Genomic DNA, 287,384 nt, shown 5'->3' with positions numbered 1-287,384 from the left:
GACTGAGCCAGCCAGGGGCCCCTATTTTTTAATTTTTGATGGAATAAAATGTTTTTAGCTTATGTTTTTATTTCTAATGTATTTTTATTTTTAATTGAAATATAGTTGATATACAATGTTATATCAGTTTCAGGTGCACAACATATTGATTCAACAATTCTATACATTATCACCACGATAAGCATAGTCACCATCTGTCACTGAACAATGTTATCGTATTGTTGACTGTATTCCCTATGCTGTACTTTTCATCCCCATGACTTAACATATTTTACCACTGGAGTTCGTACGTCTTCATCCCCTTCTATTTCCCCCATTCTCCCACCGCCTCCCCTCTGGCAACAACCAGTTCTTTGTATTTATGAGTCTGTTCTCTTTCTTGTTTGTTTTTTAGATTCCACAGATGAGTGAAATCATATGGTTTGTGTCTTTTCTCTGCCTAACTTCCTTCACTTAGCATAATAGCCTTTAGTTCCATCGATATTATAGTGAATGGCGAGATTTCATTCTTTTTTATGGCTGAGAAGTATTCCATTGTATATACACCACTTCTTTATCCATTCATCAGTCAGTGGACACTTAGGCTGCTTCCACTTATTGGTTACTGTAAACACTGCTGCGGTAAACAGAAGGGTGCATATATCTTCTTGAGTTAGTGTTTTAATTCTTTAGTTTTTTCATCATAGTTAAGCAAAGGACTACCAAGAGGCACCCACACAGACCACCTGGGTTCCACATATTCTTCCTCATTGTGTAATTAATGCAGGAGATGCCCTACCTTCTCCACTGCCAAGACAGTGACTCCTCCTTTTGCCTGCTTGTTCCTAGATGCAAGGACCCCAAGGTTTCCAGACCACCATAGTTTGCAATCCAGGGGAACAGTTGGCATGTTCCCTGGTGAGGGTCCTTTTGGGGGACTAGGACTTCTAACCCTGCAGTCTGAACTTGGGAAGATAGGAAGCACAGAGTGCCACAGTGGAAAGCGATGGTAAGTGGGGCCACTCCTGTTTCCACCCCTTGATTTCAACTCATGTATCCTTCCTCTTGGGGATACAGTGGCATATAAAGGTCTGAACGGCACCCTGTCTTTGCAGAATATTAACTCCCAACTTGGCACCACAGCTGTGCCTTTGGCTGGCTGTCCCGATGCTCTCTCAGGCAGTGGATCTCATGGTCACTGCACTTCTGCTGCCTGAAGTGCCCTCCTGCACTTCCTGTGCTGTAAAGTGAGTCCTATTTGATATGAGGCCATATGGGGTCCTGTGCCAGTGGAACAAACACTCCTTAAGCCCTTGCTGGTTGATATTTGTGGGCAAGAAGCCCAAGCATACATAGAATATGAATCTATTCCTGTGAAAAAGAACTGCTGCCCCTTACAGAATGGAAGTTCCAATAGAGTGAAGTTGGTTGATTGACCTTTTCAAGGTCAGGAGACATAATGGAAGCTCAGCATTGGTCTCTTCTGCTGGCAGGTTAGACATTCAGTGGCAGCTGGTGGCTCAGCCGTGATCAGAGAACTCACACTGCTGGGCCCACGGATAGCCTCTGCTCTAGCACCTTGGCCACTTTGTCCTTGTGCCCAGTGGCAACTGCTGTCCAATGTAGCTGGCCGGTCATTCTGTCCACTTGGCTGTTTAATACTTCTTTCATGGATGCTCTCTAGACTTCAACATTTTACACAAAGACCACCCACTTGGTGCCTATTCCAATAAATCTATCCTCATGCATGTATCACAGAGCTCCTTATCCCAGGTTTGAATTTTGTTCCAGGCCCTAAGCCAGCCACCTACCTAGGTCATCCAACACTGTCCGTGGTTCACTTGTCACATTAAAAAAAAAGTGAATGCCTTTGCCCTTTGGGAGGATATGCCCTTACCACTGTCTTACAAGCCCCCCCCCCGCCCCGCCCTGGAGTGAGGCTGCAGTGTAGCTGCTGTCCATGTGCAGTTTGAACTCACATACCAAGCCAACCCATTTAGTTAGTTAGTTTATTTAGAGAGAGAGTGGGTGGGGGAGGGGCAGAGAGAATCCCAAGCAGGCTCTGCATTGCCAGCACAGGGCCCAACATGGGGCTCGAACTCACAAACTATGAGATCGTGACCTGAGCTGAAATCAAGAGTTGGCCGCTTAACTGACTAAGCCACCCAGGCATCCCCCAAGCCCACTCATTTATGAACCAAGCTCAAGATTTTTCCTTGTCAATTGGTCATCAAGGCCCCCTGTATGGTCACAGATGTGGAATGGTGGAGTGGCTCTAGCACAACAGCAGGGGGTGCTGTACGGGTCTGGGCTACCTATTCGGCACTCACCTGTGACTTCTACATTCTCATGTTCAGTCTTGAATGCACTGCTTCCATTTTATGATGGATTGTGCTGGGCCCAGCTGACTTTATGACCTGGTAAGTTTGATAGCACCCATGTCATAATGCGCAATTTGGGCTGCATGGTGATCTGGTGTCCTAAGGTCAGGTGTTACATCCCTATCAGAACACAGTAGCAAAACAAGGCATTTTTTTCCCCAAAAAGACATATACATTCTCTGCTCCAAGTGGTATGTCAGAACCTCAGGGTCCTGAATCGAGAATCTCCTACTGGGGCATGTTAGAAACTCCACATTGCATTGTTCCTTCACCGCCAATAACCACCAATACCACCTGCTAGAACATATGACTCAGGCAGCATAGCTACTTGCATCACAGCCTTGACCTATTATGGCCTCCGTTAATTACCTGCACCCCGTATGGGCCACTCTAACAGGAGGGCCATGATGAGGATCCAAGTTTCTAGATATCAAAGTTCTGGGCTTTTCTTAAAACTGACAGTTTTCCAAATCACCCAGTATTTGATCAGAGCTGTATTCCTATGGGTGGAGTATGCTGCTTCCAGACTCTGAAGAGGTCCGACAGTGTCTTGCTTTCCAATGGTTGAAGGTGCAAGATGCAATAATTGTCTTTTACTTTTGGAAGGGATGCCCTGGGCCACTGCTGACCACTGGATCCCTGAAAATAATATTGATGTAGCAGGTCCCTGAATCTTCATAGGGTTTATTATTTCCTCTCTGGAGTATCTGTATCTTACCAAGGTCTCCAGAATCTTCTCCACTCCTTGCTCATCTGGCCGATCAACATGATGTTATTGATGTAATGGGACAATGTAATCATCTCCAGGATGTCTAAGTGGTCCTGATCTCTGGACTATGATAGAAGGCATGAGTTAACATCGCAAACAGGCAAAACTGTATATTTGTTCCACACGTTCCACAGTCTGGGGGCCAACATCAGTTGTCAGACATTTGAGTAAATGAGTAATTGAGAGAGATGATTCTTGTTGTTCTAAGCCACTAAGTGTGTAGTAATTTGTCATGCAGCACTAGGTACACCATCATGCCAGCAGCCATCCCTTCAGCAAGTTTACAGCCGGTTGTCGTGCAGGTGCTAAATCCCCTATCTTAGAAGATTGCTGAAAAGTCAGTAAACTCTTCTACCCAGTTTTACGTTGCAGCTCCCTTTTGATTTCTGCAAGGGTCATGCTGATGAATTCAACCGCTCATCAAGCACACATAATGTGGCCCCCAACAAATGTTCCCAGGCCCTGGCAGTTCACGTTGGCTTGGCTGGGTCTTACAGCTTGTTATGGGTTGAATTGTATCCCCACCTCCTCCCTGAAAACCGGTTGAAGTACTGACCCCCAGCACCTGTGAATGTGGCCTTATTTGGAAGTGGGGTCTCCGCAGATGATCAAGTTAAGATGAATTCATTCAGGGTGGGCTCTAATTCAGTTTGACTGGTGTCCCTATAGGCAAGGGGGAATTTGGACACATAAACAGACACACACGTAGGGGGAAAGCTATGAACGTGAAGGCGGAGATTGGCATGATGCACCTACAAGCCAAGGAACACCAAACATAGCCAGAAAGCCCTCAGAAGCTTGGAAGGAGGAATGACAGCTTCTCACAGCTCACAGCTCTCAGAAGGAACCAACCATGCTGTCATCTTTTTTTTTTAAGTTTATTTTTTTTTAGTAATCTCTAACCCCAATGTGGGGCTTGAACTCATGACCCCCTAGGACAAGAGTCACATGCTTTTCTGCCTGAGCCAGCCAGGTGCCCCCCTGCTGTCATCTTGTTCTGCCTTCTGGCCTCCAGAATTGTAAGACAGTCCATTCCTGGCAAGCCATCCTGTTTGTGTGTCTTTGTTACTGCAGCCCTAGCAAACTGCACCGTTCTTTTGAGGGGGAGGGAAATAGAATTCCCTTTCCATCTCGTGTTTCCAGCTAATATGCCAAAAGATAACCATAATTATATGCCTAGTGTCCAGTAGGTGAGGGGAAGGAATGTTAGGTTAACAGGGAAAGGTAAGCCATGTGGGCAGGCTCCAAAGGTTCAAGGTAGTCTGGGGAGTGAAAACCTTTGAGGGTATCTACCCAGATATCAAATACCTCCAACCCCAGCTTTTCCCAACCAAGTCCCCAAATTCAGCATAACATAACTGCCTTGGCTGGGTGTTTACCATCTTTGAGGTATTAATTCTTTGGCCTGGTCTGTATCTTTTTTTTTTTTTTTCAACGTTTGTTTATTTTTGAGAAAGAGCAAGTGGGGGAAGGGCAGAGAGACGGAGAGAATCCCAAGCAGGCTCTGCGTTGTCAGAGCAGAGCCCTACATGGGGCTCGGACTCATGAACCAAACCGTGAGATCATAACCTGAGCCAAAATCAAGAGTCAGACGCTTAACCAACTGAGCCCCCCAGGTGCCCCGGACCCGGTCTCTATCATCTCAGTGTAGGAGATGGTTTCTTTATAGGCGACCAAAGAGACTCCATGGCTTTCGGCGGTCTGTTGTTTTTCTTAAGAGCATCTATAAGGAGAGGCCGTCCGGTTCCATTGTCCTTCCTTATAGCGACTATAATGTGAAAGGCTTAATACGTCACCCACTTAGTGCTCCATTTTCACTGGTTCACACTCTCACTTCAAAGCTGGTGAAACATCAACGATCACCCCACAGGGGCTGTGAGTGCTCCACCCACCGCAAGGGGTGAGTGATGCCACCCATCTCCTCATGTGCTACTCCTCGTACCAACTGTTGCAGGACGGCTTCTCCACAAGCGGATGCTAGATGGAGTTTGGGTGCAAGATATTTATCTGGTCTCAACACCTGTGAGAGGAAGGGGAGGAAGGAGGGCTGGGCAGAGGGAGCAGAAGTGTCCGAAGGCCAGTCTGGTGTGTTCTGGAACTGAACTGGTACTGCTCACAGAGGTGTCCTGTGTTGGGCCCAGGTGGCCAGATCTTTATAGTCTTGCTTCACTCATTCAGTCCCCAGATGTGGACGGCTCCAGGAAGGATATGACCTTAGGCAAGGTGGAGCCCCATAGCCTGCATTCACATCCACTACAGTCCACCCTTGCGCAGTGCAGATTCACTTCCCTGTATGTATTGGGGGAACAGCTCCTTCAGGACTCCTGTGCGTCTCTCAGTTCAGCTCCAGCGAGCCCCCAGGTTCCTAATGTTTTGTTGTTCCCCTGTACCTGTCCTCCCACTTCCTACGGTCACTTCACGGTCTGAAATGGCTGCTGGAGCTCATTCCTGGTCAATAATATACCTTCTACAGCTGTTTTGAAAAGTAAATGAGGGGCGCCTGGGTGGCGCAGTCGGTTAAGCGTCCGACTTCAGCCAGGTCACGATCTCGCGGTCCGTGAGTTCGAGCCCCGCGTCAGGCTCTGGGCTGATGGCTCTGAGCCTGGAGCCGGTTTCCGATTCTGTGTCTCCCTCTCTCTCTGCCCCTCCCCCGTTCATGCTCTGTCTCTCTCTGTCCCAAAAATAAATAAAAAACGTTGAAAAAAAAAAAAAAAAAAGAAAAGTAAATGAGTTAATACATACAAAGCCCTGGGGGAAATGTCTGGCTCACAAGGGGGCCCATGTAAATATCTGCTACTCTGAGAGCAGGAACGCAAAGCCAGGGCATTCAAAGTGTGCAGAGGCTGTCCCAGCAAGGCTACTGGGAATCGGTGAAAAGCTCCAACAGTGAAGCTGAAGGGACCGCTTACAGGGCCTGCAGGGTCACACAAACTGACTGGCTGCTCTCATCCCAGTGGGCAGTGCCTGGGCAGCCGCCTGGGCCCAGACCCCCAAACTCGGAGGAGAGTCCCTGCCTGAGGTCTGAGACTCCAGCCCAGGAAGGAAGCCACCGCGGAATCCAGCAGGTGCTAGACGGACTCAGGCAGCGACCTGAGCCCAGGTGACAATCTTGTCTGCCGACCTCTTCCAATGAGACCCCGCAGTGCCCTCGCTGCATCCTCGGGGCCAATGGGGGCGAGTCTTCGGTGTTGCTGGGCGGGCCGGGGACGCCAAACCGGACCGCGACCTGCCGCGCAAGCGCACTCTCCCTCCCGCCCTTCTCGCCGCGCACGCGCACTCCATGTAGGGCTTGCCAGGAGGCCGGGAGCGCGCGGGGTGGCCGTGGATCCCGTGCTCGCGCCCGCGCCCGTGCTCGCGCCCGCGCCGGTGCGCAGCCGCTCGGGCCGCGCCCCTGCCCCGCCGCCTCAGCTCCCCGCCGGGCCGATGCGGGACGCGGGGCTGAGGGGAGCGAGGTAGGCTTCGCCTGCGCCGCCACCACCCGGCCCTGGCCCGGCCGGGAACGCGGCCCCAGCCCCCCCCACCCCGGGCGCGATCCGGCCTGGTCATCCGCGGGGCGCGGCCAAGCGGGCCATGGCTGACCGCGGGTGTGCGCTGGAGGCGGTGCCGCTGCCCGCCGAGGTGCGGGAGAGCCTGGCGGAGCTGGAGCTGGAGCTGTCGGAAGGTGAGCGGCCCTGCCCCCGGCCCTCACCCGGGACCCCCGACACTGGCCCGGATCCCTCCTTACCCTCACCCCTGACCCCGGGACCTCTGCCCTGCCCTCACCTCGGACCCCGAGACCCCTAACCCCGGACCCTCCGCCCTTCCCTCACCTCGCACCCCGGGACCCCAGACTCCAGCCCGGATCCCGCCCGGCCCTCACTCCGGACCCCGAGGCCCCCGCCCTGCCCTCACCTCAGACCCCGGGACCCCAGTCCCCAGCCCGGATCCCGTCCTGCCCTCACCCCGAGCCCTGAGACCCCTGCCCTTCCCTCACCTCGGACCCCGACACCCCCGCCCTGCCCTCACCTCGGACCCCGGGACCCCAGCCCCCAGCCCGGATCCCGTCCGGCCCTCACCTCGGACCCCGGGACCCTGGCCAGCATCCCGCCCTGCCCTCACGCCCCCACCCCCCTGCCCCGGGACCCCTTCCCAGCCCGGACTCCGGCACCCCGCCCTGCCTTCACCCTGGGACCCCAGACCCCGGCCCGATTCCCTCCCGGCTGTCACCCGGGACCCCGAGACCCCCGCCCTGCCCTCACCTCGGATCCCGGGACCCCAGACTCCAGCCCGGATTCCGCGAGCCCTCACCACGGACCCCGGGAGCCCCTCCCTGCCCTCACCCCAGGACCCCAAGACCCCGACCTAGATCCTGCCTGGCCCTCATCTCGGATCCTGGGGTCCCCTCCCAGCCCTCATCCGGAGATCGAATCCCCCCTTCCTCTGCCCCCAGCCTTTGGGTTTCCGGCGGGTCGCTGTGCCCTGCTGTTTGCGTGGTTTGGCCTAAAGCACGTGAGTCTCGACGGGAATGACCGTTTTTTGTTTTTTGTTTTTTTTTGTCTGTCCAAGCAGTAGGCGGTGTGTGTCCGAGGTTTAGGCTGCAGGTCTGAGCTTCCTGAGGGTGGCTGTACCCGGGCAGCTGCTGCTGGCGTGGAGTGTGGACCCGTGAGCCCAACTCCAGCCTTGTGTGTCAGTTTCCTCCGCGGTAGAGCGGGCTTAGAACAGCGCCTGACTCTCCGGATTGTTCCGGCTAAAATAACATATGCCAAGTTGCCCCATTTTCGGAATTTTTAAAAATTGAAAAAAAAAAAAGTTCAATAAATGTTTGTTAAAAATAGACTGGAGTGATTCCCCCTCAGAGGTGGGTGGCTTTCCCCGTCTAGACGTTACCTCGTGCCCAAGACTTGTGTCCTGATGTTCTGTTTGGATTCATCGCGGGAAGAGCAAGTTTTTGCCCAGTATCAGGGCAGCCTTGCAGCCTTTGAAGAAAAGCATCTATATAACTGTTTTCAAAACTTAAATGCATTTTCGGTTTTTACAAGTCATTTTTTCCGTAGTCCAGTTATTCTTACTTTAAGTTTCAGGTTGATATGTTTGGCTCAGGTTGGGGTAGGGAAGTTTTGAAACAACCATCTAATAAATAAGTATGAACTTGCTTGGACTAACTCATTTAATCCCCACTGACCTCAGAGTGGTAGGTGGTTATCTTTCTTTTACAGATAATATGGCATCTACCTGCAACTGTTGTGAATTCGACGTTGAAATTTTTTAAGGCTCTATGATATGTGACACTTTTTTTTTTTTTTTTTTTTTACTGGAAGTGCAATAAGAAGTGGGTGGATTTGAGGGTGCTTTGTGATTAGATGCTCTTGAGAAGTCTGAAAAGCTTGAATCAGGAATGGTTCTGACAGGAAGTACTGTCCTGAATTTGTTACAGCTCTTCATCAGGGGAAAATCGTGTAGATGCAGTTTAGGCTTTACATATTTCAGATGTTTTTGCAGATCACTCCTAGTTTCTACTCCAGTGGATTTGTCATTCCCTCAATTCTTGTTTTGTGGTTGTGTGTTTGAGTGCTTTCTAGGGAGTTGACAGACGAGATTGGATCCTCAAGAATTTGGTAATTTGTATGATAGTGCAAGTACTTCAATGAAAAAGTGCCTTTTGTCTGTTGAATGTGTTTCTGCTGTCGTCATTTCAGACCTGTGTGGATGATGGATAGATAAGTAAGGGTATAATATTATATGTAAGTGGAGAGGAACCTGGAAACATAGCTGAAGCTGAGGAAGGTGGGGAACAGAGCGTTCAAAAGAAAGAATGGAGTGAAGCAGCAGCCGGGGAGGCGGGAGCCCTGGCTTGTGTCCCAGCTTCTAGACTGGCTTGACACCTTTCTTTTGGCCCAAATAGGTCAGTGATTATTCGGGCACAGTCATGCTTGGCCCTGCTCCCGGGGTGTTTCCATACCTTTGATGCTGGCTTTTTCAGTTTGTGTTGTGATTGTTGTTGACACAGGGCCTCCCTGTTGGACTTGGAGATGCTTTGTGATAGGGACTGCATCTTAGGCAGACTTTTGGCGTCTTCACACGGTGGCTGGCATCTGGTAAGTGTCCGTGAACCTCCATCGAATAATAACAGCCATGAACTTGGGTTTGGTCAGCTGTAGAAGGGGTGAACACCAGCCTTACTGACATCCTATAGTTCTTGTAAAGTTCCATACAGCATACACGAACATGCTTTGACACTGGGAAGGTGTTTTATTTATATAATTACAGGAAGGTAATATTAATGAAATACAGTCCTAAAGCAGCCCAAGTTAGTTTCATTGTTGTCACTGTTAACTTTTGATCAAGTAGAAGGAGGACGCGGACCTCTCTTTGTCCTGTACCTCCCTGCCCCCCATTGTGTGGGGGGATAAACTTCTCATTCACAAGAAAGTAATGTCAAAATAGGATGACTTCACAGTGCGCACATTTGTCTGAATGAGAACTTGCTTAAACCTAGACTTGACACTGTGCTAGGCAGGTCAGGGGACAGAGGAGCTTCACGGACAAAGGGCTGCCTCTGTGGAGACAGGTGGTGCTAGATACCTGGATGATCTGGAAAATCCTGCACAACTTCTCCTTGGCCTGTACACCCGTGACTGGTTGAAAGTATGCCCCTGCCTTTATTCATAACTCATGTGGCCTTGTTCTCCAGCATCTTCATTGGATTCTGGTCATTGGCCATTGTAGTTGGGATTGGCTGTTAGGGAAGGTTCTGGTCTTAGAACGCACTGATTTTTTTTCCCCATAGGGCAGATTTGTGACTTTCCGTTATGGATTCCCAAGAGGGAAATAAGGCACAACTGTGGTCTTGCTCCCTAACTTTCCTGGCTGTTGCACCCGTGTTATGCTTTCCTTAAAATTAAGATGTGGGTGAAAGGTGGAGCTCCACAGAACCCCACCCGCTCTTCTTAGACGCCCTACCCTGCCCCCACCCCTGCCACAAACACATAGAATTCACACTTGTGGCTCCTCAAAGCATATGAAAATGTCCATGGATGAAAATGAGGTTATTAAAAGTGTGACTTTAAAAGAGAGTTAATTCCCAAACACTTGTGCTTTACCTATTATAGTGTCAGATTGCCTCCTGTATACCTCCCAACTGATTTGGTACCACCTAGTGTCTTGGGGCTATTGCTGCCCAGCTGCTCTCAACACATGGATGGTGGTGTGAAATTTGTGCTTTGTTTTAGTGGCCTGCGGTGGCTTAGAATGGAAGTTCCTACATAATGACTACATTTGCTCCACTCCCGTTTCTTTATTCTGGTTAACGGGTCTATTTCAAAGCTTTAACTCTAGTCTGGTTCTTGTTTTATTGCATTCTGTCAATGCAGGGGCCGCAGCCTGGATGCAGGCAAGTGAAAAAGGGGGAAGCTCTGTGTGTGCAGAGGAAGGGACTTCTTCACAAAGCTGTTTTCCTCTTTAAATGTCTTTAATGTCTATACTTTGTGACATAATTCTTCATTTTCAAATGGTAGCCTGACCTTGCCTTTATGTCAGTAAACATGCGTTGTGCTTTGTAAATATTTTGTGGTGTATTAAAGTTCTCATGTCCAAATTCTTTTCACCCATCAAAGCCCAACCCAAATGCCTTCTTATTTGGAGCCTTTCTTGATCATCTCTCATGTGGCTACTTTCTTGCAACTCTCATCGCACTTGCTCCCACTTTTGGAATTCTTGCCACTTTTTGTTTTTTGTATTTGTTATTTGTACATTCAGTGATTGTTGAGTGCCTGCTGGACACTAGCTAATGTTTCAGCTGTCAGAGGTCAGGGTTAGCTCTGTTTCTTCATGGATCAGCTTTGCACACGGTTATATTAAAAAGTCGTGCAGATACAGGTGGCAGAGAAGTGAAGCGGTTCCAAGGAAATGTAGGATAGAGTGAGTGAATGAGTGTGTGTGTGTGTGTGTGTGTGTGTGTGCACGCGTGCACATGCGCATGCAACCCCCCCTCCACACCTCTCTAGCAGTGTTCTCTGCTATCCATTTCCTAGGTTTCCTTTCAGAAGTAATCTGCTGGTGCTTCCTAAACAGTGGTTCACTGACCTCTGGGGGTCTCTGAGGCCCTTTCTGAGGGCCTGTGAGGGAAGACTTTTCATAATAACTTGTCATAATAACACGAAGATGTCATGGCTGTTTTCTCTGTGTTTGTATTGATAGACAAGCGATGCTGGTACCTTAGCACCAATTGAGGCCAGGGCCCCCAATCATACTGACATCGTTGCTTTCTTCACCATCTCCCCAGTTTGACTTAAACATAGCCTTCCTTTTACTGATGAAGCAATAAAAATTAATTTTCTTAAATCTCAACCCTTGAATACTTGTCTTTTTAAGAGTCTGTGTGAGGAAATGAGAGGTGCCACACAGAGAGGTACAGGGCCTGTTTTGAGGAATAGCGGTTGTGTATTTTGAGTTACAAAATGAGCTAATGACTTGTCGCAGAATGCTATTTTTGCTTCAAAAAGTGGGTTGTAGATAAACTGTAGTTATTGAGACTTGGATAGTTGATGGACATTTTCTAGAACGTAAATGAAAGAGAACAGCTGTCAGAATTTGTGGTCAATGGTACTATTTGTGCTTTTGAACAAAAATTTAAATTTTATAAAACTTATCTGTACCATGAGCATGACAACTTCCTATTACATTAAATACTTTTTGATGAGATCAGTGGCAGTATTAGTGTATTTGATATTATAATGAAATGTGTCAACATTAGGAAGGTCTACATAATTCTGTGAACCAGTATTTTCTTTTTTCAATGTTTATTTATTTTTGAGAGAGCGCAAGCGGGGTAGGGGTAGAGAGAGGGGGATAAAGGATCCAAAGCAGGCTCTGTGCTGACAGGCTGATGGCAACAAGCCCGATGCGGGGCTTGGATTCATGAACCGTGAGATCATGACCTGCACCAAAGTCGCTCAACTGACTGAGCCACCCAGGAGCCCTGTGAACCAGTGTATTCTAAATATCAAGGTATCATGTTACAAATTTGTGCATGGGTAAAAGATACAACCATTGGGTTGTAATGTAACAGTAGGAAAAGTTCTGAAAAGTTCATTGATACGGTTTTAGACTCAACATTGCAACTATTCAGTGGGAAGCTACCTACCACTTGCCTGGTTTTGGTGGTGTGGTATCATAGAAGAATGTCCACAATGATCTCAAAAGGCTACTGAAACACCTTTCCCTTTTCCAACATATATGTGTGTGTGAGGCGGGATCTGACTTCAAACGAAGCCACATGTTACAATAAGATTGAATGTTGATTCTGATAAGAGAATCTATCCAACTGTTTTCTATAAAGCCAGGTACTAAAGGGGTTTGTAAAAGTAAAACAATACCTGTACTCACTGAATGTTTTTGGCTTTGGAAATCTACTACTTTTTATTAAAAATATGTTTATGTTAGGGGCGCCTGGGTGGCTCAGTCGGTTGGGTGTCCGACTTCGGCTCAGGTCACGATCTCGCACTCCGTGGGTTCGAGCCCCGCGTTGGGCTCTGTGCTGACAGCTCAGAGCCTGGAGCCTGTTTCAGATTCAGTGTCTCCCTCTCTCTCTGACCCTCCCCCGTTCATGCTTTGTCTCTCCCTGTCTCAAAAATAAATAAACGTTAAAAAAAAAATTAAAAAAAATATGTTTATGTTAACATAGCTTATTATAAAAAATTTCAGTGAATTAAATATTTTAACATTTTTACCATTTTAATTTCTAATATGGTAAACGTTGATCAGTGTAACACATACAAACAAAAACTCTCCGGAGTCCTCAGTAATTTTTAAGAGCGTGAAGGGGTCCTGAGCCTAAAACCTTTGAGCAGTGCCAGTCCATGCAACTCTAACAGAGTTTTTAAGGAAATACTAGATGCCATTATCTTTTTCTTTATACTTTTTGTAACATATTTTTTAGCTCTTTCCTGGTGTAAGAAGGATTTCTGGTTGTATATGTAAAGTCAGTCAGATCTTTCAATTCATAAAGCATGTTTGAAAATCTCTAAAAATAATACTTAAAAATTTTTTACTGTAAAAATGATAGCTTGTATGATTCAGGAATATTTCCTTTAGAATTTTTTTCTATTTGTAGTGAATCATTCTAGCACAGTTGTCTGTTTACAATTTTTTTTTCTTGGGGCGCCTGGGTGGCTCAGTCGGTTGGGTGTCCGACTTCGGCTCAGGTCATGGTCTTATTTATGGCTTGTGGGTTCGAGCCCCATGTCAGGCTCTGTGCTGATAGCTTAGAGCCTGGAGCCTGCTTTGGATTGTGTGTCTCCCTCTCTCTCTGCCCCTTCCCTGCTTGCACTCTGTCCTTCTGTCTCTCTGTCTCTCTCAAAAATAAATAAACATTAAAAATATATATACATGTATAAATTTTCTTCTTAGAGAATTTTGATTTATAAATTTTTAAAAGAATATCAATACTATGATTTCAGTTTAAAAAAAATTTTTTTTTTTTAACATTTATTCATCTTTGAGAGACAGAGACAGAGTGTGAGTGGGGGAGGGGCAGAGAGCGAGGGAGACGCAGAATCTGAAGCAGGCTCTGGGCTCTGAGCTGTCAGCACAGAGCCCAATGCGGGACTCAATCACTGACTGTGAGATCATGACCTGAGGCCGAAGTTGGACGCTTAACCGACTGAGCCACCCAGGCGCCCCTGATTTCAGTTTTAATATCCTAAAACTTTGCACATTTCATTGCCAACTATTCTGTACTGTTGAATTCCTGCCTTTGTTTTAGGACTTAAATTTAAACTTCACTTTCTCTTTGAAGTTCTGCCTTCCTCTAAGAAACACCACCCACCCTTCTCCAGTTAGGTGCCTACTCTTCTGTGTCCCCGTAGCACTCATTGTGTCCCTGTCGTAGGATTTATCACACTGTTGTATTTGTTTGCTTGTTTTTCTTTGCTACGTCATAGGGAACACTTCAAGAGGAGGTTTTGGTCTGATCATCTTTATGTCCTCAGTACCTAGCATATTTTAGGCGTTTTAACGAATGATTATTTAATTAATAAAAGGGCAAAAACTACACATGGTATTTTTTTTCAGTTTTATTTAATTTTTTATTTTAATTTTTTATTTTAAGTAGGCTCCATACCCAATGTAGAGCTAGAACTCAAGACCCTGAGATCAAGAGTTGCATGCTCCACTGATGAAGCCAATCAGGCACCCCATTTTCAGTTTTGTTTTGTTTCATAGTTTTGTTTTTGTTTTTTTTTTTTTTGGAGAGAGGGCACACACGTGTCAGTGGGGGAGGCGCAGAGGGGGAGAGAGAGAGAGAGAGAGAGAGAGAGAGAGAGAGAGAGAGAGAGAGAGAGAGAATCTTAAGCAGGCTCCACACCCAGCATGGAGCCCAATGGGGACTCAGTTTTATGGCTGTGAGGTCATGACCTGAACCAAAACCAAGAGTCAGATGCTCAACTGACTGTGCCACCCAGGCACCATCCTATTTTTTATTTTATTTTATTTTATTTTATTTTATTTTATTTTATTTTAACGTTTATTTTTAAGAGAGAGAGAGACAGCGTGAGATGGGGAGGGACAGAGAGAGAGGGAGACATAGAATCTGAAGCAGGCTCTAGGCTGTGAGCTGTCAGCACAGAGCCTGATGCGGGGCTCGAGCTCAGGGACCTCGAGATCATGACCTGAGCTGAGGTTGATGCTTAACTAACTGAGCCACCCAGTCACCCCCTCCTATTTTCAATTTGAAATCAAGAATCATCTGTGGTTGACTGAATACTTAGCTTTTTGTCAATAGTTTTTCAAATTCAGTGAAGCCATCCATCAGCAGGACAGACCTGTGTCTCAGGGAGCCATCGAACCAGAATTTGGTCTTTGTTGCCTAAACTACCAGGAAGAAACTACCAGTGGAGTCCCTGCTGATGTGAGGCTCAAGTCTCCAGTGTGATCTAGTAGGTTGTTCTGAGCCCCACAGTGGCTGTATCCACCTCTGGCCTCACCTCTGGGTTGTGGGTCCACACCAGCTTCACGCTGAGCCCCACTTCCATTGCGGGAATACAAAAGCAGACCCCTTCCTGGAAGCCTGAGGCTTCTGCTGGGGACTTTGGCTCCAGGATTCCACACTGGCCTGAAACTTGCTTAGAGCTGTGTGGAGTCTAAGACTTTTTCCACCCACTCTGCCTTCCTTTCCTCCCCCCTCTGCAAGGGATCACCTGCGTCTTGTCAGACAACTTTCTGGCCTCCTCCGGCTCCCTCCTTCACCTGCACTTCCCATGTAAATCGCTTGCATGTCTCTTGCATGTCTATCCTGTCTTAGCATCTGCTTCTCAGAGGCCCTAAACTGCCATCGGGGCTCTCTGGTCTAGACCCAGGTTGAAAGGCTGATTTATCATCTGCTGGTGTTGGTTTTCGTGTCTATCTCCCTTATCAATGGTCTGCACTCCGAGACTGTACCTGTCACATAGTTGTTGGTCAGTGTGTATTGAATTGAATTGTTCACTCTTCTCAGGACCCTCTTGCCTGTGGCTGATTCTGGTTTAGTGGTCCTTCACGATACTTCATGAGAGCTGGGGCCGAACCTGCCTTGTTGTCCTCTGTGTCCCTGGCACCAGAGCCGCTGCCATGTCATCCACGTCCACTGACCTACATAAATCCAGGCTCTGCTGTAAAGAAAGCCAACAACTGGGACTTGGGGATGTGGTTTTAGACCAGTGGTCAGAAAACACCTCTGGGCAGGTGCCTCCACGTGACTGGGGAGGGAGCATCCCAACCAGTTGGGCGATGAGAAGGTGGGCGGCTTGAAGGAGATAGGCCTGAAAGGCGGCCTGAGCCTAAGCCCCCTGAGCCTAGGCCGAGCCTGGGGATCTACTGGTTTCTACTTTAAGTGCGATGAGTGGCCCCTGGAGCTTCTGCTGCTTTGACGGTTTATGTCCTTGAAGACTCCCCAGCTGTGGTGTCAGGAATGGACCGCAGGGAGGCAAGAGTGAGCTGGGTTCAGGTCACTTAGGAGGCAGGCGCTGCTGCGTGAGAAATGGCAGCCGTCGTGGGGCGAGAAGCCACTGGGCCCGAAGGAGAAATGGAAGGAATTGGCTGATGGGTGCCGGTGGGGAAGGCGGCAAGGAGTCAAGACGTGAGTACTGGGCTTCGGTTTGAGGTGCTGCCCGCACTCACGGTGGCGAGATGGGGAAGAGAGAGAAGGGTGACTGGATTTGAGGGAAAACGCACTTGTTCATTGATTCAAGGAAGAACTGGTCAGAATGCGCTCACCATGACAACAGTGACGCCAGCTGGTTGCCTTGTTTCGCTGTTTCAAGATGAATGCATTCACTACTGCGGACAGGACACGTTCATTAAATGCTTCATTCATGTGACAGGTACTGAGAGGACCACAAATTTGGTATGCTGATGCTAGAGCCCCTTCCCTGTTAGTTCTATGGGGGTTTGTGCCTGACCTATTCCTGACTACTAATTAAGAGCTGGTTCTATTGAAGATTGACCAGTGGTACTGAAAACCCACCTCCCTCGGGTGACTCTAGCATTGGAGCACTTACTGTAAGGAGGTTCTTCCAGAGAATGTTGTCCCAAGTGTCTGCCCCGCTCAGTCGTCACAAGGACCTTGAAGAGAATGGCATTGCCATCCTGCTCAGTGCTGGCTGGGTCTGGAGTGGGACCCTTTCTTGGGTCCTTTCTTGGGACCCGGCTGCCTGTGCCTTTCTCACACGAGGTACTTGTTGGCAGCCTCGAGGACAGCCTTCTTGGGGAGGGCCACCTGGCCTTGCTCCCCAGGGCAGGCCTTCTGCTGAGGTATGGGGCATGTGGGGTCTGGGTCGTGCTCTGTGAGGAGCTGCTATTGGTCATTTAGCTCCTTCTCTCTTTAGACCTTTAGTCTCACAAAGTGGGGTAAATATGCCTCCAGGACTTAGAAGTTTGAAAAGAGACTGGAGTGGGGGCCCTGGTCTGTGCGAATGAAGAGTCTCTGCCTGGTGAAATGTCCCCATGGAAATATGAGCCTTGGGGAGCAGTGTCACACCGTGCCTCATAGTTGGCACCCACATTTCATGTGGTGTGTCCCCAGTGAATGTTAGCCAGCATGTTGCTGCCGTGCCCATCTCATCATCAGGGTCTAGGTTGAGCGGTCCATTGTTTTAGTTAAAAAGTAAGAAAACAGTTGTAATTTTTGAAAATACATTTTTATTTCATCTTTTAATGTGTTGTTTTGCCTGATGTGATATGCAACATTTATTTAAAATAAAAACAGGGACGCCTGGGTGGCTTAGTCGGTTGAGCATCCAACTTCGGCTCAGGTCATGAGCTCACGGTGCATGGATTTGCACCCTGCGTTGGGCTCTGTGCTGACGGCTCAGAGTCTGGAGCCTGCTTCAGATTCTGTGTCTCCTTCTCTCTCTGCCCCTCCCCCACTTGCACTCTGTCTCTTTCTGTCTCTCAAAAATGAATGTTAAAAAAATAATAATAAAGTAAGAACGAATTCATACCAAGTATTTGGTTACTGTACCATGACCTACCTGGAGAAAGGGTAGGAACAAAGTAAGATTAAGTTACTTTATTCTGCTCTGCTAGTAAATCTTTTTTTTTCAGTTTATTTATTATGAGAGAGGGAGGGAGAGAGGGCGCACATGTGAGTGGGGAAGGGGCAGAGAGAAAGAGAGAGAGAGAGAGAGAGAGAGAGCGCGCAGGAGCAGGGGAGGGGCAGAGAGAGGAGAGGGAGAATCCCAAGCAGGCTCCACACTGTCAGCTGAAAGCCTAATGTGGGGCTCAGTCTCACAAACCATGAGATCGTGACCTAAACCTAGATCAAGAGTTGGGCGCTCAATCGACCGAGCCACCCTGGCATCCCTGCTAGTAAACCCTTTAAAAGTAATTCTCACCGGGACGCCTGGCCGGTTCAGTTAGTCGAGCATGCTACTCTTAATCTTAATGAGTTTGAGCCCCATGTTGGGTGTACAGATTACTAAAAAAAAAAAATAATAGGGGCATCTGAGTGACTCACTTAGTTGAGCTTTAGACTCTTAATTTTGGCTCAGGTCACGATCCTAGGGTCTTAGTATCAAGCCCCGCATTGGGCTCTGTCTGAGCATAGGGCCTGCTGGGGATTCTTTCTCTCACTGCCCCTCTCCCCTGCTCACACTCTCTCTCTCTTTCTCAAGTAATAATAATAATAATAATAATAATAATAAAAACTAATTCTTGCTATAGCATTTTGTTTGCAATGAAGTTGCTTCTGAGTAAGAATAACATAATCTTTGTGGGTCAGTCTTTGTAGAAAAGATTATGTAACATTTCTGATATTGCCCTTGTATATTAAAAAGACTAGGAAATTATATGCTACACAGCAAAGAAAAACCTGTGTAATCAGTAAAAGACACAACACCTAAAAATAGTTGCCTCTGTCATTTATTGATAATCATTTTGAGTGATGTACCCAAATTCCCTCTTCCTTTTTCACACAGGAGATGAATGGCTTCTGTTTTTAAGACTTCCTGGATTTTTGAGGCAGTACCTCAGATAATCACTGGGGGACAATAATCACGTAGGGGTTTCCTTTCAGACTTTGGCTTTGTGTTATTCAGCTTTAAGGAAAGAATAGAATCCTGTTCCTTCAGTTTATACTGACTGTGACTTGAGATTACCATTTTGGAAATAGCGGAGAAAGATCTTTTATTTCTTTTCAGATTTCAGAACTTTTTCTCCAGGATCTGTGATAAAAGACCTTTAAATTGAGTATCTGAAATGTGAAAGGACACACTCATGTTTGTTGAAGCAGGTAAGTAACTCCAAAAAGCCTATCGTGGAAAGTTCCTATGTAACTCCTGGGCTTTGTTTCTTCCTTTGGTTATCTCTGAGGATGGAGGCTAAGGATTAGCCCTTTTCAGGGAACACGAAAATTAGGATATTTTAGAGATAAAGGTTTTAGAAATGAGATTTTCTAGCCTTATTAGTAAGTAATCTTGGTTTTATGGGCTGAATTGTGTCTGCCCAAATTCCTTTGTTGAAGCCCAACACCCCCTCGTGACAGTATCTGGAGACAGGGTCTCTAAGGAGGTGATTAAGGTTAAATGAGGTCATAGGGTGGGCCTGGTCCAGCAGGACCTACTACTAGAGGTCCTACTAGAGGAGGGGATACCAGGAGCACTTGCACACAGAGAAAAAGCCACATGAGGACAGGTGAGAAGGTGGCTGTCTGCAAGCTATGGAGACAGGCCTCAGGAAGAACCAAACCTGCTGGTTCCCTGAGCTCAGACTTCTAGCCTTAAGAGCGATGCTAAAATAACTTCTTGTTGATTAAGCCACCTGGCTGTGCTGTTTCGTTCTGGCCACCAAGCTGACTCTGTGTGTCATCGTGTCATTCAACAGTATTCAACAGACTGAGTGCCAAGATGCTCATGACCTAGTGAGGGTGGAAAGACACATAAACAGTGGCAGTATTGTAAAATGGCTATGGGACTCATTTGGGGGTAGCTGTCCATACTGGGCGACGCTGGGATCATGACCTGAGCCGAAGCCAACAGTTGGATGCTCAACCTACTGAGCCACCCAGGTGCCCCTGCAGTTTTTTATTTTGAAAGCATGTGTGCAGAGGGTGTAGTAGGAGGACAGGGAAGAACATGCTAGACAAAGGAAGATGAGCCAAAGCTGAGGTGGGCTGGAGTATTTCCAGACTATGCTCCCCAGGCAGATGGGTAGAGAGAGCAGGTTGGGAAAGGCAGGGGTTTGGCTTATAGGAGGATTTATGCATCCTGGTAAGGAACCTGGACTGGGCCGTCTGGAGTCTTGACCAGTGGTGAAAGAAACTCAAATGCTTCCTGAAGCCGGGTGGGTGTTGTGGATGTGTGAGGTGAGTAGGACTGAGACAGGTACCTGTCAGCTCTAGAATTTTCTGTGGTGTTGGAAAGGTTTAGTGCTGCAGCCACTGTAGCCATTACCACTGTGGTAGCCACTAGTCATACGTGGCTATTAAACACTTGAAAAGTGGCTAGTGGGACTGGGAAACTGAAAAGTCAATTTAATATACTTTTAATTCATTTAAACTTAAATTAAAATTTTTTTTAATGTTTATTTATTTTTGAGAGAGAGAGAGAGAGAGAGCGCAAGTGGGGGAAGGGCCGAGAGAGAGGGAGACATAGAATCCAGAGCAGACTCCAGGCTCTGAGCTGTCAGCACAGAGCCCGATGTGGGGCTCAAACCCCCAGACCTTGTGATTATTGGCTCAGATCATGATGTCAAGGTCTGTGGGTTTGAGCCCCGCACCGGGCTGTCTGCTGTCAGCATACAGCCTGCTTTGGATCCTCTGTCTCCCTAGCTCTTGTCCCCTCCCCACCCTCGTGTGCACTCTCTCTCCCTCAAAGAAAAGTTTTAAACTTAAATTTTTAAAATACTCCCATAAAATTAGGAAGACAATAAAGATCTAGTTATCTAACATCTATTAATATTACAATTGGTAAGGAGGAGACAAAACTATTTGTAAACTGTAAGTTTACTTACACAAAACAGTCCCAGAGAATTGGTGAAGCGTCAGAATTAACAAGGCTGCCAAAGTGCTGGGTGCAGTTCCACCCCAGGGAATCAGTAACGTGTTTTCACACCACAAGTAACTGGTTTGAAGGAATCAGCTGAAAAAAACCCACCCTTTCACAATAGCCACAAAATAATCTGGTGCCCAGGAATGTCCAACAAGAGATGTGTCAGCTGTCATTTGGAAATTCACAGCATATTACTGAGGACCTTTAGCAGACCAGAAGTAGGAGAGTGGAAAGTATCATACCGTGTTTTGGGGTAGGGAAGGACCCTCAGTAGTGTAGGTATGCCTATCGCCCCTGAATTTGTCTATATATTGTCTGACCCTAGAGTTTATAAAAGAGTAAACTTCCCAGAAGAGTTGAGGCATTTTTCAAATGGGAAGAAGAGAGCAAAGGTCAGGCTCATTCCCTACGAGAAAACCAAGAGTAATTTTAAAACTGTGACAATAGAGGCTCCTGGGTGGCTCAGTCGGTTGAGCAGTTGAATGACCAACTGTAGATTTCAGCTCACATCATGATCTCATGGCCTGTGAGTTCAAGCTTGGGATTCTCTCTCTCCTTCTCTCTCTGTTCCTCTCCTGTTCTCTCTCTCTCTCAATAAATTAAACAGACAAACAAACAAACAAACAAACTAAACTTAAACACTGTGGCAATGAATAAATAAACATGGAGTATTGAGTTATGTGGGGATAGACAAACCGACCGCTGGGATAGATTAGAATCCTCGGGTACAGAGAAGTACTGTCTGAACGTGGTGGCAGCGCACTTCAGTGTGGACAGAGGTTTTAGTAAGTAGCGCTGCAACAGCAGCAGCTTTCACAGCCCCAGTGCCTGCTGGCTGCTGTATCTGACAGCACGGCAAAGCGTATGCTCTGCGAAGACATTCTGTTAAAGAGAAGTAAACAGCTTTCTACCCCTGTACTTGACCATGGGGAGAAGATGGGAAATATTGAAATATGATACATGTGTGCTTTCAGGAACCCGTGAAATCTTAAAATCAGATGGCCAATTTTTCGTTTTTATAAAAGGGCTAAGGGGATGGCTATTCTTAAGTGCTTTATTTTAAGTGGGTCTTCCTTAACAAATGATAGAGTCGGTAGTTCTTTTTTTTTTTTTTTTTTTTTTTTGTAAGGCATTAAGCAGCAATTGGAATATTCCTGTGTGACCTTTCTCTGTCTCTGTCTTTCTGTCTCTCCTCCTTTTCTCACTTGGTGATTGAGAATGTTTTCTGGCGGCATGGAGAGAGTGGGTTGGTGGAGCACAAAATTGGGAGCAGAACACTTAAAGAGCACGTTGTAGTGATCTGGGGCAAGAGATGATGGGCTGTGGAATGGAGACGATGGTCTGAAGTAGAATCCACAGGTTTCGGTGTAAAGAAGTGGACGTCAGAGGGGAGTCTAGGGAGACTCCTGAGTTTCCCAAATGGGTGACTGAGAAATGATGGAACTGTTCACAAAGAACAGAACTCGGAGAGAACATGTCCATTTCATACCTGTGGAGTGTGGGGTGACCAGGGGGCATTTGGATGTGCGGGACTGGTACTTTCTAGAAAGGCTTGTCCAAAAGTAGAAATTTGGAAGTCAGTGGCAGTAAATCATGATTGAAGTGAATACGATGACCCCGTAGGGAGAACTGAGTCATGCAGAGAGGCCCTAGGACAAAACCCTGGGGAACCCAAACCCGTAAAGGAAAGGCAGAGACAGGAGGCCACAGGGGAGACTGAAGAAGGTGCCACAGCAGGAGCAGGAGGGACGAGAGTATGGGCAGAGGCAGGAGAGGGTTTCCACATGGGAAGCATTTGTGGGAATGGAGTTGTGCCGGGTTGATGCTCGTGAACATGATGAGGTAATGATAACTCTCCTCTCCCAAATCTCATTGAAATGGCAGAAATTTTAAAAACTAAAAAGAAGTGGACAGCAGTCTAGATTCTGGAAAGTCAGAAAGGTAGATCAGAACGGCGAGCACCATCTAGGTAGGGAAGATAGGAATGAGGCAGAGTAGTAACAGATGGACAGTGTGTCCTTTGAACTGAGCCGGGGAGGGACAGTCATGGGAGGTGGTGGTATAGAGAGGATGGTGTAGAGAGTTTTTGGAGTGTTCCCGAATCTGCCATCCCCTTAGGAGGGCGGCCGGCTATATGGGGGTAGAGGGGGTGCGCCTGGAAGGCAGGCACCACCCCCCACCCCAAACCCAGCCTCGGCCAGAGCAGACTCTCCACTTAGACTCCTCGGGAGAGCTCACCTGAGGAGAAGGCGTGCAGCTGAAAAGTTAGGAAATGCCAGAGTGGACGATGTGTAACTTCCCCTTCCAGCTGCAGGAGCAGCATTCCAAGTTCTGATCGTGAGTGTCCAACACGTATCACATCATAGTGTGACTTTATCTCACCTAGTGATGTTTAGAAGCATTCTTGCATTAAATGTCTGCTATGTTTATTTTTTTATTTTTAATTTTTTTAAAACAGCAGTCCGAGCAAATCTTTTAGTATGTCATTAAAAAAAAAATTTTTTTAACGCTTATTCATTTTTGAGAGACAGAGACAGAGCATGAGCAGGGAAGGGGCAGAGAGAGGAAGACAGAGAATCCAAAGCAGGCTCCAGGCTCTGAGCTGTCAGCACAGAGCCCGACGTGGGGCTCAAACTCACGAACCGCAAGATCACGACCTGAGCTGAAGTCAGATGCTCAACCGACTGAGCCACCCAGGCACCCCTATTATGTCATTTTTTTAAAAAGTAATTTCTACACTCAATGTGGGGCTTGAACTCACAACTCTGAGGTCAAGAGTCAGGTGTTACACCGGGCAAGCTGGGTGAGCCAGCCTTGCTGTTTTTAAAAGGTTTATTATCTATTTACACATTTATGTAATACAGACTTGTTAGGCAAGAGCCATATTTTTATGGAAGAATCTTATCCTTCTCTGTGATGTTGCTGTCTGTTTACTTGATTGTCTTAGATGCATGTTCAGCTAAATGAGATTATTTATTTATTTATTAAAAAATTTTTTTTAATGTTTATTTTTGAGAGAGAGACAGAGACAGAGAGAGAGAGAAGAGAGAGAGGCAGGGGGTGCAGAGAGAGAGGGAGATACAGAATCCAAAGCAGGCTCCAGGCTCTGAGCTGTCAGCACAAGAGCCTGATATGGGGCTCAAACTCAAGGTGAGACCATGACCTGGGCCCAAGTTGGACATTTAACCGACTGAGCCACCCAGGCACCCGTAAATGAGATAAGCTATTGAGGACTGGAGAGAGTATATGGCACACACTTTCATGGAGCGACGACTCTGACCTTGGGGAAGAGCAACGTGGCCAGCTGCAAAATCCAGTCTGAAGGTCTTTGAAGAGTCAGAGACTGTTGAGTGTGGATGACCACTTCTTGTTTAATTTTCTTTCTAATTTTGAATATTTCAAACATACAGAAAAGTTGACAGAATCGTGATATGCACACCCATGTACCTGCTGCTTGATTTTTCAAAAAATGAAGATTTTTGTCATATTAGCTTCAGATTTTTTACAAAGAGCCATTAAGAGGGTGTGGAAACCACACTCATGCTGATTCTATTCCCCTTCTGCTAGCTTCTCTCCTGCACTTGGTGTTTTATTTTACCGCATTTCCATATATCCTTGAGCAATCTATGGTGCTGTTTTGCATGTTTTAAATGATCTATATGAGTCCTTCTGAAACTTGCTTTTAATCTCAACACTATGTTTTTAGAATTAGGGCAATGATTATGTTAATACAGGTAACTGACTCATTCTAACTGCTTTCTGGCGTTGTTTTTGTTTTATATGATTATACCATGGTATATCAATTTTTTCCCTGAGTATATATTTTTTAAATTAGTAAACTATTTTTAGAGCAGTTCACAGCAAAACTGAGTGGCAAGTGCAGAGTACCCATACGCTGCTTGTCCTCCACACAGTGCACAGCCTCCCCCATTATGACCACCCCACAGAGTGTACAATTGTTCTGTCATTGAATGTACACCGACACGTCATCACCCAGGCTCCCTGAGTTTCCTTCTGGTGTTGTAGACCCTGTAGGTTGTGACATATGTTTAGTGACATATATCCACCACTTATCATGCAGTCCTGAGTGTATTTTTTGAAAGAAATGGAGGATGAACTGTCTGCACATTGGCACTGGCATTGCCCCATAGTCCACGTGGAGAAGGGTCCCCGGGGGAGGCCTCAAGGCCTCGGTCTAGGAGCTCAGATGCAAGCCAGCATGGGGGAGAGCTCAGGAAAAGAGGGCAATGGAGAGTGCCTTCAGACCTGGCCAGGCCCGAAGGGTGGCGGTTGGCAGACAGTATAGGAGTCGAAGTGGACTCAGTATTGGAGTAAGTGGATCCAGGGTGGATCAAGGCAGGCTTGCTCTGCATCTGACCATCAGCCTGTTCTGGCCACAGCTTCTGTCTTATTCTGTGGGTCGATGTGCTCCTGCTAGACCACAGTCGTACAGTTTATCTGTGTGGCCACTTTGTTAGGGTAAATCTGGCATTGTCGACCTGGAGATGTTTGCTCTTCCCAGAGTGACTCAAGGAGTACATGTGTTCCTCTTCCAAAGGGCATAGCAGTTTTAAAGATTTGTGTATATTTTTTATTGGTCACACATTGTAATGCATTTATTGGTGGTACCCCCCCCCATCATGTCCTAATAGTTGGAACCTGTGAACATTACTATATTTGGAAAAAGAGTCTTTGCAGATATGACTAACTTGATCTTGAGATGAGTTACCTGGATTTTTTTGGATGGAATTGACATACCATCAAAAGTGTCTTTAAAAATTTTTTTTTTATGTTTTTATTTTTGAGACAGAGAGAGAGAGAGAGAGAGAGACAGTGAGAGTTGGGGAGGGGCAGAGAGAGACGGGAGACAGAATCCGAAGCAGGCTCCAGGCTCTGAGCTGTCAGCGCAGAGCCCGACGTGGGGCTCAAACTCACAAACCGCAAGATCATGACCTGGGCCGAAGTCAGATGCTCAACTGACTGAGCCACCCAGGCGCCCCTCAAAAGTGTCTTTAGAAGAGAGAGGCAGAGGGGGATTGGATGCACACAGAGGAGGAGAGGCGGATGGGCTTCAAGGCAGAGATTGGAGTGATGTGGCCCCAACTCAAAGCATGCTGGCGTTCAAGCTGGAAGAGTCTTAAGCTGGGAGACTTCTCTCCCAGAATCTTAAGAGGTAGTGTGGCTCTTTTGTCACCTTCATTTGGGCTCAGTGAAACTGATTTTGGACTTCTGACCTCCATAACTGTGAGTGAATGAATTTTTCTTATTTTAAGCCACCATCAAGTTTGTGGTAATTTGTTATAGCGGCTTCAGTAATGAATCCACTCACCTCAAGGTCTGCAGTGTACTTAGGGGAGAGAATATTTTCTTTTACTATTTGTTCCTTATTACCTCTTTGTGAATTGTATTGCAGGTCATTTTTGTTTTTTCCTTTATGGTTAGTAATCTTTGTGTCATATTTAAGAGTTCTTTCCCTACCTCATGGTCATGAAGATATTTTTTTATATTAAGAGCTTTATTGATCTTTCACATTTAGGTGCATAATCTACCTGGAGTTGAGTTTTGTGAGAAAAGAGTCATTTCATTTGTTTCGTGTGGATATTCAGTTGACCCAGCACATTTATGGAAAAGGCCATCTTTTCCCCACTGCTTTCCACTGATTGCTGCTCCGTTGCTCTCCTTGTTCATTTTAGCCTTCCTGCCTCTGTACTGTAGCGTAACGGTGAGGCTCCGTGTCTGGGAAAGTCTGACCCTTTTAGTTTTCAAGTTTGATTTGCTGATCTTGGCCCTTTGCATTTTCCATGTACGTTTTAGCATCAGCCTGTCTATTTCTGTACACACACACACACACACCCTGCAAGAGTTTTAATTATAATTACTCAGACTCTAAGGATCTATTTGGACAGAAATGACATCTTTACAGTATTGAGTACTCAGATTCACAGATGTGCTATGTCCCTTCATTTCTTTAGGTCTTTTAAACTTTACCTCAACTAAAACAGTGCTTTTAGTTTCTGTTTAGTAGTCTTATGTATCTTTTGTGAAATTTATTCCTGGATTTGGGATACAGTATTTTTCAGGCATAGAATTAACTTAAAAAAATTTTTTTTAAATGTTTATTTATTTTTGAGAGAGAGAGAGAAACAGAGTGAGCGGGGAAAGGACAGAGAGAGAGGGAGACACAGAATCGGAAGCAGGCTCCAGGCTCTGAGCTGTCAGCACAGAGCCCAACGCGGGGCTCGAACTCACAAGCCGTGAGATCATGACCTGAGCCAAAGTCGGATGCTTAACCAACTAAGCCACCCAGGCGCACCGCCCCCCCCACCTTTTTTTTTTTTTTTAAACACAATCTTGCTTTTTAATTCCTTGAACATGTTGATTATGGTTGTTTTAAAACTCCATTATGTGGCTTTCTTATCTGTATCTTCCTATTATCTATTGGTTTTCATGGCTTGTAGTCACAGCTTCCTGTTGTCTATAGGCCAGAGACACTGTAGGTGTAGCAATGATTTGTGACTCTAGATGTTTCTGTGTTTCTGCATAAAGGGTTTACTTTTGCTTCTTGCACGTGAATGGGATGGGGTGCATACAGTCCAAGATCACGTTAATCCAGACATGGAGAGAGTGATTTGAAACTAGCTCTTGACCCTGTGAAGGCTACTCTTATTTCCAGTTCATACCCAAGAGTGTGGTCTCTCCAAATCTCAAATGACCGAGAGTGTTTGTGGGCCTCCTCCTCCTTGGCGAGTGCTCAGTTCCGTGAGTCTGTCAAAGCTCTGCTTAGCTCAGCCACTTGGTTGCTACTTTTTAAATTGTCAGACCCCTCCGGGGGAAAAGTTGGCCTCCAGTTCTTCACTTCTTTGTTAGTGCTCTGGTATCTTCCAACAGTTTTTAAAAACATTTTTTAATTCAGTCTTTCTTGTTGTTTTCATTGGGAAAGTTGGTTTGAGCCCCCGTCTGCCACTGCCATTAAATAGAATTCGTGTGTGTCTGTGTGTGTATAAATGTAATTATACATACAAATACATATATATATATATTTTGAGTTTAATCAACTTATTTTCTGTAGTTTATTAAAAACTTCACAGAGAGAAAAGAAAATAATATTTATTAAACAACACCTGGAAAGCTTGTTTTTAATCACATACGAGAGAATAGACACTCCATCCCTACTATGGAAGCATATTTAATGAATGCTCTTCAACGTTGACCATAAATAATTTAAACTCTGCAGTCAGGTTCTGCTGTTGTGCACTAGATCTGTGTATTTAAGACTATTGTTTAGGAAACTTTAAAGACTTGCAGAGTGAAATTCCCACCTGCTTATATTGAGTTCAGGAACCACTATTAACCAACACATGGTACCAACAAACAAAATATTAATCTTTAGGTTTTCTAACAGATTTTCTCTACCTCTTTTCCTGGGTCACAGGCTCTGGCCTGCCTGGTTTTCCCTGTAGACGTCTGTCTGGAAGTTCTGCAGTGATCAGGTGTGGAGCCCTATGTGCCTGCCATCCCTCTTTTTGTTGCTTCTTTGCCTTCCTCCCTTTGGTCACTTCCAGCAGGTCGTGTCCAGTCCAGCAGCAGTTGTGAACATGCACAGCTGTGATAACACAGATATCCCTGCCTTGGGAGCTTGAGTAGGCATGTATGGCCTGGACTGGGCCGCAGTAGACTCTTGGACCCCTTCTTTGGGGACACAGTAGGGGCCAATACCCTTTCTAAAGGAATGAACACTGTCTAGCTCACTTGGGTCCAAGGTCTCTGGTAAGCATCTGATCTCTGGTTGGCACTGAACTTGAAGTGGTCAAGGCAGCCTACTGAAGGGCCGTTTGGGCCAGATTGGATTCTGCCTGGGCGCTGAGGCTCCTGTCTATTGTGCCCTGCCCTGTACGGCTGCTCCTTCCTCGGTCACACTTGGTCTGTATCGATTACCCAGCTGCTGCCTGCCTGAAGCACTTTTTTATGTCAGATGTTCCTCTCAGGCTTTGGGGCTCTGATTTGTAACTGGTGACTTCTCTTTTGCCTACCTCACAGGTAGATACCTGAGGAAGGTTCTAGTGGGGGCACCCCTTGCCTGTCTCGCCATCCCTTCCATGCCTGTAGCCCCTCCTATGGTACACCTGTATTTGTTTGTTTTTTTATTTTTAATTAGCATACAGTCGAGTAGATTTTTTTCTTTTCGTGTACAGCTCTGTGAATCTTCACACCCTACAGATTCATGTCAACCACCATGATAATCAGGATACAGAACAGCTCCATCACCCCCAGGTACGCCTCATGTTATCCCTATTCAGTCACCCCTTCCCACCCTTAATGCCTAGTAACCACTAATCTGCTCTTCATCCCTGTGGGTTTTGTCTGTTGAAGAATGTCATACAGTGTGTAACCTTTTGAGACTGGCTTATTTCACTTAGCATAATATTTTTGAGATTCATCTACATTTTTGTATATGTCAACAGTCTGTTCCTTTTTATTACAGAGTAATATTACTTGCTATGGTTATACCATGGTCTTTTTATCCGTTCATTTGACAGTTGGGCTGTTTCCAGTTTGGGGTGATTATGAATAAAGTTGCTGTAAACGTGTATACAGGTTTTTGCATGAACATAAGTGTTTTTATTTCTCGAGGGTAGATAGCTAAGAGTAGAATTGCTGGGTCCTATGTTGAGTATGTTTAACTTTATAAAAAACTTCCAAACTGTTCTCCAGAGTGGCTGTACCATTTACATACCTACCAGCCATATATAATAGTTCTATTGTTCCACATCCTTTTCAGCACTTGATTCCATTAGTATTTTTTATTTTAGCCATTCTAATAGGTGTAGCGTGGTATCTCATCATGGTTTTAGTTTGAATTTCCCTAATAGAAGGAAAACGATAAGAGCAGAAATCAATGAAATTGAAAACAGAAAAACAATAGAGAAAAATCAATGAAACCAAAAAACCAGTTCTTTAAAAAGATGATAAAATTGGGGCGCCTGGGTGGCTCAGTCGGTTAAGCGTCCGACTTCAGCTCAGGTCACGATCTCGCGGTCCGCGAGTTCGAGCCCCGCGTTGGGCTCTGGGCTGATGGCTCAGAGCCTGGAGCCTGCTTCCGATTCTGTGTCTCCCTCTCTCTCTGCCCCTCCCCCGTTCATGCTGTGTCTCTCTCTGTCTCAAAAATAAATAAATGTTAAAAAAAAAAATTTAAAAAAAAAGATGATAAAATTGATAAACCTCCAAGAATAGACAAGACGCAAATTACCTGTATCAAGAATGAAAGGGGAGGATATTACCATAGATCCCACAGACATTAAAAGGATAATAAAGGAATCCTATTAACAGCCCTACACACATTCAACAACTTAGATGAAGTGTACAATTTCCTGAAAATCACAGACTACTGACCAAAACTTATCCAAAAGGAGACAAATAACCTGACTAGTCCTATAACAAATTGAATTCATAAGTTAAAAACCCTCTGGTTTCTTCATATGTAAGAAGCCTGAAAGTTGCCATTCAATCTTGACAAGTAAAAAGCTGAACAGATTGAAAAATCTGCAGCTTTTCTTGGATCTGTAAGAAAGGGGAAGATACAGGCGAACCACAGCTTCCAAGATTGGAGAGACAGGTGAATACAGGTCGCCAGCTCCCCAGAGCAGAGCCTTAGTGATCAGAAGCCATCATGGGAACCAGTGCTGGAAGCCTGGTGTGGACAACTCTGAGAGTTAAAATCTCCAGGGAGACTCATTCATAAGGGAGTCCACACAACATTGCAAAATTTACCTCCAGGAGCTTGACCAGTTTCCCACAGTAAATACGGGAGAAAAATCCCTTCAGGCTTTTGGCAGGGGAAGGGAGTGGGGAGCGTTGGGGAGCCGGGGGTGGGGGTGGGGAAGGGTCGGTTTGAAATACTCTTAAGCACTTTGTTCACAACAAAGTCTGCCTTCAGGGGGAAACCAGTTAACCAAAGCCTAACCTGCTGAGGTATTATCAGAACCTTTAAAGCAAGGAAAGTTATTAGGGAAAGTGGGATTACATAATGATAAAGGGGTCATTAATGGTTTTCTCCATTAAAAACATGACAGTTTTTCATGTGTATATACCTCACAATGGACATCGAACTCTGTGAGGCAAAAAATGAATAGAATTGCAAAGAAAAATAGATGACTCCACTATCATAGCTGGAGACTTCAACACCCCTCTGTCAGAAAAGGACAGATCCAGCAAACAAAATCAGTAAAGACACACTTGAATTCAAACAATATCATCTATCTGCTGGATAACGGATATCTGTAGACTGTTTCATCCAACAACAGCAGAATACAGTTTCTTTTCAAGCCCACATGAAGCATTCACCAAGGTAGACCACATTCTGGGCCATAAAACACATCTTCACAGATTTAAAAGAATAGAAATCATAGTGTTGCTCTCAAACCACAACAGAATTAAATTAGAAATCAATAACAAAGAGAACTCAAATTATGTGCACCTGGGTGACTCAGTCGGTTAAGCGTCTGACTCTTGGTTTCAGCTCAGTTCATGATCTCACGGTTTTGTGAGTTCAAGCCCCACCTTGGGCTCTGTGCTGGCAGCGCAGAGCCTGCTTGGGATTCTTTCTCTCCCTCTCTCTCTGCCCCTTCCCTCACACTGTCTCTGTCTCTCTCAAAATAAATAAATACACTTTTTTAAAAAAGTGTAGAGATTAAACAACATACTTCTAAATAGCACAGGTCAAAAGAGAAATTCAAGAGAAATTCTAAAATATTTTGAACTAAATGAAAATAAAAATACAACTTATCAAAATTTGTGGGATGCAGCAAAAGCAGTGTTTAAAGGGAAACATATACATTGAACACACACACACACACACACAAATATATTATTTTTTAAAGTTTATTTCTTTGGTGGGGGGGAAGGAGCAGAGAGACAGAGAGAATCCCAAACAGGCTCTATACTGTCAGCACAGAGCCCAACATGGTGGGGGCGGGCTCCAATCCATGAACTGTGAGATCATGACCTGAGCCTAGATCAAGAGTCAGATGCTTAACTGACTGAGCCACCCAGGGGTCCCTATATATATCATTTATATGTGGAATCTAACAAAACAAAACAAACCAGAGCTCATAGATAACAGAGAACAGACTGGTGGTATTTGGACGCTGCTAAGAAAACAGATCTTAAAAGTTTTCCTCACAAGAAAAAAATGATAAATCTGTCGTGATGACTGACTAGAGTTGTGTTCATTTCACAATATATACAAATATCAAATCATGTTGTACACCTGAAGCTTTAATATGATGTTATGTGTCAATTATATCTCAGTTTAAAAAATCAATAACCCAAGTTTCCTTCTTAGGAAACTATAAAAGGAAGAGCAAATTAAAGCAAAACTAAATAGAATGAAAGAGATAATTAGAGCAGAAATAAATGAACCAAACCCCAGAAGTCAATGGAAAAGCTGGTTCTTTGTAAATCAGTGAAATTAATAGGTCTTTAGCTAGACTAATTACAAAAGAGAGGACACATGGGGTGCTTCGGTGGCTCAGTTGGTTAAGCATCCAACTGTTGGTTTCAGCTCAGGTCATGATCTCATGGTTTTGTGGGTTTGAGTCCTGCATTGAGCTCTGTGCTGGTGGTGTGGAGCCTGCTTGGGATTCTCTGTCTCCATCTCTCTCTACCCCTCCCCTGCTCGTACTGTCTCTGTCTCTCAAAATAAATAAACTTCAAAAAAATTTTTAAAAAGGACACAAATTACTAATGTCAGAAATGAAAGGAAAATCATACTGATCCTTTGAATATTAAAAGGATAATAAAGTGAGGCACCTCGGTGGCTCAGTTGGTTGAGCGTCCAACTTCGGCTCGGGTCATGATCTCACAGTTCCTGAGTTCTAGCCCTACATCGGGCTCTGTGCTGACAGCTTGGAGCCTGGAGCCTGCTTTGGACTCTGTGTCTCCCTCTCTCTCTGCCCCTCCCCTTCTCATGCTCTGTCTCTCTCACCCCCTCTTAAAAATAAATAAGCATTAAAAACATTTAAAAAAAAAAAAGGATAATAAAGGAATACTATGAACAACTCTGTTCCCCTGAATTTGATAACCTAGATGAGAAGGACCAACTCCTTGAAAGATACAGTTTGCCAAACTCACACAAGAAGAAATAGACGGTCTGAATAGGCCTATATCTAATAAAGAAATTGAATCAGGGTTGCCTGAGTGGCTCAGTTGGTTAAGTGTCCAACCTCGGCTCAGGTCACGATCTTGGGTTTGAGCCCCGTGTCAGGCTCTGTGCTGACAGCTCAGAGCCTGGAGCCTTCACATTGCATGCCTCCCTCTCTCTCTCTCTCTGCCTCTCCCCTGCTCGTGCTCTCTCTCTCTCTCTCTCTCTCAAAAATAAACATTAAAGAAAACTATTTAAAAAATAAATTGAATCAGTAATTAATCACCTTTCTGGATTCTACTCCTGAAATAATTATTGCACTATATGCTAACTAACTTGGATGTAAATTAAAAAATAATAATAAAAAAAAATTATCGCCTTTCAAGATAGAAAGCACTGGGCCCAGATGGGTTCATTGGGGAATTCTACCAAACACTTAAGGAAGAGATAAGAGCCATTCTTTGAAGTCTGTTTCATAGAATGGAAGCAGAGGGAATACTTAATTCTATGAGGCCTACATTACCCTAATACCAAAACCAGACAAAGACATTACAAGATAAAACTACAGACCAATATCTTTCATGAACATAGATGCAAAAGTCCTCAAAATATTAGCAAATTGAATCCAACAATGTATAAAAAGAATTATATACTATGACCAAGCAGGATTTATACCAAGTCTGCAAGGCTGGTTCAACATTTGAAAATCAATTAATGGAGTTCATCACAGCAACAGGCTAAAGAAAGAAAATCACATGGTGATATTTGGAAGTTTCTAAGAGAGAAGATCTTAAAAGTTCTCCTCACAAGAAAAAAATCGTAACTCGGTGGTGATGGCTGACTAGAGTTTATTGTGTTCATTTCACAATATGTACAAAGATGCAGCAAAAGCAATTGGCAAAACCCAGCACTTACTCAAGATAAAAACTGAGTAAACTGGGGATAGAGGGGGACTTCCTCAACTTGATAAAGCACAATATCTATAAAAAAAAACAACAAAACACAGCTGGGTGCCTGGGTGGCTCAGTCGCTTAAGTGTCCAACTCTTGATTTCGGTTCAAGTCATGATCTCATGGTTCATGGTGAATTGGAGCCCTGTGTCAGGCTCTGCACTGACAGTACAGAGCCTGCTTGGGATTCTCTCTTTCCTTCTCTCTACCCTTCCCCTGCTCATGTTCTCTCTCTCTCTCTCTCTCTCTCTCTCTCTCTCTCTCTCTCAAATAAACTTTAAAAACTTAAAACACACACACACACACACACAGCTAACATCATACTTAATGGGGAGGAGCTCGAAGCTTTCCCTGTAAGAACAGACCTAAGGCAAGGATGACTTCCCTCACCATTCCCTTTTTGACATTGTAGTGTAAGTTCTAGCTAATGCGATGAGAAAAGGAAATAAAAGGTATACAGTTTGGGAAGGAAAAAATAAAATGGTCTTTGTTCATAGATAACATGGTTGTCTATGTATAACATGGAGGGGTTCCTGGTTGGCTCAGTCAGTGGAGCATGCAACTCCTGACTTCAGGGCTGTGAGTTCCAGCCCCACCTTCTGGGTGTAGAGATTATTTAATATCTTAAAAAAAATTTTTAAGGGGGAAATTAAAAAAAAAAATCCAAAAGGATTAACAAGCCTCCCACCCCCCACCCCCCACCAAAAAAAACCCTGGAACTAATAGACAGTTGTAGCCAGGTTCATGATACAAGGTCAGTATGTGGAAAGTCCATGACTTTCCTATATACCATCACGGAACAAGTGGAATTTAAAAATAAGGGGTGTCTGGGTGACTCATTCAGTTGGTTAAGCATCGATCTTCAGCTCAGGTCATGATCTGAGGGTTTGTGGGTTTGAGCCCTGTGTTGGGCTCTGTGCTGACAGCTCGGATGGAGCCTGGAGCCTGCTTCAGATTCTATGTCTCCCTCTCTCTCTGCCCTTCCCCACCCTCTCAAAAATAAATAAACATGAAAAAAACAAGGCAAACCCCCCCCAATACTATTTACATGAGCACCCCCCAAATCAAATACTTAAGTATAAAACAAAATATGTATAAAATCTATGTGAAGAAAACTACAAAACACTGATAAAGAAGAACTAAATAAGTGGAGAGATATTCTGTGTTCACGGACAGGAAGACAATATTGTTAAGATGTCAGTTCTTCCCAAGTTGATCAATAGATTGAATGTAATCTCCAAATATCAGTTTATGGGGCATCTGGTTGGCTCAGTCCGTTTAGCATCTGACTTCAACTCAGGTCATGATCTCACAGTTCATGAGTTCAAGCCCCACGTCAAGATCTCTGCTGTCAACACAGAACCCACTTCAGATCCTCTCCCTTTCTCTTTGCCCTTCCCCTGCGTGCTCTCTCTCTCTCTCTCTCTCTCTCTGTCTCAAAAAAAAAAAAAATTAAAAAGAATACCAGCAAGTTTGTCTCTTCTTACAAACTTTAGAACCAGTTTGTCAATCGCCACAAAAGACCCAGAATAGCCAACACATGGAGGAGATGAACAAAGTTGGAAGACTGACACTATCTGACTTCGGGACTCACTGTAAAGCTATAGTGATCAAGACAGTGTGGTGTTGACAACAGATTAGACAAATTCTGTTCTCAATGGAGAACAGAGAAGCCAGAAATAGGCCCATATAAATATAGGCAATTAATCTTTGACAGAAGAGCAAAGTCCGTACAGTGGAGCAAAGATGGTCTTTCCAACAAATGGTGCTAGAACAACTGGACATCCATAAGCAAAGAAAATGAACCTTGCACCCCTCACAAAAGTTAACTGAAAATGGATTTCATGCCTAAATGTAAAAATGCAGAACTGTAAAACTAGTTGATAGAAGATAGGAGAAACACTAGGTGAACTTGGGTATGGTGATGACTTTTTGGATATGACACCAAAGGCACAATCCATGAAATAAATAATTGAAAAGATACACTCTGTTAAAATTAAAAACTGCTCTGCAAAAGCCGGGGTTAAGAAGGGAAGACAGGCCATTGTTTACAAAAAACACATCTGATAAAGGACTGTTACCCAAAATATACAAAGAATTCTTCAAACTCAACAGTAAGGAAACAAACAATCTGATTGAAAAATGGTCCAAAGACCTTAACAGACCCCTCACCAGAGACGACATAGAGATGGGAAATAAGCATATGAAAAGATGCTCCACATTCATATGTCATCTGGGAAGTGCCAATTCAAACAATAATGAGATACCACTACCTACCTATGAGAATGGCCACAATTTAGAATACTGACAACACTAATCGCAAGGATGTGGAGCAACACAACACAGGCTCTGTGGAGCAACAGGAACGCTCATTCACTGCTGGTGGGAAAACAGAGCGATGCAACCACCTTGGAAGACAGTTTGGTGGTTTCTTACAAGACTAAACATGCTCTTACCATACGACCCAGTAATCGCATTCTTTTATATTTACCCAAAGGAAATGAAAACATGTCCATACAAAAACCTGCACACAGTTGTTTGCAGAAGGTTTATTCATAATTTCCAAAATTTGGAAGCAACCAGGATGCCCTTCAGTAGGTAAACAGGTAAATAAACTGTTCATCCACCCAATGGAATATTATTCAACAAAAGAAATGAGCTGTCAAGCCAAGAAAAGACATGGAAGAAACTTAAATGCATATTACTAAATGAAGTCAATATGTAAGGTTACTGTATGATTAAAACTATATGACATTCCAGAAAACTGTGGAGACAGTAGAAGGATCAGTGGTTGCCTGGGGCTGAGGGGTGGGGGAAGGGATGAATAGCAGAACACAGAGGATTTTTAGAGCAGTGAAAATACTCTAGGACATCATAATGATGGATATATATTATTATACATTTGTCCAAACCCACAGAACGTACACCAAGAGTGAACCATAACTAAACTGTGGACTTTGGGTGATTATTACGTATCCATATAGTTCATCAGTTGAAACCATGTACTACCCGGATGGAAGATGTTCAGAATGTGGGGAGGGGTGCTGTGCATGTGTCAGGGCAGGGGGTCTAGGATAGGATACTCTAAATAGGAACTCTGTCTTGCCCCCAATTTTGCTGTGAACTTGAAACTGCTTTAAGAAATATATAAAGCTTTAATTAAGCAAAATAAAAGAAGGGGCGGGGGGGGAAACAACCTTCTGGAAAGTAAATCTGCATGCCCAGATGGTTTCACTGAGAAATTTTGTCACTTGAAAAAGAAATAAGACCAATTTTATATAGTCTCTCCCATGTATTTTTAACTTTTTATTTTGAGATAATTTTAGTCTCACAAGTTATGGAAATAGTACATAGAATTCATTCAGTTTCCTGCAATAACATCTTATATAACCATAGTACATTATCAAACTATTTTCCATATATTCTTAATTATAACTATTGTGCTAAAAAATGTAAAGAGTTCAAAAGTATATGAAGTAAAAAACAAAATATTCCTCACACCCACCCCAAGCTAAATAAATGAATCACTATTAATAATTGGGCATCCCTCCAGATATTTCCTGGAGGAAAATGTACACACCTGGACACATGCATAGTTTTAATTATGCATAGTTTTAATTCCCAGAATTAGATCATTCTTTATGTATATAGTTTTTCAACTTGCTGCTTTTACTTAATAGGATATCATGAATCTATGTTAAGTGATACCCATCCCTTACCTTCCAAATACCAAGGCATTTTTTTAGGACCAACAGTATTCTGCAGTGATGATTTATGGCAGTATATTTAATTCTTTCTTCTCTTTTCTTTCTCTTTCTTTCTTTCTTTCTTTCTTTCTTTCTTTCTTTCTTTCTTTCTTTCTTTCTTTCTTTCTTTCTTTCCTTTTGATGAAAGATTAATTTGTCTCCCATTATTTGCTGTTATATGTAATGTGCATTGCCTATCCTTGTTGCTGTGACCTTAAGGAATTGTTGAATGATTTTGAGAATAGGCTTTTAGAGAGTGTGGTTGGAGAAGTGTCTGGGTGGCTCAGTCGGTTAAGCATCCAACTCTTGATTTCGGCTCGGGTCCTGATCTCACAGTTTGTGGGTTCAAGCCCCACATCGGGCTCTGTGCTGACAGTGTGGAGCCTACTTGGGATTCTCTGTCTCCCTCTCTCCCTGCTCGGTCTCTCTCTCTCTCTCTCTCTCTTTCTCTCAAAATAAATAAATAAACATTAAAAAAAAAACAAAACTGTGGTTGGGACTTGAAGGTATCATTTGAGATTTTGCATTTGTAATCTTAAGTGACTTTGGTTTGCAGCAATGGAGGTCAACCTGAGCTCTGGCTCAGTATCATACCCCTTCCTGGAGGGCTGGTAAGAACAGCTACCAGCCCACAGACCACAAGAGAAGAATGGGTCCTGGCATTTTCCCCAAGTCCCCCAGGTGCTGGGGTGCTCACCCAGGGGCGAGCATTAGTCTGACTGAGATTGCCTTCAGCTGTCGGATCAGTGTTACCCCAGTTTCGTGCAGCTAGGTGGGGGGTTTGGCTCTGCTGTTTGTCTCTTTAGTGTTTACTGAACTTGGGTTCCGAAAACTTCTATTTGAGTCTCTTTTTTATTAGCTTATTAGTTTTGTATCTGCATTCTGTTTTGGAATTCTACCTTGCTCTTTGTGTGGGTAGAAGTGTTGCATTCAGTGGCGTGTTGGGTTAGTGTCTAAGTTGGATGGGTGAAGTATGGTAACTGGTTACACATGAAAATATGTAGCTGGTTGTGTTCAACTGGTTCACTAAAAAACACGAGACTGCTTTTGTAATATCACAGGCATGAAGCAGGGAGTTAACGTTTAATTTCTGAATGCTCTTTGACACCTTTACCGTGTAAATGTTCCTTTGAAATGGGGACCTAAGAAGGAGCCCTTTCTAGGAAATGAATACTTAATTTTTAAATATCCTGGAAAATCAAATGCTCTGCTTTTAAATAGGGATTTATCAGTTTTAGTTTAGTGTAACAATATTTAGTTTTCATTTAAGTTTGTCTTAATTACATATTTTCATATATTTCAGAGGAAACATTTTTTAGTAGATACTTCTATAAAAAATACATGCACTTTAAAGTTGTTCATAAATTAAAAATTAATAAGCTGAATTGTACAATCATATCCTGGCCCACATTGGGGTCTGTGAGTGTCCAGTGAGTGGGTAGGACAAGGACAATGCACCCCCATGGGCCATGGCAATTTGCAGGGGATTAGGCATGCTCACTGCATCGTGGATTGACTCATGTTAAAAATGGAGTGCTTAGCAGGGGAAAAAATAGGCAGAGTGAGATTTGCAATATAATGCCATTTAGGTAAAGTAAAAATACAAGGACACAAACTAGTATACATTCTGCAGAACAAATTCAAATTAAGGCTAGTTTTCTGTAGGGGGCGGGGGGAATAAGGTGGGGACAGAGGGATAAATAAAGCGCAGAAGAGATAAACAAGACGGGCTTGCCAGGAGGACTGGACTGAATGAGCTGTGGTTAAAGCAGTGCCCGACCTGCTGGGAACTTGAGGTAACCTGGCCTGGTGCTTCCGTGACCCCAGAATCGTCTTCTGTAGGATGGTGTATTAATGCCGAGACTCTCAGTGAGTCTTAACTTAGATGTGACACATTCAGTGTTGTTGGGTGTTTTGACACAACAAATTCTGCGGTCAAGAGTTCATATAGCCTGGTGGCTCAGTCGGTCAAGCGTCCGGGCTCTCTGCTGTCAATGCAGAGCCTGCTTCGGATCCTTTCTCCTTCTCTCTGCCCCTCCCTGACTCTCTCTCTGAAGAGTTCATATACAGAAAATACTTGGTAAAGCATCCCTCAGTGATAGCCGCTCATGTCTCCTGATTTCCACAGCCTGCCCCCATGCTTGTCTGATCGGGACAGGGGCTGGGAGAGTGAGGAGCGGTTACAAAACATTAAAACTTTCCATTGAAGAAAGTCTGTCCAAACAAGCTACCAGTGGAAATTGTAATGTACGTTTCTGGTCTAAATAAAATCTCTAAAGCGTGACACATTCACTTTGGGCATGCCAAGTTCTCTCTAGGAAACCGAACGTGCACATAGATCGAGAAGGGTTTCCATGAAGACACACTTCCTGTCTTGTTCCTGGTGGTTTAATTCATTTTTAGGTTGTTCTTCTTTTGGTGATTTGTCAGAACAGCCACGCCTGTGCCTGAGTCGTTGCTCAGAGGTGTGCTTTGGCCTGAGACCAGCTCTTCCACAGCACGAACCTGCACAGGAGCCGCTTCGGGATCTTGGTAAAATGCGGGCTCATGTTCGATAGTGTGGCCCAGGAGGCTACTTTTCTTTCTTTCTTTCTTTCTTTCTTTTAAACTGTAAAAATTTTTATTTTTAAATTTTTTATTAAATTTTTTTAAAGTCTGCATTTCTGACAGGCTCCTAGGGAATACCAAATGCAGTTTTTAAACATTAAAGTATTATTGACCTACAATAAAAGTCTCTCTTCCGGTGTGCAGTTCTAGCAGGTTTTGACCAGCATGTGCTGTCATGGGCCGCCATCACCATCGCAACAGAGCAGTGTCATGAACCCCCAGATTCCCTCGTTCCCCATTGTACTCAGCCGTTTTCTCATGCCCATGTCCTGGCAGCCACTGTCTTCTCTGTCCCTATAGTTTTATCTTTTCCAGACTGTCATACAAATGGAATAATTCAGCATATAGCCCTTTGAGCCTGGCTTCTTTCCAATGTTCATGTGAACTCTATCGAGATTGTTGTATATGTCAATGGTTTGTTCCTTTTTACTGCTAGTATTCCATTGTATGGACGCATCATACAATGCATTAGTGTTTCAAGGTTCTCCATTATGAATTAATTTTTAATCCAAAAATTTTGGAACTCTGGAGGAGATGTAATTGTCTTTTTCCACTGTCGTTTTAGGTGACATCACTCAAAAAGGGTATGAAAAGAAACGGGCAAAACTGCTTGCACGCTATATCCCGCTTATTCAAGGTAAAGTCAACACACTCAACTGTTTTCTAACCGTCATTTTTCTCACCAAACTTGACTTAAAAATTGATTTTAGAGTTTAACATTGGTATATTTCCTATTTATTAACTTTTTGTGATAATGGCAATGTTCTGTAACCATTAGCCATATATGGCTGTTGAGCACTTGAAATATGGCTAGTGTAACCGAGAGACTGAATTTTTAATTTAATTGTAATTAATTAAGCTTAAATAGCAAGAAAGACCCCCAACATGATTTAAAAAAAAAAGCCCACTAGAAAAATGGGGCTGAAGACTTGAATCACTATGTTGTAAGCAGAAACCCTACTAGCCAACAAGCAGACAAAAAAATGTTTAACCTCAGCAGTAATCAGAGAAATGTGGATTAGAGCCATAACCTACCTTGGGTTGTTGGAGGGGATTTAAGCAGTGGGGTGTGGACAGCTGGTATAGCTGACGAGGGGCAGAGGTGACCAGCAGCTGTCCTTTGGGTGCACACGTGCTTTGGACAGACATTTGCACCTTGTCCTCTCTCTGTGCACAAGAATGTTTCTTACATCCCTGAAGTGCCAAGAACTCACATGTCCGTTGGCAGAGTCCACCCAGTGGAAAGCTTGAAGACTGACACGCGGCAGCAAGGATGAATCTCATAAACACGATGGGGAGTGAAGGAAACAATCACGAAGGGATACAGGCAGTATAACTTGAAAAAACACGCCAGACCGCGCTGTTGAGGAACTCTTGTGTAGTTGGTAAAGACAAGGGAGTGGTTTGCACTGAAGTCAGCCCCCCATGTCATCGTGGTGTGAGGTGGTTGTGCAGGGGCTCCGAAGGCGCTCGAGTGTTTATTTCCTTCCCAGGGCAGTTTTCACGTCGGTTTTCTCCTGTGTGATAATTTGTAAACTGAACACATCCTTTATACTGTCTATGTCAGCATGATATATTTTAAAATAAATCAACAATAAAAAGAGGACGAGGAGGCTCATTATGTACTGACTTGCATTAATCCAAAACAAAAGAAAAGCAAACTCTGAGTAAAACTGGAATTGAAGGGAACCGTTAAAAGTGTCTTTAAGCCCATGTGACAAACGTCACCAGCAACTGTCAGACTAGGTGACACAACTGTAGCATCCCCAGCCCAAGCAGGGTGAGAAAGCATTACTCACCATGCCCGTTCTGATGCCACTCTGCTCTGGTGGCCACTGCCACCGCAGTGTGACAGGAGAACAGGCAGGATGAATATTGGAGACAGTCATCTGCACTTAGAGGTGGTATTATTTTGTTCCTTGGAAACACAGGTGACTGCTTACTTGCCCGTTAGAGTTAGTAAGAGTTTTTGGTCTGATAGAAGACAGATGTGCAAGAATCAATAGCTTTTATCTGGCAATATTTTAATGAAAAAATTTACATTTGTAATGGCAATAAACTGTCAAATGCTTATTAATACATTTAGCAAGAAAGCCACAGAACCTATATTAGGATCGTAAAATCCATTTGAAAGAAATAGCCAAGACCCTAAAATATGAAGAAAGATACTAATTTCCTAAATAGAAAAAGTTAGTATCCTAAAATGTCAGTTTGCAAATTAATCTGTGAACGTTATGTAGTCCAGTCTGAATACCGCTGGCTGATTGTTAACATTTCCAAACCTGGGATTGGAAATAATAACCCATTTGAAGGAGAAAAGTTCTGAGAGTAGGTACTACATCGTTGAAAAAGAACCCTAGTGAGAAAGGACCGGCCTTCAGGGTGGTAAACGGACTGTGTGCACATACAGTCACTGCAAGAGGGTGTTGGGTGTTTGGGGCAGAAGAGCCAGTGAGCGGAAGGGTGGGCGGTCTGGAAGTGCTGCAGGGAGCGCGGGGAGGAGGCTGCACCTTACGGTGGGGACCGGCCCTGTACGGGGCTGGGTTCTTCCTCTCCACCATCAGCCAACAGGAACTTGAGAAGGATAAAATCTCTAAGTATGTTTGTGATTATAAAATACTATAACATTCAGGAGAATATTTGAGTGACTTCTGAATGGTGTTTATAAGATAGGAGACCTGGAAGTTAGAAAGGAAAAGAAAGTGGGTATGTTTGGTTCCCTAGAAATGAAAATATTTCAGAATGGCTGAGCTGCCACCAGCTGCTCTCAGGGCCCCTGCTCTCAGGTGTGTGCACAGGCCAGGGTCGTGTCCCCAGCAGAGCAGGGCCTCCTGCAGGTTTTCTTCGAGAACTTGTTAGCTGGATGAAATGAATAGAAATTCAAGGAAGAGGAATTGTGGATGGGCAGTAAACATTAAATTATGTTCACCCCACTAACAGGTGTGGAAGTGCAAATTAAAGCAAACCATTTTCCTCCTATGAGATTGGCAAAATTCTAAAAACATTTTTAGCACCCAGGGCTGAAAAGGATGTGAGGAAATAGCACTTTCGTGCATTGCTTATGGGCATGTATATTGCTGTAACTTTTTTAGAAAATTATTTCTTGGTACCTGTAAAAATTAAAAATGTACTGCTTTTTCGTGTGATCATTTCACATTGGGCTTGTATCTTTGTGGAATAAATGAATCTATCTCAAAGAATAAAACACCCATATTTTGGAATGCAAGCATAAGGATGTCCATATGCATGTATATGACTTTGCGACATGCCTGTTTGTAATCCATAATGCACAAGGCTCTGTGTATTCTCCATTACGAACTTGAGAGTAATTTTATCGTCACAAGAACAAAATGCCAGTCACAGTGCTGACCAGTATTATCCTACGTGTGTATGTGTTTGTATATGCTCAGATTTTGAAGAGCTTAAACACTGACTTCCAGAAGGAGTCGTCCCATCGTCTAGCTCTGTGTAACTAGCCACTCCAAAATGTAGCACCTGAGCAGCAGTGGTGACGTCTATTCTGCCCACACATCTACAGTTTGGCCTGGTGGTGGTGCTGAGTCCCAAGCCACCATGTTCCCTGCTGTCCTTGCACGTGTCCTCGTGGTGTGTTGTCTCAGCAAATCTCCAGGTCATGCAGAGTTGCTCTGCCACACTGTGTCCAGCCGTGGGTTGGAGGCAGGGACAAATGGCTTCTTTTCAGGAGGTGATAAGGGTTGGAGGAGTCCACAGGGCTGGAATGCCTGCTGGCTATTTTTATGAGACGTCTTGAGCTAGAGAATAAATCTAAACTTACTACTTTGATGAAGCATGACAGAAGGCTTTGCTTTGTGCTGTTCTCAAATATCAGCCAATTAGAGCTCAAACAACACCATGGATTCTGTTTCATGACCTTGTGTACTTGGGCCCCGTCCCTTTACTCCCCATACTGTGTCCTCAGGACCTGTGTGGTCAGGGGCTGTGGACCTGGCAGCAGTGTAGCACGTCGTCCAGGTGTTGGGTTTGGAGACAGCGAGCAGGCGTCACAGGCTGAGGTCGTCAGTGCCTGAGGTTTCTGTACCTCGTGCTCCCTGACACTCACTATTACGTGCACCCCTCACTTCTCCACTGTCCCACGTTTCTGCCTGTGTCCAAGGGTGACTGGTTATGCCCCAGTGACTGCTTAGTGGGATGTCTTACTGAGTTGGTTGACATCATGGATAGTGCCAGGAAAAGTGACACACAGGCCTTTGCAGATTCAGGAAATGTTTATGATGCAGAAACATTCTTTTAAAGGACCTTCCCAAGAGAATCTGCCCTAAGTGGCTGCGTGTGTTATGCTGATGGTCTCGGGGATGATGTGTGATGGTCACCCTTTTTGGGGATGGTGGACAGTGAGGCAGGGAAGGCTGGGCACTTTTGGGAGAGAGAGCCAGAAGTGGACATTCATGGTTCTGTCCCTGACCTCCAGATACAGGGCTTCTGGACTTCAGGGGCCACCACAGGGTGCATGTGCTCAGATTGTTGTTTTTGGTAAGGTGCATGCTATGTAGTAACATAGGAGATATATGTGCTGTTTTAAATGGATTTTTCCATCACCAGAGAAGCAAATTGTTTACACAAGATATTCCTACAAAATTGTGTTGCAGGAGTAGATCCATCCCTACAAGCCGAGAATAGGATCCCAGGTCCCTCACAAACCACAGCTGCAGCGCCCAAACAGCAGAAGCCACGGCCTACCAACTCACGGGACGAGCGCTTCCGGTCAGGTAGGGACCAGAGGGGGCAGGCGTCAACGAGTGGACCGGCTTTCAGTCCTTTGTTCTTTGCTGTAAATGTTCTTTGCTCTGCTGAAGAAATTATTTTCACTTGAATGATGATTCACCACATCATGATATTTTTCAAGAGAAAAATTAACCTTCACACAACCACAGTATCTCTTTAAATTTTTTTTTAATGTTTATTTTTGACAGAGAGAGAGAGAGAGAGAGAGAGAGAGAGAGAGAGAGAATGAGGGGGAGGGGCAGAGAGAGAGGGAGACACAGATCCCAAGCAGGATCTCACAGACCACGAGATCACGACCTGAGCCGAAGTCTGACGCCCAACAGACTGAGCCACCCAGGCGCCCCCAGCCGCAGTATCTCTTAATGTAACCTGCAAGATAGGTGCTCTAAAATCTCTGGAGAAATGTCCTCCCCGCTCCCCCCTGCCCCGATTAGTATAATTTCTTTAAACGTTTTGGTCCATTTTTCTACCTCGAGCTTGGGGCTGGTCGGTATTAGTAATTTTTGTACATTAGGGAGCGGCTTTTACTGTAGGTGTTTTTAATTTTTTTTTTCTTTTTCTAATTTTGGAGATTTTCTTCTAACTAGATTTCTGCCACTCTGTCAGTATTTTTATGAATATTTAAATTTGTCTATGATATTTTATTTGAATTATCAGATCACTCATTGAAAAAATTAATGTTTTCAGTTGTAGGTTACATGTCGGTAAGTTTTGGGCACTTTGCTTCACCTGTTTACACCCATTGTGTGATTGTATATTTCCTTTCCATTTAAGCTCTTTTGGTAAGCCTTTTTATTTTTTTATTTTTTAATAAAACTTTCAACAGAGATAAAGAAATCGCCCCCGTTTTAAGAATATCTAAGAAAAATATTAAGATTTTAAATATTATGTTGGGGCACCTGGGTGGCTCAGTCAGTTAAGCGTCTGACTTCAGCTCAGGTCGTGATCTCACGGTTTGTGAGTTCGAGCCCCATGTCGGGCTCTGTGCTGACAGCTCAGAGCCTGGAGCTTGCTTCGGGTTCTGGATCTCCCTCTCTCTCTGCCCCTCCCCTGTTCATGCTCTGTCTCTCTCTGTCTCAAAAATAAATAAACATTAAAAAAAATTATAAAAAAATATTATGTTAACATGGGAGTGTGATGAAGTGACTTGAGAAATTTTTGATAAATTTCTTACTAATTTAATGTACATTTAAAAAACTTTGTCACACTGTTAATATTTTCTGATAATATAAACAATACATGTGATATGCAATATAATAATCAGGTTTAAGGAAAAAGTAAAATCACTTGGACTCTGAATCCTGAGACAACCAGTCAGCATCTCACTGAGCACCATTGCCTTCAGCCCTGAGTGCACACACTTGCACACACATGCACTCACAAATACACACACACAGATACTCACGCACACACAGGCACCTGTATGCAGATACTTGCACACACATGCAGATACACGCACACAGATCGTCACATGTGCATGCAGGTGCCTGCACACAGATACTTGCATGCGCATGTAGATACACATATGTACATACAGATACTTGCGCACGCATGCAGATACATGCACATACATGCGGATACTCACAGATGTTTGCACACACACACAGATACCTGCTTGTGCAGATACTCACGCACAGATACTTGTACACACATGCAGATACCCACATGTGCACACAGATACTTGCACGTGCACTCACATACCAGCATGAAGATACTTGCAGGTGCACACAGATAAGTGTATGCAGATACTCGCACATGCATGCAGATAGTCACACGCACATGCAGATACTTGCACGTGCATGTGGATAGTGACATGCACATGCAGGCACCTGCACGCAGATATCTGCACATGCACACAGATATTCACATGCAGATACTTGCACACATACTTGCATATGCACACAGATACTTGCACATGCGTGCAGATACTTGCACATGCACACAGATACCTGCATGTACACCCTACAGATACTCACACGCAAATAGATACCCACACATGCATGCAGATACTCGCACACAGATACCTGCATGTGTATACAGATACTTGCACAGGCATGCATGCGCTCCGTGAATCGGGTTGCAGTAAAGGCCCCCTTCCTTTCCCTGTCTTCCTTATTTCCCTGCTCCCCCATCCTCTGCTCCCTGTCTGTTTCCATGTGACTGATGTTAATAAACTGTATATTCTAGTTCTAATTCCAGTTCTAATTCTTTATTTTCTGAATATAAGACCTTTATCATTGCTAATATTTTATCCAAGGCTTTGTCTTGCCTTTGCATTCTCTTCAAGTGGCTTTTGAAGAACAGAAGTTTTTAATCTTTAAAAAATTTCCCATTTTCTTTTTTTTCTGAGTTTTATTTATTTATTTAATTTATTTATTGTTTAATTTACAACCAAATTAGTGAGCATATAGTGCATCAAAGATTTCAGGAGTAGATTCCTTAGTGCCCCTTACCCATTTAGCCCATCCTCCCTCCCACAAGCCCTCCAGCAACCCTCAGTTTGTTCTCCATATTTATGAGTCTCTTCTGTTTTCTCCCCCTCCCTGTTTTTATACTATTTTTGCTTCCCTTCCCTTACATTCATCTGTTTAGTATCTTAAATGCCTCATATGAGTGAAGTCATATGATATTTGTCTTTCTCTGACTGACTCATTTCACTTAGCATAGTACCCTCCAGTTCCATCCACATAGTTGCAAATGGTCCCCCTCCCTGTTTTTCTATTATTTTTCTCTTCCCTTATGTTCATCTGTTTTGTCTCTTAAAGACCTCATATGAGTGAAGTCGTATGATTTTTGTCTTTCTCTGACTGACTCATTTCACTTAGCATAGTACCCTCCGGTTCCACCCACATAGTTGCAAATGGCAAGATTTTATTTTGACTGCCGAGTAATACTCCATTGTGTGTGTGTGTGTGTGTGTGTGTGTGTGTGTGTGTGTGTGTGTGTGTATTCTTTATCCATTCATCCATCGATGGACATCTGGGCTCTTTCCATTCTTTGGCTATTGTTGATAGTGCTGCTATAAACATTGGGGTGCATGTGTCTCTTCAAAACAGCATACCTGTATCCCTTGTATAAATACCCAGTAGTGCAATTGCTGGGTCGTAGGGTAGTTGTATTTTTAATTTTTTGAGGAACCTCCATACTGTTTTCCAGAGTGGCTGCACCAGTTTACATTCCCACCAGCAGTGCAAACATCCTCGCCAACATCTCTTGTTGCTAGAGTTAATGGTAGCCATTCTGACAGGTGTGATGTGGTATCTCATTGTGGTTTTGATTTGTATTTCTCTGATGATGAGTGATGTGGAGCATTTTTTCATGTGTCTGTTAGCCCTCTGGATGTCTTCTTCGGAAAAGTGTCTATTCATGTCTTTTGCCCATTTCTTCACTGGATTATTCATTTCCTGGGTGTTGAGTTTGATAAGTTCTTAACAGATTTTCGAAACTAAACTTTTAACTGATATGTCATTTGCAAATATCTTCTCCCATTCTTTCGGTTGCCTTTTAGTTTTGGTGATTGTTTCCTTTGCTGTGCAGAAGCCTTTTATTTTGATGAGGTCCCAGTAGTTCATTTTAGGTTTTAATTTTTTTTTTTTTTTTAAGATTTTAAGTAATCTCTGTGCCCAACATAGGGCTTGAACCCACAACCCTGAGATCCAGTGTCGCACACTACACTGCCTGAGCTAGCCGGATGTTTCCAGAAGTTTTTAATTTTAATGAAATACAACTTATCAGCTTTTTTTTTTAATGGATAGGGCTTTTGTTTTTGTATCTAAGAAATCTTTGCCTCACCCAAGGTCACAAAGATTGTCACCTCTGTTTTCTTCTAGAAGTTTTCTACTTTTATGTTTTAATATTTTAGTTAATTTTAGTATTAGTTCAAGGTATGGATCACAGCTCATTTTTTCTGCATATGCACATCTGGTTGCTCCCACCATTTGTCAAGAAGACACTGCCTTTGTTCCCCTGTCGAGAAGCAGCTGCACGTTCATGTGTGATCCTGTTTCTGGACTCTCTTCTGTTCTGTTGATGTAGTCGTCTACTTTTATGGCAAAACCCTGCTCTCGATGATTATAGCTTAATAGTAATTGTTGAAATCAATAGTGTTCTTCCTCCAAGTTTTGTTCCTTATTGTTGTTCCTTTGTCTGTACTGTGACTTCTTTTCCTCTGGCCCTTTTAAGATTTTTCTGTTGCTGGTTTTGAGTGATTTGATTACGCGGTGGCTCGGCTTATGTAGTTTTATGTTTCTTGGGGTTTGTTGAGCTTCTTAGATTATTAGGCTTAGACCCCTGTTGTGCCGATATTGTGTAGATTTTTAGTTCTGTGTTGTTTAATCTGTGCTTGTGATTGTGTTTGCTTCTAAGACTACAATAGAGTTTAAAGTGCGTGCTCATAGTCACTGCCATATCTGTTGCAGGGACTCCTGGATTTGTCTCTCTCAAGCACCTTTTTATGTCTGGGAATATTTTTATTAGACTTATGTTTAAATGATAGCCTGGGCGTCTCAGTTGGTTGAGTGTCTGACTTCGGCTCAGGTCATGATCTCACGGTCTGTGAGTTCGGGCCCCGCGTCGGGCTCTATGCTCACAGCTCAGAGCCTGGAGCCTGCTTCTAATTCTGTGTCTCCCTCTCTCTCTCTGCTCCTCCCCTGCTCGCACTTTGTCTCTCTCTCTCTCTCTTTCTCATAAATAAGTAAACATTAACAAAATTAAAAAAAAATAAATGATAATTTGGCTAAGTATAAAATTCTAGGCTCAACACATTTTTCTTCAATACCATGTTGCCTTCTTGTACCCAGTGGTCACTGTTGAGTAATATGAGTCTATCTCTTGATCCTTCTAAGATGATTTACTCTTTTTCCCCGCAAACTTACAGAATTGTCTTGTCTTTGATGTTTGTAAATTTTTTTTAATTTTTAATTTTTGTTTAGAGAGAGTGCAAGTGAGTGAGCGAGGTAGGGGCAGAGAGAGAGACACGGGGGTGAGAATTTCAAGCAGGCTCCACACCCCATGCAGAGCTTGACATGGGGCTTGATCCCACAACCCTGGGATCATGATCTGGGCCGAAATCAAGAGTTAGATACTTAGCCAACTGAGCCACCGAGGCACCTCTGATGTTTAAATTTTATTTTAATACATGTAGGTGCAAATTTTTTATCTTTCCTGATTAGCACCCTATGGGCCATTTCACTGTAAGATTTTTAAACATTTTAAAAATATTTTTTTGGAGAAAAATACAAACATGTACAAAAGTGTACTTTCTAGTGTAATAGCCCCCTGGACTCATTGTCAGAGGCACAGCCCCAGCCATGTTCAGTCTTGATTCATTTATCCACACCTCATCCACTTCCTCCCTTCCCGCATGATTTTGAAGCAAATCTCAGAGATTACGTTTATTTCTTTTAGATGTCATTATATTCTTGGTCTGTCTCTGGAAAGGATCATGTCCTTGTGTCTCTTAAGATAAAAACCATTGTCACAAAATAACAATAATTCCTTAATACCAAATATCCAAATGTTCATATGGCTTTTTTAAATTTTTTATTTTTATATAAAAAATTTTTAAGTAAGCTCTATGCCCAACGTGGGGCCTGAACTCAACCCCAACATCAAGAGTCACACACTCCACCAACTGAGCCAGCCAGATGCCCATGGTTTTTTAGAAACTGTTTGAACCCAGGATCTGAATAAGATGTACATTTCACAAATGGTGGATAGTGTTTTCAGTCTTCCTTAACTTGTGTTTCCCCTCCCTCCAGTCTGTGGAAAAACTGCTGTGTGTCTGGCAGCTCCTATGTGGTGGAGTCCTCACCTCCGAGGCTCCCTGAGGGTCGGGTTAGATTTTCAGTTGTCCCTAAGACTTCAGAGATGGTGCTGTGTTCTCCCACCAGGAGGACAGCATGCCTGATTCTCTTCCCTGGGATGCTGGTGGCCATTGATACCCAGTTCCCAGATCCATGCAGTCATGAGGTCACAGCATGGGGAAACTGGTTCTGTCATCCTCCACCCAGAGGTTGGAGTACTTCCATAAAGAGAAACTCCACCTTGCTTGCTACATGGTACAGGAGAGCCAGGATAAATACCCAATTCTTTCCATTTATTTACTCCTCAGAATAATGAGTTGGGTCGCTGGCATCCTCCAGTGGCAGGTGATTAATTTTGCTTCCTCTTGAGGGGCACCTGGGTGGCTCAGTCGGTTGAGTGTCCAACTTCGGCTCGGGTCATGATCTCACGGTGTGTGAATTCAAGCGTCGCTTTGGGCTATGTGCTGACAGCTCAGAGCCTGGAGCCTGCTTCAGATTCTGTATCTCCCTTCCTCTCTCTCTGCTTCTCCCCTGCTTGCACTCTGTCTGCCTCTCTCTCTCTGTCTCTCTCTCTCAAAAATAAACATTTAAAAATTTAAAAAAATTTTTTTGGCTTCCTTTCTGGGTTTTTTGTTTTTGTTTTTTTAGTGTTGTATTTGGTATTGTGTATTCTAGCATTTATCCTTGTTGATGTTCAAAATGTTCCATCCTTAGCCATTGGGAACATCTTTAGATTGGCTCCATGGCCACCTGAGCTATTTGACCAAGTCCCCACCGGCTGTTGCAACAAGATGCTTCAGGCTCATCTGTGCATTTCCTGCCCCTGCCCTACACTCTGCCGTGTCTCAGCGTCCTTGAGGGAACATGGTATTTGAAGGCCACGTTCTGGGGGCAAGGGTTACTCATTGCTAATGGGCTGGCACTGTTTCTAGACATTTTTATTAGACACTCTGCAGCATTATCGTTAAAGACAAAATGCCACATTTCCATTCAGATTCACGACTGCAGAACTACCTCACTGCTTCTCTGTGTTTGGATCTTCTTCCTCATGAGTGTCTTGGTTCCCAGGGCCAATAGCCTCACAGTGTGATTGCAGAAGGAGTTGATATTTCTCATGTGTTGCTGCTTAGTAGCTAGCTCTAGAGGAACAGGCTAAACAGTCTAACTGCTTTGAAGTCCCTTGTAATAGTTGAGGCCAACAACTGGAGACGCGTTTAGGTTTGTTTCATTGTGTTTTTAATTAGGGCATTTCTTTTTTTATATAGTTTTGATTTATAACTACAAAAATATTTATGTGGGTCCAAATCTACAAATAAAGGAACATTTAAAGGAATCTAGGACTGATGTCATAGGCCAGGCTTATGTGTCTCTTTCACACTCAGTGGAAACAAATAAGAATATGAAGCTTAATTTTGTCACTTCATAAGCAATCTTGTAGAAAGTGTCTTTACTGCTCTTGTTTTACACAGATGTTCACACTGAAGCAGTGCAAGCAGCTTTGGCCAAATACAAGGAGAGGAAGATGCCTATGCCTTCAAAAAGACGTTCGGTTCTTGTCCACTCGTCGGTGGAGACATACACACCTCCAGGTATTGATAGACCGTGTTGGGAATGGCTTCTGTAGCTGTGACACAGCCCTGGTGTCATCACCTTCCTTTCCCCTTGAGTTGGAGTATCCTCCTGACCTGTATGCAGTAAAGATTTGGAAAAACTGGAGATTAAAAACGTTTGCATATGTGCAACATTCCTTACTGAAAATCTGTGGTCTACACAGTATGGCTTGTACCCAAATCGGTACTTGTTTTCTATAGGACTTTTGGGTGTATTTTAATTCTTTTACTAAGATGCTATTTGTGCCTTTAAGTAAAGAGGGGAACCTAAAATAAACACTTACTAGAATACTAAAGTTCCCTGATTTAAGAATTGTAAAATTATTTTCATCTTATTAATGATTATTTACTATATCATTACCAGGCCTTAAATGGGAGAGTATAGGACAATTCGGAGGATTTAAAACATTTCTTCTATTATTGTTTTGTTGTCATTACCATTAGAAATGAAAACTTTCACCTGGAGTTTCTCTTCAGCAGCAGTGGCGCTAAACTGCACCAGGTGTGGGCAGTTGTGTGGCGCCTTCTGCCACCTCTGTTGTTATTTAAGTCGTGAAACTGGCAACATGAGTTTTTGGTTTGATGACATGGTGAAAACCAAACACACCAGAGATATAGGATAATTTAGTGGTTTTGGTAACACTTCCTTTCTACAGAAAAGAAAAAGTTCATATTGTTGAAAAAGAATTCTAGAAATAGCTGTCACATGTTCCTACCAAATATAATTATAGATAATAGCCAATTTTTAAAAACTTTTTAATAGTTGTGTAACCATAATAAAATGCACAGCTGAGGTGACTTGATAGAACCTTTATGAGCAGTTAGTTTTATTGAGTGAAGCAGGTGTGTTGGGGAAGGAATTCTTTCCAGAGCTCATTGTCGCTGCCCCTAAGAGGGTGCAGATGGACGGAGTGAGGCCCCATCACCACTGCACTGACCTGGGCCATGTGTGAAGGTTGTGTGGGGTGTTCACTCAGATGGGCACTCGACACTTGGGGTCTTCTTTGATATTTGGGACCCCCACCAAGGAATGAGCTGAAGCCACTCCCAGCGTGCGGTGCCCCCGGACAGTCCTCTGGGGGAAGCTGGGGTCGAGAAACCAGTTTCCCAGGTAGGGCTCCTTGGATCTTACAGTCGGGCAAACGAGGGCTGAGATGACCCCTTGGCCAGGCAGGGCATAGCGGTGCAGGTGCAGGGCATAGCGGAGCTTGCCACGTGCTGGCCTGGGAGACTCAGGTGCCAGTGTGGGGACTCCACCCCCCTCCCCGACTCATCCCTACATTATGCCTGTCGTCATTATTTTAACCACAGACACGTCGTCTGCCTCAGAAGATGAGGGCTCTTTACGGCGACCCGGGCGACTTACCTCCACTCCGCTCCAGAGCCATTCCAACGTCGAGCCCTGGCTCGACCGGGTCATTCAGGGCTCGTCCACCTCATCCTCTGCATCCTCCACCTCATCTCACCCGGGAGGGAGACCCGCCGCTGCTCCCGGTGCCTCCGCCGCCACGCTCACAGGCCCCGTGGCCCACGCCCACATAGGTCAGTAACGAGCTGCCGCGGCCCCTCCAGGACAGGGGTGCCCCTGCGCCCATCAAGACCCACCTTCTCTTTTTCATCTGGAAATGTCTTTTTGGTAACAAAAGTAGCTCTTGATGCTTCTGTGGTTTGGTGATCCCAGACCCTGTGGTGCGTTGGCTTCCCCACAGGTCCCAGAGGTGGCGGTGTTTCTTGACGTCGTGTCTCCACCTTTTGGCAGGTGTAGGGTGGATGGTCCTTATACTTGTTCCTGATGCCACCCTTAGCCCGCTGCCACTACATTGTCTCTGCCTTTGCGCTTTGCCTTGTGTGCACAGCTGTGGAGCCGTCAGTTGCCTCTGGGGCAGGGGCCTGGGGCTGCAATCATGGTCTGGCCTTTCTTCCTCCACATACCAAGTTAGCCCCTCAACCTGAAAAGGGAGGTCAGGCAAAGCTAAATCATACAGATGTGTAGATCTTTTCTAAGTCATCCAAGTCTTTCAATTACATAAATCTTAGAAAGGAACAATTGCAGACCTTTCCTCATTTGAAACCCTGTTTTCTAGACAACAACATTAGCATGGTTGGTTGGATGTGAGCTGGCATGCGCAGCTCATACCTTAACAACAGTATATTCCTCACGTGGTGCCGTCAGTATTGTCGCAGTTAACTTCTCAACCCTTCTCAGCCCCCCTCTTTTCTAGATATGGAAGGAAGACAGAAAGGTTGTAACTTGCCTGGGCTCACACAGCTGGCCTAGCGGTGAAGCCAGGGCTGATAAAGTTTTCTTGATTCCTATTCATTTTCTTTGCTGTTAGCTGTTCTGCTAAAACTGGAATGGTGCAGCAGCCATGCACCCATGATAGGCTGCTGTTTTCGGTGGGGTCCTGTAGGCTGAACAACCACCCCCTCCCCTTCCAGCAGGTGTGGGCTCAGAGCCTGAGCTGCCTTGGTGTGAAGTCTTGGTCATTGGGCTGGGCTGGGAGTAAATTGGATGGCATCTCAGCATCATCTGTGGACACATCACCGACGCTCTTCACTTTTTATTTGTTGCATCAGTGCAGGAAACCTGCACATTTCTGTTGAGCTTGTGTCTTATAACCGTGACGTAGCCTTCCATGAGAACCCACGACACCTCATCTTGCTTCCGGCACACAGGGAGGCGGCTGCTGAGGTCACTGGGTGGCAGCAGCTGGGGCTCCAGAAAAGGCCCCTTTGGGAAACAGCCGGCCCCGGCTGTTCCTGCAGTTCTCCTAGACGCCCTGTGGACGCCTAATGCTCACTGCTCACCCTTCCTCAGGCAGGTTTTCAGGGGATAGCTTATAAAACAGCTTTCGCACGGATACGTTTTTTTCTCTGTCACAGTGCTTTGACTTATTGGAAATACACAGATATCTCCAATGTGAGGAAAACAGTAGTTTTTGAATGTTCTTTCATCTTATTCCTGCTACCTGATCTCTGTTCTCCGTGAGATGGTGTAGGAAGGTAAAACTGTATTAGCCATTGCCGAGCTGTTGGAAACCCTGCTTCCTGGTGGGTTGGAGATAAAAGCATATCTAGCGTGAGAAACTGGCCACAGTTCACAGTGTGTAACTAGGCAGCCCTTGACTTCCCCGCGGTCGTGTGGGGTCTTTTAACAAAGCACTTAGCTGTAAGGAGTGTGCATTCTGTGAAAGGCCCAGGTGTGAAGGTTTCTGCGGAGATGTGTTACGGCTGTGGATGGAGGACCCCTGACTTCGGCAGGTGTGGCTGCGACCCTCTTTTCTCCCATCCCATTCACATGGCCTCTCATGTACATTATGTGATCAATTCTTGTAAATTTTAAAAATCTTAACTGCGGATTATAGCCTTCGTATGCTAAATGTTCACTGGATATAGTTGACTTGAGTTCCTAAATCTGAAAATACTTACCTTCCCTCTCCTTATTATAAAAATCATCCTTTTAGTTTTTAGCACTGGAGAATTCTTCAGTTGGGCTAAGGAAAGTGATACAAAAAGAAGAAGAATGTATTAGGTAAAAAAATTTTGAGGGACAATATATTAGGTTAAGGTAATTTGTAAAAATATATCACCTTCAATTTTAGAGTAAGGAAATCAAATCCATAAAACATTGGGGCACAGCTATAAATACCTATATTTAGAAGTAGTATTTCCAGTTGTAGTAGTTCATTTAAAAAAAATTTGTTAATGTTTATTTTTGAGAGAGAGAGAGAGAGAGAGAGAGAGAGAGAGACAGAGCATGAGCAGGGGAGGGGCAGAGAGAGAGGGAGACACAGAATCTGAAGCAGGCTCCAGGCTCTGAGCTGTCCGCACAGAGCCTGATGCGGGGCTCGAACTCACAGGCCGTGAGATCGTGACCTGAGCCGAAGTCCGACGCTCAGCCGACTGAGTCACCCAGGCGCCACTATAGTAGTTGATTTTTATTTTGAATGTTTGTTTATTTTTATGTAGCGATTTTACAACTGCTTTGTAGTTGAGATTACCATTAATGCCTTTCTTCATGAATATTGTTAGAATCATTTATTCTTTTTGCTAGACATGGAAGGGTAGGGAAATTTCTTTCTACATGGAGAGAACTTTGTGTTAGGCAAACTTTAAAATGCTAATTTCATCAACATCATGCTTTTTCAAGGGTTGTGACAGCTCTGTCATTAAATTAGATTTTTCCAAATGGTGTTTTCTGCTGTGTAAATAGTGAGTTTGGGTTTTGTTTCCATATAATTTCATCTTTCTATATATTTAAAAAAAGATTTTAGTTTGCATTCTGCCTGGGAAATGAAGTGATAGGTAAGCGGTAGGAATTGAGACGTCAGAAGCACCAGAGTGGGGCCTGCGGTCGCAGGAGCACGCGTTACAAGCCCAAATGGACCACGTGTCTGTCCCGATGGCCCTAGTGCAGGTGCCACACTCACGCTCACGCCTCAGCAGCCCGTAATCAACCAGTGTTCCGACAGATACACGTGCCATATGATAAAGATTTAACCCCAAAATGTGCGTTCAGACAATAGAAGGAGTGATTTTAAACATTTCTGCAGTTTAATGTCATTTGTCTTTAACCATGATGTTAACACCTTCTGCTCTGAGAACTTGACTGAAGTCTCCTAATAGTGAGATGTGTTGACCTGGCAGGGGATAATTTTTATCTTTGTAGGCTTATTCTTTGGAGCCTGTAAAGGTCTTGTGTCTTTGTGCCATCCAACATACTTTTTGGGGGAGCTGGGGATAGTTTTTGGAACCTGGCTATTTTTTTCATAATACAACAAAAATGATCCAATGACAATTGATTTGAAATGTGTTTCTGCTTCATTGAAATTTCTAACTAACTCAGTCCTGTGAAAGGCAGTCTCACCTGCCCTGTCAGAGCACTGTCGTCGGGGGTTCTGGCCGAGATCCCTTTGAGAACCCAGCAGCCCACGTGACACAGCCTTCCATGGCCCACGTCTGGGAGCTCAGAGTTCACAGGGTCCCGTTTTGTCTTAGTCAACCAGAGAAAAACAAAATTAATCAGAATACCACATTCCTTGCTTTGAGCTCAGCTAGTGAAGCTTTAGTTGACTGCGGTTTAAAGAGCAACTCAATACACTTTCGAATCGATAGCCACTCTTATTTGGGGTTTGTTTTTCCAAAGCAGATCTGCACTCTGCCCCTCCTGATGTCACCACGGGTCTTGTGGAGCTTCCGCACTGTGAGCGTCCGCAGCTGGCTTCTGTGAGAGGCGTCCCTCGGGGCTACAGCGGCAGCGTCCTGGAAACTGCGGGTGGTGAGCACGCCTCTCTTTCTCCTGTGGACAGCAGAGCACAGTCTTTCTCTTCAGGGACTGAGCCTCGCTTTAGTGAATTTGCTTTAGCAAGCTTGAGCCAGCCACTAGTTACCGTCCTTCAGCGCGTGTGAACTGAGGCCAGCGTGTGTGGTGCCTGTGATTACAGGGAGCCTCATGGGGAGAAATGGTTGTGAGTCCCTGGAATTGGGCAGAGAGGGAAGAAGAGTAGGGAGGAGAAAACCTCCACATTTAAACTGGATCCACAAGGAGTTTGGGTCTATAAAACAGGAGGAAAACGAGAGACCGTGGGCAGCCTCTTTGTTGGACTCCGTGTGGCCTTAGTGTGAGAGCACCCTGCCCCTGACACACCGGTGCCTGTGCCCCCTGTGTGCACAGTCTGAGAAACGGGCACAGCAGCAGTCAGGGCTTCAGACGTGCAGGCCCGAAAGGCCTTGATCTTCACAGCGTCCTCATTTATACCATTTCCTTTTGAAATAGTTTCCAGTGTCTTTTATCCAAATCATGTGAAGTTTTTTTTTTTCCCCAATGTATCAGATTTGAATTGCAGGAAACTTCAGACGATCTTAGATCTAAGGCTTTAATGTGTGTTTGGATACTCCTAAGTGGCAGATCAAATTTTGTCAAGGTCTTTTACCTCCTTATCCAGATGCAACAGGTAAATACTGACTCAACATGAAGCCGGCTATTGGTTAGGTAGATTTTTTTTATTTGATTATATTTTTTAAAAGTTCAAGAGCTTAGTTGAGTTATAACTGACATGCGATCAATTGCACATATTTGAAGCGTGCAATTTTATAAGTTTTACTATTAAAAAATTTTTTTTAAGTTTATTTATTTCGAGTGGGGGGAGAGAGAGATGGAGAGAGACAGAGGGAGAGAGAAAACGAGGTGGGGAAGGGGCAGAGAGAGAGGGAGAGAGAGAATCCCAAGTAGACTCCATGCTGTCAGTGCAGAGCTCAACATGGGGCTCAGACTCACAAATCATGATCATGACCTGTACTGGGATCAAGAGTTGGACGCTTAATTGACTGAGCCACCCAGGCATCCCTAATTTTGTGTTTTAAGATGTATGTATACCTGTGAAACCATTCTTGTGATCAAGATAGTGAACACATACACCCAGCATTCCTAAAAGTTTCCTTGTGTCCCTTTGTAATACCTCCCTTCTACCCATTTTGGCTTCCCCCATGCTTTAGGCAACACTGATTTATTTTCTGACACTATAAATTAATTTTCATTTTCTGGAATTTTATAGAAATAGAATCACGCAGTTTTTACTCTTTGTTATGTGGCTTCTGCTACTCTACATAAGTATTTTGAGATTCATACATGTTCTTGGATGTTTCAGTAGTTCGTTCCTTTTACTGATAAGTAGTGTTTCATTTCACGGATGTACCACACTTTATCTGTCCACCTATTGATGGATATTTGGGTTGCCTCCAGTTTCTGGCTATTACAAATAAAGCTGCTATGAATATTCTTATACAAGTTTTTGTGTAGAAGTATGCTTTCATTTGTTTTGGGTCAATACTTAGGAATAGAATGACTGGATCATATGCTTAACTTTCTAAGAAATTGCCAAACGGATTTCCAAAGTGGTTGTACCATTTCACATTCCCATCACGGGTGATGAGACTTCTGGCTCCGCTACATCTTTGCCTGCAGCTGGGATTCTTGGCTTGTTAATCTTAACCACCCTTCCAGGTGTGTGGAGGTGTCTGCTTGTAGTGTTAATTAGCATCTCCCTAAACACTGAGGCAGTGGGGCGTCTCTTCATGTGTCTGCCATCTGTGTGTCTTTTTAGAAGCGTCTGTTCAGATCTTTTGCTTATTTTTTTTAATGTGATGTTTTCTTAGTAAGTTTCGAGAATTCTTTATATGTTCTGGATTCAAGTTCTTTATCAGGTATATACTTTGGATTTTCTCGCAGCCTATGGCTTTTTTTTTTTTTTTTTCATTCTCTTAACAGTGACTCTCAAGGAGTAGAAGTTACTAATTTTTATGAAGTCCAGTTTACCTGTGTTTTCTTTTATAGATCCTACTTTTATGTCATATCTAAGATATATTTTCCTAACCCAAAGTCATAAAGGTTTTCTATGTTTTCTCCTAGAATTTTATAGCTTTAGGTTTTACATGTAGATCTATGATCCATTTTGAGTTAATTTTAGTCTAAGTACAAGGTATGAGTCAGAGTTCCCGTGTTTGCATGTGGGTGTCCAGTGTTCTGGCCTTGTTTGTTCTAAAGCCCAGTCTTTCCCCACTGAGCTCCTTTGCATCTTTAATGAGAATCGGTGGACCATATCTGAGAGAGATCTGTTCCTGGCTCTCTTTCCTGCCCTATGGCTGTGTTTGTCCATCCTTATGCCAGTACCACACCATCATGGTTACTGTGCTTTTATAACAAAGGTTGATATCATGCAGTTTGTCTTCAAACTCTGCTTTTCATTTTAAAATTTGCTTTGGCTATTTCAGCTCCTTTGCATTTGAATATATATTTCTAAATCTGTTTGTTTTTTTCTACCAAAATTCCTGAAGGATTTTGACTGATATTTTACTGACTGTAGATCAGTTCAGAGAGAATTGGAATCTTAATAGTATATATTTCAGTCGATAAACACAGTATATCTTTCCATTTATTTGGCTTTTAAAAACTTTTCCAGCATTGTTTTGTAGCCTTCGTTATACAGGTGTTGTACCTATTTTGTTAAGATTATTCCCAAATAGTATTTTGGACACTATTATAAATAGTATTTTAAATTTTTTTCAGTTGTTTATTACTAGTCTATAGAAATGCATTTGGTTTTTGTATGTTGTCCTTTTATTAGTTCCAGTAATTTTTTTGGTAGATTCCTTAAGATTCTATATGTTTGACCATTTTGTCTATGAATAGATTTTTACTTTTCTTTGCAAAGTTTTTGTCTTTAGGAGCATTTATTTTTCTGGCTATATTGCCATGTGTGTAAGATTTCCAGTTGTGTCAATAAGAGATATTGAAAGTGGATGTGACTTGCCTTGTTTCCAACTGTGGGGGGAAGGCATCCACTTTTTCATGTTTGAATGATGATGTTAGCTGTGGGTGCTCTTCGTTAGGAAGCTCCCTTTTTTTCCTGATTTCCTGAAAATTTTTATCATGGCTTTAGTTAAATGATTTTATTTTCATCTATTAAACTCGTGTGGTTTTTCTTTTGTAGTTTGTAGTAAATTTCATTAATGTAGTAAATTTCATTGATTTTTGAATGTTAAACCAAAGTTATATTCTCAGGATAAACCCTACTTGGTTATCATGCATATTTTTTCTATATTCAGGATTTGATTTGCTAACATTTTTTAATTTTTTTTTTTTTTTTGAGTGAAAGAGCATGTGTGTGAGTGGGGGAGGGACAGAGAAAGAGAGAGAATCCAAGCAGGCTCCATGCTGTCAGCGCAGAGCCCAATGCGAGGTTCAGTCTCATAAACTGTGAGATCATGACCTGAGCCAAAATCAAGAGTCATACGTTTAACCGACCAAGCCACCCAGACACCCTGATTTGCTAATATTTGTTTTTAAGGATTTTGTGTCTGTGTTCAAGATACATAGTAGCCTGTAGTTTTGGTTTTATTTTTTCTTGTAATATCTTTGTCTGCTCTTGGTATCAGGATAATGCTCATCTCAAAATGGATTGAGAAATGTTCCTTCCTCTTCTACTTTCTAATCAGAGAACGTGAATTTTTCTATTCTTGAGTCAGTTTTGTGTCTTTGAAAGAATTTGATCATTTCATCTGTACTTTCTAATTTAGGCATAATTAGTTCATGATATTCCTTTATTATCCTCTGATGTACATGAATTGGTGGTGCTATCCCCTCTTTTATTTCTGGTAGTAGTAATTAGTGTCTTTTCTCTCTCTCTTTTTTAAGTAGGTCCCATGCCCATTGTAGACTTTGAACTGATGACCTTGAGATTGAAAGTAGCATGCTCTACCAACTGAGCCAGACAGACGCCCTAGTGTTTTCTGTCTTTTTATCTTGATCATTGTAGCTAAAAAGTTCATTGAATTTTATTTATCTTTCAAAGAACTGGTTTGGGTTTAATTATTTTTTTCTATTGTGTTTATTTCTAATCTTGTATTTTTTTTCCTTCCTTTTTTCTACTTATTTTCAGTTTACTTTGCTTTCCCTTTTTTCATTCCTTGAGGTAGAAACTTAGATCATTGAATTAGACCTTTCTTGTTTCCTAATGAAAGTATTTAAAACTTTAAATATCCTTCTAAGAGCTGTTTTAGTATCCCACATATTTTGATATGTTCTTTTCCTTTTAAAAATTCAATTCTAGATATTTTTTATTTTCTCTCATGCTTTCCATTTTGGCCCATGATTTATTTAGAAGTATGTTGTTTAATTTCAACAGATTTGCAAATATTGCAGGTATATTTCTCTTAAATATACTATATAATTCAACTCCTTCTAAATATATTGAAAATTTTAAAAACTTTTTTAATGTTTTATTTATTTTTGAGAGAGAGAGAGAATGAGCAGGGGAGGGGCAGAGAGAGAAGGAGACAAAATCTGAAACAGGCTCCAGGCTCTGAGCTGTCAGAGCCTGACGCGGGACTCGAACTCATGAACCACAAGATCGTGACCTGAGCTGAAGTCCGATGCTTAACTGACTGAGCTACTCAGGCGCCCCTTGAAACTTTTTAATGGCCTAGCACATGGTCTGTTTCTGTGAGTGTTCTACTTGAAAATAATGTTGTTGGGTAGCTTTTCTGTGAATGAATATTACATCCAGTTGGTTGATACTTTAGTTTGAGTCTTCTCTAGCCTTACTGATTTTCTGCATGCTTTTTCTATATTTTGCTGAGGGGGGTATTGAATTTCCAACTATAATTGTGGATTTGTCTGTTCTTTTAGATCTGTCACTTTGTGTTTTGTGTATTTTGAAGTTCTGTTATTATGTGCATACGTATTTAAAATTGCTATGTCTTGATGGATTGGCTGCTTTATCATTACAAAATGATCCTTAGTGATATTTCTTATTCTGACATTTTCTTTGTTATTATTATGGTTGCCTTCAGCTATTTTATTAGTATTAGTTACACGACAAATCTTTTTATCTTTTTACCCTACCTAGGTCTTTTAAATTAAAGTGTATTTCTTATAATTAGTATTTTATTCATTCTTATACTTTCTTTTAGCAGGTAGCCATTTACTTCATTGGAGTCTTTGGACCATTTATAGTCAGTTTTAATGAGCTATTTGGTTGGGTTTAAATCTATGATCCTGCTCTATTTTCTGTTTCACACATCTGTTAATTTCACTCCCTTACCTGATTTCTTTTGGTTTATATTCTATTTTATATTCTATTTTCTCTCTCTCTCCCTCTCTTTCTTTCTCTCTCTCTCTCTCTCTCTCTCTCTGTCTCTCCTTTTTTTTCCCCCAGTGGTTACTCTGTGACTTACAATATACATCTTTACCTCATCACTGTATGCCTTCACATAATATTATACCGCCTCAATGTGGCAAAGATTGTATTTTTAGTAAATGTTATTGGGGCCATTGGAAAGCTAGTTGGGAAAAGTTAAACTTAGATTCTTTCCCCACACCGCTGAGAAAGGCAAAACTCAAAAAGAATCAGATATCTAAACATAAGAAATGAAGAATAAAAGGAAAAAAATTGATGAATTTTCTTTAACCTGGTTATAAGTAAAGGCTTTCTAAATTTAATTTTATTTTTGAATGTTAAACCAAAGTTATAGTCTCAGGATAAACCCTACTTGGTTATCATGCATAATTTTTTCTGTATTACGGATTTGATTTGCTTTTTTTTTTCTTTTCTTTTTTTTTTTTTTTTTTTTTTGAGTGAGAGAGCACATGTATGAGCAGGCGAGGGACAGAGAGGGAGAATCCCAAGCAGGCTTCAGGTTCTGAGCTGTCAGCACAGAGCCCGACACAAGGCTCAAACCCACAAACCACGAGATTATGACCTGAGCCAAAATCAAGAGTTGGGCACAACCAACTGAGCCACCCAGACGGCCTGAAACTAAAAAAATTCTTAACAAAAATATCCCCATAAAGAGAAAAAAAGAAAAAAAAAAATATCCCCATAGAGAGTCACAAGAAGAATTGACAAACTAGGAGTAACTATTTACAGTGTGTGTGATAGGTAAAGGTCTGATGTTTCTAATATCAAACAGACTCTTAAAAATAGGAGGAAAAGACCCCAAATTCTATGAATTGCCAGTCTGCAAACTATGGCATATACTGGCATTCTGCTTTTGCAAATAAAGCTTTATTGGGACATGGCCATGCCCACCCATTCCCATGTCATCTGTGCTGCTTTTGCCCCAGAATTGCAGAGTAGGGTGATTGCAACCAAGACTGTGCCCACTGCCCAGAGTGCTTCCTATCTAGCTCTTTAAGAAAAGTTTGCCAACTCCTAGTATAGGAAAATGGGCAAAAAATATGCACAGCCAATTCATAAGATCTAAAAATAGCTCTTGAACATCATGTTCAGCCTTTTTTATAATTACAGAAATACACTGTTGGTGGGAATGCAAAATAGTTAAACCTCTTTGGAATAGAAATTGGTAAAATATATATATTTGGATCCAGCAAGGCCAATGTAGGAATTTACTCTGAACACACATTTCCAAAACTAAGGAAATACATGTGCACAAAATAATTCTTTGTAGCACCACTTATAATTGCACAATATTGGAAACTATGTAGCTCTCCAAGCCTCACAAATTGGTTGAATAAACCTAGGATGTTCACATTGCGGGGTACTATGCAGCTGTCAGAAATAATGAGAAAGCTTTTTATGACTTGGAATGAGGTGTTTTTCCAGGAGATGTTAAGTGGAAAAGCCAAAAGTAAAAGAGTGGTTCTAGTATGCCACCTTTTGTGTGAGCAACAAGGGAACACAGCAAAGCCTGTATGTGTGTAGAAGGGGCGCAGGAAGGACAGACCAGAAAGCAATGAAGCTGGTCGCCCCCAGAGGTGGGATGGGTGGGTGAGTGAAAGTTCAGTGACATTGTTTTGAGTTTGTCTTAATATGGTTTTGACTTTTAGAAGTTTGTTAGTGTAATAAAAAATTCAAACCATAGACTTGAAGTATAGGAAGAGGGGGAAACCCCTTAAACTGAAAGCAAGTAGAAATAAACCCAGTCATATTCCTGTGAAGTATCATAGCCACATTTAAGGGGGTGACAGAGAGAGAGGCAGAATAGGTAAGCTGTGACACAGTACTGGACCATACGCCCACAGTCTTGGACAAAGTTAGGTGTGAACAGCAAAGAAATCTTGTTTTTTGTTTTAATTTTTAAAGTTTATTTATTTAGTTTTGAGACAGAGGTGGGGGCGGGGGGGAGAGAGAGAGACAGGAGGGCAGAGAAAGAAAGGGAAAGAGAGAATCCCAAGCAGGCTCCATATTGTCAGCACAGAGCCTGATGTGGGGCTCAAACCCACGAACCGTGAGATCACAACCTGAGCCAAAATCAAGAGTCGGACACAACAGACTGAGCCCCCAGGTGCCTCGAAATCTTGAACTCTTGCTTGTTTGTTTTTGTAGCAGTATAGGTTATGCGACTTAGAAATTATTTTATATACATGATAATATTGAGCAAAAGTGTTGATATTATTGGGAGCCAGGATTCCTACTGTGGAAGAAAGAAAGTCCAAATATGAGTGGGAAAGGCAAGAAGAACCTGTGGGGTGGATTGGGATTGGAAGTATTGGTGTGGATTCATTGTTCCTGAGATTTAAATATGTGTCTATTTATGCTTTCTGTGTGCACATGCACATTGCCATCGAGTGTCCATGAATACATGCGTGTGTCCATGAATACACACTATGAATGCATAGTGTACTTTTTTAGCTCTGTATTCCAAAAGTGGCACAGACGCTGTGGTGGTAATGAGCACACCTAGCAGCCAGATCTTGATCTTCAACATCTTTCCCACACAGGAGAATGAGGGCTTCTGCGAGAAAGAGCTAATTCAGGGCTGGAGCATGGTAGCATAAGATGACTCTGAGGCATCTTATGACAGGGTGTAAGGCAGTGCTTTAAAAAATGATGGGGGCAGGGGTGGCTCGGTCGGTTGGGCGTCCGGCTTCGGCTCAGGTCATGTTCTCACGGTTCATGGTTAGAGCCCCACGTCAGGCTGTGTGCTGACAGCTCAGAGCCTGGAGCTTACTTCCAATTCTGTGTCTCCCTCTCTCTGGCCTTCCCCCGCTCACACTCTGTCTGTCTCTCTCTCAAAAATAAATGAACATTTAAAAAAACTAAAAAATGATGGGGGCATGTCACAGGTCAACTCACATAGGATCCCACTGGCCAAGTCTGGGACAATTTGTACATCAAAATAGTTAAGAACCATATGCTTTAGAGCAGTTGAGCAGTGCATGAGTCACTCCTGATGATAGATAGATAGATAGATAGATAGATAGATAGATAGATAGATAGATAACAGACAGAATGTTGATGGGTAAAGTTAAATGAGGTGCTAAAGTTGGAAAATAATTTTGCAACCATTGCAGTAAAAACTTGCTTCTGGCAAGAATGATCCAATGTCTGTTAAATGCAGGGAGAAAATTCTATGAGGATTAGGATATTTGTATGGTCTTCAAGTGCCTTCTCACACATTGCATATTAGTTGCAGAAGAAAAAATAGTGACAATCAGTGTAGAACCCAGACAGCGTTTTGGGTGATGAAAATCTGTCCCTGTGAGGATAATCTGGACATGATATTTGGGTAGTATTTCAGCCAGGAATGCAGCACCTGGATTGAATCATGAGAAAACCTCAAGCAAACTCAAAATGAGGAATGTTCTACTCAATAAAACAAAAGAACTGGATTCTTTCAAAATGTGAATGTCTTAAAGGACTAAGAAATGTTCCAGATCAAAGGAGAGTAGACAGGCAATGACTAAGTTCTTGGTTCTAGAACTTGGCTGGCTTCAGGTTGGAGGACGGGGATACTGTGGAAGGATGTTAGGGCATCAGCTGCTGTGCTTGCCCTTGGACAGCGGGGTGTGTCTGAGGCTTGGGGCCCTGCTTACCTGTCCTCCCAGGCAGTGCTGTTGACCGGTGCCCTTGGCCATCACCTGCTGTGTTAACCTTAGAGCACTTATCAACCTTCCCACTGTTCTTGTTCACTTACATGTGTATATATTTCTGCTTGTTTTCACCCAGCAGGTGGTGAGCTGAGGACAGACTCTTATCTGTCATTTTGCTGCTTTACATCTCCCAGAACAACATTTCTTAATAATTACTAAGGAACACCAAAGAACTTTTAGTTTGGGTGGCTTAAATCTCCTGATATTTATCATATTAGAAGTTAAAACTAAAGATTTAAAAAATATTTATGAATCCATTCAAAAATAGCATTAGGAAACTCATCACATCTTCATATAAATACCACATATTTATGGAAGAATTTCTAAAATGGAGATTTGGTGAGAAGAATGGGCCTGTTCTCCAGTGCAGCCAGTCTCCCTTGCAGCCAGCATGATGGAGGCACCTGGGCCCTGCGCCTTGTCCCCATTCAGTCGGCTGTGGCTCACATGATGTGGGGCTTCTGGAAGACTTGCTGTGTGCTGTGAGGAGGGAGGGAAGGACAGTAGCCTCATGAACCCCTGAAAGGGTCCCTGGACCACTTTGAAAATCACTAGCTTAAAAAAAGTTCTAGCTCCCAGAAGGCCTTCAGTAAATATTTGTTGAATGAATTAATGAATTGCAAAGTGGCTGCGTGGTGGGGCCAGTGCTTGGTTGGATTTATGAATTCCAATGTGTTCGTGCAGTTGGTCACTAGGCCCCGTCTCCACATCCTATCTCTGGAGGGATGGCGACCTCTGGCCTCATTGCTCCTCTTCCCCTGGCAGGTGTCCCTGTGAACAGCAGAGTGTCCTCCAAAATCCAGCAGCTTCTCAATACCCTGAAGAGGCCAAAGCGCCCTCCGCTGAAGGAGTTCTTTGTGGATGATTTTGAGGAGCTGTTGGAAGGTGAGAGATCTCGGACTGGCTCTCGTGTCTGAACGGGGTGGCTGTCACGTCCAGGGTTGTGGGCAAATGTGCATCATGCAAGGTCACACTGTGACATTACAACACACCGAAATGACCCTCCCTCTGTTTCCAGCCCCTATGGTCAGCGTGTGTCATGGTGAATTCAGCAGCACATGTGACTGCTGGCTTTATTTGAACAGGGAAAAAAACACATTGCTCATAGTTAAGGGACTTAAGATTTTTCTATGCCTCTGATCCAGTGCTTAGTACTTGGTTACAAGAATACTCCTAAGGTTTCATTTTATTTACGTTATTTCAATTTTTTTTTTTTAAGTAGACTCCATGCCCAACATGGGGCTTGAACTCAACCCTGAGATTGAGAGTTTCACGCTCTACTGACTGACCCAGCTGGGTGCCCCCATTATTTCATTTTTTGTTTAAACTTTAATTCTGAAATACTTGTCTTCCCATGATTTAAAAGTGTATTTTTGGCATAGTTTTGGCCCTTTTTCAGAAATTTAGTCTCTCATTTATGAATGAGATATACATTTAGGAAAAAAGAATATAGATTTATTTGTAAAAGAAAATGACCAAGAAATAGGAAGGAGTATAAACCTATAGAAAAGGGACAGAAATAAAGCCTAGTATAAGGTGCAAGTGTGCTCATGTGTCAAGAGCCATGGGGCGCACGGCCAGCTCGCCCCTCTGCCCCTCGCCTCTGCTGTGCAGTGTTTGCCCTGCCAGCCCCCACCAGGTGTCTCCTCACTGAGGGTCAGACACAACTTTTAGGGCATCGCTTTCCCCTTTGTCATCAGATAACACAGATGCAGAGCGCAGTGGTATAAATGCTGTTCCGAGCAGTCTTTCTTACATGTGGACAAATGTTGGCTACACGGCCACTGGAAACATAAGAGATTTTACTTTGTTTTCTCTTTCAACCTGGTGATGGGTGGTTTGCATGCGCAGACTGAAACGCGACTCTGCTCACTTTTGTCCTTTATAAGTGGGACCCGCGCCTGGTTCTCAGATGTCGTCAGGGTTGGCCACAACCCCGTGAAAGCCTCAACGTCACTGCTGCCATTCTGGGATTGTCCTGGGGGTTTACAGTCACCAGTGGCCATCATTGTCCAGGACGAATCTCCATCTGTCCTTTGGTCGGTTGGCCTGTGACTATTATAATGATAAGGAAATCTGGACAAATTCTTGAAATCTTGTTACAACTGGTGGTTTTTTTTTTTTTTTTTTTTTTTTTGAGAGAATGCTTAAAAACAGAATGTGTGGATGGTTCTATGAAGTGCTAATTATTAAATTTCGATTTTGCTTATAGTGCAGCAACCAGATCCAAATCAGCCAAAGCCTGAGGGAAGCCAGACGGCAGTGCTGAAAGGGGAGCCCCTGGCCGTGGGGACCGCCTGGCCACCGTCCCTGCTGGCTGCCTTGCAGCGCTGGGGCACGACACAGCCCAAAGCCCCCTGTCTGACTGCCTTGGACACAGCCGGGAAGGCCATCTACACCCTTACCTATGGCAAGTGTCAACAGAAAGCAGTTGGGCTCTGGCTTAGCTGTAAAAATGTTACATGTGTCATGTCATACAGCACAGACATACAGCTTCATGAACACGATAGAGCAATTCCTGAGAAACCAACACCACTGTCAAAACTGTCACTCCAGGTGCCCCTCCTGGACCACTGCCCCTTCCTCCCAGCAGAGGGGACTACTCACTGACCGATGGTGACCAGCCACTGCTCTGGTGTTGAGGTTCACATCTATATATGCATCTCTGAACAATGGAATTTAGTTTTGTCTAATTTTGAACTTTGTGTAAATGGAATCATACAGTATGTATTTTTGTGTTTGGCATCTTTTGGTTCTGTATTATGTTTTTATGTAACACAGATCATAAGCATCTGGCTTGATGCATTCTCACGGAGTGATATGCTCCTGTAACCAGCACTCAGCTCCTGAGCATTTCCAGGTCCCCAGCCCCTGTTTCCCTTCCAGCACATGCATCCTCACACTGGCGGGGAACTGTCACATGCCTGTGACCGTTGCCTCGCTTGTGTCTCAGTTTTATGTCAGTGGAATTATGCGAGACTCAGCCCTGATGTGGTGTGAAGCTGTAGCTCTTCTCATTGATGGATGTTATTTTAGCGTATGAATATGCCACCACTATGCCCGTACTCCACGGTTGAGGGACACCCGCACTGTTTCCACTGGGGCTATTGTGTATAGTGCTGTTATGAACATTCTTAGGTGCATCTGGTTGGTGAAACATGTGCAGGCATTTGTGCTGGGAATGTGTACACGTACGAGGAGACTTGTGCAGCTTTAGGACACACGGTCACCTGGTTTCCAACGCGGCCGCAGTGACCTTCACTCCAGCCGGCAGTTTGTGCGGACTTTCAGTTGCTCCCCATCCTTGTCAACTTGATATTGTCTATGTATTTCATTTTAGCCTTGCCTGGAGGTGTGTTGTCCTGTCAAGTTGTATTGCTAACTTATTTGCATTTCTCTGATGGCTAATGATGCTTTTTGTATGTTTACTGGCTATGTGAATATTCTCTTTTATGTACTATCCAAATCTTTGGCTCATTTTTCTATTTGGTTGCTAACGTTTTCTTCTTTGTATGTTTCAAATACATGTCTTTTGTCAGATTTGTTTTGCAGGTGTCTTCTTCCACTCTTTGGACTGTCTTCTAACACTTTTATTGGTGGCTTTAGATAAATGAGAAGTCCTAATGTAATTAATCTAACTTATCTATTTTTTTCCCCTTGTCCTGTTTGCCACACCTAAGGTCACAAAGATATTCTCCTACCTTTTCTTCTAAAAACTTGTTTTACTCTTCGTATTTAGGTGTCATGATTCACGTACAATTTAGTTGGTGTGTGGTGTGACATTGGAGTCGTTTTCTTCCCCGATGAAGGTCTGGTTGACCTATTGCCATTCACTGAAGAGGCAGTGCTTCGCCCGGGGCCCCGCAGGGCTGCCTTGTCGTGTATCGGGTGGAAACACACGTGTGGGCGTGCTGCTGCTCTCCATGCCGTTTGCACAGGCTGTTTTCTGTTCCTGCTCCCTGAACAGCTGTAGCTGTGTGAGTCCTGGTGTCTGGTATCGACGTCCTTTGGCTCTGTGATTGTTTCTTAAGGTTTTCCTGACTCTTCTTGGCCTGTTGTATTTCTAAGCCATCTTTAGAATCAGTTTGTCAATTTCCAGAAAAGTTCCTGCTGGGATATTGATTGGCACTGCATCGATTCTGTAGTTCAAGTTGAAGAGAACCGATGTTATTACAATTGCGGAACCTTCCAGTTCATGACTGTGGAGTATCTCCCCTATTTCAAAGCCTTCTTTAATTTCTCTCAGTAAAGTTTTATACTTTCGAGTCCAGCGCTCTTGAGCATCTTTCATTAGATTTATTCCTGGTGGAATGGAATGGAATGGTTAGAAACTGTTGCTTGTATATAGAAGTGCAATGGATTTCCTCAGGTGGTGATTTTGTATCTAGTGATCTTGTAAATTAACATTCTTTTTTGTTTGTTAGTAATTTGTCCATATATCTTTTGGATATCCTGTGTTCAAAATCATGTCATCTATGGCCAAAGACAGTGTTATTTGGACCTTTCCAGTACTTACACCTTTTATCTCTTTCTCTCCTCACTGCACAAGCCAGAACTGCCAGTACGATGTTGGATAGTGGGCATTCTTGCCTCCTTCTCCATCTTCGGTGGAAAGCTTTGGGTCATGAAGTATGATGTTTGCTGTAGTTTTTTTTACTTGTTTTGTGGTCGAAATTCTTTGTCAGATTAAGTAAGTTCCCTTCAATTCCTAGTTTAGTAAAAGGTTTTTTTTTTTCTTATAATGGATGGCATTGAACTTTATCAAACACTTTTTCTGCTCTGTCAAGATGATCATATGGTTTCTCTCTCCTCTCCACTTAATTTGATGAGTTACATTAGTTACATTAATTTTCAAATGTTAAGCAGCCCTTACATTCCTAGAATAAATTCCACTTGGCTGTGATATCTTCTTAACAAATGTCTGGATTTGATTTAACCAATATGTTGTTTAGGATCTTTGCATCTGTGTTCATTAGAGATTGGTCTATAATTCTTTAAGGAAGTTGCTCATTGCCTGCTGTGAGGGGTGTGGCTGTTGACCACCTCCTCCTGTTGAATTCATTTTTCGGGTCTCTCTCTCCTCTCCTTCTCAGACTTTGATTACACTTATACCTTTTTTGAATCCTGTGTAGCTTTCATGTTCTTTTTTTATATTTTGTATTCTTTTCTATATATTTAGTTGACTCTTGAACAATGCAGGGGTTAAGGGCACTGAGCTCCTGCACAATTGACAACCCAAATATAAGTTTTGACTCTCTGAAAACTTAACTACTTAACTGTTAGTCTACTGTTGACCAGAAGGTTTACCGATAACATTGGTAGTCGATTAACACATATTTTTTATATGTTTCATGTACTGTATTCTTACAATAAAGTAAGGTAGAGAAAAGAAAATGTTATTAAGAAAATCATAAGGAACATGGGGCACCTGGGTGGCTCAGTTGGTTAAGTATCCGACTCTTGATTTTGGCTCAGGTCATGATCTCATAGTTTGTGAGTTTGAGCCCCACATCAGGCTCTACGCTGGCAGTGTGGAGGCTGCTTGGGATTCTTTCTCTCTTTCCTTCTCTCTCTGCCTCTCCCCTGATAGCACTGTCTCTGTCTCTGTCTCCCTCTCAACATAAATAGACATTTAAAAAAATTAAAAAAAAAAAAAAAAGGAAAATCATAAGGGAAAAAAATACATTCACAGTATTATACTCTATCAAAAAAACCCACGTGTAAGTTGACCTGTGTTGTTCAAGGGTCATCTGTACTTCAGTTTGGAGATTTATTTTCCTTAATTCAAAATCTCTAATTCTGGTTTCTGAAATTTCTATTGTATCGTGAAATTCCTGATGAGTTCTTAATTTAGATATTGTCTTTTTGGTTTGGTCTTTTTGGAACAATTCTGTGTTCTGATTCCTATTATAATTTTCTAGGAAAATTCTTTATCATTCCATGCATTGTCTTTATCTTTTCCTTTATTTCCTTACCATGACTCTGTCGGCAAGCTCCAGGGTCCTGTCACCTCCAGGCCTGCTGCTCTTGTCTGTACTTTCTCTTGGTTTTAGTCTGGGGAACTTGTCTTTTGGGATGCATAGTACCTTTTTGATTGAATGATAGACACTGTGTGTAAAAAATTGTTGAGGCTCCAGGCGATGTGGCCTTCCTTGAGAGAAGTTCCTTCCTCTCTACTCTTGGCAGGTACCGTGGTGGCTGGTCACTGCGGTCAAGTCTGAGCACCTGTGTGCTTTTCCTCTGGGGTCCCCCAACCCTGGCTTCTATCTCGTGTACTACTAAGAATCCCACATTGCTTCTCAGAGGTTTTCAGCATGGATTTTCAGCCTCCTGTCGTTCACAGTCCTAGGACTCAGTAGGTCTTCTAGGGGGAGGCCGGCTGTGCTCTCACGGCCCCCAGCCTCTGCCAGCAGCTCTGCTGTTTTCTTCGTGCCTCAGAGGCAGTGATCCACAGGCATGAGGCATGAGATACTCCATCTCCTGTGGGTGCCAGAACCCTAAACACCCAGCTTTTATAAGAAACAGCTGTGCACAGTCAGCTCACCTCCCCAAGGGTTTTCTCTCTGGAGTCTTAACTCCTTTAGTTGACTTTGCTGCCTCCAACAGATGGTTTCTGCATTTTATCCAGTTTTTAAATTCTTTCAGGTGGGAGCCCTGGTCTGCCACCAGTACTCTCTCCTACTTGGAAGCAGAATCTTTTTCCATTATGCTTTTAAGATTCGTCCATATTATTGTGTATAGTTGCAGCACATTGATCTCTGTCAAGGAATGAATATATATCAGAATCTGCATATCGGTCGGTTATAATGTTGCTAGACATTTGGGTGATATCCAGATTTGGCTCTCACAAACTGTGCTGCTAGGAACATTCTGGGGTGTGCCACCTGGTACATAAGCATGCATTTTTGTAGGGTATGTACTTCAGAGTGGAAGTGTTGGGTCTGAGATTATACGTATCTTTACATTTATCAGATAATGCCAGTCTTTCCCAGTTTATGTTTACCTGATCAGTGTATTCGCCCCACCTGTTCCCCATCATTGTCAGCCAGGCTTATTATAGCTAATCTGATGAGAATATGGTAGTAATATTTCATTTTGGTGTTAATTTGGATTTTCCTGAAGACTGAGTAGGTTGAGATCTTTTCCTGGATTTTTTTTTTTTGAATCATTTGGATTTTCTCTTTTGTTAAGTACTATTGAATCTTTTACACATTAAAAAAAAATGTTGTCTTTATTTATCTTGAGAAAGAGAGCATGAGCAGGACAGGGGCAAGCAGAGAGGGAGAGAGAGCACTGTCAGCACAAAGCTGTATGTGGGGCTCGTGCTCACAAACCATGAGGTCATGACCTGACCATGACCTGAGCCAAAATCAAGAGTCGGATGGTTCACCGAATGAGCCACACAGGTGCCCCTACACATTTTTAAATATAGGGTTATTTGTGGGAATTTTGTATGTGCTCTGGATACCAGTCCTTGTCAGTGACGTGTGCTACAAGTGTCTCCCACTTTGTCCTTTGGCTGTTACTCCCGAATGGGAGGTTAGTGAGCAGAAAGCCCTTCCATTCCTGCCTAGTGCTTTGTGTTCTCAAGGACTCTCGCTCCGCCAGGATCATAAAGCTATTCTAGTATCTTGTGAGAGCTCTGCTGTTTTGTGTGTGGTGTGGGGCTGGGTCTCGGGTCAGATTTTCAGGACGGATAGCCAGCCGTCTGTGCTCGTCCCCACAGGCTGCCACTCTTCTCTAGCGCACCTGTGTCCTAGGTGGACCGGTCCACATGCGGTGGGTCAGTTGGGGTTCTTTGTTTCAGCCCACTGGGTTATATATAGCCTTAGGCCAGGACCACACTTCCTTAATTACTGTGGCTCTGTAGTAAGTCTTGACATCCGTGGAGGAATCTCGCTTCCTTCTGCAGGAGTGTGTCAGCTGTTCTCATCCGTGTGTCAGTGCCAGCTTTGGGATCGGTTTGTCAGGTGCCACAGGCACACCTGTTGAGATTTTGGTTGTAATTGCTTTGAACAGTTTGTAAATTGACACCTTCGCATTATTGAGTCTTCTAGCGCACGGACATAACATATCCTTCCATTCATTCAGATCTTCACTTTATCTCAGTAATGTTTTATAATTTCTTGTGGTGAGACTGCATATCTTTTTTAACACATATTCTTAGATATGTGGCATGTTTGTTTTAATCGTATTGTAAATACAATCATTAAAAATTTTTACTTAACATTTATTGCCAGTATACAGAAATGAGATAGTCTTTCTACACTGTTGTGGTGTCTGGCAGCCTTGCTTAACTTCAGTTATAAAAGATTCATAATGTGCTCAGTCACATCATCTGCAAATAATGAGTTTTGTTTCCAACCGCTTACCTTCTCTCCACCCCTCCACCTTGTTGCATTGGCTAAGACTTTCAGTAAAAAGGCCTTTGTCCTTGACTTATTTCTACTTCTTCAGGGAAAGCTTTCAATACCTGACCATCGATTATGATATTTCCTATAGGATTTTATCACTTTAGGGAAATTTCCTTCCATTTTGAATTTAAGAAGGATTTTAAAAATCATTTAAAATCCTGAGTGATTGTTAAATTGTTTTACTTTTTTTCACCTTTGTTAACGTGACAAATTATGTTGATTTTCTGTTGAAACTTTTTGCATTCTTGAGATAAACTGACCTGGTCATGATGCATTATTCTTTTTCTATATAGCTGGATTGGAAATCTGTATGTATTACAGTTATCAACATCTTGAATTGACCTTTCTATATAGACAAAGGCAACAGTGCTTTGAATTGAGTATTTTTTTTCTCATTTGTTTCTTGGGTCCCACGGTTTGCTCACTTCACAATGTTGAGCCTAGGTTTAGTATTATTTGCAATGAAATTTTACCACTTATTCAGAGGGCGTGGCTGCTCCACAGGAATTTGAGGGAGGTAAATTGTGACTCTTGTGTTACCTCTTTGGTACATTATCGCATGGGGTAAATGTCAAGGCTGCTGTGGGTGTGGGGATGGACTCGGGTTTTTTTGTCTTCCTACCCCATGTCACCCCGGCCTTGGTCTACCTCCCCAGAGACCTTGACTCTTTGTTTCATCTCCCATCTTCCTCGGGGAAGCTGTCCTCTGCTGAGCATCCACTAGGGCTCTGTACTGAGACTGTGTGCCAGCGGGGAGGGGTCCTGGGTCTAGGGGCTGGGTCCTGGAGGGCCAGACACACCACTCCAGCAGCCAGTGGCTCTGAGCAGGTTACTGACACCTCCCAGACTGTCTTCTCTTGAGTGGAACCTAGAGATGGAGGTAGGACCCACCTCATGAATCATAAAGGTTAAAAGAACTATATGCCACTCTGATAAGGGATGTGGTTGAGAGACATTTAATGACATGAAAATGCACTCACAGTGCAATGTTGATTGAGAAAAGCAGAATGAAGTATTGTCCCATTTCTTGAAAATTGCACATGTGTATATGTGTGTGTGTGTGTACATGTAACCGAAATAACGCTGACTTTTTTCTGCTAGCTTTTCTGTGTTCTAAATTTTCTATAATAAAATCCTGTTCTATTTTTGTATTAAGAAAAATAAATCTATAAGTTGTGTTTAAGATAAAACTACGATGTTCATTACAGCATTGTGCAAAATAGTTATCAGTTGGAAACTACCTGAATTTCCAACAATAGAATGATGGTACATTATGGGGTATTGTGATTGCTACATTAAAATGTTAATAATTAGTTTCTTAAATTTTACATTGCTTAGTATTTTTATTTTATTTTAGGCAAACTTTGGAGTCGGAGTTTAAAACTAGCTTATACTCTACTTAATAAACTGACTAGTAAGAATGAACCACTACTTAAACCTGGAGACAGAGTAAGTAACTAGAATATAACTTATTGGAGTGAGCAAAAACAGAAACTCTAAAAATATGTCTCATTGAAATCAGTATTCCATCAGTTGGCTAGACTTCTAGCATTAACGCAAGGGATTTAAAGTCAACAAAGAAAAAATATTAAATATGGAAAAAGTTTATGATGATGTACATAAGATGATGGTTCTTTTTATTCTTCCTCATTGCCCAACCACTGACTCTTCAAGTTCTTTCCTCTTTGACTTCATATATATTGATTTTAATAAAAATATTAATGTTAATAAATATTAGGTCCCCAAAGCTTAGGTTTTATGAGAGAACATTGATGTAACTTTGAAATTCTGTGTGTTTCCTATTTACCTCTTCCTCTCTTCCATATGACCAGGCAGCCCCCTCTTGCCTCACTGCAAAGGTGGTTACGAAGGAGGCTAGAGACGTGGTGTTCCTTGTACTTACTGCACTGCCCAACATTTTTGGCAGTAGATACATGGGGCTACTTAAAATGACCAGAAGTAAATAAAATAAAAAATTTAGTTCCTCAGTCACACAAGCCACGTTTCGAGGGCTCATACATAAGCCACATGTGGCTAATAGCTACCACATTTGATAGCTTGAAGATAGAACATTTGCATTATCATAGAAAGTTCTGTTGGCCAGCACTGCCCCAGGCAAACTGAACCAGATGTGAGAAGTGCAGGTAGACCAGAACATCCAGGATGGAGGACAGGACACCCAGTAGTAAGAAAATCTAGTGAGAGAGGCTGCCTGTGGTCAGATCACCCAGTAGTGAAACTGTAAGTTTCATGCAACTCTGAGTGCCCACTCTTTAAATAGAAACCAGTCGCCAAGGACATTTGAAGAAGGAAACCTGAATGAAAGAGAACAACCAAAGGGCAAAGAAGAGAAAAACAAGAGGAGGGGATGGTGGCCAGGCAGGGGAGGAAGAGAGAGGAAGAGGAAAGAAACTTGGCAGAAAGCCAGAAACAGAAAAGGAATTTTTAAAAAATTAGTATTACTATCCCTAGAGAACTAAGATGAACATATTGCTCCATAAATCAAGAAAAAGATGCTAGTAGGGAAGACTAAGAGATGGAAAGTGGGAAGGACAAATAGTGCAAACGTGAGACTTGGTCAAGGAGGTCCAGCATCTGGCCAGTAGGAGTTCCAGACAGGAAGGAGGACAGAGAGTAGAGAGTTGTAAATGGTTGTAGTAACGCCAGTCAACATCCTGGAGCTGGAGGGTGTTAGCTTCAAAGTGAAGGGCCTGCAGCAAAGCTCAGCAACACTCCTTACTGCTTCCGCAGCAGGACCAGGTACAGAAAGGAGCCTCTGAGCTTCCAAGGGGAACAGGAGTGAGCCGCAGAGCAGGGCAGCCCAGGAGGACGGAGGTCCCAGGATTGGGGCTTGCTCCTGAGCATCTGGTAAGACTTAGGAGCTCACCCGACTGCTTGGCTACTTGGAAAATACTTTCGATAGGTATTTAACACACGTGGTGGAGCATTTTAGAACAAATTGGCCAGTGGAAACTGGAAAGCAAAGCAACTAAAGGTGGTGGTAGCTGTCACCATCAGCAGATGTGGACGAGGCTGTAAACATGTGAATAGTATGAGAACAATGCTTGTGCTTTAGAACAAGCGTGTAAGAATTCCTGATTTTATGGTGTGCTTTAAAATGAATCCAGAATCACTAATTTATTTTTCTTGAAAAAGATTCCTGCAGGGACAGAGACTTCCAGATATTCTTCTTGACTTGTGAGAGAGTCCACGTAGTTAGGTTAATTATGAGAGATTGACAGGATCACAGTGAATGAACTCATTATGAGATGTGGGTGGCAAATTTCTCTTCCCTTGAGGAATAGAGTTTGTAAACGTGAACAAACACGACTCTTTATAACAAATTCTCTAAAAATGTTTTTATACCAAACATTTAGTCTCAAAGCTACAGGTCATAGTTCTGGTGCAACCACTGTTACATCAACTTTTGAAGGAGAGCTTTGCCCTTTTCAACAGATTAACTTGCTAGAAACTCGATTTCCAGACCTCAAGCAGAGACTATAGGTGTAGCTTGAGTTTTGTCTTAATGAAGTGGAGAGTTATTAGCAGCCATTGTTTTGTGTCCAAGGGCCCACATCAGCAGTCTGTCCACTCTTCTGACTTACCATTTATGGTTTCAAGCAAACTCACTACAAGATTTGGAGCTTATAAAAATCTTGTTCCATAAATAGCTTTTAAGTTTATCAGATGTTCTAAGAAATGGAAGCTGGAGGATGGAGGAAGAGAAAGAGGCAGGAACACAGAGGGCTGAGTGTTCATCTACAGTGATAGGAAAAAGAATCGATACTGAGACATGTTCAAAAAATAGAATATAGTAGTATAAGCATCATAATATTTAAAAATATGAATAAATAGCAAGAGGAAGATGTAAGATGTTTAAAAAATGTTTGTTTGTTTTGAGAGAGAGCGAGTGTGCATGCTGGTGCGCCAGCTGGGGAGGGGCAGAGAGAGCATCGCAAGCAGTCTCCATGCTGTCAACGCAGAGCCCAACCTCACGACCGTGAGATCGTGACCTGAGCCGAAATCAGAGTCAGATGAAATCAGAGCTGATGCTTCACCGACTTAGCCACTGAGGCACCCCTAGGATATTTTTTAAGTGGTTGCCTTGGGGAGTGAGGAAGGGCGGAGCATATGGGTATTACTTTTCATTAGTACTTTTTGTCATCTTAAATTGTGTGTTTTTAAAATGTTTTTGATAAAAATAAAAATGTAAGATAAATAGAAGATACGGCTTAGACAGTGGCAGCATGGTGATCAGGTGGGCCCCCCAGGGAGTCCGCAGGAGGCAGCAGCTGTAGGGGTCTTAGCTGAGGTGTTCGGTGCTCTCCCCCCTCCCCTGTCAGTACACTGAAGCCTTGAGTGAAGATCTGTTCAGCTAAAACTTTGGTGTTGGACCTTACCTTCTGGAAGATACTTTAGGTGTCATTTGATTCCGAGTCTACTCTTCCTGTTGGTTCCGGCACTTCTCACCTGGACTGGCGGATGTGGGGGCGGGGGGCGGTACCTCACCAGGGGTCCTCAGCTGCTGCCCAGATAGAGTGCACAGAGCCGGGTCCCCATCCCACAGCCAGACTGGGGCTGGACTGCCTCTAGACACAAACATTTTAAATTATTTTGTTGCATGTGGAATAAAGATCCCAGCCTAAAAACTATGAAAAGTTACATGGTTGAGGGAGTTTAAGGACCAGGAATTAACCTCCAAATCACATTTTCTGAACCCAATTTGAAAAGCTGTAAGATCATCTAAACTGCCCCAGATTCCATCTAGTCAGCAGAGATCCTGAGTGTTGAGAATGATCGCATGCTTCGTGAGTGGGTTTCATGGTTTTCCTTCACGCTGTTGTAGGTGGCCCTGGTGTTTCCGAACAGTGACCCTGTGATGTTCATGGTGGGGTTTTATGGCTGTCTCCTGGCAGAGCTGGTTCCCGTCCCCATAGAAGTGCCGCTAACAAGAAAGGTAGTTCACTCTGTCTGGGCCGCGGGGTTTTCTTCCAAAGCTGACACATAGACGCGACACGTCCTATCTTGCCCTCCCGGGAAAGGACGTGTTCTGGCAGACAGGTGCTGCTTTGACCCAAGGGAGGGTCCTGCACAGCAGGACTTCGGGAGACATTAGATGCGGTTTCACCGACAGTTACTCATTTTTACGTATCTTGCTGGTGAAAGGGACTTTTAGAAGCTGTAGATGGAGCTAATATATCATCTCTGTGAACTTTCCAGTACAGACAGTGAGCATTTTTTCTCTGATGAATAGAATTTATGATTTGATAAGATTTTGTTAAACTTTCTCCCAAAACCATATGCTTATTGATAATAATTTTCATTTCTTGGGAATAAATAAATCACACAGTAATTAATGTATTGTAGCTCACTTCTCAGTGATAATATTGAATATGCAAGATGGAAATTTTCTTGCATTTCTGTCCACTTACATAACGGCATGCGTTTTTTGTTACCAACAAATGATTAATGTGGGGAGCTTGCTGATGTTCTGGGTAGCCAGTCCATCTTAAGTGTAAATGTCAGTAGTCTGGTTATGGAAAACGAATAGCATTTTAGGAGTAGACAAAGCATGTATTTTAGAAGATTAAAGCTCTCTACCATTTCAGAGTTCAGGTACTTAAAGTGAGCATTGTCAGCAACAAATACTCAAGAATCCCAAAAGTAAAGTTTTAAATAAAACCAGTATATCTCAAAGGATAATATATGATGAACAGATATTTGACTACAGAGACTCTTCGGAAGAAGCAAGAGGTTTGTCAAGAAGAAAATGACAAACCTTTACTGAGGGACACATATAGAAGAAGCGTTGACAGGGAATGTGCATTTCTGTGGGGAATAAGTAAAAGTGTCAAAGGTCGGGACTCCCCAGGTTAATATGTAAATTTTAAACACAATTCAAGTGGAAATTTCCATGCTGTTATTTTTGGAGTTTATTAAAATGCTCCAAAATGTCGTTTGTTTGCAGGAAAACACTTTGAGAAATTAGCCCATTATCTAGAACTTTGTATTTCATTGCAAAAATATGTCTTTTAAATTTAAAAATGCTTATATTTTACTTTCATGAAAATATAGTCTCTACTACATAGGATTGGGTCGTAGGACTTTGCAAGGGCAAGGTGAAGCACTCTGCTTTCTGTGTGTGGGTCTGAGCGGGCAGGGCCCTTGGTGGCGGCCCCATGAGCGCCTCGCCGTGTTTTGTGCAGGACGCCGGCAGCCAGCAGGTTGGGTTTCTGCTGGGAAGCTGTGGCGTTGCCCTGGCCCTGACCACGGATGCTTGTCAGAAAGGCCTGCCCAAGGCACAGACCGGAGAGGTGGCAGCTTTCAAAGGTAGGCGGGGGAGTCCACCTGCGGTGCGCGGGTATCCTTTCGTGGCAGCCGAACCTTATGTGGGCTGAGGGGTCTTCAGGAGTTAGGTCCTGGTCACAAGCCTGTGTATCTCGCCACCCACCCCTTGCCCCAGTTCAGAGTCTAGGCCTGCACCGTTTGGTGTGGTGGTCACAGGTCAGAGGCACCCACTGACTTAAATGTGAATTAATGTAGAGTAAACGGGACCAAGACTTCTCCTCCCTGGGTGCTCAGTGGCTAGTTGCCAGTGGCGGGCGGCTCAGCCCTGAGACCCACTCACCACTTGCCTGGGCCGGTGCCTTGTCCGTGCCTTCACAGGTTGGCCCCCTCTCGCCTGGTTGGTGATCGATGGGAAGCATCTGACCAAGCCCCCGAAAGACTGGCATCCACCGGCCCGGGATGCAGGGGCCGGGACTGCCTACATCGAGGTAATGACCTCGTCCCGCTCGGAGCCTGCGGGCCCCACGAGCCCAGCTCGTTTCCCGTGACCGTGTGCGTGGTCACAGGCTTACACTTACCCTCTGTCTTACCATCACCTCAGAGGCAGAAAGGGTAGGACGGGAGCTCAGTCGGGTCTGGTTTCACTCCTGCTTGATCATCCCTCCCCAGCTCCCTCGGGATGTCAGCAGTTAGGGGGAGCCTGTGTGTACCAGTGCGCTGGGACACTTGCCCCATGGTGTATCCTAGTTTCCTCTGTGGGTGTCACCCTGAGAGTCATGGCATAAAGTGTGCTCTGTTGTGACAGGATGGTTAGTGAGGGACAGACGACTGACCACTTCTCCTTTTTAAGTTCTGCCAGCCTCCCATTCTGTCTGCTGTGGCCTCCAGAAGCGTCGCATAATGGATTTTTTTTCTTGAAATCTTTCAGTATAAAACAAGCAAAGAAGGCAGCACAGTGGGGGTCACGGTGTCCCACGCATCCCTGCTGGCACAATGCCGGGCTCTGACCCAGGCTTGCGGCTACTCGGAAGGTAAGGGCATGCGGGCAGCTCTTCCAGCCAGGGTGCTCGGTGCTCTCTCTGCTCATGCTGGAGGCGTGGGTGTTAGGTCACCCCGGCAGCCCCACTCAGGGGCCTTTCCAAAAAATATATGTGTGTGTTGATTTTACGGAGCATGAAATTCACACACTACCACTTGCTTATGCCTGGTGGGCTGGTTCAATCTGTGATGTAGCTGAGAGGCAGTGTATCTTGCATTAAAAAAAAAATGGAAAACCATCTTATTGGACCCACGTTTGTATTACTATATTCTATGAGTATGGTTTTGGCTTAAGCTGTCATGCATGCAAATACAGAAATGGAATCTTTATGGTTGTAGATTTTCTGTTGGTAACATATAGGTAGCTCCCCCCCCCCAATTTAACTTAGAGAACTGTTATTTTAAAAACTATAACAATGGATACATGGTAGTTTCCTTACCATAGCAATACTGGAATTGAATAAAACTAGAAAGTAAATTGAATGGTATGTTTAAATAACTAAAATATGGGTGTTTAAAAGTAAGGGGTAAAAAAATAATGAAATTAAAAGGGGTAGCTGAAGACTTCAGTTAAGATTTGGAAAATGATTTTAGATATATTCAAGGGCCTGAATAATTTTTTAAAAATTGGATTCGTTAAATCAAGTCACATGGTTTTCTTTTTGTCAAGATCTATGTATCACTTCTCATGTGGGCTCTTTAGCTAACAAAGGGAGCGTGTGCATAGAACCTATTCAGAAAGCACTCATGTTTCCTGGCACAGCAGACCTGTGTTCACCTTTGGTGTCCATCCTGTGGGGATGCACCTGGGCGTTGCTGTGGTTTTGATGGGGGCCACATTTGCTCACAGCCCCTGTGTGGGGCCTGGAGCCAGGTCCTGCCGAGCACAAGGCTGTGTGCGGCCTGGGTCGCCACCCGCTCATGCGTCCGCCACCTCCGCTGGGGGAGAGCAGAGAGAAGGGGCAGCTTTCTGAGGGGGGTACAACACGAGCAGCCCGTGACATTGCCCGAAGATGTAGGGTAGTGGCCTCGGTGCGAGAAATGGGGGAGTCTGGGTGTAAAGTGAGAAGTAAGTGTGTCCATGGTGAGTCCTCACCCCACATCTCACTGCAGAGTGAGGGGCTTGAGCAGCCGCCTTGGGCATGCCGTTGCTTGTGTTTTCGGACCAGGGATCAGCACAGCTCTCTGTTTGAATCCAAAGTCATATTGACCTACTTTTGAGTTTTTCTGGTAATATGAATAGATAACCAAGATAATTGATGAATTAGTGCATGATGTTTGGAAATGTGTATGTTTCCTAAAACCCTTCATGTCAATGATGTATTCATCTCAGTTTCTTTAAAAATGCACATGACTTGTGAAGAGGGTCACTCAGTGGTTTAACCATCTTTGTCCACTTTCAGCTGAAACATTAACAAATGTGCTGGATTTCAAAAGGGATGCTGGTCTGTGGCATGGAGTGTTAACAGTGAGTGTTGTATGCTAAATGATCTAATTGTTGCAATGAGGGATTCTAGTGCTTCATATCAATAGATGACACCAATGCCTATTTTTAGGTGATGTAATTAACCCTTATCTGAAATGAAGTGTCATCATGAGAAGGCCATTGACGTTATCTTTGCCTTCTCTGGCGTGATGTGGCCCTCTGCTGTCTGCCCCTGGACGAGGCCTGCCCCTGAGCACCTCTGTTTTTTTCACAGAGTGTTATGAATAGGATGCACGTGGTCAGCATCCCGTACGCACTGATGAAAGTGAACCCACTGTCCTGGATTCAGAAAGTGTGTTCGTATAAAGGTAACGGGAAACAGCACCGTCGTTGGATTCACCCTTCATTAAAGAGGTCACTTAGATTAAGAAGACAATAAAGCTGACACGCAGAACTGCAGATGCAGGCTGAGGAGCCCCCACAGCCCGCGTGTGCCGTGACCACGTCTCAGACGTTGCCTGACCTGCGTGCACGGCCTGGATGACCCTTGTGGAGGACAGCGCCATGACAGCTCTCTCCTGCAAGGACCATAGGCTTCTGATTTTATTCTCTTGAAACTTCCTTTACAGTCACATCACTACTCCCAATTCTTAGTAGTAGATAGAGAGGGTTTTAATCTGAAGCCGGGCTTTTCAAGCCACCACTAGCAGAGCTGCTGATTCCAAGGAAGCAGTGTAGACAGAGTGCCATGGGGCTGCCCATGGGCCCTGCCGTGCCCTGCCCTGCCCCCTGCCTTGGTTAGCTGCAGTGCTCCCTGAGCACCTGCACAACCCTCGGCCCTGCCTCTACTCCAGCAGGGCTGGGGGGCACCTTCAGAAAGCCCAGAGGCTGGGCCTCAGGTCTCTTTTCTCCCACTAACTTGTCCCCGGTGACTGCCCATGCTGATCGCAGCGCTGGCGGCCACATGCGGACGTTGGGCGTGTGCTCTGCTGTGCATCTTTGCAGCAGCCTTGGGTGGTAGCTGTCTCTGTTTCTCCTGTTTTATGGAGGACAGCTCAAGTTGTGGTGGATTTGGCAGGTGTGGCCCACTAGTCTGTGCGCAGCCAGGACTGAGGGCCGAGTCTGTCTCTTCACATCCTGGTGTCTTCCCAGCACGCGCCAGGCCTGGCCACATGACCGTGTGAGTCAGCAGCTCAGGTAGGGACCACAGAAGACAGAAGAGCAGACATGGGAAGAGCAAGATAGAGCTTCCAAGAGAAAATTAAAGTTGGGAGACAGATCTGAGATCTCTGTGTCTGAATCAGACCTCAGAGCTGGTTTTTAAACACAGCAGGTCAGGACAGTTGCACTGCCTATGGGACATGGCTGCAGGGAGCCTGTGGCCAGAAACACAAGTCTGTGTTGTCTGTCCTCTCGTGCACCTGCATGTGTGTCTGTGAGGTGCCAGGGCACCACTTTCCCATGACACAGGGCATGTCTGTGCTCCTCCTCTGCAGCCCGGGCCGCGCTGGTGAAATCCCGAGACATGCACTGGTCTCTCCTAGCTCAGCGAGGACAGAGGGACGTCAGCCTCAGCTCGCTGCGCATGCTGATCGTGGCCGATGGCGCAAACCCCTGTGAGTAAGCCCAGCTGATGGAGGACGTGGCCTCTCCTCCCGCAGGCCTGACTCTGGGGGGAAGAGGCTTTAGTAGAATATGGAAGAAACAGCATGGCGACATTCCGTGTGCATGAAATAAATGAATGTCCTGTAACCTGCTGTGACATACAACCCCTGGTGGCGGGGAGCGAGGAGGGGTGGGGGTACTCACTGGTATCTCCCATGCATGTTTATGAAGGCTCTGAGTTTAAAAGCAGTTTTAACACCATTGACAGAAGATACATTAAGAAATGACCAGAATGTAGATGCTAATTGGGAGCCTGTCCCAGCCTCCGTCCTTGGTCCCTGTGGCCCCACTGATCTGGCTCCACCTCCTTGTGGGATTTCCCCTGGCGGCTGATGTGCGCCCTGGGCTCTGCACAGGGTCTGAGCGTGGCTGCCCATTGGGGGCTGTCCGAGGCCTGCCGCAGGGGAGGCTCCGTTGACCTTTGGTGGGTTTTCTATGCAGCACAAAGCCCTTGACCAGGTAGGTGGGTTTTCTTGTGGGTTTAACAGCTGTGTGCTGCTGTTTTTGCATTGAAACCACCCTGGACCAGAGGCTGGCCTTTCATCTAGTCCCCTAGTGAGAAGGGCCCTGAGAGCCCTGCACCCCTGGGTCCCCCACCGCTCAGGAGGGCACACCGCCTTCTAGCTCCTCCACCCAAACGTGGGCGCAGCAGGGCCCCCTCCATCCTGCCTCCAAGATACCGAGAGCTGCTCGCTGCTCTGTGTCCCCGAGCCACCTGAACAGCCCACTGCCAACAGCTTCTCACCTGGCACTGCCTCCACCCTCCCAGTCACTAGGCTTCCGCGAGGAAGCCCTTCGCCAGACCTGATCCTCCACAAACCTCAGATCCTGCCGCTCCGCATGCCCCCTGAATGAGCTGGGTTGTCTTGTGTGTCCTCTGCTGTCTACCAGTGCCCAGCACGAGTGGGACGCGGGCCCCTCCCCTTCCTGGGCCTCTCTGTGGCAGAGAGCTTGAGGTTTGTGGTACAGCCCTGGGGTCCTGATGATTGCGGCCCCAAGCAGGCAGCACCCACCTGCCGGGGAGCTGAGTTTCCACATCTGTGACGCCCCGGACTGGCCAGGGAGAGCAGGGAAGAAGCAGGGGGGCAGACTGGGGGTGGTGCATGGGCCGCTCATGGCAGGGACCCCGTGGCCCCAAGGCGCTTTCCGCAGCAGGCACTTACATGCACCTGGGCCTTGTGAGGAGGAAGAGTTGCCTGTAAACACTCCTCTGTCACTTCCCACTCGGCAGACCTGGGAGGAGGGGTGAGGGCAAGGCTGGCTGTGAGTTAGAACTCAGAAACACGGCAGGGGTTAGACACAGGCTTTCTGGGACGAATTTCCAACTCTTCTCTGCTAGTGATTTCAAAATGCACCGTGTTTTTCATGGAAACAGCCCACCCCTCCGCTTGTCTCCCTCTGTCTCACGCAGGGTCCATATCCTCCTGTGATGCGTTCCTCAATGTCTTCCAGTCTAGAGGGCTGAGGCCAGAGGTCATCTGTCCTTGCGCCAGTTCTCCTGAGGCGCTGACGGTCGCCATCCGCAGGTAATGTGGTTGCTTGCTCAGTCTTGTAAACACGGAGTTCTCACTCCTACAGCTGAATTACCTGTGGCACCAAATACAGCCCGTCTGTCTCTGAGCAGTAGGAGCAATCAACGCTCTGGAGCAATTAACACGCCATCCTGTGCCAGGTTCCCAGGCGTGTGTGCAGAGTGATGGCGCGGTCCCCCGGGCACATGCCCCTCGCCCTGTTGGTGGTGGGACCTGTGTAGCTGCTCCCAGGACTGTAATCATGGGCTTGTCTTCCCTGAGCGCCTCTCCTCCTCCTTGGCCTCGGTAAACATAGCAGCCCAGGGCTCTTCCCTGCCCTGGGGAGGGCCCTGCATCTGCAGTGCTGGCAGCAGTGCACGGGGGTCTGTGCTTGTGGGGCCCTCACCCTTCCTGGAGAAGCACCGTGACCCATGCTTAGCACCGCCCACTCACGGGGAAGCCCCCAGGGCCGTCTGTGCTCCTCCATCACAGCCCAGAGGGCAGGGTCTCGTCCTTCCTGTGCTCCTCCCACACCCATGGCGCTCCCCAGGCCACTTTTTCCTTCCCAGGTCACCTCTCGCCTGCCCCAGGGCTCTTGTCCCCAGGAGCTCCGAGTGCCATCCTGGGGTGGGGGGCGGTATGGTTAGTTGAGACTGTTAGATTAGTATATTCATAGTCTGTGCTTTCATATGTGCAAGTCTTCAATAATCCTAGAATTTTAACAACTCAGCAAGAAAAATAACATCTTTATCCTTCACACGCCGTAAGGTGTTCTTCATTCCTTTGTTCTGTGGTGACTTCTCTTGCCCAACAGTGTGCTTTTTCTCACTGGAGAAAACACTGACCTTTGTTACTTGGGTCCCAGCTGCAGCTGCGCACCCCACCCCCACACCTGCTGGCAACAGCCATTGTATTTCCCTTGCTTTCTGTGTCCAGAGTTTGGACTGGCAGACGTGGCTTCCAGCACAGTCTCTGGTCTCTGGAGCGGGCTGCCCTGGGCCTGTGCAGGCACGTCATTCTGCTCACCTGGCTGTCCAGGGCTTCCAGCAAAGGTCTCAGCACAGCCAGGTAGAAGCTGAATCACCGTTAGGACCCCTCCTGGGAAGTCACAAAGTGTCACTTACACGGTTGTCACAGGCCCACCAGATGAAGGAAGGGACGCAGACCCTGCCTCTGGGTGGGAGGTGTGTGCAGGTCCCCACGTGGGGAATAGCACGTGGGGTGGAAACGCTGCAGCGCCTTCAGGAAGACTGTCTGCTGTGGCCAGTCGTGTGGCCTGTTGTCCTCACAGGGTGTGGTGCCGAGAGGGGCTTTGGTGCAGCATCGTCCTGCAGGCTAGGTGGGCCGTGGGTCCCTTCCCCCATGGGCTCTGTCCCCTTGTCAGCTGGTCTGGTTTCATTTTCTAGGCCACCAGACCTGGGAGGACCTCCTCCACGAAAAGCTGTCCTGTCGATGAGCGGTCTCAGTTTTGGCGTGATCAGAGTTGATACTGAAGAGAAGTTGTCAGTTCTTACTGTTCAGGACGTGGGTCAGGTGCTGCCTGGAGGTGAGGGATGCAGCCGGAGTGTGTCTTGTCCTGCGAGCGGTTGACAGAAGGAGAGTCCAAAGTGCTCCAGGCTTTGAAGGAGTGCTCTGCAAGCACACAAGTAAAAGGCTTATTAACAATGTTTTTCTGTATAAATTGGTGTTTTAATTTGTAATACATCTTTTCAGTTTTTGCCTGCCCTTGTGATAAATTTAAGGTTGAGCGAAAATATGAGGGTGTGCTTGTGGCCTCTGAACCTGACTTGTGCTTGTCCGGTGTCTGGGAAACGGAGCAGTCCCTGCAGGCCAGGTACAGGCTTCGTGTGTCACACACGTTGAGGCACTTAACCTCACTGCACGTCTGTAAACAGGCTGATAATTGGGTTATACCAGCAAGGAGTATGTGTTACATTAGGAGCATGACCCTGAAGCTTCCAGGAAATTCCTGTGGCTTCTAGAAAGGCCTACGTGAGCCCTCCTGCCCATTAGGCCCCGTGCGCCTGAATGCTGGCCCCACGGCAATGCCACAGGAGAGGGTGATAGAGCGACCTAAGTGTCGCAGAGGGAAACTGAGCACTGAGCCTGGCCCAGGAGTCCCCAGTGACAGTTGTGAATAGGGGATGCTCTGTTCATGCTGCTCTGAGGTTACCCCTCACTGCGATGACCTCACAGCTGCTCTGCTGTCTCCTCACCATGCAGGCCTTTCTGAGATTCATGGGTAACTATCTTGACCACCCTCCTTAGGCATGTGTGCACACAGTGCTCCCCTAGGAGTGTGTGTGTGTGTGTGTGTGTGTGTGCACGCACAGTGCTCCCTGAGGAGTGTGCATGTGTGTGCACAGGGTTCCCCTAGGAGTGTGTGTGCATAGTGCTCTTCTCGGTGCATGTGTGTATGCAGTGGTCCCCCGGGTGTGTGCATGTGTGTGCGCATGCAGTGCTCCCCTAGGTGTGTGGTGTGTGTGTATAGTGCTCCCCTATATGTGTGTGTGTGTGTGTGTGTGTGTGTGTGTGTGTGTGTGTGTGTGTATAGTGCTCCTCTGGGTGTGTGTGTGCAGTGCTCCCCAGGTCAGCATGTGTTCACTGGGAGAGTTGCGGAGCCGGTTGGCCTGGTGAGGGCTGATGGCACCTTGCTAAGCAGATACTTAACCTTGCACTGTGTTAGCCCCGCATGAAGTGGATTTGCGGCCTTTCGTGCCTTATTGTGAGAGTATCTGGCTGTGAGCTGCGGTCTCACAGTGACCTGCACAGGAGCACCAGCCTCCACTTTATTTGTGAATAAACAAAAGTCGCTGAATGAGTGCCCCTTCTTTGTCTTCCTGATCGCCTGAGTCTTTGGACAGGAGCATGTATTAGAGTCCAAGGGAGGGCAGTGCGCAGGCCCCCACAGGCTGCTTAATTCATCACTGAGTGACCGAGTTTGTTTTAACAGACACCTGTGTGTTCTGGCACGCACGTCACTCTTCTGTTGGAAGCTGTTTGTGGGCCTGCTCTTGCACGGCTGGCCGGCCTGGGGCTGCAGTGACCTGACAGGCAAGGTCCCCAATGCTCAGAGCCAGCAGCAGGCAGGATTGTCTGCTGGGGAACTGCTTAGTGACAAGGGAACTACGGGGTCAGCTGGCCTGTCCCGTGGGTTCAGGAGGGCCACATGAGGGGGCGTGGAATCCTGTCAGCCTGGGCTTATACGTGCAGGATGCATTGTGTTGTGGTTACACACTACGTATAAAATGTAGATTTGCGCCTGCATAGAGCGTGGATTCTACATGTCCTAGAACTCATCCTAAGAACACACTGCGTATATAATGTTTTGTTTCCATAACTGCAAACGTAGCAGCAAGTAGATCTCTGTGAATGACCCATTTAAGTGTATTTCCATGCTTATGATTTTGAGGGCTTTTTCTCTTTTTAGCTGATGTGTGTGTTGTGAAGGTAGAAGGTACCCCTTATCTCTGTAAAACTGATGAGGTTGGAGAAATATGTGTCAATTCCAGCGCAACTGGCACAGCGTACTATGGACTACTTGGAATCACAAAGAGCGTCTTTGAGGTTTGTACCTTTTTGTGACCTTTATGTTGGAGTTAAGTTCCATAAGCACTGATGCAGCACACTGGGCAAGATCAGCTCCCGGAAGCCAGCACTTTGCATGTTGGAAGTGTTGACTTGTTGGGATGAGTCCAATGAGTGCCCACTCCTCTGGGCCAGGCACTGGACACGTGGAAATAAGGGGGTAGCAGGAGGGACACAGGCCATGCTGGGTGTGGGAGCCCCAGGAGGGTCTCATCTGCTGGCAGGGACTCCTTCCCCCGCCCAGGGAACCTTGGGCGACAGCCTCATCTGCCAGCAGGCAGAGTGTGTGCTGAGCTCTCCTCCTTGCCTGCTGGGTCTTACTGGCCAGCTGGTTGATTATCCATGGACCACAGCCTGACTGTCCCCTCTCTGCTCTATGCAGACTGTCCCGGTCACAGCAGGAGGAGCCCCCGTGTCTGACAGGCCTTTCACCAGGACAGGGCTGCTGGGCTTCATCGGGCCTGTGAGTATGTTCTGCTGCCAGGACCTGGGCCTCCACACCTCAGTGGAAGGGACGCTGCCCGCATCTATTGGGTATCCAGGGGCCATGACTACTCTCCACATCCCATAGTGCACAGGACAGCAAACACGACAGGACTGTCAGCTCAGGATGTTCCTAATGCCCGTAGGCCCAGTAGCAGTAGGAGTCCTGTACAGCTTCACCTTTCCACCGCCGACTCCCCTCCAGATGTCCCCTGGCCCCCAGCCCAGCCCACCAGGCTGCATGACCCTTCCACCCCATAGCCACCCCTGGGCCATGTGGACCCGTCTGTTCCTTGGTTTCCATGTGCTTTTGGCTGCTTGGAGCAGCCATCAGCTGCCTGGCCCCCCAGGGCTTGCCTGCGTATCCTGAGTCCTGACCAGCGTCCTTGCTTCCAGGATAACCTGGTTTTTGTCGTGGGCAAGCTGGATGGGCTAATGGTGGTTGGAGTTCGTAGACACAACGCGGATGACATCGTGGCCACTGCGCTGGCTGTGGAGCCCATGAAGTTTGTCTACAGAGGCAGGTGATGCGCTGCGGGTCCCTGTGCTGTGGCTCTGGATCCCTTCTCTACTTACAGTTTGAGTTGAGAAGTCTGTCTTCAGTAGAAGGAAAGCCCAGTGATTTGAATACACAAAACCTAAAACTTCCGGCCCATCAGGAAAACTTCACGGAAAGAGGATGATCTTTGCAGCCAGGAGCCTGTTCTGTCCTCACCTCTCACAGTGCTCACGCAGCTCTTTCAGAGGATGAGGCCCATGGAGCACTTGGGTCAGCATCCTAGAACCTAGACGTGCAAACCGAAACAACCAAGTACCAGGTGCTCTGAAATCACCGATGGCCGAGTGTCTCTTCTGCTAAGGTTCAGCGAGACACACAGAGGCCCTACCTTGCTCCTGGGATAAGAATCAATTCAGCTTTTCTAGTGTGTTAGGCAAGCCCTTTAAAGATTCTCATTTCTGTTGAGCCAATAAATGGACCTCTGGCCTAGACCCAGGGCAGCTGGGGTGAGGAGAGGAAAACCCTGTCTGACTCTGTTCACTTCCTGAGCTCTTTGCCCTGGAGGAGCAGCCTGGTCTCCTAGTTGGCCCATTCAACTGACGGAGCTTTTTCAATTTTCTTCTCAAGGGGGGGCTCTTGTTACTCACACTAAGGTACCCCTGAGCCTGGCTAGACCCTGCCTTTGAATATCCCTTAAAGAAATCCTTAAGGAATTCTGCCAAATGGTGGGCACTGCTGGCCCTTCTCTTAGGTCAGGACTACAGGGGTGGGGGATGACCACCCTGGAGAAACTGGCAGGGCAAGCCTGTATGGGTGCCTAGAGCATGGGACGCCAGGACATCGTGACCTGCCCTCACAGCAAAAATGGGACACTGTTGGTGTGGGTATCCATAGGCATAAGGTCAGGGTGGCCCACACCTGTTTCTGGACTAGATTAGGGAGGCCACCGGAACCTGGTGGTACCTGGAGGCGAAGGCCAATCCTGAGAAAGCCATGCCATCTCAAGTGATTAATGGAGGTCTGGGTGATTGCATCTGCCATTGGACAGGGTACCTTCCTGTCCCCACCACCGTAACCACCTCAGAATGAGCCACAGCCGATAGAGTGTGCCCTATAGGAACAATGTCCCAAGAATGCTAGCGCGTGAAAGGAGTTCTTTGTTCTTAAACACAAACATGATAAATGGAATAAACAGTAGGATAGATAACAGCTAGAGAAGGAAGTGATAAGTTGGAAAGTCAGATTAAGGAACTTCTCCGGAAGTAAGGAAAAAGAAAGTTGAAAAGAAAAATTAAGAGAGATGGAGTGAGAGAAGGGCTGGCGTCCAGAAAGCAGACCCCAGGGGAGGGGGCACATGCATGGAGGGAGGGCAGCGTCTGAGAAGCAGGCTTTTAAGTTATTATTTATCTTTAAAGATGTTTAAGTTATTAAAAGAAATTTTTAGAATTTATTTATTTATTTTGAGAGAGAGAAAGGGGGAGGGGCAGAAAGAGAGAATCCCAAGCAGGCTCCACGCTGTCAGTACAGAGCCCGATGCGGGGCTTGAACCCATTACCGTGAGATCATGACCCCAGCTGAGACCAAGAGTTGGACACTTAACCGACTGAGCCACTCAGGCACCCCATAGAACTCATAATACTTGTGGACAAAGATTTCTGCACACGGAAATGTACCACATGTATTATAATTAAGGAAAATTGTCTTTTAAGATATGTGCCTGGTTGTTTTGCTTTCCCCCGAAGTCCTTTTTGTTTTAGTGAATTGGAACTTATTTCAGCCACACTGTAGGAGATTAGGGACTGGTTGCTCTTTAGATTCGCAGCAAGCGGCCGGTTGCTAGATTGGCTTGTGAACGCTAGCACTTTCACATCGTCCAAGTGAGAGCGAGTGTCTGTGTCCTGCTCAGTGCCCTTTGCTGGGTGGTCATTTTTGTCCTCGTCTTCCCCCAGGATTGCCGTGTTCTCCGTGACGGTGCTGCACGATGACCGGATCGTGCTTGTGGCTGAGCAGCGGCCTGATGCCTCCGAGGAGGACAGCTTCCAGTGGATGAGTCGCGTGCTGCAGGTGGGCCCAGGCGGCTCGCTGCTTTTCTGGCCTGTTTTTCGGAGTGCGATGAGTCCAAGTGTACAGCTGTTCCCTTCGGCGCCCTGCCTGCCTGCCTGCCCTGGTCTCTACCTCAGTGTTTGGAGCACCTTTTGTAGCCGTGCTGAGCAGGCCGATGTGTGGTTGCCCCCCACCTGGTCACAGGGTTGACCCAGTGAGAGTCGTGGCTTCCAGGACCCTCCACCCCGCACTGCCTGCATACAGTGGGCACTAAATAAACATGGGCTTTGTGAGGATGAGAGAACAGCATTTTGAAACCGTAATGCTATTCAAGGGTTAGTATGTCCCAAAACAGCAGTCCCATAAATCTGTCAGGATGATTTAAAGAGAGACTCTTACTTGGATTCACAGCAGGCCATCGCCCCGGGGGCTGGTGAGAAATGAGAGCTTGTGCTCGTCCACACCAGTGCTCTCCCCAACATTTTATGAAAATGCCAAACATACAGCGAAGTTGAAAGAATTGTACAGAAAATTCCTAATATGCAGTCTTTAGGTTCTGCAGTGATTGACATGTTGTTACACTTGCTTGTCCCAGTCTGTCCCTCTGCCCACTCACTGGCACCATCTTTCCCTGCACGGCACTCATTTCTCACATACTGAACTGGGGTTCGACATATTCTCTTTGGGGGTAAGGGCGTAAAATTTACGTCCGGTAAAGCACACCAGCTTTAAAGGTACCATTCATTGAGAGGTTTTCAGTCGACTTGATTGGATGGAACTTACAGGTATAATGAGCCCATTTTTAAGTGGGCAGGTTGATGAGTTTTGGCCAAAGTATGCACCCAAGTAACACTACACGACGATATCTAAGATGCAGAGTATTTGCATCACTCCAGTGTCCCTCGCCCCCATGCTGCTGGCCGGCCCAGAGAACAGGCTTTGTGTCAGTACAGGGGAGCAGCATAGGGCGTCTTCCTTCCTGTACAGACGTTCTGTGTTAGGGAATCACACAGTGTTTGCTCTTCTATCTGGCTTCTTTGCCTCAGCATGTTTTTGAGACTCCTTGTGTTGTGTGGATCAGTGGTTAATTCCTTTTGATTGCTGAGTTGTGTTTCTTTGCTTACCTATTTCCGTCTTGATGTACGTTTGGGTTGCTAATTTTTTACTGTTAAGAATAAAAACTGCTATGGGTAACAGTGTACATGCTTAACCAACAGAGCCACCCAGGTGCCCCTATTATGGAATATTTTTAGTACAACAAACAAAAAGAAGAATGTAATAATCCCCATGTTCCTATCACTCTGTTCAACAGTTACCAGTCCAGGCCCCACCAGGCCTCTTCCTCTTCTCCCTCAGGAGTGGGGTTTTTTTGTTGTTGTTCTTTTTTGTTATTGTTGTTTTTTAATGTTTATCCACTTTTGAAAGAGAGAGAGAGTGCGAGAGGAGGCGGGGCAGAGAAAGAGGGAGACACAGAATTCAAAGCAGGCTTCAGGTTCTGAGCTATCAGCACAGAGCCCAACGCAGGGCTCGAACTCACAAACTAGGAGACCATGACTTGAGCCGAAGTCAGACGTTTAACCAACTGAGCCACCCAGGCACCCCCAGGAGTGGTTTTTTTTTTCTATTATTTATTAAAAAAAATTTTTTTAAATATTTATTTATTTTTGAGAGAGAGGGAGACAGAGAATCTGAAGCAAGCTCCAGGTTCCAAGCTGTCAGCACAGAGCCCGACACAGGGCTTGAACTCACAAACCATGAGATCATGACCTGAGCTGAAGTCGGATGCTTAACGGCCTGAGCCACCCAGGAGCCCCTCTCTTGGGAGTGTTTTGAAGCAAATGCCAGACATCACATTTTATCTGTAAAGATTTCATTGTTTCTTGGGGCGCCTGGGTGGCTCAGTCGGTTAAGCGGCCAACTTCGGCTCAGGTCATGATCTCCCGGTCCGTGAGTTTGAGCCCCGCGTCGGGCTCTGTGCTGACAGCTCAGAGCCTGGAGCCTGTTTCAGATTCTGTGTCTCCCTCTCTCTGACCCTCCCCCGTTCATGCTCTGTCTCTCTATCTGTCTCAAAAATAAACGTTTAAAAAAAATTAATAAAAAAAAAGATTTTGTTATTTCTTTAAACAAGAAATATCACTATCACATCTCTAAAAATTAATAATTGTATTTATTTGTTTATTTATGTTTGAGAGAGAAAGACAGCATGATCAGGGGAGAGGAAGAGAGAGAGGGAAACAGAATCTGAAGCAGGTTCCAGGCTCTGAGCTGTCAGCACAGAGCCTGGTGCGGGGCTTGAACTTATGGACTGTGAGATCATGACCTGAGCCCAAGTCAGATGCTTAACTGACTGAGCCACCCAGATGCCATATCTTTTATTTATTTTTAAATTGAGATATAATTGACATAATATTAATTCCAGGTATACAACATAATATCATATTTATATATATTGTGATCACCACAGTAAGTCTAGTTGACATTTATCACCATACATAATTACAAACTTTTTTCTTGTGATGAGAACTTTTTTTAAATGATTTTTTCATTTCTGAGAGAGAGAGAGAGAGAGAGTCAGAGCATGAGAGGGGGAGGGGCAAAGAGCGAGGGAGACTGAATCTGAAGCAGGCTCCAGGCTCTGAGCTGTCAGCACAGAGCCCGATTTGGACCTGAGCCCAAGTCGGATGCTCAACTGACTGAGCCACCCAGGTGCGCCTCTTGTGATGAGAACTTTTAAGATCTGCTCTCTTAGCAGCTTTCAAATGTGCAATACCACGTCTTTAACTGTAGTCACTATGCTGTGCGTGACCTCCCCAGGACTTGTTCATTTTATAACTGGAAGTTTGTACCTTCTGACCCTTCACCCATTTCCTCCAGCCGCCACCCCAGCCCTGGCTACCACCAGTCAGTTCTCTGTATCTGTGAGCTCTAAGATTTCACATGTAAGTGAGGTCATGTGGTATTTGTCTTTCTCTGACTTAATTTGCTTAGTGTTATACCCTCGGGGTCCGTCCATGTTGTCACAAATGGCAAGATCTCCTTTTTTTGTGGCTGAGTAGTATTCCGGTGTGTGTGTGTGTGTACACGCACACACCACAGCTTCTTTATCCATTCATCAGTCCATGGACACTTGGGTTGCTCCCATATCTTAGCTTTTGTAAATTCTGCTGCAGTAAACATAGGAGTGCATTTATCTTTTTGAATTAGAGTTTTTGTTTTCTTTGGGTAAATACCCAGTAGTGCACTTGCTGGATCATATGCTAGATCTACTTTTAATTTTTTGAAGAATTTCCATACTGTTTTCCATAGTGGCTGAACTAATTTACATTTCCACTGAACAGTGCATGAAGGTTCCCTTTTCTGCACATCCTCACCAACACTTGTTATTTCTTGTCTTTTTGATGGTAGCCATTCTAACAGGAATGAGGTGATATCTCATTTTTTTAAATCTGCATTTTCCTGATGACTAATGATGCTGAGCACCTTTTCATGTACCTGTTGAGCATATGTATGTCTTCTTTGGAAAAATGCCTATTTAGATCCTTTGCCAATTTTTTAACTGGATTGTTTGTTTGTGCTATTGAGTTGTAGGAATCTTTGATACATTTTGGAACTTAACCTCTTATCAGATATATGGTTTGCAAATATTTTCTCTGATTCAGTAGGTTGTCTTTTCACTCTGTTGATGGTTTCCTTCGCTGAGCAGAAGCTTTTTCCTTTGAAACGATCCCACTTACTTATGTTGCTCTTGCTTCTGGCATCATATCCATAAAATCATCGCCAAGACTGATGTCAAGGAGCTCATCACCTGTGTTTTTTTCTCGGGGTTTCATGGTTTCAGGTCTTACGTTCAACTCTTTAACCAGTTTTGATTTTATTTTTGTGGGTGGTGTGAGAAAAGGGTCCAGTTTCATTATTTCTCATGTGACTGCCCGGTTTCCCCAGAACCGTTTATTGAAGACCATCCCTTCCCCATTGTATATTTTTGCCTCCTGTGTCGTAAATTAATTGTGTATGCATGGGTTTATTTCTGGGTTCTCTATTCTAATTCCATCAATCTGTATGTCTTTTGTTTTTAAGTTTACTTATTTTGAGAGAGAGAGAGTGCACGTACACAGCAGGGGAGGGGTAGAGAGGAGGTAGAGAGGGTAGACAGAATCCCAAGTAGGCTCCACGCCATCAGTCCAGAGCTCAGTGCCAGGCTCAGACTCATGAACCATGAGATCACGACCTGAGCTAAATCAAGAGTCAGACACTTAAACGACTGAGCCACCCAGGTGCCCTGTATGTCTGTTTTGATGCTAGTTCCATACTATTTTGGCTACTGTAGCTTGGTAATATAGTTCAGAATCACAAAGGGTGATGTTTCCAGCTTTGTTCTTCCTCAGGATTGCTTTGGGTATTTGGGGTCTTTTTTGGTTCCATACAGATTTTAGGCTTTCTTCTAGTTCTGTGAAAAATGCTGTTGGAATCTTCATAGGGATTGCACTGAATCTGTGGATTGCTTTGGGTAAGAGTGGACATTTTAACGATACTGATTCCTCTGATCCATGAGCATGGAGTATCTATTTTTTATGTCTTCAGTTTCTTTAATCTGTGTCAGTTTTTCAGTGTATAGGTTTTTCACCTCCTCATTTAAATTTATTCTTAGGTATTTTATTATTTTTGGTGCAATTGTAAATGGAATTGGTTTCTTAATTTCTCCTTCTGATAGTTCATTGGTGTATAGAGACACAACAGATGTTCCCTGCGACTTTACTGAATGTGTTTATCAGTTCTGATAGTTTTTGGTGGAGTCTTAAGGGTTTTCTATATATAAGACCATGCCATCTGTAAATAGTTACAGTTTTACTATTTGGATGTCTTTTATTTCTTTTTCTTTCCTGATCGCTGTAGCTAAGACTTCCCATACATGTTGAATAGAAGTGGTGAGAGTGGGCATCCCTGTCTTGTTCCTGACCGTAAAGGGAAACCTTCCAGCTTTTCCCCATTGAAATGAGGTTGGCTGTGGGCTTGTCAAATATGGCCTTTCTTAGGGAGGTACGTTCCCTCTATACCTGCTGTGTTTTATCATAACAGTAATCTCTTGTTGTCATTAAATATCTAGTCACGATTCAGACTTCCCTGATTATTTAATGTTTTAACTTGTTTGTTAGACTCAGGATCAAAATGAGGTGAAAAGTTATACTTGGTGGGGACAGGTCTTTAAGTCTTTTTTAATCTATGGATTCTTTCTCTATCATATTTTTCTTGTGATTAGTTTATGGACAAAACCAAGTTCTTTGTCCAGTATGTTTGTTTAGCCTGAATTCTGGCAATTGTCCCTCTGTGGTGTTATTTAATACAGTCATCTGTCCCCTGTAGTCCTGCACATTGTGGTTAGATCCAGAGGATTGATCAGACTCAGGTTCAGTTTTCTGGCAAAAATTCTTCATAGAAGGTGGCATGTGATGTTTAGCGCTCCTGTAGTCACTGATCTGCTAGGACTTCACAGTGGTGCTACTTTCTCATCATTACCCAAGCAGCCTTAGAAGTTTCTTCTTTGGAGAGTGCATGTCCTCCTCGGTCACCTGGGGGCCTGGTGGTGGGCTGTATAGGAAAACAAGATCAAGGAGTGATTTCAGAGTAGTGAGATGCTTTCTTAGAATCCTCTAAAAGTGACCACTGAGTTTTGTTTACCTTTCGTTAAGAACTAGTGGATTTAAACATACTGTATGCGTTTCAATCCATTATAGTTTTTTTTATTTTTCAGTGGCCAGTGGGAGCCCCTCAGGTTGGCTCTTGAATCCTTCTGACATTCCCCTGGGATTCTCTGAGGCCAGAGCAGAGACGAGGAAGCTCAGAGGCTGGGGGAAGGCAGTGTGTTTTGTGTCCTCGACGTGTCACGGTGGGGACTCTAGGGACCCTGCTACTTCCTAGGGCAAATGGAATTGGGTACCACCATCGGGGCACTTGACGTTGCTGCTCAGTCACTGTTTTGGGGCTTTTTTCAGTGGACAGAGTGGGAAATGATGCCTCCATCATGAATTCATGCTGCAAGTTCCAAGCCAGATTCCGTACCACAAGGTTTTTACATAAGCCATGGATCTCCTCTCTGCCACACTGAAAGACTGCAGACATCCACAGCTCCCAGCAGTCACTCACGTGCCTCAGGCCACACTATGCACTGCAGTCTCAAAATCCTAGTCTCCACACTACCTCTAAAACGTGAGATCTCCAAGAGCAGCTTACCATTTGCAATTCTTTTTGCCCACAGGACGTATCTCACAGGCCGGGGGGGGGTACTAATCAAATTACCATGTTTAAATAAATACACTCTCTCTGTGGGCCTTTGCCACCAATCTGATTCCAGTGCGGCTAAGTTCATTTGTTTTATCTTACTTTCAGTCACTGGGGAATGCTTTTTAAAATTTCAAGGTTTTTGTAAGTAAAATATATACATGGCTCCGAAGTCAGATCTGAATGCCAGGGATATTCAGAGAAGTCTGCTTCTGCCCCCCCACAGCTTCTCTAACTTTCCTTTCTTTAACATAAGCAGTTCCATATTTATGTATATGTGTATGTATATGTGTGTTACACTGTAGGAAATGTACACACGTCTTTCCGTCTTTCCGTGTCTTCTCGTTGAACAGAATGTCTCAGAGGTCACTGCCTCTTTGACCTTTGGATTTGCATGTTCTCACCCATCTCACAAGCCTTCCGGCTTCTCGCCAGTGTTGAGTGGGTCAGCGTGTCAGTGTGTGTGCCAGGTCTCAAACACAGCGTCTCCTAACTCGTGTTACTATCGCCTTCCAGGCCATCGACAGCATCCACCAGGTGGGCGTGTACTGTCTGGCCCTGGTTCCTGCCAACACCTTGCCCAAGGCTCCCCTTGGAGGGATTCATATTTCTGAAACCAAGCAGCGGTTTCTGGAGGGGATGCTGCACCCGTGTAATGTACTAATGTGCCCTCACACCTGTGTCACCAACCTCCCCAAACCTCGCCAGAAACAACCAGGTTAGTTGTGCATGACAATACTTGTCTGATCAGTCTTAATGTTGGTGGCTGCCATACCTGTGGTTAAATGGTACAGCCCTCTTGGGCCCTACGTCTCTGGGGCTGGGGTTAAGAGCCATAGTGAATGGCACATCAGGTCAGTCTCCACCTCCTGCCTCCCTGGACCCAAGGCACAGATGAGCAAACGTCATCACGTCACCTGTGTGGTGTGGTGGTTTTCACGTGTCTCTTGGAACCCGTCGGAGTGACTACATTCAGGCATGGCGTCTTAGGCTTGGAAGGTGAGGCTGTGACTCTTCCGGAGTAGAAATGACGCCCAAGAGCAGTCTTGGAGCTCAGGAATCTAAGGACCCTCTGCAGTGCTGGGGGGGCGGCCAGCTGTGCCAAGGCTGCGGGTGCCAGGGGACAGGTGCTGTGTCCCGTGGCTGGTGAGACCCAAATGGCCACTGTCTACTCCCTGATTTCACACATGTAAAAACTAATTTTAAAGCCTGCTTTGACTGTTATTTTTGTTCCATTGGTTATGTAAAGTTTTAGTAAATGCTAATAATAACTTTTATTGATTATTGAACCAATAAAATATCATTAAATAAATACACTTACTAAGAAAGATTTAATGTCCTGTTTTATATGTAAAATGCAGTAAAACAATGAAGTCTATTAAAATGTTCTGTTATGGCTGAGGTCAAATCTTCTACCCCCAGGTATATGCCGTTTGGTAAATTTCTCAGTCTGGTGTTGCTTGTATTTGAGAGATTCTCTTCGTCACTTACCATAAGCCTTGTGGCTGGTTTCCTGAGCGTCTGTATCTTAGTGAAGAGTGAAATGTACAGTCACATGGCAGTTCTGTACCCAGAGCCATGCCTTCTCATTCAGGGTCTCCGCCCCTGTTTCCTAGAGGTTGGACCAGCCTCCATGATCGTGGGGAACCTGGTTGCTGGGAAGAGAATCGCCCAGGCCTCAGGGAGGGAGCTGGCTCACCTGGAGGACAGTGACCAGGCGAGAAAGGTAACAGCAAGTGGCCAGTGCCTGGGAAAGCGAGGCAGGCGCCTCCCCGGCAAGGCCGTGGACTGATGGGCCTCTCTACACAGTTCCTGTTCCTGCCGGATGTGCTGCAGTGGCGGGCGCACACCACCCCCGACCACCCGCTGTTCCTGCTGCTCAATGCCAAGGTAGGCCACCTGTGCCCATCCCTCCCCAGCTCCCGGTGCTCTGTCCCCAGAGTCCCTGCCCGGAGAACAGGGTGTTGTTGCCAGGCCATCCTCTCTGCCTACCGCGTTCTTTGTGGAGCACTCAGCTGTCACATAATTCACGCAGTAACGTTTCCGTCCATCTTATATTTAACAGGAAAATTCTCATTAGCTCCTTTCCCAATTAAGAACAGTATGCTTATAAAAAAAAACAAACAGTATGCTTGTAAATGAGTTAAAAGGAAATGTTTATTTTGTAAAAATTAGGAATTTAGACTTTTGTTTATAGATTTGACATGGCAAATGCTGCTTACTGCCCTGATCCTGGTATAGATTCAGAAATTCACTGTCAGGATTTTGGGCACCTTCTGATGTGATTACACTGTACCTGGAGTTCTTAGGATAGAAAGGAGGGGCTGTAACTCTCACATCCAATGGGTGGGCCAGTAGGCAAAATAGAGAAACATGACAAGTTAAATAACGGTAAAAATCCTGTCTCAGATGCATCACCCAAGATGTAAGAACAACATGTGCACTTTGACATAGTAAAGGGAAGGTCACTGTGCTCTTAGAAAAATGCTGGTCCAGCTTTTGTTTCTGCTTGTTGCTGCCCACTGTCCCTTCATTCAAAACATATTTATTGATACCTGCCGAGTTATCGTGTTAAGAGGTGTTAAGTGTTAAGTGTTAGTGTTAAGTGTTAAGTGAAAGTGTTAAGAGGAAAAGGGCACCTGCTCTCGGGACGCTTGAAGTGAGTCTTCCCTGCTGGAAAACCGGTCCGTAAGAAAGACTTTATATTCCTCGTCCTGTGTAACTGCGGATCTAGAAGAGTGTTAACATTTATTTTGTGACTGATTGAATTCTAAAGCATGGAGACAGCCAATAATTAACAGTTATTGGCGGGGGCCGGGCCCAGACATGAGGTGGCAGCTCAGAGGAGGAGGAGAGACGTGCCCTCACGCGGTGTGTGGTCTGAGCACCTGAGCGCAGGGGGTGCTTCTCAAGGGAGGAGGGCCCCAGGGTGGGGGCCCCACAGAGGAGCTTGCCAGGCATCTGTGTGGAGGGGTTGGCCATCTTTAAAGCCAAGGGAGAGCTCAGGAGGAGCCAGCAGAAGACTAGCCCTGGCCTTCTCCAAATCCATTCTAGACTTTTCTCAAGGTCACTAGTAAAACTGCATTTCTTTTGGTTTGTCAGCCTTCTTCGGGTTTGAATTGTCCTTAGGTCCCTGAGGACGTGCTGGCTTTTGACCCAGCAGCAGGCCTGTGGCTGTACAGGTGGTCGTCCGAGGGGACTGGCGGGCTCTGGACATCTGGGCTCCCTGTATCTGCCTGGCGCTGACATCCTGCACCTTGGCTGGGATGGGAGAAACAAGCCTAGCTCCCCTTCGGGAAGCCTCAAGGGCCTGCGTGCCTGGCTCCGCGTACACGCACACTGGCCTGTGCAGTGGAAGCACCAGTCGAGGAGAAGCGAGGGGTTCCCACTCCCAGGGGCCGGTCTGTTCTGGGGCATTATGTTTAGACCAAGCTGCCCTGTTACTTTTCTTAAGAAGGACTACACAAGCTGTGAGGCCGGCCCGACTCTGGTCGGCCGAGCGAAGGAAACATTTGCTGGGAGCTGGTCTGCAGCCCAGCTGTCCTCAGCAGAGACGTGAAGTGAACGAGGAGCCCGTGCGGCCGGGGCAGCTGTGCATCCGGCCAGGCACCCACCGCGGCGCAGGCCCGCTGACCTGGGGGACGGGAGCTTTGACATGCACAACCGTGCAGCTTATGGATGTCTGTTCATTTAATGTGATTACTGTGTGCATATGTATCCAGGGTGATGGTTGTTTCTGGGCAGGGAGAGGATGAATTGAGGGTGGCATGCAGAGTGGTGATGGCTTATTTTAAAAAAGAGAAATTTAAACAATGAGGCAGAATATTATTAGGCATTGAGAACTTAGACATTTATGGCTTTATCTTTATAATGTTGTTATATTTAAGATATTTTATCAAAAAAGCCAAAAGAGTTTTCTTTAATGGCCGTGTCTCTGTCCTGGACAAGAAGCAGCCCCCACTGCTCCAGGCTCTCCTGAGATGTTCGTGGCCCGTCCCTTCACTGATGGCCAAAGAGCCACCTTTGGCAGTTCTGCAGGAACTCCACAGATGACGGGGAGAGACAATGGATGTGTCTGTAGGACTGGCAGTGGTCCCGGCCCCTAACCACAGGGTTCTGGGGACAGGGTGTGTGCAGTGTGAGCACACGCCCTGCCCCACCAGCTCCGCTCAGCCAGGGACTGCGTTCCTAGGGCACCGTCACCAGCACTGCAACCTGTGTCCAGCTGCACAAAAGGGCTGAAAGGGTTGCCGCCGCCCTGATGGAGAAGGCACGACTGAGCGTCGGGGACCATGTGGCTTTAGTCTACCCCCCAGGTAAGCACACCCTGAATGCCCTGTGCACACGCCACCTCCCTCGGCTCTGCGTTCCCTGGGACACTTTGTTATTATGGAGCAGACACCCTCATAACCTCCAGCAGGTTGGCCAGGTGCCCGGTCCCTAGCATTCCCTGTCCTGAGCACGACCTCCTCCACTCTCCCGGGAGCAGCCTGTGCCCCTGACCTCTGCAGTCACCGCTTCCGGCTCCCTAGGGTGTGAGCACACAGACGAGAGCACCCTACATGTCAGCTTGGTCTCCCAGTTTCCTTTGATAAAGTCTCTTTTAATCCACAGGCTCTCCATTTCCCTCTCTTTACAATTTATCTACCGAAGACCTGGTCTGACCCTACCTACAGAGGCCCCACGGCCCAGATGCTACAGAGCAGTGTGTTCTTGGCCCCGTGTTTCCTGCAGGCTGGCAGCTAGATCCCAGCCCTGGGTCAGACTCTGGTCCAGTGTCTCTGCCAAGACCAAGTGCTCCTGCATGATCTCACCAGAAGCCCATGCTGGCTTGTGTCTCTGCTGGTGGCATTAGCAGCCACTGACTGATGCTTCGGTGTTTAACATTCATTAATCCTTTAGGGGTCACAAAACAGTGATACTCTAATTCTTTCATTTCTTTTCCATTTATTGGCCATAGAACTAATACACAGAAACCTCCCCCTTCATCTGGTATTTGGCTACCCCGTGGTAGAATTCATATGTGTTGGTTCTTTATGAAATGAATTTTGTTTCCTGTCACACTCCAAAGGTGACCCAGCAATGAATTTAAAAATATATACATATCAATATGAACGCACAGACTTAAACTTATTTGTTGGGTTTTATCCTTTGTAGTTACTTTCCTTATCAAGTTCAGGTTCTGCCATGTTTGGCCAATAGGAGCCTGTTCTGGCTGGCTTAGCACTTGGCCACTAGTCCCTTACTGCTTCCTCAGCTTTATTGTGACAAGGTGCTCCAAGTCCCCCTAGTGCCCATCCTACCCCAGACCTAAGATCAGCCATTTCTCCACGGAGCCCCCCTGTCCCCCCCCCCCCCCTAGTTCCCAGAACAAAATCTGGGCATGAGGGACACTGGTTTCTCCTGGATTGGCTGCTGTTTGTTGGCTCTTTCAGTGAGCAGAACTGGGAGTTATAAATAAATGTATCTTTTTTTATTAAAAAAAAATTTTTTTTATGTTTATTATTTTTGAGAGAGAGAGAGAGAGCAAGCAGGGAAGGGGCAGAGAGAGAGGGAGACACAGAATCGGAAGCAGGCTCTGTTATGCCCAGAATTCGTGATCCCCAAAGACCACCAGGGAGCCGAGTCTGATGTAAAAGCAAAAGAGCCTTTATTCGAGCTAGCTCGAGCTCAATCCCCTACCTGCACCGACGCAGCGGTGAGATACCGGAGAGAGAGCGAGTTTCAAAACGACAAAGGTTTTATTGGGGCCTAGGGGCAGTTGGTGAGGTAATGGCTGTGGCCTCAGCCGATTGGCTGGGGAAGGGTCCGAGTCCTGTTAGGCAGGTGAGCGGGAGGTTACTCAAGGGGAGGAGGCGTGGTCAAGGTGAAGGACACAGAACTAGATGGAGTTGGCCGGCGTAGGCCCGCCCTTTCAGCTCCAGGTTCTGAGCTGTCAGCACAGAGCACAGGGCTCGAACTCAACAGACCGCGAGATCATGACCTGAGCTGTAGTTTGCCACCCTACCGACTGAGCCACCCAGGCGCCCCTAAATAAGTGTATCTTTAGAGAGGCGCTGCCTTCTGAGTTCATAGTGTTACATCCCATTCAAATCCAGGATCATAGGACTTTACCAAACCTCACCTGCCGTGTATCTCCTTTTTTCCATACCAAGACTCCTGCTTCTTCAGAACAGGGAGATGATAGAGTTCAGATATCCCATAATTACTAAGCTATGTAGCCCTGCATCACATGCAGTGCTCCCAGAATAACTGTACAAATACTGTAACCATCAAAATGAATTCTGAAAACAGTTGACAAGGTTTGCACCTGCTTTTCTGCTTTCCCCTGCCCCTTGTTGCTGCTTTGTGTCCGTGCTGTCAGGAGTGGCCGTTACAAATGCAGCCTCTCTTTTCTTACCCTCATTTTGATGAGGTTTTGGAGTGATGGTGAGGGGTGGGATCTGGAGCCAAAGGCCAAGAAAAAATTCTTGAGAAGTCTTTGGTGCAAAAAGGTGATTTTATTAAAGCACGTGGACAGGACCCGGGGGCAGGAAGAGCGCACCGGGCTTGTGAGGAGTGACTGATTACATACTGTGGAGTTGGTCAAGTCGAAAGGGAGCCCTCCAGAGGGACTTTGATGTGCTAATGAGGACTCCTAAGATACCTGAGGCCTCCCTGTTGTCAAGCTAAGGAGGTTTTCCTCTAGTAAGACATTAACATTAGGACAGCAAGGGGTTCCTGGAGAAACTATACTCTGTATTTGCCACAAGTGTTTGTCAATGGGCTGCAGGTTATGTGGAAATTTAATGTTACCTGCCATTTCCTTCTTGCCTTTGTTCCCCACATCACTGTGGAGGGGTGATGCTGGGGCTCCAGGAAACTGAGTCTACAGGTTTCTGGAGATTAGGCTGTTGATAAGATTGCCTTTTTCTTGTAATTTACAAAGATATTTGTAAACTGTTGGAGACTCCTGTCCTGCATGACTGTGATCTCTATCAGCTAACCATTGTTTTTCCCCTTTCCTTTGCCCTTGGGCAGCCAGGAGAGCTGAGGAATGTCATACCTATCTTAGCTGGGGGTGGTCTGGGGGGTCCGCCTGCCTTATGCTCCCTCATCCCTGGAATGGGGTTGGGTGGCAGCCTGGTCTCTCCTGGCACAGGGATGTGCTAACTTGAATGCTTCTAAACCCACGGGCCTCAAAGTCTGTCTCTGCTTTTCATTCTCTGGAGTGTAGGGTGCTTTTCCCCAGGGCGACTGCAGTCCCCACTCTTGAACTACCCCGGCTTCCAGGTCTATGCCAGACATCGTACAGCATGTCAGTGTAAGGCAAGCTGGTGCTCTCCCCTGCCCGAGCTGTCTACACCACACCCTCTACTGTGGTACGGCCACGCCCCCGGGGTCAGGTGGGAGCTGCAAAGCTTGAGGAGTGCTCACACAGGAAAGTCTGGGGCTAAAGTAACTGCAGAACACCTTAAAACTTTCTTTTTTTTTTTTTTCTTTAGTTTATTTATTTTACAGAGGGAGAGAGAATCCCAAGCAGGCTCTGCTGTATCAGCACAGCTTGAACTCACAAACTGTGAGATCATGACCTGAGCCTAAATCAAGAGTCAGTCATTTAACCAACCGAGCCACCCAGGCTTCCCCATAAGCTGTTTTTAACAACAAAAAAGAAAATGCATGCTGAAGGTCTAAATTTACATTTTATTTTTTTGATTAAAAAATTTTTTTTTAATGTTTATTTATCTTTGAGAGACAGAGCGAGAGAGACAGATCACAAGTGGGGGAGCAGGGGCAGGGGTGGAGGCAGAGAGAGGGAGACAGAGAATCCAAAGCAGGCTCCCCAGCTCTGAGCTGTCAACACAGAGCCCTATGCAGGGCTCGAACCCATGAGCTGTGAGATCCATGACCTGAGCTGATGGTTAAGACTGAGGCACCCAGGCACCCCTAAATTTACATTTTATGAATTTAACCGGGCAGGTGGAGAGTTTAATAGCTGGAGGGCTAAGCTGTGGTCCCTGCTGGAAGGCCCAGAACCTCCCTTGGGCACAGATATCTTGCAAATGCCACAAGCGCGTGTGTTGCGTATTTCTTGGGAATGAAGGGGGAGTCCAAGACTTTCTTCGAATTTTCAAAAGGATGTGAGAGCCAAGGGATTAAGAACCCATGCTCTCTGGACACTGCAGAAGAGTGGGGTGCTGCTGGGACTGGATTCTCCCCACCCTGTTCACCTGGTGATTCCAGGGATGGGAGGAAATATGAGCATAATGGGAACAGCATGAATTTTGTGAGCTCAAGGAAATGAGCTCCTGGTGATGTCTCTCTTGCGTGCTGGGTTTGAGGCTATGCTTGTTCCGTGTGGGGCAGGGACCGTGCATGCAGGTGCCCTGGCCTGCTGTGTGCCAGCACCTGCTCTCCCTTCACTCAGTCCTCCTGGCTGCCCCACAGGCACAGAGCAGATGCATGGTCCTGTGGCAGCGGTACTGGGGGGCCAGCTGGACCTGGCTGGTGTGCTGAGCTGCCCTGGCCGCAGTGTCACGTTATTGGTACTGACGGAGCACTGGGGACTTGTAATCCAGTGAAACCCACCAGCTGGGTGAAAGGTGGCATATTTATTTTGACTCTGGAATTGAAATAGCCTGAGGCTGACCAGTGGGGTCTGGTGTGCTCTGAGGGGTAGCATCTAGAGGGGCCTCCACGGTGGGGGGCGCGGGAAACGCATGTCAAGTTGGGCTGAGTTCAGGACGGAAATACAGGTTTTAAGCATGGTATAATTCCCCCTAAATTTTAAATATGAGGAATTTTAAACATTTAGAAATTTGAAGGAACATTTTGGTGGTCGCATGTTGTGATGTACAGTTGAGAGCAGGATGGGGTGCCCTGGCCCGGGACACATGTACAGTGAGGAGGTGCAGCGTTGGTGTCCCCAGTTCTCCAGAGACCCCTGCCTGCATTCCCCACCTTCTCCTCCTGGAGGGGGTGGACCCCCTGCCTCATCCTCCTCATCACCTTCTGCTGGCAGAGGTGGACCCCTCCCCCTCCCATGCCCCCTCCTTTTCCAAGCTAGGCAGCCCCTCAGAAAGGTTCCTTACTGCTCTTGCACACCTCCCTTGTGCTTGGCCCCTGCACACAGGAATGGCAGGCATGGTGCTGCTCTCCGGGCCTAGGCCTCCTGCCCTCAGTGACCTTCTCTGTGCCATGCACACCCCCATCCGCTCCCCAGCCTTTCAGGATAGTTCTCTGTACATCCCTAACAGCACTGAGTTCAAGAAATACTGATAGCTGGCAGGCTGGGTCTGGGGACCCCAGGGGGTCATGCAGGACCAGCCAAGAGGTTCCCTGGCTGTGCACAGGATAGAAATCAAATGCAGAAAGGCAGGAGGTGAAAGGAGAATTTATTGAGGATGTAGAGAGAATGCAGGTACATACAGTGTCTGGGAAACTCAGAAAGGAAAGGAGAGTCCCATCTTTTTCGAGATCTGGGGATCTTACTGAGGATGGTGGTCCAGTGCATGAGTCCTCTCAGGCACCCAGGAGCTGATTAGAACAAAGACGAGAGCCCGGGTGTTACCCCTTGGAGCCAGGGGGCCTAGGTGTCCACTTGTCTTGTGCCCTGGTCTGGAATATGCATATGATGGCTTCCTCTGGGCATCCTCACCTGGTCCTTCCTTGGGTGTGATCTGTTCTGGAGAAATACACCAACTCCTTGTCCGCACAAGGAAGACACACACTGTTTGCATTCTGAGGCATGTGTAAAGGGATGCAGATCCTAGCAAGAATAGAATCAGGAAAAGGAGCAAAAAGATTTTTATGGAGTCCTTTATTGAGACAGTTTCCCTGTCTCAATATCGTGTTAGTTTGGAGAAGTTGTGTTTGATCCACGTAGCACGTGACAGGAACCCTGCTTTATCATTCCGTGGTACTAGGCGCTGTGAGCCACACTCCGCCCTGCACTGACCCCCTCTCACCATGTGTCTTCCCAGGGGTGGACCTCATTGCCGCCTTCTATGGCTGCCTGTACTGCGGCTGTGTGCCTGTCACCGTGCGGCCTCCGCACCCCCAGAACCTGGCCACCACGCTTCCCACCGTCAAGATGATCGTAGAGGTACCTGTGCGCTGTGGACGGCCAGGCAGGCCCGATGGGAGGGCCCTTGTTCCGGTAGACCAGAGGTCTCATGTGTCATCTCTCCCAGGCCCTGCGTCTCACTCACGCCTTCAACCCCTGTGCCCTGCAGGTCAGCAAGTCTGCTTGCGTCCTCACTACACAGGCCATCATGCGGCTGCTCAAGTCCAAAGACGCAGCGGCTGCCGTGGACGTCAGGACCTGGCCGACCATTCTAGATACAGGTACCTGTCCTCAGCACCGTTGGTTGTGTGCTGGCCCTGCCAGGACACACCACCTTTCCTTTCTTTGTTGTAGGAGTTGCATCATTGCCACCAAAAAGTAAGAGTTAGGTAAGGGCAGCTGAAGTCGGTGGTGAGGAGGCTGCTAAAAGGGCCCTTGCCACTGGGTTGCTGGCAGCCTGCATCCTGGTTTCACTCATGGTGGGGCCTCTGAACCAGAGCAGAGATCCTTGCATGAAGCCTGTGTGCCTGTGGACCACCCCTCCTCTCACTGCCTCTCATGCCTGTACAGCAGTCGGTGGTTGTGGGGACACATGTCCCATAGCACACATACATCTATCCTTTGTCCCCATCATTGGGGAGTGCTGCTGTGCCCCATGAATTGCTTGTGGGCTGACCAGGAAGGCTGTAAACCCCTGGACCACTGTGCCTTGGACCCTGAGGTCACCCTCCCCATGGAGACACCCCAAGCTAGTAGCACCCACAAGCTTTGTTAGTGACTTGAGGTGCTGGCCGTGGAGTACGCAGGAGTCCCTCCTTCTCCATCGCACCTGGCAGGCATCTGTCTGTCTGTGCTCTCCAGGGGAAGAGGTCAGGGACCATGTTGTCTGTGGCAACCTGCCCAGTACCTGTCTATAGGCACAGGGAGCTGGCTGGTCCAGGGGCCCCCGGGCGGGCTTAGGAGCAGACTGGCTCCAGAGAGTCACATTGCTTCACCAGCTTGCTACGACGTGGGTGGGCCCCAGCCCTTGCCTCACTTGTGTCTGCCTCACGGTCTCATAGGAACCATGAAGCGCGGCAGCCCTGAGGGCCTGTCCCTAGTGCTGTTTCTGCGGTCAGAGTTCTTGTTAACACTGGCTCTGCCACAGGCTCTGTGACCTCCAGTAGGTCCCTGCACCTCTGAACTCTCCCGCTGCTAAATGAAGCGGCTTCCTGTTCGGCTCTCATGACTTGTCTTCCCTCTGTGTCCACTTCACCCACTGTCACCACACATTCAAAGCCATCATGGTGGGTCTGCTCCACATGACATTTCCTTGAAGGTTAAAATGAACTTCCGGGGCACCTGAGTGGCTCAGTCATGTGGGCGACCGACTTCAGCTCAGGTCATGATCTCACGGTCTGTGGGTCAGAGCCCTGCGTTGGGCTCTGTGCTGACAGCTCAGAGCCTGGAGCCTGCTTCGGACTCTGTGTCTCCCTCTCTCTCTGGCCCTCCCCTGCTTCCTCTCTCTCTCTCTCTCTCTCTCTCTCAAATAATAAACATTAAAAAAAATTTTTTTTACATGCACTTCCCCATGTACCCATGTGGCCTGCTGCCTTGAGGCCTCCCTCTGTTCTGCACTCACTCTCCCCCAGACTCCCCAGGTATGAATCCTGTTTCCTTCCTCCCTATGAGAGCCTGAAGTAGCATTAACATTACTGGTGTCTCTGGTTCAACAGATGACATACCAAAAAAGAAGGTGGCTAGCATTTTCAGGCCACCGTCCCCAGACCTGCTCGCATACTTGGATTTCAGCGTGTCGACTACAGGGATCTTAGCAGGTGTGAAGGTGAGCCATGTGATCATAGCTCTTACTTGCTTCAGCCTTTGATGGGGTGGGCGGAGAGGATGGTGGGTGTGGGTTTATGCAGGCCCTCACTCTTATCCACAGCTTGAAGCAACAATACTGTTCCTTGAAGTCTGTGCTAACTACCAGTAAACCCCCCAAATTAGGTGAGCCTGAGAATAGTGCATATTTTGATGTTCTGTGATAACATCTAAACTCAGATTTACGACTATCTTTGGGAGCAGGTGGCTTTGATGAGTCTGTCTCCTTACCAGGAGCCAAGAGCTCCATTCAATTTTTTTATTATTCTGAAATCTCATTTAGAAGATTTTTAGTGTACATTTTCCTGTGTATTATTTGGTTTGTATGCAGATTTGAGCAGCCACCCTTTAAGGAAATAAACGTGCCTGGCGGCTGTGGTTGGCGGCCACTGTTCTCTCTCCCCTCACATCACTGACCAGATCTTTCATTGTACTTCAGATGTCGCACGCAGCCACAAGTGCCTTGTGCCGCTCCATAAAGCTACAGTGTGAGCTGTACCCCTCGAGGCAGATCGCCATCTGTCTTGACCCCTACTGCGGCCTTGGCTTCGCCCTGTGGTGTCTGTGCAGGTGAGTGTGCAGATGAGTGTGCGGGTGATGTTGCAGGTAGTGTCTCTGCAGGTGGTGTGCAGCAGGTGAGTGTGCGGGTGCCATGCCCACCTGCAGGGCTGGAATTGCTGCTGTAAGTCTTTGGAGCTTTGGTGCTCATTTTTGATACTCACGAGCCTAAGATACACATATGAGTGGGTTTGTTTGGGGGTGAAAAGGATTGGAGGCTGGGTCTGAAATTGAGTAAAAGAGTAAAAGTATATTTTTCATTAAATGTAAACAGTACTCATTACTAGTAATAGGGAAGAGACTACTTAATTTCATCAGATACTAGGAAGTAGTGACAAATCTTTGGAAGAAGAAAGCCAGGGACTCCAGCCGGCAGACCCTGACCCAAACTGTGATCCTGGATCCTTCTGAGGTGCTTGGAGGGAGACTAAACCCCTGTATATCACCCCTGCTCCTGCCCCCACCGCCCCAGTACTTTCTATCGAAACTCCCACTTGACGTTAGGGCACAATTGCGTCCTGTTCTGGCTAGAAAAGAAGTGCCCTCAGAGAAGGAGGAGAGAGGTGGGCACCCCAGGCCCTTCTGGCGCAGGTGGACAGGGCATCCCTGAGGCTCATGGGCCGAGGACTGACACAGAGCCGAGGCCGCAGCTGTCCTGCTGTCCTGACCCTCCCTGTGCTCTCTCTCACAGCGTCTATTCCGGACACCAGTCAGTCCTGGTGCCCCCGCTGGAGCTGGAGAGCAACGTGTCCCTGTGGCTGTCAGCCGTCAGCCAGTACAAGGCCCGCGTCACCTTCTGCTCCTACTCCGTGATGGAAATGTGCACCAAGGGCCTGGGCGCGCAGACCGGTGTCCTCAGGGTGAGCGCAACCCCCTGTCTGCCACTGAGGCCTGCCCTGCACCCTGCTTTCCTTCATCTCAAAGTGCCCAAACCAGGGGCTCCTGCGTTGGTTCTAAACTGGGCCCCTGGGAACGTTTAAAAAAAAAAAAAACCTCCCAAGATCTGTTCAAGCCGTTTATGGAAACAGAGAAAACCCTTTCCAGGAGTTGAGCCGCACTGGCTTCATGGGCCCTCTTCCCTGCACCTCTAGAGGTCACTCCCTTTATCGGCACAGCCCACACAGCAAAGGAGAGTGTGAGACCCAGGCAGGGGTGCAGGGGCCAGAGTGCAGGGGTACCGGGGAAGGGGGGGCGGGTCCTATACTAGCTCTGAGCAGTGCACCTCAGGGTCCCCTGAGGCCTGGGGTGGAGCCAGAGCTGTGTGCAGGGGCGGGAGCCACCTGGATGCCAGGAGTGGGGGGCGGGGCACCCTCCAGTGCATCCAAACTTAGGACCCTGAGGAACCAGGACCAGCTGGGGAGGTGGGATCTGCATCTCCACTGGGACTAGCCTCCCTGCCCTGCTCGCCCTGCCTGCAGACGAAGGGGGTGAACCTGTCCTGCGTGCGCACCTGCATGGTGGTAGCTGAGGAGCGGCCCAGGATCGCGCTCACACAGTCCTTCTCCAAGCTGTTCAAGGACCTGGGGCTGCCAGCGCGCGCTGTGAGCACCACGTTCGGGTGTAGGGTCAACGTGGCCATCTGCCTCCAGGTAAGGCCTGCACCGGTCTCCTGCAGTCCTCGTCCTCCCTGCGTGCGCTGTCCTCCCTGCTTGCCCTCTGAGCCCTTGGTGTTTTCACTTACACAGAACCGGTCAGCTTTGTGAGCCAGGAGGTTGTTATTTAAAAGATGTTCTAGTCTTGTTGATGAACAAAGGCTTACTTGGAAACAACACAAGTTGTTCTTGAACAGTGACTATTAACTTACCGGGAAAAATCTCAAAGGATACAATATGTAGCTAATTTTTTAAAGCAAGATAAACTTGTAAAGACAGTTAGCAATTTTAAATTGAAACATTAATTAATGTGGTGATTTGTATTGCCCTAAATTAGTTTTTGAAACATTAAGGTATTTTACTTATTAAAAGGAAACACGAAGTTTCAGAAATTGAATAGCTCACTTGTAGTGCTGTTTACTGCTTCTTCAGATGACTGGCTGTTTTCCAGATTTGGTGCTAGTATCTCCATTTCACTTCTTTCTAAAAACATACTGAATGCCTTACTCCACGAAGTGGTTCCGGAACTACAGGGCAGAAGAGGCACCACTGGAGCCAGAGCGGGCCCAGATCCCGGGCTGTTGCCAGGCTTCCGGGGCCTTTGCTCAGCCCTGGTCCTCGGCCCGGGGCGCACCTGCCGGGCACAGGGCAGGTCTTACATGCAGAGACTGTCCTCCTGTTCTCCTGGCATTGCTGCTGATGTCCTCTCAACCTTGAAGACTGCTATCCTCTCCAAGCCACAGACCCTTGCTATGTGGCAGGAGGAGGTGGGCTAGGGTCCCCTCCTAATATCCCTCTCTAGTGTAGAAAGTATGACTGAGCATCGGTCAGGCTGTTGATGCACAGTTAGCGGCTCTAAGTGAAGACCTTACTCTCTGCTCAGCATTTACTCGATATTTGAAGGTATCTATTCTATTGTCGGCGCGTGGGATGCCACGTATGATTGCGAAAATCTTAATGGATTGTTCATGTTTGCGCTTTGAGATGCAGTGACGTATTTTGCTTTCTCTTACTGTGTGTTTCTCACGTGGCCTGTTGCTTTCTGTTTGTGTTTCCTGTGGCTGTCTCCTCCCTGTCTCGCTCTGCTGGCCTTCTTTGCCTCTGTCAGCCCAACAGGCTGGGAAAGCTGGCTGAGCAGGTACGACCTTGACCTCAACCTCAAGGCACCTCTGTGCTTCCCCCATGAGTTCATGTGACCTTCTTGTGAATTCCAGACAAATACATGTTTCTTTTGCTGTCTGACTTTGCTCACAGTGGATGTTATTGGCATGTTATATAAAAGCTCCCTTGAAACCAAATATAAGAGCAAAGCTATTTTCAAAAGAATTTAACAGTCCTAGCGTTACCTCTGGAGGAAGAGCAGTGTTTGGTCTCAAACAATCATTGTTGTTTTAATTCCAGGGCAGACATAGGCTACACTGTCTGGCATCTTTAGACAGTGATGTTGACCAGAGTGTCCATTTAATTCGATGTTTCTTATCGATTAAATGGAACATATAACATCCTCGGCAGGACCAGTGCCCAAGTGTCTGATGAGAGGAGAGCAGGGAGACGTCCTTCGGGCCGATCCCTGGGAGAGCCTCTGCCATGCTCAGCCCTCAGGAGAAGCCGGTCGGCTGGTGAGAGGCCAGGCCCAATCTGACGGCTGGTGAAAATGCCTTCCAAAACCTACGGTGGTGTTTTCACCAAGCACAGAGTATAGGGACCAGCAGGAACAGACAAGTGTTAGAGCAGACACGTAAAACTGCAGGATTTGAGATTTCCAGTCAGTGTTATTGGACAAGTCTCTGAATGTTGTCAAGCCACATAGATGTTTGGACAGAAGCCATCCATGCCCCTGGGCATGCTCAGTGCCCTGAGCAGAGCAGCTGCCTTCCTGGGCGTCCCCTGAGGACCCAGGAAGAGCTGTCACACGGCTTGTGCCCGTGTAGATGGGGACACACTCCTGAAAATGAGATGAAGGTCCTCTGCTGCTCTCCTTTCCAGGGCACGGCCGGCCCAGACCCCACCACCGTCTACGTGGACATGAGGGCGCTGCGCCATGACAGGTAAGGGTCCTCCACGCCCACAGGTGAAGTTCTGCAGGCTGGGTCTGCCCTGCCTGGACCTCCCAGCACCCCGGCGTTGGCAGCTGGCTGGCTGAGTCCCCTGGGGGAGCCTGGGCTTCCTTCTTGTTCCCTTGTGTCAGCACAGCTCAGGCAGCATCCCGGTATCTGTTGTTCCCATGACCAGGAGGGATGATGTCAGGTACGAACACTTGGCATGTGTCTTCTCGTGGGATAGAAAACAGGCAAACCAGCCAAGGCAAGGATGTTTTCCACATGATACCATTTTAAGACAGGACTTAGTTTTTACATCAGTAGATGTGTGCTGGGGGCCACGGTATGTACCTGTGAGTCTGGGTCCCTCCCAGCTCTGAAGCTTGATCCTGGCTCTGGATCCTCAAACGTGGCCATGCTGCAGCTTGAGGTAAACAGTGGTGAAGCCTCCTGGAGTGGGGCCATCTGGTCCAGGGAGGGCCCCAAGAACCCTAGAGCAAGCCCCTACCCTGAGCGGTGGCATGTAAGCCAGGCAGCTGGGGCTGGTGCATGTGGAGCTGGTAGTCGCTGCTTCAAGGTCACAGCAAGGTCGTGAGCAAAACCCTGGAGGTGTGGTGTTGTCCACTGACTGACTGTTACAGTGATAATCAGTTTCTGATTACCTTTTCCCTTGTTAATTTTTAGGGTACGTTTGGTAGAACGGGGTTCTCCGCACAGTCTGCCATTGACGGAGTCTGGAAAGGTAGTGGAAGCTGGGACTTACACCCAGGTCCTTTCTTATGTTAGCCCCTGGTGGGTGCTGAGGGCTAAAAATGTCCTAATGGGGGCACCTGGGTGGCTCAGTCGGTTGAGCGTCCGACTTCAGCTCAGGTCATGATCTCACGGCCTGTGAGTTCAAGCCCCACGTCGGGCTCTGTGCTGACAGCTCAGAGTCTGGAGCCTGCTTTGGATTCTGTGTCTCCCTCTCTCTCTCTGACCCTACCCTGTTCATGCTCTGTCTCTCTCTGTCTCAAAAATAAACATTAAAAAATAATAATAAAAAATAAAAATAAAAATGTCCTAATGGACACAGGTCGACTGTGGTTGGGACTGGGCTGATGCAGAGGGCTCCTCTCCTCCCCACTAGCACACACAAGGACACCTCTGAGCTAACGCCTAGAACGGGAGGGCTTCAGGTACAGAAGCCCAGAAGGATCTCCCACTGTGGGGCTTGAGGCCATGGGCCTCTTGGTTCGGGGCCCGATGCCTTCACGGGTATCTGGAGAGCAGGCGTCCTCAGAACCAGGGAATGTTTGAGGAAAGAAGAGTACCCACACGGCCCTACCAGGCAGTGATGAAGATGGGGATATGGCCTGGGTGCTGTGACTAAGCTGCTGGGCACCAGGAGACAGCAGGTTCGAGGGCGGGGCTGTGTCCCCAGTGTGACCAGGAACAGACAGCCCCCAATCATAGGGCTTCCCACGGCTCTCGCCGCACATCGTGGTAGGGTCGAGAGCACAGGTAGCGACCTGTCCCAGACCTACACAGTCCCAGAGGCGAGACGTGGAGGCTGGCATAGCTCACGCAGCCTGGAAGGGCTGCCCCAGCTCTGCTCACACACCCTGGTGGTCACAGCTGCCTCTAGGGAGGCAGGGAAGTGCCCAGAGAGGGACAGGGCAGTGGGGCAGCAACAGGACCAGCCCATGGGTCTATGGAGGGGTGGGTGTGGAGGGTGAAAGGTCAGGCTCCTGAGGAGGGACAGCCGCGGTGACGTGGGGCAGAAGTCTCAGCTGTTGCAAAGGTCCTGGAGTGGGAGTGGGAGCTGCAGAGGAGCCAGTGTGGCTGAAGCTGCGGGGGGAGGTGGGAGGGTGACCATGGGCAACAGCGCCTGCATCCACACCTTCCCATGACCCTTTGACCCTTCCCACCTGCCTGGAGGTCCCCACTGACCTCTGTTTCATATGGGGAAGCCACCTGAGACAGAACAGGTGTCTGGGTGGCCTGACAGGGGCCCAGGCTTGGGGTCCCCTGAGCTGAGGCACCTCCCCTGGAGTGTTCTCCAAGGCTCCTGGGGAAGAGCCGGTGCCCCCGTGTGCCTGAGCCAGCCGTGCCCTGTTGGCTAGCTTCCCGGTGCAGGACTGGGGCTCATGGGGCCGACAGAGCCCCTTGCAGGCAGGCGTGATGTGTGGACGGCACCCCACATTCGTGTGCCCTACAAGGGGCAGGTCGTCGTCTTGTGTCCTTAATGAAAGACCTCAGGTACGGCAGATGCTTACGGAAACAAACCCTCCTCACCCCTCTTGAAATCCAAAATACGGTCGGTTCTTAGGAACTGGGATAATTTTGCTAAGATTCACTATTTATTTTACCTATTAAAGGGTCTCTTATGGGGGTGGCTGTGTGGCTCAGTCCATTATGTATCCAAGTCTTGATCTCAGCTCAGGTCTCGATCTCAGGGTCATGAGTTCAAGCCTGCTGTGCACTGGGGCATGTAGCCTACTTTAAAAAAAAAAAAAAGTCTCTTATTTCGATTAAAATTCAAAGTCAAGTTTAGGTTGGTTTCTAACCATCCCCATCATTAACATGTGCACGTCACTCTCCTTCCAGATCCTCCCTGGGGTAAAGGTCATTATCGCGCACACGGAGACCAAAGGGCCCCTTGGAGACTCACACCTGGGAGAGGTAAGGCAGGGGACCCGGAGCCCCCATGGCCTCAGCAGCTGTCCCTTCCCTTCTCCCCTATCCGTCCCAGAGTCGGGAATTCTCAGCAGAGGATTTTGGGTCCTGCAGGATGAAGCCCACCCCAGGGTTGCCCTCCAGCAAAGGGAAACCTCAAGTTCTGTAGGAACTGGGGGGCCTGAGGAGCTGCACAGAAACTGCACCTCCCCTAGAAAAGCAGTCCCTGAGGGAGGGTCCTTGACACCCAGAGGGTGCAGGCTTTGCACGAATGCGTGGGAGTGGGTCTAGAGTAACGCGGGGCAGGGGGGACTGTCCCCCAGGAGCCTAGTAGAGGCCCGAGTTGGTCTGTTACGATGGGTTCCAGGCCTGCGGGCATGCCAGGAGGGTACAAGGACCCTTGTGGTCCCGGTGGATGGGGGCTCGGGGGTATTTACACAGGGCCTCCCAGAGGTCGCTTGGTGTCCCGATTGGAAGGTGTGCCTGTGCCAGGGCTGGGTGTGGTCAGCATGGGGCCTCCCTCAGCCGTCCCTCTTGCTGGCCAGCTGGACCCTGGCCTGTTAGGGTAACAGTTTGCCCCCGAGATAGTCACAAAGGGTCTGTGCCAGGTTGGGAAACCCACCTCTTGGCAGAAGGCCTGTTGGCTGCCTGCGTCTAGAGCCAGGCGCTCAGTCTGGGGAGGAGACTGTGGGTCCTGGATGGGCCCAGTGTGTAGAAGGACTCCCTAGGGGACCCCACAACACTCTGGGTACTGCTAGCACGGGTGCGGCAGACAAGGGTGCGTGGATGCATGTGAAATTAGCATGTCTGCAGGGCGAGTGTAGTGGCCGTGCCCGCTCCGTCCTGTGAGCCCTCAGCCCCTTCACCGGTCCCTCTGTGGATGTGGGACGAGCTCCCGACTCCTTCTCACTGTCAACAGTAGTTCAACGTGAGCAGCAGGGAGGCGCCTCTGTGAGCTCATCCGTGCCACAGAGTCCCACCGGTGGCTCCTAGGGCGAAGGAGGGGTCGCTTCGCTCCAAGGAGAGAAAAGCTGCTTGTCTGCTTTCTCTGTGCCTGCAGTTTTGCTCGAGCCACAAGACGAGAGACACTGAAACAACTCCCCCTCCCCCTGCCTTTGTTCACTCGGCCAGTGGCTGTCTCACGGCAGAACCTGTGCCCAGCGTTTGTGACGTGCCAACATTCTTGTCCCCTGGGCCCCACCAGATCTGGGTGAGCAGCCCCCACAACGCCACCGGCTACTACACGGTCTATGGGGAGGAGGCGCTCCACGCTGACCACTTCAGTGCCCGGCTGAGTTTTGGAGACACACAGACCATTTGGGCAAGGACTGGCTACCTGGGTTTCCTTCGAAGAACAGAGCTCACTGACGCCAGTGGAGGTGAGGGTTACCTTTCACCCCCTGCACACGGGCCGCATGTGTGGTGGGGTCCGTCCACACCGCACGGGAGGCCTGCCGCTGTGGCCCGAGAGTCTGACGTTCATGCCTCAACAGCTCAGGGACTCCTGCTGACCCCTCACCCTGTGCTGTGAGCGTGTATCTTCAGGTGCGGGGGTGAAGGACTTGGGGGTGCTCTGATAGCAGTTTTCTCTGAATATTACTGTTTTGCCACTGTGGGGGTCCCTCACTGGCCTTGGACCCTCGGCCTCTGCTGAGGATGTGGGGGTGTTAGTGATCAGGCCACCAGGCCCTCCCCTTGCGTGACCCTGAAAGTTGCAGGGTCCCCGAGGCCACAGCAGGTTTACCAGATCGAGTCAGAACTTGTGGTGTCCCTACAGATGCTGTTTTGTTTCCAGACATGGTACAGATTATTTCTAAATATGTGTTCACGCGTTGGCCTGACTTTCCTGAGGTGTTCCTGGCTGCAGAGGCGCCCTCGCGTGGGACCGAGGGGACGGCACCACCCCCAAGGAGGCCCAGTTGTCACCTGCTGTGTGGACAGCGGGGCCCCGTCCCACAGAGCGCGGCTCGGGGCTGCTGTGGATACGTGGAAGGTGCCGCCGTTCCCCGGGTGCCCTTCTGAGGTCTTTGCACCGTGTTCACAGAGCGGCACGACGCGCTGTACGTGGTCGGATCTCTGGACGAGACGCTGGAGCTGAGAGGCATGCGCTACCACCCCATAGACATCGAGACGTCCGTGGTTCGAGCCCACAGGAGCATCGCCGAGTGGTGAGAGCCACGTCCCGCCCTGCCCGGTAGCCCCTGTCCCTGCAGCCTCTGTCCCTGCAGACGCTCTCCACGGGGGGGGGGTGCTGGCGGACACCTGCCTCTCCAGCAGCAGACCCCAAGCCCCTCGCAGCCTCTCTTTCTCGTTTCCCGACCACCTGTAAAGCAAGAGTCTGGCCCCCAAAACATGAGGTGTCTACAGTTATCCTGAAGTGTTTCTGTTTTTAATGTGAATTTTTACATTTAAGTGGTCATGACTCACCATGACTTCACTTTGAAGGGAGCTTGAATTGGGACACATACAGCTTTCAACATCAAATAATACTATTGGTTCTTATGAAGGACTTCAATTAGAATACAGATTCCCATAAAACACATTTAGCCCAACTTCAAATTATGTTGGGCAGTAGTGCAGGCCAACTACCCTGTACTTGCACCATTTCCCACTTGTCCATTTGCTCCCAGAAGCCTGTGCCCGTCCCATGCATGATGCCATCTACCCCTCCCTGTCCCTGCAGTGCTGTGTTCACCTGGACCAACCTGCTGGTGGTGGTGGTGGAGCTGGATGGGCTGGAGCAGGATGCGCTGGACCTGGTGGCCCTGGTGACAAACGTCGTGCTGGAGGAGCATCACCTGGTCGTGGGTGTGGTGGTCATTGTGGACCCAGGTGTGATCCCCATCAACTCTCGGGGCGAGAAGCAGCGCATGCACCTGCGTGATGGCTTCCTGGCTGACCAGCTGGACCCCATCTATGTCGCCTACAACATGTGAGTGCCGCCTGTCGACCCCACGTTCCTGAGACAGGTGTGGTCCCCGGCCTCCTGGTGCGGGAGCCGGTCAGAGGTGTTGGGGCTTGTGAAGACACCACACTGTCTGCAGCCACCAGAAAAGACTCCAGTCTTCATGGAATGCTGTGCCCTCTGCTTTTACGGACCCGTCCCAAGGATCCCCAAATCTCATTTTAGGAGCCACTTCCTGACTATTTGAAGAAATGTTTTCATCTTCGAGGACCTTTGTCAGTCGGTATTTGAACAGGTGGGCGCCCGCGAGGGGGCCTGGAGTGGCTGCGGCAAGGGATCACGAGCGCTCTGCTGTGCTGCGAGTTTGCACTTGTTTTAGGCTAAAAATACCATTCTTGATTTTAAAAATTCAATTATTTATTCTCACTTCAAATGACAACTTCATGTATAGAATTCCTGCCAGAAAGAACTTGAGGCCCCTGGGGAGGAGCAGAGTGATGGAGGGAGGCAGTCCTGGCCTGCCCTCCCCACTCTCAGACCCGAGGCCCCGCTGTGGCCACACGGCACTGCCTCTGCTGGTTTCATTATTGAAACAGGTGTGCCCAGTTGTCTGCATTTGTTGTCACGAATACTCAGTAAGTGCCATTTTGGGCTGTCAGCTTAGACGCGTTGTTTGGGGAAGATTAACCAGCATTTAGTCTGAGACGACTGTCCCAGCTTTGTGACTCCATGCTGTGCCGTTACAGTACCTGTTGTGGTAACTCCACAATATGAATTCTTCTCGGTACATGGAATTGTGTTGAATTGTTACTTTTATTACAGTTCGACAGACTTGGAAGCATTGGCGGCAGCGTCTGAGGCTTTCAGGTCGTTCGTGCTATTTGCTGAGCGCCCTGCATGCAGTCTGGGGGCTGCGGAGAGACCCCTGCCCGCCTGGCGTTCGCAGTTTCAATTGTGTGCCTATAAAACTTGGCCAAACCATATTCAGTTATTTTATTCAAACTTGATGAAACTGATGTAATATAGTAAACCTAAATCAAAGAAGAGAATGTAAAATCCTTTAGATACTTTTAAGAATTTGAAGCGAAGCTCAAACCTTAAGACAGATTATTTTTATATAGCTATTAAAGAGTGTTATGAAGTTGTGGGGTTTGGGGGGGATTGAGGGTGGGAAAGTTTATGAATTATGCATGCTTCCTAGGAACAACCAGGCTTTTCAGGAATTAGCCTGGAACAGTGCCTAACAAAGCTATTATTAATTCTCTACCATTTTAAATTCACCACCAAATGGGTCTGGCTAAGTGGGCGGACTCTCACATCCTACTCATATTTGGCTACAAATAGCACGTGCATAGTAGTTCTGTTGCCTGTGGTGTTGAGCTGCGGCTAGTATGTCACAGCATACTGGAATTCTAATAACTCTATTGTAATTATGTACAGAATCTGTGTAACTTATTGTCTGACATACAGAGGTTCTAGCGGCGGACTCATGGACATTCCTTAGAACGGGATGGCCAACGGGGAAAAACTACCTAACCCTAATCTTAATGTTGTAGTTTTATAGCAAACAAATACTGTAAAATTTTTGTATTGAAAGGTCAGTGGCAGTAAGACAAGGTGTCTTGTAAATTCAGATTTTAAGAAGCGCATTAAAATGTTTTAAAAGTACTCTCTGGGAATTCTGTATATCACACTAAAATTTTTTTATATCATTATGTTAATAAAAGGTATTGACTATTTGTAATTCTGCACTTTGAAATGTGTGAAAATGTTTTTTAAATTACCCCATATAGGATGTATTTTATCATGCGTTTTTTTTTTTCTGAATATAAAAGCATTTATGCCGATAGCATAAAATCTACAAAGCACATTCACGTGTAAAGAAGAAAATTAAGATCTCCTATCATCCTACCTCTGATTAATCGCAGCATTAGGGTTTAACAAAAATCCTTTCAGGGCTTAATTTTTTCTTTTTAAGGATTTTTACAAAATTAGGATCATATGGTTTTATATTAGTTTTTGTACTTAATAAATTACAGACTTTTTAATCTATGATATATATCTTCTACATGTTTTAACAACCGTGTCTTACGGGTGTGCTGTGACTGAAGGTCGTTTTCCTCTCGCTGTCCACACCAGCACTGAACACTACACCTCAGCAGTGCCGAGTCCTCACGTCCGCGGCGACAGGTGCTGCCTCGGGCGCAGGTCCTTCAGGCAGAGTGGACAGGTCAGAGGTCATGCCCTGTGTGAAGCGTTGGGTGCCTTCTGCCCTCCAGAAGGGTAGAAGGGCCTCTTCCAGCAGCCTGACAGATTAAAATAAGTCCTTGCCAAATTACAGTCAAGTAACTGTCACGTCTAGTCACGTTAAAGATGTTTTCATGTGTCGTTTTTGTTTCTCATTTGTATTCGGATCCAGCAATTCTTACTGCACTCAAAGGTTTTTTGGTTGATTTGTAGGAACCATTTTACATTAAGAATTATCACATCTCAGGGCGCTTGGGAGGCTGTCAGTTAAGCAGCCAACTTTGGCTCAGGTCATGATCTCGCGGTTTGTGAGTTCGAGCCCCGCGTCGGGCTCTGCGCTGACAGCTCAGAGCCTGGAGCCTGCTTCCAATTCTGTGTCTCCCTCTCTCTCTCTGCCCCTCCCTTGCTTACCATCTCTCTCTCTCTCTCTCTCTCTCTCTCTCTCTCTCTCTCTCAAAAGTAAATAAACATTAAAAAAAATTTTAAGAATTATCACGTCTAGGGGTGCCTGGGTGGCTCAGTCAGTTAAGCGTCCAACTTCAGCTCAGGTCATGACCTCACGGTTTGTAAATTCGAGCCCCACGTTGGGCTCTGTGCTGACAATGGGGAGCATGCTTGGGATTCTCTCTCTGCCCCTCCCTGACTCGCGCTTTCTCTCTCTCTCAAAATAAATAAACTTAAAAAAAAATTATGTGAGCAGGTGAGGGGCGGGGGGGGGGGGGCGGGACGGTGGAGAGAGAGAATCCTAAGCAGGCTCCACAAGTCGGTGCAGAGCTTGAACCCACGAACCATGAGATCATGACCTGAGCTGAAATCGAGAGTCAGACACCCAGCCAACAAAGCCACCCAGGCACCTCTTAATTTAGGTTGTTTTTTAAAATGTTCTAATTATTTTATGCAAACTATGGTTACTGGTGCTTAGTTTCAGATTATGAATAGAGCTGATTTGTTTCAGAGGACGGTCAGCACAGCCATAACCTCGTCTTCCACCCAGCCACCTTGTGGATGGAGCCTCTCCTTTGGGTGAGATGCCACTGAGGATACTGGGGCCCGATCCCCCTCGCCCAGCTTGTAAGCTGATGGTTCCAAGCTAGGAGAGGCAAGCTGAGAAGGCAAGTTCAGGTGCGATCCTGCCTCCACTGATTGCTGAGCTCCGAAGGCAGGCGTGTCACTCAGCAGTGTGCCATTGTTCCTGATGAGGGAGCTGGGGCAAGCTGAGGGGGAAGTACAAGCAAGCACCCCTGCCCCCGGGGTGGGATCTGTAGGATATCCCTCAGACACTCCTGGCCACCCAGAACAAAGGAAAGGGGTTTTAGTGCTTGCCATGGTGATGTGGGAAACTAAGGCAAGTGAAAACTTAAATTCCCTTACTGCCTACAGCCCATTAACAAGTCCTTGAGACCGGCAGAGTGACCTTCCTCTAGGAGTTGAGCTGCCTGGATGATGACACTTGGCTGGGGGCAAAAGGGAATCTTGCCTTAGCTTTATCCCGACCCCCCAGGATCCTGTAAGTCTACTTCCTTTATCTCAACTGCCCCAAGATATATGCTGGCAATCATACTCCAGGCTTGTGGCCCCCTGGTCTACATCAGAAGGGTCTCATAACTGAGATTTTACTAAACAGTAATAAATGACATTTCCCCTAACTTCTAGCCCCTTGAGGTCCTGGAAACCTTGTTTCCAAAATCCGTTAGACTTACGCTGTCCCTGACCCCCTCCCAACCTGAAGGTATATAATAAATCACTCCTCACAACCCCAGTGCAGCTCTTTCTGCCCACGGGTCCTGTCCCCATGCTTTAATAAAATCACCTTTTTGCACCAAAGATGTCTTCCAAGAATTCTTTCTTGGCTGTCAGCTCCGAACCCCACCATGGCCCCACAACCCCATCATTTGGCACCCAACGTGTGGCTTCGCGTCTTTTTATCTGGACTCTGAGCCGGTGCAAACTTGGTAAGTACTCTTTCCTTCCTTTACTCTCATTTCAGAGGCTTTTCAAGGAGTAAAGCCTTATTGCTCAGGCCACAATCCTCGAGCCGTGGCTACTCTATGGGGAGGAGAAAGCCTGCCTCTTGGCTGGAAGTTAGTCCCCCCACTGGAATGGTAGTAAGATCCAGAAACTCGATGCCCTCTCTTTATTCCTGTCCTTATACAAAGTTGTCTGTCTTGGGCACAGGACAGCCACCTAAGTCACCAGGACAGCTGCCCCATGTGAGGTTTCCTCTTCATTGGTCAAATGTGATCTCCTCCACATAGCTGGTCTAGCTGCTTCCGGCCGTGGGACCTCCACTGGGAGCCCATCGAAACCAGTACTGGATTGAATCAAAACCCAACCAGGGAGGGTCGCCTGGGTGGCTCAGTTGGTTAAGTGTCTGACTTCATTCAGCTCAGGTCATGATCTCACAGTTCGTAGGTTCGAGCCCCGCATCAGGCTCTGTGCTGACAGCTCGGTGCCTGGAGCCTGCTTCAGATTCGGTGTCTCCCTCTCTCTCTGCCCCTCCCCACTCGCACTCTGTCTCTCAAAAATAAACAAACATAAAAATAAAAAAATGAACGATGCAGCGTTCCCATCCTTGAGGTCCTCAGTGACTGACTGAGTGGCATTTGCTCCTGGCTTCAGCCAGGAGCTGATCTTCCCTGGTGATGCCTGAGACAGGTCGTTGCCCCAACTGGACACCTCGCCCCTGCCCACTGCCCACCTGGAAATGCCTGCGGCAGCTTCTGGATAGTCAGACCAGCAGTGCCGGCCAGGAGCCTTGTGGGGACGTTAACCACCCGTTCCCAGACCTAGCCTGGAGGTGAGGGCGGGTCACCCCCAGCCGAGGTCAGAGGAGGAGGATGGGCATTTTACAACCTGGAATGAGGGGTCTTTGTGCTAGGAAGCCCCCAGGAGCCCTGGAGGTGGCTGTGCAGACATGCTGAGAAGCAGCCTCCCTCCTCAGGGTGAAGGAGCACCCCTTGGATGGGGGAACCACCAGGGACACTCAGCAGCGGCTATGGCAGGCTTGCTGGGGGCCAGTACACTCCAGTTTGTTCCTGTCTGGTCTGCAAGCCGGGTGGACATCTGGGAACTGAGTCACCTTGAGATTCTTGGATCCAAGTGGGCAGGGGAGGTACCAGCAGGGACTCACCCAACTTCTGGCTAACGCAGCAGGCGGTCCTCTGGTGATGAACACACACCGTGTGAGCTGTAGCCCAGAGCCCGCTTGCCAGCCTCCTCCCTCTGGCACCTTGACCCCTTTGCGCAAGGCATATGCCAGCCGCGGCCGAGCCGGACAGCTGTGCTGGACCCCCCTGGTCCTCCCAGACCTGCTCCTCGTCCTGTGTTCCCGCCCCAGCTGTCCCAGCACTGACCCTGGTCCCGGACCGGCTGTCCTCACTGGCCTGCAGTGCACCTTCCTTTCAGAGCAGCCGCTCCTACCTTCCTCTTCTCTGTGAAGCAACTTTCCTGTGTTCTCTGGACCCGCCTGTGCTTTGTCACACCTTGCACGTTGTGAATTTCAATTTCTCTGCCATGTTCTTTTTTTTTCCTTTCTTTTCTTTTTTTTTTTTTTTTTTTTTTTTTTTTTGTGAGAGCGTGTGGGAGACGGGTGGAGGGAGAGAGAGAGAGACAGAATCTCAAGCAGGATCTGAGCCCAGCCCATGACCCTGGGATCACGACCTGAGCTGAAATCAAGGTGGCTCAACTGACTGAGCCCCCCAAGTGCTCCATTCTCTGCCATTCTTAAATAAACCCATTTTGCTGGTGATTTTACTGGCTGTCTTATTTCCAAGGTCAACAACTGCAAGGCTCTAGGGGGCCAGGATGGTGGGACAAGCAGGTGCCAGTGACCCTGTGGGGAGCAAACCGGCCAGAGCACAAAGGAGCGTCCCAGACGCCTGTCCTGACACGGTGCTCCCCCTCACGGGAGGGGGGGGGGGAAGGGTTGGGGGAGGGCTGGGAGGGCAAGCCATCGGCGGGGAGAGGGGAGGGGACCCTGGAGACGGTCCCTACGTGCTGGCTTCAGTCCCCAGCCCCAAATGCCTGGACGGCCACTTTGGTCTCCGCTTCTTCCCAGCCCGTGCAGGCACCACCCCCCATCCCCCTGGGCACGTGACCGGCCAGACCAATCACAGCTCGGCTTCCGAGGACTAGCCCATTAGTAGATTAGTCCGGGGGAGGCCACCCCGACGCCAACCAGGCTGGAAGTTCCTGGCAGGAGCCCGTGGCCGGGGGTTGTCCCACCTGGTGCTGCCCTACCCCTCAGCCGCCCTCCTCACCCCCACCTCAGCCCTCACCCTCACCCCTACCTCATCACACCCCTCCTCACCACTCCTGCTTCCCCTCTCCCTCGCCCCGGCCCCAGCCCTAACCCTAACCCCCACCTCACCAGGTACCTCCTCACCCCTCTCTTCACACCCCTCTTCACCACGCCTGCCTCCCCTCTCCTCACCCCTCCTCCTCACCCCCACCTCACCGCACACCACCCCTCTCTTGGTGTCTCCTCCTCAACCGTCTTACCACCCCCCTCCACCCAGACCCCCCCGCCCCCCTCACCCTGCATCACCCCTCCTCCTCACCCTGCCTCACCTCCATCTCACCACTCCTTTCCACCCCCTTCCTTCCTCATCACACTGCTCCAGGCACCTTCTCACCCCTCTGCACCCTGCCCCATCTATGCCGCTTCCCTTCACACCACACCCCTACCCACCTCACGCCCATCCAGTGTCCCTGGCCCTGTGCACCTGCCCTGACTTTGGGGAGTGCAGCGTCTGCGGTGACGATGATGCCAGGCCATTGACTTCACTCCTCTTTCCAGGTTTGCAGGTATTTCACTTGGTTTCGTGTTTAAGGGCTACGGAGGATTGTTACAGGACTCTTTTTATTTAATGCAAATACAAGCAATCAATTGGTTTATGAATTTCCAAGTCTGTGCACTTAAAAAAAAGCAGCAGAATAAGGGGTGGATGAGGTTAATTTGAATTTTCCTGGAAGTGATTGTTAATATTTAGAACACATTTGCATTCGTGGATACCCAAGCATAAAGTTCAGCTTTGCACACGCACTGACTCTCCCAACAGCCGTGGGCAGACCCCGGCCGGGCACAGACAAGCGGGGAATGACCCCAACAGACCGGACACGTCCCTTTAGGAAGCCACCGCCTTAGGGACAGGAGAGGAGGCCAAGCAAAGAGAGTTACTTGCACAACGCCTGTCTCCCGAGACGGGAGCGGAACCCCGCTCGGGCGGGCGGTGCTCCCCCTGCCGCTCACGCGTCCCCCCACAGACCCAGCGAGCTGTGAGCCTCTCAGGGGAGTTGCGCTGAGTGTGGAACTGTGACCCGCAGTTGCGGTCACAATTAAAATGCCAGTACTTGGTGGCTTGGGAGACATGTTCCTCCTTTAGGACCGTTAGTATTGAGTATTTCCCCGGGGTCACAGCTCACCACAGCTCATCGCTGTCACCGCGCCGCCACGATGTGCCCCGCGCACATTCCTGTGCGCCGATGAGAACAGATTTAAGGGAGGGCAGCCTTTTCAAAGGATGGTGGGCAAAACTTTGTGTGTTTGGCAATGGTGGAGACTTAAGGAAGCCACCAGCGTCCAGAGTCGTTTTTGGTTCCGGTTTGATCTTTCTGGGTTAGGGTTCTCCGCAGCCGTGACGGCGGGCGGAGCACACGCTCCGTGACCGAGAACCCACTCTCCTAAGCGGTCGTGACCGAGTCCCTGGGGCCAGTCAGCTAACACGTGTGCCTAACGGGGCAGGGATAGTGACGGGGGCCATTGGAAGACGGCCCTTGGAAAGAGGTTTTCAATTTGTCATTGACAAAGCGAATCAAGCTTCCTAGTTAGCTACAACACGGCTGGAAAGCTCAGCTCCTACTAGCCTGCAAGCCCTTGCCCTCTGCGTCCTTGTGTGACCTTCGTCTCTGCCACAGGAACAGCTCTCTCCGCTTCACTCGTGTTCGAAGAACTCGTGGCAGGCAGTGGTAACCATGGCGACGAAGGCCATAAATTCCTGGAAATCACATTCGCCGTCTCCATCATTGTCCAGAGTTTCCATGACTTTGTCCACCACCTCCTGCTCCTTGATTTCCTAGGAGATAGAAGAGACATTGCCCATCTTGTTTTTAAATGAAGTTTAGAGCCATCAAAACATGATTAATCGTTGGCTCACCTTAATAATTTGTATCAGAAGCAACTTAAGATGTAAAATGCAAAATACCAGAAAGCTTTTTCCTGTGACCAGGGGGCTCTTGGCTGGGCAGAAGTCTCTGGGGGTCCGGGCCTTCTCTTCCACCTTACTTTGAGTCTGCTGGGCCCCAGGCTACTTGAAAAGACTAAATGGAACAACCAGGTTCGAAAAACTGCAGCTTGTGCTCCACTATACTTAAAACACACGTTCTAAATAATCCCGAGCGTGTTGTAAGCAAACATCTTGGAAGAAAAAATGAACTTTTGGTTCCGCCCGAGGTTTTCACTGTTTCTGCGTGTGGAAGTCCTTATTTGTTAACTCCTTGTGTTCTTTTTGCCATTTGAGTTGCTTTCTGGCATCATGGGACTTTTCCGATGACTCTGCTGCCCAACCCTGAAACCCAGTAAGTGGTGTGAGAGGAGCCAACGCTGTGCAGGGCTACACACGTGGTGGGAACGGCGGGGCACGAAGAGCAGAGAGCATAAGTGCGCTGGTTCGGAATGGCCGGGCCCCGGAGCAAGACAGCCTGCCCGGCAGCAGTCGCGTGTAGCTGGCTGGATATAAAAACGTGAAGGACTGGTTCCAGTGGGGTTGGATGGGACCTGGAAACATCTGCCTCAGACAGAGGGGAGCAGTACACTCTCTCAATCCCATTATAGATTTGCCTCCAGCCTGGAATTACCCTGACAAAACTAGGCCAACAGATGTTCATGACATCTTGATGGGCTTGCCATGAACTATTTATCTTTTATAAATTGTGGTTCCCACATGCTAAGTTTTTCCTGTTATAAAATTAATAATTATTGGTAAGTACTTTCACTGTATGTTTGGTACTTGACCAACACTATCTCATTTCATCCTTAGAACAATCCTTGTTACAGAAGAAACTGGGACTTTTGATTGTTAGAAGGTGGAACTGGTGGGAGAACTGAACGTGCAGGTGGCCAGCTGCCACTTGAACTTGCATGCCTGAGAAAACGAGTCTTGAAATCGGCCCCAGAAGATGCCCCCTACCCCTAAGCGCACAGGCGCCTCCTCTGACCTGGCGGTGCCATTCACAGCGATGGAGAGTTGGGTCGGGGCGTGGACAGGAGAACCCGCCAGCCTTGCTGCTGGACCCTGGGGCTCATCATGCACTGAGAGGCTCAGCTGGCTCCGGAGGGGGGCTCTTTGTCACCGTGCAGCTGGGCCGTGTCCTGGTGCTCTGGCATCTTCCCCGGAATTAGCTCTTGGTCAGACCTTAGTGCCCTGGTTCATTGTTTGGCCATTTCCTGTGTGTGTGATTGGTCACTTCGGTGAACTTGGTTCTGGACACTAAAGGAAGGTCAGGTGCCAGGTGGATTGCAGTTCAGTGCCTCGAGGGTATGAGACTGGTATGCAGTGGAGACAATGGGTGACTGACCCTCAGGCAGTGGAGATTGTGGGCAGGGAAGTGAGTCCAGGATAGGTATCTGGACCTACTTCCACCACCGGTTTATCGGGACCACTCACGAAGCTTCCTAAATTAGGGTCTTTTACTCCATGGATCCCCCTGAAAAGCCCTATAGCCTCCAGAGGGCACAGGGCCCTTCTCATGCCGTCAGTCAAGTAGGCTGTGGCCATTCATTGACGTGCCAGGTTGGGTGCCCCAGACGCGGAGGCCGTGTCCTCGGGCTTGTGTCTCTCCCAGTGGCAAACATAGTGCTTGCTCAGTCATGTTTGCTGAGTGAATGGCATCCGCTGACAGATGCTAAACCTGTAGCTAAAGCAAAAACAGTCCTTTCCTCAAATCAAGAGCCTATCTTTAACATCTTTCTTGTATGTTAATTGTGGCCCATGATAAGTCATGAGTATATTTTTCATCCCATTCTGTCATTATTGCTGTAAATCCTTAGATTTTTCATAGAAGAGTCAGCATTATTTGGAACCTGTGCTTTTGCCTTTGAAATAGCAGTTTTTCCTTGCTGTTCCTACTATACACAAAACAGATGAAAATGAAAACAGCGGGGTCATCTAAGCTAGCCTCTCTAGTGAGGGTTCAGTTGCACAAACAAGTTTTCAGAAGCATCCTAGGAGTCCTGAAATGTAACTGGAATCACTTTCAGGGAAGCTCAAAAGAGGAAGTGTCCAGGTGGTTTTCTAAGTGGAGAAAAAAATGGCAAACTGTCGTTTTTAAAAAGCAAGACTCACCTCTAAAAAATGGGAAAGCTCATTGTTGATGAGCTCCTTGAGTTCAGATTTCTTCAGCTTGTGCTTGTCGCCCTCCCTTCCGGAATATTGATGGAAAACATCAATGAGGGCCACCATGGCCTTCTCCAGCTCAGACATCCTAGGGGTCCACAAAGGAAAGATTCCTTCTCATGCTTTTTGCCTTGTTTGCACACAGAACAGTTAATGCGTTCGCTCTACGGACCTCAACCCAGAGGAGGGGCTGGACTGGCCTTGGCTCATCTCCCCTGCACCAGAGGAGGGGCTGGACTGGCCTTGGCTCATCTCCCCTGCAGGCTGAGAGCAGTTGTCCCGTCTGCCTCTCAGAGCCACTCCTGCCCTCCCTTCCCCTCACTGTCCCCGTGGCCTCTGGCTTCTGGTTGGGTTTGGCCAATGGGAAACTTCAGCAAAAAGACTGTAGTGCAGGAGTGAGGGAGCCTGGGGGTCGATTCCTGCTTCCTTCCCAGTAGGCCACCCTCTGCCCTTGCAGGGCTCCAAGATGAAGTGACACAGTACAGGGGAGCAGAGCACTGACTGCAAGCTGTTAGAATTATCTAGAAGGAAGTAAGGTGGCCAGGGGCAAAATGAAGCTACAAAAATCAGTAGTATTCCTGTATTCTACCAATAAACAATTAGAAAACATGGTAGAAAAATCCTATTCATAAACTCATAAAGCAACACACACATATTACTTGAGAATAAGTTGAGCAAGAAAAATGCAGTTTCTTGCAAATGATTCTAAAGATCATAAAAATGCAGGAACTTTCCTTTCTAATAATATATAAATTTAACTCACTTTAAATAAAAATCTTTAAGAGATTTATTTATTTTTTTTTTGATGGGTGAGGAACATGACCAAAAAGCTGCAAAACTGAACTGGAAAAACGAACATGGCAGAATTGCCACAAACATTTTTGAAAAAGATCAATGAAAGATCCGCAAAGACCAACCAGAAACAAAAATATATTATAAAGCCATAGAGAGTGAGGCTGGCTCTGAGGCAGGGATGCACAAATGGGGCAGGAGGCTGAGCCACAGCCGGGCACTAGCATTCCCCGCCCCCGCAGTGCCGGGAGCTGCTGTTTCTCTGCAGGTATCAGAGTATGAAACTTCCTACTTCATTCACCACATGTACCTCAGACCGTGGCCTGCAAGCAGGATATATCTGTTTAATCCTGGGAATTAGGTACATTTTACAGAGGACAATTTGTCGATTGTTTCAAAAACTGAGACACTCAGCCAGAGAAATTTACCAACCTATGGCCTTGAGTTCCGACCAGGACAAAATCTTTGCTCTATGACAGTTCAAAATAGATCTGAGACTCGGGCCTACAGCTCTGGGGGTACTTAGGGGGGCGGGGGGCAGGTCTGATGAGTAACCCCTCCCCCCAGGTCCCAGAGGGAGAAGCCTCCACATCTGTCTGCCGGGTAGATTATATTCAATTTCTAGATCATTATTTGAAATTATCTGTGACTTTTAAATTCAGATTTCTGTTGATTAAAATGTCCCCCATCAAAAAACAAACAAACAAAATAGATCTGAGAACTACATCTAATTGTGGAAAAATCATTCCCGTGTTGGACATGTCACTTATATCTAGAAAATAAACTGGAAGAAATTTTTAAAATTTTATTTATTTCTGATTTCTCAGAGAGAAAGGATTGAGGATTTTTGTCTTGACCTCATCTTTGCTAAAGTCGCCCTATTAATAATCAGTATCCTTTGTTTTGCCCTACAGTCCCTAAAAGTCAGCTCTATCACACATAGATAGAACAATTCAGATAGATTAAAATCTTTTAACATTTCATTCTTTCCTATCCTTTACATTCAGGTTTTCTTTTTTGGAAACAAAACAAGAAACCCAAGAAACTTTTGCATCATTCTGATACTTCACAAAGTCTGTGATACGTCAGGGAAGGAGAGCTTAAATTATTTTTTTGTGAAGTATGACTAGTGGGATTTTTTTTTTTTAAGTTTATTTATTTATTTTGAGAGAGAGAGAATGCAAGCAAGGGAGGCGCAAAGAGAGAGGGACAAAGAGAGAATCCCAAGCAGGCTCTGCGCTGTCGTCTTGGAGCCCAGTGCAGGGCTTGAACTCATGAACCATTAGATCACGACCTGAGCTGAGCTGAACACTCAACCAACTGAGCCACGCAGGCACCCCTAGTGGGATTTTTTTGAAGGAAAGGCATAAAACATATTGCATATGTTTGAAAACTCCATATAATGTAATTTTCTTCATAACCACACTAAATTTTTTTTTCCTTTTAAATTCTTCCCTTTGCTAAGAAACAATGGATGGTTTAAAGCTTATCTTTTAAGAGAAATGGAAATCAAATATCCATATTTCCTTTCCACTTAGTTCCGTGAATGTTATTCTTGCATTAATTTGCCTCTTATTCCTGCATTGATCTTTTTATGTGGAAAGCAAGAGGGCGTCTGGGCTTTAACTCCTTTTGGAAGGACACAACACACAGGATGTGGTGAGGGGCTCCCCCCGCCCCCCAGGGAAGCGGCCTACCTCCCTGAGAAATTCTAAGACTGAAGAAATTAAACCCACAAAAACTCTTTGACCGAGATTGTAATTTACTTGTAAAGACCTCCCAATTGTCATGTAATTTCTGGGTGGTGTCCAGGGGGACCCTGGCATTTCCTTGTTGAGGGAAAACTGAGAAGCGGTTGCAAACCCAGGACTCAAGCAACAGGAAAGGAAAGCATTTGCTTCTGAGTAGGGCTGACCTCACTCTGCTTGCCAGTCATGCTCAGCAGAAACCCTGCTCTTCAGAGAGTTAGGGAAGAAGCAACGTTTGTTAGTACCTCTGCGGAAATGTCAGCAGCCACCTCGAGCCACTGTCCTTGAGGGTTCTCTGATTTGTGGTGTAAAACTCAGGCAGAGTGAACCTCTAGCTGCCTAGAGTTGACGCATTCATGGCCACAAAGCAGTAATAAGGGAAGGAAAACTAAGATAAAAACAGAGACTTATGGCAAACCATAAGAGGCTCTTAAATACAGAGAACTGAGGGTTCTGAGGGTTGATGACGGTGGGGGTGGCGGAGGGGTGGGGGTGGGGGGTTAAGTGGGGGATGGGGGTTAAGGAGGGCACTTTTAGGGATGAGCACTGGGCGTCATATGTCAGAGATGAATCTCTGGGTTCTGCTCCTGAAACCAAGACCACACTGGATGTTAACTAACTTGCATTTAAATTTAAAAAGAAAAAAAGCTCCCCATGTATGAAGTGCTGCCAATCATCCGAAAAGGGCTTTCCAACCTACACCTAGTTCCCACCCCACCCCACCCTCTCGGTTCCCTCAGGTTTTCCCTGAGTGTCCTCACGTCAGTGGCTCCTGGTGGCCGCTCCTGTCACCTCCTGGCTGTGGCGTCCAGAGTGGCAGGAGTGTTGTGGGGCGCCTCTTATTCCTCCCGGGCGGTGGGGCGCGGCGCTGCAGGCCCGGGCAGCCAATGGGGGCGGTGGGTGGGGGTGGGGGCAGCTGGCGGCCAGGCCCGCACACAGGGCCGCTTTGACCGGCGGCCACCCGGGGACTCGCTGGGGAGCCAGGACTGCGCTTGGGCCAAGGAAGAAAATGGCCCGTGGGGCAGGAAGTAGAGAGTCAGCTTTTTGTGCTATTTTTTAATTTATACATGAATATTGATGTTCCTCTAAAGGCAAGGTTGGGGGTGGGGCGAGGAGAGAGACCGAGTAATTGATTCAAACAAAGCAAATGTGCAGCCAAGACCGTGGCGCTTCCAAGGACAGGCTGAACACAAGGACGAAGGGCCCGCGGGCTGCTTTCCAGCGGAGAGGCCCCTGCGCCGTCTGCTGCCTCCCAGCCTTCCCCCTGCTCGCCCCCACTCGCCCTGGCCACCCCAAGGCCGCCTGGACAGCAACCCCCCCGCCACCCTGCTGAGAAGGGCTGCTCCAGAAACACATGGCAAAGCAGATCCCTGATATTTGAGGGGAACAGCCTCATTTAATGTGATGGAGGACGCTTGCCAGGTGCACCCCAAGGCCTCCTCCCTCACCCTGGCGCGACCTCACAGACTGTCAGCCTCTGTTTTGCAGAGAGGTGCTGCTGGTGCTCCCCTCGCTGGGGCCTCACAGCGGCCACAGGAAAGCGGGTCCAGACCCCCTGCCGTCCTCAGCTGTACCCTTCCTGAGCTGTTTCCAAGTGGAACCCCAAAGGCAGCCACTCCTTTAGCCAAATTACACAGAAAGCAGTGGCCTCAAACTCCTCAAAGGACATCTGAATCAGAATCAGGGCCCTTCTGCTGACTCGGGCTCACAGCCGCCACGTTCGAAGGATCAGGATGCAAGATGTCCGTGGTCACAGCTGTTTTGTTGTCATCTGTTTTACCAGGAAATTCTTGACTATTCGATACCTGGAAGTATGTCCTGGAAACAGCACTGAGCTGCGAGCCTTGGGGCTTGAGCTGTCCCGTCCTAGACCCCCAGCCTGCACCCACACCTGCATGAGGTAGGATCTGAGTGGTGTGGTTTGATCCTATGTCCTCGGCTGCCCCACAGGTTGATGCCTGGTGAAGGGTCACATGCATGTGTGTTCTGTAAAGCAGGGGCACTGGGTGGTGTGTGCCAGGCACTAGGCACGGGTTCACCCTGTGTTCACCCTTCAGTGTACACAGAACAGCTTCAGCCCACTCCTGCAGAGAAAAAAGGAGTTTGGAATCTATTCATTCAGCTACTGGATGCCCAAGCAAGGGGCCTGCCCTCTGGATACACACGGCACAGCCTCCTGGGACAGCCAAGTGGGACTTGTGCCTACTGTGTTTCAGGCTCTGTGGGAGCAGAGTTGGGGGAGAGGGGTGCCAGGGCTCACAGGCTGAGAGAGGTTCCACCCTCTGGATGAGAGGGGCTTTCAAGTGCTATGGGGCCCCCGGGGTGGCACCCTGTACCCACCCACAGGACCTCACAAACACAAGACTTCACAAGAACAGGGGAGGGTGCATGTGACCTCACCAGCTGTCAGCGCCACCTCTTGACAGAGGAGCTACTTAGGGCAAATAAAAACCATCCTGGGAGAGGGATGCTCATGGCCCTCATCCACAAGGTTGTCTGGGGCCCACGGTTCCTCCTTGGCCTTCACACTTCCAGATGACCCTGGCCCCCTCTCCCAATTCCCCAACTTGGGGTCTCATCTCATTGGACTGGACCCCTGGTCTAGTCACATGTGACCTGCACATCTAGTCCCTACCCCTGCATTCCACAGGAGAGCCCTGCACTAAAGCAATGAGAATTATGCTCTTGAGTAGAACACGTAGGAAGCTCTTCATAGCCTACAGATGACCATGTGAGATGGTGCCTTTGGGACAGGCTTCCTGAATCTCAGTGGGGTGATGGCAGAGGGGCGTACCAGTAGTCAGAATGCTTTGGTCCATGGAGATCTTTGGCAGTGGTTGTCTGATTACAGTGTCCCTGGGAATGAGACAGATGCACAGCCTACTCAAGCAGTCCTTAACCCACACGACAGGAAAAACTCCAGGTCTGGTAATCAAAATCTGACTTGAATCACCAGTGTGGAGAATCGCAGCCTGTCTCCCAAGTTTCCAGACTTAAGTTGGGTTGGACCCCGAGTCTCTTGATTGAAGGTGAGGCCAGGTTCCCTTGAGACAAGGCCCTTGTACTTATTGCCAGTACACATTAAGAACCTTCATTTATACCTTCCCCAAGGGACCTGCAGCTACTCCCAAATGTGACCACATAGTGAAAACATTTAGATCTGAAAGGAAACACTTAGACCTCTCCACGGGTTATGAGATATGGGCTCTGAGTTGGTCCTAATTCCTGGGGCAACAAAATGGCACCATGGCCCACTAGTCCATGTAGGAATTTGTGGTGGTCAGGTGATAGAGTCTTAACTAGACCAGCTCACAGTGGGCCCAGGAGGTGCACCTGAAAGTATAATCGAAACAGACATAGTTGGCCACTGGCAGAATCCCCTCACTGGCACTCTTACATACCAGCTGAGGACCATTATGACAGGCAAAGCTAGGGGAACATTCCTAGAACTTCCCCTTCTTATCGTGACAGTAAACTGAGAAACACTGCACCCCTGGGAGAATTCAGAGATGAATGCCGTTCTCAAAGAATTGACATAAGAAGGGGTGGTGATACTAAGCACAAACCCATTTCACTTGCCAGTTTGGCCTGTGCAGACGGCGTGTGGATTAGGGAGAATGGGGACTGTCGCAAATGTGGTCAGCTGGTGGCTTCAGCTGCTGTGCCAGATGCAACATCTCTCCTGGAGAAGATCATCACAGGCCCTGGCACTGGGCATCTGTTACTCAAAACCAATGTTAAGACCCACCAGAAATAGTTTGCTTTTACCTGGCAGGCTGCAGGCAGACCCTCACAGCATTGCCTCAGGGATACATCCGCTCTCCTGCTCAATGCCAGAGTATTGTCTACGGAGACCTTGACCAGCAGCACACTGGCCCACTCTACTGAAGACAGGACGCTGACTGGGTCTGATGCCTTCGTAAGACATCTGCAAACTGGACGGGGGGAGAGAAGGCCCCCAAATCTTTAGGGGCCACCACCTCAGTGAAGTTCCAGGGGTGGTGTCAGTGCTCTGGAGCGTGTTGGAGAACCCCCAGGCACCACCTGCTGGGAAAAGAGGCATAACATTTGGTTGAGGTTTGGGGGCTTTAGACATGACATATACTACATGTGCGTGTGCTACTTCCATCCATGAGGCTGGCATTTCCGGTGGGGACCAGAGCAAGTTTAGGCTGCAGGCCAAGCTGTGTTACCATTGGTTCAGAGGATCCTGCAGATCTGATGATATTTGAAGTGTCTCTGGCACATGTGGACGCAGTACGGACCCTCTGGCAAGCGCTGATAGGAGGGTCCTTCTAGGATTTTGAAGCAAGTCTGTGTCTTGTTTGGCAGCTAGCTATTCCCATTTTGAGAACAGCTTCTCAGGGGCACTTGGCTGGTTCAGTCGGTTGAGCGTCGGACTTCGGCTCAGGTCATGATCTTGACGTTCATGAGTTCGAGCCCCGCATCAGGCTCTGTGCAGACAGCTCGGAGCCTGGAGCCTGCTTTGGATTCTGTGTCTCCCTCTCTCTGCCCCTCCCCCACTTGCAGTCTGCCTCTCTCTCTCTTTCTTTCTCTCTCTTTCTCTCTCAAAAACAAACAAACATTAAAAAAATTTTTAAAAAGAAAAAAAGAACAGCTTCTGGTTTGCTGTTAGACCTCAGTGGAGACTGAACACCTAACCCTGGGACATCAGGAAACCATGCAGCTCAAGTGCTGTCTGATCCACGTCGCCATAAGTCTGGGTGTGTGTAACAGTAGCGTATTATCGAATGGAAATGTCTAGGAGGCATGAGCAGGTGGCTCTGAGTCCTTGGACACCAAGTCCTGTTGCATTGCCTCCTTTTTCTCAATCCATGTCTGTGGACTCCTGGGGTATTTCTGTCTTTATTTTTTTTTTTAAGTTTATTTATTTATTTTGAGAGAGTCAGAGACAGTGAGCACGGGAAGGGCAGAGAGAGAGAGGGAGAATCCCAAGCAGGTTCTGCACTGACTGTGGGCTTGAACTCATGAAACCTTGAGACCGTGACCTGAGCTGAAATCGACAGTTGGAGGCTTAACCGACTGAACCCCCCAGGTGCCCCTCCTGGGGTATTTTTACAAGCTGTTGACTATGACAGAAGACGCTTGTGCTGGCTCACAGGTGGGTGCGTGTGCCATGCTGGCACCACCTGAATTGGATGGATACAGAGCGGCACCCCGCTCAAAGCTCACCCTGAAGGACAGTGGTAAAGGAATCCTCTCATGGCAGAACTTTGAGCCGTGCCTGTGGTTGTCCACTATGTCTGGAGTGAGCAGTGGCCAGAGCGTGGATCTGTATCCATTTGGGGGCAGTTGCTAGTGATTTGGTTGGTCAGCAACTTGGAAGGAACAGGATTGGAAAATTGGTGACAGGAGGCCCTGGGGAAGGCGTGTGGATGGACCTTTGTCGAGGAGCAGTCTGTGAACACATTTGTGTTCTGAGCCAATGCCCGCCGACGGGCGTGCACTGCAGAAGGGTCTCCTCATAATCAGAAGGAAAATGATCAGCCCCGTGTGTGTCAGCCAGCTCTCGCCACAGCCATGCCAGGGCTTGCTCCATGTGCCCGTGAACAGAGTGGCCACGTGGCAGGGGTGGAGGCGTGCGCGTGCTCGACAACACGGACTCCCCCTCACCGAAGCTGCCCCAGCTCCTGCCGCCCCCAGGTGTCTGGTCTGCCAACACCGAGCCCTGCGGTGAGCCGCCAGGCGCCTGGTGGCCGGTTACCCTGGGCCTCTTCCATCACAGACGGGGCGGAGACTTGTCCTCACTGGAATAGATGTATGTTCCGGGTATGGATTTGACTTCCCTCCACTGTATTGTTTCTGCCAGCACCAAAACCCATGACGTCACAAAAGCCTTATCTACTGTAATGGCGTTCTGGACAGCACTGTGTATCATCAAGGAACTGATTCCACAGCAAGGAAAATGCCGCGATGGGCTCAGGCCCGTAAGATTCACCGGTCTTGTCCCATGTCCACTAACTCAGAAGGGGCTGACAGTGAAAGGCGAGACAGCTTCCTGAAGAGTCAGTTAAGGGAGGTAACATCCTGAAAGGATGGGTTCTATCTTATCGGATGCCATACACACTTGGAATCAGGGTCCATTATGTGCGGCTGTGTCCCCATTGCCGGGATGTGCAGGTCTGGGAATCAAGAGTTGGAAGTACAGGTGTCCCTCTCATTAGTGCACTTCATGACCTACTTGCAGAATTTTTGTTTCTTGTCCTGGCAACTTTGAGATGGTTTGGAGATCTGTCTCCAGAGCGGAGTGCTTCCTCAGGGGTCATAGCAGTGGTCCCACTGAATTAGAAGCTGAGACTGCCACCTAGCCACTTTGGGCTCCTTATGCCTCTAAACTGTCAGGCAAAAAAAGGGTTAATCCACTAGCTTGAGTAATTGATCCCAATCATGGAGGGGAGAGTCGGAGAGGAGAGTCTGGTTACCTACACAGTAGAGGCAGGGAGGACTGGGGACACAGGACATTTGCTGGGACATCTCTCAGTACTTCCATGACCACCAGTAGGGATTACTGGAAAACTACAGCAACCAAAAAATAAAAATAAAGCAGGACTATTGAGGACCCGGGCCCTTCAGGGATGAAGGTTTGGGTCATCCTACCAAAATAAGGAATCCAGAACAGGTTCCTGCTGAGGGCCAAGGACATATGGAATGGGTAGTTGAAGAAGGAAGCCATGAGTGTCAATGGTGACCTTGTGACCGGTTACATAAATGGGCCTGTAGAAGCTTGCACAGCGTTTGCTTGTTACCCACATGTGTTTATTTACCAACCTTTTTCTTCTTTCTCCTTCCTATTTTTTATTTTACAAACAAGCTGTTGGAGGGTAGCATTTCATTCCTCTTTAGGTAACTGAATTTTCAGTGGAACCCTGACTGAACTTGGGGGGTAATTAATAGAGCCAGAGATGGGCACAATGACCGCCCTGGGACTGTGCACCTTCTCATTTGGAGAAGAACCACCAGTAACAGAATCGGTTGTGTCTTTTAAGGTAGAAACAGAGAAGCACTCAATTGTTGCCAGGGGTCCCCATGCATGTGGGTTGCTGCTGATGGATGCTGAGTCGACGAATGGCCGGACTTGCCCATCATTATCCGCCTCTCTGGCCGCCTCAGTGTTTGTGCGCTGCTCGCGGCCTGGCCCTCCTCTGCGCACCTGCTGAGTTCGGCAGAGAGGGCTTTAGCAGGGGCTTCTCCTCCTGCTCCTTGTGGGGCGGGTCTCGCTTTGTCTCAGTCCTGCTTCAGTGTCCTTTACAGCATCTGATGGTGTCCAGCCCCGTGTCCAGAGAGGACAGCCCTCGGTGACTCAGCAGCCTGGCCTGGACCCGGTGGTTACTTTGCCCTGGGTCTCTGACACGGACGCTGTAGAACTTGTGCTCACAGCAGCTCGCCACCCCTCTGCGTGTCCCCCGGCCCTCCTCAGCCTGCCTGTGCCCTGGAGGTCTCCTCACCTTCTTGGAACTGTCACTGCACAGCTCAGGCTTGCACCCCAGCGTCCTCTGTGCACCTACCCAGCAGCCTGGGTTCACCTGTCCTCCGCAGGGGTGTGTCAAGGACTGGGGAGCGCTGTGATTTTACCCTGCTTGTGAGCTAAGGACATAGCGTGTCATTGTTTCAGAGATGTCGGTAGGCGGCCCACGGTTCTGGGTCGGAGATTGCTCATGGGCACATCAGCAGCCACAGCCTTATGTTCGCGTTGGTTCTGTGCTCCCAAGTCCACAGCTGCGATGCAGATAGGCCGGGATGAGGGTGCGCTCACGCAGGGGTTGTGTTCGCAGAGGGCGCCCTGAGCCTGAGTGGCTCTCTGCCCTCATTTGGAGTGGCGAGGAGACGACCCTGCCTCATCCCTCCTCGGGGTGCCCCCTGCAGCGCTGGCACGAGGCCGGGGTGGAGAGTGGCCAGGGTCTTGCATGCTTGTGCTGGCAGTAACACACAGGGCCCCATGGGCTGTGGACCGGCTCCAGCTTGGGCAGCCAGCCAAGCCCAGCCTTGGGCAAGGGTCCTTGTCGGTCTGTCTTCCTTTGGACGCTTGCTCTCCCTCATCCCTGGGGAGCCCTTGAGATTTCTCTGTGTAGTTACTTTGTTGTTGTACTTTCATAATTCTTTACATCCACTTGGACCCAGATCAATGCGCTAGGTAACCATAAAAATTAAAATGTTTATTAATTTTTTACTATTATATCAGGCTAAGATGGTTTCAAAATAAAAAATTTTAAAGATATTGTATGGAGAGAGTAAGCTTAGCAGAAGGGACAAAATGGAGGAAAACAACAGCACTGTGCCTGAAACCAGTAGCCAGTTTTTTAATGTATAAAATCCGCCAACTGATGTGCTATGATCTGTATTTTACCGATAGAACATGTCTGACACCACATATATGTTTTTTTCCCTACATTGACCAGTTCTCTGACAACGGCTGCGTGTCTTACCGTTCGGTTCGGTTCTCACACAATCTGCCTGGAGTTCGCACAGACATCACAGGTTAGGGGCTCAGTCCCGCAAGACTGCCCAGGACCACACATACTTCTGACTGACTGCCCATAAACCGCGGGCTCCCACGACCCCCTCCTCGGGTTCAGTACTTTGCTAGAACGACTCAGGAACAGAGAAATGGAAGAGGTGCACAGGGCGAGGTATGCAGTGGGAAGGGCCCAGAGCTTCCCCGCCCTCTGGGTGCATCCCCCTCCCCACACCTCCACGTGTTCACAGGCCTGGAAGTTCTCTGAACCCCATCCTTTTGTGTTTGGTTGAAGGTTCCATTTTGTAGGGATGATTAATGAACTCATTGGCTACTGGTGGTTGAGTCGATCTCCAGCCCCCCTCCCCTCCCCTCCCCTCCCTGAGGCTGGGAGAGGGGCTAAAAGTTCCCCCTGCTGATCCTGTGGCCTATTCCTTTAGAGTCCAGCCCCCATCCTCAAAGAGTCACCCACCTTATTAGCATAGTCCCGAGTGTGGTTGGAGGGAGCTTGTTATGAACAACAGAAGATGCCCCCCTCACCCCATCACTCAGGGAGTTCCAAGGCTTCAGAACTGGGGGGCACAAAGACCAAACATATATTTCTTATTATATCACAATATCACATGAGGTAATAAGACATTGTAAATATAAATATCCCACTGTAAAAGGAATATGTACTATTGCCCAAATAATAAAAAAGCTTAGGGAGACAGTGTACCAACAAAGGGTTGGATGTTTTGGATAACCATCACTATGGGTGTTTTCCAGGGGCTGAAAGGGACTGCTGGTGTGACCCCTGGAAGACAGGTGTCCACTGTGAACAACTGAATCGACTTGTCTAGCTTTGCCATATCGATAGCCAACAGCCATCCACTTGGTTCGTGGTCATGGCGCTATTGATAAATGCCCAACGTTTCAGTCTGCAAAACTTTGGGGATAATTGGGAAAGGGTGAAGGGGGCCCAACCCTAGTGTGTCCACAGCACCTCTCGATGCCAAAGGCACCCCGTGTGACCTAATGGTGAGGGCTCCCTGGCTGAGGGTTCCCAGAATGGGCACTCTGTCAGTGGTCGTGGAAAGGGGGGTCCGCTTCCCAGCAAGAGGGAAGTGGATGGAGTGGACGCAGAGGCTAGTGGATCTTTTGGGTGCACAGAGCTTCTGCCAGAGTCTTCCCCCATCACGTAGATGCTCCATCTTCCTTCAGCCACCCTTCGTGCACTCAGCAAACCCTTAGCACCAACTAATTCAGAAACTAGACCCAGGCCTAGCTGAGTCTGCACCGGGGGCAGGAAGAGGCATTCTGGTTTGAGTTTTCAAGGAGGAAAGGCCTTGGACAGAGACATTGTTCTCTGGTACAAAGGACAGTGCCATCCGCCACCAAGCTGCTCACGAGGTCCGTTACAGTGACCCATGTCCGTAGGGAGAATAGGACGCCTGTGTTCTAAAGGGACGTGGGAGAAGGGACAAAAGGCTTCTGTGGTCGTAAATGCAAGTGTCAAGGTGATGAGAATGAATTGCCTTTCCTGGTCTGAAGATCACTGCTACCAGCCGGCAGGAGGCCATGGGGCGATGGTGGGGGCCTTGTCGTGGAGCTCCCTCGGTTTGAGTCCTACCTCTGTGGAGAACCTTGAGCAAGATCTAACCTTCCTCTGCCTCAGTGAAAGAGGGGGCAAGACGCACCCCTGAGAGCATGGCTGCTGGGTAAATGAGATTTTGTACACGCATCACACAAATGCCTGTGCACATGTATGTGCCGTGCAGAGCACCTACTGTGCTGAATTTATCACAAAAGTTACTGTCCTTGTCCGTGGAAAGCTCCTGATGCAAAAGGGTGGAGGGACAGAGATTTCTTTCTGAGCCAACAGATTAGGGTCTAAAAATGCAGAAGGAACTCATTGGCTAATTTTGAATACTTAGAGTCCAGGAGGTCCCCAGTTTGGCAAATTGTGATGGAGTATCTGTATTTCATGGGTATCACATTTTATTATTTTTATACCACATCAAATTCCATGAATCCATTTGGTTTCTAACCAGTCATTTCAAAACCAGTGCTCCCTTCCAGAAGGGCAGGCCCAGCGTGAGCAGCTCTGGCATCCACTCTGGCGCTCGGGTTGGCTTTGGATCCATGGCAACGTTAGGACCCAGCTCAAAACAACAGGGCTTTTGTTTTTGTTTTTGTTTTTCAACTTTTTTTTCTTTCTTTTCTTCTTTTTTTTTTTTTTTTGAGAAGGAGCTGGAGGCTGGAGCATAGCGAGCGTGCCCCACACAAAGCCCCCCATCCCCCACCCCGCCCTGTCCTCAGCCTTGCTGTGTGTGTGTGAGGTCGTTCGTTGCCCGGAACGAGGTCTCATCTCTGCGAGGAGGGAGAAGGTGTTGAACTGACTCAGGCAAAGGCACCGAGAGAGAACTTGACTGTTTTTCCCTCAGCAGAACTCTGCTACAGGTTATTATCTGATTATACTTTTTATAACTTTTAAGGACTCTTGGAAATTTGCCATAAACCCATGTCAGGTTTAAAGTTTGTAAAAAAAAATCACTGTCTTAGCCTATTTGTATTTTGCTAATGGGAACAGTTTTTAATTTAACTTGTCTGTAAGCATCACACATTTTTACGGCTTTGTGCCCTTGTGGGCCCAGAACAGGCACGCAGTACTCAACCACATGAAGCCAACTGATCAACAAAACCCTCCTCAGTTGATAAAACGAGCTAACTGATGAGGACTCACACACCTCGGTATGAAAATGCCGCTGTGGGGTTGAACTGTCTCCAGCAAGAATGCCCATGCAGGTGGGCATGAGTTGGCTTACTTAGCGATTTCAGTGAAAAACAAAATGGGGAAGATGAAAGATACAGACGTGTAAATCGAGACGTCTAACTTCCAGTGGTTTTCTATTGTAGGACAATAATATTCTTTGTTTTTTTATTTATCTGTATTTTTTAAGTCTTTATTTTTGAGAGACAGAGAGAATGCATGCTCATGTGCACGTGTGCACACACGAGCAGGGAAGGGGCAGAGAGAGAGAGGGAGAGAGAGAATCCCAAGCAGGCTCTGATGAGTTGGGGCTTGATGCCATGAACCATGAGATCGTGACCTGAGCTGAAAACAAGAGTCGGATGCTTAACTAACTGAGCCATTCAGACATCCCTCTTTGCTTTTTATTCTATTTATTTATTTATTTATTTATTTATTTATTTATTTTAACGTTTATTTTTATTTTTGAGACAGAGAGAGACAGAGCATGAGCGGGGGAGGGGCAGAGAGAGAGGGAGACACAGAATCGGAAGCCGGCTCCAGGCTCTGAGCCATCAGCCCAGAGCCCGACGCGGGGCTCAAACTCACAAACTTCGAGATCGTGACCTGAACCGGTCGGACGCTTAACCGACTGAGCCACCCAGGCTCCCCCCTCTTTGCTTTTTAAAAACAAACTTTAAGTTAAAGATGTTGTAAAGAGTCAGCACTGTTTTAAAAATTTTCATATAACTGAAATATATCCAGAGGTATACTTATTATCTAATAGTTCAAATGAATGATAATATAAATAAAAATGTAAAGAATATGTGGATGAAATCATAGGAAGGATAAACTATTTTTGGAAATTAAGGACCTAAAATAATAAAATTGAATAAGTTGATATTAAATTTGTTAACATCTAAAATGATCTCTTCTTAGACTTTTTTTAAAAAATGTTTTTAATGTTTATTTATTTTTGAGAGACAGAGACAGAGCGTGGGTGGGGAAGGGGCAGAAAGAGAGGGAGACACAGAAATCTGAGCTGTCAGCACAGAGCCCAGTGCAGGGGCTTGAACTCACGGACTTCAAGATCATGACCTGAGCTGAAGTCGGATGCTTAACCGATTGAGTCACCCTGGCACCCCTCTTCTTAGACTTTTAAATGTGTCTTATGTAATATTTTTATATCACTAGCTCAAGTGATGAATTCTTAATATGTTGAAACTTTTTTAAAGATTTCTTGAGGAGGGCTCTTGCAGTATGCTCTGGGTGCAGCCTTGGGGGTCCCTGGAATGGCTGTGGCCTCCAGAAGGCCTGGGGTCCTCTGTCTGTCTGAACTGCAGGCTTGCTTCCTCCCTTTTCCGAGCCAGAGGCCAACTAGGACCATGGGAAGCAGAGGCAGACAAGGGCAGTGTTAGTTGCTAGCATAGTTTCTAAAATGCAAATCCCAGCGCTCATCGGGGCAGAGTGCACGTGGGTACGAGCCCCTCCAGGCGGCCTGCTGCCCTTGTTGCTTCCTGGAAACTAAAAGGAGGATGAGGAACCTGAGAGCCATGTTGGGCCAAGACGGTCCTGCAACCACAAGGCGGCTGAAGGGGCTCTTGGTGACTCAGGCAAACTCCCTCCTGGAGTGACAACCATCCAGCCCCCCTCCCCCCCCCCCCACGGTGAATTGCGTGCCCGGTGTTCTCTCACTGGGCAGAGCACTCAGCAGGTCTCAGACTTGGATGTGCTCTGGTGGCCCCAGGAACCGGGTAGCAGTGTGGGGTTTGGGTTCTGGAGGTGGTCGGGGCCCCTCATATGGTGGTCTGAAAAGCGTAGCCTAGGGCTTGTCCCTGGTCGCAGCAGGATTGTTTGAGGCAGAGACCCACCCTTAGTTTAAAGAGAGTGGCCCCAGTAACAGGAGTTACTACAGCGCCCACACGACAAGGAGACCTGAGGTGGGCACATGTGAAGAAACCCTTGAGAAGGGGGAAGAAGCCAGCAGGCGTTCTCAGAATTCTCAGCCTGTCCAGGCCACAAACCTTCTTCATCCTCAGGAAACGGAGGCTCACAGAAGGGAAATAGTTTACCCAGGTTACATCACTGACGAGAGTGAAAGCCAGGATTTGAGCCCTGGTCTGTCTTCAGAGTCCAAGCCCTGACCACACTGAAGTGCTGCCTTCATGCAGGACAGCATATGGAAACGCCCTCCTCTTCAGAGAAGCAAAAGAGAAATATTTTCTCTATAATATTTTGGAGGTAGGTATTTCTTTTTGCAAATTCAGTATCTCTTTTTAAAGTAAGTCTTTGGGGGAACATATGAATAAAAGTGAAAGGAAGATGGGCCTATATGTGATTCTTCAGTCTTTAGTCTTTATTTTCCTAACAGCATTTCTAGAAACAATACTATAGGAAGAGTTTTGTATGCATATCTGAGCTACCAAACTTTCATCAGATTCCTTATAAGTAAAAATCAATCATAATTCCATCATTTAAAAACTACTGTGTTGTTTGTGCTCTCAGTAGCCAAAAGCTTTATTTATTTTCAGAGAGAGAGAGAGAGAGAGAGAGAGAGAGAGTGAGAGCAGGGGAGAGAGGGAGAGGGGCAGAGGGAGAGAGGGCGAGAATCCTAAGCAGGCTCCATGTTCAGTGTGGAGCTTGATGCAGGGCTGGATCCCATGACCCCGAGATCAAGACCTGAGCCCAAATCAAGAGTCAGATGCCCAATTGACTGAGCCACCCAGGTGCCCCAGCCACAGGCTTTATTAAGAAGTGGCCAGAACTCCATCATCAGTGAATTACATCCTTCTGGATCACACATGTAGGAAGGATACTTTCTTACAGGACAGAATATTCCAGTTACTATTGCTGCAAGACAAGCTACCCCAAAACCTAGTGGCTGAAAATCCCCATATTTTATTAGATCCTACAAGTTCTATAGGTCAGGGTTTGGGCTGGCCTTGGCAGGGCTCTTCTTTTGCCCCAGGTGGTGTCCGCTGAGGTCCTTGCTGGTATTCAACTGGCACTTGAGTTGGTCTGGAGGGCCCACGGTGGCCTCACTCACATGCCTGGTGCCTTGACAAAGACTACTGGAAGGCTGGGCTGAGTTGGGACTGCCAACTTGAGTGCCGACACGTGGCCTCTCCAGCAAGGTGGTTTAAGGGTTGTCGGCTTCTCACACGGGGTCTGCCTTTCCCCAAAGGAAGCACCCCAAGAGAACCAGGTGAAAGTTGCATGGACTTTTTTGACCTAATCTCAGAAGTCACGTGGGTCACTTTTGTCACATTCTGTTGGTTGCAGGCAGGTGGAAGCCAAGCCAGAATCTAAGGGAGGGGTTTAGACTTCACCTGTTGGAGAGGTGGCAGGGTCACATTGGAGAGGATCATGTGGGAAGGGAGAAATTGCTGGGGCCAACACTGGAAAATACAGCCTGCTCTATGGCCATACCCCATGCGCATTCAAAATAAACTCCCCGGGACTCCCAAATCCCATTGTGGCGGCTAGATCTCCAGGATCTCACCACCTACAACAGGCCCACGTGCAGATGAGTGGGATGCCTCGGGAACGACTTCTTCAGTGTGTTTCTCGCTCATTTTGAGACAAGTGACCTGACTCCATCCCCTCACCGGTGCTGGCACAGGGCCAGGATGGCCGTAATAAGACACTCCTACTCCAAAGGGGGGTTGTGGGATGTAGAGCAGGCACCGTCCATAGCAGTTCCGAAATCCACTGCGGCTCAGTGCGCCAGTTCCTTGACTAGAGGCCGGCAGTGTCCCTGGGAAAGATTCTCCATGGTTTCCAACTTTGCATTCTGGGGTCTTGGTTCCACCCTCTAAGTCATTGTTCCTTGTCCATACAAAGTAGCCCGTGTTTGCAGCGGAGTAGTTTTCTTAGTCTGCTGCAGGCCTGCCACGGCACAGGGGGCCAAATGCCTCTTTCCATTTTGTGCTATCTCTGGTGGTTTTAGTCCAAGCTGGTGTTGACGTCGTGAGTACAATTTCCCAATAACGGGGTCTTCTCTGACGTTCACTCCATGAGACACAACCCACGCCCAGAACCGCTTTGAAATGGGCCCCTTGCTAGTCGGGGCCTGCAAGACTGTTGTGACCGAATGCCCTTAGGTTCCTGGAAGGCTGTTAAGTGAGAGGGTCCGAGAGGTGCATGCGTAAGGTCCACAGAAGGCCTTGGCTCATCCGAATGGGTCTTTCAGATGCCAATTGAACTTTTTCAGAGGGCTTTACTGTCCCAGCCTGCCCCACTGTCACTCTGAGACCACATTTTCCCAACAGTGCCACAGATTCTGTCTTTGCCCTGAGCTCTCTTCTTTGAGAACCTTCTGTTGGGACGGATGGGGGTGAAGCATAGCTTCATGCTGAGCCCGGCCGCTCCTGACTCCTTCACAGTTCCTGGAAGGTCTATGTGAGCACAGAATCATTTCTTCTTTGGCTGCCCTCTCTCTAACCATTTCTTATTATGTGCAGCTGCAAGGTGCCTCGGGACCCTCGTAACACTGCCTGGAAACCTCCTTAACTGACCCCCCAAGTCAATGAGCCTTTTCTACGTCCTCCACACGGTGGCCGTGGTGCCAGACTTCCCACCACCTGGTAGCTAGAGGCTTTTCCTCTGGCTTCCAGTCACAGTTCCTTGCTCTTGTTGGGGACTGGCTGACGGCCTCTTCAAGCCTGCCCGCCTCACACTGATGCGGTCCACAGGGCCCTTCCAGCTTCTCTCTGTGGCCTGTCCCCGAGCTCCGCCACAGGTCCTAGCAGCATCCCACTTCAAGGTACTCAGTTCTGTTCCAGCTGACAGCACGAAAACCTCAACTGCTGTCTTGGTCTCACTGGGTGCAAGGGGTCGGGGCACAGGGCACAGGGGCACGGCTCAGCCTGGCTCCGAAACGCATGGGGTCTCCTCTGGGAAGACCAAACAGCTGGGATGGCTCAAATGATGGGGGTGGGATCACCTGGAGGCCTCCTCAGTCACATGTCCGCACCAGGTAAGAGACCACCCGAAGGCTGGTCTCAGCTGGGACTGCTGTCTAGAGCACTAGGTGTGCTGTCCTCAAGTGGCCTGGGCTCTTCCAGTGACACTGAGAGGGGTGCCCTGAGAGTCAGAGTTCCAGGAGAACCAAAGGAAGCCACGTGGCCTCTTATGAGCTCACCTTGGAAGTCACTACTCGCCTTGTATTCTACTGGTTAAAGCAGATACAGGCCCACCCAGATTCAAGGAGAGGAAACACGGGGCCTGTTTCTTGTTGGGAACGGTGTCAAAGATTTCAGAGCCATTTAAAAAGTCACCACAGCTCACCATCTACCCACAAACTATTTACAAATAGTAGAGGACACAAGTCTTTTTAAAGACGTTGTAAAGATTAATTTCAATTGAGGTGTGCTTTATATTGTGTAAATTTCATAGTATACTACACCAATTTTATCCTTTTAAAGATGTGGAGCATTCCGGCATCCCAGAAGACTCCTTCGTGCCCACTGTCTTTACTCTGAAACTTTCTCGTGCTTGTCTTTGGATGGATACATGCCTGTGAGTGGGATTGTTGGATTACGGGATGGGTGTATGTTTATCTTTATGAGAAACTGTCAAATAGTTTTCTGACACAATTATACCTGTTGACCTCCCCACCCCCAGCAACATATGAGAACTCCGATTACTCAAGATATTCACCAACACTAAGTATTTTTGGTCTTTTAAAATGTAACCATTCTGATGGGGGTGTGGTGACACCACCTTGTGTTTTTGATCAGCATTCATGGATGTATCAGTTAGTGTTTGCTGCATACCAAACTGTCCCAACATTTGTTCTAAAACAAGCATTTATTTAGCTCGTGACTCTGTGCATTTGCCGTTTGGGATTTATTCTTCCAGCCATTTCTAATGCTGGCCTCAGCTGGCCTTACTGTTTTGTCTATAGTTACCATTGGGCATCTAGGTAGTTCTGTTTGTGGAGGAGGCTTGGTGTTAAGTGTGTGTATGGTTGTGTGTGTGTGTGAGTGACTCAGTCAGGAGTGTGACAATGGAAACTGAATGGCATGTTGAGATTACTTTTGCTACTTCTACAGGCACATCACAAGACCAGCCCAAGATTTATGGGCCTACCTTGTGCTGGGAAAAACTGCAGAGTCTTATGGCCATTTTGGCCACACTTAGCTCGCTGGCCACGAAATATTTACATCCCTCATCACAAAGCATTGCTCATGCTATCTCAGGAACCCCCAAAGCCTGCTCCAATTATGGCATCAGGCTTGCAATTCAGGATCTCATGATTTAAATCAGGTCTAGAGGTAGCTGAGGCTCGCTGGGTTCATTTCTTATTCCCAAGGTTTGTGCACAAAGAGAACAAGTCATTTGTGCCTCCTTGCACACACGCACACACACACACACACAGCACATGCTGGTGATACACCGGGAGGAAGACACAATGGATGCTCCCATCCAAACAGGGGTATGTACAAAGCACATACTCATCACTGGTCCAGGGAAATCCTGAAATCCTGCAGGGTGGTGTTCCTGGGTCCCCAGGTCCAGGGAGGTAAATAGGCTCTGCTCCTTGTAAGTGGCTCACAAATGCCGTGTTCTCCAGCACTCTTTGGGAGTGGCGTCGCAGTCCACTGTTTTCAGGATGCTGGCCTCTGCCCCATCAGGTGTCCTTCCTTTTCCATAAGGAATGGCCCATGTTTGCTGCTGACTGGCTTTCTCAGAATGATAATTGCCCGTAGAAAGTTGGGGTCCCCACAGGCAGCATTCTTTCTTTCTTTTTTTAAAATATAATTTATTGTCATATCAGTTTCCATACAACACCCAGTGCTCAATGCCCATCACCCATTTTCCTTTCTCCCCCACCCCCCACTAACTCTCAGTTTGTTCTCAGTATTTAAGAGTCTTTTATGGTTTGTCTCCCTCCCTCTCTGTAACTCTTTTTTCTTCCCCCTTCCCCTCTCCCATGGTCTTCTGTTAAGTTTCTCAGGATCCACATATGAGTGAAAACATATGATATCTGTCTTTCTCTGACTGACTTATTTCACTCAGCATAATACCCTCCAGTTCCATCCATGTTACTGCAAATGGCCATATTTCATTCTTTCTCATTGCCACGTAGTATTCCATTGTATATATAAACCACATCTTCTTTATCCATTCGTCAGTGGACATTTAGGCTCTTTCCATAATTTGGCTATTGTTGAAAGTGCTGCTATAAACATTGGGGTACAAGTACCCCTCTGCATCAGCACTCCTGTATCCCTTGGGTAAGTTCCTAGCAGTGCTATTGCTGGGTCATAGGGTAGATCTATTTTTAATTTTTTGAGGAACTGCCACATTGTTTTCCAGAGTGGCTGTACGGGTTTCACAGCCAGTCTTATTTCATTTTGAACTAGCTCAGTCCCTTTTAGTCCAAGCTGGCAGTGCTTTTGCCAACATAAATTTCCTGAGGTGTGTTCCATTGTATGAATATGCTACACTGTGTATATGCATCCTCCTGTTGACTGGCATTTGTAACGGTACCAACTTTTTTTGCTATTGTAGATAAAGTTACTATGAACATTCTTGGACAAGGCATTTTGGGGATGTATGTTTTCATTTCTCTTGGACAATGCCCTGGGGTTCTTTTTGTGAGCCACAGGGTACATATATGTGTTATGAATTGTAACCACTCATTACTCATATATTAAAGCTCCAACCCCCAATGTGACTATTTGGAGACAGGGCTAATAGGGAGGTAATGAGGGTGATGAGGACATAAGGGTGAGGCCCCCCTCCAATAGGACTGGTGTCCTTTAGAAGAAGAGGAAGAGATACTACTAGACCTCTCTCTCTGTTATTTGAGGACCCTGAAAAAGCAGTCATCCACAAGCCAGGAAGAGACACCAGAAACTGAATTTGCTGGCATCTTGATCATGGACCTCCAGTCTCCAGAACTCTGTCAAAATAAATGTCTATCGTTTAGCCAACCAGCCTGTGGTATTTAATTATGGCAGCCAGAGTGGACTTGTGTAGTATGCTGAGCTTTGTAAGAAACGGCCATTTTCCCATAGTGGCTGTAATATTTTACTTCCTCAGCAACGTATGATAATTCTGGTTTCTCCACATCCATGCCAACATTTGGATGTCAGTGTTTTTCATTTTAGCTGTTCTGTGTAAAGGTATAGCATTGGGATTTTAATATTTATTTCTCCAATGATTAAAACTGTAGAGGGACTTTTTTAAAATGTACTTATTGACTATTTGTAAAATTTCTCTCACGAAGTGTCTATTCAATCATTTGCCCATTTCTATTTATTTAATTCGTTTCTGAGTTTTAGGGGTCTTATATATTCAGTATACAATTCTTTTGATATGCAAATTAAAAATGTTTTATTTATCTTGGAGAACCAGAGCACAAGTGTGGAGGGGCAGAGAGAGAGGGGGGACAGAGAATCCAAAGCAGGTTCAGCTCTAACCACAGTTAGAGCTATGAGATCCTGACCTAATAATGTTCAATGGACTGAGCCCCTCAGGTGCCCCTGATATGCAGATGTTTTGCAAACACTTTCTTCCAGTCTATGGTTTACTTATTCGTTCTCTTAATTGTGTCTTTTGATGAGCAAAGTTTAAAATTTTGATAGTCTGATACTGTGGTCGGCAAATGGATTTGTAAATAAAAGTTTTATTAAAACACAGCTGCACCCAAAATAAAGCGGGGGGAGGGTGCGCCTGGCTGGTTCAGCTGGAGGAGCATGCGACGCTTGGTCTGGGGGTTGTGAGTTCAGGCTCCCTGTTGGGCTTAGAGCTGCGCCCATTCATTAACATACTGCCCGTAGCTCTCTTAATACTGCTGCAAAGGCCGCGTCTAGCAGTCTGACTGACACTGCCTGCAGGGCTTAAAATATTTACTACCTGGCCCTTTACCAAAAAACGTTTCCTGACCCCTGGTCTAATTTCCCATTTTTTAATTTTATTGTTAGTGCTTTTTACATCTAAGGAAACTTTGCTACCTCTAAGTTTAAAGTTTTAGCTTTTATATTTGGGTCTATGATCCATCCCAAATAAGCGTCTGTGTAGTGGCAGGTAGGCATCTAGGGTTATCGTTTGTAAACAAATAGCCAGTTCCTGCAGCACATCTTCCAAGAAGACTTTTCTCGTGAAAATTGCTTGGGCACTTTTATTCGAAATCAATGACTATAAAAGTGTCTATTTCTGGATTTTCTTTTCTGTCCCATTGATCTCTTTGCCTATCATTTTGCCAATACCACACTGCCTTGATTACTGTATCTTTATAACAATTCTTGAAGTCAGAAGGTGTATATCTTACAATACTGTTCTAAGGTTGTTTTGCTATTCTAGGTCCTTTGCATTGCTCTTTAAATTTATAAATAAACATTAAAAATTTTTTTCAATAAAAATTTACTCCTAAGCATTTAAGTTGATGCTTGTTCTGCATTGCTCTCAGCCTATCCTTGGGGACGCTATCGACTTGAAATGCCTGGAGACACTCACCGCACCCCCCACCCTGTTTGCCACAAGCCCCCACAGACCCCCCCCCCCACACTGTTTGCACAAACCCCCACAGACTCCCCCAGGTGCAGCCAATGTGGCTGGATCCGCCCTTGCTATCATGACTGCAAGATGCCCAGCTGAAACCACCTTCAGGGAATTTTGAAAATGTGTGTTACTCACAGTTCCTGGAGGGTAACCGTCCAGCACCCCATGGTGAGGTTGTGGTGGGGGGGCAGGAGGAAGAGGGGAGAGTATGGGCCTGGGGTTCTGCCTTTATTGAGGTCAAGTCCGGTAGCCTAGGGTTTTAGAGGTCTGGTGAATTGTAAACATAAGAGCAGGAATTGAATTTCAGGAAAGGAAAAGCAAGAGGTCAAAAAGTCAGGTCAGCTGGTGCTTTCTGAAAGAGGGAACTTCATGGGCAGGGTGTTGTGGCTTTTCATCTGGTGTGTAGCTGGCGATGTATTTATTGGAGATGGATGTCTGTGAAGTGGAGACCTTGGCACTCAGAAGCTTAACGTTAGGCACTTACATGATGCTTGAAAAAGGTAATTGTCAGGAGCTCACACTACAGTGCTGTTATACGTGGGTTTTAAAAAAGTTCATTTTCAATGTTTTGTTCCTAGCAAATAAAAATACACGTATTTCTCTATGCAGATCTTTATCCTCCTATTTTGCTAAATTCACTTATTTATTCTAGTAGTTTTGTGATTCCTTAGGCCATTCTATGTGAGCAATCTAATTATCTGTGAATACACACAATTTTCTCTTTCGTTCTAATAGCTATTCCTTTAATTTATTTATTGCTTTACTTGCCTTATTGTGCTGGTCAGGATTTCCTATAAAATGCTGAACTGAAGGAGTGACAGTGGATACATTTGCTTGTTTCTAATGAGGATTTTCAGTATAACATCATTAAGTATGATTTTTGTGTTAGGGTTTCTAAAAGATGCCTTTTTAGAGATAAAGATGTTCTACTTTTGCTGATGAGGTAGGGAAGCTGAGGAACTCCATTGTAGAAAGCCTCCATCTCTGCCGTTTTTCTGCCAGGTCCCATTTACTCATGTCCCATATTTTGCCTTTGAAAAAGCCAAAGAAGCTTTGTTCCCACTTGAAGGGGGAAGCAAAAAAGTTAATCTTTCTGAGTCTTGTCCTAGGCCCTGAACACCTGATAACATCTAAGAAGAGCCAGATCTCAAACATGTTCTGGGACATTAACTTTGAACAAACCTTGGCTGACACTGGCATCAATGCCCCCTACCTTTGGTGATTCATGGAATAACACCTATCATTCACCTGACACTTGCCTTTGATGGGACCCTACCCCGTATTCCTGAAGGAACACCTACGTACCCTAGACCCCTTTCCAATATAAACCCCTAGCCCCCAGCGACGATGAGACTCCTTCTTTCTGAGTCTCCCAGACACTCCATCTCCTCTTCTCTGTCACTCACACTGTTCAGTAAAGTCTGTTTTCACTCCTTCACTTTCCGGCTCACATTTGATTTCTGTCCTGCAGGAAGCCCAAGTCCCTCTGCTGGACTCCCTCCTCTGGGTCCTTGGATCTAGCCTGCCTGCGTAGCTGATGTTTAAAAACATCATGATTGAGTATTGAGTTTTGTCAAATCCTTTAAAACATTTTTAAAGGATTGAATGGTCATATGTTTCCTCTCCTTTATTCTGTTGAGATTGTAAATTGCATTGATTTGCAAGTGTTATAGTCCAACTTGGCACTACTAGGGTAAACTCCAGTCCACCTTAATAATGTATCACCCCCTCCACTTATCATTGGGTTTGATTTTCTAAGATTTTATTGAGGATTTTTGTGTCTATTTTTATGAGCGATATCAGTCTGTAATTTTCTTTTATTTGTCAGGTGCTTGTATCAGAGTTAAGTTTCCCTCATAAAACAAATGGAAAGTGTCCATCCCCTATTTTCTTAAAATTTTGTTAAATGTTGGTGTTATATCTTTTTACACATTTAATAGAATTCAGCAATGAAACAATTTGCGTTTGACATTTTCTTTGTGGGAAGGTTTTTAACAAATTTCATTTATTATATGTATTTTTCATTTTCTTTTGTGTCACTTTTGATAAAGGTAATGCCTTTAAAGGAATTTGTCCATTTCATACAAATTATCAAATGTGTTTGCATAAAGTTGGTCATGGTCTTCTAATTTATCTTTTTAAAAATGTTTTCTTTATTTTTTTAAGTAATCTCTATGCCTAACATGGGGCTCGAATTCATGACCCCAAGATCAAGAGTTGCATATTCCTCCAACTGAGCCAGCCAGGCGCCCCCCATTTTTTTGTTTTTGTTTTTTTTTGAAGATTTTATTTTAAGTAATCTCTGCACCCAATGTGGGCCTCCAACTCACAACCTGAGATCAAGAGTTGCCTACTCTACTGACTGAGCCAGCCAGGCCCCGCCCCCCCCCCCCCATTTATCTTTCTAATATTGGTGTGATCTGGGAAGAGGTCCCCCTTTTTATTTCTAATATTGATAGTTTTTTTTCTTTTTTTCTCTTGATAATTCTTGCTAAAAATTGATCGATTCTATTAATTTTTTTTTAAAGAACCAACTTCTGTCTTTGTTAATTTTTTCTTTTATTTCCTAGTTCACAGACTTGTTTATTTAACTTAACATTTATTTAGTTAATATATTTTCTTTCTTTTACTTTGTTTTTAATTTGCTTTTCTTTTTTAATTTTAGCTTCTTAAATTGGAATTTTATTTTTTATTTTTTATTTAAAAATTTTTTTTCTAATGCTTATTTTTGAGAGAGAGTGCAAGCAGGGGAGGGGCAGAGAGAGAGGGAAACACAGAATCCAAAGCAGGCTCCAGGCTCTGAGCTGTCAGCACAGAGCCTGACGTGGGGCTTGAACTCACGAACCATGAGATCATTACCTGAGCTGAAATTGGACATCCAACTGACTGAGCCACCCAGGTGCCCCTTAAATTGGAAATTTAGATCACTGCTTTTAAATTTTCTTCCATTCTAGTGTAAGCACTGAAAGCATCAATTTCTTTCTAAGCTCTGCTTTATTTGCATCCCCCAAATATTAATGTACATGTTAGTCCATTTGGATAGTAATAACAAGGATACCATAAACTGTGTGGCTTACAAACAATAAACATTTGTTTCTCACAGTTTTAGAGGCTGGGAAATCCCAGATCATGCAAATTCAGTGTCTGGTGAGGGTTTACTGGGCCACAGAAGGCGGTTTTTCCCCATGTGTCCTTGCATGGTGGAAGGGGCAAGGAGCTCTCTAGGTAGTCTTTTATAAAGGCACTGATCCCATTTTTGAAGGCTCTGCTCCAATGATCTAATCTCCTTCCCCAGGCCCCACTTCTGAACACCATCCCAATGGGGGTTAGGATTTCAATGTAAGAATTTGGGGGACACAGACTTTCAAACCACAGCAGTACATTTTCATTATCACTCAATGAAAAAAAAATTTTTTTAATGTTTATTTATTTTTGAGAGAGAGCGCGAGCAGGGGAGAGGCAGAGAGAGGGAGACACAGAATCCGAAGCAGGCTCCAGGCTCCTAGCTGTCAGCAGAGAGCTGGATGTAGGGCTCGAACTCACGAGATCATGATCGTTAAAGTCGGGCACTTAACTGACTAAGCCACCCACGTGCTCCATTAAAAAAAATTTTTTTTTAAATCATTAACACTCAATTTTTAAAAACTCTCTGGTTTCTTCCTTTGACCCATGGATTATTTAGATATATGCTGCTTACTTTCCAAATATTTGGAACTTTGCTAGATTTCTAATTGTATTTCATTACGGTCAGAGAATATACGCTAAGATTTCAATCTTTCCAATTTATTGCGACTTATTTTACGGGTCAGCAAGCATATTGTCTATCTTGGTTAACATTCCATGTGATCTTAATAAGGTATATTCTGTAGTTCTTTGGTGTATTACATGATGGTTAATTAAATCATTGGTGTGATTGTGTTTAGATCTACATCCTGTGTGTGTTTGTCCAGTTGTCAGTTACTGAAAGATGACATTTGATGTTACTTGGTACTATTATACATGGAATTTTTAGATTGCAATTTCTGTTGATTGCTACTATATTGGTCCTTCATCTCCAGCCTAGGATATTCACTTATTAATTATAATGCGTTATTTATAGATTATTTTGGATTATCTGCATACACAATCATGCCATCTGTGAATTGAGTTTTACTTCTTCCTTTGAGTCTTTACACATTGTCTTCCTTTTGCCTTCTTGCATTGGGGTAAGATCACCCTTCCTCTGTTAAATAGAAACGATAGAGGACATCCTTCTTTTCTTCCTGAATCCAGGAGAAAAGCACACACTATTTTGCTATGTTATCTGTTTTTAATAGATGACTAAGATTAAGATACTCCTTTTTATTTCTAGTTTTGTGAATTTAGTGGGTGTCAAGTTTTATGAAATGTTTTTTTCTGCACCTATGTTTTTCATCCTATAACCTGAAATGTGGAAATAATTTTGATTTTTAAATTTTAAACAAGCTTTCATTCTTAGAGTAAACCACACTTGGTCATGATATGTAATTTTATCTTTCACTGGATTGATTTATAGCAGAGTTATGCTGGCCTCATTGAACCAGTTAGGAAGTATTGCACTTTTCTTTATTTTCTGGAAGAAAATGTTTAACACTGATATCATATTCTGCTAATATGTTTGGAAGCATTTACTAGTGAAGCCATCTGGGCTTCTTTGTGAGAAGGTTTTAAATGATAAAATCAATTCCTTTAACAAATATGGAACTATGCAGATTTTCTAATGTCTTTTTGAAATGTTTATTTATTTATTTTGGGGAAGAGAAAGACACACACACGCACACACACACACACACACACACACACACACACACCATGAACGGGGGAGGGGCAGAGAGAGAGAGAGAGAGAGAGAGAGAGAGAGGGAGAGAAAGAATCCCAAGCAGGCTCCACACTCAGCACGTAGCCTTACACAGGGCTCAGTCCCACCACCACGAGATCATTACCCCAGCAGAAATCAAGAGTCAGTTGCCAACCGACTAAGCCACCCAGGCGCCCCATTTCGAAATATTCTTGTTCAGTTTTGGTAAGTTGTTTTTCAAGGAATTTTCCCACTTTATGATTTGCTAAAATTTTTGACATATAGCTTCATCATATGTTCATTATCTTTTAAAAATTCACAGAATCCAGGGGAGCCTGGGTGGCTCAGTCAGTTAAGCTGTTAAGCGTCTGATACCGGCTCAGGTAATGATCTCAGTTCCGGAGTTTGAACCCACATCAAGCTCTCTGCTGTCGGTGTGGAGCCTGCTTCAGATTCTCTCTCTTCTCTCTCTCCCCCTCCCCTGCTCATGCTCTCTCTCAAATAAATAAACATTAACAAAAAATCTATAGAATATGTACTTAATTCCCTTTTCATTCCTCAGTTTGTTTTCTGCTTTTTTTTATCGTGGTCAAATGCACACAAAATTTACCACCTTCACCATTTATAAATGCACAGTTCAGTGGTATTAAATATATTTCCCTCGCGTGCAACCATTGTCAACATCCATCTCCCTAACTCTTTTCATCTTGTAAAAACGCAAACCCCATACCCATCAACTTCACCTCTTTCCTCTCCTCTCCTCCCCTGGGCAACCACTACTCCATTGTCTGCGTGATTTTGACTACCTTTTCCTACCACCTCCCCCCGACCCCCCACCCCTACTACAGTGCTGCTACCTGCCCACCTTGAGACCACCACACAGTAAGGGCACTAACGTTTCCCTATTTCACTTCCAATATCAAACTTCTTGGTGAAATGAAAACTTAAATCAATGTCTGATTTGCCAAGTGAAAAGAATGTCAAATGGTTCTCACTTCACAGCATGGATGGGAAAGCTAACTGAATTATTACAGAAAAGCAGAAAAAAGGAGGGCCTACTCCAGAAATCTGCCATTTCTGTCACCCACAATGGGTTTCTGTTCCCCACTCCAGGACCGGCCGCAGCCCCCGCTGCTCCACCCCCTAACGCGGCTCCGGCCCCGGCCCCCGCTGCCCCACCCCCTAACCCTGGTCCGGCCCTGGCCCAGGCTGCCCCACCCCCTAATCCCGGTCCACCCGCAGTCCCCGCTGCCCCACCCCCTAACCCGAGTCCGGCCCCGGCCCCCGCTGCCCCACCCCCTAACCCGGGTCCATCCGCAGCCCCCGCCGCCCCACGCCCTAACCCGGGTACGGTCCCAGTTCCCGCTGCCCCACCCCCTAATCCGGGTCCACCAACAGCCCCCGCTACCCCACCCCCTAAACCCGGGTCCGGCCCTGGCCCAGGCTGCCCCACCCCCTAACCCGGGTACGGTCCCGGCCCCTCCAGCCCCACCCCCTAACCCGGGTCCATCCGCAGCCCCCGCTGCCCCTCCTCCTAACCAAAGTCCGGCAGCGGCCCCTGCTGCCTCGCTCCCAACACTGGGTGAGGCCTCCACTGTCCCCCCTCCACTAACTCGGGTCCGGCAGCCACCGCTCCACATCCCCAACTCGCGTACGGTTCGGGTCTCCGCCACCCACCGCCTCAACCAGGCTGGGGACCCACAACCGGCTGCAACCCCACCGCTGACCCCGCCCCTACAGGAGGCTCAGCGGGCACAGAAGGGGGCTCCGTGTTCCCCGTGCGCGCCACTGCGGGAGACGGGACTCGTGAAGTGCGCCTGCGCGACGCGCTTGGCCCAGAACTGGTCCTTCTCCTAGACGGGCCTGAGCGACTGCGCCTGCGTGGGGCCGAAGACGGTGGCTCCATTACCCGGACTTAGGGACGAGTGCGGACTGCGCAGGCGTAGGGAGCGGGGCCTAGGGAGGGGTTCTGTCCGCTGCCGGCCTGCGCGTACTGCGCTTGCGCGGGCCGAGGGCGGTGGCTCGGGCTCCTGGTAAGCGCTGTCTGCCCCTCCGCACCGGCGGTGTGGACGCAGAACTCAGCGGAGAAAGGCGGCTGAGGTAGGTTTCTTGTGGGCAGCTCAGGCGGCTGGACCGAACTGAGGTAGGACGTGCCAAGTGAGGGTCTTCGCCGGGCGTGTGCGTCAGTAGGCCGACCGAGGCCTCTATCCCCTTGAAGACCCCCGAACCTCCCTCTTATGTGCTAGGAGCTCTGGCCGCTGACTGCAAGCTCGGCGACTGCAGGGCCACGCCCCTTCCCGGCCACGCCCACCACCCTGGTTCCTCCCCCCCCCCCCACCACGCCCAACAGCGCGGTGCCGCTTTCCCCAGCCACGCCTTCTCGGAGAGGTGCCCACCTCACTTTCGTCTGCGCGAGCCCTCATCTTCTGTGAGCCCCCTCCCTTTCCTCCTTACCCCTGGTAGTACTCCTGCATCTAAGCCCTGTGTTTCCCTTCATATCCCCCTCATTCTTTCTCCTCCCATCCCCTATTGCCTTTGGCCACTAGTCCCTGATCCTGGGTCGTCTACCCGCCGCCGCACCCCCCACCCCCACCCCCCCCCCCCGCCGCAGGCTGGTCAGCCCACCTGGCCCTGCCCCATCAACCGGATCCAGCCTCACCCTCCCCAGCCCCTTCCAGCAAACCAGCCCTGTCCAGGCTCCATCCCGCCCTGGCCCCAGTGCCAGTGTTTTCCAGTGAAAATACAATGTATATATATTAGTGTTTGTTGTTAACCCTAAAACAAAAACAACAAAACCCTGCTAGGTATTTTGCCAGCAAAATTGGGTTTATTTAAGAATGGCAGATAATTACAATCCAGCATAAGCAGTCTATGGCTGAGAGTTGAAAGTGTAGTGGCTTCTGATTGGTTGGGTTGTGATAGTCTCTCATTGGTTGTACTGTTGCTGGGGGGAGGAGGAAATCGTTTCTGCTGCTAGAAGAGTGTAGTAGTATCCACTGCGGGATCTGCTCTTTCTGGTGGGTCTGCAGGTAGCACTCATTGCTGGCCTCCTCTGACTCCATTCTAAACGACTCTGTTCTGTTAATTTTCACATTGTAATTATAGATCCCACAAAAATAAGTATTAAGTCATGAATAAGTGAAGCATGCATTTTAAACAAAGAATTGTTATGTAAGAAAAAACACATTCATGTTGGAGTATAGTATGGATTATACGGTCACGGGGAAAAATGAGAACTGAGAATGAGAAGGGAAAGCCTCTGGAAGATGTAGACTTTTTGGTTCCTGTTAGTGGAAACACTTGAAAGCCCCAGGTGCTGTTGACCTTGAAAATAAAACAACCAGTTATTTTACCAGAAAAGTGGGTTTATTTGGAAATGACAGAGGAATTACAATTTCAGACCTGCAAACTATGGGGAAACTACTGGCAAATGGACTAGTGTAGGAGAGGAAGGTTACTTTATATAGAGAAAAAAGAGGTGGGGCACCTGGGTGGCTCATTCTGTTGAGCATTTCACCCTTGATTTGGGCTCAGGTCATGATCACAAGGTTGTGACATCAAGCCCCAGGACCCCATCATGGGGCTCAGGGCTGAGCGTAGAGCCTGCTTAAGATTCTCTTTATCTCCCTCTCTCCCTGCACCTCCCCTCCTCCTCTGCTCACCTTCTCTATTAAAAAAAAGAAAGAAAAGAAAAAAAGGAGGAAGTTGGGAGGAGCTGCTTTGAAGGAAAGTCCATTGGAGGAAAGTGAGTGTGGGTGGTCACCCTTCCTGATTGGCTGGGCTAAGGCTGTTTGGCTGTTTCTCATTGGCTGGGCTGCTGCCTGGGTAGGAGACCCTTGCTGTGGTAGGAAAGTGAACTTTTTCCTGTCTGGTCTATAAGGAGTGGTAGGGTGTGAGAGCTCCCCCTGCTGGTCTCCAGACTACATTTCAAATGAGGTTTCCTTGATTTTCACAGTAAGGAATTTTAATTGGAGTGAAGGCTATCAGGGTTCCAAGAAAAGATTTGGCATTAATTTGTTGTTTTAAATCAATTCAGTAATCTAACAGAAACTAACAGTATTCATTCAATAAATAAGATCAGCATCTTTGTAGACTAGTGAAGAAAACACACAGAAGTTCATAAATTTCAAATGCTTTCTATTGTTTTCATGAAGAATTTCATTTATAAATTTGATTTCTGTTTCATTTTTTAAAAACCAGTTTTACTTCCTTTTGGCATAGGATCTTTATCATGGACCGTAGAAGTGAAGCAAACTTAATTCTTATGCAGGGTAACAAAGTATTTTCTCATTGTCTCTCTTTTCAAAAGTAGAAATGGAGGGGAAAATGAAACATTAAAAGCGGCAGCTATGCGGCAGATCCTAAGAGAACCATGGCAACGTCAGATGACTGCCCCAGAAGTGAATTGCAGGTAATTTCAGGTCTGGTATGTAAGAACCTGTATTTAAAAACTATGAACATTGCAGAGAGCAGAGCTTAGCCACCAACCATGGGATGCTTAAATAGAGGAAATTATAGATGGCATTCTGAATTGGGCATCATAAACACCTCCCAGGAAACCTACCTTTGGTACCTGTGCTGGTGAAGCAAGCACATTGTTTTAGTTGTTTAATAAGGTCCTAGGCATAATGTCTTACAAGCAGGTTAGACACATTAGAAGTGATTTATATATTCATACTTTTTTTTCTGCCTGTAACACATCTAGTTTCATTCAACTTATTAGTAAAAAGAAGATTACCCTACATTTCAAGGAATGTTGATTATATCAAATTAAAAACCAAATGAATACTCAAATAATCTTTTTTAAAAAATCAAACATTTTTATATCTGTGATGTCCAATTTTAACATTTCTTTTTTTTCTAGCCTTCTAATGGTTGTTCTAATTTCATTTGGGTTTTCATATATAGATTTGATTCATAGTTGTGTCATTAATCTTTCTTAATCATAAAACTTTTTAATTCCATGGATGTCCTATTCTTTTGAGAAATTTTTAAAATGTCGGAACTTTATAGAATAATATTGCAAACATTATTTGTACATGCCACACAAAAGTGAAAACTTGTTAACATTTTGTCGTATTTGCTTTAGAATGTAAATATATATACATATATGTATATATTTTGAAGGAAACCATACATAAAGTTTGTGCCCCAGCCCCATTCTTCTTCCTCTGTTTCCACAGGCAAATACTACTGTGAATTATAAATTGATCTTTGTGCTTCTGCACCATTTTTTTACGTTTTTATACCTAGTATAGGCATCTTTGACCAACATATGATACTCTTTGTGTGTGCTTTTTAGATTTTACTTAAGTGGCTTCATATTCTGTGTCATCTGCTGCTTGCTTTTTCCACTAATGTTACTGAAAAAAAATTTTTTTAACATTTATTTTTGAGAGAGAGAGAGAGAGAGAGAGTGTGCACGCTAGCAGGGGAGGGACAGAGAGAGAGGGAGACACAGAATCTGAAGCAGGCTCCAGCTCTGAGCTGTCAGAACATGAACTGAGAGATCGTGACCTGAGCTGAAGTCAGATGCTTGACCAGCTGAGCCACCCAGGCGCCCCTCCACTAATGTTACTTTTGGGGGATTTGCCCTTGATGTATGCAGGTCAGTTGCAGTCTTACTGTTATACAGTAGATGTATACCACATTTTATTTATTTCCCTTTTGTGGACACTTGATGTTTCCAGTTTTTGTCTATTTCCAGCAGTGCTGCAGTAAATATCCTACACATCTCCTTGTGCATACGTGCTCTCTGGTGTATACTTAGTAATGACATTGCAGGGTGGAAGGGATTGCATATTTTCAGTTTTACTAGATAGTGATCAGTTGTTCTCCAGTTTACGGGTCTGCCAGGAACCCATATAGTGCTTGGTAACACTTGAGAGCATCAGACTTTGAAAGTTTGCTCAGTCTGATGAGTTAGAAATGATATCTTGTTATTTAGTTCTTAATTACTTGGGCATCTGTCATGGAAGTATTTCTGTACCGTTTGTGTTCATCCGGTTAATAGCGCTCTTCATTACAGAAGAGATGCCTGCTATTCAAAAGTTGTGTTTTATCTTTCCTTCCCCTGATCACCTTTAAGGGGTTTTATCACTTTCATCTTTTCAAAGAACCAGTTTTGTCTTTGTTGAATTTCTCTGTGTTCATCTGTTTTCTATCTCATTGGTTTTCTCTTTTCTCTTTTCTCTTTATCTCTTTTATACTTTGGGTTTCATTTTCTATTTTTATAGCATCTTGTGATGGAAGTTTGGATCACTGATTTAAACCTTCCTTCTCTTTAAGGGGCGCCTGGCTGGCTCAGTCGGTTAAGAGTCCTACTTGGGCTCAGGTCATGATCTCACAGTCTGTGAGTTCGAGCCCCGCGTCTGGCTCTGTGCTGACAGCTCAGAGCCTGGAGCCTGCTTTGGAATCTGTGACTCCCTCTCTCTCTGTCCCCTCCCCGCTCATGCTCTGTCTCTGTCTCTCAAAAAATAAATAAATGTTAAAAAAAAAAACACACACACAAAAAAAACCTTCCTTCTCTAATATATGTTTTTAAAGGTGTAACTTTACCTCTGACCGTCAGTTTGCTGTACCTCACACACTTATATACATCATATTTTCATTGTTGATCAGTTAAAATACTTTCTAATATGTTATAGTGGAAATTAGAAAATTTCTGGGCTATTCAGACATGCGTTGTCTATTTTCAGACATTTAGGAATTTTTGCTTATCTTTTTGTTATTTAATTTTGGCTTGATTATGTTGTTCAGAAAAGATACTATTTAAAGTTTCAGCGTTTGGAAGTTTATTCAGGCCTGCTTTGTGACCTAGTCAGATGGGCTGTTTTGGTGAATGTTCCACATGCATGTGCAAAGAGCATGTTTGCTGTGGTTGTTGGTTTTCTATAAATGTCATTAAGGTCAAATGGGTTATTAGCGTTGTTTAAGTCTTTTGTGTCCTTTCTGACTTTTTGCCCGTTTGTTGTGTCAGTTACTGAGAGAGATGAGCTTCAAAAATGTCCTTTTTGATTGTGGATTTGTCTTTTTTTTTTAATTTCCTTTTGAGTCTATCACTTTTTGCTTCATATATTTTGAATCTGTTACTTGGTGCATGGATTTAGGGTAGATTTTACTTTCTAGATTGATGGATTTTTATGAAGTCTTTCTTTTTACCTATTAATATTTCTTGCCCTGTGTCTATTTTGTCTTATGTTAATACAGCTGTACCAGCTTGCGTGGTACACATACACCAATATTTTGAATCTATTTTAAATCTAAGTCCATATATTTAAAATGTTTCTCTTGTAAAGAGCCTATAGGTATGTCATTTTTCCCCCTTGTTGGGTAACTTCTGCTCTTAAATTGGAGTATTTAGTCTGTTAACATTTAACATAATGACTGGTATGGTTAAGTCTAACATCTTGCTGTTCTTCTATTTCTTCTTTGCATATTCTTTGTACCTTTCTCCATTCTTGCCTCCTTTTAGATTAATAAAATATTGTTTGCAATTCCACATTATCTCCTCTATTGGCTTTTCATGTGTATCTTTTACTGATATGTTAGTGGTTACCCAAGAAATTGTGATATGCATCTTTAACCTATCTCAGTCTTTTTTTTTTTTCCGACCACTTCATGATGCAAGATTCCCCCAAATTACTTGCCTTTACCAGTCCCCATTTTTGTGCTATTTGTACTATTGTTGTAACATACTTTACTTCTTTATATGTCATAAGCCCCATAATGAATTATTGTTTCCGTATACTGTTTAAGTCTTTCTTATAAAGGATAAGAAATAGTCTTGTTTCCCTACATATTTACTTTTCTGGTGTCTTTATATCTAAAACTCTGGAAAAAATTAAAGACTGTGATAATGCCGGTTGCTGGTGAGTATTCAAGCAGAGAGCACTCGCTGCATTGCCGTGAGGCGTGAAGTGCTGCACCTTTGATGGAAAGAATCTGGCAAACGTGTGAATGAAAACCATGCATATTTTTCAGCCCTGATAATCTATCCCACAGAAGGAAGATATCATTACATAAGGGTAAATGTGTAGAGATGTTTGTGGCCACGTTGTTTATGGTGGTAGAAAGTTGGACACCAAGAGAGAGTCCATCAATCAAGGGTGACTGAAGAATCAGGAAGAATTCCTTTTGTGGAGTATTATATAGTCATTGGAAATTATAAATTAGAGTTCTAAGAATTGGGGAGTTTTTTTTGCAAGTTATAATGTGAGTAAGAAAAACCCAAAATTAATAAAAGGGTTTGTGACATTCTTCACAAACAACTATGTCAGAAGAAAAACCGCATGTGTGTGGGTGTATGTGTGCATGGATGCGTGTGTGACACGAACATGGAGAAAGTGTGGGAGGATGTGCCAGGTGACTGGTAAAGGTTAGGGAGGGCGGTGAGAAGCTGATGATGTAGGTGGAACAGGGGCAGGGGAAGGGGAGCAAGCTAAAAAGGAAATTATACTGTGTAAAATGAATCAGATTACTGTAGTAAGAAAATGTGCAAAGGATACAGATAGGCAACTAACAAAAAAGATGACCAAAAAGTACTTGAAAAACATGTTTGACCTCACTAAAAATTAAAGGCAGATGGAACCGGAGCCCCTGGGTGGCTCAGTCAGTTCAACGTCTGACTCTTGATTTCGGCTCAGGTCATGATCCCAGGGTCATGGGATTGATCTCCAGCTTGGGCCCTGCACTGAGCGTGGAGCCTACTTAAGATTCTCTTTCCCTCCCTTTGCCCCTCTCCCCTGCTTTCTGTCAAAAAATAAAATTAAAATAAAATAAGATAAAATAATAAATTGTAAAATTATTAAAAAAATAAAGGCAAACGGAACTAACAAAGACAGTGTCTCCACATCAAACTGGCAGAGTTGAGTGATGATGCGTGTCCACTGTTGATAAGGGTGTGGGAAAACCATTCACTGTTTTCTTTTATGATTATTCAGAGACTAGAGAGCGAGAATGAGCGGGGGAGGGGGAGCGAGGGGCAGGGTGGAGAGAGAGCGAATCCCAAGCAGGCTCCATGCTGTTGGTGCAGAGCCCAGCACGGGGCTTGAACCCACGACTGTGAGATCATGACCTGAGCCGCTATCAAGAGTTGTATGCTTAGCTGACTGAGCCACCCCGGTGCCCCTCTTTTAGTCTTATGTAGGTCTGAGGAGCTACCTTTCTGGAGGGTATTTGGTGGTGATATCAGAAGTTATAAAAGTGGGGCACCTGGGTGGGCATCTGACTCTTGGTTTTGGCTCAGGTCATGATCTCACGGTCCATGAGTTCGAGCCCCACGTCGGGCTCTGTGCTGACAGCTCAGAGCCTGCAACCTGCTTCGGAGTCTGTGTCTCTTCTCTCTGCCCCTCCCATGCTCATGCTCTGTCTTTCTCTGTCAATAATAAGTAAGTGTTAAAAAAAATTTAAAAAAAAAGTTTGTCTTACATAATTTGTAGCGTAAAAACTGAAAACAGTTTAAGAATACATAATGAGATTAGATAAATAAATTAAGATTATTCATAGAATGGAATACTATCAGATATTAGAAATGTATTTAGAAGTAATTTAATGAGGAAAATACAATTAAAAAAATTTTTTTAATGTTTATTTATTTTTGGGACAGAGACAGAGCATGAGCAGGGGAGGGGCAGAGAGAGACACACACACAGAATCCGAAGCAGGTTCCAGGCTCTGAGCTGTCAGCACAGAGCCTGACGCGGAGCTCAAACTCAAGAACCACGAGATCATGACCTGAGCCTAAGTTGGACGCTCAACTGACTGTGCCACCCAGGCGCCCCAAATTCTCACAATTTAATGAGTGGGAAACTTGTCACAAGGCAGAATTATATGATCTCCATAAATACCCTATATGCACATATTATATGTACACTTAAAAAAAAAAGCTGGAAAGAATATAAATGTTAGTATGTTAATCATTATCCCTGACCAGTGAGCAAGATTACAGATGGTTGTAATTTTCCTCTGGGTACACTTGTGCTTTCACACATTTTCCAAAGAATGTGAATTACATTTATGTTTAGGAAAATTTGTTTAAAATGTATATATGGGGACAGGGTTGCTTCATTGAACTGGAATGTGTGGTTGGAGGTTCTCCCACCCCCAATGGGTGTCTTCCTGGCAAGTCTGTTCTGATGGAAAGTGGAGACTGGGCAGGTGCACTCTAGGGCTCCCCTTCTGGGTCCTGAGCAGCGTGTGACAGCAGCAGTGCAGTCTGAGTGAGGCTGCGAGGGTTGTGCCGGTCCCTAGCACCTTCCTGAGGCCTGCCCAATTCTGCAGTTCTGCCCTCGGGTCTGACAAGGCCCCCAGAGCGTGATGCCCAGGAACAGGTCGTCTTTCTCTTAGGGCTGGTCACTACTTTGAGGATGATGTTCAGGGTCAGTTACCAGGTAGATGCTAAAAGTGCCTCTTATTTCTTTCTTTGATGTTCTCTTTAGGATGTATTAATAATTTTGTACTAGAGACATGAAGGTAGAGCGAAGGTGAGATCCCTTGATCCTGCTACTGAAGATGACTCAACTCGTATGATTAAATCTGGTCACACGAATCTTCATTTGAACCCAAATGAAATAACCAAAAGGCTACAAGTTATTAGGATGGACAGAAAGAGAAGCACCATAGTCATCTCCTGTTCTTTCCTTTGCTTTGAGCAGGAGGGAGAGGGTCTCATGGAATGTGGTGGCCAGGAGCATCTCCAGGAGAGTGCGCACCCAGAAGAGTTTGTGGCCATTGCAGACTATTCTGCCACTGACCAGACGCAGGTAACCTGACGCACTTGCTCACGTGCAGTGGCCATGGGCCTCGGTCCGTGTTTTTTTTTTTGATTCAGTATGCTAAATGACAGAAGTAGATGTGATATTTGAAGAAGTCATACCAAAGTTAAGTAAAGAGTATTCAGACGTTTAGAGCCCAGTGAGACCTGTGAGTGACCCTTCTCTTCCTACCCTAACAAGTTCCAGTCCCAAGCCTTAGGTGAAAGATACCTGGTAAGGAATCGGGGGAAGCACCTGCTCCAATTTCTGTTTGGAAACCTTGGTTTAGAACCTATTCTAGTTAATGAAAAATAAGGCTATAAGATAAAGATACTCACTTGAATGTAGCTTTTCCTACTTTGTAACCCAGTAAATGAATCACCTACCACATAGCTGAATTACTGTGAAGCGGCTGTTCAGAAATTCTGTCCTAAGCCATTTGAAAATGTTTCATCTTGCCTTTAAAAAATACCATGTGCTTTTCTTTCATGTAGATGTTCCATAAAAATCTCTAAACCTTGGTATCATTTTCACAAATTGTGAGTTGGTATAATTACCTGTTGGGTCCTTTTTGAAATAGCTGTGATTTGGGCCCCAGTTATGGGGGATTTATGACTGAGCCACAATTGAAATACCACTTTCAGGTTTTTCTTGAATTTTGACTTCTGTGTATGTTTTTTTCCAGCTCAGCTTTTTGAGAGGGGAAAAAATTCTTGTCCTGAGACAGACAACTGCTGATTGGTGGTGGGGCGAGCGCGCAGGCTGCTGCGGGTACATACCTGCAAACCACCTTGGGAAGCATTTGGAGGAGTGTGATCCTGAAGACACGTGGCAGGATGAAGAGTACTTCGGCAGCTATGGAACCCTGGTATTGCATTCCAGATCCCTGTTCAGTTGGCCAGGTGCTCGTATTGCATTCCAGATCCCTGTTCAGTTGGCCAGGTGCTGGTATTGCATTCCAGATCCCTGTTCAGTTGGCCAGGTGCTGGTTTCTTCTCTAGTTTAAAGTTAGCTTCACCTGGACTGCTGCTTCTCATGGTTTAGAGCAGGGTTTGCAGACTTTTTCTCTGGCTAGTAGACCATATGGTTACTCAGCTCTGCCATTGTAGTGCAGAAGCAGTCATAAAACCATAAGCGAATATGGCATATTCTTTTGATTTTTAAAAACCATTAAAAATCATTCTTGGCTTGCAGGCCATACAAAAACAGGTGGTAGGCTGGATTGGCCCATGGTTGTTTAGAGAGATTATCTGACCAATGGGATTATGAATTTTTCTCAGCATTTAAAAAAGAGTAATACATTTTACTTTAAAAATAAAATACAAAAAAGTTACACAAGTCAACAATAATACCTTTATGAATAACTGACTAGTTTGTGTGTGTGTGTGTGTGTGTGTGTGTGTTTTCCCAATTTGGATAAAGACCCATAATCCTATAGTCCAGACAGCTCCTGTTTATATTTTAAAGCTAGATGAAAACAGATGCCTGCAGAATAAACATTGTAGACCTAATGTTGAGTGAAAGAAGCAAGACATCAAAGAACTTTTGATTCAATTATATAAAATTAGAAAGTGTTAAAAGGTATCGTTTATGAATGTAAGTGGTGAGACTCTAAAGGAGATCAGGGACCTGGTTCCCCTGAGAATCAGGATGGTGGTTACTGTTAAGAGGGGGGGGGGGGCCTGTGATGGTGTCAGCTTTGAAAATAAAATCGTTATTATACCAGCGAAGCCGGTTTATTCACGAATAGCAGGGGAACCGCAATCCAGGGCAGGCAGGCTGTAGGGAAGCACAGGCAAGTCTGGAGAACCAATCAGTAGGGAGAAGGGGTGGGCGGGGCTGCTTGAAATGAAAGCCCATTGGAGGATGGCGGCTGCTTCTCCTTGGCTAAGTTTGGCAGTTTCTCATTGGCTGGGCTGCTGCTCAGGCCAGGAGAAAATCGTTCTGGTGCTGGGTAGTAAAGTAGGCTTCTTCCTTCAGACTGCTGGAGTGGTAGCGCAGGAGCCGCACCCTTCAGAGCTTCCCTCTCCTTTTCAGGGAGGTTTTCCGCCCTCATTTTCGTATCAGCCAGGCTGGGGTGGAAAGGTTGGGGGGGCTGGCAGTATTCTGGTATTGGCTGCACAAGTGTTTGCTGGAAAACTATATTTGACAGACTGTAAGGCAGTTTTTAATACACTTTTTTGGTTAGGTGTGTTATATTTGACAAAAATGTTACAATAAATGAAAACCACCTGTGTATGTACATGATGAGAGCTTTCAAATTATCAAGAAAGAGTATTTTGTTGATTTTAAAAGAGCCGTATTGGTGGTTTACTTAATGACTTTTCATTATGATAAGCCATGCTGTAATGGACTTCCTTTTACATAAATCTTGTTTACTGTTTGCTAGATTTCTATTGGGTAAATTTGTAGGGTGTATGTATGGTGTTTTTTGCTTTGGTGGATCTTTCCAATTTGCCCTCCAGAAAGATTGGCTGATTATACACCTACCAATAGTATGTGGAAGCTTATATCACAACCACAATTGCCACAGTGAAAACAGATTTCTAATCCTAAAAGGGAAATATGTTATCTCTTGATTCTGGTTTCTGTTTGTTAATTTAATTTAATTTAATTTAATTTATCCTTAAAGTTTATTTATTTGTTTTGAGAAAGGCAGAGACAGCTGAGTGGGTGAGGGGCAGAGAGCAAGGGAGAGAGAGAGAGAGAGAGAGAGGGGGGAAGAGAGAGAGAGAGGAAGAGGGAGAGAGAGAGAATATTCCAAACAGGCTCTGCACTGCCAATGTAGAGCCAGACATGGGGCTCGAACTCACGAAACAGACCATGACCTGAGCCGAAACCAAGAGTTGGTCGCTTAACCAACTGAGCCATTTAGGTGCCCTGTTATTTTTATTTTTTTTTTAATGGTTATTTTTGAGAGAGAGAAAGAGAGAGGGAGTAGGGGAGGGACAGAGAGGAAGACAGAATCTGAAGCAGGCTCCACAGTGTCAGTGAAAAGCCCCATGTGGGTCCAAATGTAACCTCTAGATCATGACCTGAGCCGAAGTCAGCTGCTCAACTGACTGAGCCACTCCGGGGCCCCCAGTTTCTTTTTTTTAAAGTCGGATTGGTCACCTTTTATATTTTGTTGGCCTTTTCTATTTCTCCATTTTTTTTAGGTAAACTTTCATATAATTTGCTCATTTTTCTTTTTATTTGTGTCAGTTTCTCTGTTGAATAAGCTGGTTAGCCTGGACTTACACTCACCACTTGCCTCTCATCTTTTCCCATGGAACTCTAAGTTTTATGGTCTGATTTGTCCTTTTTCTTTGTGGCTTCTGGATTTTGTGTCCTACTTTGAAGACCTTCACTCCAAGATTATAAATATCCATACTTTCTTTTAGACTTTTGTGACCCCATTTAACAATGAAATATTTAAATCAATCTGGAACTTACTAGTTGTAAAGAATAAGGTAAAATTACAACTTAATTTCCCCACAAATATTCAGCTGTTCCAGCATCAGTTATTGGATAATCCTCCTTTTCCTGATGATATGAAATGCACGTTTATCATACGTTACATTTCTAAATTCTATTTGTGTAATCTCTGTTCTGTTTCATTGATCTGTTTATTTCTTCTGCAGCTCCAGATGCTTTTCATTATTGTAGCTTTTAAACATCTGGGAGGCTAGGTCTCTAGCAGTCCTCCTGTTTTTTAGTGCTTTCATGGCTAGGCTGGTCTCTAGTGTTTGAAGCTAATTTTATTAGCATTTGTTGTACACCCTTCCCCAGGCCAAACTGGCTGGCGTTTTAATTGGTATTGCATGGAAAGTTTACATTAATTTAGGGAGAAGTGACATGTTCATCACATCACACTCACTTTCCCCATTTCTTGAGCATTGTTTTATGTCTCTCAGAGTTTTAAGGTTTATTTTATTTTTTCTTTCTTCTTTCTTTCTTTCTTTCTTTCTTTCTTTCTTTCTTTCTTTCTTTCTTTCAGTTTTGATCATATTGGGTGCTTTGCCTTTCTTGTTAAATCTATCCCTAGATGTTTTTATGTATTAGTTTTGTAAGTGGTTGGGTGAAGTGTTCTATAAATATCAGATTAAGTTGGTTGATAGTATTGTTTGAGTCTGTGCCCTTACTGATTTTCCTTCTACTTCTCTCTCAGCTACCGAGAGAAGGATATTGATCATAATTGTGAATTTGTCTATTTCTTGTTGCATTTCTATTGGTTTTTACTTAGTGTATTTTGAAGCTTTGTTATTAGATACAAAAGTGTTTAGAATTATTAGGTCCTGTTGCTAAAGTGATTCCTGTGTTACTATGACCTGACTCTTCGTTGCTGGGAATATTCTTTGATCTGAAATATATTTTGTGTGATGAAAATGCCACCATCTAACTTCCTTCTCCTGGCATCAGCATGGTGCACCTTTGCATGCTAGTTCTGACTTTCTGTTAAGGTGGATCACTGCAGGCAGGATGGCTGGGTCTTGACTCCATCTACTCTGACCCTCCAACCCTTTGTGTTTCAGTCTTCAGTGTCTTTATGAGGAGCCACGATGGGCTCATGCAGGCACTGTCCAGACTTCCTGTTTGTGCTGACATGGTCTGGGTAGCTTGACTGTCCCCCCCTCAGCCATGCGGGTTTTCTGCAGCTTGAGATCTAAGAGGTGAGGTGTGAGGGATGGTGCTGTGGGTGCAGCCGCTCTGGGCTCTGACTGCCACCTGTGGCTTCACGAACCATCTGGAGGAGGCTTTCTCTGTTTCCCTGAGGATTAGTGTGATTCCTGTGATGTCTTGTGTTATCTTGGGTTTCATGTGTTTTCCTCCCTCTGGACATGACTGGGGGCCTCGAACTCACCCTCTGAGGGTCAGCGAGGTTGTTACCTCCCTCCAGAGCTACAGTTTTGGGTGGGGCCCTGTGTGCTCCTCTAGCATCTCTGCTGGTGGCTTGTCCACGGTCTCTCTAGATGGATAGTTGGCCAAGTTGTATCTGATGGGGAATTTGGTGGTTCCTCCTGTCTCATGTGGGAACAGTGGTCAGGAGGGTAATGTCTGCACCATCTCCTCAGTGATCCACCCCTGCTTCTCTGCTCTCCTGGCTCTTGGGGAGGTGAAGGGAGAATCTCTAGGCAGCACCACAGTGAACTGAAGGATTCTGGAAACTTCCATCTCATTCCTTCACTGTTTTATTTTTGTCTAGTGGCGTATTTGTGTCCTTTGATTTTTTTTTGTCTTTTGTTTTCTCTATGTTGCTCATATTTTTAGGCATGGGGTGGTGGGGTCAAGAGGGTTAGCTCAGTCTCTGATCTTCCTTCTTAAACCAGAGCTCAGGATAGCTCAGATTGTAAGCAGTGATTCCGAATGTGTATTTCCTCTAGAAACTTCACTTGGAAATGTTGGCAGACCAGCCACGAACAACTAAATACCACAATGTTATCCTGCAGAATAAAGAATCCCTGAAAGATAAAGTGATTCTGGATGTCGGCTGTGGGACTGGGATCATCAGCCTCTTCTGTGCACATCATGCGCAGCCCAAAGCAGTGAGTAGGAGGCAGCTGTCCCTTCAGCGGCTTGTGAGCTGACTCTTGGTGTGGTCCCGTGTGCGAAGGCCCTGTGTCGGTGAAACGGGCAGTGTGCTCTGGCAGGCTGAGCCTATTGGACGCTGTGATGTTGGCGTAATGAGTCACAAACAGCACAGAGTAGAAGAGGAGGGAATAGAAAATATCTGAGTGAGTTGCATGTTGTGGGATATTTTTTGGTAAAATGTTTATTTCAGTTGAATAGAGAAACATATGTGTCCCTGTGTTGGGGCTGAGCCACTGGTGTAGGTCACTGTCCAAGCGATATCCCTGCACTGAGCAGGGACCACCTGGCAGGGACAAAACAGACCACTTTCTGTGACACAAGGTGGCTTCCCTTCGTCCTCTTCCCTTTAAAGTATGCGGGGTGGGCCGTGCAGAGCTGAAGCCCTGCAACGGCCCCCGACACAGGTGGGTGAAACTCCTAGTTTATAAGTGGAGCTGTGGTGCAGTGACCACTGGAGTTCAGGTGCTGTCAGAACCGAGACGTATGCACACACGAGCTTCCTCTGACAACCTGGATTTGAAATGGTCTCGGCCACTGATATCCATAAAGTCTGACTCTTCTCAGGCCAATACTGAGAAGCTCCTGCATCAGTTATGGGTTGTGTTGCTGCGTGTGTGGGAGCTGGGCCACTGGGTCGCACCCGGGGAGGGCCCCTGCGGTGGGTGCCCAGTATGGGCGTAGGGCCTTCCTCTCACCTGCAGCCCCCTGTCTGTTTTAGGCAGGAGGTGGAGTGAAGGTTAGAGGTGGCTCCCTTGCCAGGGCTCCGTCCGTTGGAGGTAGCACGGTGTGGCCCAGCTGCCATTCCTGCTGTCCGGCACTGTCGCTTCCGTCTGTCCTCGTTTCCTCTGATGCCGACTCTGACTCAGCTGAAGCAATGGGCTCAGGGAGAGCAGATGACAGGCCGCTTTGCAGGGTGGGACATGCACTGATGGCGCTTCTCCCATATGCAGGTGTATGCAGTGGAGGCCAGTGAGATGGCCCAGCACACGGGGCAACTGGTCATGCAGAATGGCTTTGCCGACATCATCACTGTGTTCCAGCAGAAGGTGGAGGATGTGGTGTTACCGGAGAAGGTGGATGTGCTGGTATCCGAGTGGATGGGGACCTGCCTGCTGGTAAGGGGCACTGGGACATGCGGGTGGCTGTGGATTGCACCAGGGAAGTTCAGATTCCAAGCAGGGGCCATGGACTGGGTCCAGAGGGGCTGTTGTGAGCAGAGCTTCTAGGGGAGAGCTGCAGCAGTTTCATGTTAAAGTGAATCCACCTGGTGCCTTTCCTGGCGCTGACCTCTGCTTAGTGCAGGACAGCCTCGAGGCCACAAAATCCACCACTTGTGACAACGGGGCGGGGAGACCTTGAAGGCGATATGCTAAGTGAAATAAGTAAGAGGCATACTGTATGATCTCACTTACATGTGGAATCTGAAAACAACAACAACACAAAACTCACCCACCAAACTCCTAGAAAAAGAGCAAATTTGTGGTTAATGGGGAAAAAGGGGGTTGGGGAGAAAGAATTGGAAGACCATGGTCAAAAGGTACAGACTTCAGGTACAAGAAAATGAGCAGTGGGGTCACGATGTATAGGGTGGTGACTACAGTGACATACAGGACAGACGTTAAGAGCGAACAGTTGACCCTTGAACAATGTGGGTTTGAACCATGTAGGCCCACTTACACATGGAGTTTTTTTTAATTAAAACAATTTTTTTAATGTTTATTTATTTTTGAGAGAGAGATAGAGCATGAGTGGGAGAGGGGCAGAGAGAGAGGAAGACACAGAATCTGAAGCAGCCTCCAGGCTTTGAGCTGTCAGCACAGAGCCCGACGTGGGGCTCGAACTCATGGACTGTGAGATCATGACCTGAGCCGAGGTCGGACGCTCAGCCAACTGAGCCCCCCCAGGTGCCCAAAGTGATAAATACTAACTAAACTTTTATGGTAATCATTTCACAATACATGTAAATCAAGTCATTGTGCTGTACATCCTGAACTTGTAATTATCTTAGAGAAAGTTGGTGACAGGTTGGTGGTTTTTTAAAAACACAAAAAAGCATGTACAATATGATTCCAATTTTTTTTTAAGTTTATTTATTTATTTTTGAGAGAGCATGAGCACAAGGGGGGAGGGGCAGAAAGAGAGGGAGAGAGAGAATCCCAAGCAGGCTCTGCACTGTCAGCACAGAGCCTGATGTGGGGCTCGAACTCACGAACCATGAGTTCATAACCGGAGCCGAAATAAAGAATCAGATGCTCAGTCAAATGAGCCACCCAGGTGCCCCTAGTTTTGTTTTTAAAAACTGTACATGGCAAGAGTCCTGGGTAGCTCAGTTGTTTAGGCATCTGACTTTGGCTCAGGTCATGATCTTGCAGTTCCTGAGTTCGAGCCCCGCATTGGGCTTTCTGCTGTCAGTGGGGAGCCCACTTTGGATCCTCTGTCCCACTTTCTCTCTGCCCCTACCCTGCTTGTGCTTTCTCTCAAAAATAAGTAAAAAACATTAAAAAAAGTTCATAGGTAGCAGTGACCTAGCCGGCTGCAGGTAGGATGTTCCAGGTATGGTGGGGAAAGCACACCCCACCCTGTGTGTCTCAGTGAGTGCAGCTATAGATCTAAGACAGCGTGCAGGGAGAAGCTATTTGAGGACTTTGAAAAGCATACAGTAGCTGGAAGGTTGAGAAAGAAGGCCAGAACTTGAAGTACACCGACCTGGTCTTAAGTTTATTGTTACTCCTCCTGTGGCTCTGTCTCCATACGTAACTTTAGTAATTTAGATGAAAAAGACCAATTCTTTTGAAAAGTGCAAACTTCTACAACTAACCCACAGTGAGGTAGGTAACTTGAATAATCAAGTAAATACTAACAATATTAATTTATAGTTGAAAACCTTCTGTGAAGAGAAATCTGTAGGCCTAAATTATTTCACTGGTGAAATCTACAAACACATTTAAGGAAGAAATAACACCAGATCTGAGCAATGTCTTTCAGAAAATGGAAGAGGAGAGACACTTCCTAGCTCGTTTGGTGAGACTGGCATTACCCTAATACCAAACCCAAACCAAAAAGAACTCATGTTCATAAATGCAAAAATCCTCAAAAATATTAGCAAGTATAATCCTGCAATACATAAAAGGAATAACACTACAACAAAGAAGAGATTATCTTTGGAATTCAAGGCTGAGTAATTTACCATATTAACAGTCTACAAAAGAAAAATCACATGATGCTATCAACACACAAAAAATTTGACAACATTCAAAATAGTTTTAAAATTTCTGTTGAGATTTCTTATTTGGTCTGTGTGGTTTTTTTTCAGAAGTGTTGTTTAATTTCCCAAGTATTTTTTGATTTTCCAGCTATCTTTCTGTTATTGATTTCTAGTTTAATTCCACTGTGGTCTTGAGAGTAGACATTGTATGACTTCTGTTCTTCTAAATTTGTTGAGATGTGTTTTATGGCCCAGAATGTGGTCTGTCTTGGTGAGTGCTCCACGTGAACGTGAGAGAAAAGTGTGTTCTGCTGTTGGATGGAGTGGTGTATAGATGTGCATTGTATCTAGCAGATAAATGATGTTGAGTTCAACTATGTCCTTACTGATTTTCTGCCTGCTGGATCTGTCCTTTTCTGATAGAGGGATGTTGAAGTCTCCAACTATGATAGTGGATTCATCTGTTTTCTCTTGCAGTCCTATTTGTTTTCACCTCACACAGTTTAATGCTCTATTGTTAGGTATATACATGGTAAGGACTGTTATATCTTCTTGGAGAATTGACCCCTTTATCATTATGTTATGCCCCTGTTTATCTTTGATAACTTCCTTCCTCTGAAAGCTGCTCTGAAATTAACATAGCTACTCCTGCTTTCTTTTGATTAGTGTTAGCATCGTCTATCTTCCTCCATCCACTTACTTTTAGTTTATAAGTGTCAGTATATTTAAAGTAGGTTTCTTGTAGACAACACTTAGTTGGGTATTAGTTTTTGATCCACTCTGACAATCTTTGTTTTTTAATTGGTATATGTAGACCACTGACATTCAAGTGGTTATTAATATAGTTGGATTAATACATCTACCATATTTGTTACTGTGGTCTATTTGTTATTCTTGTTCCTTGTTCCTGTTTTTTTCTTCTACTCTTTTTCTTCTATGATTTTTTTTTAAGGAAATAAAGTTAGGTAATTTAATGAGCATAAATTAAGGGTGAATTAATTTAATGCTCAGAGGTATATTGGTTTAGAACCTGACATGAACATGCTGATATTGTAAACTTAAGATTCATATTTTTGTATGGAGAACTATCTATCATGCTAATGGTCAACAAAAGAAAGCTGGAGTAGCCATACTTATATCAGACAATCTAGACTTTAAAGTAAAGACTGTATCAAGAGATGCAGAAGGGCGTTATATCATAATCAACGAGTCTATCCACCAAGAAGACCTAATAATTGTAAACATTTATGTGCCAAATGTGGAAGCACCCAAATATGTAAATCAATCACAAACATAAAGAAACTCATTGATAGTAATACCATAATAGTAGGAGACTTCACCATCCCACTCACAGCAATGGACAGATCATCTAATCAAAAAATCAACAAGGAAACAATGGCTTTGAATGACACACTGGACCAGATGGACTTAACAGATATATTCAGAACATTTCATCCTAAAGCAGCAGAATGTACATTCTTCTCCAGTGCACATGGAACGTTCTCCAGAATAGACCATATACTGGGACACAAATCAGCCCTAAGTAAGTCCAAAAAGATTGAGATCATACCGTGCATATTTTCAGACCACAATGCTATGAAACTTGAAATCAACCACATGAAAAAATTTGGAAAGGTAACAATACTTGGAGACTGAAGAACATGCTACTAAAGAATGAAGGGGCTAACCAAGCACTTAAGGAGGAAATTAAAAAGCATATGGAAGTCAATGAAAATGATAACACCACAACCCCAAACCTCTGGGATGCAGCAAACATGGTCATAAGAGGAAAGTATATAGCAATCCAGGCCTTTCTAAAGAAGCAAGAAAGATCTCAGATACACAACCTAACCTTATGCCTTAAGGAGCTGGAAAAAGAACAGCAAATAAAACCCAAAACCAGCAGAAGACAGGAAATAATAAAGATTAGAGCGGAAATTAATGCTATCAAAACCAAAAAACAGTAGAACAGGTCAATGAAACCAGAAGCTGGGTCTTTGAAATAATTAACAGAATTAATAAACCACTAGCCAGTTTGATCAAAAAGATTCATATTTTTGTAAATTGATGGCGTATTCACTTTGTAGACCATTTCCAATGTATAAAAATATTTTTCAGTTGTAATCTCTTGAAGCTCACTTTATCTGTAATCTGTTATCTATCTTCACTTGTATTAAGGTATAAAATTATAAGATATTTAAAGTATGCAATTTATGACTATTTGATAGCTTCCCCCCGTTGAGTTAACCCATTCATCACTCACAATAATGGTGTCATCAGTTATAGTCACCGTGGTATATAATAGATATTCAGACCTTATTCATTTTATAATTGACAGTTTGTAGCTTTTTACCAATGTCTCTCTATTTTCCTCACCCCTGAGCTCCTGGTAACCACTTTTATACTCTCTGTTTCTATGAGTTCAACTTTGAAAAACTTTTTTTTTTAAAAAAGATCTCACATATAAATGATATGATGCAGTATTTATACTGCACTATATTTATACTGCCACTATCTGTGGCTTATTTCATTTAGCATAAGGCCCTCTAGGTTCATCCATGTTGTTGCAGAGGTTTGGATTTCCTTCTTTCTCGTGGGTGAATAATATTCCATTGTATATAACTGTATCTATATATATATCTCATATGTATCATATATACATATCTATTTCACTTTTCCTTTATCCATTCATCTGTCAGTGGACACTTTGGTTGTGTCCATAACTTGGTTATTATGAATAATGTTTCAGTGAACATGGGAGTGCAGATACCTCTTTGAGATAATGATTTTGTTTTCTTTGGCTATAAACCCAGAAGCAGGATTGCTGGATCACATGGTATTTCTGGTTTTAATTTCTTGAGGAACTTCCATACTGTTTTCCATAGTGGCTGTACCAGTTTACATTCCCACTAACAATGTTCCAGGGTTCCCTTTTCTACATGTTCTTACTAGCATTTGTTACCTTTGTCTTTTTGATAATAAACATAGCAAGGGTGATCTGATACCTCATTGTGGTTTTGATTTGCATTGCCTGATCATTAGTGATACTGAGCATCTTTCATGTACCTGTTGCCCATTTGTATATCTTCTTTGGAAAAAATGTCCTTTTGCCCAATTAAAAAGCTTTTTCTATTGGTTTGTTATGAGTTCCTTGTATATTTTGTGTTTTCACCCCTTATTAGATATGTGGTTTGCAGATATTTTCTCCTATTCTACGGTTTACCTTTTTTGTTGTTGATGATGGTTACCTTTGCTGTGCATAAGCTTTTTCATTTGATGTGGTCCTACTTGTTTATTTTTGCTTTTGTTGCCTTTGCTTTTGGTGTCTAATCCAAACAATTATTGGCAAGATCAGTGTCAAGCTTATTCATTGTGTTTTCTTCAAGGAATTTTATGCTTTTAGGTCTTATGTTCAAATATTTAATCCATTTGCAGTTGATTTTTGTGTGTGTTATAAGATAGGGGTCCAATTTCCCAACACCATTTCATAGCGGTTATCCTCTACCCATTGCATATTCTTGGCTTCTATGTTGAAAATTCATTGATAATTAATGCATGGGTTAATTTGTGGACTCTCTGTTCTGTTCCATTGGTCTATGTGTCTGTTTTTATGACAGTACAATGTTGTTTTGATTATAATAGCTTTGTAATATAGTTTAAAGTGTGAGGTCTTCAACTTTGTTCTTCTTTCTCAAAATAGCTGTTTATATGGAGTTTTAGGATTGCTTTTTCTATTTCTGTGAAAAATGCCATTGGAATTTTGATAGGGATTGAATTGAATCTGTAGATTGCTTTGAGTAGAGTAGACATGTAAACAATTTTAATTCTTCCTATCTGTGAACTCAGGATATCTTTCTACTTGTTTGTGTCTTTAATTTCTTTCTTCATTGCCTTTCACCTTCTTGGTTAAATTTATTTCGAGGTATTTTATTATTTTTGATGCAACTGTAAATCGGATTGTTTTCTTAATTTCTCTTTTTGATAGTTCATTGTTGGTGTATAGAAACACAACTAGTTTTTGTATATTTATGTTGTATTCTACAACTCTACTGAATTTGTTTATTCTGACAGATTGTGTGTGTGTGTGTGTGTGTGTGTGTGTGTGTGTGTGTGGAGTCTTTAGGATTTTCTATGTATGTCATCTGCAAATAGAGACAGTTTTACTTCTTTCTTTCTTATTTAGATGCTTTTTATTTCTTTTTCTTGCCGGATTGGTCTGGCTAGGGTTTCCAGTACTGTGTCGAATAAAGTGATGAGAGTGAGTGTCCTTGTTTTTCACTTGATCTTAGAGGAAAGCTTTCTGTTTTTCAGTGTTGAGTATGGTGTTAGCTCTAGGCTTGGCATATGGGTTTTATTATGTCGTGATATATCCTCCCAATACTCAATTTTTTGAATCTTTATCATGGAATGTACTTGAATTTTATAAAATGCTTTTTTGCATGTATTGAGATGCTCGTATAATTTTCATCCTTCATTTTGGTAATGTGGTGTATCACATTTATTGATTTGCTGTGTTGAACCATGTTTGCATCCCAGGAATAAATCCCACTTGATTATGGCATATGATCCTTTTAATGTACTGTTGAATTCAGTTTGCCAATTTTTATTTGAGGATTTTTCCATCTGTGTTCATCAGGGATGTTTCCCTGTAATTTCCTTGTAAATTTTCCTTGTCTGTCTTTGGGTAATGCTGGCCTTGTAAAATGAGTTTGAAAGTGTTCCCTCCTCTTTGATATTTTGGAAGAGTTTGAGATTTGGTGTTGATTCTTTAAATGTTTGGTAGAATTCACCTGTGAAGCCATCTGGTTGTGGACTTTTGTTTGTTGGGAATTTTTCAGTGACTAATTCAGTCTCCTTACTGGTAATTGATTGGTCTGTTCAGATTTTCTTATTTCTTCACGATTCTGTCTTGGTAGGTTGTGTGTTTTTTAGGATTTTAGGTATTCTTCTAGATTGTCCAATTTGTTGGCATATAATTGTTCATAGCAGTCTGTTGTGATCGTTGGTGTTTGTGTGATGTCAGTTGTAATGTCTCTTTCATTTCTGATTTTATGTATTTCACCTCTTTTCTTCGTGAATTGGTGAATCTAGCTGAAGATGTGTTTATCTTCAAAAAAATTAGCTCTCTGTTTCATTGGTCTTTCCTGTGCCTGTGTAGTCTCTATTTCATGTATTTCCACTCTGGTCTTTGTTATTTCCTTCCTTCTACTAACTTTGGGCCAGTTCTTTCTTTACTTCCTTAGGTGCAAAGTTACATTGTTTATTTGAGATCTGTCTTTTCCCTTAACGTAGGCATTTATTTCTATAAACTTTCCTGTTCAACCTGCTTCTGCTGCTCACCATGAGTTTTGTTCTGTTGTGTTTCTGTTTTTGTTTGTCTCAGGATATTATTTGATTTATCTTTTGAATTCTTTCACCCATTGGTTGTTCAGGGATACGTTATTTAATCTCCACATTTTTGTGAATTTTCCCCGTTTCTTCTTGTTTTTGATATCTAGTTTTATACCATTATGGTCATAAAAGATGTTTGATATGATTTCAGTCTTCTTAAATTTATTAAAACTTGTTTTCAGTGTCCTAACTGAAATGTTCCATGTGTACTTGAGAAGAACGTGTGTTCTGCTGCTGTTGGATGGAATGTTGTTTGTATGTTTTATTCGGCCATCTGACCTCATATGTAGTTTAAATCTGGTGTTTCCTTATGATTGTTTGTCTGGATGACCTACCCATTGTATATTTGCTTTATGTATTTAGGTGCTCTGCCTTTTGAGGTTTTGAATGGAGTTTTTATATGACTCCATTGTCATGCTCCTTTCTGAGCATATCGATTACACTGTTTTTTTTTAAACTTTTTAAGTGGTTGCCCTCTAGTTTGCGATACACAGTTACAACTGATCCAAGTCTACCTTCATGTAACACTATACTACTCTATGGGTAGTGTTCCTTGCAACAAATAATCCTGATTTATTCTTCCTGTCCCTTGTAACATCATTGTCATGCATTTCACGTATATATAAGTAAACATTATACATGAGCATATGTATACTTACATACATAAGCATACATGGTCAAATACTGTGTTGCTATTATTTTGAACAAATTGTTAGATCAATTAAGAAGAAAAAAGTTTTTTTTTAATTTTGTTTAATGTTTATTATTTTGAGAGAGAGACAGAGACAGAGACAGAGTGTGAGCAGGGGACGGGCAGAGAGAGAGGGAGACACAGAATCCAAAACAGGCTCCAGGTGCCGACCCGTCATCACAGAGCCTGCCTGACGTGGGGCTCAAACTCACAGACCTGAGCGAAGTCAGATACTTAACCGACTGAGCCACCCAGGCTTCCCAAGAAGAAAAATGTTTTAATGTTATCATCACTTGTTCCTTCTTCAGTGCTTTTCTTTATGTAGTTCTAAGTTTCTGATCTATATCATGTCCTTCCTTCTAAATAACTTCTTTTTAACATTTCTTGCAAGGCAAGGCTACTGGCAACAAATTCCCTCAGTTTCTATTTATCTGAGAAAGTCTATTTCTCTTTCATTTTTAAAGTAATTCTAGATTGGTGTTTTTTTTTCTTCAACACTTAAAAAATTTTTTTAATGTTTATTTATTTTTGATTGCGAGAGAGAGAGAGAGAGACAGACAGACAGACAGACAGAGTGTGAGTGGGGGGAGGAGCAGAGAGAGAGAGAGACAGAATCTGAAGCAGGCTCCAGGCTCTGAGCTGTCAGCACAGAGCCTGACATGGGGCTCAAATTCATGAACTGCGAAATCATGACCTGAGCTGAAGTCAGATGCTTAACCAGCTGAGCCACCCAGGGGCCCCCTCTTTCAACACTTTTAATATTTCACTCCATTCTTCTCTTGCCTGTGTGGTTTCTAAGAAGAAGTCAGATGTAATTTGATCTTTATAACTTTGTGGGTAGAGTGGTTTTTTTTTTTTTTTTCCCCCTCTGTCATCTTTAAGAATTTTTCTTTATCTTCGAGTTTCTGTAGTTTGACAATGATATGCCCAGGATACTGTTTTGTTTTTTTTTTTTTAATTTTTAAAAGTTTTCATTAATTTATTTTGAGAGAGAGTGAGCAAGCATGAGCAAGGGATGGGCAGAGAGAGGGAGAGGGAGAATCCCAGGCAGGCCTTGATCTCGTGAAGTTATGACCTGAGCCAAATCAAGAGTTGAATGCTCAATGGACTGAGCCACCCAGGTACCCCATAGGTATATTGTTTTTAAGCATTTATCCTGCTTAGTGTAATCTGAGTTTCCTGGATCAGTGGGTTGCTATCTGACATTAATTTGAGGACGTTCTCAGTCATTATTGCTTCAAATATCTCTTCTGTTCCTTTCTCTTTCTTCTCCTTCTGGTATTCTCATTTTGTGTATGTTACACCCCTTGTAGTTGTCTTACAGACCTTGGATTTTGTGTTATGTTTTTTTCTTTGTTTGTTTATTTGTTTGTTTGTTTGTTTTTTGTCTTCGTTCTCTTTGCTTTTCAGTTTGGGAGGTTCCTGTTCTCATATCTTCAAGCTCAGAGATTCTTTCCTCAGACATGCCGTGTTTCCCACTAAGCCTAACAAAGGCATTCTTCATTTCTGTTACAGTATTTTTTTTTTTTTTTTTACTTTGAACATTTCTTGGGTCTCTCTTAAGATTTTGATTTCTCTGTTTACATTGCCCATCTGTTCTGGCATTCTTTCTACTTTATCCATTAGAACTCTTAGCATGTTAATCATAGTTGTGTTAAATTCTCAGCCTGATGATGCCAACATCCCTACTGTATCTGAGTCTGCTTCTGATGCTTGTTATGTCTCTTCAAACTGTTGTTTGCCTTGTAATTTTATTTGAATTTTTTTTTATGTTTATTTATTTTGAGGGAGAGAGACAGGGCACGAGCAGGGGAGGGGCAGAGAGAGAGGGAGACACAGAATCTAAAGCAGGCTCCAGGCTCTGAGCTGTCAGCACAGAGCCCAATGCAGGAAAACCAAGAGATCATGACCTGAGCTGAAAGCGAATGCTTAACCAGCTGAGCCACCCAGGCGCCCCAACCTTGTAATTTTTTTTATTGATAGCCTGTGTGATGTGTTGGGTAAGGGAATAGCTATAAATAGGCCTTTAGTAATGTGGTGAGGTGTGGGGGAAGCAGAAGCATTCTGTGGTCCTGTTAGGTCTCAGTCTTTTAGTGAACTTGTGTTTCTAGAGTGTGAGCTTCACAAAATTTCTCAATTTCTTTTCTGGCTTTTGGGTGGGACACGATGGCTAGAGGGGTCTGGAGTTGAATATTGCCCTTTTCCCAGCTCAGTTAGGCTAGGCTCTGATTAGCTGGTTTCTCCAGAGAGCAGATCCTGTTAAGAAGAACAGAATACTCTGGCATGTTTCAAAATGGTTTTTTTCCCTCTGCTCTGTCAGAAGCATGAGGGGATTTTTCTCTGGTTGCTGTGGAACCTGGTGGAGGTCCAGGAGGGAAAACTCACTAACATGTGGGGGTCCCCCTTATGACTTAGCCCACCTGGAGTTTGTAACACTCAGAGTTGTCTACACTGAGCCTCCAGCAATTCATCATTGTTGTTCGTGTTGTTCCAGGAGTTAGGGTTCTGCTCCAGTAATTTGTGATTTTCTGTGTAAGCTTGTTGATTACTCTGATTTTGGAGGGAGCAGATTGCTCTGTGACCTAATATCTCATACATATCTAAGAAGAATTGTGGATTTTTCATTTGCTTTTTACTTGTTAGGGCAGAATGGCAGCTTCTAAGCTTCTTATATGCTGTGCTGGAAAATTCAGCTTGAGTTCATAATTAAATTCTCAACAAACTTGGAATAGAAAGGAATTTACTCAACCCGATAAAGGGCATCTATAAAAAACAAAACAAAACAAAAAAACACCTATAGCCGCCTAATGGTGAGAGAATCAGTGCCTTCCTCCTAAGAGGAGGAAGAGTTAGGATGGCTACTCTGCAATTCCTATTCAACACTGTGCTGGCAATCCTAACCAGTGCAAAAATGAAAGAAGAAATAAAAGGCACACAGATTTAAAACAAAGAAATAAACCATCCCTGTTTCCAGACCACATGATTGTTTTTGTAGAAAGTCCCAAAGAATCTCCCCCCAAATTTCTTTGAACTGAAAGGCAAATTAAGATCACAGAGTGATCAAAGTGAACATACGAAAGCCAGTTTTAGTTTTTTAATTTATTTTTTGAAGGCAGTCATATTTTCGTGTGCTAACAATGTACAATAGCATTTACAAAGCCCCCAAAACATGAAGTACTTAGGTAACAAAACATGTCCAAGTTTTGTATGTGAAGAACTAGAAGATGCTGATGAATGAAGTCACAGAAAACCCAAATAAATGGAAAGGCAAGGTGCTCATGGACTGGAAGACAACATAGTAAAGATACCTCTTCTCAAACTGATCTGTAGATTTAATATAATTCCAATCAAAGTCTAAGCAGGATTTCTTTTGTGGATATGACCAGCTCATTGTAAAATTTTTGTGAAAAGTAAAGAAAATAGAATAGTGGATACAGTTTTTAAAAGAAGAATAAAATTGGAAGAATTACATACCTGATTTTAAGACTTGGCATAAAGCTATAGTAGTCAAGACAGTTTGGTATTGCTAGAAGGATAGATACATAAGTCAATGGAACAAAATAGAGAAATAGATTCCTAAAAATACAGTCAGTTGATTTTTAACAGGGGAGCGAAATCAATTTAGTGAAGAAAAGATATAGTCTTTCCAACAGAAGATATTGGCATAGTTGGCCATCCATATGCCAAAAAAAAAAAAAAAAAAAAAGAAAGAAAGAAGGGAAAAAAAGAAATTCAAGGCTTATACCTTCTACCAAAAATGAAGTCAAAATTGATTCTAGATCTAATTGCATAGACTAAAACTGTAAACTTTCAGAAGAAATCTTGGGAGAAAATCTTCATGGGTTAGGCAAAGAGTTTTTAGCTGATTCTTAAAGCATGATCCATTAAGAAAAAAATTGATATACCAGACTTCATCAAAATTAAAGGTGTCTATGTTAAGAAAGTGTTAAAAGACAGTGTTAAAGATATAGTAAGATTAGGAGAAAATATTTGCAAATCACATATCTAATGTGTATTCTGAATATACAAAGTATATATACAAAATATACACATTCTAATGTGTATCCTGAATATCCTCAAAATTCAACAGGAAGAAGGTCAACAACCTAATTGAAAAATGGGCAAAGGACTCAAGCAGATACTTTACCAACGTGGGTATATGGATGAGAAATAAGCATGTGAAAAGACATTAAACCTTGTTAGCCATCAGGGAAATAAAAACTGAAACCATAATGAGGTAACCCTACACACCTGTTGAAATGGCTAAACTTTTAAACAATAATACCAGGTGCTATGGAGTGACTAAAACTCATAGGAATCACACAGCCGCCCTAGAAGACGGTTTGGCAGTTTCTTATAAAGTTATAGGTACACTTACCGTATGACCCAGCACTTGTACGTCTGGGTATTTACACTGGAGAAGCACAAGCTGTGTTTACACGGAAACCTGTATGTGAATGATCGTACTGGCTCTAATTACAATTGCCAAAAAGCTGGAAACAACCTAAGTGTTCTTCAACAGGTGGTTAGATAAACAGCTGTCTACATTCGCACAATGGGGTCCTACTGGGCAGTAAAGAATGAACTATTGTGGGGCGCTTGGGTGGTTCAGTTGGTTAAACATCTGACCCTTGACTTTGGCTCAGGTCATGATCTGGCAGTTTGTGAGATCGAGTTCTGTGTTGGGATCTGAATTGGGCGTGGAGCCTGCTTGGGATTCTCTCTCTCTCTCTCTCTCTCTCTCTCTCTCTCTCTCTCTCTCTCCCTCCCTCCCTCCCTCCCTCCCTCCCTCCCTCCCTCACTCCCTCCCCCACTTATACGTGCATGTTCTCCCTCTCTCTCTCAAAATAAATAAACCTAAGAGAATGAACTATTGATGCACAAATGGATAAACCCCAGAGACATTATACTGGCGTAATTAAAGTTATATGGAGTAATTAAAACAGTGTGGTATTATAATAAGAAAAGACAGATGAACAGAACAGGATAGAAGGCACAGAAGAGAACCTTTTAGCATATGAAAAAGTTGATATTACGAGTGAAAGAAGCCAGTCTCAAAAGATTATGTACTGTATGATAACATTTGTATGTCTTTCTCAGAAAGACAAAACCACAGGGATAGAGGCCAGTTAGTGGTTTCCAAAGGTTGGAGGTAGTGGGAGGAGGTGACCACAGAGGATATCATGAGGAGTGTTTTGGGGTAATGGGGTTGTTCTGTATCCTGATTGTGGCTATGGTTACACAGATCCATACAAGTGTTAAAATTTATGGAGTAACTGATTTACTATTGGTAATTTTTTAAAATACAATTAAAAATGATCTGTATATAATTTTCACACGTGTGCATGTATGTGTATGTGAGGAGAAGGCCTTGAGCATAAACCACCAGGCAAACATTGGTTCCTTTTGGGCGCTGGGTTTACTCATGACTTTTATTTTTGTTTGTGCTTTTCTGAATTTTCTAAATTTTTCCATACTGAACATACTATTGCTTCTATAATAATAATGCCTGAAGTTACTTAAATAAAACAAAACCCTTCTGGGGCTTCCCTTCAGCTGCAGGATGATGTGCCCCTGGCCTGTGCCCCACTCTTTGGTTCAGACACAAAGGCTGGCCTCTTGGGGCTTTAGCGGCCCCTGTTCTCTGTCACAGGCGTCACATGCCACCTGTCCGGGTGCGTCCTCAGGGATCCGTGGCACTCCTCCTTTAATGTTCCATGTTTTTAAGAAGTGATTTCAGTCAACTTCCAAGGTTATGAAAATTCTGAGAATCCTCCAGACCAAATTTATACGGGTTGACAGTTAAAACTCTGTAATACTGAGGGAGATGGCGAGAGTGAAGATCTTTCCTGTCGGTGGGGCCCAGTTCTGAATTCATTCTAAAGTGAACCGGTGTCACTCCACCCCAGGCTGTGGTGGGAATCTGTGATGTCACTGGTGTGGGTCCAAGATAAATCCTCCCAGACTATGCATCACAGACACAGGCCTCGGTCACCATGTCCCCCGTGTGTCTCCCTGCTGTGCAGTTTGAGTTCATGATTGAGTCGATCCTGTACGCCCGGGACGTGTGGCTGAAGGAGGACGGGGTCATCTGGCCGACCACGGCCGCGCTGCACCTGGTGCCCTGCAGTGCCGACAGAGACTACCGCAGCAAGGTCCTCTTCTGGGACAACGCCTACGAGTTCAACCTCAGTGCTCTCAAGTGAGTGTGTGCTGCTGGGAGCGCAGACGTATTCCGGGGCCTCCTGGCTGTGCGAGCTGCGGGCTTCCTAAGACCGCATAACTCGTTGGTGGTAGAGCATGCCATGAGACTGATCTGAATTCACTCACATGCCTTGGAATTTTGCACGTGTCTTTCAGGCCTTTAAACTGGTAGCAGATGTGATGGGAATTGAAATGTCTTTTGCCATCTAAGTTCTCAAATGTAATGGGAAAAACATGGTCATGTTTCAAACCAAGGCCCTTTATAAATATGTGGGCCGTTAGCATACAAATAGATCTTCCTACTACGAGCTGTAAACTTTTAAGGGATCAGAAAATTTATTATGAAGTCATTCCTGACAGTTTGCAAAGGAAACGATGCTGCAGAATAGTTGATTTCCTAATTTTATATTATGGATGCACTTGTATAGTTGAGCATGAGGTTTAACTATAAAATGATATCCTGATAGGTCCTTCACGTTTTAAATGTTGCCTCTTCTAAGAAGGATGGTGACAGAAGGTGGCTGCTTCCCCTTCTGAGTGTGCCGTGGGAGTTAGGAGAAACCAGCAGCAGCCCTGGAAGTTAGGTTGAGGGGCCCACTTGTCAGAAACTGCAGGAAATTTAGCTTATGCGGTGAGTGCCAGGTGAGCCCGGACACCTGCTTGATGCCCACTTGGGCAGTTGACAGCAAGATGGTGGCCTTGGGCGTTTTTGGTTTTTGTTAATTCAAAAAAAGAAAGGATAATGCAAGGGTAAGAAGTCTGCCCCAGTTAACATGTTGAATCATTGTACTCTCAACCCAAATCCCCAAAGGGATGGAGAGGAAATGTCCCCAGCAGAGCCGTTCTGTAGTTCATCTAGGGAGAAGTGGGTAGGAAGGGCCGGGGAGAATTAAAATAGAGCCGTAAAGAGCTGCCAGATACTAACATCTAAGCTACAGAGACAGGCGTGAGGGCAGGGTACTCCTGAGACCAGAAAAGACAGAGCAATGGACCAGGATGGACACACACACAACATGTGGGGAAAGTTGGGGTGTGAGGGGCAGAGGTGGCAAAGTGTCCTGGGACCATAGATGAGCCCCTTGAAACTTCTTTTCTCCTCATACCATACACTGAAATTTAATTCCACATGGATTTAAGAGTTTTGTGGTAAAACATCTGCATCAGCTGTAGGAATCCGTGGGTCCCTATGTGTCAGGTCTTAGAAAGTCAACAGGAACAAGGAGGCACTGGACATCAGTCTATAAAAATTGACAGCATCTGTATATCATCAGCATAAATACAATTTAAAAAGGCAGTGACTACTTAGAGAAAGTTACTAGCTGACAGATCCTAGAGTCATTTAGGAAAGATGAGTATCCAGTGAAATTATAGTCAAGTCATGGAAATACGCAAGTCACAAAAACCAAATAAAAATTACTGATAAATATTTGAAAAAAATTGCAGGATCATTAGTGGTTAAAATGCAGATTAAAATGAAATGCCATTTTTGCCTACCAGATGAGCAAAGATTAAATTAAAACAGCAGTTCTTGCTGCCTGAGCTGCAGGTGTGATGGCGGGGAGACGAGGCCGTGTGGCCAGAGCTGTGGGTGTGGCTGGCATCCACCCCCATCACCCTCTGCCCCAGGGCCACGGCACGCTGCTGTGCACACAGTGTGGGAAACAGGCACTTATCTGTAAGAATGCGGTTAAATTGCTACGTATCCATCAGATGGATGAATAGATGGTAAAACTGGTGGGACGCAAACCATGTGTATAAAATGGCTTCTGCTTTGCATAAGAACATGTATAAATGTATCTCTGGGGGAGAAAATGACTAAATAGATCAAGGTACCAAGGCACAGTTTTCAAGTTCTACAGATTCAAGTTTCTTCTTTAAAAAAATTTTTTTTATGTTTATTTACTTTTGAGAGACACAGAGCACAAGTCGGGGAGGGACAGAGAAAGAGAGAGGGAGACACAGAATCTGAAGCAGGCTCCAGGCTCTGAGCTGTCAGCACAGAGCCTGATGCGGGGCTCGAACCCATGAACCTTAAGACCATGACCTGAGCTGAAATTGTATGCTTAACCAACTGAGCCACTCAGGTGCCCCTCACATTTTTTCTTTATACTTTTCTATGTGTTCCCAATTCATTATAAATGCATAACTATTTTATCATCAGAAAAATATTAAAAATATGTACATATTGTGGAATCTTTATTAAAATGTTTACCTTTATTTGCTATTTCAGAAGTCACTGCTGCACTTAAGTTTTGAAACATTTCCGTGGTACATAGTAGGTTACTTTGGGCAAGTCTGGCAGTCAGCCAGTGGAGTGGGTGGGCTGTTGGGCAACAAGAAGATGACCCTGCAGGAGGCCCAGCGCTTGTGTCTTGTTTAACTGACGCAGCACAAGCCCTTCTCCAGGGGGCACCTGCAGGCCTTTATTGCAGAGTGACCTAGAACAGGAATATCTGTTTTATTTGCTGTGGGATATCTTACTATCCTGTACTCACCCTTCTTATGCTGTGAGATGAAGTGCCTGCGTGAGGAGGTGAAGTCAGGTGAGTGACGGAGGCCTGGTGAGGTAGCGTCAGGCTCCTGCTGACCTTCTGTCGACCTGTCAGGAGTGGGGGGGGGGGGTCACCTCTTGGACTGCGGTCTCCAAAACCACAACTGCACAGAGCAGACTGGGTCAGGGCCCTGCTTTGTGTGCTAGAGGTTGGTTTCCACGTGTGCAGACCCCATGAATAGGATGTAGGCGGGAAGTGCTCACGTTGCTTGCACACTTGCCGGTCCATCTGCAGGGACTCCCAGCCCTGCCTCAGTGCCCTCGCCGCAGGTGGTGGCTTGGAATTCCTGCTGATGCTGAAGAGAAAAAGCGAGAACCGTTGTCATGAATGTGTGTGTCAAAGCCTGAGATGCTGGTACCCGACTCTGAGCGGTTCCTTTGACTTTTTCCCTAGATCTTTAGCAATTAAGGAGTTTTTTTCGAAGCCCAAGTATAACCACATTTTGAAACCAGAAGACTGTCTCTCTGAACCGTGCACAATATTACAGTTGGACATGAGAACTGTGCAGATTGCGGACCTAGAGGTGAGAGATGAGTCTTCCCTCTCACATTATGTAGGCGATGCACACACCCCAGAACTTGCTGTGCAGATAAATGAATTCATGAACTTTGCCTTTGATTTTTCCAGTCTCTTTTCTTTACGTTCTGATTTTGTATTTTATATTTTTATATTATTTTCTTTATAGTTAACCTCTTTAACATCATGAGCTATCTTTATATTCACATACAATATTTTCAGTATCTTCAGATTCTAATTTTATCCAATTTTATCATGGACTTTGAATTTAAATTTTTTTCTAAGTTTTTTTAGCTACTGTTGATGACAAAGTTCTTCATACTTTCACTTACCCTGTGTTGCCACAGGGTGGCATTTGTGGATTCAGGATGTCTCGTTTTAAGGGTGCACTCTGACGTGCGGGAGCTCAGATGGGCCAAACAGTGTGGGGACTGAACTGTTGAGTCTGCAGTTAGTTTTGCAGTATAGAGACTCAGCCTGGAACTTTCTATCTATGCAAAGAATTGAGAAGAAAAAGTATTGCACTCAAATTTGGGGGCAGAAAATTAGGGACCTGAGGCCCAAATTGCTTGAAACCTTTTGTGATTACCTGCAGCACTTGAATTTATGATGCAAGTTTTAATCCTTTCCTGAGGAGGAAATTTTATGTGGTTTTTGATACGTTCAGCCAAACTAGCAAGTTACAGATTCAGAATGGCTGAAACGGGTGGTAGGGCTGCCTACCGCAGTGCAGTGTTGTGGGATTCGTGAAGTGAGTTGCTAATTCTTGCTCACACAGAGAGAGCCCTTGTGGCGTGGTGTCACATGCTTACTGAACCATGTCCCTCTTTTATCGTTTGCTCGAACACAGACAATGAAAGGCGAGCTGCACTTTGAGATCAGGAAAGCCGGCACGCTGCATGGATTTACAGCCTGGTTCAGTGTTCGGTTTCAGAGCCTGGAGGAGGACGAGCCACAGCTGATGCTGAGCACAGGCCCGTTCCACCCGTGAGTGTGCACCTCCCGTGGGGAGCGCCACAGCCCTTGGAAGAGCTGGGGCGGTTCACCTGCCTTCAGGTTGTCGGTATGACAACCACATGGCAGAGTCACGGATTTAGAGATCTGTCAATACTGGGTTGTTGACCTAGACTCTCTCCAGACCAGGCTACCCCAGGCGTGGAGCACGGTGTGCACGCGGTGGGCAAGTCAGGGCTGTGCCCCACCTGCCCCTGCACTGGGCTCCCTAGGCTGCCCTCTGACCCCTGCATGAAGAGGAGGAGCAGACTTCATCTTCCTCAGTGGCTCTGGACGCTGCTTCTGCTTTCCGTGGTCTAACACAAACACGGTCAACAGAATTCTAGGGGCTTTTGACTCAGACTCTTGGGGAAGGTCAGTGTTTCTTGAGGAAAATTTTGTGTGCAGTAATGATGCACACTTGCTTGTGCGTCCTGGGAAGCTGATGTCGTCTGCTTCAGTGCTGGACACAGCGGCCCCCGTGGAAATGCTGCCTTCAACTGGGGCCTTTGTAGCCCTGTTCAGTAACTGCCCTGGACCAGGGGTTAGATGCTGGCTGTGGCAGTGCGCCTAGAGGGACCCTAGCTGTCCTCCTGTAACATGGGAGCAGGGCTGAGGAGCTGTTTGGCCAGAGTGTCCTGTGGAGGTCCAGGGCTCCGTCAGCTTTCCTTCTAGATCCTACTGGCACAGATGAGAGTAGGAACACTAAAAACCCAGTGGACGGTCGTGTGCCTGGGCAGTCTTCCACTGGCGTGTCCGTACACAGCTAGTGTGGGGCAGGCAGGGCGCAGAGCCTGGGACATCCGCTCTCTGAAGCCCGGGGAGAGACCTTCACGGTGGTTGAGGCAGGAGGGAGCAGGACCTCTCTGAGTTTGACCGTGGGGCGCAGGCCCAGCGTCTGGCAGAGGCCACAGTGCGCAGTGGAGCCATGCTGTCAGAGCCGGTAGAAAGTGACGAGCTCGGGAGTGTGACCGTTTCCCCCAAGTGTTACAGTTGCCATGCTCTCCTTCAGCCTGACTCACAGGAATGACAACTTATTTAGGCTGCAGACTAGACCTCGGGCCCTGGCAGCTTAGAGACCGAGCAAAGGGCTCTGGGTGGATGCCTACTGTGCCAGGGTGCAAGGGGCCAGGTACCCTCTGCCTGGCCACCCGTGTGTCCTTGGGGCCACCAGGGCAAGCCTCCTTCACCCTTCTGGAATCTGGGCAGCCTCCAGAAGCTGGATCCTGGCTGGGCTGTAACTCAATCCTGGCAACCCATAAAGGCCGTCTGGATCGTGGAGTCGGGGGATGTCTGTCCTGCGGTAAGCCTGAAAAACCAGGCTCCAGAGAGGTGACCCTACATCCTGTGTCTTGCAGCACCACCCACTGGAAGCAGGTGCTGTTTATGATGGATGAGCCTGTTTCTGTCCTCATGGGAGATGTGGTCACTGGCTCAGTTGTGTTGCAGAGAAACCCCGTGTGGAGGAGGCACATGTCCGTGGCGCTGAGCTGGTCTGTCACTTCCACACAGGACCCCACATCACAGAAAGTAAGATATTTAGCTGTAAAATCAGGTGCTAGGGTGCTGGTCCTGGGAGACGGGTCTGTGGTGATCACAGTGGCCAGACCACATGGCCTTGTCTGTCTGTGTCACTTTTCTAACCTTCCTGAGGGGAAGTGGATGCTGTTATTTGCAGAACAGGAAACAGAGGTGCAAGAAGGCGAGTCTGTGGGGGCCGAGGCCCGGCCCAGGCTAGGGCCACCCCTTCCTGTGTCCAGGAGGCCCCGGTGGAGAAACAGGGCTGGGGACCGACCCTCTGCGGGGGCCTTCAGGTGGTGGGTGATGTAGGTGTGTGGTGTGAGTCACCTTCCGACCCTGGCAGCAGTTTGAGGCCTGAGGCGCCGTCCTTCCCACAGTGAAACGGTGAGGCCTGGCGGGGCCTTTGGCATCATGTCTCACAGAGGCTGCTGAGCAAAGGATTCTCTTCTCAGACTCAGGGTTAATGTAGGACAGAAAAGAAAATCAAATGGCTTCTCTTTATGTGTTAGTACCTGTTTTATGCTTTGTTTTATGATAACTTTTCAAATTTAACTTATTTTTTAAATTTACATCCAAGTTAGTTAGCATATTAGTACAACAACCAATTCGGGAGTAGATTCCTTAATGCCCCTTCCCCATTTAGCCCATACCCCCCTCCGTTTTATGATAATTTTATGTTAAAATTTTAACGTTTGTCATTAAAAAAAAATTGTCTCTGAATGTCATTCTTTTGTACAATATTAAATTACTTTTAGGAAATCCTGCATGTTAATCAGACTAAAGTGATTTATTATTTGATTGATTTGTTTTCTTTTTCAGGTTGGAGAAAAAGTCTTTCCCATCTGGAGATGACAGTTGAAGTTCTGTGGGAAGCAGCGTGCAGATAGTGCAGGAATGAGCCTGAGTGAATGAAGATGTCCTTGGATGCGAGCACATGTTCTTGTGAAAGCCGTGAGCTCTGTCGGCCTGACAGGGGTACCCCCCGGAGCTGTGGGCTTAGTCTGTCCGTGGGGTCCTTCACAGACGGCTGTGCTTGGGCTCGGCGGGAACTCCCTCACCACTGTCACTGCCCGTGTCTGTCCTCTAGAAGTAGGCTGTGTTTCCAGGTGTCCACAGTGCTGGCTTGTGGGTAAGTTGGTGGCACAGTGTCCCTAAGCTAGGTCTAGTTCACAACTCGTAGGACACACACACACATCAACCTTGTACGCCTGTGAAAGTGTTCACGCATCATGTGTTCATGGTGTCTTTGCTGCCCTGGTTCCTCCCTCACCATGCGGAATGTGGGACTGCACAGAGCCGTGCAGGACCTGCCGGTGGCCATGCATGTGACGGGACTCTGCATGGATAGTACAGTTGTAGAGATGTCTTCCAAATAAATTATGTGTTGGCACATAGCACGTGCTCAATAAATATTTTTAAATAAATGAATGTTGGCGTGTGTCCTGTTTCTGTGTACACACGTTCTTTTTACAAGCATGGGATCATGCTATATGCATTGCTTTGTAACTTTTCTCATCTAATATGAAGAAACTTCCATGCCTGTAGGTATGTGTCTACATTTTTGTGTGTGTATTGTTTTGAATTTTAATTAGCTTTTTATTGAACTATAAAATATATACCCCAAACTGCATAGGTCACATGTGTACAGATGGGTGAAATTTCTTTCTTTTCTTAAGTTTATGTATTTACTTTTGAGAGAGAGAGAGCGAGAGAGCGAGCGAGCGCATGAGCAGGGGAGGGGCAGAGAGAAGGGGGAGAGAGAGAATCCCAGTGAGGCTCTGCACCCTCAGCTTGGAGCCAGACATGGAGCTTGAACCCACAAACTCTGAAATCCTGACCTGAGCCAAAATCAGGAGTCAGAGTCTCAACTGACTGAACCACCCAGGTGCCCTGAGATGGGTGAAATTGCACAGAGTGGACATCCATGTAACTCGCACTCACTCCAAGACACTTCAACCCACTAGGGACCTAAGTGCCCCTTCCACTCAGTACCCTCCAAGGGTTATGCCTAACCTCTAACAGTGTAGATTGCTATGCCTGGTTTTGAACATTATATGAGTGGAATTATAAATTGTCTATTTTCTAAAGAGTATTCAGTCAGTTTTTGTCTTCCTAAAATTCATAGGTTGGACACTAACCCCCAGAGTGACAATATTAGGGGTCAGGGCCTTTGGGAGGTGGTCAGGCCATAAGGAGAGGCCCCCACGATGGGATCAGTGGGGGATCAGCCCATCTAGGAGAGTGTCCAGAGGGCACCTCCCCCTGCCCCCACGTGAGGGCCCAGTAGGAGGAGGCCGTCTGAGAGCCAGGAAGCAGGTCACCAAATGGGCTTGTGCCCTGATGTACGTCCAGTCCCCAGACCATGAGAAATAAGTTAATGTTGAAGCTGCTCAGTCAGGGTGGCCTGGTGTGGCAGCCTGTGTGGTGTAAGACGGTACCCTTTTGTGTCTGCCTTCCTCAGTTCTCATGATGTTTGTGAGACTCGTCCGTGGGTTGTGTGCATGCGTGGCCTTCATGTTGCCGTGTGGTGTCCTGCTGTCTCATGTACCACTCTCTATGGGTCTTCCTCCACCGCTGGACAGCTGCATTGTTCCCCGTGTTCAGCTAATGGGGTCTGTGCAGGTGTGTGTTTGGAGCACGGATGTATGTGCACGTTTCTATTGGAGGCACACCTGGACTTGAGCTTTACCAGGTACGAATGGCCGGATTGTCCTTCACAGTCAGAGAGCCTTATGTCCATACGGCAGGCCTGCAGGGCACTGCGATGCACATGTCAGTCCCTGCTGTCATCTGGGGTTCTCATCTCCACCGGCCTGGTGGGTGTATGGATGTAGTGGTTGATTGTCTGTTTCTCATTAATTTTGTGGGGGTTCTTGATGTAATCCGGCTGGGAGTCCTTCAAAGATTTGTTCTGTGAACTTGTACTCTGGCTTCTTCTTCCCTCTCTTTGGAGTATTTTGATCAACAGAAGTCTTTCTTAAGTTTTATTTTGTTCAGTTTGACATTATTTTTCTTTATGAGTAACACCTCCTGTGTCCTGTTTAAGGAATCTTCTCCTATTCCAAGATCTATAAGATGTTCTCCTGGAGTCTCTTCCATAGCTTCTATTGTTTTTACCTTTGGCACATAAATCAGCACTCCACCTGGCCTTGGTTTCTGTCACTGATGTGAGGGAGGGGGTTGACATCAATTTTCCCCCATGAGGTAGATGCTTAGATCATTGGTTTTCAACTTTTCCTTTCCGACACTTGAATTTTCCTCGAGAGCTGCTTCAGCTGCAACAACTCATCTCGATACACTTTTAGTGTCTCCTGGTTTCAGGTATTTCCTAATTCCAATTCCAATTCCAATTTCTTCTGTTGTACCATGGGCTTTTTTTTTTTTTTTTTTTTTAGAAATTTTGGCTTAATTTCAAAAGATGGGATTTTCTAGTTATTTTTTCTTATTAATCTCTAGCTCAATTTCACCACAGTCAGAGAACAACCTGAGTGATTTCAACAACCTGAGTGGTGTTCGCAAGTTTTTGAAAAGAAGGTGTGTCCTGTAAGAGGACATGGAGCTCTCAATACACCATTAAGGTCACGTCTATCAGTTGTGTTGTTCAGACACTTAGATCTTGACTGATAGTTTTGTCTGCTTGTTCTGTCAGCAGGATTTAAAGTCTCTTAGTTTGCTCAGGTGTCCACAACAGAACACCGCAGGCTGGGTGGCTGAAACAACAGGAATTTAACTCTGGAGGCTGGGAAGACCGAGATCAAGGGCCAGGACAGTTTGGTTCTAAATGGCCACCTTTTCCAGGTGTCCTCCCATGGCGGGGAGAGGGAGCATGGGCTCTCTGGTGTCTCTTCCTGTAAGGACACATCCAACTGGGTGAAGGCTTTACCTCAGTGACCTCATTTAACCTAACTGCTTCCTTAAAGCCCCCGTCTCCAAATACAGATACATCGGGGGTTAGGGCTTTGATATGTACTGAGTGTTGGTGTCCCTCCAAAGTTCCCATGTTGAAATCTAATCCCCTAATGCAATGGTGTTAGAAGCTGGGGCCTTTTGGGGGTGATTAGGTCATGAGGATGAAGACTGCATGAGTGGGATTAGTGCCCTCATAAAAGAGACCCCAGAAAGCACCTGGTCCCTTGCTCCAAGTGAGGGCACAGTGGGAAGGCCGTTTGGAAACCGGAACAGGCTCTCACCAGACACCATGCCGTCACCTTGATGTTGGACTCCCAGCCTCCAGAACCATGAGAAATGACTTTAGCCACCCAGTCTGTGATCTTCTGTTATGGCAGCTGGAGCAGACAGGCTTCAACATATGGAATTTGGAGGACACAGTTCAGATCATAGCATCCTGCCTCCTGACCCCCAAAATTCAGGTCCTTTTGGTATGCAAAATACATTTGTTCCGCCCCAACAGCCCCAGAGTCTCAACCTATTCCAGCACCTGCTCCAAAGCCACCTCTACGCCAGACCTTGGAGCAGAATTCTGGAACGGCGATGGGACAGGCACATTGTAGACACTGCGTTCCAGAGGAGAACTTGGAGGAACAAAAGGGTTAAAACCCAGTGAGGTAAATTCCACCAGCTCCTCAGGACCCTTGACCCTCCTTGGTCGGATACCCACTGGGACAGCAGCCCACCCTGCTGCTCTCTGGGGAGGGAAAGACGGTGGTGGGTGTGAGGGCCCTGGTGCCCTTCCCTTTCCTGGCTGGTGGCTCTGCCACCAAACCCACCTTCCTCCTGCTTTTAACACTTGCTCTGCGGCTTCGGTCTTCAGCAATTTTATCACATTGTTTTCTGTGTAAACTTTTTATTTTATTGTATTTTTAGTTTTTTTTAATGTTTATGTATTTTTGAGAGAGAGTGTGTGAGCGGGGGAGGGACAGAGAGAGAGGGAGACACAGAATTCAAAGCAGGATCCAGGCTCTGAACTGTTGGCACAGAGTCCGAGGTGGGGCTCGAACCCACGGACTGTGAGATCATGACCCGAGCCGAAGTTGAATGCTTAACTGACTGAGCCACCTAGGTGCCCTGCAAACTTTTAATTTTAATTTTATTTTTTGTCTTTATTTTATTTTATTTTTAGAGAGAGAGAGAGAAAGTGAGTAACTGCAGGGGAGGGGCAGAGAGGGAGAGAGAGAATCCCAAGCAGGCTTTGTGCTGGCAGCACAGAGCCTGATGTGGGGCTCGAACTCACGAACCGTGATATCATGACCTGAGCTGAAATCAAGAGTCAGACGCTTAACCAACTGTTGCCCCTCTGTGTAAACGTTTAAAACAGCCTGGAGTTCACAGAGCTTCTTGAATCTGTGGGTTGGTATTATTCATCGGTCTTAGAACATTCTGGAGATTTTTGCTTTACTGGTTTCTGCCCTGTTTTCTCTCTTCGTATTGGCTTCCAGTCACACATTTGCTAGCAGACTACTTGCTGTGCCCCCGCCGACTCTACAGCCTTTATTTTTCATTCTTCTTGACACCTGTGCCGCCACTTCGCTGTGTCCCATGACCTCTTCTCCACCTCCTGCTGCCCTCTCTTCCATGTCTGATCCTGGGCTCCTGGGGTGCTTCCCTGGCCATGGCCATGGTGAGTATGGGGTACTCAGGGTGCAGAGCCCCTGGTTTTTTTCAATACCTGGGAGACACCAAGCAGATGGTACAGATGAGCTTCCACCCTGGAGGACAGGAGGAAGGGGAGGCAGACCCAAGCCAGCAGGACGGAACATCCCTTGGAGCACCAAGTGGGAGGTGCAGCCCAGAAGAACTGCCTGAACTTGCCGAGTCACCTGTTGTCATAGGGTGTCTGTGGCCATGGGTTCCAAGGAAACTGAGTGTCAGTGTGGCTCCTGGAGCAAACACATGGTTGGGACGGCCAGGGACCACTGAAAACCAAGTGGGGGATGGGTGAGCCCACAGGCTGGTGCAGTGGAGCAGGATGGAGACTGTGCTTGGGTGATCTGGTGCGGGAGGGGGAGGTCACTTTGCAGATATGGTCGGAGCTTGTCTGTAAAATGTGGAGATCTCCCAGGAGGAGAGGCTGAGACTCCAGCCCTGTGAGGATGCGCAGGAGGCTTGGGTCCATGAAGCCCCACCGGGCCACCGTCCTCTGGGCATTGGAGGTGAGTGGGCAGACGGCGAGAAGGGCCAGGCTGGGGGGGAATCCAGGGAGAGGGTGAAGGTCCTAAGTAACAGGTGAGGCACCATCAGGGAAACAGCTCTGTCTCCAGCTGGCTCACCAACTGGGGCAGGGCCACAGTGGCATGGAATTGAGGGTCCCCCTCTCACCCCCTACCCCTCACCACAGCCATGTCCTAAATGGAGAGAAGTGGGTGCCAGAGGGCTGGCGGAAGTTGCAAAGGGTATCTCCCTGGCTGATCCTGTGACTTAAGGTTCCTATCGCAACCAAAGAACAAAGGCAGTGCTCCCCAGAAGCCCTGACCTGCCCAGGGGCGCCAAGCACAGAGCCCTTGTGCCAGGCGGGAGCCCAGTCTGGGTGCACGGGGGCTTGGTCCTCACGGTGCTCCCTTCTCGTCAGTGGGGCTTGCTGTCTGCAGCACATCTGGAGTCTAGCCAGGGCTCTCTCTGCAGCACGTCTGGAGTGACAAGGAAAACCTGTGCGGCTCTGACTGCAGTCCTTGGAAATGTAACTGGATGAAACACCCCCTCGTCCTTTCGTTAAAGAATGGTAAACTACTTATCTAGACTTAAAATGCACTTTTTGGGGTGCCTGGATGGCTCAGTCGGTTCAGCACCCTACTCTTGATTTCGGCTCAGGTCATCTCACGGTTCATGAGATTGAGCCCTGTGTTGGGCTCTGCACTGATAGCGTGGAGCCTGCTTGGGATTTTCTGTCTCCCCTCTCCCCTGCAAATAAGTAAATAACCTTTAAAAATGTGCTTTTTATCTTTAGTGAGAACATGTGTACATACTTACAAACCTAAAACTGAGGGTGGAAGAAATGTGTGGCTACATTACAATAAGTTTTAATTAGATAATAGATGCAATCTAAAATGTTTCCATTTCTAAAAATGATATTAAAAAAAGACTTAGAAGAGACGCCTACTCATGTTACACCAAATCGAATATTCAAATGTTTCTAAAATATGGTTTCTCATTCATGGTAACATTACACCAAACATGTTTCTGGGTCTTTTGGGGTCTGGTCGGGCCAGGACCCATCAGTGGTGTCACCACTGCACACCTGCCCTCCTTGAAGCCCCAAGTCTGAGCTGATGGCCATGCTTTCTATATCCATCGAGAAAACAAAGCAACCATAAGAGAGCTTCTACACTCTGGAGAACAAAGCCAACAAACTCAGCAGGTCAGGTGATGGTAGAGCTGTGAAGAGAATGTTCTGGATGCTTACATCAGGAGTGAGAGACGCTGTCAGTCTGGGTGTAGTTCAGAGGGCGGGTAGAAGACACGTATCTGAGGAGGTGGCCTGAGGAAAGTGGGGTCTGCAGGCAAAGGGTAACAGTGCAAAGGCCCTGTGGGGTCGGGGTCTCCGCAGCCTCTGGGCACTGGTCCTCCCAGGGCCCTCCCCGCCTCAGCCCCTCAGAGTCTCTAGCTACAGCCGAAAAAGCTGCAGAGCCCCATCCTATGTCATCCAGCGTGCGAGTAGCTTTCCAACGCCCTGACTCCCAGCCCTTCTCCAGAGTCCTAGCTGCCATTCCTTTCTGGCTCTGGAGCTGGGCAGACAAGCAATTGGCCCTTGCTTGGGGCAAGTTGTGTTTAGGAATACCTGTCTGCTCACTGGTCCTGGTCCCCGCTGTGTGGTTTCTGTGCACCGAGTCCTTTGCATCCTTGAACTGACAGCTGTGAGCATCTGACCCCAGAGGCCACGAAGCAATCTCAATATTGTGACAGGAAGACCTCGTGTGAGATGCATTTGGCTGGTTCTTTACAAAACATGCTTGGCACACATGCAGATGGCGCCCCAGGGGTCCAGACCGGGTGCACAGGGCTTCTTTCTCTGGAATTCAGCTGCCGACTCCATCAGCAGCCTTTTTGCCCAGCAGGGAGCTAACTAATGTGTGTGCAGCCATGTGAGCTCAGATGAGACCCCAGGCCGCAGGACTACCAGCCACGGTGATCTCTCTGCCAGGCGACGGCAGGTTTGCAGCAGCAGGTTCTCGGCTCCCCCTCGCCTCAGGCAGACATAGGCTGGGGCGTCTGAAAGGCTGTCGCTGGCCTGGGCCCGGCCTCTCAAGTTTTTCCTTCATCTTGGCCAATCCATTCACCAGGGGTTCTCTGAGTGTGAACGTTCCCGCTCGGCAAAGGGGACGAGAGGCCCACACCTCAGCACCGGTGTTTTCAGCCCTGTGGGGCCCATTCTTCCACACAAGTCACCCCACAGCCAGCACCAAGGGCAGGAACTCCCTCCCCACCCTACAGCTGAGGTGGGTCTGGGCACAGCACAGGTATAAACCTGACTGTGGAAGGCGGTTGGTGCAGAGGCAGAGGGGCCTGAGGACGCTGGCCATGGGTGGACTGAGAGCCTGTGTCCACCAGCAGAGGACTGTAGGTCTGTCTGTGGACACCCTCACTGAGGCACACTGCTTGGCTCTCTTGCAGCCCATTGAAGCCAGTAGGTTCTCTGTCTGTGGAAGTACCTGGTGCGCTTTTCCTTTAAGTAGGAGACTCTTGGAGGTTTCTTTAGTGAATTGGAGCCTGGAAATAGAACTTGGGCGTTTACCTGGGTCAAGTTCCAGCTTTGTGTCAGTCTCCCACTCCTAACTGTGCCTCAATTGCTCTTGGCCTTGTTGCCCTGAAGACAGCCCTCCCGACGTTTCACCGGTGTCCGGGACAACTGCTGTGCTCTGTGGCTAGCAGAGGGGTCTCTGTGCCCATCAGCTCTGCCCACTGTCTTTGGAGCAATGCAAGAAGGAGCAGCAGATAAACTGGTGACTGACCCCCACACGGAAACTTAGGTCCTTGTTTTCCTCCTACTGACCCTGCATGGGCCTCCTTCCTCACTGCCTCCTCTCTCCATGGGTTTTGTGGGGGAAGTGAAATTCGTAGCCTCCAACCCAGCATCCCCACCTCATGTTGTGCCTGGCAGGGGCTGGGACAGGGACAGGGAGCCATGGCTGAAGGGCTTTGGCCCCACACACCTCTAGAATGAATTTGCACCCCTGTCTGGTGGGTCCAGAGGGGCTTCCTTAGCTCCCCTGCTTCTGGGTGCCCCTTAGGTGGTGGAGCCTGGGTTCATCTGGCTGGTCCTGTTGAAGATTTATATTCCTTCCCTGAGATGAGCAGAGCTAGTGAACTCTGCCTCCTTCTACCCCAAGGCTGACACTCAGGCATTGGCCAGTGGCTGCTGAGAGGAGAAGAGGGGGTCCAGGCTCTGGGATCCCTGGGCCGGGACCCCAGCAGATCTGGGACCTGGGATCCCGGGCCGGGACCCCATCTCTGCACACGGGCTCCTGTGTAGAGTTTATGAGAAAACCTGCAGGTGGCTGGGGGGCCTCCCAAGAGAGAGGGACAAGGCTAGTCTCCAAACAATGGAAACTGAGGGCCAGGGAGCCTGCTGGTGCTGTCCCTACAGGTCAGCCTCCAGGTAGGAGAGGACAGGTGGAAAGCACATTGCTGGTCATCCGAGGCCATGCCAGAGGACCTCGGCAGCCCTGCCAGCCCTGGAGCAAGGGTCAGCCCTCAAGGAGGGGCCAGGTCCTGGGTCAGAGCCACCAGTGGGCGTCAGCCATGCTGTGCCCTGAGCAGGGCCTGCATGCACCACTTGCCTTGGGTGAACAGCAAGCTATCTGCGTGGGAAGAGAGGAGGCTTTGGGGGTATCCCCTCCCCAGGAGCAAGAAAGGGCAGATGTGAGGACAGTTGTAGGGTAGGAAGGTCAGAGGGTGACTTCGTGGCTCTGCCCTGGCAAGGGCCAGGACAGGCCAGGGCGGGCATTGGGTTAGATGCTGCCCTTTGCCTGTCTGCACATTTCTCCTGGGAGCTTAAAGATCATGACATCATCTTTGTGATGACCCACCATGTTGAAAGAAGCCCATCTGGGATTGATGCTGTGTCCCAGCATCCATCTTGTGACCAGGGCCACTCTACTTTCACAAGAAATTAGGAAAGTACAAAGTAGAGTCCATACAAAGGCCTGATGGTCCTGGGCCAGACCTGAGGAAGTAGGTGGGAGGGCCTCCTGCTGTGCAGCTCATCTTGGGAACTTCCCCCACCCCACCCCCACCCCCTCACTGCGGCTTGTGGCAGCCTGGAGGCCTCGGGCACAAGGGTTTATTGGTATTCAATTTATGCATTTGTTTTGGGTTTATATTAGCATATATTTAAGTTATATGATAAAGATAATTTAGGTTGACATTAGTGAAAAAAAAATTTTTTTTTTTTTGGAAATTGTCCATACATTACTCATGCAAGAAATACCTAACACAAGACATATGTCCTCAACTTCGCAGTGTGGTGAGAAGTAGGCAGGATATGCTGCAAGTCACTGTGGAAACCAGCCAGGTTTCCAGGGTCTTGGGATGGTGGCCTTATTTTCAAGCGGACTTCACCTTCCTTGCCCTTATCACAAGGATGTAGTGAGGATCAGGTATATGGAAATGTGTTGGAATCTGCAAGGCGAGAGATACACTCCATCCAGCCGTCTGTCTGTCCCTCTGTCCATCCATCCGTCTGTTTGTCTATTTATCTGTCCATTTGCCTTTATTGGGCTTTCTTTGGTGTAGTCAGCTCCGTTCACACTCATGAATGCAGATGCTCACAGAGCCCTGAAAGTCACATTATCCCTCTTTTACAGATTAATAAATGGAACTTGGAGAGGTTAAGAGGTTTCCCCAAGGTCGCCAAGCTGCCAGGCAGGCACCCGACTGACCACATGTTGTGACAGGCACTGGCGTGACAGATGGTAATTTCGGGTGTGTTAAGAGAAGGCCCCTTGTGGGTCAGGAAGGAGTGGGGACGGGCAGGCATGGGCAGGTTTCTTCATTGCCCTGCAGCCCTTGCTTTCTCCCTAATGCACGAACCTCATTTGAGCTGTTCTGCTCCACTGCACACAGCCCAGAGGGCCGTGAGTAATGCGGGAGGAGCTGGGACCTCTGGGGAGAGCAAAAGGTTGGCTTTGGGGGAAGATTGGCCACATCAGCTGGGAGTCCTGTTAAGTGTGGCCTGGGAAAGAGTCCCATTTTTAAAAAACTAAAATGCCATTTCATACACTCACACCAGAGTGAACGCATTCTCTGCTATGTGAGGAGCTCAGCATGGATTCAGAGCAGAATTGCAGTGACGCTGATGAGAATGATGATCATTGGCAATGATCGTTGATGATCTGTTTGGGGCCAGACTCTGTATGTAGCATCCTAAGGCCGATATTATTATCGCCAACTTTACAAAAAGGAAATTGGCTACACGTTAAAAAATACTTAAAAGTAGAGGTTGCTTGAAGCCCTAGCAGGAATAAATGTGTTTGTTTTTAGTGTGCTAGAACATAATTAATATTAAATGAGTTCTAAAATAAATAAGTAAATAGGAAAACACGGCTGTAGCCCTCAACAGTTCACTCTTTTCCAACCAAGTGTAGCAGTGGACCTCCAAAATTCATCAAAGTTCAATCTGAACAGAAGAGACAAAAAGGGGGCAAGCATAACTTCAATATTGTCAGCACTGTTTTTTATTAATTTGATGTCTCATTTTGCCCTTTTCATATTTTGGGGAGCTATTTTTGTTGAAATATTCTCCCTTAAAATTCCCTTACAAAGTACTGTATTTGTCAGGGTTCTCCTGAGAAACAGAACCAATAGGGTTTATGTGTGTGTATCTGTATCATCTCTCTCTATTTACATATCCATCTACATCATTTACACCTTTATCCTCGTCATCAGTATCTGTGCATATTGGTGTCCTCTCCTCTCTCCCCATGGGCTGGAGACCAGAACAGGTCAGTTCAGGTCTGCAGGTGGTCTGCTGTCAGAGGCCTCTCTTTCTCAGGGGAGATCAGTCTTCTCTTTATTAAGACCTTCAACTGATTGGATGAGGCTCCTCAGACTAGAGAGGGTTAACTGCTTTACTCAAAGTCTAATGATTTAAGGGTTAATCACATCTAAAATATAACTTCATAGGAAAATCTAGAACAATGTTTGACTAAATAGGCTTAACCAAGTTGGCACAAAATTAACCATCAAAAGTACCATTCATTTTTTAAAGAACATATTTAGTTACTTAAATATTCTTTTAAAAATAGGGTCTTGCATCTAGTCAAACATTTAGAGCTAACTTCTACTCTACAGGAAACACAGATGGCAGAAGGACTAGTGAAATAGCATCTGCAGAAGCCAGGTCTGGATTTAGGAATTCTGGGGGATGCATGACTCAGCCACCTGACATGGCAGTGACAGGACAGATCCTGTCCGCACTCACACTAGGGGGTGGGGGTGGGGTGGGCTGGGAGGGAGCCGTGGCAGGAAGAGGGTTAGGAGACACAGGAACGAAATACAGTGTGTGTGCCACTGTCCTGATCGTAATAAAGCCAATGAATAAAACTGAAAGAACGTTTTCTTTCTTGGACAATATGGGAAGTTTAAATTTGAAATAGGCACAAACTGACATTAAGAAATTATGGTGAGTTTTCATAGGTGTGAAAATGCCATTGTGGTCAGGTAAGAAAATGTCTTTTTTATTTGAGATGCAACTGATGGTTTTGCAGGTGAAACGACATGATGTTTGGGGTTTACTTTGAAATTACTCCAGCAAAAAGAAAGGTGAGGATTGGTGAAACAAGTATGGCAAAATGCTGGTGATTGTCTAAGCCGCTGATGTGTATGAGGCCCATTGCACTATTTTTGTGTATGTTTAGATATTTTCATCAACAAAAGTATAAAATAAGTAAACCTATTAAATATTAAAAACTTGCATGTTTACATATACGTATAAGTAGATATAAATAATTCTATTAACATATTGTACTGACTTTCCATATCAAAAATCTTACAGGGCGCCTGGGTGGCTCAGTCAATTAAGCATCTGACTTCGGCTCAGGTCATGATCTCGTGGTTCCCCAGTTTGAGCCCCACATTGGGCTCTGTGCTGACAGCTCAGAGCCGGGAGCCTGCTTCAGATACTGTGTTTCCCTCTCTCTGTGCCCTTCCCTGCTTGTGCTCTGTCTCTCTCTCAAAAAGAAATACAAGTTTAAAAAAGGTTAAAAAAAATCTTTTAACAGTTTGAATTTGTGTTGGTAAAATTGTATTTGTTGAAATTCTTTTAGGCATCTTTCAAGTGCACCTCATACTCCCTTTGTATACAAGACAAAAGTCACACGCTTCCAAGTTTGTTCCTTAATAAACCCAACTATTCTTTCTACATTCCCATCTCTGCACTAGGACATAAATTTCATTAGGGCAAAATGTTTGTTCACTGATGTATCCTAGCTCTTGTAATACTTATATGTGTTGAATGAATAACTGTTTTTTTTCCAGAAAATACTTGGAATTGTGAATAAACATTTCACAAATTTGAACAGTGTTTCCATTCAATGCAAACTGATGAGCTAATCCAACTTTTCAGGAATTAGTGAATGCATATAGCATCAGCTCTGCATTTTCCTTTCAGAGTTTCTTTTTAAAAATAATTTATACTCTTTATTTTTTTAAATTACTTATTTAACTATTTTTGAAAAAATTTTTAATGTTAATTTTTGAGAGAGAGAGACAAAGTGCAATCAGGGCAGGGGAAGAGAGAGAGGGAGACGCAGAATCAAAACCATGTTCCAGGCTCTGACCCGTCAGCACAGAGCCTGACACTTGACTTGAACCCACGAACTGCCAGATCCTGGCCTGAGCTGAAGCCGGACACTCAACTGACTGAGCCACCCAGGCACCCCAAATGTTTATTTATTTTTGAGAGAGAGAGAGAAAATGTGCAAGGAAGAGGGCAGAAAGAGAGGGAGTCAGAGGATCCAAATCCAGCTCCTCGCTGACAGCAGATGGCCTGATATGGGGCTTGAACCCATGAACCGCGAGACCACGACCTGAGCCGAAGCTGGATGTCCAACCAACTGGACCACCAATAAAATAAAAATTTTATTTTTTTAAAAATAGCCCAATATGAAGCTCTAACTCACAACCCCAAATCAAGAGTCACATGCTCCACCAACAGAGCCAGCCAGGTGACCTTGTAATCTAAACATTTTACAAACCTCATAATATAGTATGATCACATATTGAGATCAATGGTAGATTACATAAGATTCACATTAAATTGTTCCAAAAGCATATTTATGAAACTCAGCAGAAAACATTTAAAAACATCTTACACTTTTCTCAGATGCAACCTGACAGACAACGCATCTCAATAAAGGGAAGCCAATTTGGTGACCAGGTGGGTTTCCTCCTGGGTTGTTCTTACAACATATTTCACGCTTCCTGGGTTTCATGTCTTGTCTGGAAACCCAGGAAGTGGGTTATATAGCACTGCAAAGCCCAAAGCAACATCAAACAAAAATAGGCTTAGGAGCAAATAAGAAGGGCAAAATTTTGAAGGGCAAAATTCCTTATTGGTTGCTTCTTAAGGCCATGTAGCCAGCAAAAACAAACAAAACAACGGATCTTAGTGACTTATGACACTGTTAACACTGTTAACTGCTGATTCAGCGTACGCCACCAAATAAACAGATGAGAGACAAAACGGAAGACCTCAAGCTGGCTTCTCTACTTTTCATGCAGGACTGGATGATTCACAGCCTGGAAAGTGTTGGCCTTAAAAGATAATATAGTCGGTTATTTCACCAGCAAAATGGGTTTACCCGGGAGCAACAGGTGAACCGCAAACCAGGGAAAGGAGGCGGTGGAGAAGCACATGCAAATCTGGACAACGACCCGGGGAGGCTCTTTTATAGAGAAGGGGGTGGGCGGGACTGCTTTGGAACGAAAGCCCATTGGAGGGCGGTGGCTGCTTCTCATTGGCTGCAGGCGAGGGCCGCTTGCTTTGGCCCCTGAGAGGGGATCTTCCCGCTTCTGCTGAGCTGCGCAGTGGTGAGGCTGTCTTTCCCCTTCAGGGGTTCCTGACTTTGTTTGAAGTGAGGTTTGTTTATTTTAGGAAAAGTAGTAGGGGGAGGGGAGGAGGAAGCCTGTCTACAGTCCCGGTCTCAAGGACCGCCACCCCATCCCGTCCCCCAGCAGCTCATGGGATTCACCGGCAGGGGCAGGCAGGCAGGAGCTGGGATGGATGGGTGCAGGCTCCGGGTCCGCCTGGTCCTCTGAGCTTTGTGGAGGAAGGTGGGCGGCTGCTGGGGAAACAGCCTGGGGGCTTCTCTGCACAGTGGCCAGGCCTGCCGTGGTCCCAGGGCACGTGGCCTGGTCAGTCAGGTGGCACCAGCTCCCTCCCACCTGTCCTCCTCACCGTGACCTTGTCGGGCCTGAACGTGGGCGGGGCCTGCGACTGCTGCAGAAGTGAGGGGTCGCCTGACCCAGCCGCCAGCGGGCTGACTGGCTCTCCCTCTCCCAGCAACCTCTGCTCCCGCCTCCCGAAACCCCCCTGGGTGGGAGAGAGAGGCTGTGTGTCCCCACTCACCCCCGGTGAGCCCCCAGGTGATGTAGCCCTAGTGACACTGACTCAGCTGCAGAGTGAGCCCACCAAACAGCCAAGACCCAGCTGAGAACCACACAGGGCTGTTTTTAAAGGGACAGACCCATCCAGGCCACCCCAGCCTCTGCTTCCAAGTACACAGCGTGACAGAGCCCTTGGGGAGGCCTGCGAAGAAGGTGCGGCTGGCTCACAGTTCCAGGACGCGGGGCGGGGGTTGGGGGCGGGGGGGGGCGGGGGATGTCCAGGCACAATACTGCTTCTCACATACTCTTACTGGATTTGGTAGTGTAGAGAAGGTCCAGGAAGAATTTATAGCCCCCCGCCCCAAGTAAGAAAAAACCACTCAAAATGCTCAATGGCACACAGCCCTGTCACTCCTCGGTGACCAAGGACTTTCCCTGGGTTGATCCTTAACTGCTGCAGTTTATTTATTTGATGAATGTTGAGTTGCTTTGCCCTCGGTGCTGGGGACATAGCTGTGAAGAAGATGGGAAGCATGCCTCCTCCTGGAGCCTGCAGTCTGGCAAGGGAGGCACTCAGATGCAGCGCAGCAAAGCTCGGATGAGGCCAGCCCAGCCAGTGGGGGGTTGTGGATGCACAGGCACAGCCCCTGGATGGCCAGGGCTGCTTTTCCACAGGCACCATCTGAACACATGCAAGAATGACAGAGGCCGAGCACTGGGAAGATCCAGGGGATGCTGAGATCAGAGGCATGGTATGAGCAAAGGTCCTGAGGTGGGAATGACTGTGGAATGTAGGGGCAGGGATAAGACCTCCATGGGGAGCAGGGGCATAGTTCCCAGAAGTGGGAGGAATAAGTTTTTGTTGTTTATAAACCATCCAGTCCATGCTATTTTGTTCCAGCAGCAAATGGATGAAGATAGAAATCGGTACAGAGGAGTGAGGGGCTGCTGTAACCAACACCTGAAAGATGAGGAAGTGGCTTTGGAATGGGGTGATGGGCAGAGGCTGCAAGTGTTCTGAGGAGCTAGAAAAAGCCACTGCTGTGCATGGACTTTTAGTGGTGATTCTGTTGAGGGCTCAGAAGGGAAAGAGGAGGGCTGTAGAGAGAGCTTTAATCCAGAGGAATTGCTGAGTAATCCTGACCAGGATGTTGGTGGCAATGTGGGGGGTGAGGGTTATTCTGACGAGGCCTGCAACAGAAACCAGGAGGAGCATGTAATGGGAAGCTTGGGGGAAAGGCCATCCTTGTTACAAAGTGGCAAGAACTAGGTTCAGTTGGGTTCATATCCTAGGGTTTTGTTGAAGGTGGGACTTGCAAGTGATGAAATTGGGTACTTGGCTCTTTCTAAGCAAAGTGTTGAAGGTGTGGGTTGGCTGCTCCTGACTGCTTATAACAAAATGTGAGAAGACAGAAATGACTTAAAGATGAAATTAGTAAGCAAAAATGAAGCAGAACTTAAAGATTTGGAAAAGTCTTAGCTTATCCACATTACAAAAAGTGAGAACACTAGAGTGTGGCCAAGTGACTGATGAGGTCAGTAAAGTCATCTGTCTCCGCAGAAGCCAGGAGCTACTCTCTGTGACAGTAGCAGAAACAGTTCAGAGATGGTCAGAGCTGCCATTCCCATCAAAGGAGGGGCCACTGTGCCTGTGGGACCTCGGTGTGTGCTGTCCGGCACCACCTCGCATCACCGGCCCCGCTCCTCTGCCACCCCAGGTGTGGCTCTGTTGGGCCCTGGTGTGGTACAGGCTGTGGTGGCCACCACTCCAAAGATGCGGGCAGCAAACTTGGGTGATGTCTGCGTGGTGCCATCTCCACTGGGTGCAGAGCGAATGGGCTCAGGGAGCTGCCCGGAGCCCTGGGCACAGGACCCCAGCCCCAGAGAGCTGCCGTGGGCCATCCCGTGGAGCCGTAAGGGTGATGTTACCACCCCAGTGTGCTCATGAGCCAGAGCACTGCGATCTGGAAAATTGTTCCAAGAAGGAGAAAGAGTCCCTGAGGGCACTGGAGGCACTGGAAGGTGGGACTGTAGTGTTGGAAGTCTGTTTGACTTGCTTTTGGAGACGAAGGAGCTGATATGTGGCAGATTTCAGAGCAGTTACCAATTCCCCCCCCCCCCGCCCCCGCCCCCGTAAGTGTGCCCCTTTGCCATGTGACTTTGCCTCTGTAAAATCTGTTCCTCTCCAGCCATGGATTCTGGGCTGGTCCACATGACTTCTCTGGCCAAGAAGACAGTGGCTTGAAAAGTGCTTTTACACTGGGCCTGCCATCCTCTGCTGCCCACCTCTGTGTGAATAAGCCCAGGCCATTTGCTGGAGACACCAGGCCCAGTGATAGCTAGCATGAACTGTGAGTCAGAAGTGAGGTCCCTATGGCTGCTGTAACTAATTGCCACAAACTTGTTTGTTGAAAACCAGAAATGTATCCTCTTACACTTCTAGAGGTCAGAAGTCCAAAATCAGTCACATTGGACTAACCCATCGTGTCGACAGGGCTATGCATCCTCTGTGGAGGCTCAGCTGGGGTACAGGTGGGGAGGGTGTGGAGTGGGGCTCAGCCTCCTGGCCTTTCCCGGCTTCTAGAGCAACATAGCATGGCTCTATTCCTCCTCCATCTTCAACTCCTCCTCTGCTCTGTCTGGAGCCTCTCTCCAGGACCCTCCCTACGAGGACCCTCATTTAGGGCCCACCTGGAAAATGCTTTCCAGGACAGTCCCCATCTGAAGACTCTCTAATCATCCACAAAGATCACTTTTCCATATAGGACAACATTTATAGGGATTAGGACTTGATATTTTGGGGGGTCATTCTTCAGCCTGCCAACCCTGTTGTGGAGTGCCAGCCGACTGTTGATGTGGGAGTGAGGCTGATACTACTAGCCAGAGAATTTCAGCTGACTCAGAGGGATCGCTGACCACAGTCCTGAACTCATAAGCGATCCTTGTTTCAAACCATTAATTTTTGGTGGCACGTGGGTGGCTCAGTTGGCTGAGTGTCTGACTCTTGATTTCAACTCAGGTCATGATCCCAGGGTTGTGAGATCGTGCCCCACGTTGGGCTCCATGCTCTCAGCTCAGCTTAAGATTCTCTGTCTCCCTCTGCTGCTCTCCCTGGCTCTCTCTCTCAAATAAAAAACCCCACAAACCATTAATTTTTGGAGAAGTTTGTTGTGCAACAAGAACTGATGGAGACATGATGATTTTGGTTGACTGAGTACCCCACCCTACCCGTCTGGATTTGGCTTATTTTCTCAACATGCCTTGTGAAAATACTAGTATAGTAATTTCCTTAGTGGTTAGAAGGATCCCTTTCCACATTTGCCTTTGTTGCTCATCACTAAAACCATGAACCAAACTTTGTAAAATAAAATCAGTCTCATACAGGTAAGATAAGAAAGCAGCAAACACCTTCAGACGTTATTTCTATAGTTTATGTATTTACATGTGTAGGTATGTACGTACCTTTTTCTAGTCATTATTGTATAAATATGACTGTTTTGAGACACAAGGTATACTATGACAGTAGGTAGCAACTTGGTTTTACGAAAGGTTACTTTCTAGATCTGTTCATACTAATACCATTGAGTGCACTGTCCAATCTGCATACATGTGTGTGAGTGTGTGCAGTCTGTGGTGTGAGTGTGTCTGCTCCTGAGATCCACACTGATCATTCTGTCAGGTGCCCCAGCTCCCACCTTGTACCAGACACCTGCTGACTCGAACCTGGGCCACTTCACCTTTTGTTCCATTCTGTGTGCTCTCGGGCTATGGTTTTCCCTCCTTCAATGCAAGTTCCACTTACTTTTCGTGTTTTGGGTCTTTGGTTTGTGGAGGTGCTATGGACAACCTATTTAGTGAAAGCATGTCTTTTCTGCCACCTGCAGGGTTTGGGCAGGTGGGCAGCTCCATGCTGGCTCAGGGGGGCTTATGTTGAGCAGAGCATCATTTTAGTTACTAGGTTGCAAAATGCAGCACAGACAAGCCACTTTTTTGTAGTTTGGGAGCCTGGGTCCACCCTTGGGGTGCAGTTGGGGGCACAATAGTGGCAGCTTCTGGATCCCACTGCTCCAGCGGCTGAGCGCCCCCCCCACCTCCCCTCCCCCCTTAGCGCTTCATCATTCTGAGGGTCCCACATGTTTCATGGACACTGAACAGTCTGCTCGTCTGTCTTCCTGCTGAGACCCCTGCTGAAGCCTCTGCCTGGGAGTCCTGTGCTCTGGTGAGCAGCAGTGTCTAATGTCCATTCTGACCCCTCACCCTGTAAAATGCTGTGAGTCCCCCAAACATCTTCTGAAGCATAGACATGATATTGCATTGTTGGATGGGATAATTTTTAGGATATGAACAAAATGTAGCTTATGCAAAGTGGGCATAAGTAATTTTTCTGTTGGAATACAGATGGGAGCTGAGGCCACCCTATTCTTTGATATTTACATGGCTTTTACTCAGTGTGTGCGGTGGGCATCTCCGAGGTCGGCAGGGGGTGCTGTGAGAGCACCTGAGAGCAGTGTTTACAATACTTACAGTTGTACCTCTGGCTACCATGTTTCTAGAAGCCCAAACCTCCACTGAACTCTTAGTGCTTTTCTCTTGGTCCTACCTGGTTCTGCCATGTGTCCTCTCCCACCTCAGGATTGTGTGTCTTTCTTAGACAAAGCCACTTGCATCTTTGTTTCTTTGATTCCCTCCAAGCCTTGGGAGCCATGCTTTTCACACCCAGAGCAGACTACCAAGGTTTGTTCATTTGTTCGTTTTCAACAGATAAGACCGTTTATTGCAGAGACATCAAGCCACCCTTCCAAGGGAGTCACACATCACATTTTCTTCCTTCCTCGTACACACACACAGGGTTTCAGACAACATCCACACCCCAGTAGTTAAAGTTAACATTTGAGGCTGCACCTGCACAAACGTGCAGTAGTAATATGTATAAAGCTTTTCACTGAGGTAGTACTTGGTAATAGCAAAGGGCTGGAATATCCTTCACCCATACAAGACTGGCTGAATTAATTCTCATATATCCGTAGAATGGAATACCATGTAGCTGTCAAGAAACAAAAGTTTCTATGGACTGATTTGGTTTGATTCCCAGGATATATTGTTAAGTGGAAATAACAAGGTACAAAAGAGTGTATTAGTATGCTACTTTTTGTATGAGAAAATATAAGCACACACATACATATATTTATTTTTCCAAAAGAAACCCATTAAAAGTAAACCAGAAATCAAGGAAAATGATTATCTCCAGGAGATGGTGGGGACAGGGTGCCCTTGGAGCTATGCCAACATAGCAGCTGGTGCAGCAGTGGGATCTGGTGGCCTGTGGAACATGCAGCGTGGAGAAAAGGTGGCAGCTATATATCCTATTTATGCAAGAATGTACATGTGACCCTAATTAATAAATTTGCATCTTTGAAGACATTATCCTAAGCGGGCAAGCAAATCTGTTACCTGTAAGGATCAGGAAAATTGGAAGAGCTCCTTTAAATTTTGAAGTCTGCCACTGTTTTCTTCTCAACAGCTCCCCGGATCACCTGCTGAGTAACAAGAGTGTCACTTTATGTACAAGCAGAGGGAGGTAGATTGCACAGAATATACAACAACAACAACCATAAAAATGGACAGGGTTATCGGACCTCTTTCAGATTTCATTTTCTTCACTAGACTTCCCCTGAATGCAGCAACAAAATTTGAGTCATGGAGCTTAACGGGGAGCAGCAGGGGTGTGGAGCAATTCTCTGAGGGTTCCTATCGTGTGAAAACTCTTTGCCAAAAGCACATACGCTGCTGGAGCCGGAAGCTGGGCCGAGTGAGCCGGTGAAGGCGGGGACGGGAAGGTGGCCAGAGCTCTGCGGAGCACTACTTTATTATTTTGGCTTGTTTTGATTAAAAAAAAATTTTTTTTTCCATTGCACAATCAAGACATTCCTTGTACAGACCACTTGCAGTGATGTCCGAGAAGAAAGAAAATCCCCACTCTTGCCTCCTAGAGACAGTTGCTTTCCACCCAACCTTTCTCTAGAGGAATGGCCACCTCATTTTGGGACCCGTGGCCTTTCAGACATCTGCGTGCAGGTCTGTACCTTCACAGTGGGCTGGGTCCCCTCCCAACAAACCAGATGCTCTCAGGCTGCCCCCCTCCTTCTTCTTCCCTGTAGAGAATCTTGAGGTTTCTCCAAGGTCTGCCTGCCCACCAGCTCTCACAGACTAACCCCACACTGACTGATGGCCCCAAGGGCCTCAGGCCTCTCTCCTAAGCTCCAGACCAGTGAATCTGATGGTCCCAGGACTCACAACCCAAGTCCCTCCCTTGATCACCCCAGACTTCATGGCTTCAAGACCTAACTCTGCCTCCACCTCACCATGCCTCAGATTCCCCATGTGTAAGGATAATAATGTATGTTCTTCAGAGGGTTATTAGGCAGATACAGTAAAATACCTAGAATATCCGCAATAATTGTCACCTCCATTGCTCCTGAGACAGATGCAAGCCTTCACTCACTGCCTGTCACTGTGAGCTCCCCTGGCCCTCATCCCCATGTCTGGCCAGCAGCACCTCTGGGGTCCCCACTCCATCCTTGCCCACTCTACCTTTCTCAGTGATGCTGGAACCCAAAGAGGAGGTGGCCACAGCACAGCACCCTGTGGTAATGGAAATGTTTTGTACCTTGACTGGATGGGGCTGCAGGGAGGTGCGTAGGGCCAGATCCCGGAGGGCTGCCAAGGCTGGCTCAGAAATGCCACCTCCGTCCTGAGGCTTGGGCGAGAAGCCTTGATGGCTCCAGGAAGTAGCTGTGGTTGCTGCTGGGTGGCGATCAGGTTCAGGATCTGGAGCACTGGGGGTGAGTCCTGAGCTCAGAGGCTGGCTGTATACCCGGTGCTGCTCTCACATGCCGGTGCTTGGCCAAGCCAGCTCCGTCTGCTCTTGCCCGCCCTCTCCTGTGTGGTGCAGGAAGGGTGACCCACTTGCACCTCTAGGCAAATCCTGACTGCTGAGGCCAACTTGGTGCCACATCTGTTCCCAGTGATGGCTCAGGTTGGGCATGTGGCTCTGGCCTGTTGGGGGAGGTCCGGGGGGGAGGCCCACCCTTTTCTGCTGTTGTGAGGTGCACCCGGGTGGCTGTGCTTACCTTGCTAAGGGCACAGGTTGAAGTTTATATGAAAGAGAGAGGCTGAGGGAGCAGCAGGAGACAGAGCCTACAGCCATAAGCCCTCCTCCCCTTGGCCTTGAGCCTGACCCTGATAGCGCAGGAAGCCCTGTCATTTCCTCTTGTACTCTTCCGGGACCTGGCAAGAGCTGGGTTTATGGAATGGTGGGCAGATCTGTCTTCACAGGAGATGCAGCAACCCCCCTGGATGAACAGGATCATGGTCTATGCTCACTTGGGCCCATCAAGGCCAGTGGATGCCCAGCTGCCCATCACAATCCCCCTCCCTGGGTGCAGCTCTCTGGGCTAGGTGACTCATTTTCCTACATCCTGAGCCCAGAGTTGTTGCGGCAGCATCTCAGGGCGTCTCCGAGAGCGGGGTGCACCAGAAGCCTGGCTGTGCTTTTGTTTCAGCAGATCAAGTGGGACTCAGATATTCCCTGCCCGTTTCAAAGCATTGTCTGGGAAATAACGTGGCACGTCAGTGTTTTGTCAGGGGTCAGATGAAGGACACACGTGGTAGCCCACAGGCTTGGGCTGTGTTCCTGCTAGATAGACAAGGCTATGGAGACAAGTGCCAGCCCCACAGGAAAACAAGGGGCCTCGAGTTCCCAGGAAACCACTGGTGGGAGAGGTCGTGGGTTTGGGAGAAGGCATAGCCCTGGGTGGGGACGGGGCAGGTCACAGGCTGATTAGCACAGGTGCCCAGAAGCCTGCATCCTATCCCTGCTCTGAAGACAAGCCAGTGGGATCAGGGGTCCGTGGTGCCCTCTTCCCAGTGTAGGACGGGCTCCAGCCCCACTCCTCATCTCCTGCTGAGGAGACTTTAAAGAGGCAGCCTGGGACAGACCCCTTCCATGGGGGCATGCTGCACCCACTGATCGTGGGGACCATGATTTTCTTTGCTGCGAAGTCTACTTTATCTGATACTAATATGGCCACTCTTATTTTCTTATGTTGATATTTTCATGATGCATTTTTGTATCCTTTTACTTTCAACCTGCCTATATTATTATATTTGAAGTGAGTTTCCTGTAGACAGCATACTGTTGAATCATGTTTTCTAATCCAGTCTACCAGTCTGTCTTTTCATTCATTTATTCGGACCATTTATATTTCGTGTAGTGATTTATATATTAGTGCTTATGTCTACTATTTTATTTTTGTTTTGTTTCCTCTGTTTTCATGCCTTCATGTGGATTACTTGAACAATTTTTAAAATTCCACTTTGATTTACCTACAGTGTTCTTCATATAAACTTGATTGTGGGGTACTCAGATATTTAGTTCAACATTATTCTAGGTGTGTCTGTGAGGGTGATTCTGAATGATATTAACATTTGATTTGGTAGACAGAGTAAAGCAGATTGCTCTCCCCAATATGAGTAAGCCTCATCCAATTAATTGAAGACCAGAATAGAAGAAAAAGGCTGAGAAAGGGAAGGGAGAATCTGTTCTCTGCCTGCTTATGAGGCAGGGCATTGGTCCTCTCCTGCCTGCAGACTCAAATTCAGAATCAAGCTACACCATTGGTTCTCTTGGTTCTCAGGCCTTCAGGAAAGAACCATTTGTTTTTCTGGGTCTCTGGTTTTTCTCTCTGTCTCGTATATAGTATTTATATTTATATATCTTCTGTTTATAGGTATCCATATTTTACCAGGCTAGTAAAATGTGGAAAGCATACATTTTTTAAGTGTTTAATTATCTTTGAGAGAGAGAGAGAGAGAAAGAGAGAGAGAGAGAGAGAGAGAGAGAGAGAGAGAGAGAGAGAGAACAAGTCGGGGAGGGGCAGAGAGAGAGGGAGACACAGAATCCAAAGCAGACTCCAGGCTCCAAGCTGTCAGCACAGAGCCCAATGTGTGGCTCGAACCCATGAACTGCGAGATCATGACCTGAGCTGAAGTTGGACACTAAACTGACTGAGCCACTCAGTCTCCCTGAAAACTTACATTTCTTTATGTTCTTTTATACTCCCTTATTTATAATATAGTTATCTTGAATATTTCCTCCACATTAATTAAGGTAGAAAGCATTTCAGATAGTGTTATACTTTTGCTTCAACTGCCAGACCTAATTTAGATGATTCATGATGAGAATATCTATTTAATTTACCCTTACTCTTTGCCATGTTCTTTCTTCCTTCTGGTGTTACAGTTTCCTTTGTTATTGTGTCCTTTCTCTTTAGAGCATGATTTTCAGCCAGTTAAATTTTTTTTTTCAGTTTAAAATTTTGTTATTATTTTAGAGAGAGAGAGAGAGAGTGAGAGCATGAGCAGGGGAGAGGGGTAGAGGGAAAGAGAATTTTTTTTTAATTTGTTTTTTTTAACAAATTTATAGTTAAGTTAGCTAACATACTATACAATGTGCTCTTGGTCTTGGGGGTAGATACCTGTGATTTATCACTTGCATACAACACCCAGTGCTCATCCCAAGAAGTGCCCTCCTCAGTGCCTGTCACCATCCCCCCCCCCCAAACTGCCCCCATCAACCCTAAGTTTGTTCTGTGTATTTAAGGGTCTCCTATGGTTTGCTTCCTTCTCTGTTTGAAACTATTTTTACCCCTTCCCTTCCCCCATGGTCTTCTGTTAAGTTTCTCAATTCCACTTATGAGTGAAAACATGATATCTGTCTTTGACTGACTTATTTCACTTAGCATAATACCTTCCAGTTCCATCCATGTTGTTGCACATGGCAGGATTTCATTGGAAAGAAAGAGAATCTTAAGCAGGCTCCATGCTCAGCGTGGGGCTTGATCCCATGACCCTGGGATCATGACCTGAGCCAAAATCAAGAATCTGATGCTCAACTGACTGAACCACCCAGGTGCCCCTCAGCCAATTTTATAAAGGGTAGTTCTGTTGGTGACAAATTCTCTTAATTTCCCTTCATTTGAAAATGTCTTGATTTCTTCTTTATTTCTGAATGATATTTTTTGCTGGACAGGGATTTGGATTGACAATTCTTTTCTTTCAACCATTGGAAAGGCAGTGCTACCTTGTTCTTACCTCCATGATTTCTGACAAGAAATCACTGTCATTCATAGTGATCCCTCCCACAGGTAGGTGCCATCTCTCAGCTGATGCTTCGAGACTTCTTCTTTTTTTTTAATTTTCAGAAATTTTGCCATGATGTATCTTGGTGGGGATTTCTTTGAGTTTATCACTTTTGGTTTTTCTCTGCTCTTGAATCTACAGGTTTATGTGTTTTGCCAAATTTGGGCAGTTTTCAGCCATTATTTCTTTGAGTACTTTTTCAGCCCTCCCCTCCTCCTTTGTTCAACTCTGATGACACACGTGCTAGAGCTTTTATTATAGTTCCCTAAGTCCCTGAGGTTCTGCTCCCCCCCTCCCCCCTTTTTTTCCCCAATCTATTTTCTCTCTGCTGTTTAGATTGGGTAATTTCTCTTGTTCTATCTTCCAGTTCATTGATGCTTGGTTTTTTCACTCCCTTGTTGTTGAGTCCATCCATGGAATTTATTGCAGTAATGTATTATATTTTCTTGTTCTAAAATTTTTTATTTTTCTTTATTTTTTGTTTCTTTGCTGAGACTTTCTATTTTTTTATTTGTTTCATGTGTTTTGGTAATTGTTCACTGAAGCATTTTTTTTTTTTTTGCTGGTTCCTTTAAAATCTTTGCAGGCAATTCATTTTCCCCCCTACAAACTTAAAAAATACTTAGATTCAAGTTAGCTAACATATGGTGTAGTATTGGTTTCAGGAGTAGAATATAGTGATTCATCACTTACATATAACACCCTGTGCTCATCCCAACAAGTGCCTTCCTTAATGTCTTCACCCATCTAGCCCACCCCCTCACCAACCTCCCCTCCAGCAACCCTCAGTTTGTTCTCTATGTTTAAGAGTCTCTTACTGTTTAAGAGTCTCTTACAGGGGTGCCGCATGGCTCAGTTGGTTAAGCATCCAACTCTTGATTTTGGTGCAGGTCCCATTCTCACGGTTCATGAGTTCAAGTCCTGCATGCAGCTCTGTGCTGGCAGCATGGAGCCTCCTTGGGATTCTCTCTCTCCCTCTCTCTGCCCCTTCACAGATAGCACACTCTCTCAAAATAAATAAACATTTTTTAAAAAGAGTCTCTTACGGTTTGCCTCTTTTTATCTTATTTTATTTTTCCTTCCATTCCCCTATGTTCATCTGTTTTGTTTTAAATTCCTCATAGGAGTGAAATCATATTACATTTGTCTTTCTCTGATTGACTTATTTGCTTAGCATAATATATTCTAGTTCCATCCATGTTGTTGCAGTGGCAAGATTTCATTCTTTTTGATTGCTGAATAATATTTCACTATATATATATATATATATATATATATATATATATATATATGCATGCCACATCCTCTTTATCCATTCAGCAGTTTATGGACATTTGGACAATGTATTCAGCATTTTTGTATCCTTTGGATAAATACCCAGTAGTTCTTTGCAGGTGACTCTAACATGTCTGTCACCTTGTGTTGGCATCTATTGATTATCTTTTTTCATTCATGTTGGGCTCTCCTTGGTTCTTGGTATGACAATTTATTTTCAACTGAAACTTGGATATTTGGGGTATTATGTTATGAGACTCTGGATCTTAATTTAGATCTTCTATTTTAGCTGGCTTCTCCTGACACTGCTCTAGCAGGGGAAGTGGGAAAACTGCCTTGTTACAGCCAGGTGGGTGTAGAGGTCTAGGTTCCACACTTGGCCACCACTGACACTGAGGAAGAGGTTCTTGCTGTCAGGGCAAGGATGAGAGTTCTGGCTCCCCTCAAAGCCTCTACTAATACCTCTGGCTGAGTGGGGTTGGAGTGGCTTGTCACTGCTCCCCATCTGGTCTCCACTGACACTGCTGGGTCTTGGGTCTTGTTAGTGCCCACTGGAGCAAAAGTCCTGGCTCCCTACTTGGTATTCTGTGACTGCACCCTGGCGGAGGGTTTGTACTGCCTGGAGACGGTGAAAGTCTTGTTCTTTGCTCATATGATTGACTATGGGTCACAGTATTTTCTGTGGTGTTTGGGTGGAGTACAGAAATCATATCTAAAGGTTTTCTGTTTTGCTAGGTGGTCCCCCTTCTTGTTACTTGATTAGAGAGAGCCAGTTTTTATTGGACCTCTCTTAGTCGTGCTCATTGGTGTTTTCAGTTGGCTTCTTCAGCTCCAAGTCTGGGATACATTAAACAAACAAACAAACAAACAAACAAAAACAATAAAACCCAACCCAACCAACAACCAAACAAAACAGGTAACTCAGTGCTGTGTTATCCCTTGGGGTCTAATGTTTCTAGTTGTTCTGTCTTATTCTCTCCACTTCAGCCTTTTTAAAAATGTGTGTCTTATACATAATGTTTAGGGCTTTCAGTTGTACTTAGTAAAAGAATAAGGGGAAAAGTCAACGTTTTCCTGGGGGTAGAATTCTTTTTTTAAAATGGAAAAAATATATGCCTTGCCATGAATAGATAAGCAAGACCTCCTAAATAATGTAAAAATAAAATAATGCTGTTCCATCTAGGTACTATTACTGGGAAAGTACCCAGCTGAGCCCTAGTTTCTGCTTACAAGAATAGATGTTTATGGCATTACGGACTTCACAGAACCACACTGGGGGATTATCCTGGATATTAACAAGACCCCCTACATCACATCCTGAGGATCCCACACTTTGGGAAGTGCCATTTTATGTAACTGGTCCCTTTCACAATAGAAGCATAGGGAGAATTTTAAAAAGTATTTTTAATGTTATGGAGCATCATACATACCCACGAATAATAAAAGGACACCCATGAGCCCACCACTGGTGAGAGAAACAGAACGTTACCAATATTGGGAACACCCTGCTCGCCCCTCCCAATCACATCCTATTTTTTGCTTTTTGTTTTCACCCCCTGCCCCCACAGTTTTGATATTTAGGCTTTATCATTCTTTAATACATGTGTGTGTATTGTTAATAAAATAGTTTCATTTTAATTATTTTAAACTTTATATAAATGGTATCATACTATGTGTATTCTTCTACAATTTACATGTTTTATCTGACATTATGTCTTGAAATTCACCCATGTTAATGCATGCATTAGTTTCCATTGATGAATGCAGTATCCCATCATATGGCTATTACAGAATTTGCTTGCCTTGTTGGTGTCTCAAGGATTTTGCAGCCACCACAATATCTGTAAATATCTCACAATATATCTGTGCAATCATTTATCTTCTTTTGTGTATCTAGGAAGAGTAGTGTGCACTTGTTCAACTTCACCGATAATTATTTTGCAAATTTGAATTCTTTTCCAAATTTATAACAATGTAAACTCTCACCAGTAGAGTCTAATATATTCCACCCCTTTGGGTTCATCCTCTTTTCAGCTCTCTGTACTTCCTCGACCTGGGCAGTGGAATTACTGGATCATAGGGTAGATCTATTTTTAATTTTTTTGAGGAATCTCCACACTGTTTTCCACAGTGGCTGCACTGGTTTGCATTCCCAGCTGCTGTTGGAAATCATAAACAGAAAACCCAACTCTGTTTACCAACAAGGGTTTCCTTTTCTCCATATCCTGGCCAACATCCTTATTTCTTGTCTTTTTGATTCTAGCCATTCTGACTGGCGTGAGGTGATATCTAGTTGTGGTTTTGATTTGCATTTCCCTGATGACGAGTGACGTTGATCATCTTTTCATGTGTCTGTTAGTCATCTGTATGTCTTCTTTGGAGAAAAGTCTGTCCAGGTCCTCTGCCCATTTCTAAATTGGATTTTTTTTGGTGGTGAATTGTATGGAGTTCTTTATATATTTTGGATATTAACCTCTTATTGGCGATATCATTTGCAACTATCTTCTTCCATTCAGTAGGTTGCCTTTTGTTGATAGTTTTTTCTTCTGTGCAAAAGCTTTTAATTTTGGTGTAGTCCCAATAGTTTGTTTTTATTTGTCTTTCCATTTCAAGTGGCATATTTTATGAATAAAGGTTACTAATTTTTAATGTATTTAAAAAGTATTTACCAATTCTTTCCTTTTTTTTTGTTTTTGCTTTTGCTCTTTATGTCTTGTTTAAGAAATTCTTTCCTATCCTGAGGTCATAAATATAATCTCTTATAGTTTTTTCTAAAATGCTGAAACTTTTGGGTTGCCTGGGTGGCTCAAGTGGTTACGTGTCCAACTTCAGCTCAGGTCATGATCTCGTGGTTCGTGAGTTCAAGCCCTGCTTCCGGCTCTGTGCTGACAGCTCTGAGCCTGGAGCCTGCTTTGGATTCAGTGTCTCCCTCTTTCTCTGTCCCTCCCCCCATATGTTAGTGCTCTCTTTCTCTCTCTCAAAAGTAAATGCCTAAAAAAATAAATAAAATGCTGAAACTTTTGCTTTTCCTAATGATCTGCTCCATTTAGACTTTATTAATTATCTGCTCCATAAGACTAAGACCCGATTTTATTATCTTCCATATGGATAACCAATCATTTTAGCTCCATTGCTGAATGACCTATCTGTCCACTATAGCTTTTTTTTTTTTTTTCCCTGCAAAAAGCTTTATTGTTTTATTGCTTCCATTTGGTCTGTGACTTGGTAGAGCATTCCAGGGTGGTTAAAAAAATTGCCTAGTAGTTGCATAGAGAAGCTCAAGCAGAAGCCCTGGCACCAGAGGATTACCAGAGGGGCCCCTCAAAGGCGGTGGGGCTCCAGAGGCTGCTAGTCATGCTTGATGGTGAGACTTTTGAAGGGATCCTTGCCCAACCCAGCCTGGGGCCAGCCAGCCTGCTAGAAGTGAGTCAGGTGGTCTCCATCCTCTTGATAAGTTTTACCTCCTCATTCAGGAAGTGGCTTTCCAGGAAGTCACAGAGACAGGGGTCTGCGTGGGCAGAATCCAGGGGATGCAGACCCAAAAGGGCCTGGTTCAGGTTCTTCTCCAGAGCCAGGGCAGCTTCCATGGTATCCAGGGTTTTACTCCACTCATCTTGGGACAGCTCATATGTCCTAGAAGAGGATGCAGCTGCCATGCTGGTTTTGCATCTTCCAGAGATGCTCAGTGTCTTTGGGCTTCTCCTCAGCCAACTTGCAGAAGTGGCCCATGCCCTCCAGAGCCATGTCTTCATAGTAGAAATAGAAGCCTAGAGAGAGATAGGTACTGGAGGGCCACAGATGCATGTTGGTGAGGTGGTTGACACCCCACCATGGGGGAATAATTCTGACAAACCTAGGAGCTCATGGTTTATTGGTAATAAGGAGCTAGCTCAAAGTAGGGTGCTGACTGGTCCTGAAGGCAGAGAGTGCTGAGAAGATGGCTCTGAAGGTTGCCACTGGAAAAAAGTTTGGAGGATGAGTGGAGACTGGAAGAAGGGGAGTTCCTGGGTCTGCTCCATCCAAATACTGTTGAAGCAGGAGTCAGATCTGTGAGACTTCCAGGTACACTAGAATAAACCAGTTCTATTCAGAACTGTAGTTCTGATCCCTTCTGGCATATGAGTTCCTGGATGTGTGGTCTATTTCTGGGCTCCTAATCTGTTTCTCTGCTCTGTGTGACTGCGCACCGATACCATCGTCTCTTCATTGTTGTGCTTTATGAAAGCCTTGACAGGCAATATGGCAACTATAGCCTTTTGTTCTTCTTTATGACTAGATATCTTGATTAATCTTGGTCCTTCATCTGCCTTATACATTTTAAAGATTTTTAAAGTTTATTTTTATTTATTTTGAGAGAGAGCTAAAGAGCAAGCAGGGGAGGGGCAGAGACAGAGAGAGACAGAGAAAGAGAGAATCCCAAGCAGGCTCGGTGGTGTCAACGCAGAGCCCAATGTGGGCCTTGAAGTCACAGACCATGAGATCATGACCTGAGCCGAAGTCAAGAGTCAGATGCTTAACCAACTGAGCCACCGAGGCACCCCTGCCTTATATATTTTTGCATCAATTTTTCAAGTTTTATGAGAAACCTGGCAAGTTTGACTGGAATTGCACTGAGTCCTTAGGCCAACTATAAATACCAATACTTTGTGATATTGGGTTTTCCAGTCAGAGCTGGGTGAGAGCTGCCCTGGGCTTTCGTAGGCCTTCATGCTTAGAGTTGGGTCTGTCTAGACTCCAGCCCCTGTGTTACTGTGTTTCCTGTGGCCACCTGTGGGCCTAGCTCAGCTGCAGGAATCAGAGATCATTAGATGGCAAAGACAGAGAGCCCACCAAGCCTTCAGAAGATTCATGAATTGCCTATGTACCGAAAGCCTCTCCACCCATGGTACAGTCACCTCTCCTCTGCTGAGTAGCAACTCGGGAATGAGAGATGATCCCAGGTCCAGTGCTGTGCTCTGGGCCTCCCAAATCTACCTGGGAAATCCCAGAAACCCCAGGCATCCCCATCCTCCCTGTGTTCTTCTTCCATGATTAGTTCACACAAAGGCACATGATTCATCTTAGGTTAGTAAAAGTTATTGCTGGGAACTTCTGGGGAAATTTTACCTGTTCTTGAAAGAGAGGCACAGAAAGGAAGGACAGACTCCTGTGTGGCACATTGTGGCTGTGGTTTGGGCTCTGGAACTGCCACATGTCCAGAGTGAAGCAAACACACTACACAGGGAAACACCAAGAACCAGAGAGAAACATCAGCAACACTGGAGTATCCCAAAGACTCTCTTCTGCACTGGGCTTCTATCTGGGGAGCAACCCCTGATCTGTTTAAATCAGACAGAATTGGACTTTCTGTTTATGCCTTCAATAGCATCTTCTCTGATAATCCCTGAAGAGAACCCTAAATTCCCTCTAGGAAACTCCCTACCCCACTGTCAACCCATGTGCTTGGCAGGACCCCTCCCCCAGCTCCTAGAGTGGTTTCCATGACCTTGGCTAATGAGGGGGCATATTCCTGATCCGTGAAGGTCCTGGACGGGAACCTAGTGCAGCCCCTCCCTGTCTGAACTTACAAACTCTGCAGCAGTGGAGGCCCCTCTGGTCATTTTTATGCCAGAGTCTCTGGGCCTTCCCTTGAGTTGTAATGGAAGAAGCTCCCTTGGTTCCTTGAGCTGGTTGGAGCCCTGTACCCTAGAGGGTAGTGTGTGCCACACCCCACAAAAGAGTGAACCAGTATAGCCAGCCCCTCTGGCCACTCCTGACTACTTGTTTATTACCATTCATTAAGCACCCACTGTGTGCCTGGTTCTGGGTGACAGTGGTGAACAAGTCCAATGGCGGTTGTACTTGATGATGTTTCGTCCATTCAGCTCCTGAACAATGAGTTCTGTGGTTGAAGCCTCACAAGTCAGTGGAAGTGCTACTGTGAGTCTTGACCGTTCTGAGTCCTTTATGGCAGGAGAAGTAGTGGCCGCCAGTGTTTCTGTTTGCTCTGCTGGGAGACTGAGGTCCATGCACTCTGTGCCTCAAAGGTGCACCACTGTCTGGATCTTCCATCTACAGCGTCCCCATGCCTTCCTCTCAGGCAGGACACGATTCTTTCTGCACATGGGCTCCACAGAGGACCCTCTTCTCCCGTGTCCTAGATACTGGGTGAAGGCCAAACCCTTTTCAGGGGTCTAGGCCAAAGGGCTCACATCCCTTCTCCACGTGTGGCTCTCAGCATGTCATTGTGCTGTAAGAACCATGTGTCTGGGTGGCCCTGATTGTAAATAGGTTGTCTGATGCTGAGCCTCAGCTCTGAGCTTGGAAATGTCATTGTGAAGGCAAATGTTGGAATGTGTCTAGGGGGTTGGATGCCCATTATGTCTCTTTCCTATGAACATTTTTGTGGATCAAAAGTTACTTTTCTAACAAGGATGAGAATTCTGTGTGTGTCTTGAGTATAAAGTGCACAGAATGAAATGAGGAAAAAAAGCCCCACATATCTTTGGGATACAGAGAATAAGGTTTCAGATATGTGTAATTACACATAGAAAACAGTTAACTATTGACCCAGAAATATGAAAATTTAAGATACTTCAATTCAAGGGAAAATGTTAATAGTTAAGGCTCCAAATCACGTTCACAGACAGGGGCGAAGAGCACGATATGGCCTAAGTCAGAATTTGGAGGAAAACGTGCTTCCTTTGAGGCTTGCAATCCCAGGTGCTCTGGTGCTGTGCACTTTGTTTTGATAACACTGCCATGGGAAAATGAGAAACATTTAGAACAGTTAGAACAAAATTATAGAACACGAGGGTTAATCCAAGGACCCTAAAATTGATACTTGATTACAAAAGATGTAAATTTGAGGCTTTAATTAGGAATTATTTTGGTTTCAGATATAAGTCTAACAAATTTGGTCTTTTGATTTTCTAACTTATGGCAGATGGAAAATAAAAAATTGAAAAGGGGTGTGAGCTGAAGGAGCACGAAGACCCCAGAAATGAGAGGTGGCAGAGTGACACGAGACTGGGCAGAATATCCAGAGAAGTGAGGGGAGCTCCTACTGAAGTCCTATGAGGCTACCTGGGGTTCAGGGACACCACATTCCTTCTTAGCCCTAAGGGCATCCCTGTATCACCAGAAAGGCACATCTGCTCCTCTGTGTGAGGCAGAGGGGCCACAACACCGCTGGTGTGACTTCCATCCAAAGCTGCTTTGGGGGGTGTATGCTACAGTTATTTGAAGAATCTGTGTGTGGAGGTCCTGCTTCCCTGGTAGCACCAGACGATGAATAGCACTCCTGTGGTAACCTGCTTTTGGGTATTGGAAATGGTGCCAGGAGGGGAGCACAGCAGAAAAGGGCATCGAATTCAAAATTCTTACAACCAACCCAACTCTGGGTGTCCAAAACTGGGCTAAATTACATGCAGGTGTCCAGGTGGCTCATTGATGGCCCAAGAGACACCAGAGTGGGAGCAGACTACAGCTGGAGGGCCTACCAGGTCATAACCAGGCTACTCCCAGGGGTAAAGCTGCTCCTGCCACCATCACTGGCCTCAGTTGACCAACACTGACAGTGACCTGCTATGTTTGCAGAATCCCTCCATGTGTGCCTGCTCTGCCGCCTCACAGCAATGCTGTGCCTAGGCCCAGGTGGGCTGGGGGATCTTCCAACAATACTGGCTAGCTGGGCTGATGCCTCCTCATATTCAGATCTGCCAGCAGCTCTGCACTTGGAGCACCCCTTCCTGCTACCCCCAAATTCCCATGGTCCTGCTTGCCAACACCTACCTGGAGCTGGAGGTCATGGCTGCCCTGCGTAGACGTAGATGGGCAGGCAGGGTCAGGATGGCAGGGAGGCAGAACAGGGCTGGACTGCACCTGGGATTTCACCACAGCACCTGGGGCTAGGATGACCGGTCTGTCCTTGCTCCGCCTTGTGGGTTCAGCTGGGCTCTTGCATTGGCTGCTGCCTATACCTGGGGAGCTGCTTTTGGAGGACAGGAAGGGGCTCAGCTGCAGGGTGGGGGGAATGGCATCTCTTGAGCAGCCACCCAGGTGCTGGACACTTGGAAATCTTTCTCTCACTGGCCCGTATGCCTCCTGGGTCTGCAGCCACTGCTGCTGCTTGGCAGCTGGGCAGGGGCAGTCCATGCTGCAAGAGTCCTGCATAGCCAAGGGTCTGTTCAGGAGCTCCTGGGAAGGACAGGCAGGGCTCCCCGAGAGCTGGCTCACCACCAAGGAGTGGGGTGGGTGCTCTTGACTCCCAAGTGTGTCCTTTGGGGTACCTAGTGCCCCCTGCACAGATGGGGGCAAACCACAGCACAATTCAGGAGGAATGTCACTGGCTGGCCCTGCCCATGGAGGGCATGAGTTGGCCATGGTTGACCTCAGGTGGTAGAAGGGGTCAGGCTGGGCCTGCCTTGCCTCCACTTCCACAGGGACCATTACTGGCTGGCCTTGGATGGGGGAATCCCAAATGCTCTCCGAGGGATGGGTGCCCCAGGAGGTAGGGTCTGAGGAGATGAAGGGCCCTTGACACTGACCACTGTGTGAGGCTGTCCAGAGCATAGGTTCTTTGCAAAAATCAAGAAAACCAGGGTCTGGCTGATCCAGGTGTCCAGGGACAACATTTTCTCCTAAAGGGAGCAAAGATGTGTGGTTTGGCTGAAACACCTGAGCAGGCTGTCTGGGGCTGGAGGCCTCGGGGAGGGGGCTGAAGTCAAATATTGTTGGTTTCTGGCATATCCCAAAATTTAAAGGTTCTGCCTGGGTGTGCTGAGGCTGCCACTGTGGAGGGCTCTGGAATGTAGGGCCAGTGGTGAAAAAATGCTGGGTGTGTGTGTGAAAGCAGCTGGGCACTGTGCCCATGTTCTGAGGTGGAGTTACTTCCCCAGTTAGCTGGCCCGAGCCCAGAGAAGGCTGTGGCTTTAGGGTCTGTGGAACAGTTGTGCTGGCTGGTGGGGGCAATGCCACATTTCCACTGTCATGAAAAAGTACTTCCTTTTCCCTGTGGGAGCCCCCTCCCTGACTGGAGGGCAGTGGGTGGAAGTTCTGAGACCCTGCAGGGCCTGAGTCAGCCCTGAGAAGGCTCTCTTCCCACAAACACTGCTTGAGGTCAGTGACCCCCAGGTGCTGGAGAGTGGAGCAGAGATCAGGCTGTTCTTCTGTGTCCTTCTCCAGCAGGGTCTCAATGAGGGACAGGAAGGAGTGGTCTTCCTCCTTCTCTTTCTCTTCCTTGTCCTCATGTCTGCCATTGGACCCCTGCCTCTCCAAGGGTGAGCCTTGGGTGGTTGGGACCACGCAGGACAAATACATGGATTCATCTTGCCGCATCATGGCTCCCAGAAGAGAGCCTGGGTGCACAGGGCCCTGACCAGTGGGGGTGCCCTTCCTTGCCCGGATCCTCTTCCTGGCTGGGAGGGAAGTCAGAGGGCTCAGGGGGCTGCTATCATACAGGATGGCTTCCCCTGTGGTGAAGGTGAACGGCAGTTGCAGGGCCCTCTTGCGCAGGTGATCTTCCCCCTCTGCATTCCTATGGTTAACGAAACAAAAGACCACATCTGAAAATTGATATAAGAATGAAAACGGGGCTCTCCTGGTCAGGGGACAATAGTGGCCAAGTAACTGAGCAAGGGGCAGGACATCATCTGTTCTGGCTTGTCCATACAAGGGAGAAGCCACAATATCGAACTTGCTCCTCTCTTACATTCTTGGTAAGCACTTTCTGTCTTGGATTCTGAAGTAGTCTGAGGAAACTGCTTATTTGTGGGAGTAGTCCAAAAATCCATGTAGAAATTCCCTAAACTTTTAAGTTTACTTTGAAAAGAATAAGTCATTATGCAAATATGACATACACATCTGTTTTTCATTGGGAAAAATAGTTTTCTCTTCCTTCCTCCTCTCCCTTCCAAAAGACTCATGGGATATGGCTGCTATAGGGCTGCCCCAACAGTCATGTAACATCATGCTTAGCAAAGTGAAAAACCTTCAGCTGGGCTGACTCCATTTGATTTGTAGCTCTACAAAGGATAACTGACCTAAAAGGAGTGCCTTTGGCACAAGCTGACCAGGATGCTATGGGCATAGGAAACCCCATCACTGGAGGGGCCTTTAGAGAAGCCGGTATCTCACCTGAAGATCTCTGGTCATAGCTTTTGTCTTTAAGTCTACTTTGCATGAACACAGCCATTCTTGCTTTCTTGTGCTCACTGTTTTTATTACATATGTTTTATTTTACATCTGATTCCTTCCAACTTATTTGTGACACTATTTAAAAACATATCTCTTGTAGAAGACATATAGTTGAGTGCACTTTCTAAAATGCATTTTGATAATCTGTGTGTTTTAATTGGAGTGTTTTATCCATTAACATTTAATGGAATTATTGACATATCTGGATTGGGGTCTTTTATATTACTATTTACTTTCTTTTTGTCCCTTCTTCCCCTACCCCCATCCACCCCTTTCCTGCCTAGATATATTACTTTTTTAAGAAATCAATTTTCATTTATATAATGGATTTTGGCTCTATCTTTTGCATTATATTTTTAATGGCTTCTAGAATTTATGAAATACGCCTTCAACATTTCACTGTCTACTTACAATTAGTACTGTGTCACTTACATAAAACATGCACCTTTCCATGGTATAGTCCATGTGCTTCTAAAACCAATCTTTTATGCTAGTGATGTCACATATATGGCATCTACATATGTTATAAATCACATATTATATTCTATTTTTGGCTGTAAGCAGTTGTATGTATTCTTTAAAAAGTAAAAAAAATAATATTTAATATTTATCCACATGTTTACCATTCTCATCCTCTCCACTCCTTTTTTTGAGGTTTAAGGTCTTAGTGGATATTATTTCCCTTCAGCCTGACATATTTCCTTTAGCATTTATTAAACTGTAGGTCTACTGGCAATAAATTGTTAGGTTTTTTTTTTTGGTGCTGTTGTTTAATAGAAATGTCTTTTTTTGCTATTATTTTTGAAGGATATGTTCACTGGTCACAGAATACAGAGTTGACAAATTTTAAAAGGATTTCATAGATATTGTTCTAATGTCTTCTGATCACCATTGTTTCTGGTGAGAAGTCCACAATAATTTGAATCATTGTTTCTTATATGTAATGTCCTTTTTATCTTAAATTGCCTTTAAAGTTTTCTCTTTATCTTTGGTGTTCAACATCTGACAAGACTATGCCTTGGTGTGGTTTTCTTTGTATTTATCCTGATTGGAATTCACTGAGGTTCTTGAATCTGCAGTTACAATTTTCATCAAATTGGGGAAGTTTTTGGTCATTATTTCTTCAAACATATGGACACATGCTTGCACACACACACACACACACACACACACAGATGGATGGACAGATAGACAGATATAGATATATTGCCCACTCTGTTCTTTTTCAGCATTCCATTTACCTACATGTTAGACCTTTTGATACTGTCCCATAGATCCCTCAGGCTGTTTATTTCTTTTTTCAATCTTTTTTCCCCTCTTTGTTCTATTGATTGGATGATTGTATTCATTTAGCTTCAGGTCATAAACTCTCCTGTCATCTCCAATCTGTTGTTAAATCCACCCTGTGAGCTTTCTATTTTAGATACTATCTCAAATTTTCTGTTTCTTATAAAAAAAAAAATACATGGAAGCCCCAAAGAAAATGAAAACACAACAGTCCAAAACCTTTGGGATGCAGCAAAGGCAGCCCTAAGAGGGAAGTATATTGCAATACAGGTCTACCTCAAGATGCAAGAAAAGTCTCAAATACAAAACCTAACCTTACACCTTAAGGAGCTAGCAAAGGAACAGCAAATAAAGCCTAAAGTCATCAGAAAAAGGAAATTAATAAAGATTGGAGCAGAAATAAACAATATAGAAACAATAACAAGTAGTAGAAAAGATCAATGAAATGAGCTGGATTTTTGAAAGAATTAATAAATTGATAACCTCCTAGCTAGACTTACCAAAAAGAAAAGAGAAAGGACCCAAATGAAGTCACAAATGAGGAGGAGAAATCACAAGGAACACCACAGAAATACAATTATAAGAGAATATTATAGGGACACCTGGGTGGTTCAGGCAGTTAAGCATCTGACTCTTGGTTTTAGCTCAGGTCATGATCTCATGGTTCGTGGGTTCAAGCCTCACACTGGGCTCTGTGCTGACAGTACAGAGCCTGCTTTGGAGTCTCTGTCTCCCTCTCTCTCTGCCCCTACCCTGCATGCTCTCTCTCTCTCAAAAATCTTTTAAGAAGAGAATATTATGAAAAATTATATGCCAACAAACTGAGCAATCTGGAAAGAATGGATAAATTCCTAGAGACGTGTGAACTACCAAAACTGAAATAAGAAGAAATAGAAAACTTGAACAGACTCATAACCAGCAAAGAAATTGAATCAGTAATGAAAAAATCTCCCAACAAAAGTCCAGGGCCAGATGGTTTCAGAGGGGAATTCTACCAAACATTTAAAGAAGAATTAATACCTATTCTTCTCAAACTGTTCAAGAAAGAAAGAAAGAAAGAGAAGGAAAACTTCCAGACTCATTCCACAAGGCCAGCATTACCTTGATTCCAAAACCAGACAAAGACCCCACTAAAAAAGAGAATTACGGGGGCGCCTGGGTGGCGCAGTCGGTTAAGCGTCCGACTTCAGCCAGGTCACGATCTCGCGGTCCGTGAGTTCGAGCCCCGCGTCGGGCTCTGGGCTGATGGCTCGGAGCCTGGAGCCTGTTTCCGATTCTGTGTCTCCCTCTCTCTCTGCCCCTCCCCCGTTCATGCTCTGTGTCTCTCTGTCCCAAAAATAAATAAAAAACGTTGAAAAAAAAAATTAAAAAAAAAAAAAAGAGAATTACAGGTCAATATTCCTGATGAACATGGATGCAAAAATTCTCAACAAGATACTAGCAAATTGAATCCAACAGTACATTAAAATAGTCATTCACCATGATCAAGTGGGATTTATTCCTGGGCTGCAGTGTGGTTCAATATTCACAAATCAATCAATGTGATATACCACATTAATAAAAGAAAGGATAAGAACCATATGATCCTCTCAATAGATGTGGCAAAAACATTTGACAAAATAAAGCATCCATTCTTGATAAAAACTCTCAACAAAGTAGGTACAGAAGGAACATACCTCAACATCATAAAGCCATATATGAAAGACTCACAGCTAATATAATCCTCAATGGGGAAAAAAATGAGAGCTTTTCCTCACAGAAAAAGGAACAGTCCTTTTTCCTCAGGAACAGGACAGCGATGTCCACTCTCACCATTAATATTTAACATATAGTACTGACGGTCTTGGCCTCAGTAACCAGACAATAAAAATAAATGAAAGGCACCCAAGTCAGCAAGGCAGAAATCAGACTTTCACTATTTTCAGACGACATGATACTCTATGTAGAAAACCCCAAAGACTCCACACAAAAAAATTGCTAGAACTGAAACATGCATCTAGCAAAGTCATAGGATATAAAATCAATGTACAGAAATCTGTTGCATTTCTATACACCAATAATGAAGCATCAGAAAAAGATATCAAGAAATTAATCCTATTTATAACTGTACCAAAACCAATAAGATATCTAGTAATAAAACTAACCAAAGAGGTAAAAGATCTGTACTCTGAAAACTATAGAACACTTATGAAAAAAAATTGAGGACACAAAGAAATAGGAAGACATTCCATGCTCATGGATTGGAAGAACAAATATTGTTAAAATGTCTATACCACCCAAAGCAATCTACACATTTAATGCAATCCCTATTAAAATACCAACTGGGGCAACTGGGTGGCTCAGTCGGTTAAGCATCCGACTTCATCTCGGGTCATGATCTCACAGTTTGTGGATTTGAGCCCTGCGTAGGGCTCTGTGCTGACAGCTCAGAGCATGGAGCCCGCTTCAGATTCTGTGTCTCCCTCTCTCTCTCTGGCCTCCCCCACTTGCACCTTCTCTCTCTCTCAAAAAATAAACAATAAAATAAAACAAAATAAAATACCAACAGCATTTTTCACAGTGCTAGTACAGACAATTCTAAAATTTGTATGGAACCACAAAAGACTCTGAATAGCCAAAGCAATCCTGGAAAAGAAAAACAAATTTGGAGGCATCATGATTCCAGACTTCAAGCTATATTACAAAGTTTAGCCATCAAGACAGTATGGTACTGGCACAAAAACAGAACACATAGAACAGAAGAGAAAACCCAGAAATGGATCCACAACTATATGGTAATCTTTGATAAAGCTGGAAAGAATATCCAATGGAAAAAAGACAGTCTCTTCAATGAATGGTGTTGGGAATCCTGGACAGCAACATGCAAAAGAATGAAACTGGACCACTTTCTTACACCAGACACAAAAAAGAAATTCAAAATGGATGAAAGATCTAAACGTTAGGATACCATCAAAATCCAAGAGAAGAGCACAGGGAGCAACCCCTTTGACCTCAGCCAGAGCAACTTCTTACTAGATATGGCTCTAGAGGCAAGGGAAACAAAAGCAAAAATAACTATTGGGACTTCATCAAGATAACAAGCTTCTGCACAGTGAAGGAAACAATCAACAAAATGAAAAAGCAGCCTACAGAATGGGAGAAGATATTTGCACATGACATATCTGATAAAGGGTCAGCATCCAAAATCTATAAAGAGCTTATCATACTCAACACCCAAAAAACAAATAATCCAGTGAAGAAATGGGCAGAAGGCATGAATAGACATTTCTCCAAAGAAGACATCCAGATAGCTAACAGACACATGAAAAGATGCTCTACATCACTCATCAGGGAAATAGGAATCAAAACCATGATGAGATACTACCTCACATCTGTCAGAATGGCTAAATTAATTAACACAGGAAACAACAAGTGTTGGTGATGATGCGGAGAAAGGGGAATTCTCTTACACTGGAATGCAAACAGATGCAGCCACTCTGGAAAACAGTATGGAGATTCCTCAGAATGTTAAAAATAGAACTTCCCTATACTCCAGCAATTGCACTGCTAGGTATTTACCCAAAGGACACAAAAATACTGATTTGAAGGGGCACATGCACCCCAATATGTATGGCAACATTATCAACAATAGCCAAACTATGAAAGGAGCCCAAGTGTGCACTGATTAACGGATGAAGAATACACACACACACACACACACACACACACACACACGGAATATTACTCTGCCATCAAGAAGAAAGAAATCTTGCCATTGGCAACAACATGGATGGAGGCAGAATGTATTATGTCAAGCAAAATAAGTCCATCAGAGAAAGACAAATACCATATGACTTCACTCATATGTGTAATTTAGAAAACAAAATGGATGAATAAATGCAAAGGGGAAAAAAGAGAAAGAGGGAAACAAACCAAAGGAGATTCTTTACAATAGAGAACAAAGAGGGTTGATGGAGGGAGGTGGGTAGGAGATGGGCTAAATGGGTGATGGGCATCACTTGTTGGGATAAGCACTGGGTGTTATATGTAAGTGATGAATCACTAAATTCTACTCCTGAAAACAACATTACACTATATGTTAACTAATGAGAATTTAAATAAAACTTTGGAGATGAAAAACATTTGTTTCTTATAGTTTCTATTTTTCTGCTCTGAATTCATCATAGCAGTCATCATAGGCATATTTTCTTTCATGTCCATAAGCATAATTATAATAGTTGCTATAAAATTCTTATCTAGTGTTTGGGCCTTCTTAGAGCTGGTCTCCAGTGACTGCCTTTAGTTTTGAAACTTTCTTTCCTGTTTCTTCATATATCTGGTAATTTTGGGTTGCATCCTCGACCAAACAACAAGTAAATTTGGATTTAATCCTGGACATTGTGATGATATACTGTAGATTCTTATTCTGTCACGTTCCCCCAAAGACCATTGACGTTTTTGCTTTGTTGAACTTGACCGAAAATGCAAATTCTGTTTCCCTTGTGATGGGCAACAGCTGGAATCTCTTTGGTTTCTTTAGGCCTCAGGTTGGCTATCCATCCCACACGTACATGGTTCAGGGGTGAGCGGATTTGGACTAAGTTTATTCACAGAATTTGAGGGCTCTTTCTCTTCAGCTCTCTCTCTAGAAGAGAGAAGTTAAAAACTAGAAATTATTATTTCATTTTGCAGCTGCTGCGGTCACTGCACTCTCTGTTGTCTAGTTCTCATGTCATCGAGACCATAAATTTTCTATTTGGGTGTTAACCTGCCGAGCCCAAGGGCAGTCTTCCTTCAGACTAAAAGCAGTAAAACCCAGGAAACTCACCCAGTGCCATTCCCTTCTTTCAAGTGTTGATCCTCCAGTGACTGGTTAGTTGTTGTTGTTTTATAATATTTTGTCCAGAAGTTTTAGTTATAGCTGTTACTATAGCTGTTACTTATGGGAGGGCTGATGCAAAAATTACCAGCAGCAGAACTGTTCCATGAAAGTTTCACAAAAAGAGAATCAAATGTGGATAAAGTTTCATTGTAAAAGGTATGAAGGTAAATACCTTTCATTGTAAAAAGGTATAATTTAACTTTCCCTATCCTTCAAATGGTTACTCTGTTGCCCCAACCTCACTTACTTTGTCCTGTTCTGTGGATTTAAAACACTTCTTATTTGAACAATTAATTTTTCATATGTTAACATAGTTTTGTTTCTTGACACCTTGCTTCTTCATTGCTCTATCTGGTGCTAGGACAATCTGTGCTAAAGTCGGTGTTGCAGTAAGACTGGCCAGAGAATAATTTGGTACAACCTTTCTTGAAAGCCATTTGATAATAGCATCAAGGGCCTTTGAAATGTTTTAACCCTTTGACCTAAACATTCCACTCCTGAGAATTCTCCTAAGGAAATCAGAATAGCAGCCAGATATTTATATACAAAAGTGTTCATCACAATGCCTTCATAATAATGGAAAAACCCCTCCCTAATTCCAATATTTAATAAAAGGGTATGATGTATCCAAAGAGGAGTATACTGTACTGTCATAAAGATATTTATGGATACTTTTGATATGAGAACTTGCTTTCAACTTATTCTTAGGTGGAAACACCAGAATATAAAACTATATATAGAATATAGTTTCAAGTATAAAACTTAAATATGAGCCAAAACATACCTGAAGGAAATACATCAATATATTGACAACAATGTCTCTTGAGTAGTAGGATAACAGCTGATTCTCATTTTACTTTTGCAATGTTTTTCATTTTCTAAATTTTCAAGAATGGGAATGTATTACTTTTATACTTAATGAAATCAACATTACTCAACAAAAGTACTGGGTTCTGAACATCTGGCTTAGTGACGCCAACGAGTAATAGAGCTGCTAAGAGCCATAGAAAATGCATACTGAAGCTCTCTTATTTTTGCAAGGCAGCAAACTGAGGCACATTTACGAGGTGCTTTATCTGAGATCAGGGTGAAATCAAGCTCAGAATCCAAGTGATTTGATGCAGTTCTATAATTTCCTGTGATCTAAGCATTATTCAGGAAAGCTGTAGGCTCAGAAAGCAGGAACGTTTTGTTATGTGTGGCATTATTTTGGCATTATTGGCTTTCTGGTCACTGTTCAAAATATGACACTAATTAGACCTGGGCCAGATAACTTATCTAGGCTCTTTCATCATTCCCTACATTTCCAATTGTGACCATCTATGTTATACAACCCAAATGGGGTCTGGCCATGTAAGTTCACATGCTGAAAGAGAACACTTCGTGGTCTTAACATGTTGGTAACAATTAGACTCCTCTTGTTTGTATGCATATTTCGGCTCACAAAGTATGCTGCAGGTAGACGAGAAAGTGGCCATGAAACCCGGGTCTTCTGGACGTGAGTGGCAGATTTGTGTTACCCAGAACGTGTACCCTACTGAAGAGAGCCTACAGAGTGATAGCTTTGATTCTCTTCTTCCCTAAAAACCACGTTACCAATGCAGAAAAGTGGCAAAAAAGTGGGGAAGTCAGGCTGAAGGAATGGCATTTCTGAGGAGAGACACATGGTCAGATTTTTGCAGAGTGCAATGGGGAGCAGTGACTTCCTTTGAATATAGCTGACGAAAGATTCTATGTTCAGAATTTGAACTCTGGGTAAATAGGAACCTGGGAATTCTCTGTAAGCAGTTTTCAGGGCCTTGATAATGAGCAACCATTTTGGTATAGGCCCAAGGAGCCACGAATATGAGAATCGGTGACCCAGGCAAATACGAGAATTTGACATAAAGCCCTGTTTGTGGTTCTTTTAGGGAAAAAAGGTGTGCATGTGCATGCTTGCACTAATTGTTCAGCAGAAGCAGGCGAGTCCATTACAAAGCCAAAGGCACACACGGACACTTGCGCTAGTCTCTTTCTCCTAGGCTCCGCCAGCCTCACTGGGAACAAGGCCGACTGAAGCCATGGAACTGAACCCATGTGCTCACAAAGCGCCTCCCCTCCCCCTTGTGGAGTGCTCCGCCTACCCTACTGTTGGCCGAGATTGAGGCCCACGGGAATTGAGCGTCCTGTCTACGGCCAAACAACTATAGATGAGCTGCAGCTTTACTTGGCCCCTGAAAGCTGGGTGGACTTCAGAGGCTGCCAACTCGAGGCTAGAGGAAACCTCGCTCCCAAGGCAGGGTTTCAGACCCTCCCTTCCGGTTCTCATTTGCATCGGGTCCTCTGCACAAGGATCTCGTTGTACCATACGGGCTTTTAGTTACGTCTTGTTGCACGATTACACTTACGTCGGGACCTTGCTTTTACGACAGGGTCCTCACAGGGGGACCTCAAGGACTTCATTTCTGTCGGGTTTCGCACTGCCGCTGGGCCCCAGCGGACGTCGCGCCCTCACTTACGACAGGTCCCTCCCCGCCCCCCCCCCCCAACCCCGGCCCCCGTCCCCCGGGGCCGCACTTACGTCAGGGCCCGCTGCCGGGCGACGATGCAGTCGGGCTGGCCGCCACGGAACACCAGGCGGGCGTTGGACTGCACCCACAGCCAGCCGGCCTGCTTGGTGAGCAGCCGGAACACCGTGAGGCCGCTCTCGCCCGTCCTCATCACTGCAGAGAGAGCCTGCGCTCGCATCGGAGCTCGGACGCGCACCTGCCCTCCCTCGGAGCCCTCTGCAGGAGGGGGGGCAGCAGGCGGGGGGAGGATTTGCCCCAGCCCCGCGGGGCGAGGTTGGGCCCTGAGGGCGCCTCCCGAACTCACTCCGCACGTGATTCTCGGCGCAGTGCATCATGTCGGCCGCGTGGATGAACTGGTAGCCCGATCCTTTCCTGCAGAGTTCGCTGTCGGTGTAACCCAGGACCACCTTGCCTCTGTGCAGAGGAGACACCGCACTCCTTTACGTTACGGCCTTGCTGTTCATCCCTCAAACCCCTAACAGTTCTCCGTTGCAGCCTTTTCTGCTTTGTGCCCACCCACTGAAGCGCCCAGGAGCGGTCTTCCCCAGGACACTCCAGGTCCGGCAAGGGTACCCCTCCTGCCACAGGGTTGGAGCAGGACCTTTAAGAGGCCTCCGCACTGACAGGATCGTCTCGGACACTTCTACCACACTTGTAATCCAAAATGCTGTTTAAGCCTGTGCTTACTTGCCTGCGCTGTGGAACAGGGGTCTGTCTGTACCTACAGTTACTCATGTGGGTGAACAAGTGAACTTTGGTTAAGGAGAAGTCCCACAGCTTGCATCAAAGGGTTCTGTGACTCCCCAGCATGCTAAGGACCAGTCTTTGAGTAAGAAATAAAACGTGCATATTATAGTTGTAACAACACATTGAATCACTTGCTTTCTAGAATGTGTTCTAAGGGGCATGTTAATTGATTTCCCCAAGAAAGGTTCAGTGGTCAAATAAAATTTGGGAAAAGTTGGGTCAAACCCAACTAAATTAGATTTTTTATAGTGGGACTTCTTGGGTGTTCACGACGATTAGTTACTAGAAGTCTTTAAGAGGGAGAAAAGTATCACTAAGGATTTGTTCTCTGCGTCACACTAACCTAAACCCCATATTCCCACATGGAAGGTTTGCTACACCGCCCCCATAAGCAGCATCTTTTAAACTAACATTACAGGACCTGTTTGGACAGGATTGGCTAATTGTTCTTGCCTTGCCTTTGGTTCTAGATTCAGGAGTTGGGCTAACTAGTAACTAGTAACTAGTGTCCAAGCACTCTTGGTTCCCTAGGAGTCACGATTTCTGGTCAGAGGGTTGTACCTGGAATCACAGGCTATAGGTGTGAAATCCAATTTGTGTTTTGTTTGGAAAAGAAATGTTTTGTTTTGGAGCTCCAGGATGGTGAGTGGCTGGCGAGGTGTTGCAATGGCAAACAGGGTGAGTTGAGGAGACATGAGGATGCCATCTTCTGATCTGTTGTTCTGCCCAGGGAGGAGTTTAAGATGGCCATGGAAATTCAGCTCCTAGAAAAAGCAGACCCCAAATGTAATGAGAAGACAGAAGAGGATGTGAAGTAGCTAAAACAGTTGATACAACTTTCCCTTTATGGAATTCAGAGGGTCCAGTATCCTCCTTGTAGTTGAACAGGTAGGACTCCTCAGTATAGGTGTGTGCAGGCTTGGAGCCTTCTCATTCTGCTCTGCCCATCTGGCCCTGATCATTTTTCATGGCTTCTCCATCCTCCCTTAGGTCCTTGACCCACACAGCCTTTTTCATAGAGCCACAGAGTTGATCGAGCTGTGAGAGGGTGTATGATTCCAGGAATTGATAGGCACTTTTAGCTGATTTGGGGGATGGTGAAGAAGGTGTATGTTAACATCCTGAGTTCACCAGGGATCTCCACTTAGGACTGTACTGTAGTTAACAGGTGTAACTAAATATCAAGTAAACATGTCCCATATCTTAACCAGGCAGAGGAAAGTTCAAAAGACAACCTGGGATTCTGAAATGGCAGTGAGCTGAAGGCCAGATGGCCCTTCCTGGGATGGTGAGGAAGCCTGGCTCACCCCTTGGGCAGTGTTCCATCTGAGCAGAGCCATGCTCTGTTGTAGGAAGTTCCTGAGCCTGTAAGGATAGCGTGATTACCAGAAACCCAGAAGAGTTGTCCAGCAGGCAGCGGAACCGACAGACAAAACTTCTTTCCAGATAGGAGGGGTCCTCCAAGGGCTGATGCTGCAGGCTGTCAGTGGGGGTGCCATTAAGTGAGAGACAGTTCTCTCCAGGCAGAGCTGGGAAGACAGAAAAGTGAGGAAGCTCTACTAGAACACTCTTCACCACAGAGCCAAAATATTTGTAGCTCTGAAAGAAGCTGGTGGGTGGAGAGAATGTGGGATCATAAGCCCTGTGGCCCAGTGAACCTTGGCCTTGCCTGACAGGATGACCTTGATTAGCCACTCAAGCTGGCTTTACAGTGTCATGAGGATCAAGTTAAAAATGAGATGATGTACATAACATACATATCCAGGAACCCTATTTGCTCTACTGTTGAAATACACCTTGGAACTAACCACTTCTCATCACTTATACCTCTATTGTGCTGGCCAGTCTCTCATCAGCTGGGCAGACCGTCTAGGCCGAGAACAGCACAGACCCTGAACCCAGACCTGTTGTATGAATCTGGGCAAGTTATTTAACAACTCTATTGGCCCAAATTCTCTTATCTCTCTTTAAAGAAAGTTGTTATGAGAACTACATTTATATATGTAAAGCACTTGGAATAGTGCCTGGCACATTGTAACCTTTATACATTGACTGTTACTCTCGTCATTTTTTTCTTGTTTTAACTTTGCCATAGCCTTCTAACTGGTGTCCCTGCTTCTCCCCCTGCCCCTATAGTCTGTTCTCCATTCAGTAGCCAGAGTAACTTTAAAATAAAGGTCAGATCATGTCAACTATCTGTTTAGAACTCTCCAGTGGCTTCCTACCTCAAAGTCTATAGTGGCCTGTACCCCTGCACCCCTTTCCCACTCAGTCACCTGCCAGTTTCCCTTTCACTCTCTGTCTGTGCCCTTCTCAGTGTCCTCCTTGCCATTCCTCATCTATGCCAAGTCCACTTCTGCCTCAGGGACTTTGCACCCATGCTATTTCTTGCACCTGCACTGCCCTCCTCCATTTATCCGTAAAAAAGGATGCCACTTTGACTCGTTTTGGAGTGCTGGTTTAGCTTGCTCTCTTCCCTGTCCTAGGGGTTTGTATCCTTTGCAAAGGATAATAAAGGAAAAAGCAAACTTTTGGGTTAAATACAAAAGTACCATTGAAGATTCATTATAAAGTCAAAGAGGCAAAAACCAAATTTGTTATCTTTTGCTATAATTCTCAACCTGACAAGTATGATTATAGTTGTGCTAATGGTTTTGCCTTTGTCACATGAAAATTGATTTGTCTGGACTTTATTCTTCTGCAGAAGAATAAAGTGTAGCAGTCTAGGGAGGAACAAAGGCAGGTTTATGATCTGATAAATTTTACTACTTTTGTAATCTTTAATAAAACCCCTAGCACATGGTACACCATCAATAAATGTTAGAACATATACACACATGTATAAAGCACACATCAAGTTGAATTTGGATTCGTTGGGTGGTCTTCAGATGTCTTTCTTCCATGTTTATAGCACTGCATTAAAATTTTGCTTGTATTTTGAAAAAATTACGCATATAGTTATAAATATATAGGTAGACTTCTATATGGTTTCTGCTACTACAGAGGCATAAGGGTATAAAAAGTATTTGAAAACATGAAATTAGATGCAAAATTCCAGGCTATCCATTGTTAGGGACATAATTCAAACTCGGCAGTGTCAGGCAGTGTACAAAAGTCTGAGCTTCACACTTATGTTCCCTTCTCTTTTGACCCTAGCCAGTCAACACGGACATGGGTGGAGACACAGAAACAGCCCGCACAGAGGTCCAAGCTCAATGCTGAGGACAAAGTTCCTCCCTTCAATGAGCTGATAATCTTATGGGAAAGAAAAAAAGTGAAGTCCTATTTTGTGATAAGTAACTTTACTCTGCTGGATTTATGGCTAGTTAAGACAGAATCTTGTGCCGAATGTCTGAAGTAGGAGCAGGCTTTGAAGAGAGATGGACTAAAATCACAGCAGCCAAAGCTGAGTTGAGTTAAAGCTGTATCTTACGAATTTACACAACCACATATTATAGTCAGCCTTGTAAGTTTATTCTTGCTTAATACTTTTGGTTATCTACCACAAAAAGGATGTCGTTAGTGTGCAAATATTGGCACATGGATTCACTTTTTTTTCCTAATTGAAGCCTCTGTTTGAGTATTTTATTTTTTTCTAACCATCCGTCACAACAAAGCACAGAAGAGCCTTTCTTTGCATCCTCTGTGGATGCATTAAGTGTACTCTAAATCCTTGGAGAGGGGTCCTGTATTGGATTTACAAAATGGCATTTACTTGTAAAGGACAGTATTGCCTTTTGCCTATGGTTTCCCACCAGTTGGCAGAGTAACACGTTATGGCCATAATGGCCACCTGACTTGTATACTCACTAGATACACAAATATGAGTCTGTACCAGCTTGATCATTGTTCAGAGGATGCACCTGCCTGGGCAAGTGGATATTTCCTCCAGCATGAGTCTTATCACTCACCAACTGGGTCCATCTGGGCAAGCATCACTCTCTTCATCTGAACATTCATTTGTTCAAGCAGCTAATGTTTACTTTGTCTCAGACACTGTTCCAGGCGCTGGGAATACATCAGTGAACAAGATCATCAAAAATCCCTCCCTGCATCCTACTGGTAGTAAAATCAACAGGTACTCATGCCTCATGCATAGTTTCCAGTTCCTAGGAGGATCAGATGAGGTCACAGATATGAGATGTAGAGTCCTGTGCCAACGCACACTACCTGATTCGTGATTGCAGTCCTTCCTCCTCTCTTTCCCTCATATTCGTGGGACTTAGTGAGGGCTCGATCAGTGCTTAATTAAATCTACGTCTGAGTGAGAAAGCCTGACTTCCTTATCTAATTTCTTCCTCATGGAAGAAACACATGTATACCGGGTTGAAACACATGTAGAGGATTGATTTTGCATTTGCCCTTTTCCCCCCAAGCCTTCCTGACTTACGGTGGTTGTCCTGCTCTCCCTCTCTGCTGATAGGTGCTGCATCTGGAGGCCAGAGAAATTGGCTCTGGAACATGGCTCTATCCTCCTTGTGGATCAGCTCGAACACACTCTGATAGATGACATCTGACTGCAAAGACCAAGGGGCAGTGTCACACTCCAGGGGATGCTTCTTTCCTTCCTGAGGCCAGGTATGACCTGTTCACCTCCAATGAACCTAAGTCATGTCTAGCACCTCTGATCCTTCCAGGCATCGTGTACTCACCTGTCTTTGTCCCTCCCCATCCTGGGTCTGGTTGGTGCACTGTTTCTGTTTTCCTTCTCTGGTTTTGTACAGCCATCTTATCAGGCTGCTGCTGTCCCCAGACCCCGAAAACATCCATGAGGTGGGCACTCCCATGGTGTTGGAGGCCATGTCTGTATCCTCTCTTGAAAGGGGTGGCAGTGCTTGGGGCCAAGGGAAGAATGACTGTCTAGCAGACAAGGCACAGGTCATTAGCAGGGAGATGTCTGAGGTGGGGACACCCTTTGGAAGCTACTGAATAGCCCTGGAGAGTTGGCTTAAAGTTCTGTGGAAGGAGAATGTTGAGCTCTTCTGGATAACAAAATTAAACTGGATTAGAACAAAAATCTCATTTCCAGGGAGAGCCAAGTTTGTCCTGTCATTTGTTGAAGGAGATGAGTGAATATAAATGCTAATGTATTTATACATTATATAATGTATTCACTCTAAAGAAATGGGCTCAGGGGCACTGCAGGCAGGGGGCTCAGTCGGTTGAGTGTCTGACTCTTGATTTCAGCTCAGGGCATGATCTCATAGTCGTGGGTTGGAGCCCCGTGCTGGGCTGAATGTGAAGCCTGCTTGGGATTCTCTCTCTTTCTCTACCCCTCCGCTGCTTGTTCGCTATCTCAAAATAACTAAGGAAACATAAAAAAAAAAAAAAAAAAAAAGGAAATGGGTTTGGCAATGTAGTGACTTGAATGTGAACAAAATTTAAGGTATCCTATCCCCATACAGATTTTGCAAATATTTTACACGTAAGGAGAATGTTAAATTGTTTTCAAGCCAGTTTGCCTTGAGAAATCTTACTGTATTCCTTGTAAATCAAGCAGGTTTAATTTTAAAAATGTAATAAGTCAGAGCGCCTGGGTGGCTCAGTCGGTTAAGCATCCAGCTTCAGCTCAGGTCATGATCTCATGGTTCATGGGTTTGAGCCCCATGTCGGGCTCTGTGCTGACAGCACTGAGCCTGGAGCCTGCTTCAGATTCTGTGTCTCTGTCTCTCTCTGCCCCTCTCCCACTCATTTTCTCTCTGTCTCTCTCTCTCTCTCTGACAAAAATAAACATTAAAAAAGTAAGAAAGGTAATGAGTGTCTCTACTGTTGCTTGTAGTGAATAATTTATTAAGTTATGTTTTATTTGAGTATAGTTTGGGATTATTCTTGATCTTCTGAGAGGAATTAAGTGCAGCTGAAAGTTTTCTGTCAGCAATAAAAAGTTTTTGTGGCCCAAATTCTACCCCAAATAAGTTATTCTTCTTCACTCTTCCCCTGCATCTCTGAACCCACACAAAGCATGATCTTTAGAAACCTGTTGTATATAACCATTTTCTGCACTAAATTCAGGGAAAATGAACTTTTCAGGAGCATATCCATCCCAGCACATGGCATGGTGATAAATATTTACAAGCGTCTGGTTTAGCTGATGAAAGGACAGAGACATTGTATGGGCCTCCAGGCTGGAAGGAGGTGAAGGGCCAATGGCATGAAGATTGGAGGGGAAATAACAGAGATGGCAGCATGGGGGCTGAGGCCAAGGGAGGTGGGCTTCCAGGGGACCACCAGGGCAAAACAGAACAGACAGCATGGAGGAATGCAACAGTGCTCTGACAGTGCCCAGCACCCGACACATCCGTGCTCCCTGCTTCTACCTGGTCGAACTCTAAAAGCCATACACAGCACTGGTGTGGGAGAGCTGTGCACAGAGGCAGAGGCCACAGGCAGTGACCCTGACTTCTCTCCTGTTCACCCACATTGCTGTCATTCTGTCTGCAGCTCTTTTCACTGCCCCTGGAGGTTCTGAACTGGAAAGGCATCACAGCAGGGCAGCCCTGCCTCCCCTAACCACACTGGACAGAGAAACCCATTGCATTTCTTGGATATGAAGGGCTTTAGCCAAGTTTATTTTTTTCTTTCTTTTGTAAAGTCTTCTTATAAGGGTCCCTATCTCTGAACCCTCCCTCACATCACATTTGTCCTCAGCAAGGGCAAGGAGGCAGAAAGTTCGATGCTGACAGTGTGGGTGTGGCAAGTGCTCAGGCCTCAGGTCTGTCTTTGACAAATAAAACTCCTTCTCAGATTCTCAGCTGAAAATCAGATACAGCGTAATGGTACTGACTGACATTTTTTCTAAAGGAAAGGTGAAAAGACCGTAAAACTTCTCAGCAAGTGTCTTTTCATCACAAGTGAGGCGTAAGTCCAGAGCTGGTGTGGGGTATGCTGCGCACATCCATGAGTGCAAGGTGGGCATGGGAATATGTGAGGAATGGAGATGGAGGGATTTTGAGTCTTCCTATTGCCTTGATTTCAGAAAACCTTCTGTTGCTATGGCATTTTATGAACCCCTTACACAGCATGGTATTCTTGGTGAGCAATGCACTTGCACAAGCATTGCTGTTTTTCAGTCTGCACGGCAGTTGTGTGGAGCATGGAATGTCTTCCCTCAGCATCAGCAATGAAAATGCCCTTCAGGTCTCCAGCTGCAGGGAGTATAACTGAGACACGTCCCAGCTGCTGCCCACTAAAATCCACTGTGGCGGCAACTGTAAGGCAGGCCTGCTCCTGGGAGATGGGACTTCTCTGATGGGCAACTTGGCCATGAGGGCTCCCCTTTGGCCTGTTCAGCTTCCTGAGAGCTGTACAGTTGGCTAACTCTCCTTGCCAGGGTCAGGTCAGAATTTTTAGGACATACAATTTTTACACCCTTGCAGGAACTTCAGAAAATGGGACAAACTAAATGCTGGGATGGCTCTTAGAGGCTGGAAAAAGCCAGTGGTCAGTGAGAGGGTAATACGAGAGTTGTCCTGGCAGATGGCAGAGAAAGGGACAAAAAGGCTGAGGGAAATGGGTGTGGTGGAATGAATGCAATTCATCAGTTCAGAAGACCCACCAGAGATTGCATACCATGGGAGAGCCCAGGGACATACCACACACCAAGGCCTACAGGAGTGCACTACTGGAGGGCCACCATCATAAGAAATTTGGTAGTAAGGTGACTGTTCTTTTCAGGTCAGGGCTGATGGTAGGAGAGGAAGACACTGGGGTGGGCTCATGAATGTCCATTGGGATGATGGAGCCCTGAAGTAAGAGAGGTCAGATGGCAGCAATTACTGACCAAGCCTGTAGGCTTCAATTACAGTGGTGGCCAGCAAGGTAGAAGAAATAATCAAGGGGGCTTGGACCATAGGGAGTTGTGGAGATGGTTAATAGAGCATGGCATCCCAAGGGGCAAAAGAGATGGGCAGCCAACAACGATGCTGCTTAACATCTACAATTAAAGGCAACAAAGGAGGGTCAGTAGGCTGGGGGCTGTTACCTTGATGAAAAATGACAATCCTTTGCTCAGTTTCTGGGACCTGAGACAAATTTCAGATCTGAAATCCACTGGCTGAAGAGGGGGCATGGTCCCTAGGAGGAAGGGCCCTACAATGCCATGGTAAGATATTGACCATACCTTCTATCCAACAGCACCACTGTCCATGACCTCCTTGAGATATGATATTGCATGTGATTTACTATCTTGACTGGAGTCAGTTTGGGGGTAGGTTCAGGTAGTTTCAGGTAGTTTCAGGGGTTTCCCCTTGGCATTTTATATTTTGATATATCTCACTCCATGAGCCAAGGACCCAGTCTGGGGGTTACACCAGCTGTCAACTAGATTGATTCCAATTACATGCTTATGGAATGGGTAAATGACCACTGGGTGGGTCCTGACACTTTGTGGGTTTGCTGTGAGCCAGACTTTAGCTGGCACTTCAGGTATTATCTGGCCCCCATGGACCTTCACCCTGATGTGAGGACCATGACGGCACTGGATACCGGGACTCAGACCCCTCAGTAGTGAAGGTTTGCATCACACCTCTAGCTAAGCCATCAAGATGTGCTGAGGTGATGGCTGAGGGTGAGAAGAATTCAGAATGGAGAGCAGAGGAGTTCCAGGTGCTACCCTGAGACCAGCTGGAGTTTGTCCCACTCACCTCTCTTTTTTGAGGTTCCCCCAGGGAGAGAGGCTCATAGGAACCAAGGAGGATTTGCTCCGCAAACCCTGGTGGAGGAGTAGACTTGTGAAGCACAAGAAGTGAGTGTGATGGCCATGATAATGTGCCTCTTAGGTTTCTGACTGAGGTTATTGTAAGGTTGCCTCTCTTTGATGTACCACTTGTTTGTGCTGGGGCCACAATTCCTACGGATTGCCCCCAGCCAGTGACTGAGCATGATAGGGACACCAAGGCAGGCCTGTTCCTGGGAGAAGAGGAGCTTGCCTGCCGCATGACTTTGGATTGAGGAGGTCCCACTGGCCCTGCACTGCAGTAGAAGACTCTTCCACCCACCCCCGTTCCTTCCTGGTCTCTTGCCCAAGGGACAGACCTGCTTTCCCCAACCCCTGCTCCCTCTTGGGTCCTCCCAGGATTTTCTCCTGAGAAATCTCTTGTTCATCTCATCCTACCTTGGCATCTGCTTCTCAGAGGATATGGGTTACCATGCCCTCCACTGGATGAAAGAAGCCAGTGCTCTAGGAAGGCTCAGTCAAAGACATATGACGTACATGTGTGGGACTGAGATGGAGACCCAGGTCTTCAAAGTTCCATTACAGCCCCATGTAGACAAGCATTACATGGCCCTGCCTCACCCCCTAGATTTGCCAAACTCTTCAACTGAAAAATAAAACCACTCACTTGATGAAATCCCAAGTAGTCCTGGACCGTGGGAGAGACGTATAAAACATAGCCATCCTCTGTAACTGCCATGAGGAAGCCGTTGAGGGCCTGGGGAGAGGCAGAGAAGAGTTAGTTCAGATTTTTCCTCATTTCTGTCTTGTGGAGCTCCCAAGGGCTGGGATCAGGGTTGTTAGGTGTTTCTGTGAGCTTTCTTTTGGTGCCACTCATACCCTGAATGGTCACTTTTAAAGCAGGGCCTGGGATATCTGGTTACAAATATCTGCTCACTCATGCCAGCTCCCAAAAGAAGGCACAGTGTGTGTGTGTGTGTGTGTGTGTGTGTGTGTGTGTGTGTGAGGCATCAAAGTAGAGCCAAATTCCAGCTTCAGTCTATTGAGAACACTGCAAACTGAATTAAACAAATACACATGCACATGGGCTGTTTTCCCCTCTGCATCTCTGTTGTGGGTCCCACCCTTTGGTTACACAAATCCATTGAAGTCTTCTCATCTGTAGTGGACGAAAAAACTGCTTGTTGTCTATCAGCTGAGGCTGCATGTTGGTCTCACCCCAACAGGTGGCTAAAAAAAGTGCTTATTGATCCTCCAACCCCTTCTGGGAGCCACCCTATTAGAAACTTGCAAAGTATACATTTTTAACCATTTCCTCAGCAGATCCTAAGGAGGCATCCAATCTTAGGACATGGTTTTGGTTGTGACTGAGATGCATTTTAATTTTAAGCTTTCAGTTGGAAACATTTTTCTATACTTATGTCAGGGAAACATATACCTGTAGTTTAAAGCCACTCCCCATCCCCAACATTTCCAGGTACAAATTACAAACAAATGCTCATTAGGAAAACTGTATTTATTCAGCGGTATTTATTGAACACACATGTTCCCAAATCTAAGCCCAAGCCAAATGTGACAAACAGCCATTGACCTCCAGGAGAAAAGAATTTACATGGGAGACAGGCTCAGTGGGGAGCACAGAGAACAAACAACACAATGCAGCCTGCTGTGCACTTCACAGCAAGATGTAGGGGCTTTGGGGGTCTAGAGTTCACAGAGGAAGGTGGGATCTGGGCCCTGGCAAGAAGCCGGAGCTTGGCCTCAAGACTGCAGGTGGTTTAGCTTGAAGGAAAAGAGCATTCCTGGGATGGGGTGTTGGGGGGGCGCGGAAGGACGTATGTGCCAAGTTTAAGGTGCTGAGTGACTTCCATGTACTGACCATAGAAGAGAGTGTAAGAAGGTGAGTATCAAAATCTTATCAGAAGTTATTTATGGTGGTGTGATTTTTGCCTATCTTTATAATTTTCAAATATGAATAAGCTCATTTTTTTAAAGAATATGAACACATGAGCTTGTGGATGGGAAGAGATGTGCCTGGAAGAGGCACTAACCTTGTGTGGTGGGAATAGACAGGACTTCACAACATTCCATCTCAAAATATCCCATTTTGCCTGCTGTCTGGTCCCCATGGTGGGGACTCTGAGAACCCTGCATGCCTTGGGAAGAGGTGATTTAACAAAAAAATGGAGGACTCTTCCTGACATTTTTGTTTCAAAGGCCAAGTTCTCAGGCATCAACAAAGGAAAGACTTAATGGGTCAGTCAAGACAAGAGCCTGGCCAGTGCTGGGTGACAGGACATCAGCACAGCTCCCTGCCCATGAGACTTGAGAGGGCCTCCAGTCTATGTGAGTAAAGATTCAAGAGAGAAGTGAAGAGAGCTTATATGCTGGGAGGTCCTGAGAAAGCTCAGGAGGGTGGGCATGAGGGCTGTTCTCCCCCATGGAGGATGGCAGAAACCCCAGATAGATTTGAGGTTTGAGGGGCTTTAGAGAAAATATTTTTTATGTTTCTGCACACTTAGGGGTTCTGAGGAAACCTTACTGAGACCTGGGAACATGGGGTCATCCTGGGTTGTAAAAATGTAGACAATGGTCTTATTGTTACCCTAGAAAAGCTTATTTACATTGCAAATGGTTAGAGTAATAACTCATGAACCTTTCCAAGGGTTTTATCCTTCTTTTCAGGAGGGGAGGGTAACAGCTTGTGTTTAATTTTTTTTCTATTTTTTAAAAATTTGATTTAATTAGTTTATATCCAAGTTAGCATATAGTGTAACAGTGATTTCAGGAGTATATTCCTTAATGCCTCTTACCCATTTAGTCCACCCCCCCCCACAACCCCTCCTGCAACCCTGTGTTCATTCTCCATATTTAAGAGTCTCTTATGTTTTGTCCCCCTCCCTGTTTTTATATTATTTTTGCTTCCCTTCCCTTCCCTTATAAAGTCCTCATATGAGTGAAATCATATGATATTTGTCTTTCTCTGACTGACTAATTTCATTTAGCATAATACCCTCCAGTTCCATCCATGTACTTGCAAATGGCAAGATTTCATTCTTTTTGATTGCTGAGTACTACTCCGTTGTATATATATATACCACATCTTCTTTATCCATTCATCCATTGATGGACATTTGGGCTCTTTCCATACTTTGGCTATTGTTGATAGTGCTGCTATAAACATTGGGGTGCATGTGTCCCTTCGAAACAGCATACCTGTATCCCTTGGATAAATACCTAGTAGTGCAATTGCTGGGTTGTAGGGTAGTTCTATTTTTAATTTTTTGCATTCCCACAGGCAGTGCAAACATCTTTGCCAACAACTGTTGTTGCTGGAGTTAATGTTAGCCATTCTGACAGGTGTGAGGCGGTATCTCATTGTGGTTTTGATTTTTATTTTCTTGGTGGCGAATGATGTTGATCATTTTTTCGTTGTCGGTTGGCCATCTGGATGTCTTCTTTGGAGAAGTGTCTGTTCATGCCTTTTGCCCATTTCTCCACTGGATTATTTGTTTTTTGGGTGTTGAGTTTGTTAAGTTCTTTATAGATTTTGGACACTAACCGTTTATCTGATATGTTGTTTGCAAATATCTTTTCCCATTCCGTCGGCTGCCTTTTAGTTTTGTTGATTGTTTCCTTCACTGTGCAGAAGCTTTTTATTTTGATGAGGTCCCAATAGTTCATTTTTGCTTTTGTAAGAAGTTGCTGTGGCCAAGATAAAAGAGGTTTTTGCCTGCTTTCTCCTCGAGGATTGTGATGGCCTCCTGTCTTACATTTAGGTCTTTCATCCATTTTGAGTTTATTTTTGTGTATGGTATAAGAAAGTGGTTCAGGTTCATTTTTCTGCATGTCACAGTCCAGTTTCCCCAGCACCACTTGCTGAAGAGACTGTCTTTATTCCATTGGATATTCTTTCCTGCTTTGTTAAAGATTAGTTGGCCATATGTTTGTGGGTCCGTTTCTGGGCTCTCTATTCTGTTCCATTGATCTGAGTGTCTTTTGTGCCAGTACCATACTGTCTTGATGATTACAACTGTGTAGTATAGGTCGAAGTCCGGGATTGTGATGCCTCCTGCTTTGGTTTTCTTTTTCAAGATTGCTTTGGCTATTTGGGGTCTTTCCTGGTTCCATACAAATTCTAGGATTGTTTGTTGTAGCTCTGTGAACAATGCTGGTGTTATTTTGATAGGGATTGCACTGAATATGTAGATTGCTTTGGGTAGTATTGACATTATAACAATATTTGTTCTTCCTATCCAGGAGCATGGAATATTTTTCCATTTTTTTGTGTCTTCTTCAATTTCTTTCATAAGTTTTCTATAGTTTTCAGTGTATAGGTTTTTCACCTCTTTGGTTAGATTTATTCCTAGATATTTTATGGTTTTTGGTGCAATTGTAAATGGGATCGATTCCTTGATTTCTCTTTCTGTTGCTTCATTGTTGGTGTATAGGAATGCAACCGATTTGTGTACATTGATTTTATATCCTGCAACTTTGCTGAATTCATGGATCAGTTCTAGCAATTTTTTGGTGGAATCTTTTGGGTTTTCCATGCAGAGTATCATGTCATCTGTGAAGAGTGAAAGTTTTACCTCCTCCTGGCTGATTTGGATGCCTTTTATTTCTTTGTGTTGTCTGACTGCAGAGGCTAAGACTTCCAATACTATGTTGAATAACAGTGGTGAGAATGGACATCCTTGTCTTGTTCCTGACCTTAGGGAGAAAGCTCTCAGTTTTTCCCCATTGAGGATGATATTAGCGTTGGGTTATTCATATATGGCTTTTATGACCTCCAGGTATGATCCTTCTATCCCTACTTTCTTGAGGGTTTTTATCAAGAAACGATGCTGTATTTTGTCAAATGCTTTCTCTGCATCTGTTGAGAGGATCATGTGGTTCTTGTCCTTTCTTTATTGATGTGATGAATCACACTGATTGTTTTGTAGATATTGAACCAGCCCTGCATCCCAGGTATAAATCCCACTTGGTCATGGTGAATACTTGTTTTAACGTATTGTTGGATCTGGTTGGCTAATATCTTGTTGAGGATTTTTGCATCCATGTTCATCAGGGAAATTGGTCTATAGTTCTCCTTTTTAGTGGGGTCTCTGTCTGGTTTTGGAATCAAGATAATGTTGGCTTCATAGAAAGAGTTTGGAAGTTTTCCTTCCATTTCTACTTTTTGGAACACCTTCAAGAGAATAGGTGTTAACTCTTCCTTAAATGTTTGGTAGAATTCCCGTTGAAAGCCATCTTGCCCTGGACTCTTGTTTTGGGGAGATTTTTGATTATTAATTCGATTTCCTTACTGGTTATGGGTCTGTTCAAATTTTCTATTTCTTCCTGTTTCTGTTTTGGTAGTGTATATGTTTCTAGGAATTTGTCCATTTCTTCCAGAATGCCCATCTTATTGGCGTATAATTGCTCTAATATTCTCTTATTATTGTTTTTATTTCTGCTGCGTTGGTTGTGATCTCTCCTCTTTAATTCTTGATTCTATTTACTTGGGTCCTTTCCTTTTTCTTTTTGATCAAACTGGCTAGTGGTTTATCAATTTTGTTAATTCTTTCAAAGAACCAGCTTCTGGTTTCATTGATCTGTTCTACTGTGTTTTTGGTTTTGATAGCATTAATTTCTGCTCTGATCTTTATTATTTCCTGTCTTCTGCTGGTTTTGGGTGTTATTTGCTGTTCATTTTCCAGCTCTTTAAGGTGTAAGGTTAGGTTGTGTATCTGAGACCTTTCTTCCTTCTTTAGGAAGGTGTGGATTGCTATATAGTTTCCTCTTATGACTGCCTTTGCTGCGTCCCAGAGGTTTTGGGCTGTGGTGTTATCCTTTTCATCGGCTTCCATGTACTTTTTAATTTCCTCTTTAACTTCTTGGTTAGCCCATTTGTTCTTTAGTAGGATGTTCTTCAGTCTCCAAGTATTTGTTACCTTTCCAAATTTTTTCTGGTGGTTGATTTCGAGTTTCATAGTGTTGTAGTCTGAAAATATGCACGGTATGATCTCAATCTTTTGTACTTACTTAGCGCTGATTTGTGTCCCAGTATGTGGTCTATTCTGGAGAATGTTCCATGTGCACTGGAGAAGAATGTATATTCTGCTGCTTTAGGATGAAATGTTCTGAATATATCTGTTAAGTCCATCTGGTCCAGTGTGTCACTCAAAGCCATTGTTTCCTTGTTGATTTTCTAATTAGATGATCTGTCCATTGCTGTTAGTGGGGTGTTGAAGTCCCCTAGTATTATGGTATTATTATCAATGAGTTTATGTTTGTAATTAATTGATTTATATATTTGAGTGCTTCCACATTATAGCATAAATGTTTATAATTGTTAGTTCTTCTTCGTGGATAAGCCCCTAATTATGATATAATGCCCTTTTCATCTCTTGTTACAGTCTTTATTTTAAAGTCTAGATTGTCTGATATAAGTATGGCTACTCTGGCTTTCTTTTGTTGACAATTAGCGTGATAGATGGTTCTCCATCCCCTTACTTTCAATCTGAAGGTGTCTTTAGGTCTGAAGTGGGTCTCTTGTAAACAGCATATAGATGGATCTTGTTTTCTTATCCATTTGGTTACCATATGTAATGATTTTGATTGGAGGGTTTAGTCCATTGATGTTTAGAGTGAGTACTGAAAGATTTGAATTTATTGCCATTATGTTGTTTGTATGGTTGGAGTCTGGGGTGTTCTCTGGTCCTTTCTAGTGTTTGTTGTTTTCGGTATTTATGTATGTATGTATGTATGTATGTATGTATTTTTTCCTCTTTTCTCCCCTCAGAGAGTCCCCCTTAAAATTTCTTGTAAGTCTCGTTTACTGGTTATAAACTCCTTAAATTTTGTTTGTCTGGGAAACTTTTAATCTCTCCTTCTATTTTGAATGGCAGTCTTGCTGGATAAAGAATTCTTGGCTGCATATTTTTCTGATTCAGCATATTGAATATATCCTGCCACTCCCTTCTGGCCTGCCAAGTTTCTGTGGATAGGTCTGCTGCAAACCTGATCTGTTTTCCCTTGTAGGTTAAGGGAAAAAAGAACTTTTTTTCCCTTGCTGCTTTCATGATTCTTTCCTTGCCTGAGTATTTTGTGAATTTGACTATGATATGCCTTGTTGATGGTTGGTTTTTGTTGAATCTCATAGGAGTCCCCTGTGCTTCCTGGATTTTGATGTCTGTGTCTTTTCCCAGGTTAGGAAAGTTTTCCACTGTGATTTGCCCATGTAACACTTCTACCCCTTTTTCTCTCTCTTCATCTTCTGGGACCCCTATGATTCTGATGTTGTTCCTTTTAAATGAGTCACTGATTTCTCTAATTCTTTTTTTTTTTTTTTTTTTAATTTTTTTTTTTTCAACGTTTTTTATTTATTTTTGGGACAGAGAGAGACAGAGCATGAACGGGGGAGGGGCAGAGAGAGAGGGAGACACAGAATCGGAAACAGGCTCCAGGCTCCGAGCCATCAGCCCAGAGCCTGACGCGGGGCTCGAACTCACGGACCGTGAGATCATGACCTGGCTGAAGTCGGACGCTCAACCAACTGCGCCACCCAGGCACCCCTGATTTCTCTAATTCTTAAATCGTGCTCTTTTGCTATAGTCTCCCTCTTTTATTCTGTGTCATTATTCTCCATAAGTTTGTCCTCTATATCGCTGATTCACTGCTCTGCCTCATCTATCCTTGCCGCCATGGTATCCATTCGAGATTGTAGCTCAGTTATAGCATTTTTTATTTCATCCTGACTAGCGTTTACTTCTTTTATCTCCTCAGAGAGGGATTCTAATCCATTTTCGACTCCAGCTAGTGTTCTTATTATGTGATTCTAAATTCTGGTTCAGGGGCACCTGCGTGGCTCAGTTGGTTAAGCATCTGACTTCAGCTCAGGTCATGATCTTGCCATCCGTGAGTTCGAGCCCCACGTCGGGCTCTGTGCTGACAGCTCGGAGCCTGGAGCCTGTTTCAGAATCTGTGTCTCCCTCTCTCTCTGCCCCTCTCCTGCTCATGCTCTGTCTCTCTGTGAAAAATGAATAAACCTTAAAAACAATTTAAATTCTGGTTTAGACATCTTGCTTGTATCTGTGTTAGTTAAGTCCCTGGCTGTCATTTCTTCCTGCTCTTTCTTTTGGGGTGAATTCCTTCATTTCATCATCTTGAAGGAAGAAAAGGAATTAATGAGGTAAAAAAATAAAAAAAATTAAAATAAAAAAATTAACAACAACAACAACAACAACAACACACACACAAATCAAATAAATGATGCTAGATCCTAGGTGTGTTTTGGTCTGGGTGTTGAAAGGGGCATGATAGATTAGAGAAAAAAGGGGAAGAAAAAAAAAGGAAATTGTCTGAAAATTTGAAAAAATGAATACACTGAAATAGAATAAAATGAAATGATGGAAGTAAAATAGAATTTGAAAAATTTACATAAAATAAAGTTGAAAAACATTAAAAATATTTTAATAAAAATTGAAAATAAAGACAGATTATTTCTTTCTGTATTCAAGAAAAAGAAAAGAAACGAAAAAGAGAGGAAAAAAAAGAAAATTGAATAGGTGGACCAGCGAACAGACTGAAATACGATTGAAATTACTTGGTTTTCCATAGAAGTCAAACCATGAAGCGCATTGTAGTCTGTAAACTAAGCAGGTGGAGAGACTTGTGTTCCTGAAGAGCAAGGTTGGCCCAGTTAGGCAGGGCTTAGTGTAATGGCTCCATCCTCCATTAGTTTTTGCTGCTTAGCTTAATGGGGTGGATTGTTGTGGTGCTTGTAGGTGGTGTATGCACATGTGCAGGAACGGTGAAAATGGTGTCACTCAGCTACCAGGTCTCTAGTATTGGAACTCTGTTCTCTCTGATCAGCAGTTGTGCACCCATCCTTTGTCTCCGGCTTCTGTCCACTCCCCACGTTTACACTGTCTGTGACCAAGCCCCAGGCAGCACCTCCCTCCTGGATTTTATCTCAGATGTAGCTATGTTTGCTGACCCCTCACTTCTGAGGGACTGTGGCTTTGACCTGTTCTGACCCTCTATGGAGTGTCTCACCAAGCAATGGCCGGGTGCTGGCTGCACCCAGGAACGTTCGCAGGACCAAGCTGCTGCCGATGCCCAGAGACTGCGGCTGGGTGCCAGCCTGCCCCAGAAAAAGTTCATGCGATCATGTATCAGCAGCGTTTCAGGGATTATGGAAAATCACAACACACATCTGGCACCAGGCTTCACCCTTAATGACCTTGTTCCAGCACCAGCAAATGTGGTTGTTCTTCTGGGTCCACTTGGGTCTTTGCCTGTGTGGGGGCCACACAGCCTCTACCAGATGTCCTCCCAACAGGGGAACTGCCTTTCCCCTTGTGGCCTGAAGACCCCTGGACTCCACTCTGCTCCTGGGGGTTCGTCCTTCTCACCAGAGCACCTCCAGGTATTGAGCTGCGGAGTTTCAGACTGCGCCCCACCTGTTTATAGAGTCTTAAAGGAGTTTAAACACTCTCCTTTCTCCTTTCTCCTTCATTAGTTCAGTCCCTGCGGCTGTTTACACTTTTCCACTTTCTCTCCAACTGCTTTTGCGGTGGGGGGGGGGTGCTTTTCCCATATTCTCCCCCACTGTTTCCATTCTCTCTCCACAAGCAAAAACAGCTCCCTGCCCTCTGTGGCTTCTCTCTCCCCCAGTTCACCTCTCCACACCATGTACCTTCTGAGTTCTGTGGTTCTGGTTGTGCAGATTGTTGTGTTAATCCTCAAATCAGTTTTCTAGTGTGCAGGATGGTTTAGTGTTGGTCTGGCTGTATTTCATGGAGGCAAGATGCAAAAAAACCTTCCATGCTCTTCCGCCATCTTGGCTCCTCCCAACAGCTTGTGTTTAAATGCCTAAATCAGTATTTTTGCATTCCTTGCCCATAATACAGGCTCAAAAGAGTAGAGTAAACTCCACTTTTATCTCATTGCCTAAGAGCAAGGAATGGGGGCTCAGGAGAACCACATGATTATTGTTTGCTTGTAAGTAAATAATAGTTAATGTGTTCTGCTCCAGAAACCTCATGTATGCATTCAGGATTGTGGAAATAAAGGAACACCAACCAAATGAGAAAAGCAGAGGCTATTTATTCAGAGCTTGCTGCAGCAAGGGAGTCAGCCATGGTCACTTGAGTTTTAGCAGAGACTCAAAGGCAGAGAGAGGAGTAGGAAAGCTTCCTAGTGGAGAAAAGGGATGGCTTTAGATGGGGCTTGTTTGGAGGCTGTTCACATGGGGAAGCTGGAGATGCCTAACTAGAGGCAGGGCCTACTATGTGACTGGTCAGGGGAGCATTTGGCTTTCTTTCATTGGTTGTAAGTTAGAAGGAGGGAGAACAATTAGGGAAGCTGTCAGTTATTCATCAAGTCCTGGCCATTCTGGGCCAATTGTTACAGAAATCATTGTCCTGCTTCCTGAATGCTACTAGAGATAGCAGTCTGATTTTCTATAAGTCTTACTGAAAGTAGGCTTGCTTCTGGGATAAATGTTTATTTTAGACAAGGGTTTGGTTTCCTGGGAAGGCTGCTGTAGGTTGTGAGTCAAAGTTCTATTTTTACATATGTCCTGAGCATTGTCTGTTTGTATATTCAGTCTCCTAGGATAAGTGTAATAGGGTTAATGAAAGAGTAAAAGTCTCTCTTCCTGGGTAAGATCTAAGAAGTGATTATTTGGTGAGTCTAGCCAGAGGATTCCTGTGACCTGTCACAGTGTTTTCTCAGTCCAGAGAGGGTAGGAGAACATAAATTATCCTGAACCTTGAGGAGACTAGTGGTCAGGAATAAGGAAGCCAGAAGGGACTGCATGGATGCATGTCCAGAGAACAGGAGGGAACAGGAGCCCTCAGAAGTTGCCGGCATAGACAACTCTGATGAGATACCTTCCACCCCTCAAACTTTAATGCTATGCATGTCCCCATGCACTTAGATCAACTTCAAGAAAGAGAATAGGGAATTCATGAACTGACAGAGGCTTCAAGTATTAAGTTTTAGAAAACCAGAGGGAGCTATGGTTCTTGCACACCTCAGTTTGTGACCTGAGATAGTCATTCACACTCATAATGATGATGATGATGATGATGATGATGATGATGACGACGACGACAATGGTAATAGCAATGCTGCTGGAGAACATCACATTCTCCTTTCTCCTTATTACAGTGTTACTATATAATCATATCTATCATTGTTTTGGTTACTTTCCATCTACTCTCAAACTCTTTACTCTTCTCACAATTCATGGAGTTCAAGTGGGCAAATTATAAACCTCTTAACAGTCAACTTTCTGCCTCCTCTATGTCTGTGCCCTCACTTTTTCCCACTTTACATTCATGACCATGGATCTTAAAGGACCTCTGATGCTACTTAAAAGTCCTGTTAGGTTCTCTGTTCCATTCACTCTTTCATTCTCTTAGGTGACTATTTCACACCTTTCCTCTCTTCTCAAATCTCCAATACCTCTTTTCCTGTCTCACTCTCTGTCTTGCTTCCTGTTGCACTGAAAATAAAAAGCAATTAGAATAAAATGACAAGATCCCCCCCCTTCCTGTCTACTTTTATTTGGGTCTATATTCTTTGCATTCCCCTTGTTACAGTGGGCAAACTCTTCATCTTCCAAGCCAAGCCCAACCTTTCCACACACTGCTACACTAGATCCTACCCACACTTTCTCAGGCAGTTCTAAATAATACAAAAATATGTCTTAATACTCTGTTATTTCTATGGAATGGGAAAAGGGAAATTCAAACAATTAAGCAGTTCTTATATAGGAGATGTGAGAACAATGCAGATTATAAATGTGGTATTTAAAAATAACTCTAGACATTTTTCAAGTAAATAAAGGGTGACAGTTTAGGAAAAATAAAATAACATACTTCTGTCCTGTCTTACAGGATCAACATATAATACCCAGCAGAGGGCTGCCTTAATTTATGAACTTAAAAAAAAACTCTGACTATCCTATTTCTCCTTGGAAGTAGTATTAAGTGGCACCAATCTGCGTACAACCCTTTTGTTTTTAAACTGATGTATAAACACACAGAGAAATGCACACACATTAAGTGTATAGTTTGATGAGTTTTTGGCAAATGCATTCATTTTCCTTACCCAGATATAGAATATTTCCACAATCCCAGAAAGTTCACTCGTGACTCTTTTCTAGTCAGTCTCTACCTCTCTTCATTCCTAATGAGGTGCCCACTATTGTGATTTCTATCAACATATATTAGTGTTGCATGTTTTCTAATTTCATATAAATGGGTATAGTATATGTTCTTATGTCTGCTTTTTTCATTCGACATAAGGTTTTTGGAGGCTTATGCATGTTGAATGTATCAGTGATTCCTTCTTATTGTTGAGTAGTATTCCATTACACAAACATTCCATAATTTGTTTTTCCATTCTCCTGGTTTATAAAAATGTGATTATGATGATTTGATTATGATTGATTATAATTTGGGTTCTTTTGTATTTATCTTGCTTCAATTTAATTGTGTCCTTATGGCTCTGTGGGTTGATATTTTTCATCAAAGTTGGAAAAATTTCAACCATTATTTATTCAAATATTTTTTCTACACAATCTTTTCCTGTCTTCATTTCTTTTGTAACTCCAATTGCATGTATACTAGACGGCTTTTTAGTGTTCCAGAAGTTACTGAGACAATTTTAATTTTCTTCTATATTTTTTATGATTCAATGAGGATGCTTGCCATTGACTTGTCTTAAAATTCACTTACCTTTCTTCTGCTGAATATAATCTGTTGTGAGTCCATCAAGTCATTTTCTATTTAGATATGCTATGTTTTCAGTTCTAGAATTTCTATCTGGTTCTTTTTTATAGTTTCTATTTTTTTTTATATTCTTATGTTACTTTTTATGTCCATCTTTCCTTTTAAATCACTGAGCATATTTACAATAGCTATTTCAAAGTGTTCATCTGTGAATTGCAGCTTTGGTGTCATATCTAGATTTGTGTCTTACTTTTTATTCTTAATTATGGGTCATATTTCTGTTTCCTTGTATGTCTAGCAGTTTTTGACTCCATGCTGGAAATTATGATGCTACTTTAAAAAATGTTGATTCCAGACCTTCTGAAAGATGTGAAGTGATATCTCATGGTAGTTTTGATTTGTAGTTCCCTGATTATGAGCCGTGTTGAATGTATCTGTTGGCCATCTGCTTGTCTTCTTTGGAAAAATGTCTATTCATGTCTTCTGTCCATTTCTTAACTGGATTAGTCATTTTTTGGGTCTTGACTTTGATAAATCTTTATATATTTTGGATACTTGCTAACTATTTATCAGATAGGTCATTTGCAGTGATCTCATAACATTCCATAGGTTGCCTTTCAGTTTTGTTGGTTGTTTTCTTCACTGTGCAGAAGCTTTTATATTGATGAACTCCCAATAGTTTATGTTTTCTTTTGTTTGCCTTGCTTCAGGATACATATCTAGAAAAAAGTTGCCAAAGATGTCAAAGAAGTTACTGCCTGTGCTTTCTTCTAGGATTTTTATGGTTTCAGGTCTCAGGTCTCACATTTAGGTCTTTCATCCATTTTGAATTTATTTTTGTGTATGGCGTAAGAAAGTGGTCCTGTTTCATTCTTTTGCATGTTGCTATCCTGTTTTCCCAACATCATTTGTTGAAGAGCCTACCTCTTTTCCCATTGGATATTCTTTCCTGAATTGTCAAAGATTAATTGACTGTATAGTTGTGGGCTCATTTCTGGGTTTCTGTTCTGTTCTATTGATCTATGTGTCTATTTTTGTGCCAGTAACATAACTGTTTCATACTATAACTTGAAGTCTAGAATTATACCTCCAGCTTTGCTTTACTTTTTCAAGACTGCTTTGGCTATTCAAGGTCTTTTGTGGTTCCATACAAGTTTTTGGATTGCTTGTTCTAGCTTTGTGAAACATGCTGTTGGTATTTTGATAGGAATTGCATTAAATGTGTAGATTGCTTTGGGTAGTATAGACATTTTAGTGACAATTGTTCTTCCAATCCATGAGCATGGAGTGTCTTTCCATATCTTTGTATCTTCTTCAATTTTTTCATAAGTGTTTATAGTTTTCAGAGTACAGGCCCTTTACACCTTGGTTAGGTTTATTTGTAGGTATCTTATTAGTTGGGGGTGGAATTGTAAATGGGATTGTTTTCTTAATTTCTTTCTGCTCTTTCATTATTGGTGTATAGAATTGCAACGGATTTCTTCACATTGATTTTGTATCCTATGACTTTACTGAATTTGTGTATCAGTTCTAGCAATTTTTTGTGGAATCTTTTGGGTTTTCTATATAGAATATCATGACATCTGCAAGAAGTGAAAGTTTGACTTCTTCCTTGCTGATTTGGATGCCTATTGTTTATTTTTATTGTCTGATTGCTGAGGCTAGGACCTCCAGTACTATGTTAAATAACAGTGGTGAGAGTGGATATCCCTATCTTGTTCCTGACTATAGAGGAAAATCTCTCAGTTTTTTCCTATTGAGGATGATATTAGCTGTGGGTTTTTCATACATGGCCTTTATGATGTTGAGGTATGTTCCATTTATTCCTACTTTGTTGAGGGATTTTATCATGAATGGATGTTGTATTTTATCAAATGCCTTTTCTGCATCTATTGAGAGGATCATATGATTCTTATCCTTTCTTTTATTAATGTGGTATATCACATTGATTGATTTGTGAATATTGAACCATACTTCAGCCCAGGAATAAATCCCACTTGATTATGGTGAATAATTGTTTTAATGTACTGCTGGATTCAATTTGCTAGTATCTTGTTGAGAATTTTTGCATCCATGTTCATCAGGAATATTGGCTTATAGTTCTCTTTTTTAGTGTAGTCTTTGTCTGGTTTTGGGATCAGGTAATACTGGCCTCAGAATGAGTTTGGAAGTTTTCCTTCCATTTCTTTTTTCTTTTTTTTTTAGGATTTTGAGAAGAATAGGTATTAACTCTTCTTTAAATGTGTGGTAGAATTCTCCAGTGAAACCATCTGGCCCTGGACTTTTGTTGGAAGATTTTTGATTACTGATTCAATTTCTATGCTGGTTATCAGTCTGTTCAAGTTTTCGATTTCTTCTTGTTTCAGTTTTGGTAGCTTACATGTTTCTAGGAATTTATCCATTTCTTCCAGATTGCCCAGTTTGTTGGCATATAATTTTTCATAATATTCTCTTATAATTATTTGTATTTATGGTGGGAATTTTGTATTTTTCCTCCCACGTTTGTGATTTTTAATCCTTTCTCTCTTCTTTTTGATCAGTCTAGCTAGGGTTTATCAATTTTATTTAATTTATCAAAGAACCAGCTGTTGGTTTCATTTATCTGTTCTACTATTTTTTTTTTGTTTCTATATCATTTATTTCTGATCTAATCTTTACTATTTCCTCTGTTTTTCTGATTTTAGGCTTCATTTGTTGTTATTTTTCTAGCTCCTTCAGGTGTAAGGTTATGTTGTTTATTTGAGATTTTTCTTGCTTCCTGAGATAAGCATGCATTGCTATATACTTCCTTCTTATGACTACCTTTGCTGCACTGTAAAGGTTTTGGACCATTTTGTTTTCATTTTCATTTGTTTCCATGTATTTTTTAAAAAAATTCTTCTTTAATGTCTGGTTGACCCATTCATTCTTTAATAGGATGATCTTTAGCCTCCATGTATTTGTGGTCTTTCTAAATTTTTTCTTGTGGTTGAACTCAAGTTTCATAGTGTTGTGGTCCGAAAATATGCATGGTATGATCTCAATCTTTTTGTACTTGTTGAGGCCTGATTTGTAGCTTAGTATGTGATCTATTCTGGAGAATGTCTCATGTGCATTTGAAAAGAATATGTATTCTACTGCTTTAGGTTGAAATATTCTGAATATATCTGTTAAGTCCATCTGGTCCAGTATGTCATTCAAAGCCATTGAATCCTTGATGATTTTCTGTTTAGATGATCTGTCCATTGCTGTAAATGGGGTGTTAAACTCTCCTACTATTATTGTATTATTATAAACTAGTTCTTTATATTTGTTATTAATTGCTGTATATATTTGGGTTCCTTCAAGTTGCGGGCATAAATATTTAGAATTGTTAGATCTTCTTGGATAGTTAGTTCCCCTGTATTATGATATAGTCGCCTTCTTCACTCTTGTTACAGTCTTTGGTTTAAAATCCAGTTTGCCTGATAAAAGTATTGTTACTCTGGATTCTTTTGATGTATATTTGTATGATAAATGTTTCTCCATCCGCTCACTTTCAATCTGTCGGTGTCTTTAGGTCTAAAATGCATCTCTTGTGAGCAGTATATAGATGGATCTTGATTTTTTTATCCATCTGATACCCTATATCTTTTATTGGAGCATGTAGTCCATTTACATTCAGAGTGATTATTGAAAGGTATGGATTGAGTGCCATTGTGTTACCAGTAGAGTTGGTGTTTCTCTGATGCCCTCTGGTCCTTTCTAAGCTGTCAGCACACAGCCCTATGTGGGGCTCGAACACAAAAAACATGAGATCATGACCTGAGCCAAAGTTGGATGTTCAACCGACTGAGCCACCAAAGCACCCCTGATTTTAGTCTTTCTTTCCCACTCCAAGAGTCCTCTATGATATTTCTTGCACGGCTGGTTTAGTGGTCACAAACTCCTTTAGTTTTTGTTTGTGAAACTCTTTATCTCTCCTTCTATTCTGAATGGTAGCTTTGCTGAATAGAGTATTTTTGGCTGCATATTTTTCCCCTTCTGCACATTGAATATATCATGCCACCCCTCCTTGCCTGCCAAATTTCTGTGGAGAGATCTGTTGCGAACCTTATTGGTCTTCCCTTGTAAGTTATGGACTTCTTTTGTCTTGCTGCTCTTGGGATTTTTGATTTCTATATTTTGCAAATTTAACTACATTATGTCTTGGTGTTGGCCTGCTTTTGTTGATTTTGATAGGAGTTCTCTGTATCTCCTGGATTTGGATGTCAGTTTCTTCTCCCAGATTAGGGAAGTTTTTAGCTGTCATTTTCTTGAATAAACCTTCTGCTCCCTTTTCCCTCTCTTCTTCTGGGACTCCTATGAAATGAATATTATCATGTTTGATGGAGTCACTGAGTTCCCTAAGTCTACTTTCATTTGAAGATTTTTCTTTACCTCATGTTCAGCTTTATTATTTTCCATAATTCTATCTCCTATATCACTTATTCATTCCTCTGCTTGCTTCTTTCATCTTTGTAGTCATTACATCCAGTGGTTTTGGATCTTGGTTATATCTTTCACTGCAGCCTGATTGGTTTTTAGCTCTTTTATCTCTGCAGTAAGGGTCTCCATAATGTTCTCTATGCTTTTCTCAAGCCCAGCTAGTGTTCTTATGATTTTTGCTTTAAATTCTGGATCAGGCATATTACTTATATCTGTTTTGATTAGATCCCTGGCTGTGACCATTTTTTGTTTCTTTTGGAATGAATTCCTCCATCTTGACATTTTGTCTAGGTCTCTGTCTTCTTCTTTGTGTTAGGAAAGTCTGTTATGTTTCCTGCTTCTGAGAGTAATGGCTTTATGAAGAAGAGGTCATATAGTTTCCGGGACGTGGTGTTTCAGGAAGTGTCTCTGGTGTGTGCTGGGTGCACTCTGGGTGCTGCTGTGTTTTGGCTGCTGTATTCCTCCTGTCAGTCATCTGCAGTTTCTTCTTGCCTACAGTGGACAGTGTTTGTACCTTAACCAGAGTGCCGTGAATCTTTACTAGGTGTGCTCTAGTCTGCTTGTTAAAAGAGACCTGATGCTATTTCCACTAGAACTGAAGTTCGCATAACTCTCTGGTTGGTAGACATGGTGTATGTGAAGGTTCGTGCTGGTCTTCTAAGGGAGGGGCCTACTGCACTGGTCGCTAGGCACACTTGCCAGAGAAAAGCAGTACCAGCAGAGGTAAGGGCAGGTGGTACTTGGTGTAAGCAGGCTAGGCAGCAAGTGTTGGCGCTGTGCTGTTTACTGAAGTTGGTTTATGCTGATGTATGGGGGAAGGAAATGGTGCCAGCCCATTCCTCTGTCTCTGGAGAGGGGAGTTTGTTCTCACTGCTGTCAGAGAAGCACTTTCAGATGAGCGAATAAATTCCCCTCAGGCGATCACAGGCATTTTTCAGATCACTGTATTCACACACTCTCTCAGTCACTTTCCTGCCTGGAGCAGTGCAGCATACCTTAGGCTCTATCCCAGCCAGGTCAGCTAACTTTTAAACTTCCAAGCTTCAGGGACCTAGTGTGGCTGGGACCTGTGCTGCTCCTTTGGGGGCTGAGCTTGCTGCGCTGAGACTGATGCAGGTTTGACCCAGAAAGGAAGTCGTGCCACAGTGCAGGGGTGTGGAGTTTGAAGCAAGCAGCCTAAACAGCCAGCCTCCTGGTTAGTTGGCCTTAGCAGGTGTCTCTGAGCCTATGCTGAGAGGTGGGGAGGGAAATGGCAACCACAGGTTCTTTTGTCCCCAGAGAGGCAATGGCACTTCTCACAGATGCACTCCAAAAAGAATGAAGAGTCTCTTCCTATGCCACTTAGGTGATCCTCAGATTGGGCAGGCTGCCCCAGGGTTGCTTGCCTGCCTTCTCTCAGGAGTAGGGCAGCGGCCTCAGATCTCTATCCCAGCAAAGCCTGGGGACCTCTGAAACTCCAGTCTTTTGAGCCCCGCTGGTTGCAAAGACACAAAATGCATCCCCACTCATTTCCCCTCGCCAATGGCTTTGGGGAAGTGTTCTTGTGCTTATCCACGTGTGCTCCACTCTCTCTAGCTTTTCTCTGTGACCAGGGATCCTTTCCCTCTGCAGCAACCACTGTCTGTTTCTCCCCCAAACCACATCTCCACACTTCCTACCTTCCTCAGAGTTGCCTCTTCTGTCCCTCTAGTTGTGCAGTTTGTTCTATCAATTCTAGGTTGATTTCTAGAGTATTCAGAATGACAGTTAGCATTCAAGGGAGGAGGCAAGCCTAGGGTCCTCCTACTACACCATCTTAGCGCCCCCCCCAATTTATTTTATATTGATCTCTTCTGCAAACTTTCTGAACTTGTTTTTAGTTTTATTAGCTTTGTACTGGATTCCCTAGGTTTTTCTCATACAACATGATGTCATCTGCAAATTGAGGTAGCTTTACTTTTTCTTTTTCTGTAGGGATGACTTTAATTTCCTTTTCTTGCCTAATTTCCCTAGAACCTCCAGTACAATGTTGAGTAGAAATGGGAGAAAAAACATAACTTGTCTTTTCCCTGATCTTAGACAACATCTTTAATCTGCAACTTTATTTATTTTTTAATGTTTGTTTATTTTTGAGAGAGAAAGAGCACAAGCAGGGGTAGGGGCAGGGGAGGGGCAGAGAGAGGAGCACAGGGGATCCAAAGCAGGCTCTGCACTGACAGCAGCTAGCCTGATGTGGGGCTTGATCTCATGAATCATGAGTTCATGACTGGAGCCGAAGTTGGTTGTTAAACCGATTGAGCCACCCAGGTACCTTTTAGTCTGCAACTTTAAGTGTGATGTTTACCTTGGCTTTTTTGTAGTTGTCCTATATCAGGTAGAGAAAGCACTGTTTTAATGAAAGAGTATCAGATTTTTGTTACATGAAAGAGTATCAGATTTTTCGTAATGCCTTTTCTCCATCAGCTGAGGTTATCATGTGGTGTTTGTCCTGTATTCTATTAATATGGTGTATTTTATCACTAGATCTGCACATGTTAAACCAACTTTGCAGTTCTTGGGCAAATCTCACTTGATTCGGGAGTATAATCTTTTTTTGTATGTTGGTTAGATTCACTTTATTAGTATTATGTTGAGGATTTTTGCATCCATATTCCCAAAACATATTGCCCTGTGGTTTTCTTTTCTTGTAAAGTCTTCTTTCTTGTAAAGAAATGCTCCTTCTATTTTTGCTGTTTTTTAGAAGAGGTTGTGAAAGAATAGTGTTAATTTTTCTTTAAATCTTTAGTAAAAATCACCATGATGCCACCTGAACCTGAGATGCTCTGTATGGAATATTTTAGATTTACTAATATGATCTCTTTACATGTTATAGTTTTATTCAGGTTTTCTGTTTTGTTTAGTTTGTGACTCGCTAAGAACTTGTCCATTTCATATAAGTTTTCTAGTTTGTTGGAATACAGTTGCTCTAGTATTTCCTTATAATCCTTTGTATTTCTATACAATCTGTAATGAGGTCTCCTTTTATATTCCTAATTTCAGTAATTTGAATTTTGTCCTTCCCCCCCCCCTTGATCTAAGTAAAGGTTTGTTAATTTTGTTTATCTTTTCAAATAACTGTTCCATGGGATTTCTGTATTGTTTTTCTATCCTCTATTTATTTCCATTCCAGTCTTTATTACTTCCTTCCACTGCATGCTTTCGTTGTAGTTTGCTCTTCTTTTTACAATTTCTGAAGGTGGAAAGTGAGATTATTCATTTGAGATCTTTATTTTTTTGATATAGGCATTTATAGCTATAAATGTTCCTCAAAGAACTGCCTTAAGAGCATTTGATTAAGTTTTGTTGTATTACTTTTGTTTTCATTCATCTGAAAGTATTTTCTAATTTCTCTTGTGATTTCTTCTTTGACTCATTGGTTGTTTAGGAAAGTGTGTACTTTGTAAATATTTTTAAATAGTCCTTTTGTTATTGATTTCTAATTTAAGTCCAATATAGTAGGAGAACTTTTTCCCCTAGTGCTTTCAACTGCTAGAAATTAAAAAGATGTATCGATTATATAAAATTTTATTTTATTATATATGTATTTTTTCCTTATAATGTGCCTTTCATTCCTGTCAATTATTCATTCCATAGCTGAAAACCTATATTTCTCTCTCCCCTTTACCCATTTTGCCCAACTGCCCAACCCCCTCCACTCTGGTAACCCTCAATTTGTTGTATGTATGTATAGGTCTGATTCTGCTTTTTGTTTGTTTATTCATTTGTTTCTGTTTCCTTTTTCTTTTCTTAAATGTTTATTTATTTTGAGAGAAAGAGAGAGCGAGAGAGCAAGGGAGGGGCAGAGAGAGAGAGGGAGAGAAAGAATCCCAAGCAGGCTCTGTGCTGTCAGTGCAGAGTGCAATGTGGAGCTCAATCCCATGAACCATGAGATCATGGCCTAAGCCGAAATTGAGAGTCGGACAGTTAACCGACTGAGCCACCCAGACACCCCTGTGCTTTTTAAGATTACACTTTTAAGTGGAATCATATGGTATTTGTCTTTCTTAGTCTGACTTGTTTCACATAACATTACACATTCTAGGTCCATCCATGTTGATTCAGATGGCACAATCTCCTCATCCTTTTTTATGGCTGTGTAATATTCCATTGTATATATACACCACAATTTCCTTACCCATTTGTCTATTGATAGACCCTTAGGTTGCTTCCATATCTTGGCTGTTGTAAATACTGCTGCAATAAACATAGGGATGAATATATCTTTTCGAGTTAGTGTTTTTGTTTTCTTTGGGAAAATATCCTATGGTGGAATTATTGGATGATATGGTATTTCTATTTTTAATTTTTTGAGGAAACTTCATATTGTTTTCTGCAGTGGCTAGACCAATATACCTTCCCACCAACAGTGCAGGAGGGGTACTTTTTTTCTCCACATCTTTGTCAACACTTGTTGTTTCTTTCTTTCTTTTTTTAAAAATTTTATCCATTCTGGTTTTTTAAAAATTTTATCCATTCTGGCAGGTGATATCTCATTGTAGTTTTGGTTTGCATTCCCCTGATGGTTAGTGATATTTAGCATCTTTTCTTGTGTCTGTTGGCCATTTGTATGTCTTCTTTGGAAAAAGGTCTATTCAGATCCTCTGCCCATTTTTTAAATTGGATTGTTTGCTTTTTGGAGTTGTGTATGTTCTTTAGATATCAGAGACATCATTTGCAAATATCTTTTCCCATTCAGTAAGTTGTCTTTTTGTTGATGGCTCCCTTTAATGTGCCAAAGCTTTTTCTTTTGTATAGTCCAAATAATTTATTTTTGTTTTTGCTTCCTTTGCCTTAGGAGACATTTCTTGAAAAATTTTACCATGGGGATGCTTGAGTGGCTCAGTCAGTTGCGTGTCTGACTCTTGATTTTTGCTCTAGTCATGATCCTAGGTTTGTGGTATTAGGCCCCATTTTGGGCTCTGTGCTGAGCCTGGAGCCTGCTTAAGATTCTCTCTCTCCCCCTCTGCCCCTGTCCCTTACTCACTCTAAAATTAAAAAAAAAAAAAGACAAGAAAAATACTATAATGGCCAATATCTGAGAAATTACTGCCTGTATTCTCTTCAAGGATTTTTATGGTTTATGGTCTCACATTTAGGCCTTTAATTAGTTTTCAGTTTATTATTGTGTATGGTGTTAGAAGTGGTCCAATTTAATTCTTCTACAGGTAGCTGTCCAGTTTTCCCAGAACTGTTTATTGAAAAGATTGTCTTTCCCCCATTGTATATTCTTGCCTCCTTTTTCATAGATTAATTGACTATATAATTGTGGGTTTTTTCCTGGGGTCTGAATTCTGTTCCATTGACCTATGTATCTATTTTTGTTCCAAATTAGAGAACATATTTTGTATGATTTTAAATCTTTTAAATTTATTGAGGCATGTTTAATGGTGGAATATGGTCTAATCTGGAAAATATTCCATGTTTGAGTAGAATGTGTATTGTCCTGTTGTTTGGTTGAGTGTTCTATACTGTTTGTTACATCTAGTTGGTTTATAGTATGGCTTAAGTGTTCAACATCCTTGTTAGTCTTCTACCTAGTTGTTTGTGTTTATTATTGCAAGTTGGGTATTAAAGTCGGTAACTACTATTTTTGAATTATTTATCCCTTTGATTATACCAGTTTTTACTTTATGTATTTTGGGGCTCAATTGTTAGGTGCATATATATTAATAGTTGTTATATCTTTGGAATAGATTGGCCCTTTAATTATTATATAATATCTATTTACCAGAGCAACTGGGTGGCTCAGTTGGTTGAGCATCTAATTGACTCTTGACTTCGGCTCAGGTCATAATCCCAGGGTTGTGGGATTGAGCCACACATTAGACTCTATGCTAAGCATGTAGCCTGATTAAGATTCTCTCTCTCGGGGCGCCTGGGTGGCACAGTCGGTTAAGCGTCCGACTTCAGCCAGGTCACGATCTCGCGGTCCGTGAGTTCGAGCCCCGCGTCAGGCTCTGGCCTGATGGCTCGGAGCCTGGAGCCTGTTTCCGATTCTGTGTCTCCCTCTCTCTCTGCCCCTCCCCCGTTCATGCTCTGTCTCTCTCTGTCCCAAAAATAAATAAAAAACGTTGAAAAAAAAATTAAAAAAAAAAAAAAAGATTCTCTCTCTCAGGGCGCCTAGTTCAGCTCAGGTCATGGTCTCACAGCTTGTGGGTTTGTGCCCCACATCAGGCTCTGCACTGACAGAGCCTGGAGCCTGCTTCAGATTCTGTGTCTCCCTCTCTCTCTGCCACTTCCCTGCTCATGCTCTGTCTCTGTCTTTCAAAAATAAATAAACATTAAGAAAAACCCTAAAAAAAGATTCTCTCTCTCTGACCCTCTCTTCTGCACTCTCTAAAAAATAAAAGTAAATAAGTAAGTAAGTAAGTAAATAAATAAATAAATAAATATTTATTTCCAATAATTTTTCTTGTGTTAAAGTCTATTTTGTCTCATATTAATGTAGTCACACCAGGTCTCTTATGGTTGTTGTTTGTATATGGTTGTTTGTTGTATGTTGTATATGTTGTATGTTGTATATGTATATGTATATGTATATGTATATGTATAATTTTTCTTGTGTTAAAGTCTATTTTGTCTCATATTAATGTAGTCACACCAGGTCTCTTATGGTTGTTGTTTGTATATGATTGTTTGTTGTATGTTGTATATGTTGTATGTTGTATATGTTGTTTGTATATGGTTGTTTACATCTCTGAATCTAAAGTGTATCTCTTGAAGACATATGGGAGGGATTATAAGAAATACAGCCAGATAGTCATTGACTTTTTATTGGATTGTTTAATCATTTACATTTAAGATTATTATTGATATCATGGGATTTACATTTGCTGTTTTGCTTTTTGTTTTCTGTGTCTCATATTTCTTTTGTTCCTCTTTTACTATAAGTTTTTATTTTAGTATAGCATTTCATTTATTTAATGTAATATTTTTGTATTTTTTGAGTTTGTGAAAAAATGGTTGCTCTGTGGCTTGCATATACATAACAAATTATCAGAATATACTTCATTTTATGCTAACTTAATTCCAATGAGATATAGAAGTTTACTCCTATATATCTCTATTACCTTCTTCCCTTTTTGCTATATTTTAATGTATATTATAACTTTATAGGATACAAATCTGTAATACAATGTTATTTTATTACTTTAACATTTAATGCATTTTATTTTTTAATGTTTATTTATTTTTGAGAGACAGGGAAAGAGAGAGAGAGAGACAGACAGGCAGAGAGAGAGAGAGACAGACAGAGACAGAGACAGAGACAGAGCTGGGGAAGGGCAGAGAGGGAGACACAGAATCCAAGCTGGCTCCAGGCTCTGAGCTGTCAGCACTGTGCTCGACATGGGGCTCAAACCCATGAACACAGAGATCATGACCTGAGCTGAAGTCGGACACTTAACCAATTGAGCCACTCAGGCGCCCTAATTTAATGCATTTTAAATCAGCTGAAAGAAGAAAGGAGAGCACATATATGTTTAAGGAGAATTACTTTATTAAACTTCTTGTTACCATTTCTGGTTCTTTTCAATTTTTGTGTATTTGAGTTCACATCTGATGTCATTTCCTTACTTCAGCACAAGTTTTCTCCCATTTTCTCTCACTTGTCTTCTGTATTGTTGTTATTGTAAACTATGTTGCATTTCTGTGTGTTATAGGCTCAACACAATTTATATACTTGTTTGTTTCCCCAGGAAACTGCTTTTTAAAATAACTATATAGAAGAAAGAAGAAACATTATTTTGCCTTTTATAATTGCTGATAATTGCCTTATCAGTGCTGTTGTTTCTCACGTGGATCAATTGCTGTTGGATATCACTTACCTTCAGGCTGAAAAAGATCCTTCAGTATTTATCAAAAGGTGAGTCTGCTAATAGCAAATTCCTTGAGTTTTGGTTTATCTGGGAATATTTAGTTCACCTTCATTTTGAAATATAGTTTTGCTGATATAGGATTCTTGGTGGAAATGTGTGGGTTTTTTTTCTTTTTCTCTTTCAGCACTTTATGTCACTGCACTGTCTTCTGGCCTTCATGGTTTCTGATCACAAGTCAGTTGTTAATCTTGTGGGGGGTTCTCTTGTACATGATGAATCATTTTTCTCTTGGTGTTTGATTTTCTCTTGTCTTCATTTCAATATTTTGACTATGATGTGTCCAGGTGTGTATCTCTTTGAATTTATTCTACTTAGATATTTTTGAGCTTCTTTGGTGTGTACAGTAATGTTTCTCATCAAATTTGTGAAGTGTTAAGTCATCATTTTGTTGAATATTCAATCTGCTCCTTTTCCTCTCTTCTTTCTGTCTGGTACCCCCAGTATATGTATATTGGTGTGCATTTAATGGTATCCCATATGTCTTAGAGTCTCTGTTCATATCGTGTGTGTGTGTGTGTGTGTGTATGTGCGTGTGCATGTGTGTGCTGCAGACTGCATAATCTCTATCTATCTTCAAATCCTGCCATGATTCTTCTACCAGCTCAAGTATACTATTGGTCCCTCTAGTGAATTTTTCATTTCAGTTATTATATTTTTCAACTCTAGAATTTCCATGTAGTTCCTTTTATATCTCACTTCATGGATATTTTCTATTTGATGAGACTTTGTCATCTTCCTTTAATTTTAAAAATTATTTCCTTTCATTCTTTGAGCATATTTATAAAAACCACTTTGAAGTTTTATCTGGTATATTCAACATCTGGGTCACTCAAGGGCAGTTTCTATTCCCTCTTTTAGTTCTCTACATGAGTCACACTTTCCTGTTTCTTTACATGTCTCATGATTTATTGTTGAGAACTACATCTTTAGGTAATATGCTAACTGGATAATGATCTCCACCTCTCTTGTTTGCTTGTTTATTTAATGATCTGGATGGATTAGTTCAGTGAAGTCTAATTCCCTCACCCCCGGCAGCCTCTAATCTCATTCCCCATAAGGCATAGCCTTGGGTATGTACATAGTCTTCCTGATCAGCAGATAGTGACAACGGTGTTTACCTTTGCGGTTTATTATCTCCTTCCCTGATCTCACCACTAAACTTCAAGCTGTTAGCCTTCACTAATTGTTAATGGGTTGCTCTATTGTTCTAGACGATGGTCCAGTTGCAGTTGGACATTACAAGGGCAAGGTTTTGGTAGATTTTGAGACTTTTCTGACCCTGTGGCTCTTCCAAATTGTGTCTTTCCATGATTTTCTCTGTTAAATTTTAGCTGGTCTACTATTTCACCCTCTTAATTGTGCGTTTTTAGAAAAATGGAATGATTTAAATTTGATTTGATCTTGAATGCCAAACATCTGAACGTGCTCCCACAAAATGAAGTCAAATATTTCTGTGAATATAAAAGGAAACCTGTTTTTAAATCATGGAGCTGGGGGATCAGAGGGGGAGCTCTCATGTCTTACAACTCATCATCAATTGCAGAGCACAACAGGAAGAGATCTATCTTGCAAGTTGATACTACTTTAGCTATTTTGCTACCAGCAGGAGGAAGAAGGATTTCCTCCTCCCCCCCGAACCAGCCTAGCCAGTAAGAGATGTTCAAATCTCAGCCTAAGACTGTCACACCCCAGCCAATGAGAAGTCACTATACTTCCAGCTCCCAGTTTATTCTAATGGACTTTCTGTTTACAACATCCCCTTCCAATTTCTCCTTCTCCTCTGTAAAAGAGTCTCTTCTCTTTTGTTGTATGGACTTGCCTATCGTTTTTCAATAGATTTGTTTGTCCCAAATTGCAATTCCCTATGGCTCCCAAGTAAACCTATGTTTTCTGGTAAAACAGCTGACAGTTTATTTTCAAGGTAAATGTTACTTGGTGTCAGAAGTGGGATCGAGAAAAGATCCTCCCCTCCCCGCCTCAACAATTCCTGGGGTGATGAGCAAAAGCCACTGGTATCCACAGAGCTACTTGAGCTCACTGCTTTCTTGGTGAACCTTGGAGTTTGAGGCTGTTTTCTTCTGGGTTTTGAGTTCTGCTCTCTTTCTGTTTTGATTTCTCCATGCTTTATTAAGGATCTGTGTTAAGGCCTTGCCCTCTGAGAGTACTCATTTGGACTTTGGTCCCACTCTTTTTTAGAACTTAACTTTTCCTGTTGAAACTGTGCCTGTTGGAAATATGCTGACTTTGGTCCGATACCTTTGAAACCAGGCTGTTTCTACTGGAACTGTACTGTTTAGGAATTTTCTTTGGCTTTAGGAAAAAGACTCTAATAAAACAGATCACAATCATCAAAATGCTTTGAGGGTGCCCCCCCATTCTGGGTCCTCTGTCGATTTTATGTTTTAAAATCATGGCCCCCCTCATGTGCATTTCTAACTAAATATACCAACTTAACTGAAAGTAATGTAGAACTTCAATGGCCAATATGGAAGAACATTTGATCTTCCCAATTTTTTTCTTATAATTACATTAGAAACCCTTGTCTGCAAACAAAACAAAACAAAACAAAACAAAACAAAGTAAACAAACTGAATGGAATAACTACTTTAATTGGTGCCTTGAGGGTACCAATTTTCAGGATTCTAAGTTTGCATCTTTGAAAAATACTGTTTCTAAATTAACTGAGGCAAAGGCGGCAGAGGGGGGTATAATTCAAGAATTTGACAGTATTAATCAAATAGCCAATGAGGTGAATTAAATGACCCTTTGAAATCTATTTGCTCCATCTCTTGTGGTTTAGCTGAGTCTGGAGACACTGATCATTTGTTCCTATTGAATCAGCTACCATCGTTCTTATGGACAAAATCTTCATCTGCTACTGGCAGAATCTACAGTGCACCTCCCATCAAGATTCAAAGAGATCCCTCAAAACCTCTCCCCAGAATTAATCAATAGCCTATAAAGAAAGAAGTCCTATAAGGCATTATGACCATAATAGAAGATTACAAGGCTCAGGGCCTCATTATATGCTGCACTAGTCCCTCTAACACTCCTAATTTACCTGTGATAAAACCCAATGGCCAGGGATGGAGGTTTGTCCAGGACCTCTGAGCAATAAATAACACTGTAATCCTTCATTACCCTGTTCTTCCTAACCCCTGTGTGTTACCAATATCCATTCCTGATGATAGCAAATTTTTTTCACTGCAATTGATCTATGCAGTGCATTTCTTAGTATTCCAGTTGATTAAGGATAGCTAACATCTATTTGCTTTCACTTAGAAAGAATGGAAATACCTGGACAGTAATGCCCCAGGGCTTCACAGAGTGTCCTTCTTACTTTTCACAAAACTTAAAAGCTGACCTGCATGCTATAGTTTTCTTCAGGGTTTACTTTGCTACAATGTGTAGATGATTTGCTTCTTAAACTTCTTCACAGGAAGACAGTATTCACCTGTTAAACTTTTTGGCCTTAAAGAGATATAAAGTCTCCAAAAATTTTTTCAGTTTTCTCAAATTCAGGTTTGATACTTTTGGCATCTGATCTGGGAATAAGGACTACATGTTTTCACAGTGTGTTCCCAGGAGTGAAAGACCTTAAGCATCACATCGTGCAACCTGGAAATTTTGTCTTTTGGAAACGACACTTCCAGAAAGGCTCTTATCTCACTGAAAAGGCCCTTATCAGGAACTGCAAACCAATGCTTGTGCCGCCAAACTCCAGGGAACAGACTCTTTGATTCACATGACTCATCTGAAGACAGCACCAAACCCCGACTGCACCTACACACCCCCTAGTGTCCTGAAAGTAAAGATTTCCTGGATCTGAAGCACACAGTCTTTGGAAAGACAGCTTTCTGAGTCTTACAACCCCTGAGGCAGGCAGGGAAATGCAGCATCATCCTTGTGGGGAGAGTTGGCTGCTACTTGACTAGCAGGTGGCCATTAAGGACTGACATCCAGGGTTTCTGACTCTTCTCATGTGTGACTCCCACCCACATGGCACAATAGTTATAGAATTATCCAAAAAATGGGAAAAAGAGATATAGAATACTCTATTCAACCAGAAACTGTTCATGGCAATTAAAGATAAATCCAATAAGAGTTGAAACAAAATTTTTCTGGAAAACTCTGAGGCCTGGTTCTAATTATAACCACTGACAGGGAATAGAGTTGGAAAATATCATACAGTACCTGAAGAAGCAAGTCCCCTTCAGAAAACAGTTCTACATTGACCTGTGGAGAGGTATGCTCACTTCTTCCTGGATTCATGGGTGGGTCACCTGAGCAGTCTGCAATGCTGTCCTTTAGGATGGCTGAGGAAGACAAAGGTGGCATTGAAAACAAATATGTAATAATCTTGTTGGTATAGCTTGTGTTTGAGGAAACCGTCTTAACAGGAAACAAACTGAGGGTTGATGGAGGGAGGGTGGGGGGATGGGCTAAATGGGTGATGGGTATTAAGGAGAGCATTTCTTCTGATGAGCACTGGGTGTTATAGGTCAGTGATACATCACTAAATTATACTCTGGAAACCAATATTACACTATATGTTAACAAACTAGAATCTAAATAAAAATTTGGAAGAAATAAAAAAAAATACATGACAGCTCTGAAATAAAGAGGGGGGAAAAAAGGAAAGCATCTTACAGCCTCAGAAGTGCCCATTAAGTGATCTGGTCATGATTCCTGGAAAGAAACCCAAGGGCTACTGGAGCTGCTCATGCTTGTTCAAGCCAACATCTAAGACAGAGCAGCTGTGAAAAGTCGAGGCTGCTTGAAATCAGAGGAAAGTCATTTGTAGAGAGCGGTCTGCAAGTTGTTTTAAAAACAAGCTCATCACAGGGTTCATCAGAGAACCCTGTGGAAACCAGGGCACTCCTGCCTCTGTCTCTGGCCCGGGACCACTGGAGTGGCCTGCATGCTAGAGACGTAGCTGGTTGTCTGGGGAAGATTAAGGTGTGGGAAGGGGGCTGGTGCTGGGGAACGAATTCAACCCAAGAGCAGCCCCACATAGAGACAGCCTAGAAATAAGACATTCTTCTGTGAAGAATGAGGCATTTGGGCCAGGCCCAGGCTGGTGGGGATCTAGAATGCCCTCACACCTCCAGTTCTGCACCACTCTACAGAGGCATTCCATGTCTTCTCAGGCTCCTGCACCTCCCTGCAAGCTGAGTGCTAATGTGCTCCTCCATCGGCAGAACAGTCCCAGCCAGGCTCTCCCCCAAGTTCCCACAGGAGTGTGAACAGTGGGTTCTCGTTCAGCCAGTTGTCTCTTTGGGACATGTGACTATGTGCTTCCCCCGCGCCACCCCCCCCCCCCCGCCCCCGCCCCCATCTCCAGGTCTCCAGCAAAGTCTCTTTATCTTCTTACTCTACAGTGGGCCCCAGCTGGTCTAAGACCCAAGTGATGGGCCATCCAGTTCTCTCTAGCTTGAGTTTGTGATTTCAAATTACCTCATTTTCATGGCAACAGAGACTCTGCCTAGTGCAGTGAGAGCAGGTTCAGACCTGGCTCTCTCTCTCTGCTGTGCCACCTTAAAAATCCTTGAGTTCTCTGAGCCTCACTTTTCTATCAGTACTGGCAGATAGATGATGACAGTGCCTCACAGACTCAGATGAGATACCTGGACAAAAAGCATGGCTCATAGAGGATGCTCAATAGATGACAATCCTTTTTTATGAATTACATAATATGAAAATTATATAATGCTGAGTCACAAAGAAAGGGAGAACCGGGCATCTGGATTTGAAGAGCATATAGCAGATGAATGTGGGTTAACTGCTTAGTTATGAAACTTTTGACACATGGCACCTGTCCTGTTGAATGCGGAAGTAGGCAGGGATAGGGAAAACCCTAACCTCGGTCTTAGGCCATGGCAGGAGGAAGCTGGGACCTTGATATGGCAGCTCAGTGGGTTCTATGGCTTGGGGAGGCTAGGATCCTGTGGACAGTAGTGGGTCCTCAACAAAGCCGTTGTGTGTGTGGATCCTGTGGGTCCAGCCTTCCTGCCTGTTTGAGGGTCCAAAAGGAATGGGGACTGTTTTCCTTAGGCTGGCTCTTGAGGGAGCTGTGCCTCTCACCCAGGCTGTCCCTACTCCTGCCTACATGAGAAACAGCCTTGTAAGTCATTCATCCATTCAGAGGAGAGACCCAGAGGAGGAGTGTACAAAAGTGGTGGGAGAGACAGGACTGAGATCCACAGCTCTGAACAGACCAGGTTTTAGACTGGCTGAGGATCAAGGTGTTTCCATGTGAAAGCAGTTCACAACACACAACTAGTAAAGACAGCAGCTCTCCAGAGCATCCCAGGGGCACATATGTGCCTCTTTCCTTTGGGCCATCCTTGGGGGAAACCAGACCCAGGTCAGAGGGTCTAAGGTCTCCACCACTGTCAGTGGCCTGCAGCACAGCCCCTGTGCTCATGGCACAAACCAGAGACATCTGGAGGAGAGAAGGCCCAGGCACAGCTCTAGGCAGGCAGCCTGGAAACAGAGGCAAGGCTATTCAAGGCAAGGCTCTGGGTAATGAGAGGACTTTGAAGGGCCTATGCTTCCCTTCCCTCAAAGGATTTCAGCCCCTGTAGGATTCATAAAGTATAAAATTAACCATTTTAAACTGAGCAGCCCTGTGGCATTGAGCACATTCACAATGTTGTGCAACCTCCACCTCCGTCGAGATCCAAAATACTGTCAACACCCCAAAAGAAAACCCTGTATCTGTTCAGCGGTCATCCTGGCCCTCTGACCCCAGACCCCTGGCCAGCACCTCAAATGTGTTTGACCATTACATGGCTATTCCACATTACTGTTATATGCGATTAAATAGCTGCTGCTCCTCTAAAGTTTTCACTGCATTTTGGGCAGTTTCATAATTCTCAGTGTATTTTCAATGTCGACTAGATCCAACTAATTTTTTAATTTCTATTTTGAGCTGCTGTAACAATTTGTTACATGTTATCCAGGCCCAGAGTCTTCCTGTCTGTCTTCCTGGACTGCATGTTACCAGTTAAGAAGGGACACACTTTCCTCCTCCAGGAGAAACTGGCGGCCACAAGCTCACCTGTGCTCAGTTGCATCTCTGGATTTACTGAGTAAAAGTTCCACTTGCAGGAATGGGTTAAAACTACCTTTCAGCAATGACACAGTGAATTAGCAGGCAGGACATGGAAGAGTAGACTGTGCCCATTACATGGTAAAGAACTTTAGGAGAATAAGTGCTCCAGAAGATAATAAGAAATATCTCAATTCATATCCTAGTTTCATAAAAATGGTTGTTCTAAACCAAAGTTTTGCAAGGTGGAGGAGCACTTGGCTTATCACAAGAAATGACAAATTAACGGAAGGAAAGAATTCAGGCCATCAGCTAGGGATTTCTGCATATGCCAGTCTCTGAGCCTGGTGCAAAACACAGCCAGGCTGGGACCTGTGTTCATCTCCTTCCATGGACAGCCTGAGAGATGGTGTGGAGCCCAGAATTTACACATCAGGTTGGGCATCCACTTACGCGCTTGCATTCTGGTTCACCTATTGCACCTGTGCTGAGCATGCTGCCTTCTTCCTCTGCCTGAGACCAAACACCATGGTGCAGCCTTTGCCCGGACAGAAGGTTAACTAACTCCAAGTGCTTGTGTGCACAGGCTCCTCTCATAGCTTATTTTGGAAACCACGGCTGCCACTTACCTGCAAAGTAGCTCTTCACCTTTAGGTAGCCCACAATCAGCCTGAGGATGGAGAGCTTGTCAAGCCGGGCTCGCACATCCTCAGGGAAGGGCAGCAAGTTGGTCAGTTTGGTCAGCTCTTGATTCAGGCGGTCCCGGTGCCGTTTAGAAGGGTTGGACTTGGCTCCTTCTGGAGGCTGTGGTTTAGGACTTGGGGGGGAGAGAGAAGCCATTATTCTCTGCCTTTCTCTGCACTGTCGCTTGTATCACCCACAGGGCCCCAATGGTGTGCCAGACACTATCTGGCCCACGTTCCTCGTGTTTGGAGGCAGAAACCTTTGTTCCACAGTTTCAGGTTCTGCCCATGCATAAAACGCCACGGAGGCTCTGCCCTCCTGGCCAGTGGGCCCAGGGGATGGATGAGGCCACTTCATACTGTGCACATGTTAGACCTGGTGGCCCTCAAAGCACCAGGAGCTGGGGACTGGCCATTCCTCCCCACTTTCTGGTAGCCTGACATATTTGCATCCATATGCAATTTTTTAAATTAGGAAATCTATACCACAATTAACACTGAAATGGCTGAAACTCCATTTAGGAAATTATTAAGAATTGAGCCTACACACACACACACACACACTCACAAACCTACATTAACACACATCTATGTGTATGTGCTCTCTCCTTTTCTGTATGCACACACAGACCAAGGTACATTGTAATTACATTGCTGAAAACCAGTGACGGAGAGAGCCGGAGAAAAAAGACCCATTTCATACAGATGAATTAAGATACAATGAATGCTCACTTCTCATCAGAAAAAATGCCAGCCAAGACGCAATGGGATGACATCTTTAATGTACTGAAAGAAGGAATTTTTAACCCAGAATTCCATGACTGAGGTAAAGATCCTTTAAAAATGAAGGCAAAGTAAAGACATTTTCAGACAAACAAAAACTCAAAGAATGTTTACAGAAGATTTGAGCTACAATAAATATTAAAATTTGTTTAATGTTTATTTATTTTTGAAGGAGAGAGAGAGAGAGACAGAGTGTGAGTGGGGGAGGGGCAGAGAGAGAGGGGCAGAGAGCTGGCAGCACAGAGCCCGACATGGGGCTCGAACTCATGAACTGTGATATCATGACCTGAACCGAAGTGAGACGCTTAACCGACAGAGCCACCTAGGCGCCCCTGAGCTACAATAAATATTAAAAAAGGTTCTTCAAGCTGAAGAAAAATGATATTAGACAGAAATATGGATCTCCATGAAAGAATAAACAATGCTGTAGATGATAAAAATTTAATGATTTTAATTTACTTAAAACATGATTGACTACTTAAAGAAAAATAATAGTGTTGCACTGTGGTGTTTATGGCATATGTAGAATGTATGAAAACAATAGCACAAAGGATGGAAGGGACGTGGAATTATATTATTCTGAGGTGATTACATTATCCATACAGCAGTATCATATTATTTGAAAATAGATAGTATCAGTTAAGATTTACACTGTAAGCCTCAGGGCAAACACTGAAAATATAAAGCAAAGAGGTACAACTAATAAGTCACAAAAGGAGATATATGAGATACTAAAAAAGAATTAAATCCAAAGAAAGGAAGGAAAAATAACAAAGAATAGATGGAACAAATAGAAATAAAATGGCAGACTTAAACTCAACCACATTGAGATTACAAAAATGTAAACAAGCAGAGAATATCAGACTGGCTGAAAAAACAAAACCCAA

General features: G+C 45.1%; 4 protein-coding genes and 1 pseudogene across 8 annotated transcripts; 2 read left to right on the top strand and 3 right to left on the bottom strand.

Moving 5' to 3' along the window:
• The first annotated feature begins 6,517 nt into the window (after nucleotides 1–6,517).
• On the top strand, nucleotides 6,518–123,286 carry DIP2A (disco interacting protein 2 homolog A). Of its 4 annotated transcripts, XM_042956563.1 has the most exons (39): nucleotides 6,725–6,790; nucleotides 18,780–18,871; nucleotides 40,635–40,706; nucleotides 44,698–44,817; nucleotides 52,107–52,226; nucleotides 53,559–53,789; nucleotides 57,397–57,525; nucleotides 67,405–67,524; nucleotides 68,852–69,049; nucleotides 76,411–76,502; nucleotides 79,900–80,010; nucleotides 81,260–81,383; nucleotides 81,720–81,829; nucleotides 82,270–82,372; nucleotides 83,783–83,847; nucleotides 84,080–84,173; nucleotides 85,302–85,421; nucleotides 86,882–86,996; nucleotides 88,388–88,527; nucleotides 90,412–90,548; nucleotides 90,952–91,032; nucleotides 91,449–91,576; nucleotides 93,501–93,615; nucleotides 100,387–100,588; nucleotides 101,487–101,596; nucleotides 101,680–101,760; nucleotides 104,063–104,186; nucleotides 109,833–109,954; nucleotides 110,085–110,196; nucleotides 111,631–111,740; nucleotides 112,218–112,348; nucleotides 113,028–113,196; nucleotides 113,755–113,925; nucleotides 115,915–115,976; nucleotides 116,652–116,709; nucleotides 118,554–118,628; nucleotides 119,827–120,001; nucleotides 120,667–120,790; nucleotides 121,306–123,286. In XM_042956563.1, the coding sequence occupies exons 2-39, from the start codon at nucleotides 18,856–18,858 to the stop codon at nucleotides 121,556–121,558; spliced, it is 4,620 nt and encodes a 1,539-aa protein (XP_042812497.1). In that variant the 5' UTR covers nucleotides 6,725–6,790; nucleotides 18,780–18,855; the 3' UTR covers nucleotides 121,559–123,286. The 4 variants fall into 4 exon arrangements, with proteins under 4 accessions (XP_042812495.1, XP_042812497.1, XP_042812496.1 ...); XM_042956561.1 differs by lacking the exon at nucleotides 18,780–18,871 and having other exon boundaries at nucleotides 6,518–6,790; XM_042956562.1 differs by lacking the exon at nucleotides 6,725–6,790 and having other exon boundaries at nucleotides 18,743–18,871.
• Nucleotides 123,287–128,618: 5,332 nt separating this feature from the next.
• On the bottom strand, nucleotides 128,619–135,693 carry S100B (S100 calcium binding protein B). The gene is made up of 3 exons (XM_042956564.1): nucleotides 135,469–135,693; nucleotides 132,117–132,255; nucleotides 128,619–129,848 (listed from the first exon to the last, which is right to left on the bottom strand). The coding sequence occupies exons 2-3, from the start codon at nucleotides 132,252–132,254 to the stop codon at nucleotides 129,708–129,710; spliced, it is 279 nt and encodes a 92-aa protein (XP_042812498.1). The 5' UTR covers nucleotide 132,255; nucleotides 135,469–135,693; the 3' UTR covers nucleotides 128,619–129,707.
• Nucleotides 135,694–162,147: 26,454 nt separating this feature from the next.
• PRMT2 (protein arginine methyltransferase 2) lies at nucleotides 162,148–199,066 on the top strand. Of its 2 annotated transcripts, none has more exons than XM_042999069.1 (11): nucleotides 162,148–162,340; nucleotides 164,553–164,651; nucleotides 170,896–171,003; nucleotides 171,680–171,862; nucleotides 176,424–176,519; nucleotides 177,516–177,680; nucleotides 191,879–192,054; nucleotides 195,002–195,131; nucleotides 195,975–196,111; nucleotides 197,476–197,647; nucleotides 198,458–199,066. In XM_042999069.1, the coding sequence occupies exons 2-11, from the start codon at nucleotides 164,613–164,615 to the stop codon at nucleotides 198,488–198,490; spliced, it is 1,239 nt and encodes a 412-aa protein (XP_042855003.1). In that variant the 5' UTR covers nucleotides 162,148–162,340; nucleotides 164,553–164,612; the 3' UTR covers nucleotides 198,491–199,066. The 2 variants fall into 2 exon arrangements, with proteins under 2 accessions (XP_042855003.1, XP_042855002.1); XM_042999068.1 differs by having other exon boundaries at nucleotides 162,151–162,340; nucleotides 176,358–176,519.
• A 28,792-nt stretch (nucleotides 199,067–227,858) lies between these two features.
• Nucleotides 227,859–228,476, bottom strand: LOC102967085 (annotated as a pseudogene).
• A 1,887-nt stretch (nucleotides 228,477–230,363) lies between these two features.
• Nucleotides 230,364–285,871, bottom strand: LOC102967365 (aryl hydrocarbon receptor-like). Its single transcript, XM_007075716.3, has 10 exons — nucleotides 285,661–285,871; nucleotides 282,172–282,293; nucleotides 253,573–253,662; nucleotides 248,622–248,748; nucleotides 245,618–245,760; nucleotides 244,793–244,995; nucleotides 243,789–243,898; nucleotides 243,496–243,637; nucleotides 232,385–234,128; nucleotides 230,364–231,347 (listed from the first exon to the last, which is right to left on the bottom strand). Exons 1-10 carry the CDS (start codon nucleotides 285,869–285,871, stop codon nucleotides 231,267–231,269), a joined length of 2,973 nt encoding a protein of 990 aa, XP_007075778.2. The 3' UTR covers nucleotides 230,364–231,266.
• Between the last annotated feature and the right edge of the window lie 1,513 nt (nucleotides 285,872–287,384).

Source organism: Panthera tigris, chromosome C2, assembly GCF_018350195.1.
Source record: "Panthera tigris isolate Pti1 chromosome C2, P.tigris_Pti1_mat1.1, whole genome shotgun sequence".
NCBI lineage: Eukaryota > Metazoa > Chordata > Mammalia > Carnivora > Felidae > Panthera > Panthera tigris.
The sequence above is the reverse complement of the archived record's forward strand: the minus strand, read 5'-3'. Positions and strand labels throughout refer to the sequence as shown.

Bases quoted from the DNA above. Each gene is read 5' to 3' on its own strand.
- DIP2A (XM_042956560.1), top strand. From the start codon at position 39,817: ATGAAGACACACTTCCTGTCTTGTTCCTGGTGGTTTAATTCATTTTTA. The intron at 113,926-115,914 runs GTAAGGCCTGCA...TCTCCTTTCCAG, and splicing joins ACGTGGCCATCTGCCTCCAG to GGCACGGCCGGCCCAGACCC. The intron at 116,710-118,553 runs GTAGTGGAAGCT...CTCTCCTTCCAG, and splicing joins CATTGACGGAGTCTGGAAAG to ATCCTCCCTGGGGTAAAGGT.
- S100B (XM_042956564.1), bottom strand. From the start codon at position 132,254: ATGTCTGAGCTGGAGAAGGCCATGGTGGCCCTCATTGATGTTTTCCAT. The intron at 129,849-132,116 runs GTGAGTCTTGCT...TCTATCTCCTAG, and splicing joins AGCTTTCCCATTTTTTAGAG to GAAATCAAGGAGCAGGAGGT.
- PRMT2 (XM_042999068.1), top strand. From the start codon at position 164,613: ATGGCAACGTCAGATGACTGCCCCAGAAGTGAATTGCAG. The intron at 192,055-195,001 runs GTGAGTGTGTGC...CTTTTTCCCTAG, and splicing joins TTCAACCTCAGTGCTCTCAA to ATCTTTAGCAATTAAGGAGT. The intron at 197,648-198,457 runs GTAAGATATTTA...TTTCTTTTTCAG, and splicing joins AGGACCCCACATCACAGAAA to GTTGGAGAAAAAGTCTTTCC.
- LOC102967365 (XM_007075716.3), bottom strand. From the start codon at position 285,871: ATGGCTTCTCTCTCCCCCCCAAGTCCTAAACCACAGCCTCCAGAAGGA. The intron at 243,638-243,788 runs GTGAGTTCGGGA...CTCTCTCTGCAG, and splicing joins CGCCGAGAATCACGTGCGGA to TGATGAGGACGGGCGAGAGC. The intron at 231,348-232,384 runs GTAGGTGTTGGC...TTCCCATGGCAG, and splicing joins GCCATGACCTCCAGCTCCAG to TGTTATCAAAACAAAGTGCA.